Source organism: Crotalus tigris, unplaced genomic scaffold (assembly GCF_016545835.1).
Source record: "Crotalus tigris isolate CLP2741 ecotype Arizona unplaced genomic scaffold, ASM1654583v1 scf7180000019070.2622420, whole genome shotgun sequence".
NCBI lineage: Eukaryota > Metazoa > Chordata > Lepidosauria > Squamata > Viperidae > Crotalus > Crotalus tigris.
Window position 1 is genome coordinate 210,991 of NW_024097360.1, and position 288,358 is coordinate 499,348.

Here is a 288,358-nt window from a genome sequence, read left to right on the forward strand (position 1 = left end):
CTTCTCTCAGACCCACTACTCAAGGTATTATTAAAATGGAACTGCTAAGAATTAACCCTGTGTCACAGTTTTGGAAAAGACCAAAATACATTCTGCTGATACGTACCTAAAAGGCAATGACAGCCCTCTTAAGAGTGACTGCAATTCATTTATTTCTCGCATGACAAGAGAATCATTTTTAATTGGAGCTGGGATAGCATCTACGGCTGCACTGAATGGTTGTATTAAGCATACATTAATTATACAGTACTGCTAAATCAAAACATTGGCTTTCCAACAATGATCCATTCAATAATCTAACACATGTTTTGAGGATGAAGCTTTTACACTTTATTTTTGCTACAAGGGAAGAATGTACATGGGTGTGGTACTTCAAGAACCACATGATTTCTTGAAGTCAAGTTGAAGAGAAAATGTTTCTATTGTTTCCCAAAAGAGGAAAGAGGAATTCATATGGAACATTATAAATTTCCAGAGAAACTGAGGCCTTGAAGTTTTGTGTTTTGTTTTTTAATAGAATCAATCATCCTTCTGCTGCTGATATAAAAATGCCCCCAAAATGTGTTGGAATTATACCCCCCTAAATTCTCAGCCATTCAATGGGCTTTTTTTGGGGAGGGTTGCATTCCAGATGTTCACTTAAGGGCAGTAGCAGATTTTAATGCTGAAAGGCCTTCCAAGCAATGATACTGGGAAGAATTTTCCAAACATTTCAGATTTAGTAAGAATTGCTATTGGTGTGATTCTACTTTCAAATGGCCGACCTGTATTTTGCAGGGTTCAGGTGAATGAGATCCCACAGCTTAAATTGGGAGTGTCAAACTGCCAGCCCACGGGCCAGAGGTGTCATCCAGAAGCCACGCTCTCCCCATACGTTGCGGGATGTCACCTAATGTCGCAAGTTTGACATGTCTGGCTTAAATGAAGAGATTTCTACTTTTGTCAGATAAAACAGCTTAATGCTATATGGGTTTTGAGCCATGTAGATGTCATCAGGCATCATAATTTGGAAAATCCCAAGGCTCTATACCTGCTTCCTTTAATTTCAAAAGTAATTTAATTTCAAAAGTTGGTTGAAAAGTAACCAACTTCTCCTTTACATTGCTTGTAGTCCTGTGCTTGCTTATGTGTGTACAGGTATACATATAGATGGTGTCTGAGTATGTATGCATACTGTATTACATTGTGGTATCTTTCTAATTAATCCAGCAGAATGTTTTCCCCTGAGGCAAAACATGTAAATGAGACATACCAATTCATTTCCTTTTTCTAGATAGCCATTACATTATTAAACTATGATTAGTTATTAGTTGTATCTTTGGCATCGTATGTTCCTTTATGTATGTGAGCCATTTGAAAGAATCTGACTAAACATCTATAAAGGCCATAACCAATAAATGTACTTTATTTACTAGCATAAAATATGCAACAGAAGGAAATGAGCACATTATATAGAATAGCAACCATGAGAGTAAACATTAAATTGGGAAATCCCCAGGTTTCATCTTATCTGAGAATTTGGACTAAATAATTGTTCCCATGCAAACTGTTTTGACTCTGTGCAGATGTTCAGATCAAGGAGAAGAGGGCAGAACAATGCCTGTTGGCCTTGTGCCTAACATGCAGTCCTTGCAAAAATGAAGAACATAAGTTGTATAAGGGGAGAATACAACTCAATGGGGTTTTTTGTGTTTTTTTTGGGGGGGAGAAGACAAGACACAGGGAATATCTTGTTTCTGTGACAAATATACTGGCCCGCTAGCAATCAGTAGAAGCACTGAATACTATGAAAAGTCTTCCCAATTTTTTTACAGGAGCTCCGAATGTCAGAGGGGAGAAGAAGATGCCAAGCCTAAACTATAACACTAGCTGAAATGAGAGTTACATGAGGGACAGAGGATCTTTCCAGTGAAGCAACAGTTATTAACACAAGGGAATTTAACACAAATGCCATGCATGCATTCCGAGCATGTATGAAACAATTACATACAGGGTGGCTATGTTGTGCTGGCTAACACCACCCCGTCCATACAGTCTCAGACTCACAGATATCCCAAGAGGAAAAATATTATTATAACACATCACTGTGATCCGTGGTAAGGAACTTGTGGTTCTCCAGATGTTGTTGAGCTAACACACAGCTTTTCTCGTGGCTGGCCATGCAGACTGAATCTGATGAAATGGGCAGTTAAACAATATTTAGAGAACTACCAGTTTCTTTCCCATGTTTTATTGGAGGCATGAATAATGATGGCCAGTTTATGCCTCTAGCAAAGGGGTTGCAGCTGATGCCTGCCAAGTTGCAAATATGGATTCAAGGCCACCCCAGAAAGCATACTGCAATTCCATTTAGAATAGACTGAATGCTGTGTGATAAACTTCTCATCAAGGATTCATTTGCTCATCCTGTCCTTCTTCTGATAATTCAGTGTTTGTACAAGTCACTGTGTATTTGGGAGAGAGTAAAAGAGAAAGTGAAAGAGCAAGTGTTTGGTTATATCCACATATCTTAAATCAACTGGCCCTGCAAATTCATTTGAGATGCTATTGGGATAATTGGAGCAGATTAGATTGGTTGACTTGATTTGGTCCCACCTACTCTACCTAATCAAAGCCAAGATGCTTACCTGTGACTTCAATTGGAGTTGATCTGAGCAGGAAACTTTGAGCATCCTAACATCACTACATCGGAACTGCAGCCTGCTCCAATTTTATTGGGTGATTTCATATGACATCATACTGCAGATGTCTATCCTAGATAATTTAAATATCTGTGGTTCATTTTTCTGTCAGCACTTTTACAGCCAAGTCTTTATAATAAAGCCACAGAGTTCTGAGTCAAGTGCGTTCAGTAATAACAATGTCTTTACTGGAAAGTGAGAGCTGCTTCACATAACTAGGCACACATCTGTGACAAGTAAGAGATAAGAAGGGAATAATGGCATGATTTGGTGAAAGACATGTTACTCACCATAAGGGAGTTATGCAAGACAAAGTGCATAGACAGCAAGAAAACAACTAACAAATATAAGGGCTCACGGACAGATTTCAAAGGCCGTTAAACTGCCAGAAGTCCATTGTACTGATGCTGTTTTGCAAGTCACAGCTTTAAATCAATCTATTTAAGACACCTAAATCTCTTCCTATATAATAGTAGTAGAGATAATAGTAGATGCAGTTAGATGTAGAGCAGGGGTCTTCCAACTTTGCTCTTTTATGACTCGTGTACTTCAACTCCCAGAATTCCTCAGCCAGCATGCCTGGCTGAGGAATTCTGGGAGTTGAAGTCCACAAGTCATAAAAGGGCCAAGTTTGAAGTCCCCTGATGTAGAGTATCGTAGGAGATAGGAGTAGTGATCCTGTTTTCTCTTTGTCGTGGTGAAGAGATTTTTGTCTAAATTTTCTTTTTTTTTTTCCCCCTATAGTTTCTTCCTTTTGGGAAGGGATCCTCATCAGTCAACCAACACCATGCCAGTTTGGGGGTACAGAGGTAATATGGAAATATTCCAATATGGCATCTAGTATACTAGTGAGTTTATTGGGGTGGGCAGGGAGATAACAATCTATTTAACTGTTTTTTATTATTAGAGGGGTCAGCAGCACAATATTTGAAAACTTCTGTCCTCTTACCTATTTTTTTTAACTACCTGAATGATGTGTATTTTCTAAATACTGTCATCAGCCCACTGTAAATAAAGCCTAAATAAGTCTTTCTATTACAATTAATTTTATTATTAAATTCATTGCAATGCCTTCCCACCCGCCTGCATTATATCCACAACTACCTGATTGTGTGAATTGTTTTCTTTCTTCCCATTATGGAACTTTCCCTCTGAATCTAAAGCATGTTCCTGTTTGCCTAATTTACACCAGAGGCAGGGAAGCGTTTTTCAGAGATCAGTCATTTAATATTAAACAAAAATTATTACTCACCTCTTGAGCAAGATCATGCAGCTGCAACCTGGGTAATTAATTTGGAAGAGTTTAGGGCGTTGGTTTGATCCTATCTCCAACTAAACACATATACATTTTTAAATAACTAGAAAGTTGAAACGCTATATTGCTTAAAACTGACTGAAGGCCAGAAAAGAGCAGCTTCACATAATGAGGAAATCTTTCTTCATTCTGGAAAGTGAATAAAAGGAAATAAAATAATCAACCTTTTTCTGCCTAAGTTAATAAAAAGAATAGAGGCTTTTTTTTTAACAGCTAATTCTTAGACAGACTCTCTCATTGAACAGATTCAGGTACTGTAGCTACGTAAGGCAACAGGCATAGCACAGCAGGCAAAGAGCATAGTAACCAACAACCCATTGAGGGGGGTGGAGTTCTAGGAGCATTGGAGAACATGTCTCATCACAACCTTGGAAAAAGATTGAACAGCAGTCAAACTAGTTCCCATATATGGAACAAGGGGAGGAACAGATCTCCACCCTAGATTTCATTTCATATAGCCTCAGACTCTCAGATGCTGATATTCATATCTGGGGATTCAGGATAGAAAAATAGTCAGGCTTTCAACTGTTATATAAATTTTTTATGCCGTCCATCTTGCTAGCAAGCAATTCCAGGCAGTGTAGAATGTCATGCCTTAGGAAAGCCTTCAAAACATTTCCAAGGGCTATAAGTTCTCTCCTATATGGACTGCTTAACAGTTGGCATTCCAAAGTATGTACCCTCTAAACATGTGAGGTTCTTTTTAACCTTCCATAACTATCACCTGGAATACAGATGAGTCACGGCATAATTTATTTTCAATCTTCACTGTATCTTGACACCACTGCCGTTCAAGATCTTGCTGTCAGCAGTGCTAGAGGGTGAATTCAGCCCCTGTGCTGAAAGGCTTTGCCATTGTAAAGAAAAGACTATGGAATCACTGATTCATATTTTACTTTATTATAATTTTTAACTAAGATATTAGTTATAAGCTATCAATGCCTCTTTTTAGCCCGTTTCCTGGACAGACAGAATAATTATATCTACACCTTTTCTTTGAGTGAATGAAGATCCTAAAATAACTCATGCTGTTGCTAAGTTTGTAATTGTAGCCTATAGATGTTGTGCTCTGCTAATAGCAAAGCAGGCCAAGCATGAATGTAGGGCTTTTTATTGTGTGTTTTTGTCCTATGACCAGTAATAAGCACTTGGAAACTAGTAGTGTTGACCGATTTATACTCCCTTGTGAATCTGTCTAATGCTTTTTTTAAAAAAACAGTATCACAGCCAATGGCTCCCACCACCCCTGCAGAAAACAATATTCCATAATATAATAGCGCAGCATACATTGAAGTACTTCATTTTCTTGAGCTTCTCATGAAAGTTTTCAGTGGATAAATAAATGATATGCTATTAGCTTACAACTCAACAAAGGCACAGTTGCTTCCAGTTGATGCTGGGGGTCCAATTGTCTCTTTTTTCAGAGCTGCACTTCATATTCAAAAGTATTGGCTGCATCCTCCTGAAATATCAGCAATAATTTGTTGAAAAGAAATGCTTTTTAAAAGAACTCTCTCACACCTTTGACTGTTGGCCTTCAGCCATACTTTAAGGTGGAGCACCATAACCCCAGAATGAACTGAGATAAACTTCATGCACAGATCAAATACTGTGCAGGAGTTAGAAGGAAAAGAGGATCTTGAGAGAAAAAAAAAGATTGTTGCACTGACTGGTGACATTCTCTCTATCTCACTAGAGCTGGTGAACGATACCCTATCGTACTGTAATTTTTATAGAGATAAATATATGCTGTTTTAATTAGACCCCTCTTGCAGAAGAGATGGTGAACAGTATATATTTTTTTTCTTCTAGCAGAACTAGAACTATTTTTACCTACAGCATTGTCTGCTTTTGTGAGAATATTCTGTGAGAATATGACAGCAAAAATTTCCAGCATGGCTGAGTATATTAAAATGTTTGAATGTTTCAGTCTTCCAATAGATTATTCCTGATTCCTTCTTGAATCCTTCATTGTTATTGTATTTAAAAATTATGATGGTTTGTATTTGTACATCCTGGTATATAATTCACCACATCACCCTGGGTATATTTGTCCTCGAAGCACAAAAATATCACGCGGACAAGCAAAGATGTCATTGTGTCTTTAGGTTTTCAAACATGTTACCTGCATTATTTGTTGTAATTCTTCCAACAATGCTACAAGCTTATTTCCCATTTTTTGTACAAGATTAGGGGCTGAATGAGAGAGGGGGGGCTGTCCAAAGCACTTTCCTAGATCAGTGATATGCAGTGATATACAATTATCAAGCTATTCTCCAAAGTGCCTGAAGGCAGGACAAGAAGCAACAGATTATTATTATTATTATTATTATTATTATTATTATTATTATTATTATTATTTATGAGACTTATATACCGCCTTAAGTGCAAGCACTCTCTAAGCGGTGTACACCAGTAAGCAATGTATATATATATTTACATTGCCCCCAACCATCTGGGTCCTCATTTTACCTACCTTGGAAGGATGGAAGGCTGAGTCAACTTTGAGCCGGTGAGATTTGAACCGCTGACCTGCTGAACACAGTCAGCTAAAGTGGCCTGCAGTACTGCACTCTAATTGCTGTGCCACCTCAGATGGAAACTAATCAAGGAGAGAAGCAACCTAGAACTAAGGAGGAACTTCCTGACAGAACAATTAACCAGTGGAACAACCTGCCTCCAGAAGCAGTGAATGCTCCAACACTGGAAGTTTTTAAGAAGAGTCTGGACAGCCATTTGTCCAAAATGGTATAGGGTTTCCTGCCTGAGCACTGGGTTGGAATAGATGACCTCCAAGGTCCTTTCCAACTTTATTGTTGTTGTTGTTGTTGTTGTTGTTACTGTTATTGTTATTGTTAAATCAGGGATTTCCTGATTGCTTACTCAGCATGGGAAAATGAAACACCTACCAGGAGTCTTTGTTGGTCATGCATGATCCCTGCCAGCATTTTGGATCAACCCAAACTAACATGATCATAACTCCTTGTCCAATGTTATACTACTAAAATTCTCATATTTCTGTATAACCTTTAACTGAGTGAAGCTGTGCATTGTAAGGCAACTAAAGTACAAAATGTCATAAAACATTTCCTGTGGTCAGTTCTGAATGTTTGTGCAATATGAGCAATGTTCAAGGCAGATTCATTTCTGAATATTTTTTCTGAATTTTAAAGAACTTTTCAAGTACATCTGACAAGGAAATATGTATCTGAAACAATGACCCAATAGGTTATTGATTATATATTATAAGGCTTAACTGAGCTGACACAGTAGATCCTCCTCAATTACAAAAGTATAATGTCATTGCTGCATACAACTTCAAGATCTATTGTCATATTTGGAGGCTAGAATGACTCCCCTAGGAAGAAAGGCTACAATATTTAAGCTTCAGGTTGTGAACCAAAATAATTGTAGGTAAAAGTATAGATAGGTACAAATACAAAAGACAGATTTTGTTTCCTCCTGAAATACTAGAACCAAAGATGAAAATGATGATGATGATGATGATGATGATGATGATCGTCGTCATCATCATCATCGAGTTGGAAGGGACCTTGGAGGTCTTCTAGTCCAATCCCCTGCTCAGGAAGGAAACCCTATACCATTTCAGACAAATGGTTGTCCAGTCTCTTCTTAAAAACTTCCAGTGTTGGAGCATTCACAACGTCTGGAAGCAGGTTGTTCCACTGATTAATTGTTCTAACTATCAGGAAATTTCTCCTTAATTCTAGGTTGCTTCTCTCTTTGATTAGTTTTCAGCCATTGCTTCTTGTCCTGCCTTCAGGTGCTTTGGAGACTATCTTGACCCTCTCTTCTCTGTGGCAACCCCTGAGATATTGGAACACTGCTATTATGTCCCCCCTCGTCCTTCTCTTCGTTAAACTAGACATACCCAATTCCAGCAACCATTCCTTATATGTTTTAGCCTCCAGTCCCCTGATCATCTTTGTTGTTCTTCTCTGTACTCTTTCTAGAGTCTCAATATCCTGTTTTACATTGTGGTGACCAAAACTGGATGCAGTATTCCAAGTGTGGCCTTACCAAGGCATTGTAAAATGGTATTAACACTTCATGTGATTTTGATTCTATCCCTCTGTTATTGCAGCCTATCACTGTGTTGGCTTTTTGGCAGCTGCAGCACACTCCTGGCTCGTATTTAAGTGATTGTCCACTGGGAATCCAAGATCCCTCTCACAATTACTACTTATAGAGCCAGGTATCACCTATTCTGTACCTGTGTGTTTTTTCTTGCCTACATGTAAAACCTTACTTTTTTTACGATTGAATTTCATTTTGTTAGACAGTTCATCAGATAAGATGAATGCCAGGAAATTCAGGCCAGGCATAGTAACCATATCATATAATTAATTGGTAAAATTGGCTATCAGTGCCCGTGATGGTGATTATATTTGGATAGTCGAAAAGTGAGGGACAAAAGAGAAAGGTTAAGGTTTTCACATCAGGACTATCATTTGCTTCCAGAATTGATATGTCTCTAAATATTAGTTTTACAGGACTCCAATAGACAATGTTTTTGCACCAATGTCATGACTGTAGGCTGCCCATTGGTCTCTATGAAACCTCTATGGGAACAGGATGCTAGAGAAATTACCAGGTTTCCCCTTTGTTGTTGTTTTTGTTGTTTATTTTGTTTTTTGTGAACATCAATAATTAATACTTCAAAGTACTATTGTGTTCGAACAAAACCAGTTTTGTAAGGTCTAAGAAAATTAGCAAATGAAGCTTTGGGATATGAAGAAACCGCTGCATCTAATCTTTATGATGCCCAGTTGTGAAGCAATTCTTATCCAGTAAAGAATAGCACATACAACAATGCAGGCATGCAGCACTATATCATATTCTCAGCCTTAGACTGAGTGTAATTCCTTTTCTGAGCTTTATTCTCCCATCAAGAAATCTTAAGCAAGATTTCCTCAGAAGAAAAAGATGAGGAAACAAGAATTCCAGCAACTGTTTTGCTTGTTACCTTCTGGGAGGAGACTTCGTGGTATCCAAAGCAGAACATCCAGATTCAGTCACAGTTTTGTTTTATACAGTATTAACCTTGTGAACACTAAAGCTTCCTACTTCCATTATGTATTCAAGATGGACAGTGATTAATATTTATATGTTATTTATATGAAAGGGTGTAAGTTTATACATATGTTATATACAGCATATTTAAATGTGTGTTATGTATGTATACACTTTGAGAGCAAGCAACTAAATTTCATTTTTAATGTCTGTCTCTGTCTCTGTCTGTCTGTCTGTCTATCTATCTATCTATCTATCTATCTATCTATCTATCTATCTATCTATCTATCTATCTATCTATCTATCTGAGCTAGTTCCCCTCTATAACCAGCATATGCCAAAGTACCTTAAGGCAGAGCCTTCTTTCTTTTTAATCCCCTTTCTGTGAACAGGAAGTTGTTTTTTTTTCATTGCTATCAGAGATGCCGACATCTGTTGTTTATCTACCTGTCTCCTCAATCTTTATCATCTGGGAACTAACCTTTACTTCCTATAATAGTTAACACTTTGATTGAAACTTGCTACCACACATTGCATTGGGCCTCTTGACTGGACACTGTGCCAGACTTACACAGTACATATATGAGGGTATAAGTTAATTAAGTAGACATAATTTATCAAAAGAGGGGACATAAAGATTCCTCATGTTTTTAGAGGTCTCTGTATGAAATCAGAATTGAAAGCATTAAAAAAAGAGATTGATTGGGAAAGCTTTCTTTCAAATATGAAAATCCTCTCAGAGGATTGCAGTTAGCTACAGGGCATGGAAAGGAACCATATATACTTGTTCGTGCATGTGTCTCTAATTTGTACTTTTAGCAAAACTAATCCTACATTTGCATCTAAAAACAGTTTATTCGCAAAAATTGGACTGCCTCCTACTCCACTAGTTAATTTCTTAGTAGTTTGGTTTCCAAATATACCACCTTTCCAATTTCTTAGTAATTTATCTATCCACTATTTTCACAACGTTCAACTGGAAAAACACTGTCTCCCTTGGATTCTTTTTTTGGCAGATAATACTTGGCTTAGAACTGTGATTCTGAGGAGCATCTATGATGGGCCAATTATATATATATCAGAATGAATATCTTTTCTTCGCAAGGATTAACGTGTTGAAAAGATGTTGTACCCAGCAATTTGTACAATGTGACTTGTAGATGTGTGCTGTGTCTTTCATAAAAAATACTTTTAAATACTTTTCTCATAGGCATCTGCTGATCTAATCCTTCTCCCCCTTCGCTATTTTAATCCTAGTAAAAGATATCGTTATTATTTCCACAAGTTTCTGATTTCATTTCAAGAACAGCCAAGAAAAGATTTTGGATTTCAAATGCATTTACTTCCGAAGGACAAAGAGCTGCTGTATCAAGTTCATATCTGTTTAGGGGGAGAGGGATACCAAGTTATACTGTGCTATATTTCTACCCAAATAGCTGCCAACATAGATCTCCAAGGCTGCTAAATTTCATTTTTTTTTTTTTGATAGATCAATTTGATTTTTGCCTTCTCCTTAACTGCAGGAATCCATAACAGTCGGGCATAAGAAAAATAAATGGCTTCCAAATATACTGAAACTGATAAGTTCCTCCTGACGTTGGGTAGTTTAGAACCTTCCAGTTGTGATTGAATGCCAAAATGTGTCGGCCTCTGTCACCATGGCCAATGAAGGGAGATTATCAGGAGTTGAGATCCAACTGTATCTGAAAAGTCCAATAAGTTTCTCCCTGAGTTACATTCTTCCAGTGAGCTTTTATTTATTTCAGTGAAATAATTTAGGATACTGTATAGCCTCTTCTGTAATCCAAGATAAATTTGAGTGAACCAGCTCTCTTCAGGACCGCCTTACCTTCTTCTTGATGCTCTTTGTGTCATCAAGGATTTTTCTAACATTAGCGACATATTATAAGCTTTCAACGGTATCACTTTTTTTTTTGCTAATGGAACTATGAGTCAGTTATCCACATGTTGAGTCAGCAGATCATAACCACTAGTTTCCATTGGCTCTCTTACTCTGATGTCATAGCATGCAACATCACCCTGAACCAACCAATCAGTTCTTATGGACCATGGAAGTAATTTTCATTTGTTTACTACAAGGTCCATCACAATCTTGGCTAAAAGAAATAGCTAAGAATTCCCTAGCACTGCTCAAATGAATGCCCTTGGATATATTTTTTTTATACATATACATGGATACACTTTAAAAATGCTTTTAAAACAGGACTCTACTTCTATATTCATAATGTTGTAGCTTTATTTTTCCTCTAAAACTACTTTTAGTCATGTCAATTATCTGCTTTAATGATAAAATTTTGTAAAATTACTTTTGTCTTTGGATTTGAGCAGAATCTTCTTCATGATTCCAAGCAGAATAAATGAAGAGGTTGTTAAATAGTGACTTTCCATATTTAACATGGAAGCATATAAAAGAGAAAAACCCACATAAGTACAGTACTTAGGTTCTGAACAAATATGCAGTCAACTTGGAAACAAAAAGCAGTTCCATATTTGAAAAAGCAGTTCCATATTTCTATCACTAAACGCAAATGGATTTTTAATAGGTATAATCTGTAACAACCAGAGGATAAAACCAGAGTTTTCAGTTGACTAATCTGTCCTGCATTTTTTTCCATTGGGTCTCTTACTCTGATGTCATAGTATGCAAATCACAAAGGACCATGAACCAACCAATCAATTCTTATGGAGCAGTGGAAGTAATCGTTATTCATTTACTGTAAGTTCCATCACAATCTTTGCTAAAAGAAATAGCTAAGAATTCCCTTTTTCAAGGAACTAGTTTTGCTTCCCTTGCGTGCCTTGATCAGCATCCAACCAGGGGATTCTATGCACACACACCCAGAAGTAAATCCTACTGAACTCAGTTGATTGAACTCAGCTTTGTGTGGCTGCTGTTTATGAATTCTGGGGAGTTGCAAACCCAACCCATCTGCCAATTGCCAAGTTGACAAATATTTATCTACAAGGAAGGGGTTGCAGATGATCACTCAAATTCTCTTACCTGAAAGTCTTCTAAATTTTTTCTGACTTTAAACACTGCAAGATATGCCTATCTTAGCATTTATTGTCATCAATCAATCAATCAATCAATCAACCAATGCAATTTTTCCATCCCTTCCCTTGTCTATGTTGGACACCTACTGGTTGTCTTTTGAGTCATCCAACGTCTTCCAACCCTTAAGGAGCACAGCAAGGAAACACATGGCAACTATAGGAATGTAGTGGTGCAAGGTAGAAAATAGCAATTGCACTATTTTGTCCAACTTCTCCATCGATGTGTGTATTCCTTTACAGTAAAAGCATCCCACGCACACATACCAGCATTTAAGCCTAGGAACATGAGTTTGCACTTTAACTAATACCTACCCACCCACCAAGCTCAACTGTGCTCTTTCTGGGTGGCTCAGAGAATAGCACATTGCTGTGGAAACAGCCATTTATTTCATTTATTTCATTTATTGCCATTTATAATATTTTCCACTATTTGGAGATAATGAATTCAGCCATTTTTTTTGCCAAGGTTATATAGCTGATTTATTGCCAAAAATTATCTGGGATCTCTTTCTCTCTTCCCTCTCCTATTCCCATTCCATTTTCTTCCTTTTTGGAGAAAAAAAGTTATTGCCCTTGCTCTTCCAAGAAATCTTGTTTTTGTAAAAAAAACAAAAAAACAAACAAACTAATACTAGTGCTATTAACAATGCACTCCAATTAGTTTGAACTCTCCCGTAGTTATAGAAGGAAGCAATCCCTACAGGATGCTGGCTTCAAGAGTTTTAATTGTTTGAGATAATTAACTACAGGCAAGAAATCTGGAATTGCTATTAGCTCTGTTTCTTGCACGAGTTCACTAATAGTCTTTTCAGATATATTAGTTTGTCCATATCTTTGATTTTTATTATTCCTTTTGGCTAAACTATTACTTAGAAGGCAGCAGCTATTCTGCTGAATAACCTCACAAACTATATCTGGTCTCATTCTAAAATTTACTATAAAGCAAAAGTACACCCATCACTATCTCCAGGACAAGTCACCATCCAGAGGATCCGGGGAAATAAATTTGTTGCTTTTTTCACTGATACAAAAAAAAAAAGAGGTTGTTGAGTAGCATTTAAATTTAATAAATTATTACTATTACTATGATGATGATAATGATAATGATCAACAGTAACAATGAAGTACTGATTAAACTTGATCAGGGGACTGGAGGCTAAAACATATAAGGAATGGTTGCTGGAATTGGAAAGAAGGATGAGGATGGACATGATAGCAGTGTTCCAATATCTCAGGGGTTGCCACAAAGAAGAGGGAGTCAAGCTATTCTCCAAAGCACCGGAAGGCAGAACTAAGAAGAAACTTCCTGACAGTTAGAACAATTAACCAGTGGAACAACCTGCCTCCAGAAGTTGTGAATGCTCTAACACTGGAAATTTTTAAGAAGAGACTGGACAGCCATTTGTCTGAAATGGTATAGGGCACAGGTGTCAAACTCGCCACATCATGTGACGTGTTGCGATGTATCGTGACTTTTTTTGCATTGCCGGACCTGGGGTGGGCGTGACCTCTGTATGATGCAACCGGTGCGCAGGCCAGCAGTTTGACACCCCTGGTATAGGGTTCCTACCTGAGCAAGGGGTTGGACTAGATGATCTCCAAGGTCCCTTCCAATGTTGTTGTTGTTGTAATTGTTATTGTTATTAAATTTATTATTAACTTTAAAAAGCAATTCAGTGTGTTCTTAAGTTCTTGTGATTTCCTACGGATAAATCACGTTTGGAATCAATCCTGCCCCCAGGATATTTAGAATACTCTGCTGTTCTTGACTGCCAAAATTGAAAAATGCAAAACCTGGAAAAAGGAAATCTAGCCCAGCCATTTTTGCTGTTCTTGGAATATTAATTAATCAATCCAGAAGCATAAAAAGATGATCAACAAGTCAGCCGGGTTCATTTATCGGTGAGCTTAACAGTGGAATCTTCTGGTCTGTTTATGTTCTGGTTGTCTGTGTTTGTTTTAATGAAAAACCCAGGGAAGAATTTACCATACTGTTTAGAAGCAACAGAGGATTGGGTTTCCTAGGTAGGCCAAATGGCTAGAGAGCTTAAATCTGTCATTAACTCCAAAACATTACCTGGGTGTTCACCTTCACTGCTGCTTCAGTGTGAACTCTTTATTCAGTGCCTGCCTTTCCCGTAATAGAGTACCCTTGCTAGAATATTCTTGTGGCAATTTAGCTGTGATGGACCCACACCCCATTGCTTTCATTAGGCAGATAGTAATCCAGAGATGTAGCTAATGAGTCAAAGTAGGGCTAGAAACAGAGCATCTTAGAAGTGGTCTGCTGGTTTATGTATCTTGAGTAACATAACAAGTTCCAGAAGGCATGGTTCTTTATTTCAAAGAAATCCGAACTTTTCCCTTGCCTATATCCTAATTGCAAATGTTTCTTGGTACCATGCCTGTAAGCTGAATAAGAAAAGGATGGATCCTGGAGTTATTCTCATAATCTTATTTTCATTAGCTTTAAACTTCCATACATTTTTTTCCTTACTTTATCCATGTATTTTAATAATGTTGAATATATCGTTAATAGATTGCTAGTTTCTTATTTGGGATATAATTTGTTTTATTCTGTGTAGTGGTTAGGCTTTCTGTTTTATGGCTATTTCAGGAGAATTCTGACTTTTGTTTGAGGGAACTGTCAGTAAATCGTTCTGGCCTCATCAGTTTTTTTAGATGCCAAGTGTGTAATCTTCCATACACAAATATCAGGAGACTGCAGAATCATCATCATCATCATCATCATCATTATCATTATCTTTTAAAACAAGGAAATACTTGAAATCTTTCACATTTTGAAATAAAAGATTAGACAGATTGATGATAAATGATAAAAGATGATGGGTGGGTGGGTGGGTGGGTGGGTGGATGAATGGATAGATAGATAGATAGATAGATAGATAGATAGATAGATAGATAGATAGGTAGGTAGGTAGGTAGGTAGGTAGGTAGGTAGGTAGGTAGGTAGGTAGGTAGGTAGATAGATAGATAGATAGATAGATAGATAGATAGATAGATAGATAGATAGATAGATAGATAGATAGATAGATAGATAGATAGATAGATAGATAGATGACAGACAGACATCACTATGGAATAGACATTCTTTATGTATAATACTTTTTCTAACACTGCATGAGGTTAGAGCAAATAATATTTCAGAGTCCCTCAAATTCCACAATAGTATAAACTTCTTCTGAAAAAAAAAGGGGGAGCTGAAAAGACAATAGTAAATGTACTGTATAGAAATACCTCCAAAGGACGAACAATGCCTATTTTTAACAGATCTGTATTAAAATGGAATTGGAACACTGAATTTGCCAGAAGCACGTTCTTTCTTTCATTATACCATCACTATTAGTTTTGGCACTCTTTGTGACTGTGTGGGAAGGGGGAAGGGAGGGACATCTATGCCCTGCTGAGAATAATCTACCATCCAAACTATACTCAGCACTAAATTTTCTGATTCACTGGGCCACTGTGAGTATTGAATTAATTTGCTACTGATTAGACATCGAAGGGATATGGAACCAAACCACACTGAATGGGAAGATATTCTGCTATTTGGCTTGATACATATATTCAATCTCCTCCATCTGGGAAAGATCCAGATTTCATAATGCAGAGAAAACCCACTGAAATCTGTCAGATTAAGTCATGTCTAACTTGTCCCATTTATTTCAAAAGGGATAATTGTGTGTGGATCCAACACAATATTCTTTGGAGGCTTGTTTTTTTTTCATACAGATATCAAAACAAAACCATCAACTTTCTAATTGTAATAGAGCAATTGTTTGTTTGAATTGTATTTAAAGCACATTGACAAATGTTGGGTATCCATTTGTTTGCTAACTATATTTTCCCCCCCCAAAAAAAAATAATTTCAAAATGGATGTGCTCAGTCCTCAATCATCAGGTCCATTTAAGAAATGGCACCATTTTTCTTAGTGGCCACTCTTTTGCATAAACAATCCTTGAATGACTTTTCTGAAATTTGGCACGAGGTCTATAGTAGCTATAGAGTTAGTCCCCAAGGAATTATGCTACAGACTTTTTTTTTTTAAAAGTCACGTCTTAGTGGACCTCAAAGAATTCTGAGTCACTTTTATAAAATTTGACAGGTATGGCCCCATTTTAAAGATCTAACAAGCTATTTGACTGAAAAGCAAGGGAAGGGAAGGGAAGGAAAGGGAAGGAAAGGAAAGGAAAGGAAAGGAAAGGAAAGGAAAGGAAAGGAAAAGAAAAGAAAGGAAAGGGAGCAGAAGGGGAAGGGGGAAGGGGGAAGGGGAGGGAGGGAGGAAGGGAGGAAGGGAGGAAGGAAGGAAGGAAGGAAGGAAGGAAGGAAGGAAGGAAGGAAGGAAGGAAGGAAGGAAGGAAGGAAGGAAGGAAGGAAGGAAGGAAGGGCTTTTTGTGTTTTCTGCATATGAGTCAGTGGAATGGATAAAACTCTAACTTATATACTTCTAAATTTAAGTAAAAACTATAGTTTGGTCATTTGAACAGCTCCAGATCAGGCTATTAGTTCAGTCTTTGAATATCCATAACATAAATTAACAACATCATGTTTGTGTGTTGTGTGCATAAATCAAATATCTTTAGAGAAAAATCCAAGTTTCAATGAAAAGCTTCACATTTCATTTCCAATTAACTTCTTCTACAAGATCGTCTGTTCTTTTGCTTTTATTTAAAGTACTATTTCACTTTTTCAAAGGCATTGATCTGAACAGTGCAAGATATACTGCCCTCACAATAGTAAGCCTCCATGGAAAGGATTTGTCCCTTAAGATCTTTCTTGCTGCTGTCATGCAGAATATTTTCTTCTTATTTATAGTATATACAAGTGAGACTTGTCCCGAAATACTGTAGTATATCTTCTCCTGCTCTCATCCTGCAGATTTCTAACTGCCACTGTATTATATTCCACTGCTACTGAGAAACCTCAGACCTCACTAGACTACAATTTGAAAAGGCTGGTGTGTTGCCATTTTATTTTCTGATTTATTGATTTTATCTATTTTTATTTTCCCCTAGTGCTCAATCTCCCCAAAGCATATGCATATCTTTCTCTTGTTTCTCACTAGTTCCATTCTGAGTTGAGTTGGTATTTATCACAAACATGAATTCTTAGCACAATTTGGCTTTGCCTTCCATGATAGCCCAATTATGTGGCGGTAGCTAGCTGAGCTTGGCTGATGTTTAAAAAGTATAAGCAAAATCAATCCCAGACTAGACAGAGAAGCTCCCCATATTGCTGCAAACCAATCCCATATTGTGGTCAAAAAACTGCATGGGCATGTCCATCATGACACCAGCTTAGTTTAAAGCAGACTTTCCCTTCTCTGATACTTAGGGATGATGTCAACGCTGCTAACATTGGATGTTCCCGCTTTGACAACTGAGGAAAATGCAGCCATTTTCTCTTCTCCTTTACTATGCTTTTTCTTGCTTTTAGAAATCAGGTGCAGCAGGGGGGCTGGAATGAAAGCTCAGCTAGCCATAATGATAACACTGCTATGGGAACCTAAGGACAAGCTGATAACACTTTGGCGGGCTGAGGAGCTGGTGAGAAAGCCCTCACTTTTAACTAATTGGGAAATGTGATTTATGACAGTTTATTGGGGGTGGGAATTGTACTTTGTTACTTTTTATCTGGGGGAAGGGAATTTAGTTTTTGGGTTCAACTATGTAGTGCCGATACTTTGTTTCCCGAATAAAATGTTCTTTAAGGAAGAATTTTGCCTGGAAGTTCTTTTGATGGGTTTCATCTATCGGAACCGTGACAGATGTACAATTCAAGAGGCTTGAGTTTGGTGATATCCTAAATATGTGTCAGCATAATATACACATAATACTCATTTTTAGAATTGCTATAAGGGGATGTGATGGCTTAGCAACTAAAGGCGCTGAGTTTGTCAGCTGGAAAGCTGACACTCCACGTTGGAGACCCAAGTGCTGCACGATTGGGTGAGCTTCCGTTACTTGCTCCAGCTCCTGCTCATCTAGCAGTTCAAAAGCATGCAAACGCAAGTAGATAAATAGGTACCACTTAAGTGGAAAGGTAACAGCTCTGTGCATCTCAGTGTATAGTCATGCTGGCCACATGACCACAGAAATGTCTTCACACAATGCTGGCTCCCTCGGCTAAGAAACAGATTTGAGCACCGCCCCCAAGAGTCAGACACGACTGGACAGGGGATACTTTTACCCACATAGCATAGAATTGCTATGGTATCATGTGCAAGATATGAAACAGAAAGTAACTTTGAAAAATGTGGTCTATTTAAGCCTGTCGAACCATAGGAAATGTCAGAATAGAGAGCATATGACAATTTGTTGTGTTACCCTGCATTATTGGTTCTTTGGGCTTAGAACTGCCCACAAAGTCTTCTGCCATTTCAAGATTTCTCTTCAGCTATGCTACCTGAGATCATTTAATGATCAGACTGAATCTGAAACCCTGAACATGCAATGATTGTGCTCTGTGTGATGTCCCTCTCCTTTTACTTAGTAATTCCTTGCCAGTGAAAACTAGAAAGATGCATGGAGGGAATGATCTGATAAGCCTGACTAAACTTCTCATGAAAGGGACTTTCTAAAGAACTTTTTAATATAATAAACTCTATCCAGATATACCTTTCATGCAGAAAGATCCAGGTTGGTTGGCCTTGTCCTTGATATGGGGGAGTCAGCTGTTCCTGTCCCCAGCCTCTACATCAGGGATGCACAACTTTGCCTGGGATGACAGGTACAGTTGAGCCTTGAGTGGGCCACTGGGGTTACATTAATAAAAATAATTGACAGCCCCCCTCCCCATTTTTTTTCTTCCATTTCATTCTTTCTCAGAGACTGCCTGGACAAGTACATCAGTTTTCTTGGAAAGGTTTTTCAAGCCACCACCTTCTTCTGGGGCTGAGAGAAAGTGACTAGCCCAAAGTCACCCAACTGGCTTTGTGCCCAAGATGTGGCTAGAACTCATGGTCTCTCAGTTTCTACCATGGTGTCTTAACCACAGCACCAAACTGGCTGCACAATCTTCCAACTACTTGCCAGTTTGAATGTTTCAGTCCAGGTTTCAAAAAGTAGCGCTTTCTGCCAAGACTAAATCAGAAGTCCCTGTATGCTTTCTTGGGCTGAGGGAAAGCGATTGGCCCAAGATCACCCATCTGGCTATGTGTCTAAGACAGGATTAGAACTCATGGCTTCTAGCCTGATACTTTAACCACCACACCAAACTGGCTCTCAGGGACAAAAACTAACTTGGGTTTAATTTAATGTATATGCCATTTTAGTTAAAATTATTTACATGTGTATTAAATAATTTTCTCCTCCTGTTGCATTAACAATAGTTTGATGGTAGCTTCAGGGACCGACACATTTTGGTTCTTTGTATTCTGCATTTTTGCTGAACCTAGAACCTGTGCTGTACCTAGAACCTGCACTAAAACCTTTGTGCAGGTACCTATAATCAGACAGTGGACTCCGTGTGCCTAAGAGGTCATATTTAATCAGGTTTTTGTACTAATCAAGATTCAAGTCTGTTTGTAAATAGCACTCTATGGAGTGCTGAACATGTAGAGAGTAAAGTTGGGAAAACTGCCATGACCCTGTTCTCTCCACTCAGCTTATAGCATTTTGCAAGTTTGAAAGAAACAGCTATAGCTTTCTGTTGAAAGTAAGGATACCTTCTGAGCAGTCTCAAACCTTTATCCGTAGAAGATGAATATCACATTGCACTTAGGGGCATTGCAAAGTGAAATAAAGCATTTTATTTACAAAACATTTTCCAAATTAAAAGGAACATAACAGATGTATAAAAGGAAAAGTGTTTTGGAAAACATTTCTCCATTTGTCATGATTAGTGTTGAGTGACAAAAGAAGCTGCATGCCTATTCATTAAAAAAAAAAATGTACCAAATGTGTTTGTAGACACATTATAACTCTCACAAGCGCTACACTAATCATCATAAAGTTTTGTAATCTCACACGCACAAAAAGGCCCTTTGAAAATGTAATTTTTGATCCAAGAGCAGTAGCCTAAAGAGAATGCAAATGAACAAATAACTTACTAAATAAGTGATCACATACCCCATTGCAATCTTTTTTTTAATTACTTTTTTAGGTGATCTATTCAGGGAAATTTAAGAGTAGCAATAAAGGAACCAAAGAGGCTGAAAGTCATTTTTCCAATTCAGCATTATTAGTCTATATTAAACATTACTATTCCTGTTGCAGTTCCTCCAAACAGAATGGGTCATGAATTTTAGCCATCTCCTTAAGTTTCAGTTGTTCTCCCTATCAGAAAGAGAATTGTCTTGGTTTTATTAAAATCCAGTTAAATGAAACTCATTGACTTGGAATAAGCTCAAAAAAGCTCAAAAAAAGAAGTCACAGATATAGACACACTAGACTTTAGCTTTGAGGACATAGATATGGTCAGCTAAAAGCTGATGATCATGTAATGATCAAAACAATACTCTGTTGCATCTTAAAGGAAACCTATTTTGGCATTATTTTTATATGCTTCCCTTCTCTTCAAGTATTGCAAGAAGTGTAGAAAGGTATGTTATAAACACTAGGGACCCATGTTCAGTGAATGGGTCACTTCTAATTTTTGTTGCAATAGGCTAAGATGGCTTCCCCTTGAAAATGATAGAGACAAAAAATATGAGCTCTCCAGGTTTAACACTAGATTCAGGATCTAACAGATAATGGACTCTGGATGAGTCACTAACTTCAGTTCTATGTACCCCTTTGCCTTGTTGCAGTGAAGATAAATGTACAGTAGGTAACGTTGAAGATTCCCGGAGTGTAAATAAAAAATAAAAAAGAGAGGAAAACAGGAGCTGTTAGACTCTGGGTTTGGAGTACTCTTCCCTCCTCCACTTTGCTCATCAACAAGCCCATGAGATGGTCAAGAAAGAAAAAAATATATATAGTAGCTTATTAAGTTTTGTGACTCAATAGAAATCGGTATAAGTCCATTCATTTCTATAGATTAAATTCTCAGTATTCCTTGACCAATGTCAATGCTGGCTGAGGCCAATAGGATTTTCATTGAAAATCCTTTGGAGAACATTACAATGCAGAAGGCAGCTCTACAGTAAGCACTATGATATGAAATATTCTTCCCAGGAAAAAATAAATACTATTTCTAGCAAAATAGCAAATGTATGCCCACAGCATAGTGGTGGTGTTACTTCCCTGAATAGCTTTTCTGAATATTTACTGATTTAGGGAATCTATATATCATCTTTCTGTTAGTGGAAGATGATCTGAATGGTTAACAAAAACTTTGAACCCAAAATCCAACAAACATACTCAATATGTCCGGTGTAATCAGCTAAAGATAGTAGAGTCCTTCAACCTCCTTCTTTCCATGTTGCCCCATTACAATAATGTACTTATTCACATAAAAAATTTGAAAATGTATGTTCATCAATGTGACATGATCAAAAATTCACCCACAGCACATTTATTTATTAATTTCATCCAGCTAATTCAGTAACTAGGTTAAGCATGTACAAATGCAGCCATAACAGCCTCGCTCTTAAATATTTGGGATAAGTCTTCTAACTATCTAGGGTCTTGTAAAGCACTGTTCTTGCTAAAATGTTAAGGGCTTTTGCCAGATTTTCTGATTTCTGTCCCTTCCAGCCAGACCAACAAAGAAATCTTTGCAACATCCTCACAACAGCTTTCCATCAAAGCAGCAGAAGCTTTGGTTATATATAGTCAGCATCTCTCAAAAATTACCAACTTCACTTTCAAGCATGCGCCATCTAAAAGTTAAGTTCTTCCATTTCTGTTTCCAAAAAAGCAATTCTCTCTGAGATATAGGATCCCCTTTTGCCTTTCTTTGCAATGAGAGTGGAAAGGGAAAAGGTCAGGTAGGGGTTTTACAGTTTGGCTCTAAATTACAGTATATTCACTGTACTGGAATAATAAGAAAAGGGGCGATGACTTGTAAGAAAAGAAGTTTAAAAGTAAGAGGGGTAATTCATAGCCAAGAGTGAGAGTCAAAAGTGTACAAACCACAGTGAAAGGGAGTAATAAGGAAATCAGAATATGAACAGGACATTTATTATGCCATTAGTAATGCTGCCTTTAGTAATGGTTCCGACAGACAGGGACAAATAAAGCAGAATTCCAAGGCCTGAAAAATCCTCAGAAACATGTTTATTACTTACAAAGTATTGGCACAATCAAAAGTGAAACCAAGTCTGAAATTCCCACTAAAAATTTTCCAGTTACAAAGTAAAATGTCCCACCCACTAAACTATGCCATCACTTCATTCCCCAATACATTCATTTGGTGGGCTTTCTTATAGAACACCCAGTCCCTGATCGTGGGAGCAGTAAATGACCTTGGTTCCCATGGGACAGAAGATTATTTTGATTAGTGAAGCACCTGGGCAAGCCCCCCTCCCTCCGTTCTATGTGGCAACCTAGAATGAAGAGAAAGATGGCTGCAGCCAGGCACATTGTAGAGTTGACAGCTGCTACTGCTACTTGTGCCTCTGCCTCCATCTTTATGCCATCTCTTCAAAGCCCAAGTGTAGAGGCACAGTGGTGCGGTGGCTTAATGACGCTAGAGATAATCTTTGCTCTAGCAGTTCAAATCCTAGCAGCGTGTGATAGGGTGAACTGCCGTCACTTGCCTCAGCTTCTGCCCACCTTGCAGTTCGAAAGCATGTTGACATGGTTCCGACAGATGAAACTCTTTGAAAGAACTTTGAGGCATTGTTTACCTTAAAGAATCTTTATTTTGAGTAGCATAATATCAGCATTTCATAATCGAAGCCAAAAACTGAATTCCCCTCCCCTGAGCACATAGTATCAAAGCACAATTCCCTCCTCCAATTAACAGTCATAAATCCAGGACTTTTTTTCTCATAGAACGTCCAGAACAGAGTTCCGGCACCTTTTTTGGATGGAACCTTGTAGGGTAGGCAAGGCGGGTTGTATGACATGTGTGAGTTCTGGCACCTTTTTTTTTTAGAAAAAAAAGCAGTGCATAAATCACATTCCCCAATTAGCTTGAAGCACGGGCTTCCTCTCCAGTTCTCCAGCCTGCCAATTCCTTATCAGCTCTGGTTACAATAACCTTGTTTCTCACCCTAGGTTTAGTATTGTTATGTCTAGCTGAACTCTCATTCACATCCCCCCTCCCAGCATCATCTGACTCTAAAAGCAAAAGATAAAAGATGGCTACATTTCCATCTCTTGTCAATGCAAAAAACATCCGATGTTATATGTGAGTAGATGAATAGCTACCACTTCAGTGGAGAGATGAGCTGATGCTTCATGTGGACAGTTAGAATCCTGATAACACTGGATCTTCCTGACTGCAACATACATTTCTGAGGCAGTTTCAGAAGAGGGAGAGGGCCATGGATGCTGCTGTAGGAAAGTCACTTGTCTTTCTGTCTGGTGGGAAGCTAGCTCACCCCATGGGGCACACCTTGGAAAGTATGTGAGCATGAACAAAACAGGGTAAGCTGGCTCAGACAGTCAGCATAACTCTGCATTAACACTGCAATCTCCTGGCTAATGTAATATCGCCCTACGCTAAATAAATAAATAAAAAGCCTGTCTCACCCAGTTGGTATCCCTGCAGTGCTCATCTCTGTTCCAGCCAGTCCTTGGCCTCACTAAATGTGTTCAGTGACACTCTCTGTGCAATGGCTGAAAGCAGAGGCTTTGAAAGGATCAAAAGAGAGGAAACATTTTTTGACAATGTGTAGTGGCTTCACATGGGGCATAACAAAATGAAACAGAAAGAATGGGCAACTCCTGAATATTAAAACCCAGACAGAGACTTCTAGATTTAAAAAAAGGAGAATATAGCTAGGGAAAAATGTTACTACATTGTAACCCTGGTAGAATCTGGTCTCTCCCAAAGGCGTTAATGTTCAGACAAGCTGATAAGGATAGACGGGAATCCTGGCATGGGGAAGTGAGGTACGTCCTGCAGGGACCTTAATGTCTGCTTTAGTTAATCAATGTTCATGCGTTTTTTTAAAAGAAATATTAATCCCCAGCCCTGAGTTTCCAATAATATTTCTTGATATTGCTTTATTTTAAACTCTCAGAAACAAAATAAAGGTCCTGCTCTTGGACATAACTTCCCCAGTACTTTTAAAGAAAAGGAAAAGTCCTTGCATTTATTTCCAAACAAGAGAATTCCTTTGTGTTACAAAGAAGAGTTTGGTACCAGACATTTTAATCCTTGGACCGGTAAATAACCACAAAACAACTCTCCCAATTTTCCAACCCCTAGATATTTCTATTTATTTCCAGAGTTTTAAGGAAAAAATGCTCCTTTGGCATCTCAAGCTCACCCAACCCAACTCAAGAGACCCAAGCAATGCCTCGGGAAAGAGCCACATCAAACAGAATAAGTCAAATAAATTTTGGGACTCCTTCTTCTGGATTGGCCAAGAGGAATGTAGCTGAGGCCAAGATATGTAAACTTGCCACCAACTTTTCAGACTCCTAGATTTTAGAGAAGTCTAAATTATCCTTAACTGACCTTAATTAATTTAATAGTAATTTATTTTACTTCTGGTTTAATTTAAACTAAATATATTAAATTTTGCTGTTTGATGTTGACATCATTCAACACCATAAGAGTTGAAGAGCCATGGTGGCATATTGATTAGAATGCAGTATTGCAGGCTGACTCTGCTCACTGCCAGCAGTTCGATCTTGACCGGCACAAAGTTGACTCAGCCTTCCATCTTTCTGAGGTCGGTAAAATGAGGACCTAGATTGTTGGGAGCAATAGGATCACTCTGTAAAGCACTTAGAGAGGGCTGTATCGCACTATGAAGTGGTATATAAGTCTAAGTGCTATTGCTATTGCTAGTACTTTGTTTTTACCCTCCCTCTTTGTATGTGGTGGCCCAAGAGACCAACTCAAATGCAGTCTTAGAGTCCCAGATTCCAGAGAGTTTATTTTCCATCTCTTCGTACATGTAACACAAAGAATACACAGAGTTTCACTCAATAAATATAATAAAGAAATAATAAAAAAATAACATTACACCATTTCTTTCTACCAAGGAATCAAAATGAGGATACAGTTTAGAATATTGCCTTTTTTGTGAAGTATTTCTAGCAGTCTGTAATTACCTGACATACAGTAAATTCAGCAGATTTCCTTCCTTCCTTCCTCCTTCCTTCCTTCCTTCCTTCCTTCCTTCCTTCCTTCCTTCCTTCCTTCCATTACAAATATAACAGGTTGTTAGGAAGGATACTATAATAGTACAGAAATGAAAGAAGACGCAAGGTTGGTTCAGCTACCTTCATCCCAGTCCTGATTCTGGTTATCCATGAAAACAACCAATAAGGTTTTTGCCCCATGCTCATATCTGAATCCAGATCGTCAAGGTGAGGGAGGCTGCCAAGTAGCTAAGACCTGTTACATCAGCAATATTCCCAATTTTGGCCCAGCATTACAAATACTGCACAACAGCTAAGGTCTCCTGGTGAAGAATTGCCACACCACCTTCCCTGCCTCTTGGTTAGGACTGTTGCAAGATATTAAACCTGACTGGACAGACTATCATGAGGGAGAACCATACACACAGAGAGACACACAGATGCATGTACACTTTTCATCTGGACAGTTTTCAGTAATATGTACTAAGTCTATCCTCTCATCTGAAAAGCCTGTCATTCAGTAATATCAGTCTGAACCTTGCAGTCTCCAGCAATCTGAGTACCTGATTCTTGAGTTAAGACCTGGGGTGTCTTTTTTACTCAGCACAACTTTTTCCCAGCTTCCAGCTCTCATATTACGTCCTCTTTATCATTATCTTCCCCTCCATCTTTTATCTCCTCTGTAGTCCCCTCACTCTGCCCCATATCCAGAGCTGGTTGCAAATATCAAATTAGGGAAATAGACCACATATTTTTCTTTTCCACTCCCAGGCAATCACTTGCTAATAATAGCATTGAACTCTTCCAACAGCTCAACCCATTAAGCCTAAACTGGTTCTCACCCAGTATTTTAGCCTTTCATCAATCAGGAATAGTGGACACAACTGTTTCTACTCATATGTGTGCAGGCACACACACTGGTCTTTATGAGAAGAATTACCCCAAGACGTGCTGCCTTATACCAAAAATACCCACAGGCACCAGCATTTTCTTTAAAATGTTCAAAGAAGAAGATTACCACAATTGCTTTGTCTATTTTTGCTGACCTGTTCTTTGCATTCTTCCTACTTCATGGCCTAAAACTGACTTCTCTGTGATTTAAGCTCGTTGCTATTTGTCCTGTATTTGGTGGATTAGGTGACTATTGCATCGCAGTGCAGAGAGAAGCATTTTTAAAATCAGGCTTAAGGTTTAGCAGATGATACAACTAGAGGAGATCAGCAAAGAGTGCCTGCTTTCTGGATTCCTGCCCACCCTTGTTAGGATATTCCTGCAGCGTCTGCCATATTACCATGTAAGAGCAAAAACTCACAAAAGCCTTGCAGATCTGCCCACTCGACATAATAAGAAAGAGCTGACAAGGATAAGATTGGGGCCGACGATTCCAAGGGGTTTTGTTTTGCGTTTTTCCAAGCACCGAAAAGCACGCTTGGCATTAATTGCTAATTCTATTTCAGTCAGCCTGGCTCCGATACAAAAGCAACTGGCCATAACTAACTAATAAGGGGTCTGTGGAATTATTTTGACTCTGTTGCATTTTCAAGCAGAAACATCAGACTTTAATCCCAGGTACCTAGCTCTCTTATAAATATATTAGCACCATAATGGAAAAGTTTTGAATGGGATTATAACTACAGAGGCAGCTGCTGTGCCGGCCAAAGGTACATACGGCTGACAATACGGTTTAAGGGAATGAATGAGAGTCCAAGTGGCAAAACGTTGGCACTGCACACACATGTAAAGAACCTCACGGCTTAATGATAATGGGATCATGTTGCATATTTCAATGGACAACCAAACATGCTTAGAAAAGCAATCTCTGGGCATGCCCATCACCCCTCCCCCCTGGCAATTGCCATTCCTGGGGCTCAAAATTGTTCAACAAAGGACATGCACATTTGAAAGAAGGGGCTGGAAGAAGAAGCTTTCATGAGCACAAGGCAACATTAATGGGGTGTTATCCAAGTGTGAACAGGCCTTAGATCCTCCTCCTCTTTCTTTAATATGGCCTTCTCTGCTGAGCTGCCGTAGCTCCTGAGCCACATATCCTACAACAATGCAAAAGACATTGATGGCCAGAGATATACATGTGTACATGTTAATAAATGGCCACAACCTGTCAAAAGGCACCTCACAGAAGCATTCCTGGGCAAACTGAGGGTCCATGAAAATAGAAAGTCTACGTACACAAGTGTTCCCCACAAGAAGGTTCCAAAATGAGCATGCTAGCCCTTTCAAATGCTGAGTGATCTTCTTCTCCCGTGTTCTTACTCTTTACATCAGAATATATCCCCAGCTTCACAATCCTATCATGTTTTGTCTCCATTAGAACTATTAGATCCCCTCCTCCAAAATAGAATTTATCCATTTTATTCAGTCATAAAAAAATGTTTTTTAAAAAAAAATAAATTCATGGGGCAAAATTACATATTCCAAAGGAGAACTTGATTGAAACAGCAGAATTGGGAGAAGGACTAACTTCGTGACTCATACATCATACATTGTTTATCCATGGTTTATTGAAAAAGTGTAATTGTCTGGGCTCACATACAACACTAAGCTATAAACCGTGTTTCTCAATCACAATCACTCTAACACAAATCGGAATGGCATAATGCCATGTACTAACCCATCCATACTGATTTTCTAAGTGCTATTTTTTTTTCTTATACAGAGAAAAGATTTATATACATCTGTGACTCTTGGCAATAGAATCTTAAATCCCCATAATTCACAAACATACTATGAAGCAAGGGATGAAGAAAACAAAATGGACTGGATCAAATTTCTAGTATCTTTAGACGCATGCTGTAGGTGCCAAATACCAAACCTGAAGAACCAAAAACCACTGTTGAGAATGCCCAGCTGAAACAGTTTTAAATATTTGGAAATTATCATCTCAAGCAATGGGCTTTGCACAAAGAAATTGAATCCAGGATCAGCAAGACCAGCAAGGCACTAGGGCAGTTCAATCAATACAACACAGCATCTATATTTCCACCAAGCTGAAAGACTACAAAGCTGTGGCTATCCCTTCTCTTCTATATGGATGTAGCACTGGACTCTGTGCTAAAGGGAAAATCGAAGAACTGGAGAAATTTCACATAAATTTCACATCTCTCTACTCCATTCTCAGCATTCATTGGCAAGATCATGTCTCCAACCTGGAGGTCTTGGATCGTGTGGAGGCACCAGCATTGAGTCCCTATTATTATAGCTCAGATAAGATGGGTGGGACACATAATCAGAATTGATGACATATGCCTCAACAGTTGCTGTAGTCTATAATGTACTGGAGTCTAGGAAGAGACCTCAAGATCAACAACACAAGCAATGAAAAGACATTATGAAAGAAACTCTATGCCAAGAAAACTAGAAGCTGTAGCTTATGACAGAACCTGCTGTGCTATGATGCCTCCATGTGCCACCAAAAACTGATAGAAAACTATGAGTGGCATCAGAGAATAACACCCACAGTTACTACAACAATGTATTTCCAGTGCTCCCATTGTGCTAGCTAGGTTCTGTACTTCCAGGCTGGTATTACAGAGCTACTCTATGCCCACAGATGAATTGCACAAATATATGTCTTCTTTGAACCCAAAGGACTACATCAGACATGTCAAACACAAGGCCCGGGGGCCGGATGCGGCCCGTGAAGTGGTTTCATGTGGCCCACGAAGCCATCCTGGAAACAGTGAAGGAACAGCCCCCGCTGCCTTGGCCCTGGCCCAGGCCCAATGTACAATTTTATGGTGGTCATCTATGCTGAAATGCATTCAGTCTTAGCTCCACAAGGCTGTCTGGAAACAGCGAGGAACCAGCCCCTGCCATGTCGGCCCCACCCCCTGGGCGCATGCTGAGGAGGTGTCACCCTTTGTGAGGAATGAAGAAATGGACCATGCCTTGGCGCTTGCCCCAGTCCCACCCCCTTCTGCCAGAGACCCTGAGATCTGTCCCACTCCTGCCCAGGCCCCCACAGGCACCCTTGACACAAACGATGTAGAGCTGACCATGGCCCACCCAGTAGGCCACACCCACTCCATCCACGCCCACCCAGTAGGCCACACCTACCCTGGCCACACACACCCTCTCCCCGAGGCAACCACAGTGCTGATGCGGCCCTCAATGAAATTGAGTTTGACACCCCTGGACTACATTATGGTATTGGGAAGTGACCCAGGAAAACCATAATTTAAATCTATTCTAATGGAAACTCACTGAGTGACTTTGAGCCAGTCTCTCTCCCTCCCTCCCCCCTCTCGCTCCCCAACCAATCAACCCATGGGGTTCTTATGGGGGGAAATGAGAGAAGAGATATCACTCTAACAAAGAGATATGTGCATTTAGCAATATACTATGCAACTTCTAAAAGTGCATGAAACATCTATGTTAGCAAACAGTATGCAACACACATACACATTTTCTTGTAAATAATGAGCATGAGCAATGTCTTTCCAAATGCACCAAGTGTTCAAACATTTTTTTACAAATTACTACAAAAATGGGTCCAACTTACCATTGGAAGAATAAGAAATGAAACCAAGCAGAACTTGACCAAGTTTCATCCCTCCCTATATTTTTTAGACTTTACCCCCTTTAAATAGTCACACTTTTATTAATTTCATCAATTGTAATGAATGAAATCCTCAACTGGCCTGTTATCTCAGTGAACACCTCTTAGCTGCAGAAAATCCTGATAGTCTTTACTGTTTCCAAATACTGTCTTAGTTAGATAACTGATCTCTATCTTTCACCACACTCTTCCTTGATCCAGCCCTCATTTGCCGAAGGGAGTTACATAGCCCCATTGCTCCCAGTCATTGTCAATTATAATGTATTGTATAGAGATTCTGTACGTGAGAACAAGCATGAGAATAATAGGTTGATCACTGTCTGGATCCCATAGAATATTCATATGGTATTTTCCAGGGCTTTTTTTCTCATAGAACGCCCAGAACGGAGTTCCGGCACCTTTTTTGGATGAAACCTTGTAGGATAGGCAAGGTGGGTTGTATGACATGTGTGAGTTCCGGCACCTTGGTTTTTTTTTTTTTTTTTACAAAAAAAAGCACTGGTATTTTCAGATAAATGCCTAAGGAAGCAGTGCAACACAGGATGTCCCCTCCTTTCTCCTGTTGAATCCAGGTCATTGTTATCACGATTAAAAGCTCACCGTTGATTTGTGTAGCCAGGTGACACTCTCCCCTTGATTATTCCAGATGAGCGAGAAGGAGTTCCAAAGGAATCCTTACAGAGCCTTGGAAGAGATGCTTATAACTCAACACAATACTATTCTCTAAGGCTGGATGCAGTTAATCAGACCAAATGTAACCCTAGCAATGAAGATCTTTTTTTAACATGACAACCTAGACCCCCCAATTTAGAGAGTAGCTTGACCAGGCAAGAGCAGTGGAGCTAGCAAGGATATAAATACAGTCGTCATCATCCAAATAAGCATGAAATGTAAACTAAGTTTAAAGATAAATTAGGTTTACAACGTAAACCCCTACCAACAGTGGAGAATATTTAAGTCGATTTAACTTTGATTAGTTTGAATCAGTCAAAGTTGTAAGGAGAAGACATTGAAATCTGATTTCATGTTAGCAAAAATGTACTAATGATTATTCAACAGGGAATCACTTACTGGGGGAGAAGATGAGTTCTCTTTTTTAAGCAGAAGCTGACAACCATCCTTCCAGGATTACTTCATCTGGAGTACACCAAGTACGGGATTGAGCCTACAAGCTTTTTATAACTATAATTCTAAGGTTGTAGATGTGGTGTCCGTAGAGATGTTTATCATTTGCATCTAAATTACATACATATGTATTTGCTTTTTCTTTTCACTTGTTTCTCCTTACTGAATGGTTGTGTTCATGTGACATATTGAACCACAAATTAACCAGACATATTTGGGCCTAGAATATAAGCTGGCATGTAAATTCAGACCATATGGTTAGTTTATAGCTGAGGGTGTTGTGTGAACCCGGATAAGTAGGCTAATCCAATAAACCCATAATAAACGTACATGTTAACCATGAATATGTATGCAAATTATGCCTATGCAATTGACTGCTCCAAATATTAGAAAAACACTTTCTGATCCAAGAATTTAGAATAGTAATGTCCCACAAGTATTGAGCCAGAGAACTGGATGAGCCCAACAATCTAGGTCCCACTCTGACAAAGGAGACATTTCTGTTTTATCTGTTCGTCCTGGTGGGCTCCAGGATTGGTACAGTATAGGTCTGCAGTGACACCTTTCCAATGGACAAATGGAAACTCATCTTGCTGACCAAGGAGCAATGGGACTCAGATGAGCTGGAGCAGCATTGTTAGTCTGCTTCAGTACTGACAGAAAAGATTATGAATTATCAAAAAGGTTAATTAATGGCAAACATTCCCAATCTGTCTCCCTTCAAATGTATTGGAATTTCAGCTCCCAGTATGTATGTATGTATGTATGTATGTATGTATGTATGTATGTATGTATGTATATATATATATATATATATATATATATATATATATATATATATATAAAAACACACACACACACAGAGAGAGAGAGAGAGAGAGAGAGAGAGACGTGTGTGTGTGTGTGTGTGTGTGTGTGTGTGTGTATTTATATTTATATATATATATATATATATATATATATATATATATATACACACACACACACACACAGAGAGAGAGAGAGAGAGAGAGAGAGAGACGTGTGTGTGTGTGTGTGTGTGTGTGTGTGTGTGTGTGTGTGTGCTCCTCGAAGCACAAAGCTGAAAATACAAGCCTGAAGATGACGAATGGGACTTCATCGAAACGTCGCCAAGACATTTCCACTTTGGTTGTTCGGGTTTTCTCCCGCGTAAAATTCGTCATCTTCAGGCTGGTGCTTTCAGCTTCGTGCTTTGAGCAGCAAGGTCTTTGGTTGTTCGGGTTTTTTTTTTCTTTGCTGCTCAAAGCACGAAGCTGAAAGCACCAGCCTGAAGATGATGAATGGGACTTCGTCGAAACGTCACCAAGACACTTCCAATTTTACGTTGGAGAAAACCCGAACAACCAAAGACCTACATACAAATACCCGCGAAAACCTCAGAAAACATATATATATGTTATATGACCAGCCGTGCGCAGTCATCCCAATTAGGCCCGATGACGAGATCGAGGAGTCGTGCGCAGGCTTTGTTGCACCTATAAAAGTGACTCTCTCACTCCCTGGCGCACTAGCCCTGAGGATGCCGGCAGGTTACGGCGAAAGCTAGGCGCTTTTTATTAAATTTTATGGTTTTTATTACCCTGGTGATCATTTTATTTCTTACTATATATATATATATTTGTTTTCTGAGGTTTTCGTGGGTATTTGTATATTTGTATGTAGGTCTTTGGTTGTTCGGGTTTTCTCCCGCGTAAAATTGGAAGTGTCTTGGCGACGTTTTGACGAAGTCCCATTCGTCATCTTCAGGCTGGTGTTTTCAGCTTCGTGCTTTGAGCAGCAATGTGTGGTCTTAGCTGTTTCTTCCTTTTAACTGCCAGTGGGGGTATGAACTGATTGGGTGGGAGCTTGGCTGTGTTCTGATTGGGTGGAGGTGTGTTCTGAATGGTTAGGGGCTTGGCTGTGCTCTGATTGGCTGGGGGAGTGTTCTGTTTGGTTGTGCTCAGGTTAGTCTGAGTTGCAGAGGGGTTTGAGATTTTGGGCTGCCTTGCTATTTTTTGGCTTCGCGTTCGTGGTCGTGCTTCCTCTTCATGGAGGGTGTCAGTTTGCTTCATGTATGGATTGGAGGGGTTTAAAGTGGCTAATGATGCAGCTGTGGTCTGGCTTCTGGTTTGAAAGTTGAAACCAGCCTGACCAAAATCAACCCCGACGACGCTAACATAATCAGACTCGAAATCACCAACATCCTCTGCACCAGCAAGCCACCCAAAAGCAACTTACCCAAAGAGGAACATACAGCACTACGTAACCTGAAAGAAGACACCAGCATAATAATCCTACCAGCAGACAAGGGCAACGCCACGGTGGTTATGAACACATCTGACTACCAAACCAAATTAACCAACCTACTCCAAGACTCCACATACAAACCCCTAAATACAGATCCCACCACCTACCTGGAAAAAACCACCAGATCCAAAATAAAAGCCTCCCCCATTAGCGAAGAGATCCAGCAAAGAATCATTCCCAGAGAGAAATCATCCAGATGCCCCAAACTCTATGGTCTCCCCAAGATACACAAAGAAGGAACCCCACTCAGACCTATAGTCAGCTCCATAGTCTCACCTCTACAAAACCTAGCCAAATTTCTCGCCAAACAACTACAGCCCTATGCAGAATCCATCACCTCACACGTAAAAAACTCATTCCAGTTTATAGAGATCATAAAGAAACAAAACTTACAGCCCAGCGACCTACTAGTGAGCTTCGATGTCATATCCCTCTTCACCCAAGTGCCTATCAAAGAAGCCTTGACAGCTATTCAAAACAAATATAACCCCCCCAAACACATCTTAGATCTGACCAACCACTGCCTATCCAACACATACTTCATCTATAATGGACAAAAATACAAACAAACAGAAGGAGCACCCATGGGATCACCCCTCTCACCTGTCATTGCCAACCTCTACATGGAACACTTTGAAACCCAAGCTCTAGAAAAATCGGATCACAAACCCAAACTCTGGCTCAGATACGTAGACGACACCTTCATAATCTGGCCACATGGGAAAGAAAAACTGGACAACTTCCTCACACACCTCAACAGCCTACACCCCAAAATACAGTTCACCATGGAAACAGAAGCTAACAACCAACTTCCCTTCCTGGATGTCTTAGTCTACAAGAAATCCAATGGCTCCCTAGGACACACCATCTACCAGAAGAAAACACACACAAACCGCTATCTGCACGCTCTCTCACACCACCACCCAGCACAGATCAACTCTGTAGCCAAGACACTCATCTCCAGAACAAAACGCTTAGCTGACGAACAACACCTAAAACCTGAACTACACACTCTCACCAATGTACTAACATCCAATGGATTCCATAGAAATAAGATTACAAACCTAATCCAAAAAGAAACCCCCACCAAAATCCAAGACAAAGAACAAGAAAACGGCAAAGCCCTCCTCCCATACATAAAAGGCACCACAGACAGAATCAGTAAGATCCTTCATAAACACAACATCAAAACAGCATTCTGCACAAACAGAAAAATATCCACCATCCTTAGAAACCCCAAAGATAAAATTGAATTAGAAAATCAAGGAGTATACGAAATCCCATGCACCACTTGTCCCACCACATACATCGGACAAACCAACAGAAGAATAAGTGCACGCATTGAAGAACATAAGAACTCAGTCAAAAAAGAGGAACCAACATCTTCCCTGGTCCAACACCTTAAAGCCACAGGACATGAAATTGACTTTAAAAATACCAGAACCATTGCCAAAAGTGAACATTTTAATAACAGAATAATCAGAGAAGCCATCGAGATAGAAAAACGCCCACACAGCATGAACAAGCGAGATGATACCTCCCGCCTACCAGCCATTTGGAAACCCGCCCTTATTGACAAACGACTCCCTAACACAAAAAATGATACCAGACCCACACTCACAAAAACCACACAGGATGTCACCACCACACATCCACGCAAAAAACAAACCCAAAGCCACACCGATGATGAGGCACGACCACAAACCAGAAGCCAGACCACAGCTGCATCATTAGCCACTTTAAACCCCTCCAATCCATACATGAAGCAAACTGACACCCTCCATGAAGAGAGGCACGACCACGAACGCGAAGCCAAAAAATAGCAAGGCAGCCCAAAATCTTAAACCCCTCTGCAACTCAGACTAACCTGAGCACAACCAAACAGAACACTCCCCAGCCAATCAGAGCACAGCCAAGCCCCTAACCATTCAGAACACACCTCCACCCAATCAGAACACAGCCAAGCTCCCACCCAATCAGTTCATACCCCCACTGGCAGTTAAAAGGAAGAAACAGCTAAGACCACACATTGCTGCTCAAAGCACGAAGCTGAAAACACCAGCCTGAAGATGACGAATGGGACTTCGTCGAAACGTCGCCAAGACACTTCCAATTTTACGCGGGAGAAAACCCGAACAACCAAAGACCTACATATATATATATATATATATATATATATATATATATATATATATATATATATATATACACACACACACACACACATACACACACACACACACACACACACATATATATATATATCTTGCAAGAAAAAAACCCAGTTTGGCTTAATATAAGTGAAAATAATGGCAGCTTTAAGTCTGAAAAATTTATTTTTAAAAGAAAATCAGAACATACTGGGCTGTGGTGAAAACATGAATCTAAACTAGAAAAGATACTGGAGTAGGAAAGACCACCAGAGTAGACCATAATTGCATATCTACCCATAATGAAACTACACTTAAGTTCTGATTTGATATCCAGGAACTCACTTCAATGATCCAGCAAAATTCTTAACTCACTGCTGGCTCCCAAAGAAAGTGCTACCAATTAAGCTTAAAAAAAAATGCCTTTAACAGTCAGTTTTAATTACACAAGAGATTCGCCAATCCATCTCTAACTCAAGCTAAAGATTTGACTGGAAAGATCTGGAACCAATTTACATGCTTTTAATGTTGCGTCTAGACTTTAATAAGTGGTTAAGCACAAAGCAATGCTATGTAAGGATCAAAGTATCTCTGATGTATAGGTAGAAAAGTATCAACCTCTGAATTCTAAGTGTTTAGCATATTCATTATATAGTTATTCCCCATCATGCGCTTCCAAAAAAGCAGCGTTTAGGTTGTTGTGGGCTTGAGCACATTAGACTTGCTATCTGACACCTCATCTTGTGCCACTTTTGTTTCCTCAGTTGCTACTGAGCAAGGAAAATTTTATAACTGGAATTTCTAGGTCTGGTTTCAGGAGCCTTCGCTCAAGAATTCCTGTCCAATCTGCTCCTGCACTTATCACCTTAAATAGAAGTTCTTCGAGAACTAGACAAGAAGATTTGAGGTAGATTTGAAATTGTCGTCCTTACATTTAGAATCCATTAAACTGACAACCAAATTTATATCAGCTAGGTCCACAACTTGCTAGATGAAGCTAAAAATGAATTGAGTAGTTTGTGACTTAGCATGTAATGGAAACCCAGCTACTGTCTTAGTGTAATGTGTGAACCATGCCAGTATGTTAAGTCATATTAGCATTGATGTCTTGCCTAAGTGAACATAGCATACAGTATGTGTTTTATTAATCTAGTTGTTGATTTGGTATGTTTTCCATACCCAACTATACAAAGTAAACTCTCCCTGAGAGAGACGTTTTGAACAGGAACATGTATGTACTTGCTTATTATATGGGCCAAAAATTAAAAACCATCATAGTAACCCAATTTTATAGGTAGAGAAAAGCCTCCAAAATTCCCATGGTCACCTTTTAATTCAGAAAAAGCAATAGAAAGAGACGTTCCTACAAGGAAACACAGTGAGATGATAATCTTGGATCCTCTTCTCTGATTTCTTTTCCTATATGTCAGGGGTGTTAAACTGCCGGCCTGTGGGCCGAACGCATCATCTGGAAGCCGCGCCCACCCCATTGCCAGCAATGGCAAAACCGTCCCGATACATTGTGCGATGTCATGTGACGTCGTGAGTTTGACATATCTGCTATATGTAATTAGCAACACTTCCTCTCCCACCTTCTAGACAGGACCATCCATCTTCATTGAGGCCTTTTTAACTTTTACTTTTTGACATGTATAGTATTATATATGGTCCTTGAAAATATCTCAGAAGCTATCAGTCATTGCAAAATTATGTTGCCCAGCCATTCAGAAGGCTGGGTTTACACAGCACATCAACCAGTTATGGTGCATGTACACTATCTTCTGGAAAACCCTAAATCAGTGATGGTGAACTTGTGACACACGTGTAAAAGATGACACACCATGATATTTGGAGTGATACACAAGCATTCACCAACACCTGACAACTATTATCAAAAGCACACCCTGTTCCGTTGTGATTTTTGAAGACTGCGGAGACCACCCCATTCTTGTGCAGTTTCCAGATCCTCTGGAAGTCACCTGAGAAGCTGTTCATATGTAGCCTCCAGAGCCTCCCAAAGTGGGTTTGTTTTGCTCGTATTTCATAACTATTTGAATAGACTGTATTATTTTAAATAAATGAATATGTAAAGAATTTTTCACTTTTGTTTAGGGATGAGGGGGTTTGAGATGCCAGCAGAGTCAAGTTGGCTTTTTTTTTTTTAATGTTTGACTTGCCAAGTCCATCAAGTTCCCCATTACTGCCCTAAATGGATTGGATATTGAAAGGGAACAAGGGTTACACATGTTTCTATCTAATCTCTGCCAACTTATTCTAATATTGTATTTTTGGCAATTATCAACTATCAGCAAGGAGATCCAAGTTCATCACCACCCATCCTAACACTGATATTGTATAAAGATATCATCTTTACTGTCTTCCCAAAAACCTCTGAATGACAGGCTTTCATTTTGGCGTGAGGCACAACACCCTACCAAAGGAAACCCGGTTTAAGCCAACTTTCTTTGCCTTCCAACAAACTTAGTTTCAACAAATGCCTCCGTAAGTGATAGTTGCTGAGCTACATTTTTGCTGCTGCTCTTTTGTGTACTTTTAGAAGCTTCACATATTTTGAATTTGTGGCACGTTTATGTGTGCTATGCTACTGGGAGAATGCTCCAATTCACATAGAAAGGTGATTGATAAAATAAGAATACTAGCAGTAAAAACCTTGTTGAGGTTGGTAACAAAATATAAAGCACAGAGGGATTAGCAATAGACAGCAAATCAGAACTTCATCCAGACATCTTCCCAAAGGATCTGTTCAACAACATCGCCACACATCATGGTGAGCACAACAGATGTTGCGACTAGGTTAGAGGAAGTCTGCATTGCCTGCCAGCTTTATATTGTGCCTCCTATATGGTTCCTACTGCTTCATCCATAAGAAAACCAAATCAAGTATTGTTGTGTTTCATAGGAAAGCAAAAACATTGGACATGCTACATGTTGCCAAGTATTAAGCCTGCAAAAATAACTTGAAATGCCATTCCCATATCCTGTTTAGCTTCCTGGCAAAGGAAACTGCCAAGGAGCTTATGAAGAGTTGGTTCGCCTCCAATCCATACGAACTGGGGAGTATGTCCTATTAAATTCAGCAGGACTTCTCTTTCTCCAGGGTTCCTTCAAGGTTTAATTTCTTAAATTTCAGGAACCAGTTTGTTATTATGTTACATAGTGCATGAAAAACCTGGTTCAGCATTGGTTCCTGTATTGCAAGGGTAAGGAACCTTTAACCATCCAGATATGGATGACCAACCATTTTCAATATCCCTCATGGATGGCCATAGTGGCTAGAGCAGTCCAGCCATGGCACTCTTGATATAGTGTATGTAGAATATAGTGTGGAACAATATATCAATATTTCATTTGACCTTCATATTACAAAGGGGTTTGGTAGCACCTTTTCAAACTAATACATATTTTTAAAGGCATAAGCTTTAGGGAGCTCCAGTTCACTTCATCAGATACATGGACTGATGACCTCAATGCTAATCTTGAGCAGCCACTGATGGCCCATTCCACTGTCTCTATTCCCTTTTCTTTCATATTTACCTTACCAAAGCACAACCTGCCTCAACCAAAGACTAAGCTTTAAGATGCATGCAAACCCTTGTACCAGTGTTATGTCATAACATAGCTCAATCGCTGCTGTGATCAAGAGAGAGAAGACCATCTCCATCTGCTCTTTCCCATTTTCCAAGACACCTTCCTGTCAGGGGCCGAGGAAATCAGGAGATTCAGGCAGTTCAAATGAGTATAATGATTCATTGCAAGCTTAAGGCCTCTACAAGAATCTGTGCTACTAAGGATCAAAGCAAATTGGTGGTAGATAAGAGTCAAAGGAATTCAAGGTGGGCTGGACTGAGATCTCTTGTGGGCATGCAGGAACTCATGCCTCCCTTGGGCTCAGCCTCTCCTATATTCCCCTTGTGTTAGACAGGAAAGTCTGTAAAGGGCTTCTACTCTTCTTTATTGGAATGAAAATAAAAGGTGTTGCTGCATTAGATGCTACTTTCACACACAAACAATTGTGAGCAAAAACCTCCTGCAGGTTCCTCTGTTCAGGGCAAGAGACCCAGGGAAGTTGGAGGTGAGACTCATACATACAGGGAAGCACAGGAATGTCCAAGGTGTTCATTCCACTAATAATACTCTTTTCTTTCCTAATTGTCTCATACTGTAAGACCTGAATGGTGACAGTCCCGTTTCCTACATCTTTTTCCCTACGTCCGTAGGAAAAAATGAGAGCTTGATTGATGATGTGCCATCAAGTTGGTGTTGATTCTTGGTGACCACACAGATTTTTTACATCAGTGGTTCTCAACCTGTGGGTCGGGACCCCATTTGGGGTCGAACGACCATTTCACAGGGGTCACCAAACAACACAGTCCGCCATTTTTTTCCCCTTTTCCTTAGCTGTGCTACTCCCTTTTATTCTATTGGCTTTTGAAAACCAATAGAATAGACTCTCTTGAATAGAGTCTAATTTTATTGGCTTTCAAAAGCCAATAGGAATTGTCCAAGCTGTCTCTGCCTTGCTGAGCCTGCCAAAAGTCCCATTCTGCAAACGGTGCTGCACCAGTTGAGTAGTCCTCGACTTACGACTGGTTGGGGGTCGCGGTATTAAAAAGGTTGAAAACCACTGTTCTACTCACCTGCATATCTGTACAAAAAATATCCTACTCCACTTAAAATTTTCAAAAATCATTAAAAAATAAGTATTGTTATTCTGTGGTACCAGCTTAAGAAACATTGAAGAATCCTCATTAGCTGACTGTAGCTTGCTTTGGCTTAGCTTAGCATGTCAGGTTGGCATGATATAATGAAACTTGTCATCTACCTCTTGGTTGTGCCAGCAATGGTAAGTTAACCAAGTTAAATGCAAGGCCACAGAGGCTTGAGAAAGTAGCATTTGTACCTTCCCATACTATCCCATTCTGAAAAAATGCAGTGCCTATAAGCCCCCAATCATGCAGAAGATCTCCCCAAGAGATTAAAGAAATTTAACTAAGTGGTAACAGTCACTTGGGTGTTACCCATACCAATATGAGAAAGCCTAGCTCATCACTCCACATCCCCTCAGCCCTGTCCAAATATGGAAGAGATATTCCCACAACGTATATAACTTGGAATTATCCCAGAAGCAGCAGAAATAGCCCACAAATCTGCAAACCACTTCACAGCCTCCTTGATTCAAGTCAGTTGAATCAAAGTGAGTCACAACTTTGATTCATTAATCCAGTTCAACAAGGCCATAGGATCAGGTTCAGCAAATCAATGCTCCCTTTCAAAACTTTGCTAAGCCCTAGATTACTACAAACTCTATCAATACAGTACAGATGGAGATTCATCCTTTTGCATTCAATGTGAACTCAACTCTCTCTTCAGATGATGAGTTTCTGGTAATTTCTGCACACTTTACCTTCTCTCAGCTACCTTCTGCTTATCAGTCAGTTTGTTTGGGAGGAAGGAAACTTGAAATCTTCCAGACCATTGTGACCTATGTCTCCTTTTTACTACTTATTAGCCAATCAGTTTATTTCAGAACCCCTGTTTGCCAGTTTTCTTACCCAACCAACTTCCAAACCTGTGTGTGCATTTCCAGAAACTTCTGAGTTCTCTTACCCTAATGACACATCCATATTATTACTCAGTAGTCCATTCTGTACATAAAGTTGTTGGCACTCTGCGAATGCGCTCCCTACCACTAGGAGTGATGATGATCACTATCTAGCTGCTCAAATGTAATTAACTATGTTATCTTGACAGACTTGCAAATGGGTGACTAATCTTGCCCAGCTTATATAATACATAAAGGACTTTTTGTTTCTTCCTGCTGAGATCAGTCCTTGGCAGGCTGACCTTGAATCCACACAGACATTGATTGAGACATATCAGGTGAAACTGATTGGAGCAAAGGGGATCTCTGTTCAAAGTGGAAGGAAACAGGGGAGGCCAAATTTACAAATGTTGTATGATGTTTATTGCCTATGGAAGAAAAGCTTGCAGAAATGCTATGCAATGAATGCAGCCCAGTTTAAACCCTCCTGCATGAAGGGGCTCTTGAAACTAGCAAGTCCAGTGCAACACTTCTAGCTAAAGCATCCTGCACAGACAGCTACCTCATCTCTGCCTGAACAGTTAAAATGAAGAAACACTCATTCTCTGGTAGTATTAGGTATGTACAGACAACACACACACACACACACACACAGAGAGAGAGAGAGAGAGAGAGAGAGAGAGAGAGAGAGAGAGAGAGAGAGAGAGAGAGAGAGAGAGTGTGTTCCAATGTCTAAGGGGCTGCCACAAAGAAGTGTGGTTTAACCTATTCTCCCAGGCAGGACAAGAAGTAATGGATGGAGAGAAGCAACTTGGAACTAAGGCGAAATTTTCTGACAGTTAGAACAATTAATAAGTGGAAGAACCTGCCTCCAGAAGTTGTGAATGCTCCAACACTGGAAGTTTTTTAAGGAGAGAGTGGACAGCCATTTGTCTGAAATGGTATAGGGTTTCCTGCCTGAGCAAAGGGTTGGACTAGAAGACCTCAAAGGTCCCTTCCAACTCTGTTATTCTGAGAAGTTTGGAAGTTTGGAAATTGATTGGGTAAGAATATTGGCAAGTGGGGCTTCTGAATGGCCGGTAGGTAGCAAAGAGGAGATGCGGTCAGAATGATCTGGAAGATTTCAAGCCTTCTTCCTCCCATTGAGTTGACGGAAAGATGTTTTAAAAGGTGGGATTAAAAATATAGCAATAATTGGTTCCACTGTCAAACTGCTCTGTTGGAAAAGTTCCTTTTCCCTGACTACTATTCTGTTGGAATCTGCCTTCCTAGAGCTTAAATCCAGTACTCTGTGTTAGTTTTGATCTTCCTCTGTGTGACATCATTTTAGATATCTAAAATACTTCCATATTTCACATGCACACAGTCTTTTCAAGGTTGAAAGTTTTCAAATCCTTCCATTTATCCCTCTTAGGATTTGAATTCTAGCTCCCTGATTTTCCTCCTTCTCCTTGTGGAAACTTATTCCAGTTTACCTGAGCACAGTACTTCTTCAGGTGTGGAGTCCAGAATTGAACACAATACTGATGGTATCATTTGACTGAAGCAGATTTGGTTCTCCATTATTTGGGAACTGTATTTCTATCCATGCAATCTAAACTTGTGGTTGCCATTTCTGCAGCCCATTACACTGATGATCTACCCATTCCAAGATCCCTTTTTTTTTTTTACAAATTGTGTTTTATAAAAGCAATTTATTAATTAATGTTCTTCTCGTAACATGTAAACATAATCTTCATTAAGGGATTAGCTTGTTTAATTGAGCTCTCAGTCCTTTTTTTTCCCCTGTAATGTGAGGGACTATATACTCCGTATAGCTGTAAAAACGATTTAAGCATAACAGAGCATAAAATGTTCGGTTTTATTTTGTGAAAGGAAAAATGTACACATATTGGAAGCAATAAGAAACTAAACAGACACGTGGGGCTCAATTTTCTGGGCTGAGGGAGAAATGCAGGTGACGAAAATGAAGCCCAACAGTCTTATCTTGTGTGGTGACTTGGCCTTGTTCTGTAGTCATTGCTGGTTCCTTTCTTGGTTGGTTCCTCTCTCCCTTTTCCTCTGGAATCCATACTTTGTCCTCCCTTTCTTGATAGTTGCTTCTGCTTTTCCTTACCCCTCGTCTCCGAGCAACAGTTGGTCTTCAATCTTCATAAGAATTTTTCCCTTCTTGGCTTCTGCCTTCAACCCTCTCCTCCTCCCCTGCTTTTATTTCTTCTGCTCCTAGCAGACCTTTCTCAGGGTAAAGGTGTGTGTGAGCTTCCACTGTGTAAATTAAACATTTAACTAACCAAATTAATTCACATTTGAAGGGTGTGAAAATATCTGGAGAACTTTAATTTCTGCTTTGCTCTAAATGAATTCATCTCCGTTGTCCATTCATTTTTCTTTTAGGTGAAATCTGTTGTTTTGGTACAGCCTGGAAGTGAACGACAAGAAAGAGAAAGCTAGCTATTTCTTCTCATTTTTTGTCACAACATTAACTGCAAAGAGGACAAAGAATTGGGATAATGTTTTCCAGGGAAGATGCCTTCGGACAGCAAAGGTTTCTAACACCAGCCCCAAAATGAAGCATTATAGAGTTGAAACACTGACTTTCTATAGTCATATCTGGTTCTACCTTGCCTGCAGAAGCAAATAGCAAAAGAATGGATAGGGAAATTACACTTTGAGATATAAAGATAAATCTCTACACTTCATCCTTTTAATGCAGATTTATCTTCTTCCCCCTTCTCAAAACTCTAGATCTGGAGTAGAAAATAGGATTCAGCCTGGGAATTAAAACATGGTTCTTATCTCAGCAGTTACAATATCCAAGGTGGGGATAAGGTATAAGTAGGGAAAGCTTCTCAAAAATACCACCTCATGACGGCTTCAGTTTCTCAGTGGAGCTGCAAGGAGGATCTGTGATCCATCTTCTCCTCTATAGACAGAAACAGTTGGAGTAGAACTGAACTGGGAGCCATTGCTCTCGCTTGTTTCTGCAAGAAGTACTTTTCTCTGTACACAAAAAGGTGGGAGGTGATTCGCTTTGTAAAATGAAGATAGTCCAATAACATGTAGATCAAAAATGCCCAGGTGAGTGTACCTATGAAAGGACAGCAGATACAGGAAGATATGTTGTGGTATAGCAAAAACATTTTCCAAAGTATACATCCAAGACAACCCATATGTAAAAATGTACATATAAGAAAGCAGGAGGGAGGCATAAACATTCATATATTCTTTGAGCAGTTCACGATTGGATACCATGAATGGTCCGAAATAAATTCAGGAAAACGAGAAACTGGAACTGAAAGATTTATCCTGTAGAAATGCTTTTTTTGCTGTTCTGTTCAATCATATTTGATTCTTGGAGACAAGTCCCTGCAATTTTCTCAGAAAGGTTTTTCAGAAGTGGTTTGCCATTGCCTCCTTCCTAGTGCTTAAAGAAAGTGATTGGTCCAAAGTAACTCAGCTGGCTGTCTGCCTAAGGAGGGACTAGAACTCATGATCTTCTACTTTCTAGTCCAGGGATAGGTAACCGTGGCTCTTTTATGACTCGTGGACTTCAACTTCCAGAATTCCTGAGCCAGCATGGAATTCTGGAAGTTGAAGTCCACGAGTCATAAAAGAGCCAAAGTTGCCTACCCCTGTTCTAGCCTGATACCTTAACCAGTACACCAAACTGACTCTCCATTCAAATTATACTTTCCTAACAAATTGGATTTAATTCAATGAAAGACAGAAAAGCTTTGAAAAACAACGGCTGACAATAACTTCCAGTTTCTAAAGACCTTTGTTGACTTCCTTGTTCCGCTGTATGTGCAGCAGTTGTCCAAATATGGGTGTTTGTTTACTTGGTGTCTTTTTGTTTGTTTTATTATTTTGATACTTTGCATCTCTTTATTTTTACGCTTTGACTTTTATTTCATTTTTCACTTGCTCAAACCTACTAGTGTACTTCCTTTTGATAGTGTTTGGTCTCTCTTCCTAACTTCGGTTTGCTTTCCCCCTCCCCCTCCCCCCAAAAAAACCTTCTTTCATCATGCAGCAATTAGCCACAGCCTCATAAATCACCACACAATCTGCTTTACTGGCCTGGACCTGCTGGGTCACTCCTTGTTGATTCTCCTTATGATTAAACTGAATCGCACATTAATCTTTGTTTGAAATAAGCTTACTGATAACTACTCTCTCCAGTAGCTGTTAAGCTGTTTGCAAACAAAAAGTTGAAGGATTTCAGTGACCCAGGTGGAGATAATGTGACAGGTGAATTTAGTCTCAGGTTTGCTCAACTTCAAAGAGTTAAAACCTGAAACCGTAGATGATTTCTTTTGGCTTTCTCATGGAGCTTTTCAACTCAGGCTTGCACCTTTTTTATTAAAAGTGTATAACTTTGTTTATATTTTTTCAGGCTTGCCCAAGTAGGAATTGGCACCTGCTCAAGTTGGACTCACAAGCAGGCATGGAATGCTAACAGCTATGGCACAAGGACCCTGTTTTAGTTGCTTAATAAGGGACGATGAACCGAAATGGACCCATTTGGTTATAGTCTCACTTGTTAGCATGTGAATTACTGGCTACAAAAGGAATTTGTTTTCATTACATATGCATACCTCGTCTGCAGTGTTTCAGAATTGGCAGTTTCTGATGGCCATCTTCTGGCAACAGTTATCACTTTTCCCTAGAATGGTCCACCTGTTGTATTCTTCCTGAGGAACAATAGAGAAATAGAGGCAGCCACAGTAGAAGAACTAAACAATATTGCAAACCTGTATGATAAATACCCTAAACCAGGCCAATAAGAGGATAGAAGGCCAGTGCTGCTTCTATCAGGAAGGCAAAAAAAAAAGTTTTTAAAAGGAAGGACAACACAGCACAAATGTGAGCTGCTATTATTCTCATTGTTGTTCTGGAATGACCAACCCATTTAAGAAACAGTTTAGATGGAGGGTTTGCACTACAGCTCCCAAAACATACAACCAAAAGTTTGTATTGGAATCTTGTACCTAAAAGAAGCCACTGAGAGGCTTGGAGTCTCCAGAGATTCAGGGGAACTGGCAAGGTCCAAAGAAATGCAAATGAAATGTTTCTGTTTGATCAGGCCAAAGAGGAAAGGATCAGAGAGAGAAGACTTATCCATAGATTTGTGCAATGGTCAAAGTACAACAAAACCAGATGTTGTACTAGAGCGTCATAGCATCTGTTGTAGGTGATGGTGGATCCATTAGAAGTACATTTGATGGAAATTTCTGGATGGACATTATTTATTACAAATGGCCTCAAAGACAGTCTGCCATCCACTGGAATGTTGGGACACAGCAACCAAGACAGAAGGGAGTCCCGGAGACAGATGAGAAGATCAGAAGCAATGGGAGGGCAATAGTCAAGGCAAAATGATACAAATACATTAATGAATGAATTAAGTAATCAAATGGTTTTAACAAATGGATGATGGCATCATATTATGACTTAAATAAACACACACACAAAGTTGGTATGTGCCCCCTTTGTAAATGTACATCAGTGAAGTTATAATGGTCTGCTCCATAACTAATTTATTGCAGAAAAATCCATTGCTGTTCATGGTGCATTTGCAATGTAATGGGGTTGCACATTTCTGGCTTTATGGATTTCCAATCAGATTACGTTTTCCACACACTGCGAGTCTTATATGAAGGCAAACCAAATGAGAATTATCTCCATTGTATAAACACTGAGGCTGCTGTGAAAGCAATCTCTGTGAAACTGGAAAGAACTTTCATTACCTTAGTTGCATGGTTACAGATATGGGTAGAGACAACCAACATCGTAAATCTGGCATAGTAATACACAGGGTATGCAAATAATGACCTTTCACAATGCACCCAAGGGCTGAATACACGGGCTTGACCTAAATCAAAATCAAACTTTGCTGAACTTTTTAAGAGACATTCTGAAGAAGATGCATGACAAACTATCTGAAAATGGAACAAGAATCCAGATGGATGATGTGCTTAATTTGTTCATATTTCATGTATGTAAATTCTTATTATTTGGTGGAATTAACATCACGAGACAAATATTCAAAAGAGATGGATGGCGAAATATAGATTTAAATGTCTAAACAAATTCTATATCAGTTTTCAAGAGTTAATCAGAGATTAACAACTGTCACCACTGTTTTCCTATGAGATTTTAGCTCAACTGTAACAGTGAATGAGTTCAGCATTTGCCTAAAAAATGCTGCAGGATCTCAAGAGACAATACCAAAATCTCATAAAATGTTGCCATTTGTGAGGTTTGCCACTGTTTCTAATGTTTTAAATACATATTTTTAATTTAATGTTAATCCGTAGACTTGATTTAGAAGTGCCTTGGGTGGTTGGTGCCTGCAGCTACCATGCTACCAATCCTTTCTCTAATTCATATACACCATCGCACTGATTATTTTAGTTGTGCAGAAATTTTTCACGTTTACAGACAATAAAATATCACCTCAGATACACATCCCTTTCTATTTAGGTCAACAAAGCTGAGAAAGGCAAACATTTGATGACTGCCTGGAGGTTATAAACAGTGGCAGATTTTAAGAAACCTCTAAAGCTCACCCCACTAAAAGTTTTATCTGCTCATTAGGCTGCATATAAAGAAATACAAGTCAAGAGAGAGGCAGCTGAAGTTGGCTACCGTAATATGGTGGACAATTTTAGATCAAATTAATGCCCGCACAGAATGAAGTAGAATGGGTACCAAATTACCTAATCTCAACTGAAAACTTTTGCAACTGATTTCATGCTCCATAGCACTGGAACCAGAGAAATATGTCTACAAGGCTGTCTTAGTTGAGATTTTTTTGTTGTTCTTTTTGTCTCCATAAAATCCCAAAGAGGAAGAGGAGCACATTCACACAGTCTATCAATAGGATTAATCAGCTACAGCTCATTATTCCTTTTTGGTTTCCATGGTGCACCATCTTGTCTGCCTTGCCATGTCCCCCAGCACAGGTCCAGAACTACCATTCTTCCATCCTAAACTCTACTGCTCTTCCTAGCAAAAGACAGCAACTGCCATGATTATATGAAATCAGTGGAAGCTTTTAGGGGCAATTTTCAAATCAACACACCAGCTTTAAAAGAATCTTTGAACAATTTCAAATGGAAACATTTGGTTAAATCATGGTCTACCCAGCAAATATAATTAATTCAATCTCCATAGAAAACATACCTATCAATATATCACACCTATTCATCGGAAAACAATAATCAAAATTCGGGTTCTATCCAACCATGGTTCTTCCTTTCCACCAGTGATCTTTTCCTGCAAGATCACTGGGTTTTCAGAATTGACACCAAGGTATTTGGGACATATACATTTGGAAAGAACAAGCTTAAGGCATCTCTCTCCCATTAATTTAGCAACTCTGACCACTAAGGAGAGATTGATTAATCCTTTTTTAAAAAAAAAAATGTGGTTAGCTTTGTGTAGACTTCCTTGTATGAAAACCTCTCAGCCAATCAGTCTGAAATTGGTTAGGTTTTTTTCATTTAGAAAGAACAGCTTTGGTTGTAAATGCATGGCGTGCTGTTCAAAACAACAAAATTGTTCATACTTTTCTAAAAAATAAAATAAAATAAAAAAGAACTTGAAGGAGGGTAGTTCCCAGTCTTATTCCGCAAAATTATTTCTAAACATTTCTTTGATTTCTGTAAAAAAACAAACAACAAAGCAACAGTCTGCATTTTTCCCATGCCAGCTAATAGGAGCCGCAAACCTTGAATTGCCTTGAATTAGATTCCACATCAGAGAAAAGAGCTCGGAGTTACGTCAAAGAGAAATCATTTCTAAAGCACTGAATTCAGCTCTGAACCAAATCTTGATGGTAGATAACTAGACAGAAGCATGTGAGCACAGTCACATCTATTTATTTATTTGTGTGTGTGTGCGTGTGTGTGTGCATGCGTGTGTGTGTGTGTGTGTGTGTGTGTGTGGGTATTGCAGGATAGCACTAAATAATCTAGCAGCAGAATCCAATTAGTTATGGATTTCAGGAGGGTTTCCTTTGTTGCTGGTACTATTATTCTTGCAAACTGAAGCTCTTTATGCCTGACTGTAGATTCCTTCTAATGTTAAACATGAATGTGCATAAAGAAGCATGTTTTGAAAAAGAAGGCCTTTTTGAGCCTGGATCCATTGATAACCTAATCTCTTTCTCCCCTCACCCTCCATTTTTTTAAAAATACTGAAACCCACAAAAAAAAGAATGCAAACAGCTGGTGCTGAAAGTGAGCAAGGGTGCCTTCTTCTCCCCAGACTCCTCTCTCTTTTCATTAAATCATTGTAGCAATAATGTGACATGGCCCCTGTTATCCCTGCAGCTCTAGCAAACAGCTTTTCTTTGCACCTCTATTCACGCTACTGCCAAGGCTGCAGGAGGGTAGGCAGGAAACTACCTGTAATTCAATTAGAAAAGCAAGCATGAAGTCAATATTCATGGCAGTAAACCAGGAATCTTGCCGGATAATGAAATGATAATGAGGATGTTCACAAAGGAGATACGCTCGCTCGGCGATACGTTTTTAAAAGAGTTGCTATAGCATGTGACCAATGTATAAAACTGGCAATGGCTTGGAGACATATGGGGGGATTCATCTGCCAGGGACTGAGGTCCATGCACTGGCATACATATTTGAGGCTGAAGATGAGCTTGAGACTCAAGAGTATCCCACCATTGTTGCACAGATCTTATGATGAAGGTAGTTTGGTCCTTAAGCCCATGAGGTTTTGGAGAATCAAAGTACTTTTCTGGATCACTGGCATTGAGGCTGCTTCTTGATTGCTAAACTCACTCTGGCTGGGAGAAACTCAAAGAGTGCTTGGATGTACTTTCATATGCAGTCAAGCTGAGGCTCTAGACAAGCTCAGTGCAGGTAATTCAAGAATCAAGAAGAACTAATTTGATAAAGAAAAGAAAGCACTAAGTTGCGCAAATGTGTTGATAAGCCAAAGTACCTTAGCAGCAGCTAGAGTCTAGGGCTCAGATTGAGGACAGAAACATCTGCAGGTTCCAAACTTTTGTCAAAATACTGAAAGTAGCATATGCTTTTTGCTTGTTCTGGATCCCACATTATGTTGCATGTTCAAAAGAGGCAGAGCAATTCAACTCTGACCATTTCACATGACTGGACCCCATCTTGCAGATGACCTTAAGGAGATCCAGGTTCAGATCCCCATCCAGTTAAAGATCTCATTGGGTGACTTTGGGTCATTCACTTTCTTCACTTCAAACTATGTCAAAAGGGCTGCTGTTCTGAGGATAAAAGCGGGGAAGAAAGCCATTTTTTTGCTCTCAGAAGAAAATATCACAAATAAACAATGTATCAACAATAGGTTTCAGAAATGTAAAGTTTCTGTAAACTGTTTGAGTGATTTTGAGCTTCCCTAAAAATTAAACACAATGCAGCAGATTGCTTTCCTTAGCTCAATAGCAAAATACATGCTTTCTAGATCTCAATAATTAATAGATAGACTCTCCACCTGAAACAATGAACAGTCTTTCCATACATGCAGGGCTGAATGAGCATGTATTATTTAAAGTGTATTATTTCACATAATTTGCACATCCTTTTTTTCCCCCGGTGCCACTACATTAAGCTGGTTTGGCAGTGCTTCCCAGATTTGCAAATGCTGTTTGACTGGAGAGCACTGCAGGAGAAACTGTGGTGAAAACATATTGCGCAACAGGCAATAATGGGCTCCAGCGTCTCATAATCCCAGTAGCTTCCACCAATGAGTAAAAGCAAGAACTGTTTTGAAAGCCTTTCTCTAATAGACAGGACCACTCTGCATTCAGACTTCATTAGGAACTCTGTTTGCATTTGGCACAGCAACTAGGGGAAGCCAAGGATAAGCCTTAGCCATGTTCTCTGCTGGGAATAGGATGGGACTGTATGCTACGCTCAGACTCCGCCGAAGACTGAAAAACAAGGGTTGCTTTTCTTTCAGCCTTCTATTACTTGGCCAAGTTGATAATACACTGGAGTCAGTCTGCTCATTCAGAGATTCTAATAACACAATGTTCTGACAATCCATTGTTTAGATGCGGCTCACAAGCTATAGCATCTGCAGCAAACTGTGGCGATATTCCACACGGTGACATGTGGTGATGATGACATCAGGCTGACATTGCTTGTATATGTCCTGATGTATGATACTGCATTTGTGGGATGACCCCTTCATAGGAAAAGAGGACCTGATGCTTTTCCTAGAAGTGCTATCAAGCCAAGAGGTAGCTAATAGTTTCCATTTAAAAAGCTAGAAGTAGCCTGCGTGCATCTTGGTTGCATTTATATCCATCTCAAAAAGGTGCACAGCCATGTGATTGTTTTAAAGTATTTTCCAACAGTTCATGTTGTGGCAGAAAAAAAATGGCACTAGACTCTTCCCAAATCCTTATTCTGCCTCAGTGATGAGGATGGCAATTGGGATGTCCCGACAGTTTTAATGCAGGACAGGTTCAGGAAGATGCTTGGTTGATTCCTCTGCCTTTATTGTCCTTCTCATTGTTACCCATCACTCTTTAACATATGGTGTGGCAGGGATGGGCAAATACAGACAGGTACTTCAATTGGCTGGTTTAGCCATCTGCCAAATTTCCTGATTTAGGACCTAGACCTAGATCTCTGAATATGGGACTGGTGCCTTTCTAAAAGCACATTAAACCCATTTGTGTTTTAAATGGTCGGCTAACAAATCATGGGGGTGGAGAACGGGGTTGAAATGTAAGGAAACTATAACTAATACCTTTGGTCTCAAGTACACTGCAAGGGAATGGAAATGTTGGCAGTGAGTGGCTGTGGATGGCAACATCTGCAGTAGCCAAGGAATGAGCAGAATGGATACGAATATAGAAAATGGTGCTATCAACCCCCCAGGAATAAAAACTGCAAAAACCAAGCCTTTTGAAATCCCCTGGGGGCCAAACCAGCACAAACTCTGCAATGAGCCCTCTAAGGATAGAGCCACCCACATAGAGCCTGTAGAACTTATTCTTGCTTTCGATTTAAGTTGTACATTTTAGAACTAAACCCATGTATATAAAGAGACCAAATCACACACAAGTGTTTGGGAAATACAAATCATGCTTTATGCAGACGATAGCCCCTATGGAAGTTCGTTGTTCAGGTTCTTCTGCAGTTTGAGCCAAATGAGCATAGATATAGTAACTGTTGAACAGAAGGAGATCTGGCAGCAGAAACCTAAAGAGGCCAATAGGAACTAGATAGATCTCATCTCAATTGTGTCACCAACAATGATGTGCCAGGAGAAGAAGAAAAAACACTGAAAGAACTTTAAGGTGCCTCAGCAATGGGCTGTGACACGAAGGCAGGATCATGAGGATATTACATTAAAAAAATTACAGGGAAATGTTCATGCTATCGTTAAAGGGAAATGAGGAAGTTATCCATTTTCTATTCAGCTAGTTTTTCTGTTGGATTTAAAATATATGTGGATTTCTATAGGTGATTTTAGCTGGGTAGCTTTTGTATGTTGTTTGGGAGCAAGGAAGAAGGACAAGCTGTGTAAGACCTGATGTCCACTCATATGCATGAGGAGACATCATAAATTGCTTTAACTAAATTTCCAGAAAAACAAACTTGTTCTATTAAGTATTTAGCACAGCTGGTATTTGGTGACTTCTAAAAATATACTTCAAACTTAGTATTCTCTGATTTTGCAAGTGAATCACTATGTTCCGCAGAGAAGAAAGGTCAAAGGGCCCTATGTAAGTCCTGCCAGTATCAGCTGGAAATTATTACATTATTTCCCTTTCCTACAGTCTAAGTGTCCAATAAGATATTCCAAGATCACACCTACCCTCTTGATCAAAGGATATCAGAGGATATTCTTTTTTATTTAATTTTGAGAACACTCTTGCATTTAGGACGGTTATGTTCATTATGCAATTATTCTCCAGCATTGTATTTTTCTCTCCTTGATATTTTTAGGTGTTTTTTTCATTATTCAATTAGTAGTTTGGGGAGATTGGCCAAAATCCAACATCCCAATGTTTGCTTGTACATTAGAACCTCAGGACAACACAGAGATAGAAAAGAGGGGAAAAGCGATCTTCCATCAGTTCTGTTCTGTTTCTCCTTCTCCACCCATCTTCCTTCCAGAATCCAAACTGAGCACGTAGAAATGACCTGTTGGGCTTCCCCACCCTCTGAGTGGTTGTTTCAGCCCTCTTTTCCAGGGGAGGAAAAATTCTCCGGAATCATAAAGAGAGATAAGGATTGCAACTTTCTTTCTTCAATGAAGATAGCAAATAAACTAATAACCAGTCAGTCCATTTGCTTGAGTCTTGATCATTTGATTAATTTTAGTTTCCTGGATGAACCCGGTCTGGATGGCTATTTTAAGCCATGGTAAAATAAGCTCTAGTTTAACACAAAGTAAGTGTCACATGGCCCACCCAAGAGTGCTGGACTGTAACTTCCAACAAATTCTGTTGCATGGGCATGCAAAGGAGATTGCTGCTTTCAACATGGTGTCCCACTCTGCCCACCTGCAGGAGTTGAAGGGCTGGAGGTTGTCTAGCCCAAACCACATTCCAGTGTTGTTCTAGATGGCAACTGAAAACGACACTATACTAACCCACAAGCTAGATGAGGTAGATATTCTCCAGAAATCAGGTTTCGTTATGATCATCTTTACATACCTTGATAAGAAACAAGCTTACACGGATAGAATCATGTGTGTCTTCGCATGCACATGCATGCACACACACACATACATACACACACACACTTATATTTACATATGTATTCTCTACCTAGGCCCAGAACATTTATAAGAAGGGAATGGATATGCTACATAAAAATCTGCGACCATCATTTAAAATGGGAGAGAGCTTTAGTTTCATTTATCATTTTTCAACCTGGAGCCACGGAAATGTCAGAGACCCCTTTTAAATATTCAGTGCTATTCAGCAAAAAACACTTTAGCATATCCATACTTCCAACTATCCTTCTTTTTGCTAAATATGATCAAGATTGAAGCCCACCACAAGGGAGAAATGACTGTGTAAACTAGCTTGCAGAAAAGCAATTTTCTCTCTAAAAAAAATTGCCATTTGCAGGAACGTCAGAAAATTTTCCTTTCTTAAGATGCATGTTCCAGCTTACACCTTCCCAACTTAATTCATTTATTACTGTCATGAATGAATACTATTTCCAAAGTGGACACCTTCTCATTTATCTAACTTTCCCCCCTCTTCTTCTGCCTCCTCCTGTCTTTTTGCAAATATCAAGATATTTGAGGCTCCTTCCTATGTTTTTATGTTATGAATCATTCTTTTCAAAAAGCTGCTCTGAATTACAGAAATCGGTTTTATGATAATAGCAAATCAACTTCTTCCATTTTTTTAATTCCTTGAACCAGAGTTTGGCATCAACAATGTAGATTTACTAGGTGGTCAACAAATAAAGCAGCAATGAACTGTTAATAGCTATTTACAGATATAGAAAATACTCTTAAAATGACAATCCTGTACCCAATTAACTGGGCCCTCTTTCCAATAAACTTTGTGAGAATGGACCTGGGCGGCTTTGCGTCAGGATGCATTGTTGCAGAGAGCTGCAGATGGCTCAACTTTGATCTATGAGGATATGTTTGCAGTCTGCACATGTACTTAAAATATCACCAGCCTTTGAAAGACTCCTGACATATTTAGCAATCTGTGTATCTTCAAAGCAATCAGTGTCTCCTGTCCTTCAGATCATGGTGATCCAATAGCAAGCACTAAATAAATTTCAGGTATTGTATTCCTCTTTGGAGTTCAGAAAGATGTAGACCCATTCCCATTAAAGCAAGTTCCACTGAACACAGAAAGACGTATGTGTAGACCTTGAAGTTTATCTGCCAATCATAGTGAACATTATTTAACTTTAGGCTGACTGAACTCTATGGAGTTCAATTTTCCTATTTTAGAAACCAAAATACCACAAATATTGTATGGTAAGTAATGAGATTTGTCTTCAGAAGTTCATAATTATGATTCCACTTGAAGCATATGTAATGAATTGACCATGTCTGAACTCTGTATCAATTTAAAGGGTTTGGGAAGTGAGCAAATTTTCTGTTGTATAGGATGGCCAAGGGCTTACTTCACAGAGGAAGTGCTGTTGTTGTTATTATTTCAAGATGTCCTGGTTTTGAGAATTTAGCTAGTCCAAGTCCAGTTTAAAAATAAAACAAAAGGAAGGCAAGCAGGAAGCTGGTAGGTGGTCCTCAAAATATTACCCCAAGACAGGAATCTAAAAATGTATACAAATTACTTTAAAAGTTTTCTCCATATAATAAGATGTATCCTAATTTTATTAAAATGATAGTAGGTATTTTAAACTGAAATAATTTGCATATAAAACAATATGTGCCCATTTTCTTTTAAATTTTTGTGTTCTTTTTGGTAATGTTCTGCTACCTAAACCCAACTAATCTACAATGATGTTGTTGATATGATCTATTATAAATAGTTTAAAAGCATTCATTCTGAAATATTAATAATCTTAAGTGTAGACTGGCTTAAAGTAGTTAAATATCCTGGATTTTAATTTATAAAGGCATATTCATCAGGCAATAGCCCATCCCTTGATGGATTTATGGCCAACCATGGACACTGCCCCTGTTGACAAGCATAAAGTCTTAAAGTATATTCTGGTGACATGAAAGATTTATCTCTGATTATATATGAGGTCTGCCTTATCCTTTGTAGGTCATCTGCTGATGTTTCAACATGCAATTGGCAATTCTTTCCAAAACAGTAAGTGGGCTTGTTTACAAAGAGAAATGTTGAAAAACAGTAGGATCATACAACAGAACAGAACAGAACAGAGTAGGGTGGAATAGAATAGAATAGAATAGAATAGAATAGAATAGAATAGAATAGAATAGAATAGAATAGAATAGAATAGAATAGAATAGAATAGAATACTTTATTTGGCCAAGTTTGATTAGACACACAAGGAATTTTTCTCTGGTGCAGAAGCTTTCAATGTACGAGCAAAGCAACAGAGTAATAATAATTATAATATGATACCAATAAGAGGCAGTAATAGAGAAAATGAGAAGAAGAAGAAGAAGAAGAAGAAGAAGAAGAAGAAGAAGAAGAAGAAGAAGAAGAAGAAGAAGAAGAAGAAGAAGAAGAAGAAGAAGAAAAGAAGAAGAAGAAGAAGAAGAAGAAGAAGAAGAAGAAGAAGAAGAAGAAGAAGAAGAAGAAGAAGAAGAAGAAGAAGAAGAAGAATATTACTACAGCCATGCAACATGGGTATATTTATACTTAGACATAAAGCAATACTGTGAGTATTAGGTGTTCAGCAGACTGATGGCACGAAGGAAAAAAACTGTCCATGTGTCTAGAGGTTTTGGCATGCAATACCCTATAGTGAGGGAATGAATGGGACTGAAGACAACATTATCTCATCTCCTTCCTTAAGACCAGAAGGTCCCCATCTGTCTGTCAATTTAGCCAAACAGAACACAACAGTGGCATGCACAAGTGAAGTGAACAATTTAAAAAAATGTCAGAACAAATAGTTCCAATAAAACAGAAGCAAGAATAGGTAAACCAGGGATAAGAAACCTGTGGTCTGCCCCATATATAGAACTGTACCTCATAGCACCCTTCAACACTCATATAAGCCAAGTTACCTTATATGAGGGAAAATAATCTCTATCCCAATTTTTTTTATCATGCAATGACTAGAGAAGCTAAATATTTAATATACTTTGCCCTGCTCCCTTTTTTGAAGGGGGTCTACTTCAGTGGTGGGATTCAAATATGTGAACAACTGGTTCTCTGTGTGGATGCCACTTCTGGAAGTCCATTCTGGGCCTGGGCAACAAAAAATTAGCTACCGGTTCTTCTGAACTGCTGCGAACTAGCTGAATCCAATCACTGGTCTAGTTCCAAAGTCTAGTGGAGGTTTCTCACTTGTTGAGATAGGAAGCCATCACACAATTTCAAAATGGAAGGAAGCCAGCAGCCCTACTGCTGAAAACCCGAAACAAAAAGCCTCAGCCCCACTCAAAATCATGATGTTCCATACCCTCTTCTCTTCACTTTGCCCTCTGCAGCTTTTGCCCCTACCGGAAGTTTGAATAGGCTCTGGAACATATCTTCTTTCTCTCCTTCTTGATTGTACAAGGCTGAAATTTCTCTCCTTGTTCATCCAATCTCAGCCTTGTACAATCAAGCCCCCCCCCCTCATCCTTTCTAGGGACCCTGTTCTGTATCACTTAAACTGCCTCAATCTAGAAGGCCACCAAGGTCAAGGAAGTACCAGGAGTTAGGTTTCTTAAGTGCAGTGTGTGAGACACCATCTGACACTGTTTATAGATAGAGTTTGCCTCTGATTGACCACAGGATAGAAGTTAAAAGCATCAGTCTGGGAGTTCAAACACGTTAACCTCTGAAGTGATGTTTGAATTAGTGTAATAAAAGGCTGAGGTGGAGGGGGACGTAGATAGGATACCCCAAAAGGGAGGTTAAACTAAAAAGGTTGGAAAATATTTTCAGAGGTGATGATTGTGTCTAAAGGTGAAGGTGCCAAATGCTATACTATCAGGGACTCTGGGATAGGAAGGTATTTATTTGTGTTGTGAATTATGAGACGAGGCTCCAGCCATGAATAACATAACTGACACAATACAGAGCACACTTTTTTCTTTTTTTTTTTTTTGCAGGTTACGATTGGCCTCAAAAATGTTGGTAGCAAACATGTTTGCTGATTCCAGGGATCAGTCAGCCTTAAGAAGGGCAATGTACCTTGGATAATCTCCCAAATAATTTAATATTAGCCCCAACGCGAAGTAGAAAGAAAGAGAAGAATCTGGTTCCAAAGGCTCGTTTTACTTCTTGGCAACTTGCAGCATCTCATAAAGAAATGGGTGAACAAAATGGCCAATAAAGAGCACTGAGATTGGTCAACAACATTTTTCTGAAGGACTTCAGATGAAACTGTAGAAAAGGTGGCACTCAAGCCAGCTAAGGATGTAAGCATTGCATGGAGTGTACATTTTTAAGTGATTAACCCAAAGATGCTCCAATAGCCACTAACCTGGCCCTAGTCACACACACACACACACACACACACACACACACACCAAATGGATTTTGTAATGTGCTCATTGTGCAACTGCCCTTGAAGACTATCTGCTTCAGCTTCAGCTGCTGCAAAATGCAGAGATATGGGAAGTTATGTGCGCTCCAAAAACTGTACAAATAACATCTCTGCTATGTAAGCTGCATTGGTTGCCAGTTTGCTTCCAGGACCAATTCAAGGTATTAGTTATGACCTTTAAAGACCTAAGTGGCATGGAGTTAGGTTATTTGAGGAACAGCTTTGGTTACATCTAGCTGTCCCATAGGGAGGTTGGCAGAAGAGGCAAGTTATGGCTCCTGCCACATAGGGAGTTTCAACAGGGAAGATTTAGGAGGAAAGCCTTTTCTGTTATGGTCCCCACCCTATGAAACATCCTTCCACCTGAGGGGAGGCAGGCTCTAACCTGTTGACCTTACAGGAGGCCCTCAAACATGGTTTGGTCAACTGGCCTGCAGCTCCCTGAGACAGTTACATGATCGTTGACTGGAACGCATTCTCTGTATCACTATTACTTTTTGCCATTTGTTTTTTACCCTTTAAATTTAATTTTGGTTGTATTTTTAAATCATTTTTAACTCTGGATTGTTTTATTGTCTACCTACCCAAAGTTACTACTTGAGATGGGTGGCTATATAAAATTGATAGATGGATGATAGGTGATAGATAGATAGACAGACAGACAGACAGACAGACAGACAGACAGACAGACAGACATCATGTCCTCTTCTACTTTCACTAGGATTAGTTCAATCTGAGGGCCTCACTAGATCACTACACAAAGACAGAAGCCAATGCTCTTGGAGGTAGGCAATGTGGAGCACCAGCAGACTAAAAGATCACTTCTTCATTCAGAAATAATCCCACTGTGACTAATGGATGGATTGCTCTAATCCATGTGCTACAGTAGGATTTTGTCCAACAAGAAAGATCTTTCACATGCTACCTCTACATTATTCATCAACTAATTTCTTAGCAATAGTGCAATTAACTATTAGCACATGGGTTCACGCATCAGAATAAACCATGGTTGGTTGTAGCCATACCAGTAGTTTATTTGATAATGGTCTGGTTCAGTACAACACTGTGCCATAAAGTATGATTTAGAAATGAGTGACTTCACAAATTGCATTAAATCACAATTAAATAAGTTGTATAATAAGTGGCTTTGTGCAATGTCTGACTCAGGTCAAGCATGAAAATCAGAAAAGAAAGAAAATCAGAAAGGACAGAATGGAGAAAGACGATGGTATGAGCTGTTTTGATGACATAGTCATTGTCACTCTCAGGCATAAGGACAAATAAATGTTGTACCAGAGACTTAGGTTATAGGAGTAGGAATCTGTATTTACAATCTGTTTATAAAGTATAGTCCAGAATCACACAACACATTGAGCCAACGCAACCCACCTGATGGCTTAGCATGCATCAATTCAGCAGTGTCTGTGCAGGGAACAAGCCCTTGTGATGGAAAAAATGTTGTGGGGACACTCCCTAGCCCCAAAAAGTAATCTAGCCCTGCCTAGAGTGCTTGTCCATGAAAGAGGCCTCCTTAATTTACTGCCAACTTCTGAAAATTATTTATTTGGTCTTCTAATTCTACCTTTCATTCCTGTCTCATTTGAAGCATATCCTCCATATAAAATGCTTACAAGATCTGCAAACCACTGTTACAAAGTCAGAGAAACTGTATTCCTTTTCTTCATACAAATATTATTTTCCAATAGGTTTTGGTGCTGCACAACTCTACTGTAGCCCAAAGATGCTGGATAACGATCCTCAGACTGCAAGCTGAGCCTGCAGAATTCGTAGCAGGACTTTGGAGCATCAAATAACGGGACCAGCTTCAGCAGAGCTCCCTTATAAGTTGACTCCCAACTTCACAATGGGTGGTGTGAACTGACTAAGATTTAGGCATTAGGACAGGCGTAGGCAGCCTTGGCTCTTTTATGACTCCTGGACTTCAACTCCCAGAATTCCTGAGCCAGCATGGCTCAGCTTGGAAACCTCTTCCTTTCCCCTCAACATGGCTGGCTCAGGAATTCTGGGTGTTGAAGTCCACGAATCATAAAAGAGCCAAGGTTGCCTACCCCTTCATTAGGAGGAAGAGAACATGACATTAACAGGAGAGGAGAAAGGCCATTTTAGACTGCTTAGGCTGCTACCTGTAATATGTACCACGTGATCGTGCCCAATTTTATGACTGTTTTTGTGGTGATCATTAAGCAAACACCATTATTGTTAAGTGAGCACAGCAATTGTTAAACGAACCCGTTTTTCTCAGTAGGTTTTTGTGGGGTTTTTTTTGCCAGAAAGTAAATGTAAACAACAAAAAATTCTTTAAAAAAATCATGCAACACAGCTGTTCCTTTGCATCACTTGTCTAAGATGGAGCTTACTCCTTATCAGTCATTTCTTCCCCTTCCTTATTTGCCTCTCCTCCATATCTGCAATGTGTCACCCAGGATGTGGGTTTAGCACATTTTCAAAAGTGCACTAAACCCATTCAGAAATAGCCTCAAGGAACAGTTCCCCGGTTTGCAATCCCATGCCAGAGACTTGTCACCTGAGCAACTTCAGACTGACCAAACCTTTCAATCAAGATACCTGAGATTCTTACCCAATCTTGCCCTACACATTAAGAACAGTGTTTGGTGGCTGTTTTTCATTCGAAGAGGTTACACTTAGTGGAAGAAGCAGGGAAACGTGCCAATAATTTTCCTTTATACAGTACTGTATGTCCTGCTTTAAAATCATATGGAAAGCACCATTCCCAGTTGTTGTTGTTGTTTTGTCCTGAAGCAGAACAGGGATCTGCAGTCAGAACCCCAGAGTTTATGCTGGGATACTTTTCTGCTGACTTGAAGACCGGAAAATAGCATGTCAATGCAGCCACCTGGCTGTACATGGGAAGCCCAGCTTGATCTCACTAATACATATGACCCATATGCTAAGAAAATGGCTGAGTGAAGCTGATACTTTTTACTGTATCTCTCAATTCAGCCAATTTAAGTCAGTCGTTGCACAAATGCCCTATTATGGAGATTTGGCAGATCTTTTTTTTTTATTTATTTAAATGGAGCAGTTTCAAATTGCAAAATTTGTGTTTCCAAAGAAACAAACCAATCTGCTATTGAACAAATAAGCCTTGGAAGTACCCCAATGATTTTTTTTTTATCCTTCATAATGCAAAAAGGACAAAAATTGGTCTTGCTTCTCACAAAAGAGAGAAAATTACATAGGTGGCTGTAAACTTCAGACACACAGTGGGTACGATTGTCTGTGTCTGGTCCCATGCGTGCATGTATGTGTAGTCATGGTGATGACAATATCTAACTGAAGGCTTTTATAAGCAGGTAAGTATGCAATAAAAATTATTCATATTCAAACCTTTTTGGGGAAAAGTAAATGCAGGCCACTAATCTCTGATATGCTTTTTTTTTTTCCAATAACTTCTTTTTCCCCATAACTTCGGTTTTTTTGACTGGTCTCCCATTTCAATGTTGATACTGACAATAGAAGACATTGTTTTATTGCTGCTTTTGTTTCACTATCTATGTGTTTAGTCATCTTCCTCCCCCCACACACATCTCTGTATTTTTCTCTATTTTCCCCACCTCCCCATTTTTCCTGTAGGAAAATTTAAAAAACCCAAAAAATAGAGTAAAAGCTCTCACAAGGCTTCCTCTGGAATTTAATTGACTTGCAGAAAGGCCAGGAAAGGCACTTGTAGAACACAGAATTATCCAGTGAAAGGCAGGATAATTCTAACCTGCATTCCTTGGCCACTTCATTATGAAAATAATTACAGCCACTTCTGTCAAATCTGCCAAAAATGTCTTCTCACAGGGGGAAAAAAAATATGAATCTCATTTATTTCCATCAAATGAAACTCTTCCTCTCACGGACTTGACCGTAGCACAAAAAGGAGCACTGCCTAAGTGGGTACATTGCAGTCAGTATATGGAAGTAGGAGAGTGGGGGGAGGGGTACTGGAGGCAAATGTGAACCTGTGTATTCTGTGTGCAATTGAATGCAAGGATAACAGAACAGCACATTACACCTCTGCTCCACAAGCTGCAATGATTCCCAGTTTGCTTCCAGGTCCAATCCAAGGTTCTGGTTTTAAAACCCTTCGTGGCATGGAACTGGGCTATCTGAGGAACCTCTCCCCAATTACTTCAGATCTGGTGGAAGAACTATGCTCCAGGTCTCGTCTGCTAAGAAACTACATCTAGTGGGACCCAGAAGATGGACCTTTTCTGCCAGGGTGCCTGCCCTGTGGAACATCATTTCTCCTCACCCCCAAGACAAGACTGGCCCTGCCCTCGACGTCCCTTCCAGACGTTCCTTAAAACCTAGTTATGTCAATTGCTTCGCATTGTTTTTTTAATAATAATTTTAATAATTTAATAATTTTTACTAAAATTTAATAATAATTTTGTTTTAATCGTAGAGCGTTTTTGTAATTACTCTTTTTATGGTTTTATTGTATGCCACCCAGAATCATGTTTCTGTGACATGGACTGCATATAATAAACAAACAAACAGATACAGTGTATATTATGGGTGAATGTCTATAAAGGTATTACATGAGTGTAGATAACCATAGGTATCAATATGGTTTAGCCCTGCCAGCTAAAGGCCCTAGTGAGGTATATAATTCTAGACAGTAACCTTCAGGGTGAAAATGGATCCTAACCCTGGATGTATTTTTGACTGTAATTATATATCCTTCTTTATACATTGAAGCTCAGAGATAGAATATCATTTCAATGAATTTCTGCTGCAAAATTAAAGCAATCTATAGCTGGTTGTACCTTCTTATTCCCTCATATACCACACCACTCTATGATTCCAAGAATTCAAATTCATACTCTAGACAAGGTCTGCTGTGTAGAACATCATCCTGGGTTTGTTCTAGAAAGACAATTAATGAGATTAAAGAGAGAAGGAAGCTGAAGCTTCTTCAGCTAGAGTCTGCCCTTTTCTTCTCACTAATTGCCCTATGAAAAAGATCCCATAAAGAATTGTCATGAAAGGATCTCACTAATTTAAAAAATTTATCCCCCTCCAAAAATCCCCTTGGATGAGGAGTTAGTACAAGAAGAATAACTTGAATGTATTTCTGTCAAGCAGAATTAGGGCTGACCAGAAAAAAAAAGTCACAGTTGATTCTAATGGAGGTGAGTTAATCCATTTGTATCAATGGAAAAATTATGACCGGTGATGGAAAGTCTAATTGCACAATGAACATCATCAGTTGATGCAATATCCTTAAAATAAAGACAACTACAACAAAATAATGTACAAGTAGCATAATAGAGTCACAATGGTTTTGTTTATTAAACAGCTGGGAATCCAATTTCATTTAATTAATGGAGCTTGTAATGAAGTGATAAATGCAAATGGACCTGCCAATCATCCTAGGGCAGCCTTCTTCATTATAGCAGTTTCAGGCTTTTTATGTTCAATGGATAGAAATCTGGAAAGTGGGGGCATGCATACTGATTATTTGAGCAACTGGAGAGAACATTACAGGTGTGTTGCAGGGGAAATCAAGCTATTTTTGACATTCATTTCTTTTCCTATCATACACAGAATTTCTCTATCATAGTATTGCCTGTCTGTTGTCCTACTGGTGCATCAGACAACTTCCATAATTGCCAGTTACACTGGCTGGGGGTTTTGATGTTGCAGAATGGGATGTTGGAATAACACCAGGCTGAGACAGCTTCTCTGTCATGCTTCGATCCATCCTCCTTACCAATAATGCTTAGGACGAGTAATGTACCATATGAGCACAGTGTAGGCCACCTGTACATTGTATTGTGCAAGGCACGATCCAGCTTAGCTGAATAATTCCAAATTATTTTATTTTAAAATTACAAATTTGAGGAAGTTACTTGTAACACAAGTCAGTACTTATCTGTTTAGCATCTGACAGGGCAATTTCAACAAGGATGAACAGTCAGGCTATTTTAACAGCAGCCTACTCCATGCCCTATGATAAGCTCCTTTGAAACTGGGGAGTTTAAAAAAATATTAGCCTTGGTATAAGGGAGCTATAGTATAATGAGTCTGCCATTTGAATGGGTTATATGTTTGGAATCAACCCGCCGGGGCATCCTCTAGGCACTTGAGCGCATCTAAGTCTTTGATTTTCTCCCTATCTTTTCTCAGTAACTGTACAATTTCTAAAATATATCTGCCTTTTATAAATATAAAATACCCTCCTCCCATATCCTGTCTCTATTTGATATAGGCAGAAACGTGACGGCAAAGCCGATCAAGGTAAACGCATCCTCCTTGTATTCACACTCATCCTTATTATTTTTGTCACCATCACATGAAACTGATTCTCTTCCTTTTATGGAGAAAATTTTCATTTGAACCACTCCATGTTCTTCTCCTTGCACCTAATGTCAGTGTCGTGTTTTTTTTCTCTCCATTTTTGTGTTTGTCCAAAGTAAGGGTCACAAGAAGAAACTCTGAAATAAGGCTTAAGATTACATGTTGAGAAATTCATCTTACTGTCTGGAAAATGTTGAACCCCGCTGGATCATTTCAGACACTGAGCCATTCTTTGGGGTGGGAGCTCCATCCCTCGAAAACAATGTTCTGCTCTCAAGGTTGGCTGATCCCACCTAAGAATAAATGCAATGAGAACTCTCCATCCTGCTCTCAGACATTTCCCAAGCATGACTCAACATGGAGTATGTGTTTGACTTTGTTTTTTTAGACTGGCTCTTAAGGAACTGGTATGGGGGCAACCATATAAGATTCTCATGTGAATGGCAAGTTCTCCCACTCCTCCTGCATAACCAAAATATTTCTTCAAAGACCAAAATGCAATAACACAAAAATATGCCTTATTTTTGTGGCTCTATTTTAATTCTGTGGCTGGGTTTCAATCAAGAAAAATGTTTCTTGTCTCGAGCTTATGAATCAAAATAATACCTTAATATAGATAAAGAAAACGTACAGCTTTGGAAACATAGATTACATTGCTCTGTTTTTTCTATACAGTGAATTCACTATGCAGTGAATTTATGGGAAAGAAATTACAGGCCAGAAATCTGGCTCATGGTCTCTACCCACAACCTCAATTCAAATATTATTTTGTTATAGGCATTTAATGTTTCTATTCTCAACACCCAATGCAGCTAACAAAATACTTACTGTGTTTATTTAGGATGAGGTTCTAGAGTCCTCGCATCAAAGGATCCTAAGATGGTTCCGTTTTCCCCCTCTGAGGTTGGAGGTGGCGGTTCAGCCTCAAAGAGGGAGTGCCAAGATGGCATCTGTCTTTTGCCTCCCTGCCAGTTTTCCTGTCTAGTCTTTCCAAGGATAGGAATTCCTGATTTTCAAAAAAGGTTGGAAAGGGAACAAGAACAGGGTTAAGCAGAGGGAAAAGATAGGGATCAGGCCAGGGGACGGGCGGGGAATGGAGTGGAATGGAAATGGGAATAGAATAGAATAGAAATTCTTTATTGGCCAAGTGTGATTGGACACACAAGGGATTTGTCTCCGGTGCATAAGCTCACAGTGTACATATAAACAGCAAGTAATAGGTCATAGGTCATAAATCATAGTTACAATCATTAATCATGAATCACAAACAACTGATAAATCATAAGAAACCAATAGGAGAAGATAGTAGGAAAGATGAGAAAGTGAGAAAAGATGAGAAATGGTTGAAGTTAAAGGTTGAAAGAAAAAGATGCAAACGTTTTCTTCAAAATGTAAATGTTTAGCAAATACTGCTTCCCCCCTCCTTTTCCCTTATTCTTGGGAGGCATTTAGGAATTGTTGAAATACTCCATCATTAGTATTCTCAGTTTCCCTCAAGGATTACTCTGTTTGAAAACTGATACCCAATGCACTTACATGGCACAAGATGGCCTGTAAAAATTAAAAGCATTAGTGCAACCTTATCACGCACATTTGTTAAAAGCATAAAACCAGGAAACAGGTTCAGTCAATAAAAACACTTTAAAAGGAAGATCTGCTAAATAAAAACAACCATTGGCAAGAGATATATTTGGAAGGCAGACCTGGCAAGAGATATATTTGGAAGGGAGAAAGATAACGCACACACAACCTGCAAACATTTCACTCAGGGAAAGTACCTGCCCACAACCACAAAAGAAGCCCATTTCTGTGCTGCAGCGGCATCACCATTGTTGCTATCATCTGCGAAAAGAAAGAAAATGGGGGGGGGAAACAAATGTGTGTACCTCATACATATTAAATATTCTCTGGTAATATGATACAATTAATTTACTAGCATTTAGTTAACATTGCAATAAGGAGGAAAAAAATGTATAGATTGTGTACACAGTCCAGATTTTGAAACAGCCCTCCAAATAGGATTGCTTGTTTAAAAATAGATAAGTTTTAAATCCATTACATACATTGATGGAGAAGAGATAATTTACTGGCCTTCTATTATCTTTTTTTTGTGTGTGTGACCATAAGCAACTAATCTATTTCTGTTGCTCTCCTGCTAGATTTTAAACCTTTTGCATATAATTTCTAAAGAAAAAATATGTTAGCATTTAAAAAAAAAAAAAAAAAATCAGAAGGGATATAAGAAGGAACTTTTGTGCAAAAGAGAGACATATAGTGCATAACCACATGAACCAGAGTTGCCTTCTTATTTGTTATTATGTATAATTTATTTTTATCCCACCTTTATTATTTGTACAAGTAACTCAAAGCAGCGAACAAATCCAACATACTTTCCTCCTCCTATTTTCCCTACAACTCTGAGGTGAGTTGGGCTAGGAGAGTGTGACTGGCCCAAGGTCACCCAGCTGGCTTTCATGGTCTGAGGTAGGACTTGAACTAAAGGTCTCCCACTTTCTAGTTTGAGCCTTAACCACTAAACCATATTGGCTCTCTGAGTGCCATTTGTCAACCATTAGTTGAACCTGCCAATTACTTGTGAATAAAAGCAAAGGTGTTCAATGCATGCCAAGGATAATGATAGTTAACTGTAATTTAAATATATTGAAATAAAATATGCTCTTTGACACCTGATATTTGTGTCCTGCCATTTCCATTCCTCATTCTATGGCTTCATACAGATCATTAATCATAACCACTTAAATCATCACACAATCTAATGGTTGGGGACATCAATGGTTTGCCAACATCAAGGCACATGAGTCCTGCCCAGGTGGTGTTCAAAGAGGTGGAAAAACCAATAAAAAATCCTTTAAAAAAGGTTAAATGAGAAGACAAAAATCACTCAGTGGATTTTGTGCAAGAATGCCAAAATGCTGGCCTCTATGCAGTGGTGGGATTCAGCCAGTTTGCACCACTTTGGCAGAACTGGTAGCTAATTTGTTATTGTCCAGGCCCAGAATGGACTTCCAGAAGCGGCATCCACACAGAGAACCAGTTGTTCACATATCTGAATCCCACCACTGCCTCTGTGGCAAGGTCACTTGCAAATATCTTTGTGGATCATGATCGCTGGAAGTGAAGTGGGCTTTGGGAACTACTGTCTTACTCCAGGCTTCCCAGTTTTTGTAAATATCTCAATTAATATATCCCAACTACCGTTTCTGAGGATCTGTTAAAAAGAACAGAGTTGAGTCTTAATTGTCAAATAATACTAGGTGCGTAGTTTTGCAAACCCTTTAAGAACAGGGACGATAGCACCAAACTGGGTGCTATCAGGATTATCTGCATTGGAGGGGCCTGCTTCTGCGGGAGCTGCAGAGGGAAAACCATTTAAATGGGACCTTGGCCAGGGAGCTTCGTTTAAAATTGGGACAAACTGCTCTTACAGGGATTCTTCATCCACTATTCCCAGGGATCTTCTTCGCGGGTTGGGTGGCGGTGGCGTTCCCGCTTCTGCAACACCCCCCCCCCCCGGCTCATTCCCAAGAAGGCTTCCAGTTTGCGTAGGCATCTCATCTAAGAAATCCATCCAGTGAATCCATTATCTTCTTCCTAAGAATGCCCTATCAATCCCACCCACCGACCCAAGGTGGTCTGAAGGCATCGGGATCGAGGGGGAAAGAAGCAGTTTTGCCCGCGAAGCGGACTGCAAAACGTTGGAATGAATATTTATGCCGCGCGCCCGCCCGGACTCCCCCCCCCCCATTGCCCGGGCATCACGCGCGCGGCTTGAACTTTTGCTCGCGGGGAAAGGTGCACCCCTCCCGCCTCGTCCTCCTCTTCTGACCGCCTCCTTTGCAACTTTAATCTGTTTGCTTTAGCCTTAAGGGAAGAGAAACCTCGAAGGGAGCCGCGAAAAGCTGAAAGCCTCCCGGGCAAATCGTATTCCGCTTCAGGGCGCCCACGACTGCAGGACAAAAGGCAATTAAAGGACGGGGTGGCAAAGGAAGCAAGGCGAGCGTGGAGCCGGACCAACTTATAACTGAGGGAGTTTGACAAGTTGTTCTTGTGTTTTGACCGGGCCTGCTGTATCATTAATTCAGCTAGTGCTTGGGTACTTACAGTAAGCACTCCCGTTCGACATCTCCGATCTTGCATGTGACCACATGTAAATGTGTATTTTATTTTATGGCGCTGTAATCGAGGGCTTTTAAATTCCCCATTGCTGGAAGGCATGCTGTGAAGCAACGCCAGCTCGTTCAGGGTTCAGCTTGGACGACCGCTGCCTTGTTTGACTGAGCCTACCTTCCGTGCCGATTCCTTGTTCCCTATTAACTCTGTGAACAAGCCTCATTAAGGGAATAGGCAAGCCCATTTATAGTTAAATACTTTAATTCTTGGGGCGTTAGGCGACAAAGGCCCACCTTTCCCATTGGCTACTTCAGAAATGGGGAACCTGGTTTTGAATGGAAGTAGCTGAAGTTCCTGCTAGCTCATAGTTTTCATCTCATTAATTTGACTCTTTGAACTGATCAGTTTTGCTGCCTTGAATAAAAAAAATATTAATTCATTTGATTATTTCAAATTATACTTTGCATGGGGCCTTTTCCATATGTGGGCCCCAGAGTACTTAGATGCACATATTCTTTGCATTCCATTTAGAAATACCTTACAAGTGTATTCAACCAAATCTTTCTTGAAGCTTGACTACAGACAGAATAGAGCAGGGCTTTTCAACCTTTTCACCCATTGTACCACTTTAGGATATGGCAAACATCCGAGTACCACCAGTTGCCTAGCAAGGTGTCAAAAACTTGATGACCCCCCCAAAGGAAAAAATGATAAAGTACAGGTAGTTCTTGGCTTACAACAGTTCGCTTAGTGACTGTTCGAAGTTACAATGGCACTGAAAAAAGTGCCCCCCCAAGCCACAGCCGAGCAAGACACCTGCCTGCCCACCCGGTGGCACTCTTCCCCCTGTCCGAGGTTTTCATTGTGACCATTTTTGTTGAGGATTGGCAGCAGGGGTGGGGTGGGGGTATGTTTGGTTTTTATTCCCCCCGTCTGCTGGGTGGTTGCAGCAGGTTTTGGTCACTTCACATGATCTTGGGACATTGTGACCGTCATAAATATGAATCAGTTGCCAAGCATTTGAATGTAAATCACAACATTCCAGCTGATCGGCGCTTCTGGGCTCAGCAGAAGCGCCAAGATCAGCGCCGAGCTCCAGCTGGATCCTGGCACTTCCACTCAGCCCTGACAGCCCTGCAGCTCCAGCCATCTCTCACTCAGGCTTGTGCGGTGCTGCCACCAGTTCAGCTCATTCCCCTCCCCCGCTACCACTTTTCTAGGATGGTCGCGTACCACCTGCCAGGTGCCAATGTACCACAGGTAGTACCCTTACCACAGGTTGAAAAGCCCTGGAATAGAGGAGAACTTTTAAAGCACCAAATCAATTTTGTACATTTTAATTACTCATTTTTCAAATGAGAAAGGAACCCCTTATTGGGAATTCTTGTATCAGAAAAAGGAAACGTTTTGAATTTCTTCTTACAATAGAGCAGAGGTCCCCAACCTTTTGGGTACCAGGGACCGGTTCCATGGAGAAGGGTTTTTCCATGGACCAGAGAATGTTTTGTGTGCTGCTTGCGTCCCACGGATGAGGCTTTACTTGTTTGTGTGGACCGGTTGTTGGCATGCCGCAGCCTAGTACCAGTCCACCGACCGGGGATTGGGGAACCCCTGCAATAGAGCATGACCTAAACTTAGCACTAGTAAAGTCAAAGAAATATATTATTCTCTTTATTATACAGAAAAAAGAGGCATACATGTAAAAACAACTCAAACTTTAAACCCAGAACTAAATTATGCCAACCTGAAGTCTTTTCATACCTGATTTATTAAACTCTTAAACACAATTTGTTAATATGGAGATACTTCCTTTATGCCAAAGTTCTTACAAATAACTAATGCTACCTTAAGAATAGCATTATTAAAGAGTATTTTAATGATTTGGAATCACCCCAAACACAAAGGTTTTAAATGATGTCAATGCAACTGGACCAAATAGTAAACTCAAACCAAATTTTTAAATAATCCAATTTCTTGTAATAACTCAGGTGGTTTTTGCTTGGCCATTTATAATCTAAAGTATTAATAATCTTCTTGCCCCATGAATTCTAACAATACTAATGAGGATAAAAAAAAATTATTGGGATCATCTTATAAGTTAAATTCATCAGCAGTCAATAAGCAATCTGTTGCACAATAGTCAAAATGGACTTCTAGCTCAACATCTCTTAAATATGCCTTGAAGACTTTAATGCTAGAAATACAGTAGAATTTTGATTAAAAGCAGAAGAGTCATCTAATAATGTTGTTGATAATGTTTTTGGGAGCTAATCACCTGGTTTCATACTGTAGAGTAATAGAGGTAAAATAAACAAGTAATAGAGGTCATTTTTTTTCTCTGCCCTGGTTTAGTCAACAGTAGGTTCATATATCTATCATTTCACCAAATATTTTCCCAGATTTGTCCATCTGCACTTTGAAAGATGGAACTCACAACATAAACACACCCCAAGGTGCACATCCTGATCCATTCCCCTGGAGGATCTTTGAGCCCATCCATTACATATGCAGAAGCTTGTAATCAAGATCTCTCCGTAGCCTGGATAATTATTTCCTAGCCTTTGCTACCAGCAGTAAAAAATCCCATTTGTCATAGCTTGTTTTCAGCACTGCCCTTATTTTCACTGTAGTAGCATTCATTAGAATAAAACAAATAAACCTGTGAAAACACTCACAGTTTATGAGTTAACAGTAAATATGCATATGCTCACACCCCACATGATAAAGGAATATTCATCTACTGCCACCGATTTAATTCCCACAACTAAAGTCTATGCTGTATATAAATGCCTCAGCTACTTTCACACTCTTACTAAGCAGGAAATAAAATTCAGGACCAGTAGGTGCTTCTCTGTTTCATCTAGGATAGTCTTACGTAAATGAGGGGGACTCTCTCTGATCATAAACCTGAGCACCTAGGGGCAAAGTGGCCATCATTTGCTGGAACCTGACGAGCAACAGTCTGCCCCTTGTTTGAAGGCAGCAGACCTCAACCCCACAGGATGCTTTCAGTATTAATCTTCCATGAAAGAAGATGGAGATGCTAAGGCTGCAATATTCTTTCCAGGCACTTTAGATTCCCATCACACCAGGGAGAGAGCATTTCTCAACTTCAGTGACATCTGCCACACACAGAAAGAAGTGAGGCAGATCTAGGGGCCAGAGAGCAAAAAAATTACTCTCAACAGGATTTTTCTCGGCAACAGAGAATAGCTTGGCTCTCTGGGAGGTTCCATGCAGCAGCAAGCAAACCCAACCCAGCTCTGACCTTTTCTTCTACTGGGGGTTTTAGTGCATCTGCTGCAGATCTGATCTGAGCTCTCTAAAACAAAACAGAATACACATCCCTTCAGTGGCAGTTTTCCCTTTGCAGCTTTTAGTTTTTCTTTAGCAGGGCCATTGCAGCAAGTAGGAACAGCCCTTTATATTAGTCTAACATTATTGCTGGCTTAAGCAGCCATGTTGACCTGTACCACTGATGTGTCAAGGTTGGCCTTTTCTCCCAGCTCCCCTGAAAGAAGTCTGGGAAAGATCATTTTATAAAAACAGGAAAAGGGGAGCAGATGACACAAGGATGTATTGATGGCAGGTGTTGTACATCCATCTGCATCAACCATAAAGTATCATTGCTTTCATCATAAAAGAAGCATATTTGCCTGATTACAGTTCACTTTAGATTAAGATGAAAAGAGAACAATGAATCTGACACGTAATAATATCACTTCAGGCTAACTTTATTTGCAAAGTAGCATTCAGTTGGATTTCTTACTAAAGATCACATTTTCTGCTTCAGTTTTCCCATTTTAAACTGAGTTATGAACCTGTGTGTTTGTGGGTATGTATAATGTGATGATGGTTTTCTGGGCAGATCATGTAGCTATTTAAAATAAAAGAAGACAGATTACAGTACCATAGTAAATCCCATCACCAAATGAATACAATAACATCAGTACAATAAATGCAATACAAATACAATAAAATAAATAAAAAGCCCAACTTTAATATAATCCAAATGATTGTAGCATCTAAAAATGATCAGACCCCAAAATGTTAAATCCTACAATTATGATGAATGACATAAGATTGAAGTTCACACACATTGTGGCAAATGTAAACAACTGGATTAGTGGGGCCTATTAGGACATAATTTGAATGACTGAGATGACACTGGTATCACAATTAAGGTCAGGGAGCAGGCAATGTTGCCTGATGCACAGCTGGGGGAGAAATGACGTCATTTGCAAGTCTGCCAATAGTAGAAAGTAAAGATGACGACTTTGGTGGTAATTATTATACCCAATCTCAATAAAACTAGTTTTAGCTTTCCTGTGAAGTTGGCATCCTAATCTGATCCTTCTAGTAGAGCTAACACAACTTTTAAACAATGCAAACCAGTTTGGAGTTAGTTTTATTCATAGACCAAGGATGTTGAATGAGATCTGCCTACATTAATATCTCATTAGTTTAGAATAGGATTCTGCCTGTCTGTCTGTCTATCTATCTATCATCTATCCATTCATTCATTCATCCATCTTGTAATTCCACCTGACTCCATGATGACTCTACTAAGCAGACTCCTTCCCAGACCTTGATAACTGTTTTATAAAGAGACTTGGTCTAGCCTCTGGAGACAACTTTCTATAGTAATTCTTTCTCAGTGCCATGTAGGAAATGTTTCCACAACTTCCATGTTACAATCTGGTGTTTTTTCCTAGTCAAAATTCTGTGTGATTTTTATTAAACAGAAAAATCTCATCCAAACTTTATTTCTAAAACAATGAAAGCATTATATTAGATATAATAATGTGTAATATTTTAGAATATTTTGCATATATATTCAGTAGACATAGCCCAGCCTAGTTTTATTTTTTGCCTGGAATAGATCTTAATCAATTGGCAGTATCAAACATCTACCGTAATATTTGCACAGAGTTAGAAAGAATAGGATAAAAATAATCCTTTAGTTTCCACATTTTAGATGATCAGTTTCCAAAATGTCTTCAGTTGTAACAGCTTAGGGAAGCGCTCCCTTGTTTCATTTAATTTTTATATTAAGAATACATTTGTGAACCTATTTTTTGCTCATTTTTATTTGAAATTTATTATCTCAGGTTCTGCAGATTAATGCCTGAAAAGATTAGGTTTTTCTTTCAAAGCAAGCAGTGCATGCTGAAATTAGTTGAGGGTGCCTGATTTTTCCACCTCCACCTTTTGAATGTTCATATTGCTTTCAAGTAGTATTGGAAGAGAAGAGCATATGCTTTGTGGCCATTTTAAGCAATGATTAACCAAAACACATTTCTGGGTTAAACTCACCCCCACCCTGTGTTTGAAATTGCCTTTCAAGTTGCATTGTAGCAACAAAAATGGGGGGGAGGGGGGAACAGGGTAGTGGTATTTCCCAGGGAACAATGATAAGCATTCCGAACACATAGGATCCTGTGATTATGCTAAACTGCTTAAATAAATTAGTAAGATAAATACATGAATTGTAGAACAGCTGGTGCAAATGTATGCAACTACAAACAACAGAGGCATTTAAAACACAGGGAATTTATACAGGGGTCTTGATGAAGCAGGTTTTCTTTACTTTTTGGAATTGTTACCTCTAATGTACCTTTTTACATTTGTATGCAATCTTCACTTGTGAACAAACTTGCAGCTATCTCTACTTCTTTTCCTCAATTCTTCTTAAAAGAATAAAAACAATGAATCCGGCATGTTGGGAATACTTGAAGGGGTTAGCTAACCTGAGTTAGCTAAATATGGCTTACTTGATAATGTCCTTCACATGTCTTGAAAAGAGACCTTTCCAAATTCTGAGAAATGCAGTCTCAGCACAATTGGAGCATACAATGCTGCCTGGGTATCCATGCGTTGGATGTGAAAGGATTCCCAAGGAATTATGCCCATTATTTTCTTCAACGTCTTTATTCTTTTTCATGGGCCTAAAAATGTTAGCTTCAAATTTCTATCAACAAAAACTTCCAAGCCAACAATGGAAGACGACAGTTATTTTGAAAGAATTGATATTTCTAGAACATAATTCATTCCACTGCCCTCGTCCATCTAAGACAGTGGTTCTCAACCTTTTTAATGCCGCGACCCCCAACCGGTCGTAAGTCGAGGACTACTCAACTGGTCGTAAGTCGAGGACTATTCAACTGGTGCAGCACCGTTTGCAGAATGGGACTTTTGGCGGGCTCAGCAGGGCAGAGACAGCCTGGACAATTCCTATTGGCTTTTGAAAGCCAATAGAATTAGACTCTATTCAAGAGAGTCTATTCTATTGGCTTTCAAAAGCCAATAGAATAAAAGGGAGTAGCACAGCTAAGGAAAAGGGGGAAAAAATGGTGGACTGCGTTGTTTGGCGACCCCCGTGAAATGGTCGTTCGACCCCAAATGGGGTCCCGACCCACAGGTTGAGAACCACTGATCTAAGACATCCTTCCTCATACAGTATTAATTTGAAATTATGTATTGAAAAGGGTTTTAAGTAAATAGAACAACTCACTCTTTTTGCTAATATATTTGGACATTTTTTTTCCTTTGTCTGCATTCTTTTTTGTGTGTGCATAGGGATGAGTGAGGGCTAGTAGCACTCATTTTATGACTAGAGTCTTAATTCTTTAATTTTATCTCCAAAGGCCACAAATAGCATTCTAATGACATTATTAAACAGAGCAAGGCTACACAACTGTTTTTTAAAAAATATATATTCTTGAAAGTTTAGAACAATGCCGGTTGTTGGAAATTCTAGGAGCTGAAATCCACATAATTTTGAGGTTGCCAAATTAATGTGTTTTACATCCATTGGAGAGATACATTTTTTTTCTTTTTACAACCCTTTAGTCCCTTAATTCAGGGTAGAGACAGGGCAAGTAGATAGAGCTGAGCATTTACTGGACGGATATTTATTAAATTTATACACAGCCCATTTCACCAATACGTCAACTCTGGGCAGCTTACAAATGGTAAAAAAGAAAATATAAAAACAATTAAAATTAAGACAAGTTATAGAAAAACTAAAATCAAGGGGACAGACAGGACGAGAGCAAGATTTTCTTCTTACCCCATCAATCACCTCCAGTGGAGAGTGTCCCCTCGGGGCCACAAGCCAACCGACAAAGTCGTATTGCTTATTTCTCCTAAAAGCACTCAACCTTGCATTGAAAAAAAAAACAATTAGCTCATTTTTGAGTTATGATTAGAGGAGTCATATGCCCGTCCCATTCCAGAACAGTACACAATTTGCTTATCTCTTCTAGATCATTGGCTAATCAGAGCTAGCTTTGTCTGAGCTCGAAGCTGAGCAGGGTTGGCCATGTTACATATCTGGATGGGTGGCTAACATGGAAACTCAGGCTATAAATGAGTCTCAAAAGTTGAAAGACCTCCAGAAAGAAGGCAATGGCAAAGCATGTCCATGCTGTTGCCAAGAAAACTGGAGGGATGTGTCTGAAATTATCCAGTACCCGAGTCTGTAACTCGTATACTTTACTAATACTTGTTGCTGAGCTGCACCTTCACTTTGAATATTCCCGCTTTTGTGTCTTTGTGAATGCGTCCTCTGCAGAGGAATACAGCAAGCAGGTTATGTAGAAAGCTACCGTTAGCATTCTGGAAACCCTGCAGCAGAACTCAACATTTGACCTGCATCCAGTGGGGAGGAAGCTTAAGCCCAGACCAAGATTGCAAGCCTAGGAGCAAGAATATTCAGAAGTAATTTCCGTTTCTCATCCTTGTCGAGACTCACTAAAGGCAGGCTCTAAACGGATGGTAGCCTTCCCCATTTTTCTTTGCTCTCCAACCCCCCCCCCCAAAAAAACCCCATAAGTTTCACGATTCCCCTTTGATCTGCCTTTGCAACAGTGACTCTCACTTTTTGCTGGGGTTAGATTCCTAGATCCCGACATTAATACAATGAAAAAACCCGTCTACTGAAACCTCATTAGACCCCCTCATCTGTTCCACTACATTCTTTGTGAGACTGAGCGGTCTTACTGTGAGCGGCAATAAGACTTATAAAAGCAGCTTAAGTAATTGGATTGCTAGATGGTATTGAATTTCTGACAACAAATGATATCCATCTCTATTCTCCTTGCTGTATCTTTGTTCCTGCCCTGAATTTATTTAGGGAGGCACTTGGAACGGGAGGGGGGCAGCCTCTGTCAGGAGAGAGAAAGATTATTTGGGGGGGGGGCAAAGACCGGGCCAGCTGATGAACACAGGGAAAACCACAGTGCCCTTCCAAGAAGTTAATTACAGCGAACAAAAGCAGCAGACGATGACTTGTTGATCATTACCATAATCACATTACTCCACTCTTCGTTCTTTCCCAGCAGCGGTGTGCCTTTTCTGCCTTTTGTTTGACACTTGTGCACCCCATTAATTGCTTGTCACCCTAAAGTGACCAGCAAAATACAGACTCAAGAGAATGGAATTCCTAGTGGGAAAACGGAGAATAAAATTTATGTGGGAAGCCACTGGACACTTTCAATAAATAAGTCTCTCCATGCCCTCCCACTGGAAAATTCTCGGAGAAAATGTACAGGAATACCACCTCCTCCTCCTCCTCCTTCTTCTCAACTGAGTCAAGGGTTTTCATTTTTTTTTCTGCCAAGAAAATGGGGAGATTTACATAAGGAAAGGGAAACACCCATAAAATTGTCAGATCCTTTTATGGTGCAGACTTTCGAGGTTATAATAATAATCTATGTAACCTTTACTTTCATCAGAGCTCCATGCTTGGAGGCATTGTTCTACCTTTAATAATGGTAGATTTCATACTGATTTGTCTCTCTGGTCTCTGATGAATTTAGCTCACATCCAGAATCTTCTTTTAATACAGCTATAGCTTAAAGCACCAAGGAACAGAAATGCATACAAGTCCGGTGGCAATGAGATTTTATAAATGAACAACATGGTAAAAGATTTGATGAAAAGGATAGTTAGAAAAGGAGTCCTCGACAGTAAAAATCTAGTTACACTTTTTTTTTAAAAAAAAAAAAAGAAATGGGTTGGATTCAGATTAAATTATCAGGATTTGGATTCTGTTGATATCCATGGGTTGAGCCATTCATTTCTGTACCAAGTAAGTTCAGTTGATTGAGTCCAGTATCTCTGATCCCCAGCTCTTTTGCTCCATTTGTTAAAGCAATGTTGCTCTTCCCAGAAATAAACTAAAGAGTCTCAGTAAATTAAAAATGCAAAGTGTGGCACTGGGGCTCCTACAGGTTCATGAAAATGCCTGAGGATCAGTATTAGCAGCAGAGCAATTTCAATAGGGGCCAAGAAGTCACAACTTAATGCAATGATATATTGACCAATTATCTCCAAAATGAGGGCCTGTAGCTTTAGATCTCTGTGCGTCCTTCTGAATACAATATCATCCACCATGGTAGCCTGTACACGGGTCATAACGTGGTATTCTTCCACATAATGTCCCTTACAATGAACTTGGTTGCCCATATTTTGCATATCTGTTAAGAAGTAATGCCTCTGATGTTCAATAAAATTCATTCCTGGCTCAATTTGTATAGGATTTTTAAACATGATTATGAATCCCCTTCTTAGAGAGAATTAATATTTCTATTCTTCTGTATAGAAAAGAGAGACATAAAATACTGTAAAAGGACTGGCAGGGGAACACCTACCCTGCATCCCCCAGGGTGGATTAAATACTGGCAAAGCAAAATATCTCAGGAGTTTTAGAATTTAAAATATCTAAATGTAAGCTTTCAAGTCCCCTGAAATGCATTACTATTAAGTGCATTTTGTACAAATGATAATGGGACAATATTATCCATATAATAGTTACAATGTATACCTAGTAGAATTATATGCTAATTGTTATCAATAAGTAGTCATAGATCAGCAGTTAAATTAGCTTGAGTGAAATTGTAGAAATCAAACGAACAGTTTTCTGTTGGTTCACTAATTATTCAGTGCTTTCTAGAAAATAGAATTCCTAAGACTTTATCCAGTTCTTTAATGAGTGGTATCCTGTATCTATGCAATGGCCATGACCTTAGGCCAGGAGTAGGCAACCTTGGCTCTTTTATAACTTATAGGCTTCAACTCCCAGAATCCCTGAGTCAGCTGACTCAGGAATTCTGGGAGTTGAAGTCCACAAGTCATAAAAGAGCCAAGGTTGCTTACCCTAGCCCTAGGCCCTGACGCACATGGATAAACGTGCAACAATTTTCACGGGAAAAGAAAAATTCACATTGACTTGTTTAAATCACACTATGACATTATTAAGTCTAATAAAGTCGTTTTTAAAGCAGAGATGGGCAACTGTTTCCTCTTTACAACCTGTAGACTTCAACCCCCAGAATTTCTGAGTCAGCCATGTCGAACTTCATGGCTGACTCAGGAATTCTGTAAATGGAAATCTACAGGTTGTAAAGGGGACACCGTTGCCCACTAAAAAAGGTTGAGTGCACTTACTATTCTGTCAGCTATTGACCAATGGCTTCATTGCACTTTTAATGCATCCCAGTAATCCCATGTTGTCCCAGGCATTAACAGTGGATTTTGCACTCAGCATACACAGCAGTTTACAGCATGTCTAATCTAGTCTTCCCTGGATTAGAAGTACAAAATTGCATTGCCTGCTGCAGATAAGGCTAATTGGGGCTTGTTTCAGGCCTTCCCGGGACACAGCAAAGCTGATGTATGTTAGAAAAGCCATAAGATCACTTTAAGTAGAGCCTATGTTGTGGTATATAAAACAGACAGGCCTGGTGCTATCTTAACCACTTTGCAGTGCTACCTCCAAGCATGGGAGAAACCTGCATGCATATTAGAAGCCTTGCAGAAACCTGGGCTCTAGATAGAGCCAATACTCTACAGCTTGAAAGCATACACAAAATATCAAATTTTCTGACCAATTGCTTCTGCAGTTGATTCTGGGAGATTTCTCTGAGGAAATCTATTAGTTCAGGGGTAGGCAACTAGTTCAGGGATAGGCAACCTTGGCTCTTTTATGACTCGTGGACTTCAACGTCCAGAATTCCTGAGCCACCTGGCTCAGGAATTCTGGGAGTTGAAGTCCACGAGTCATAAGAGAGCCAAGGTTGCCTACCCCTGTACTAGTTGAAGCTAGGGCAAAAATATTTGTGATGAAGAGTCATGAGGCATTTACAGGATTAGCAGAGAGGAGGGTGGCAACAACATCCTCACAACCACTGATCCTCTCCAAAGGAGGCATATCCTGATCCCTTCCCTCTTTCTGGGCTTCCTTTCTGACTTAGGAGGCCATCTTGGAATCAAAAATTAAAAATGGTTACAGTGATGTTTCCAGGAGAAACTACTACTTCTCTTTCGCCACAACTGTGTGGTTCTGTGGTTCAGTGCACCAAAGTAGGCAACCTGCTTATGCATGGCTATCTTTTCAATGCAATCAACCAGCCCTTTCAATCTTAACATGGAAGAAAATGCAAAAGTGCAGATACGCCGTACTATAATTCCTTTAAGGGGGCATTATGTATCTATTTGGCAGTAGAGGGAATAGTCATTCATTTTCTAGCAAAGCAGCAGGCGAGAAAGTTTTAGTTCTCATCTTGCAGTTCTTCAGCAAACTGGCTTTCATTGTAATATGAAGACATATACAGTATACTTATGGCATCGCTCTCTTCCCTGCTGTCCTTGTTTGTTTTTTTATGCATTTCTGCATCATTTAGAGTGTTCTCTTTGATGTGCATTCCTCCTGGATGTGCCATTTCCTTTCCAACTAATCAAAAGAAAAACCAGTTTGTTTGAAAAAGAGGTTTGAAGGTTCATAGGGCAAAAGCATCTATTTTTAATTCAAAGTAAGAATGGCAGTCCTGTCTTTCTCTCTCTCTCCCCCAGCATGTGAGGGAGGGAGAGGGAGAGAGAGAGAGAGAGAGAGGGAGGGAGGGAGGGAGGGAGGGAGGACAACTTGCTTAATTTGGCTTCCGAATTAATCAATTTTCAGGATTTGCGTTATGTGGTAGATCATAAAATATTGAAATATTTAGTATGCCCAACACACTAAATGTAAAAAAGGAAAAGTGGGAATCAAGGTTAAAACTAACCAAGTTTAGCATTTAGGACAAATGCAGTTGTGGGATTTCTAACTGGCATGGTTAAACACAAGGCACCAAGTCAGTCTGGTTCTGAGATTCTCTAGAACGAGTTGCAAAGCCAGATCCATGCTGTGGTTAACCACTAGAAAGATTAAATGTTGAAATACTTGCTTGCTTAAAAACTCAATATACTTCAGTGCAACATCATTAAAACACAAAAAATATGAGGGGGAGAGCTATTTATTTAGAATCCAGATATGCGTATGACTAATTAAGTCTTTGTAAATCCTCAGCAGATTTGTAATCATAGGCCCCAAGGGGGATCTAAATAAATATTTACATTCTATATGGTGTATTGGTTCTGTAATGCAATTATAGATCTATTTCATGTGTAGATATATATCTCATTCATATCTATGAATATGGATGGGAGTGTGTGTGTGTGTGAGAGAGTGTGTGCGCGCGCGCATGTAGTTTGGGGTCCTAAAACCTTATCATAGGCCTTGGAAGTTTATGATATCTACCAGCATTAGCTCTAGATTTTTAACATCATTGTCAGGCAGAACTGTTTATCCTATCTTTATAGATACGACCATGTGTGTATCTGCTATACATTTTATAGTGCTGCATCGCTCATTCTGTTTGAAATGCAATATTTACAAATATAGGCCACAGGTTCAGTTTGGAACGATTCTGGAAAGTGACAGGAATTAGGCACCACAAATTCAAAATTCAAAATGTATGATTTTGCACTTAATTATATACATTTCAGTTTTATTGTTGTTGTTGTTAGTTGTGAAGTCGTGTCCGACCCATCGCAACCCCATGGACAACGTTCCTCCAGGCCTTCCTGTCCTCTACCATCTTCTGGAATCCATTTAAGCTCACGCCTACTACTTCAGTGACTCCATCCAGCCACCTCATTCTCTGTCGTCCCCTTCTTCTATTGCCCTCAATCTTTCCCAGCATTAGGCTCTTCTCCAGTGAGTCCTTCCTTCTCATTAGGTGGCCAAAGTACTTGAGTTTCAACTTCAGGATCTGGCCTTCTAAAGAGCAGTCGGGGTTGATCTCCTCTAGGACTGACCACTTTGATCACCTTGCAGTCCATAAAACGGCAATCAGTTTTATGCCAGTTGGCCATCCTAATATCATATGAAGTGACGTACATGGGCACAAGTCTTCATTTCAATATGGATAGAATACTCCTTTTATCTTTTGTAGCAGAAAGTCTTAAGAAAGCTAGCTCCACGGATATGATTTTACATTTAAAAGTGTATTTTTTTCTATACCGCAATGAATGTTACTACCTAAGAGGAAATAGTCCACAGAGAAAACTTTTGTGTCTGTATCAACAAATTAAATAAAATGAAGTAGACGGATTTTATTTGGCCATATTCCTAGTTTGACTCTGTGACACCAGTTTTTTGCAGAATTAAGTCCTTCCACTAAATGGCTATTTACACTAGTGCTAGAAGGTAAAAACTTGTTTTTTTTAAAAAAATAGACAACTTGGATTATAATTTCTATCAATCATTTCAGACATATTTCTGCTATTTAAGGCTTACATCAGCTTACGGAGCTTTTGCATGATCAGTTAAGATTGTCATGGCCAACAGGTTTACAACCTAAAAGGTGCAATATAAAGAGAAATACAGAAAGAGAAAAAGGAAGAAAACTGCAGACTCAAGAGCATATTTAAAATAATGCTTAAAATCATAATAACCAGCTAGAACTGAAATCATTTAAGGACTTCAAGTTTATGCTGGTTGACCACCATATATGACCAGCAGCACATGAAGTGACTCTCACGTACACAAGCCTTTCACCTCTATATCTTCATGCACAGAATGCTCCTTATAGTTCTGGAAGATATGTTGACCTTGTCACACAGTCAATACAACTGTTGCCAGAGGGAGAGCAGTTCTTTATTAGGATCCTAGATCTCCATCATGTATCAATATATGAAGAATGAAAATAACATATTGGGGAGAAGTCAAGGAATTGCAAGAAGTCTTGGATCTTGGAACAGCCCTAGGTTCCTTTTAGAGACCAGTGAATTCAGCTCCTGGGATCATTGTTTTAAATTTAGATATTATTTGAATGATTAAATAAGGACAGTTATTCTGATAAAAATGGGAAATTTTGGACAGGAATTTAATTTTTCTAAAATGAGTTTAAATAACTATGTTCACTCAATTAATTAATTATTTCACAGTTCATTTGAGTGTTTTCTGAGCATTCTCGGCTGCTACTTTTATGTTATTTTGGTTGTGTTTTGTTGCTTTTAAATTCTGGCTATTTTTGTTGATTTTTACTCTGTTTTAATCTTTAGCTACCCAGAGTCCTGTATATGAGGACAGGCTATAGGATAGATAGATAGATAGATAGATAGATAGATAGATAGATAGATAGATAGATAGATAGATAGATAGATAGATAGATAGATAGATAGATAGATAGATAGATAGATGGTAGGTAGGTGGGGAGAGAGAGAGAGAGAGGTGAATGGATCAGAGAGGTAGAAAAAATATTATACAAATATAACTAGGAAAAATAAAAAAAAACAGAATGACAAAATGCACTCATTCTTGAGCAAGTTGTATGCAGTACTGTTTTCATAACAAAAAGAATGAAAAGCTTCCAGTTAATATCAGAGATACTGCCCTAATGTAGAGTAATGTAAAGATACATGGGAAAAATAAAATAAATCAAAGATAAAAAAATAAAACTGTATCAACTTTATAAACAGTAAAAATAGATAACTATATAAAGTGACAGTACCAGATGGTTAATGTTTATAGTTAAATAGATGAGGCATAAAAAGGCAGGGAAATGTGAAAAATTAAGAAATGTTCAAGGGACATATCATTTATTTATTAAGAGTATTTGCAGTTTACCCAGTAACAAAGTTGTCTGTATAGTGAAATATTAAAATACAGTAATCAACCATAAAACAGCAGAGAATTCAAACGATATGCAGCAACAATAAAAAAGATTCACAAGCCACACGGAGAGATATACACATTTTTTTAACAATCTTATAAAGCAATTTAAGAACTCTAAATGTGCCCCACATTAAGAAACAGAGCAGCAGCCCAGAGGTGGGTTCTATAAAAGAAACCAAATTTATTTTGGAGAGGGGGGGGGAGAGATAAAGAGAAAAGCTTGATGGAGCAAAAATAATACAAAAACCAGAAGTGTGATAACATTTGAAAATCATAAGGACATACAACTTCACGACGAATCGAGAGGAGATCTGGATCCCCTCCTGATTGGTAGGGAATCAAACTCCCAGAGTCAAAACAATAAAATATCCCTTCTCTATCCTAATCCCTGTATGAGTCTTTATAAATCGGTAACAATTGGGACAAGCGAAAATTACAAAGGTGTGCAGATAAATGTTAGTACAAACACCATTTCGGGCCCTGAAACAGACGTTGCATCTAGGTAGTTGAGCGTTTGCTTTGAGGCATCTTGTCCCACCATTTCGCATTCTTTTTCATTAGCCATAATGATTGGTTGGTTTGCTTTGAATAAGTCTCAGGAATGCCTACCCTCAAATGAAAATCATGCCCATATGCTTATCTCTTCGGTCACTTCTCCACTGGGTGAAATCAGCTGATTCTGATTCTACAGGTGATTCAGTACTGTACCTCCATGCTGTTCTTACCCAGCTCCCTATTTCAAATATGAGAAAAGCAAGGACCACTACAGAACACGGTATCACAATGGAAAAACCACATAGCCCTGTTGGACCTTCTTTTTAAACATGACTAGCGAGCTGTGTTTTCTAGAGAGCTCACCCAAATCCAGCAGCTGATGTAAATGAGTCAGGAACGTGCAACTCTCAGAATTCCTAGCCAAAAGCCATATTCACTGAGAATTCTGGACAGCACCATGTTCCAGAAAATTGCTGTAGAGAGTAGTAATAACTGCTACTTAGTAATGACTGCATTTTCTTCTGTTTGTGTGGGATGCATTCCATTTTAAAGTTGTATCTAAACATTTACTTGTCCCAAAAGTGGAGAAAAGCAAACAACAGCAGAGTAAATAACAGGCTATACAGTATGTGTGCGTGCACGCGTATCATTGAATAGTTAAGATAGCTGCTCTTCTTATTCATCTCATTGCAGAAATTAAAGAGAACTCATTCAAATGTAGCCAATCTTTCAGCAGGTTGAATTTACATAATCATAAAAAAAAACCTTGATTTTTGCTAAGTTCCTTTACTGGCATCCTCTCATTCTGCTACTTGTTCATTTCTTGCACTGTTGCTCAAGAGTTTTTGTTTTGTTTTCTCTAATCATTTTTAATGCCTTGCATTTTCTTTAGCCCAGTCACTCTCTATTCTACTGCATTAGGTCTGATCTCCAACATGCAGCTCCAGCCTTTGTTCTGTTCTCATTAAATTATGCCCCTGTGTCTGGGCATACCCATTTTTCACTGTGAAAAATTCCTGGTTAAGAAAGCAAAAATGGGATTTAACAACTGTATAATTAAAGATGGCAGGGGGCAAGAACATCTTAAAGGCAATATTAAGTGAAAGGAGAGCTAGACAGCAAAAAGAAAGTCATGATGAACACATTTTTTCACTTTGTCTATGATTACGATTTATTTGTCAAATTTAGGTACTGCACAGCTATCTCTCAGATGACTGTACTCATACAATATGTCAAAGTATTGTTGTTATTGTTATCACATTCATATACCTAATTATGATGATGTTGATCATGCTCATAATAGATAGGAAAATATAAGGGGAAAATTAAAGAGAAAAAAATCAGACATCTTCGTTTGGAGACATACTGTATCAATTGAATTTCTTTTATAATGCAACCTCGGTCAAGCATAGAGAGATCATCTTAGCCTGTGCAGGGATGTCGACAGAGTGTTCTCCATTGAGAAAGTCAAGATGATAGCTATTGATGTTGGCACACTAAGTGGCAAGACTTCAAGCTTAACTTCTCTCTCTCTCTCTCTCTCTCTCTCTCTCTCTCTCTCTCTCTCTCTCTCACACACACACACACACACACACACACAAAGGTTGCATCTGCTATGTACTGATGTAATAGGTTGAGTTTACTAAGCTCACTGAATCTACCAAGATACATAAGGATTAAGGAAATAAAATTCTAACCTTACTCTTTTATAGCTAATCTTAGTCAAAGATCAAGATAGTTGATGCCTACAAAGCATGAGAGAGCAGTTCTGCAAGGTTCATAACCTGGATTCTCACATCACACTGAGTCACAATTTAATCACAGTTCATTGCATAATTCACACTAGCTGTATTCATCAAACATCCAAAGCTATACCTATGATTCACATTCACTGTGGCTGGCTTTACCCAGCACACTAAAGCAAAATCCGACAAGCTACCTTCTGTATGAACCAAGTGATCATCCCATTGGCATGAGCAGGAACTACAAAGGAAGGACACCATGCTCTTCTGCAGCCGTTTTTCATTGAATAGAGCTTGTAATGGGTTGTCCTCCAGAACTAGCTCTCCTTTACTGGAGCAAGGTTCCAAGTTTATCTAATTCCCGTGTCACTCTTGAGGTTATGAGAGACACATGCTGTAACATGCTTCCTTTCCTTTGGGCATTATGCATGGAACATGTCCTCCATAATGTTCTCAAACCAGTAGATTATGTGAATTCTGTTATCTGAAAGGGCTTACATGATAACACGTTTCCCACAGTTAAAGATTTTGATGTATGGTCTGGGTTTATACATTGAGCTAATTGTCTAAGCCCAAACCAATGCATTGCATTATAGTTTAGTGGGATACATTAACTCAACCACAGAAAGATAACATGCCAAGAAGAAGGCTAGACAAGAATCCCTCTCAAGTCTATGTTTTCTCTTCCCTCTTCTTCCCTCTTCTTCCACTGTCTATGCCGCGCAGGGGTTCTCAATCTTGGCAACTTTAAGACTTGTGGACTTCAGTTCCCAGAATTCTTCAGCCAGCAAAGCTTTTAAGAATTCCTCAGCAAAGCAAAGCTGGCTGAGGAATTCTGGGAATTGAAGTCCACAAGTCTTAAAGTTGCCAAGGTTGAGAACCCCTGGACTCTATGGCATTGTACAAGTGCAGAATTAGTTCCACACTTGTTTTGGGCACAACATAGAAGGGTTTGAGATTTAAGTCAATTTATTTCTGCTTTTGTTTGAAAACTGGGTTTTCCCTTTAAATTGTGCCTGCATAAAGCCCTGTGCAGTCTACTCTTACCACACTACATTTTCCGGCTCCTGGATTAAGGCAACTATTACTTTTTCTCTCTGCTCACCCCCACACAGGACATCCCAACATGGGCCTAGAAGCATTTTAGAGTGGGACAAGAATAAGACTGTTTAAATCTTACAGAATAACAGAGTTGGAAGGGACCTTGGAGGTCTTCTAGTCCAACCCCCTGCTCAGGAAACCCTATATCAATTCGGACAAATGGTTATCCAGTCTCTTCTTAAAAACTTCCAGTTGGAGCATCCATAACTTCTGGAGGCAAGTTGTTCCACTGGTTAATTGTTCTAACTGTCAGGAAATTTCTCCTTAATTCTAGGTTGCTTCTCTCTTTGATTAGTTTCCATCCGTTACTTCTCGTCCTGCCTTCAGGAACTTTGGAGAATTGCTTGACTTCCTCTTTTTTGTGGCAACCCCCGAGAATCTTCTTCTTCTCTAGCCATTGCAGCAACAGAAAGTCAAGATTGCAACTATCGGGAAAAGCTCCTCATTTTAACCTGATAGTCCAATGGGTTATTAAGAGCAGAAAAAGTGGTGGAGACAAATCCAGAATGCTTTCTCTCCTAGCCATTACTCAGTTTTGTTTCGCTGGCAAGCAAGAAGACAGGTGCACAAAACATGTATGGAAAATGTGGATGGGGCATATTGTACTAGCAATATGTTTTATTTCTCTTTTTAATGGCAGGAGGATACAGAATACAAACTTTATACAATCCTGTTCATTAGCATCTACTTGCCTATGATGATCTGTGCACCTTAATTTTTAAAATCTGCAGCAGGAAAGATGATCACAGGACAACTTCAAGCTGCAAAAAATTCAGGGACCGGAAGCCCCGTGTGTCTTGGGTGGAAGAGGTACATTGGGATTTGGAAACATTTAATAAAACAGGAACTATCCATCTGTAATGGTACTGTTCAAGTATCGCTTGACAATATCATCTATCTTTTTTTTTTTATGAGAACTAGGCTAGAGAATAAAATGTGCAAATGACATTAGCAAAAGTTCCACCCTGTACCTTGCCTCTTAATTAGTGTGAGAGAAAGTCAGAAGCCCTACTATTTCCAAACTGGATTATGTCCTTCCAAAGCGAATTGGTTTGAAATAAGCTGTGCTGTTGCTACAACAGCTGCTCTGATTTGAGAATAAAAGAATGCAGGCTTTGTGTTGTGAGATCTATTATTGATCAGCCCAAGGTTAGGCGAACAGGAGGGAAGGGCAGTTCTCCTTCTTTTGAACTGTGGTATGTGCTTTTCAGGCTCACATGATCTAGCAGAAGCAACAAAAGCAATACCCCCCCCCCCAATCTCACAAGCTGCTCTCTGCAGGACTGCACTTGTTGAAAATTAATCAGATGCACCCAACTTGGGTAATTTCAGACTCTCCTCCATTTTCACAACTGGCTCTATTGTGGCACCATGTAGTACAACAGATGGGTCTGCAGAGCTTCTGATGGAGGGAAGAGCTCTTTCCCTACAACCATCAAAAACCAAGTTTTGCTCATATCTGAAGCCTTGCACACACATTAGCAATCCCCACAGCACATATTTCTTAGCATGTGATTCCAATAAATATTTGAAAGGGGATGAGAAGGAAGTCCCAGTTTTGAATTGCACAGAGGATGGTCTATTTAACAAGTTGATGAACATTTGCCCTCCTTTACAATGTATAATTTCAGGACCAAAACAAAAAACCCCACAGATCTAGCCTAGTAGAACTCCATTACTGTAGCTCCTGCATGTAGTAACTCCCAAATAAAACACTTGCCCTGCGAGAGCTTCCTCACGTGGCCCCAAAACAAAAGAGTAAACTGAAAGGGAGAAGATAATAGCCAGCTTTGGTCTTGCATTTATTTATCAACTTGCTAGATACATATCTTATTTATTTATTTATTTATTTGTTTGTTTGTTTGTTTGTTTGTTTGTTTATTTATTTATTTATTTATTTATAAAATTTATAAGCCACCCCACTCCCGAAGGACTCTGGGCAGCTAACAATAAAAAAAACACATAAAACATAACAAAACAACAATACAAAAACAATCATCCAGGGGTAGGTTTTATAAACCCTAGGCCTGCCGGAAAAGCCAGGTCTTAAGTAGCTTACGGAAGACCAACAGGGTGGGAGTGGTCCTAATCTCCGGGGGGAGCTGATTCCAAAACGTGGGCGCCATCACAGAGAAGGCCCTCTTCCGCGGCCCCGCCAAATGGCACTGCTTGGCCGACGGGGCCCGAAGGAGGCCCAGCCTGTGGGATCTAACCGGACGTAGGGAACTATGAGGTAGTAGGCGGTCTCGCAAATAACCTGGCCCTGAGCCATATAGGGCTTTAAAGGTAATGACCAACACCTTGAATTGGACCCGGAGACCAATAGGCAACCAGTGCAGCTCACGGAGGATAGGTGTAACGTGGGTGTATCGAGGAGCACCCACTATCACTCGCGCGGCTGCATTCTGGACCAACTGTAGTCTCCGAATACTTTTCAACGGTAGCCCCATGTAGAGCGCGTTGCAGTAGTCCAAGTTTTGAAGTCAAAACTTACTTTGACTTCAAGAGCTCACCCCCACTAATTTGATGTACACAAATTCAATGAACACTTTTCTCTATAGCAGAAAAGCTTCATCTGCTCAGTGCGTACATAAAAGGCTAGGCTGCATTTAAAGGCAAGACAGGGATTCTAATAATTACATCATCCCCAATATACCTTTTGACCGACAAGTAGCAGATCCAAAACTTCAGATCTCCGTGCAAGACTTCAAAAACAATTCTGTCTAATAATCTGAAGAAACCAACTCAAGAAATGGGGTTTTTTTTCCCTACAGTGGAGAAGGAAAGAGACTTTGATACCTATTCCCTCTGGATACATTTTTTTTTAAAATTGAAACTCTCAAAATGTTAGCAAAAGGGATGTGAACGGATCATGGTTTTGTATAGCTGCAGAGCTTAGTTAAAGGAGTTGCACTATTTTAGCCAGATGCAGGTGCTATATCTGTATATTAAAGTAAGCTTATTGGTTAGGTAATCAGTCACCTAGGAAAGAACACCTATTTGCATTTTAAGAACTTAGAAGATCAACATGACCTGAAATAATTTTATGTAAGAAAGAAATGTAGTCAGGGAAGGATACATTTCAGCTTGAGTTAGAATACAATGGTTTTTGCTGAAGCAATACAATTTTTCTAATATTTAGGATTATATTTTAAAAGGTATAATAAAGCAGTTGAGGAAAACAAACCAATATTAACATAAAATTTGGTGGTTTGAGCTGCAGGCCTGTTGTGCTTCTCCTGTCTCAATGTTACTCATCCTTTCCTCTCAATACAGATAGCCTGGTTTAGGATAGAAGATCATCAAAGGGTCAAATCTGACATTTAACAATCATACTGCTGGGCAGTCTTATTCCCGTGCAAGTGCACACATCAGATTGCAGGCTGATTTTCCTATCTGTTGCACATTATGCGTGTCATATTTAATTAAAACACAGAAGATCAGAATAGCAAATAAAATTAAACCTCAGACTTATCTACAAAGTCAATTAAGCGATAACCTACCCCAGTGTTTCCCAAACTTGACAATTTTAAGGCATGAGGACTTCAACTCCCAGAATTCCACATGCCTTAAAATTGTCAATTGGGAAACACTGACCTACCCAATACATTAAATATTCAATTTATAATGAATACTATGTTTACCCAAAAGGACAAGATAATATTAGCCAAGAAGAAGACCTGAATGTAAGAGGATTTCCCCCAGAAGACAATTCTCCATTTAAAAAATGAGATTATATTTGAGGGAAGCTAGCCTTCCTTTCAGATTAACTACAGTATTACCCAGCTGGGAACACTTCTACAAAATGGTGTTAATGCTACTTTACAGCTTTCAAAGCAAAAGGTGTATCTCAGTGGTTCTCAACCTGTGGGTCGGGACCCCATTTGGGGTCGAACGACCATTTCACGGGGGTCGCCAAACAACGCAGTCCGCCATTTTTCCCCCTTTTCCTTAGCTATGCTACTCCCTTTTATTCTATTGGCTTTTGAAAGCCAATAGAATAGACTCTCTTGAATAGAGTCTAATTCTATTGGCTTTCAAAAGCCAATAGGAATTGTCCAGGCTGTCTCTGCCCTGCTGAGCCCGCCAAAAGTCCCATTCTGCAAACGGTGCTGCACCAGTTGCGTAGTCCTCAACTTACAACCGGTTGAGTAGTCCCCGACTTACGACCGGTTGGGGGTCGCAGCATTAAAAAGATTGAGAACCACTGGTGTATCTGAATAATTTCCTGAACAGATTTAGAAACAAGCAAGCATTTATATCCACATTCATGAACTTTCCACAAGTGGAGTAAGAAAAAACCATTCAATCCATTTTCATAAATAGACCAGCAGAACAGAGTGTTGGCAATGATTGTTTCACTGCAAATAAGATGACATGAATAGTAAATCAGATGGAGACATTGTCCCATTCAAAGCACCAGACTATTTCTTGAAATTTTAATAAAGATAATCTCAAAGCAGACTTAAACAGATCAATAGGTAATTTTTCAAATCATAATACATTTTTTACAATGGAGCACCAAGGTACTTGCTCAGTATTTGCCAATAAAGATAAATCTCTGAGCTGCAATATATCACTCGGTCAATTTTTATTTCATTTAGTCAGCCATCAACTTAATTCTTATAATTTACAGAGAAACCATAGAATTGGCACATTTGCTATTTTGTTGGGGAGATGAGAGAATCACTTTAGAGGAGTTTGAATTAAACCAGTGTTTCTCGAACTTGGCAACTTTTAAGATGTGTGAATTTCAATTCCCAGAATTATTGGTTGCAGTGTTTCTCAACCTTGACAATTTTAAGGCATGTGGACTTCAACTCTCAGAATTCCACATGCCTTAAAATTGTCAAGGTTGAGAAACACTGGGTTAGGGAATTCTGAGAGTTGATGTCTACACATCTCAAAATTGCCACATTTGAGAAATGCTGGTTTCAGCCACTCCAAATAGTCTCTCAGTGAGATGCAATAAGCTTTTTGGCACACAGCTGAACAGAATGTGACTTTGAACGTTCTCATTTCTGGGTTATTTTATGTAGTTCTCCAAACACTTCCAATTCTGAACAGCAAAAGCAAAGTAACAAAAACTTTGGGTTTGGGGTTTTTTTTAGGGATTACTTTGGAAAGGTTAATCTTAGGCTAATTATTTTCTTTGGGCATTTATGTTCTCAGTAGTGTTTAATGAAAAGAAATGAAATGAAAAATCCACAAAAGCTGCCTCCTGACCAAACCATCCTTATTTTTTGTTTCTAAGAGTTCAGTTCAGACATCACACTAAATCAAGGTTGAATTAATGTTTGAAATCAAGGTTGTAGTAATGTCTGAATTGGCAAACAACCCACTGGAAACATGGCAGGCTAAATTCAGACACAGCTTCAGTACATTCCTAACCCATTGCTTACTTATAAACTCCCAATCTTTCCTGTTCAGGAAGAAAATCAAAATGATACCAGAGACAAGAACAGAGAATGTACATCATTCTCTCCCCCCCCCCCCTTCTCTTTAAGGAAAGAAGCTTCAGAGTTTAGAAGCCCTAGTGGCGAACCTATGGCACGCGTGCCACAGATGGCATGCAGAGCCCTCTCTCTGGGCATGTGTGCTGTCACCCCAGTCCTAGGCCTTCAGCTGGGTTTTATAAAACCTTTTTACTTTAGGCCTTTGCCGCTGTGTGCAAAAAAAAAAAGGTTCAATCAATCAATTTCAACTTCTTGCAGGGGGAAAAAAATCTTGCAAAGTTGGAATTGATTGATTGAACTTTTTAGTCCCATTCAGTTTGCCATTACCACCGCAGCCACGCCCACCCAATGGGCCACACCCACCCAATGAGCCATGCCCACCCAGCACCCGATGATACATAAGTGGGTTTTGGGTTGCAGTTTGGGCACTCAGTCTCTAAAAGGTTCGCCATCACTGGTATAGAGCTTTCACCCTCCAACATTTTGCTATTGCTTCTTGTTCTTACCAAATACTGTTTAATGCAGCTGCCTTGTTCTAGCCAATAATAGGAGTTGCCTCTGTGCTAGAAAACCAATGTTTTTTCATGCAATACTGTTGAAGATCTTGAGCAGATAATTATGGATAACCCCCTATCCCTACCATATCTGGGCAGAATTCTCCCTAATGGATGGATGGCAGGGGCTCTCCAAGAGCTGGCAGCAAATAAGAGCAGCTTCTTTGCAGCTAGAAAGTACAAATGTTCATCTCATGGTGTCTTAGGTGGTCACCTAAGAACACTTTGTGTTGAATTCTTGCCTGTCAGATTTTTATGGGTAAGATTTTGAAGGTCAGCTAGTGACCTTTGGGTGATAGAAGAAGGGATACATCTATAGGCATGTCAGCATGTGTTGAAAGATCCATTTGTGTCAACTAGTATAATGCATACTGATTTTCCTTTGAAGCCCGCTCCCTCAACCTTTTCAAAAGTGCTCTTCCTCTGGAGTGAAACCTGCCTTTTAGTAGTTATATCATGTACATCCAGTAGTTATATCCATCTCAAAAACTTTGTAGTCCTGGCCGTTCTCATTATCACAGGCCCCAATAGATGTGTACATAAATCTGTGCACTTCATACATCACATCTGTCCCATAATATCATCATATAACTGAGTCTTTTTATGCCTAGAACTTTATTGTAGATCTTCAGGAGTTTATAGACCTGGACACAGGCCAATGGTTTATCTGTACAAGTTGGGGAAGAGAAGGCCCTCATTCTAGGGCCATTTTGGGCAATCAAAAAAAAAAGGCTAAGAAAAGAGAAGCACTTTAATCATAATTGGAAAGCTTGTGAGGCACACACAATCCCCCACTAGTTACTCTCAGTGGAAGGTCTGAAAAATGCAGGAGTCTGAAATTGGATACTCCATGGGATTGACAACTTTGCAGAAATAAGCCATTCTTCCTAGCTATCACAAATTGGCTTGGCATTTCAGCAGATAGGTGTCTGCAACCCCTCTCTGTGGGTATAATCCTTAAGTATTGTACCCAAAGATGGCTTTCCAGAACAGGGCACTTTGACACATTGGTTTTATGGAAGCTTCCATCCTTCACTCAACTTTCTAATTATGGATACCAATTTCCCCTTGGATAAATATAGTACAGTTAAGAAGAAGGGAAATCTCCCAGTTAAATACCTTCCAATTAGTTCCTTGCCCCTAACCCACTCCCGCGTTAAATGGTTACGGAGGCCGAATTCCCATCCCATGCCGGCGATGAAAAGTTTTGCTGGAGTTCAATTGCACTTGGTAATTACAGAAATTAGCTTTCAAGTTTAGATCACTCGGCTGTGCAAATGGGCTCCTCAGGTGGAATGCACATCAGTCAACCATGAAGCTGGAGAGGCCCTATTCTTATATTTGACACCATCACATTCATTCAAGTGAAGGGGATCAGTTTCAGCATAAGAGCAAGATAAAAGTGGCCTGGGGGCACTTATGGAAGCCTCTTTAACTAAAAGGAAGTCTTGCTCAACATGTTCTCTATGAAAGCACACCTTGACATACAGTAGCTTTAAATCCTCGTAAAGGGATTAGCTAGATGGGTGGCATCTACTCTCCACTCAGAAATTCAACAGGGTGTATTTTCTAATACACGGGGAGAGAAACCATACCAGTTAAATTGTGGTCTGCCACGCACCTCTTCAATTAGCAGCAGGAGGAGTTGAGCAACCCATTCAGTTGTTGAATATCTGCTGTTCTCTAATATAAGACATATTAAGTCAAAGGTGGTAGCACCTGAAGAATTATCCACATGCCTGGCATTATGATGATAATTACCAGCCAGGTCACAGCTCTCACCCAAAATTGCAGGGAAAATTACCATTTCTTTAGCACAGAGAACATTGGATTTTTATTTTATTGGTTTTCACAGCACTGCTTTACTGTCTTTTGCAAAACTGAGCTCCATTATTTCATTTCTTAAACCTGTCCTATTTCTAATTGGACCAAAAGCACCTCGGGTCAGGGTGATCACATTGGATACCTCATACAGCTCTAATGCTCATGGTTTCCATGGCATGTTTTTAGAATGACTGTAATCTTATGCGGCAGTTTCTATTTTACAAAATAGGAAGATGAACAAGATCTGAGTAGGAAGGAAGAGTGAAAGCTGAATGAAATGCTAAAGGCTCCCACTGGGCCACCGCTCAATCAAGAATGTTTGCCCGGATACTTGTGAGGTTGAGACAAGTTTAGTGACGCTGTGCTGTCAATTGTCTGCCACTTGCCTGGTTTGGAATACAAATGTAGGCGGCTTGTGGAACCCAGTGGGATTATGAATCCTTTCTCAAAGTTCTTCTGTCTTGGAATCCTGGAGACTCTTAGGTTGTTAGCTCCACTAGGGAAACCAGATCAGGAAATCAATCCCCAAAGATTACAACTATATTAGTCCTCACTTAACAACCAGTCGCTTAGCAATCATTACAATGGACCTCCCCAATGGACTGGTAATTTGTTTTTGAAGTTCTGACAGCAACACACACACACACACATGATTGCATTTAGGACATTTGGCAACTTCAGTATCCCGTGGTCATGTGACTACAGTTTTTGGTGTTTCTTGCCATGTTTACTTCTGGTTTCCAGCAAGAAACACCCACTGGCCAAAACAGGACCACCACATTTGTTTAATAAACATTGCAAAAAAGATTGTGAAATCAGGTGTGGTCACCTGATGACCCCCTGAATGATCACAACTTATGACCATTAATTCCAGGCTCAATTATCCTCATACATACATATTATCTGTACATTTTATTGAACTTGAATACTGTAACAGAATCTTGTAAATCTGATTGTGCTATACTTTCCCCCACCTCTTATATTCCAACAAATCACAGAGATATCTGCTGAGTCACTTCTGAATATTATCTTGTTTCTCAGGATTTAAAAAATGTTTCAGCACTACCACCACTCCTTTGTTCTTGCATATTTCCATCAATGTCCTCTTCCTTATTCTCTACACAGGTCCACCCCACTCCCCCAGAAGGAGACAAAAACAAAGAGAAAAAGCAGATGTCAAGTAGACTTGTCTTCGTTGCTATAAAAGCAGAATGGAATCCATTTATGGTTGATACAGTACAACTCTGCCTTGACTTTGCTTTCTTGGTCACATTAAAATATGACAAAATGTTGAAGAAGGCAGGGGTTATTTGCATAATATTAAAATAATAACTGACTGCAGCTAGAAGCTGCACAATTAAAACTAGAATTAGTGTGCTATCGCTTGAAAATGCTGACTACCTTAATTCTGGTGCTTTAACCCTTTCAACAGATCTGATTGTATTTACTGCAATTAATATATCCTACTCGGGAACCTGCAGTACACCATATACCAGTGGTGGCGAACCGATGGCACGGGTGCCATAGGCAGCACTCGGAGGCCTCTCCGTGGGCACACGTGCCATTGCCCCAGCTTTGCCTCCCACTGCGACCCCCTCCTCTCCAGGTGCCCCCCTGGAGAGTTGCCCTCAAGCATGGCCCATATGGAGCAGCGCAGCCAAGGACATAGCAGCCAGGTAGCATAGACAAGACTCTGCCCTCACACCCCATGCATTTGATGCTGCAGGGCGCGGACAGAGGATGTGGCGGCCATAGCGCTGCTGGGCTGCCTGGGTGATCTGCGGTGGGCCCTGGAGGTGGTAAGTGGTCCTGTGGGCAGGCGGGGCAGAGGATGGGGGGACAGAGCGGGGGCAGGGCAGGGGGGGTGGAGTGAGGGCGGGGCCAGTTTTTGGGCACTTGGTCTCTAAAATGTTCGCCATCACTGCCATATACAGTCCCATGGCCCTCCATATTCAACAGCTTCAACGTACCTTAAAAATAAATAAATAATTTAATTCTATTCATTTTATTTTATTATTTATTTTAGTAAGTAGGTAAGTAAGTTAATTCCCAGATCTTGTGAAATTCCCAAAGGCTCTTGTACCCCAAAAGGTTGGTAGCTCCTTTCCTCATTGATGGAACAACTGCAAACCCCTCTAGATTTGCACAGAAGTGAGATTTACTCAGAGGCTGATACACTCAGGATAGTAATCTCTCATCTGTAGTTAAGAGGCATCTAGGGCAACAAAAACAGAAGAGAGAAATATTTATAAATCCGATAAATGCAGTCCTTTAGTAACTCATCTGGCCATAAGCCTTGCTAAAATCAATTGGACTAACTTTTGAATCAATATACATAGAATAGGCTATAAGCTATGGATAGCCATCTACTGAGAGTGAAGAACATTTTTTCTAAATGTCTATTCCAATTTTTAACTGATAAAAAGACTCCATCAGTTATCATAACTCATCAGCCCTGTCCTTGGTATTTAATGCCCCTGAATATTGTTAAAGCTTCAGAGCACCTCAGCTGGTGTCAATTTTGGGTGGCTCCAATGATTTCACTCATATCGTGTTCTTGTCTAACTCTGGCAGTGGTAGCAAGCAATGGAGAATTCTGCCTTTTTGGTTTTACCCAAGCTTATCTGCAGCTCTCATCATCAGTTGGGAAAGTAATCAAGCTGTTTTTTGACAGTTTGGGTTTGCTACACAGAGGTTCTTTAAACAGCAACCAAAGTCATAATGACAAACAGCCTTCAACACAGCTGTCCTGAAGTGGGCTTGCCAAGCTCACACAACCTTTAGTATGCAGTGGGATGCTCTTCTACTCAAAATTAAACCTCGGTTTAAGGGGACAGACTTGGAGCTAAAATGTGTAGGACTACCACCCTGCAGCACTCGGCTTCATAGATGGAAGTCTTTTGCAAAGGACACTAATACACTTCTCAACTTATGACCATAACTGAGCCCAAAAATTATGTTGCGAAGTGAGACATTTGTTGTGAGTTTTGCCCCATTTTACAACTTTTCTCGCCACATTTGTTAAATGAAGCACTGCAGTTCTTAAATTAGTACTACAGTTGTTAAGTGAATCTGGCTTCCCCATTGACTTTGCTTGTCCGAAGGTCGCAAAAGGAGATAACACGATTCTGAGACACAGCAACCGTCATAAATGTGAGTCAGTTGCCAAGCATCAGAATTTTGATCACGTGACCATGGGGATGCTGCAGCAGTCATAAGTGTGAAAAATGGTTATAAGTCGCTTTTTTCAGTGCTGTTGTAATTTTGAATAGTCACTAAATGAACTGTTGTAAGTCGAGGACTACCTGAACACTTTAAAGGCAAAGGAAACCCAGAAAGATGCAGAAATTAAGATGTTGGACTTTCATCTGAGAGAGTCAGGTATGAGTCTCTCCTCAGCCATGGAGCAGCCCAAACTATTTTATAGGAACACCGTGGGGTAAATGGAAGGAGGAGACATGATGTGTGACACTTTTCTTTCTCCTGAAGAAAAGGCAGGGTAGAAAATTTACTATGTAAATCTAATAAGCAAACAAATCCCCTTAGCGTTTAGTTTTCTATCTAGGCAAAAGAGGAATTCCTGAGGTTCAGACTTTTATAAGGGAGAGACATGGATAAATGAATGCTTCTCAGTACAGAGAGGATCCCATTATGGTCTATTAGGGAGCAAGATCCTGGCCTTTCTTTCTGAAATCCTGATTGCTGAATTGTGAACATGTTTCTGTTATGACCCTCCAACCATTGGTAAAACCCATATTAGCAGTCATCCCAGCTCAGGGGCTATTTAGTTTTCTACTAGTATTAAGTATTTAAATTGATGGTCTAAAACAGGTGGGGAAGGGTGGCCCCTTAATGGCTTGTGGACTTCAACTCCCAGAGTTCCTGAGCCAGCATTATCTGAGCATGGCTGACTCAGGAATTCTGGGAGTTGAAGTCCACAAGTCATAAAAGGGCCATCCTTCCCCCACCCCTGATCAAAAAAAAAAAAAAAAAAAAGAGAGAGAGAGATGTTCCATAGACTGATATATACAGAATGATTTGAGCCATTTCCCCCCAAAAAAGATCACTTGTTTGTACACAGTGATACCTCTGAGTTTATATTGCTCTCGTGTCCTTTTTCTCCCTGATATTCAGCTGAGAATACAAATCCTCAAAATCGGTTGGCTCAAGCTAACCATCTGATTCAAGCTTTTGTTGGTGCAACACATTAGGACTACCAGTAGTGCTCAACTTATAACCACAATTAGGACCAGAATTTCTGTGGCTAAGCAAAGTGGTTGTTAAGCGAGTTGCCTCTGATTTTATACTTTTTAATTGCCAAAAGGTTGTTAAATGAATCACTGCTGCCGTCAGTCAAGCGAATCGTGTGAGCTGTTAAGCGCATCTAGCCTTGGTTTGTTGGAAGCCAGATACAAAGGTCACAAAATGGCAACCGTACAACCCTGGGGTGCTGCAATGATTGTAAATATATGCTGGTTGCTAAGCAATCAAATTCTGAACATGGTGATCGTGGAGATGCTGTAAAGTCATAAAGTCCCTTTTCTTTCAATGCCATTATAACTTTGAATGGTCACTAAATAAATGGCTGTAATTGCCTGTAATAGGGTGCAGACAGGATTAGATACAGCAGTCCAACAACTATCAGGCACTCACCACTCCAAGAATATCACTCCTGTGTGTTGCAGGCTCTATGCTGGCTTCCTCTTAGCTTCCTGGGTGCCATCAAAGTTCTTCCTGTCTCTGTACAGCCTGACATAGCCCTGCCACCAAGATACCTACAAGGACCATCTCCAGTCAATGGATTTGAAGTGCCCAACCCTTGCATCCTGGGAGAAATTTTGGGTAATTGTCTCCTGCATAGAGGAGGAGGTGCTTTTCAGTGGCAATGCTTATTTCATGGAACAGCCTCCCATTAGAAACAAGGTTGGCCTCCTCAGTCTTGATCTTCTGGAAATTCCTGAAAACAGGTATTCCAAAGAGCCGCTAGTGAGTGGTGAGGTGGCTGGTTTTGGTGATGTTTCTGGTTTTAGACTGGCACATATATGTATTTCAAGTGGTACATTTTATTTAAAATGCTTGGGTTGTTTGCAATTACTGTAAACTGCTGAGAGTCTTGCAATTGCAGCAGAGACTGGCAGGTAGATAGATAAAATATATTTATAGATTATAGAAACCCCTCTGACAATAGCTTTACTGCAATTTCTTCCCTCCATAGTTAAGAAAATCTCCCCTTTTTAAAGAATTGACTGGTTTGAAGTATAGCAAATCAAGCAAAACAACTACCCATGAGGTTCTACTCACTTAACTCTGCACCCTGTACACCTCCAGCCCATGAAAAGCTGCAGCAAACTGAATGGCACTTCCAGGCCTCTAAGGCCAAATTACAGTCGGTTTGCTCCAGCCTGCAAACAAAGCATTTTTCTAACCACATTTAGGACCCAAACAAAGTCTGTATATAGGTAAGCCATGAGCAACCAGCAATCTGAATATTGTTGCTGGTAATAAAACTGCTATATCTCTGCCCTTTGGTATACCAACTAATCTTCTTATGATCTCTCTGGTTCTTGAAACTGGATGGAGGCAGGGCACAAGGAGTGTCACCAAAACCTTGCCCTACAATTCATAACGTCCCCATGTTTTAGAGATAAAGTGTGTGAAGGAGCATAAACCATACCAGCTCTTCAAGGAATGGCAATAAGTCCCTAAGGGAAGTGGGGAGCCATAAAGTTGGAAAGTAATAAACTTGTAGTCTGCCCCATTAGGGTTCCAGCCAAATCCTTCCATAGTATTCTATCATTTATTTATTAAACCAATTTATATGGTCCCTCATTTTGAGATAACAACAATTTTGTTTCCTGCACTCATGTCCAGGCTATTCAATTTAGATATTATTAGTAATAATTATATTTTTGTGTTCCTCAAAATTCTCATGATCACCTTGGCTTGTAAAGAATGGAAGTCAGAAAAGTATAAGGAGCAGCATAACAGAACCTGGGAACTTGGTACTTGGTTTTGTTTCCTTAATAATATTGGAACCCAAGCTTATCCAATATAATTGATTAGAAATAAAGATTGTCACACTGTTAATTGATTTCTGGCACTCACAGTCACAAGGTCTGCTGAGTGGTTGCAAAAGCAAATTAGACAAATTTCTTGAAAAAAAGGTCTATCAATGATTATTTAAGCCAGGGGTCTTCAAACCTGGCTCTTTCATGACTTGTGGACTTCAACTCCCAGAATTCCTCAGGCAGCATGTCGGGCTAAGGAATTCTGGGAGTTGAAGTCCACAAGTCATAAAAGGGCCAAGTTTGAAGGCCCCTGATTTAAACATTACAAAGAAATGGAACTTCCAGGAACAGATGCAGTATACCTGTAAATCACAGTTGCTGGGAAATACAAAATGATAGAGGGCTAATTCCTTCAGGAGTTCCTTATTTGCTTCCAAGGATGTAGTAGAAGCTCTGTGGGTTTTGTTTTCTCTCACATCTCATCTTTTAAAACTGCAACTTTTAACCATCTCACTTACGAGCTCTGCAGAGCTTGGGAAATTCCTAACAACAACAAAAAAATCTCACTTCTCTCCACCTTCAGCATTAAAATGGTCCTGCTATTCTGAGCCTGGAGGGGACCGCATTATACCTGCCTGCTGTAGGAAAGGAGGAATCTGTTCCCAAAAAGGAGATTCGCAACCCTATTTTGCCAACACAACCAGCATGGCTCAATGCACAGGAATTCAAAACAACTCACTTAGCTCTATCTGCCCAACCTGTTTTTCTCCTATATTCCATTTCTTTTTTCTTTCTAGTGCTTTTAGGGCTCGTTTATGACAAAAAAAAAAAAGTTTGTGGGTTTGGGTGAGCTCTTATCAAAAGCTAATCAGGTTCTCACAGGAGTCTCACCTCTCCTGATTCAGAAGCTTCTGGCTAGTCTCTGTGGGAAACAAAACCCAGGATTTGGATGGAATGCTCTGTAATTCTTACCTGCTCTAGGGACAGAAACCCCACAATATTTCTTGCAGCAGATGTTTGCCAAAATAAAGAGAAATTGAGATGCATCTAAATAACCTCTACGGCTGAATCTGATTCAGTACACAGACCAGCTTTGCTTGTAGCACCCAAGATAGCAGCAGTCAGCACACAGACTTTGGGAGTCTTCTTTTGGTAAAACATTCACAGCTCTCAGGATGGATACATGAGGCTGGATAGCTGGAAGAGTAAGGGCTTCACAGCCAGGGAAGGCCCAAGAAAACTTCTATACAGCTTTGGGGTGGGAAGCCAAGGCAGGAGTCATACTAAATGTTTAGCCAGGATTGGTAAAGGGGGCAATTAATCATGGTTTGCAAAGTACACCGGTGAAGGTCACATGCAAACTAAGCCAAACCACACTATGGCTTAACGTGGTAAGCAAACTCAGCTCACACAGAAAAACACTTAATTCCTAATTCCTTAATAATCTCATTGAGATATATCCCTAGAGACCAGAAAGCCCCAGTGGGATGACATTCATTTAAAAAGCCTTAAGGCCCCCTCTTGAAGAGATGGAAGTTATTGTCCCAGGTTGTGTCCTTCAAGAAAGTTATATTTGGGTATTATATTTTTGCTTTTCCTTGAAGGAACTCTGGGCATGAACCAGTGGTGGGATTCAGCCAGTTCACACCAGTTCAGTAGAACTGGCAGCTAATTTTTTGTTGCCCAGGCCTAGAATGGGCTTCCGGAAGTGGAATCCACACAGAGAACCGGCTGTTCACATATTTGAATCCCACCACTGGCATGAACCTACTGCCCCTCTCTTCTTTTAGCATTGTCTTAAATACTTTGAGCAGGACAGGCAAGCGATAGCTCTGGACCCACAGTGGCAAAAGTATTCACAAGGTGTAGTGTGTGCCAAGAGGGTCTCTGCAACACTATACAACACACATATAAAAACTTTTGACTGTTAGTTATCAATTCTCCTAAGACAGAATGTGGCTTCCTTGATTTTGGTTTTGTTTGTTCTATAAAATCTAGCTGCTGTGGTTTATAAACAATAGTTGATGGTTTGGTGGGATGTGTGAGCCTGACCATCATGACTTAAGATATGCACCCAATCAGCTATGTGTGTTTTTCAATATATTTTTCAATATGTAAGCCATCTAGAGTCATTACAGAATTGGGCATCATCAAAATTTAATTAAATAAATTTACCAAGCCATTTAAATAAGCCATGGCTTAATGTAATGCCTGAGACTAAACAAGATTACTCAGTAGACATTGAGAGAAATATACAGCTTTTCTAGCAAAAAAAAAAGAAAGAAAGAAAATCTAAATTTTGGCCTAGTTCTCCTTAAGGCAATTTAGGCTGTCCCACTTCATACTACAGATAGGGGACTTCAGGGTTTCATATTCCTCTTTAAAATAAATATTGGCAAGTAAAAAGCCCAAGTAGGTTAGAATGAAGGTTACACTAGAAACCCTGGCCTGCATGAGTGGGAATCTTTTAAACATTGCTATGTTTAACACAAAACTCTGTCACCTGAGTCCTTACACACAGCAGTTTGGAATGATATTGTTGAGTTAAAGATTTCCATGTTCATTAGGAGCAAAGTTTGTTTTTCAGGCTCAGCTCTGTGTTCAAGGAGATGACAACTTTTTATTGTTTTTATTTTTAATAGCTCTGAAGTCCAGCCATAGAATCTTATTAATGGGCTGATTAGAAATATAACCAATCAATGGGATGGTTGCAAGGATTACTGTATCTTGTGTACATTTCAGCTCTTAAGAAACTGAGAACATGAACAGGAATTGCTCTTGAACTATTAAAGTCCACAGACAAAAAGAAAAACTAATTGGTACAAATGACCTGGGCCTTTCTGCTTTAAAGTAATTGGGTGTTTTCATTCCATAGAATCCTTATTCCCAAATTATCATCTGGCACAGCTTTTGGTTTCCTTAGAAGCTCCATTCTAGCTGGGTCTGCCTCACTTCCTAATAAAAGTATTTTATGCCTGCAGCTAAAAAGCAGATGGCCTAGTTGGGCTCCCTCATAGGATCACTACTGCGCCAACTGCACAGCAGTAGAAACACTTAAGAGGGTTGTTCTTGGTTGCTCTTGAGAGAGGGCAGCAACTCAGAAGTAATCCTTGCTTTGCTTGCACTAATTTTTATCAGCCTCCCCACACCGCATCAGGTGAGTAACGGCTTCTGGACTCTCCTGAAAGCTCTCCCATTGCCAAAAAGAAGTTTGTCAGCCAACTTGTGCAGAGTCAGTGCTCTAACACATTTCAGGGAAGGAAACCTCTGCAGCTGAAATGCCATTTTCCCAGCTGAGAAAGTCTCTCTCCAACACACGCCCTCTTTTTTCCTCAGGCTGGCAATTTGTCTTCAGACAATGATTTCCACCACATGCCTCCTTTTCCCAGTGTGATTATCTTCATTCGCACACATACACAAACACACACCCTTTCCTCTAGCTAGTGCCATATAGCCTTGAGCCTGAGCATGTCTACTTGTGACAGGTAACCCTGTGTTCAATTCAAACACCCTTACTCAGGCAAGGGGGCATGGAACTGTGGCGAGGGCCTTTCGTTTGCAGGTTTCCATCTAGCCTGGTCAGCATTATTTGCATCCCTTTTATCCCCCTTTTTAAAACCCACTTTCTTAGGTCTGCCAGACTCTTAAGAAGTCTGACTGATTTCAGCACAATGAAAAGGTAGCAGCAAGCTATAGACCAGTGATGGCGAACCTTTTAGAGACTGAGTGCCCAAACTGCAACTCAAAACCCACTTATGCATTGTTGAATGCTGGGTGGGTGTGGCCAATTGGCTGGGCATGGCCCATTGGGTGGAAGTGGCTGCGATAGTAACGGCAGACTGGGTGGGATTAAAAAGTTCAATCAATCAATTCCAACTTTGCAAGATCTTTTTTTTTCCGCGAGAAGTTGAAATTGACTGAACCTTTTTTTTTTTTTTTTTTTTGCACATAGCAGTGGAGGCCTAAAGCGAAAAGGTTTTATAAAACCCAGCTGAAGGCCTAGGACTGGGGCGACGGCACGTGTGCCCACAGAGAGGGCTCTGAGTGCCGCCTCTGGCATCCGTGCCATAGGTTCGCCACCACTGCTATAGACAAATCTAAAATTGACAAAATCATTTTTTTTGTTTTAATCATAATGGAACATGTATGAACAACCACTTTAAACTTAATGTAAACTGCTTTAAACTTGATTGTAAAAAAAATGATTTTTGTAACAGTTGTCAAAGTCTGGCATATCTTACCCGATTCAGTTGTCATAGCTAACTAACAGTTTTAATTTCAACTTCTGTGGACCTCATCCCATATTTAAGAAGTTCTTAAGGGGAGGGCGTGTGTAAGTGCACTAACATGCCTAGCATTCGTTCCTGTCACATTTTAGGGTGTTTTTTTTTCATTCTGTTTGTTCAAATTTATAATTTTTGTTTGACAAATAAATAAATTAAAAAATTTACCTGGCTGCCTCTCATGGGTATCTAGATTTTTGCAGCCCAGAAAGTGTAATGTTGAAACTTTTACTGATCCCTACAAGTTCCTGAGATGGCTGGGATCATTTGGACTTAGGGAAAAGTGCTTTAGTACATTCATAGATATGCTTTTTCTTTAAGAGTACAGGAGGTATGCTAAAAAAAAAAAAAGGCTAAAACCTGACTGCCATCTTTCACACATAGAAACACACTTCTGCTAAGCATATTTTCTAACCTTCATCCACCGGTCTCCCAAATTAAGCCACTCTTGGAAACAGGATTTCTTAAATGGATGTGTGAATTTGTTCATGTCAGCTCACATTCTTTATGCAACTCATTGTTCAAAGCCCTGTATAGTACTGGTCATTCAAAAACAACAGCAAGCGGGCAGATCCCAAATCCACAACCAAAGTCAAGAAGTAGCAGCAGCCCTGGAAATCCAGCAGACTTGCCAAATTAAAAGAGAAGAACAGGAAGCAAGGAACTCTTCCTTTCCAGTGGCAAAGTCAGGACAAGTTAACTTCCATTTGAGCTATACTACTGGTATTTCAGACAGCTAGGGAAAGGCAGCTTGATGTAACATTTCTCCTTCCCCTCCCTAGAGAAGAAAAAGTTAAATAAGAATGTAATTTTCCCACCTAGAAAATCAGGGTGTCAGAAAAATCCTAGTTGCTTTCCCTTATAAGCTACCTTTCTACCTGCCAGGAACTATAATCAGATTAAATGATTGAGATATAAATGATCTCACAGAGGCTTCTTCTTCAGGGAGGGTTGTGTATTACTTTCTTCAGGATAAAACATGGAGCCAGATCTGCTTTGGGGGAGAGGGAGCACGTTACAATATTCTTTCTGTCCTGAAGCATAATTCTGGCAACTTTGCTATGACAGAGGCACTTTCCACTATACGTGGCTCATTAACAATTTGAAGTTGCCCAGCATGAAGACTGCAACCCTACAGATTTCTTTAGCAGTAAATTGCACCCAAAACGCTACTTCTTACTGCCGAGTAAATACAGTCTCCCTCCAATTTCCACAGCCCACACATTCAGGGATTCAGTCTTCTGCCTGCCTGCCAGCCAGCCAGCCAAAAAAGCAGTTGCTAAAGTAGCTTAATCAGGTTAGAAAAGCTATGGGTCGTACTTGAGAATTAAAAAGCTGTTCTTTCATAGCTCTCCCCGCCCCCCCGCCCCCCGCCGCCCCAACGCAGCTAGCATGTGCACTAAGTTATTCTTTGCACCTCTCGTGAACTTTGCGATCGGAGCCGTGGTAACTACGATTTTTTTTCTAACCAACAAAAAACAAAACAAAAAACCCTGCTCACCAGCATTCATTTGGTCTTCCCAGGCTGTGAGAACGGGCTCCGCTTCTCGGAAAGATTAGGAAAGGGCGCTTTTTTCTCTCTCTCCCTCTCTCCCTTTCCTTACAGGAAGAAAAAAAAAACCCGTCTTGCCATTCTTTTGAAAAAGGACGTGTAAGTTTCTGTGCACTAGGAACGCACTTTGTCAGATGCGTGAGTGGGTAGATTGCGCGCGCGTGTGAATGTTCCCACATATATCCCCCCCCCAAATGGCTTGAAAGGTCGCAGTAAGACCCTATGCAAAGCCTCTCGGCAAAGGGGACGGCGCTGGTGAAAGGAAGCCCCTTTCCCTTTCACACCTTCTAGTGCTTTTAGCCGTTCTTTCCTGAGAACATCAGACGGCGCACACATTTGATGGGTTTATGATAATGATGATGATTTTTTTTTTTTACAAGCAAGCGGCCGCTTGGCGCAAGGATCGGGATGAATCTGAGTGCGAACGTAAATAATGCGGTCCAGCTCGCCTTCCCCACTTGCTCGCCTTTACTCACCTATTACAAACCTCCGCCTTTCCTGCCTTTCGCGCATCTTGCCCTCTCCCCCCTCCCTCCCCCCCCCGTGGCCGTCGCTCCTCCTCTTGTCACCCTTCCAAGGAAAAGGCAAACCTCCCCAGGGACCCGAGGCGGCGCTGCCGCTTCCTTTCCACCCTCCTCCTTAATGCATATTAATGGCAACGCATGCGCCGCCTGTCCTTTCCCCTCCTCTTGTGGCCATGGGCTAGCGCGAGGAGGCATTCTGTTCAGTGGGGCTTGCAGGACGGGCGATCGGTTCCCTCCTTCTCCGGCTTTTTTTTTTTTCCCCGCTCACCTCCCCCCCTCTTTTCTTACGCGCGTGTACTTATTATTTTTTTGCTGCTGTTGTTGTCGTCTTTGGGTGTCGTCTATGTGCGTGTCGCGGGGGGTGGGGAGGGGGGCTCGCCCGGGTTATTGTGTGGCCTTGATCGAGAGGTGGCAAGTGATCTGCAAAGAAAGAGAGGCGGAGAAGGGGGGCAGAAAGGGACCAGAATAACCATCGCTAGTTATATATATATATTTAAAAAAAAAAAAACAAGAAAGCAAAGGGGGGAAGAGGGAGGCCAAGGAGAATAAAAGGAGGCTGGGCTGCTTTGCATTGAAGATTGGGGCGCTATTGAAAAGCTTTTGAAAAGTGGTGTTGTCTTCCACCCGTGCGTACTTCGATTCGGGGAGTATATTAGAGCCGGACAGCGGCTGCCACAGCAGCGGCACCTTGGGAGCGTCTCTGAGCGAAGGGGACTCTGCAGGAAAGAGGCATGCTTTTATCAAAGAGACCGCAGCTCACGGAGTTTTCCCTAAGTCTTTTTCTTGCGCTGTTATGCTTGCGAGTAAAGGTACGTTGCACATCTCTCTTCCCGCTATAGATTAGAGTTTGCTTTTTAAAAAAAAAAAAAAAAATAACTTACAAACGCATCTCAGTTCTTTCTTCTGCAATATAATTAGCGTACTTAATTTTGCACAATGAAAATGGAGCAAACGGGAGGGGGGAGAAAAGGTTCTTTAAGACTCCGATGGACCTCGTGCTTTACAAACTCCAGGTCCCCCCCCCATTTTCATGTAAAAACGCTTTAATTCAACATATCTACCCAGTTCGAACAGCCGGAGATAATTTCTAAAGAAACTGCCCCGCCCTCTTCGCAGATTTATCTAATTACACCAAACTTTCCAAAGATTGCTCCATTTCACTTTTTCCTACAGGAGTTCTGCTTTTTTTTTTTTTTTTTTTAAGAGCTGATTGCAAAGTGACTTACAATCGTACGGCTGTAGTGGCTAGATTAGAACTGGATTTGCTCTGTGTACGGGTTGCTATTACTGACTCAAAGAGATGGTTTTTTTAATGTTCCTTCCAGAGACCACAGCATGACACCCCTTTCCAACTCTGATTTTTTAGAATTTCCTTTCTTGCTTCTTTCCTTTCTTGCTGGGGGGGGGGTGTTGAGAAGGAAGAAATACATTTGTGACTTTAGTTTTCATAGCTTACTTGGTACTTTAGCGGAAGAATAGAAGAAATCTGTTTCTTTTTACAACCTGTGTGCTAAAACTCTGTTCCTCTCCCTTTTGTGGGGAGGGTCTTTCTTAACAGGTGACTCTAACATCAGGCCAGTTCGAGTTTGAGATCATATCCATGCAAAATATAAACGGCGAATTGCAAAATGGAAATTGTTGTGATGGGACCCGAAACCCAATTGATAAAAAATGCACCAGAGATGAATGTGATACCTATTTCAAAGTTTGCCTGAAGGAGTATCAGTCCCGCGTTTCTGCTGAGGGCGCTTGCAGTTTTGGATTTGGCTCTACCCCCGTCATCGGTGGGAATACCTTTAATTTAAGATACAGCCGGAATAAGGAAAGGAACCGGATTGTCCTCCCTTTCAGTTTTGCCTGGCCGGTGAGTGAAGCGCTTAAGGCATCCTGCCACATTTTGTGTGTGTGTGTGTGTGTGTGTGTGTGTGTGTGTAAAGTGCTGGCTGCGTTCAGTATTCTTGGTGGAGTTCTTGGCTTCCCTTTCTCTTTTCTGTCCAGCCAAAGAACAAGGATTTGGCAAGCATGCACAAACCTTCCTAAGCTAGAGACCTCTACTGCTTGGTCCGATTTAGTTTAAGAGAAGTAGGAGGTTCAGGTAGCTTGTACCACCTGAAGTATAAATGTATTCTCTGTGCATTAGCTCTACATTCTTTGAAAGTATGCTATACGGGAGTTTCCTGAGAATTACAAAGGTCACAAGTTCATGTTACCGATTTTATTTTTCTTCCCAATTAGTTCTTGTGCCCGGAAAAAAGGGAGGGGCAATGCCTCTCCTGGTCCCTGGGTGAAATGTAGCTTGCCAGAAAAGGGCATGCTTGGGGAGTCCTCCCTAAAGGCTTCTCTGTATTCTCCCTGGTACTCATTGGAGCTGATGCAGTGCCATCTTCTCAAAGAATCTTGAATGCTTATAAAGCAGAATGAAAGCCAGAGACCCGCCTTGCAATCTTCTGATCTCCCCTTGCAAGCCACCATTGCTGCTGGCCAGGCAAAAATCTCTCTCTCCTGGAATCATGGGTTCTTTGAGGTTAAGTGGGATGGATACCTATTCTAAAACACAAGGATTTACATTGGGGAAGGTTTGAACTTTAACTTTTGGAGCAGGCCCAAGAGTAATATTGGCTGTAAATAATCCAGTCCTTAAATAAGTGGTGAATCCATCTGTACCTTATGCATATCACTTGTTCTTGATGAAGCTTCTTTGCAGTTGAGGATGTTGATTAATCTATTTCAGAATATGCTATCTTTGCTCAGGGCCAAAGCTGAACAGTATTTTAAAATAAACAAAACAGCAACAACTTTGGCCAAACATGTGGGTTCCATCTAACATCCTTGTTGAAGATGCTGAACAGTTGTATGTTGAGAGTGGTTTCAAAGACTATGTCCTGGTTACTTTGAAATCCTGAAGAGAATCTGCCTCTCCTTGAAGAGGGTCTCCCCCCTCCCACTGGTTCTTTGGAAGAGATGCAACTCTGAGGTCTCAGACACAAGATTGTGTTTTCTTATTGGCTCAGATTACTAAATTGGAGGCTGTGGAGGAATCAATGGGAGGGATGCCCAAACCACCACCTCTTCTTCTCTAGTAGTTACTAGCCGAATTTGCCAAATGCTGTTGTACTGCCTCCTGTCTGCCTGTGTGGTAAAAAAAATCTTCAGCTCACTCATTTTTCTCAGCTTATTGCCCCCTCCCGACTTTTTTTCTTTGTTTTTTTGGGGTGGGGTGGGTGGGTGGGAAGGGATTGAAACCAAATGCATGTATTTAAAAAGATGTGACTAAGTACAAAAATGTTCTCTATTCAGGGCTGTATAAGCCTTGTGGTTGAATTTTACTGGGAATAAGATAAAAGCCATGTCAACCATGCCATAAAAAGGGGGTACGTTTTTTAAAGAGTGGTGTTTGATCATGGTCAGGGATTGCCACATTTTTATTAAAACTTCCGACTTTTTCTTTTTCTCTTTAAATTGAGGGAAATCTGTTGAGGATGATGCCTTGTTAGGAAAGCTGTCTCAGGTGTCATAAAACAAATTGTTTCTGCCTCATTACCAAACAGTGACTTGCACTTTTGCAAAAGGGAGCAAGGATTGAAAATGGTTTGTTCTAAGAAATTTGGTAGAATGCAGCCCCACATATAACTTATAGCACAATCACTGTCTATATTTGGAACCAGGTCTGACTGAGGTCAGTGAAGCTTACTTCCAGATAAATCACTATAAAAATGGAACCTTTGATCTGGAAAGAACGTGGAGAGTATTTAAAAGTAAAATGCACTTGTCTGCCTCTCTTTATGTTCCAGCATGGCCATGTGCTTTTTCTTTCCAACTCATTCAGAAACACCAGCCTATCTTTTGTAGGAAGCATTTTGAATTAGGCACGACTTAATCTTATAGTAAGCTCTTTGTCTCACCAGGTTCCTTAGTAGGTCTGTTTCTAAAAGCACTAGCTGTTTATTTTTTATTTATTTGTCAGATAAATCATTTCTTACCTAAGCATTATGATGGACAATATATGCAAAAAAGACACCAAAATTGATTTAGGGTTGGCAAAACATTTCTGAATCAGAAATCTGATTCAAATTAAAGCTAGTTTCTACAGCGTGAACAGAGGTTGTGTTTTCCTCTAGAGCTCCTGAGGCGTGGTGCTTTTTCCTCCCTTTCATCCATCTAGCTGGGCGTATTTGTTTTCCTATCACAGCTCTCACTTTTGTTGTTACCTGTCTTCTGCAGGCGTGCTTCAGGCTTCATGCTACCTCTTGTTCGCTAAGTGTTAGGCATGGCCAAGTCATCTGCAGGCATGTTTTGGGATATTGAGCTGCAAAGGCAATCCATGGTCTAACTTGCACAATTCTAAACTTGTTAACCAAGGAAGTTGTTCTTGAGACTTGGGTTAGGTGTCTACTCTGTTACTCATAGAACAGTTATGGCCTTCTTTTTGATGATGCGTGGGTAAACTTCCTAGCCTGTAACAAACTGGGCAGATCTTTGAAAGTTGGTGGAAGCCAATGCTTCACTTGGATTTTCCCCCTATTTCAACAGTAGGAGACATATAAGTATGACTTGCTATTATTGCTTTAAGTAATGTTGTGGGAAACCTCTCTAGCTTGTTTTTAACAAAATCTTGCATCTTCTATTTACTAAAAATGTTTCTCCCTGTGGTCTTTTCAGAAACTACACTTGCTGCACTAATATTGTGTGACACAGCAATATGTCTACCACTTCCCCCCCCCCCCATAAGCCACACAGAATAGAGTCCTTGTTTTCTTTGAGTGAAGCAAAACAGTTCATTTTAAAGGGTGATCAGGAAGTAGGTTTGAAATTTGGTTGTTAAAACCTCCCATTGCCTGGTGTGGATTTTGATGTAAGCTGGATGAGTAATGATTGTGGGGACAGAGGGCTGTAAATTTCCTTTTAAGAGATTGGAGATTTGAATTAGTTGCTAGGAAACAGGACAGCAAATCAGCAGGAAGGAAATAAAGGGAGCCATCCAGAATACCACACCTGCAATCATGGCTAAAATTAAGCTGGGAAAAAAATGGAATTTAGAAAGCTTAACCAACACTTCAGCCAAGAAGCAGTCTCTGTAATGATAAAATCTCACAAGGATGCTTAGTCTCTAAAGAGACCCTATTCATAGCTCTTATTCCTTAGAATGCACTTGTTTAAAGACCTCCATCCAATGCAGGTCTTTAAGTAGATTTATCTACTCTAATATTTGAACTGCATTGATCCATTGAAGGAAGCAGACATTATTTATTAAATGAGGTGGAGCATTAAAAGTTTGTGTTTTGTTACAAGGAAGGGTCCCCATCTCTCTTCGTGTCCCAGGAGGTTTTTTTTGGCTTTTCTAAAATATATTCCTCAGAGCTTGAAACGGTCCCTTTTTATCCCTGATGAATTTGCTGATGTATAAAGTGTATCAGCCTGTTGGATTTGGAATGGAGTGCTAAAGTACTTTGGCTGACCGCTGAAAAGGTTTAAGATAGAAGTTTTAAAATGTCTGATGCTTGCATGAACTTTTGGGTTGGAAAAACCTTGGAAGCAGACCAGCTGATCATTTCCGAAGATTCTCGAAAGTAGCTTGCAAGTGGTAAGATTCCTTCAGAATCGGTTTTTGAGGAAAACTATCATTTTGCTGAGTTATGCTAGGCTTTTATTTGTAGTCAGTCCTCCTAAAAGTCTTTTGTCTGGTCTATCAAAAGGGCCTCTGACCTAAGGAGGAAGGAAAAAGAAAAGCTATCAGATTATCTCTGAGCTGGTGAATGCTTTCCCATTCAGACTTTGCAAGACCAGTCACTCCACTTAAAGTAACTTTCTGAAAGTGAAATTTGCAGCACCGAGCATAGAATTAAGCAATGTTGAGCAAACCTACATGCACTAAAAGCACTGAGTACATCGTGGGAAAGACTGTGAAAATACTCGTTATTTTTAATGAGAGGCTACAGTGGAGCAGGTAATTGTTTGCATGGAGTTGGTTACTTTTCAAACACTTCATCCGTGTTGGATAGCAGCTGATTGGGCGAGGTTGGTAACCCACAATGTGCAATGCTTTATAATCTGATTGAATTTTTTTTTTTACACTCTTTGCCCATGTGTTTAACTTGGAATGTATGCATTTTTAAAACAAGAACTGATTTTGTTTATTTCCAGATCCTCATGCAGCAAAAACAAAGGCCCACTGTAGGTAAATAAGTATACAGTTTTAAAGAGAACCCAATTCTGTAGAAGATTGGACTATTTCTTGATTTGCCCCAGAGTACATTCTTCAAAAATCAATGTAGGTTATGCATTTATGTACCCTAGCAAATAAATGCTTTGGGTCACTTCTGATCAGGCTGAAAGTCCATCAGCTTTTGCTCTTGGATAAGAACGTGAGCAACCTCTGCTGTTAGAAAGAACACAGCAGTTTTTTTGTTTTGTTTTGTTTTGTTTCTTTTAAAAAAGTGCAATATTCCACCAGTGATATTATGCTCATCATGCTGAGGTTAGAAGACTTAGACTGAGTAGTTAAGTGCTTTATTGTAATATGAGATTGTATTGGAAATGAACTGGGTGGAATGAGAAAGTGCCAAAAGAAAGCTAAAATAAGATGTACTGGAGAAATTGAATCATGCCATGCAAGTGGTCCAACATGTTATGAAATGGATAAATTAGTCTAAGTCAATGCCCCAATCTTTTGCATGGTTTTCTTATGGAGAACACCACCACTACCTCTTCTCCCTCTCCTTTTCTCTCTGTTTGAGGCTTACTGGGTGCAACTCTTTAAGTTTTTGCTTGGCTGACTGCTAGGCATTCTGCCTATTAACCTTGTCACCCTGTCCTAACTAGGGCATTGAATAATCAAAGCTGTGCTTTAAGCAGGTAGTGAAGCTAAACGTTGAGAATAGCAGATAATCTCAGTGGTGAAGTTTAAACTAGCCACTGGCAGCCCAGCATGCTTGGGAGAAGGTAGATGCAAACAGATATAAAGTTATCAGTTTTCTTACCTTTTTTTTAAAAAAAAATCTCAGCCCCACCCCCTGGCCAGTAGATGAAGTCTTTTTCGGAGAATATCTGGTTAAAGAGAAGGTACCAAAATTATATGTTCTCCTCCTCTCCCTCAATTCCCCCCCCCTTTTAAAACATCATTTTAGTCCTTGGAATATTGTACCCTGACCACCCAGACAGCACTGGTGGCTAATATTAAGCAGTGACAATAGCGTGGCCATGCTGACTGCAGAGAGGATTATTGAATATAATGGGGCCAGTCCAAAAATAATGCTAATACAGGGCAAGCAACAGGAAGCAACAGTAGACTCAGCATAGTTTGGCTCCCAGACAAACTGTGGACTAGCTTTACACAATGGCAAGTTCAGCACATCCCTAATAATAGTGATTATTATTCCATCAGCCATGCCAGAGCCCTGATTGACTTGGTTCATTACAGGCGGAGCACGCACATTCAGAAGTCACTGTGTCTTCCATTTCAGAGAGAGGGAGGGAGGAAGAAAGAGGTGTCGTATTTGGGGGCACTTAGCAGTAGGACAAATCTTTGCTGCTTCTGCAAAGTGGGGGTGGGGGTGGGGGAAACGCAACGCTGACTCTGAATTAAAGGAACAACTCAGTATGATCCACATCCAATAAGATTTTTCCCACCAAAACTGCCATCAGTTTGCCCGGGCCTAGAGCTGTCTTGCTATGCAGGCTGTCACATTTCCAGGCTTTTGTTTTTCTATTATTTTGTTGATCTTGAACTAAAAATCACACCAATGTTCAGATGTGCGTTTCTTTCTGTTCTAAAGATCCTAGAAAGATGACTGATTTGCATTAAACTATATAACTGAAATTAAAATCATTTTTTTTAACAGCAAAGCCAATAGTTGTAAGGAAATCAAGTGAAATCTAGCAAATCTGCTTCGATTTGAGACCTGTTGGATGTGCTTGCTCAGTTACTCTGGGAACAAAAAGTTGAGCTAGAGAAGTTATCTGTTGGCCATGTGTGGTCCTTAGCCACAAAAAATGCCATTGTAGTTCCCTCCTTCCTTGCCAGATAGCTGATCAAGCTGATTAGCTGGTTGGCAATATATACTCATTTTCCACAGCTGGTGGAAACACTTTGAATATTTTGAAAGCTATCTGGATGAAAGGGAGTGTGTTGAGTGGCAGAAAAAGGAAGATGCCCATATTCTCAGATGTTTTGAAGAAATGGACCTGTGTAGTCTTCAGGGCCATAAAATTTCCCTTTTCTCTGAATGTTATTGGCCAAAAATCTCTCAAGCCATCTAATTCAGTTCTGCAACCAGATGGTTCTTTCCTTCACTCATAAACCACAAGGCCTTTTTACAACCTTGCAAGTACTAGAGGAGCATCTTCCACTTTTTTTTAAAATAACTCAAATAATTACCAAAGGAGCATTGATGGGAGGAGAAGAGGAGACTCCTCCAGTTATTTTGTCTTCCCTGAATGTGGAAAGGAGTCCTGTCAGTAGATACCCCAAAAACAAAATAAGCCATTTTACCTCTCTGAGCTTTTGCTTAGTTCTGAATAACCACATGGACTGACCTGGTTTCTTGCATCTGGCCAGATGTATGTGGAAAGTGTTGCCAATTAATCTGGATTTTGCACCTAATACGGGTGGTGGTGTTTTTTTTTTTACTCTATCCTATCAGCAGTGAATCTTTCAAGAGGCATGGAAGGAAATTAATTTGGAATGATGGCATCACTTCCACTTTGGGGCCTTCTTCCACCAGGAAGCCTTGGCACAGGAGAAAATGTCTTCTTTGTCCTTTAGGTGCTGTCAGGCCTGTTAGCATTTCTCCTTTCCCATTTTGCATCTAATAAGAGAGAGATGTTTGCTAGGTCTTGCTCTTTCTTTCAAGGCTGGGGGGAGTTGGGATTAGCATAGCTGACCAGGCACACTGTTTGGCCCACCCCAGTGGACTTCTGGCTAAAAAGGCATGAGAACTGCTAATTTCGAACAAGAAAAACAATCCCATCACACTTTTCTGTTCAAGGGAATTAAATGGGTTTTTAGTAACTTAGCTGGGTATTGTTAGATCCCAACCTTCTACGAATTTGTTGAGGGCAACAACACTAAGATAGAAGGTGTAAACTACGTATAAAAGGAAAGCATTCTTACCTATTGGCTAAGATTGAGAAAAGGTAAAACTTCTCAAGGATTATATTTAAGTATTTTTTTGAAAAAAAAAAAACAACAACCCCACATTGCAGAGTTAGGTCTTGACAACCCAAGTGGTATGATTTATTGCATAAAATGTTTTCATCCCATTTTTCCACTTAAAAGGCACTGCATGTTTGAGGAGGCATAAATCTTTGAGCTAGACTATCAAGATGGGTGTCACATTTTTGTTGCATCAACCAGCAGAGGCCAGACTTGAACCTGGGACCTTCAGATAAAATCTCTATTACAAAGTACAGTAAGGCATTCTGGTTCTTTTGGGGAAAAGCAAAACAAGGGTGAGGTGCGTGGGAATTAGAGCCACTGCTGGCAGGAGTCATACTTAGATCCTTGCTTTTCCCAGGCTTGTGGAATGTAACCGGGGCCACAGAGGCATATACCAAATTTAGACATTGGAGGGGGGGGGGATATAATTTCTCTAAGATGAGTTGGCTTAAGAGGCAGTTTGGTTTGACATTATAAAAGCTGTAGGAAGGAGAGCGCATTGGAGATGTTTCCTGCGAACATCCTAAACACTCTTGGTTTTGCTCAGGCATTCCTGTGCCTTTTAATTATTTCTGATTATATCATGTCATCATGATATTATATCATGACTACAACTCCCCCCCCCCAAGTGGGACAAAAAAATTTCTTTAGGGAAAGAGAGAGGCACCTGTTTCAGAAGGTTTTTCTGAATTGAAATCTTTTTTTTTAAAAAAAAAATCCCTCCTCTTTTATCCATTGATGTAAGCTTTTCTCACCCCAGGGAATCCGATTGTATTCTTGAGGTTATATACTTGGGTTAGGAGTGTGTAGTTAACTAAGGAAGGAAGAGGTAGGGGTCAGTTTTATGGCCGTGGGAACCTAACAAGTATGCATTTTCATTGGATGCCAGCACATAAAAGGCCTGCCCCAGTTTAAACAAATATCAAAACTGTTGTCACTCAAACTGTGATATGCTGCAGCAGCCTAGGAAGATCTGTAAACCAGAAGTAAGTAATGGGCAAGTTCTAGAAACTTTGGGTTACAAATTCTGAGTAGTAACCTTACACATTTACACTGATCCAGAGTCACAGCCCAGGGCAGCTGGAGGCTGTTGTCGGAAGCTAAACAGCGTCAGTACTGGTGAATATTGGATAGAAAACTGCTAGGAAATCTCCAGGCTGTAAACTAGACTAAGAATTTTTTTTGAAAAAGGAAGAAGGCAGTGGCAAATCATCTAATCTCTATGTTTGTGTTCATATTGTCACCTGGAGCCTCTTTGTAGCAACATTGTTTGCTCTCAGGAGCTGAGAGCAGGCTTTTTAAGGTAATGACCAGGATTGCAAGTTTCCTCTGTCAGTATGTCCCAACTAGAGATAGCCTTGGACAACAGTCTTGATTGCTGAAAGAATATCTGTGTGGAAGGGGCTGCATTGGAATGGCTGGCAAACTGTGTAGAGGGGACAAAATAGTGTTTACGCAGGAAGAGCAAAGTCTCTCAGCAGAGAACCAAGAAAGGACTGGCCTTTACAGATATTACCTGGCCTTTACAGATATTAAGTTTTACTTCTTATTATCAGGAGAAATGTGATCAATGATAAGCTTGTGTCTGGGATGTAGATGTGGGCATGGTTGATAATAAGCTCTCCCAATATATTCTAGACCAGAGGTCCCCAACCTTTTGGGCACCAGGGATCAGTTCCAGGTTTTTCCGGGGACCGGAGAGTGCGTAGTTTTGTGTGCTGCCTGCATCCCATGGATGGGGCTTTGCTTGTTCGTGCGGACTGGTTGCTGGCATGCCGCAGCCTGGTACCGGTCCACGGACTGGGGGTTGGGGACCCGTGTTCTAGACCTCAAGGAAAACAATGAATTTAGAGAAGGAAACTTTCCCTTGCCTTATCTCTGACATTTATAGCAGGGGTCCCCAACCCCCAGTCCGTGGACCAGTAACGGGCCGCAGCATGCCAGCAACCGGGCCGCACAAACAAGCAAAGCCCCATCCACGAGATGCAGGCAGCACACAAAACCACGCTCCCTCCAGTCCACGGAACTGGTCCCTAAAAGGTTGGGGACCTCTGATTTATAGGATGGTTACTGGTGGGGCAACTTAATCATCACATCATCCTCTCCTGGTAAGGCTGAAATAGTAGTGGCTAAACACAGTGTGACTCCCTGATGAGAACTGGCCTGTAGTATGAGCCAATTCCTTTCTTTCTGAAGGATCATATTACATGCCTTGGGGGCTTGCTTTGTGTTTTTGATTCTGAATAAGCCATAGAGGGTTTTTTCCGTCATTCCCAAGCCTAAACTTCAGGCATACATGGTTTTCTTTTCCTGTAATTGTATGGAGGCCTCTTTGTCTCTGGCTGGCCAAGGATAGAGTTGCACTTGGGAACTGGATGTGACTTTCTCTTGTAGCTGCCTGCCTACTTGTTGCCTAGTACCTTGACTTGATGGGATAAGGTTCAAGATGTGGAATTCCTTGTGTCTGACTGTTGTATTTATTCAAAGATGTGCAAAGGTCAGACATGGCATGGGAAAAATTAAGCCTCTGTGCTGTATGCCTGCATTCCTTGGCTATCTTAATTGTTGATCTATAGAGTGGGGATTGATGCACACCTATTAACTCTCTAATATCTTGGTGGCGCATGACTTTTAAAACAGAAACCTCCAGTTGGGTACTATGGGAGATTTCCTTGCCCCTGACAACTGAAGTGGATCAGGCCGAACAAACATGGGACATGGGAGTCAGGCTTCTGTGCTAATTGTAAAAAATTGTGCAAAAATGAGACCTTTCACTAGGCCAGGTGAATTCCCCCCTCCATGCTTTTCCCAACTATGTGCAATGAATGGCCATTCTAAAATTCTTGCATTTGGGCTGCAAGTTAAAAGATCTTTTGCCTGATAGAAATGCAAAGGGGGCACTATCATTCCAGATTAAACAAAAATCAAGGGATAAAACGATGCCAAAAAAGTGACTCTCTTGAACTGAGCATGCAAGCAAATTAAAATTTGCTACGGCGGCATTAAAATGTGGTGTGGTTAGTATAACAACAGTAGCCCGTGTAGCAATACACTCCTGGAGTGAAACACGCTGGCCAACAACGCTAAAAGGAGCAGGAACTGTTTGAGGAGGGTATCTTCTGAAATGATTGTGCAAGCCAGCAGTGAAAACATCCTCTTAACTAGAGGTAGCATGAGAGGCCATAATTGGCTCTTTGTTTTTTTTTTTGTTTTTTTTTTTTGTATGTGTGGTATGCTTCCAGCTTGCTCTAACATGTTGTGCCTCTCTGCACTGATAGAGCCTGAATGTTGCTGCAATTAATCCAAGGAAGAAGGGTGCCTTGACAGGTAAAACTGCTTGCCCATGAAGTTTAATGTATATTTACATTCTGACGCTGGCATCTTGGGTTTCCGATATCTATGGATTGGGGTGGTGGTGGTAGAAAAGGAATGATATGAATAAGGTACTTCAGTCTTTCTTTTTAAAAAAGATTGTTCGTGCTTAGTTGTGACTCAGGAAAAAGCCTGTAATAGAGTAATAATGAAATATGAGTGCTGTAAAAGAAAAAGAAATCGGCCAATCATTGCAAGATGGGGCACAAGTCTCTGCTTGCCCAACTTTGCATGCTTTTGGAAGCATTTTCCCACAGTTATCAGTGAACGAAATGGAATCCTTGTCTGCTTTCAATATGAAGCATATTTAGGCTGCAGTCCAAGGCTGTACCTTTAAAAAAAGAAAAGAAAAACTAAACGTTTTCTCTTGTTCAGAGACTGAATGCAAAGCAAAGTCGAGAGCAATTAGTTTGCCTTGTGTTTAGAAAAAGTCAGCTTTGTGTATATAACAGTGGTTGTTTTATCTCAAAGAAGCTGTTTGTTTCAGGTAGTTTTTAATTCCTTCCCACTGGTCTTTTAAGTAGATTGCTAGCAAATGTAGAGCAGTTAATAAACATAAGGCAAATTTAAGCCTTTGGAGTTACAATGTTCTTTTTGGTTGCCCAAAAATCTTTTGACTTCTCTCTCCCGTGTTTCTCAAAATTATGGTGACCTAATAATTGCACCTGGTCTCTTTAATATTTGGCAGACTCTTAATCTGTTGGCAGAGTTATGTGAGAAATAAAGCCCTTTTTTTTCTTTGTGTGTAAAGACCACGTTTGTATTATTTGTTGTAAATGCAAAAACTTTTAAGCACTAAAATGGTTCCCACATTTTTGATTGAAAAGTTTGTTGTGGCCAATAAGGGTAGAAAAATTTTAAATCCATCCAGAACTTTCAACATGAAGATAATACTCAAAGAAATGTTCTGGAGAATGTGAAAGTTTGCTCACTATTCCATGTTATTTGGATTGGTTTTCATTTAAATGTGTTAGCTATCTCTGAGGTTTGGATGTCATTTTTAATAAGATGTTTTAAAAAGTTTCTATGGCTTGGAATAATACCTTCCAACCAACTATGCCACTTGCAATAATTTGGGGTGTCCTGGCATTTTACAGTTTGGCAAGGGTAATAAGCAATGTTCAGCTTTCATAGGAAGTACTTGTTGTAACCTTCATTTCATAAGTTATACCGGTTATAATGTTTGTCTTAGGCCGGAGGTAGGCAACCTTGGCTCTTTTATGACTCATGGACTTCAACTCCCAGAATTCCTGAGCCAGCTATGCTCAGGAGTCCATGAGTCATAAAAGAGCCAAGGTTACCTACCCCTGTTTTAGGCAATGTAATCTTACTAGACATTTTACTGCCCAACTCCTGCAGTCCAACTTATCTAAGCATTCTGACTCAAACACCATTCATTCTTTGCGGAGTTCTGAGAGAGCCAGTTTGGTATAATGGTTAAAGTGCTGGCCTAGAAACCAGGAGTCTATGAGTTCTAGTCCCACCTTAGGCATGAAAGCCAGCTAGGTGACTTTGGGCAGTCACCCTCTCTCAGCCCAACCCATCTCACAGAATTGTTGAGGAGAAAGGAGCATTATTACATATGCTTGCTGCTTTGAGGTACCTATAAAGTAGTAAAGGCGGGATAAATTTAAAAATTGGGTGTAGAATGGACAAAAGAAGATGGCACCTACTGCCATCTAGTTGATTCGGGTTACAGGTCCTACTGTACCTTGCTGCTGGATCTCTTAACTACAACCAATAGGGAGGTCAAAGTTCAAAACCTGAGGCAGCACCAGGTTATATCCCTCTGCTCTCTTGAGTTTTTAAATTTCTGTTTTGATTCAAGGTTAAAGAGAAGGTGGCTTAGCTAGAGCAGCTGGCATCCTTCCAGCCTAAATCTGTTTGTCTTGTATACAGCAATGACTCCTGGCATTTAGATCTCACAGGGCAGCTTAATGGGTTTATAAGCATGCAGTTGCCACTAGTTCTCTCATTTTTAAAGTTTTCCTCCAAGTAGGTTTTGAACAAGGAGAGAATACCCTTCTATTCCTTTCCCTACCCCTTTCATGGCTGCTTTATACATTTCTCCCTCTCTTTCCCCCTCCCCCTCCCTTTCCGAATTCATCTGCTCTTTCCTTTCTTTCGTTACCTGATCCTTGTGGGAGCAGTGATGGCTTTGCCTAGACAAAGTGTTCAAAGAGGTGCTGAAAAACTGAATCTCTAGAGATTATGGCTCTGAACCTTGACAGTGCAATTCTAGCAGCCATGGCTGGCTTTCTGAATGGGAAACATTGATATTTGTAAAATGTTTGGGGTTTTTATTATTATTATTATTTTTTAAAAAAATCTCCCTCTCTCTCAGGGCTGCTTTCTTCTTGCGGCATGTTTTATATAGCATAACAACAAAACCCTGGCTGGGTAAGGGATGGTAACTTCCTGCCTAAGTACCGTATGTAAGATGCATTAGTGATGACAAAGATGAGACTTTTCACCTTAAATTGCTTGAACCAGGAAGGATAAGGCAGCTTAAGCAACTGCAAGAGGATCACCTTTGTTTCAGCTATAATCTATTGACTATTTATGTTTACTGGCAAGTCACAATTTAAAGAAAGCAGCTCAACAGTTTTTAGAAGGTGCTCTATAAAACCTAGGACAATAGTAGAATAAATGTGTCTTACAAAAATAACTGATCCTTATTACTATCTTGCAGAGATCCTACACCTTACTGGTTGAAGCCTGGGATTACAGCAATGACAGTGCTAGTAAGTATACATTTCCCCTTTTTATTTCCCTTTCTGGAATTATTTAAGAGTAAGCACTTAGGATGGCATTACAAAAAAATGCGACCCTTCACCATGCTGTGGCAAAGTTGGCCATGTATATCTTAATCAGAATAGTGTGCACCTGTGGAAAAGGAAAAGCTGATGGACATACACTAGGAATCTTCTGGATGCACTGAGAGTACAGCTCCTAGAATTCCTAATTAGCCTCTTATGGTCTCACAATGCATCTGATGATACCCTCTTAAAGAGAACATTGTAGACTATCTCTAATCTTGGACTGAATTTTGGGTGAGGTCAATATCAGGGAATACCCATGTGACTAGATTGACCAGATAAAGGATGACAAATCCTTAAGTTATTCTGAAATTTATATTTTTGATAAGACATACTGTTGCAGCAACAGAAAGATTTTTTTCCCCTTCCCATGGTGGTCCCAGGTTGAATGAGAAGAAACCTGCTACATTAGGGAAAGATAATTTATCTTCCAAGAGAAGCACATCCGGACTTCTGATCTATTGTTGCATGGCTCATAATGATCAGAAAATTGCCCAGATATTTCCTTTCGAACAAGCTGAAAAGATTTTGAAGCAAGTATAGGAAGTACTTATGGAAATCTACTGGGATTGGTTGACCCAGTTTGCCCCGTGTGGCTCTGAAGATCCTTCCTAGAACAACTGTGGATGGTAGCACTAGACCAGGGGTATCAAACTGCCGCCCCGCGGGCCGCATGCATCATAGCGAAACCATGCCCACCCCATTGCCAGCAATGGCAAAAAAAGTCACAATATGTCGCGACGCATCACGTGACTTTGCGAGTTTGATACCCCTGCACTAGACTATAATTTGAACATTTGCTAGCCAGCCTGCCTGAACAGGAGTCTGTACTGTAATTGAGAAGAGAGGGAAACCTGGAAACTTAATATAATAACATTTTGGAGAAAAGGTAGGAGAGAGAGAAAATGAAATAAGAAAAAGGAAGCAGGGATAAAGGACAGGATAGATAAAGTATCCAACAAGTAAAATAAGCCAACAGAACAACTAACAAGTAGGTATTGTAGCAGAGCCCCTGAATACAGAGACCCTATCATTGAAAAATCAGCAATTATTTCCTCAAAATGACATTCTTTCTTGATACAGTCAGGATCTCGTCAAGGAATGAGGAAAACTAGATGTCTTCTATCAACCTTGTCTTTGAATGTAGTTTATAACTTGGTGTAGGATATAAATGCTTTTTCTGCCATGACAGAAAAAGTCCTTTTTCTGCCATGGCAGAAACTTACAGATGTTCCATTTGAGAATATCTGTCTTCCCTAGGGATGAAGCTGCTAGTAGAGGTAGGGACCTAAGTAGCAGATATAGAAGCCATGAGATAATGAGATAGGAATGGCAGGTTTTCTCCAGCAAAATAATTAGGGATCTGGTCAAGCTTTTGATCTCAGGTGAGAAATCTGAAAAAGGATGGAGCTGAGGGAAGGAATGCATCTGAAACTCCCCTGAGTTAGGCATAAAAGGCTGTCTGCCATGAAGAATTAAACATAACTAACAATCAAGATAAAACATGTTGTGAAAGCCTACTCAGTTGTCTGCCCCTTCTCCTTGGGAGCAGACATTGGACAAAAACCCAGGCATATTCTTTGACCAGTGGGGCCAAAAAAATCACCCTGCACTCTCTTAAGCTTGACATAAGCAATGGAGCATTGGTTCAATCATTCTGCCTCATGGGATTATGAATGTTTTTCATCAGCCACTATTCCATTTCTCATTGGAATTCAAACCATACAGAAAAGAAATTGGCAAAATCTCTGGAATACCCCAGCATATAAGAACATTTGAATTCATGAGTGCATTGAAACCATATATGTCCCACTAGTTTTCTTTTAGAGCATGGGGATGAGGAATGGTGGCCCCTTTATGACTTGTGGACATCAACTCCCAGAATTCTTGAGCCAGCATCCACAAGTCATAAAAGGGCCCATCATTCCCACCCTTGTTTTAGAGAAATGTACCTGCACAATCCTCCTTAATTTTCCCTGGCGAACTCATAAGTGCTGGTTTTCCTATAAGTGTCTATTGTTGTTATAGTACTTTCTCTATGCACATTGCTTCCATACATTTTTTTATGTCATGTGCTAGTACTTTATGAGTATGTTTTCATTTGGCCTACAGCATGATTCTATGTCAGGAAACTCAGATGAAGCCCTATGTATGGATTAGAGGAAAATTGGTAGCATACAGTATATGTCACCTAAATAGATGACAGATATATTGCAGAGATAAATGAGTAACATCTGCAGTCATTCTGGCTTTTCAGAGATGGCTCAAGTCCAATTCAAGGAAGAGATGAAGTTTTGGAGATCCTTCCTTCATATTTGAAGCAACAAGGGGTTCTAAAGCTTGCTAACGTTGCATCATGATTTGGAGATAGAAGCAAATGATTTCCTAGGTCTTGCTAACTTAGGCAGATGTCCGTCGCCACCAACACTGTCTTCCATTTTTAAATCACGTGTATGCCTGCTGTCACTGTTAGCACTCAGTTGGATTCTAGTTCTTTTTGTATCCCCTTTTTAGAGGGAGGAGGAGAGCAGTTTAACAATGAGTTCATTGTGCAGGGCCATACGTCTCATTTCTATCTATCTTAATCATCTTCTTCCCAAAATTGTTGTGAAAGTTTTCCTCCAGAGAAACTTGCTTGCTAACATTTACTCATGGTATATCTTAACAACAATGGTGAAGGTTTCATCATTGGTTGGATGTTCTCTTCTGCGTTGCAAGGAAAGGATGAAGAACACTTCCATTACAGAAGCAAGTGTATTTTGTGGACACTAAAACTAGAAAATACAAGATTGGCCCTGGCATAAAAGCATAAGCAACATATGAAAGAGAAGTGACTCTCATATAGGTGTTGCCACATTGACTCTATTGGAGAAACTCTGCATTTGAAAGAAGTCTTGTTTGCTAGAAAAGCCTAATTCTTTTCATTCTGCATCTTGTACTATCTCTGCTTTGAATAGATCTCATCTTTATTTCATGAAACAGAATGTCTGAAGCTTCACAATGAATCCTTTATTTGTTCAAACATTCTGGAAGTGAAGTTTTTCACCAACCCCCATCTTCCCCCCCCCCCAAAAAAAATGTTACTTAAAATCTTTTTTTCTGAAAAGCATGTTTGACCACGTCGAGATGGAGCTTTGCACTTAATTCATGAGTCAATTTGCAGTAGATCTGGTATTGCATAATTGATCACAATGGTGGCCATGCAGTGCAAACTTCCTCTTTTCAATATTACATTGTTTATCTGCTATTGCAAAATTTTATTAGGTGTCATAGAACTTTATAATGAATAGATTAGAAAGAATACTGCAATGGCAATTGATTCATAATTTACATGTGTTTTAAAAGAATGAGGTAGATTAATTAATGTAACTGAACCATTCTAAATTGCTTTTGGAGAAACAATATTTAGACTGGATAACAGTACATTCATCTTTCCTAATAGAAGTGTTAAATATTTTGGGGAAAATTTTAGAATGCTGTTCCCTAAAGCTAGAGTCCAGAAGCCCTATTAGCCCTATTTAAAGAGCAAATTTTCTCAATTATATTTCAGTTCTGAGCACTTTTATCTTGCATAGCCAGTAATTAGGATAGATTACTGGAAGAAGTAGTCTAACATATCTGGAAGATAACTGTCTAGTCTACCATCTTGTTTCTAATGCCATCCAGTTAAAGCTTTCTGAGTGGTTCACATTCAGCAGCCCTCCAAACAAATAGTATCTTATTCAAGTCTGGTCGAGTCCTGAATTCCAGGATCTCAAAAGAACAATAAGAATCTTTCTCTGTGTTACCTTGAGGTGCTTTCCAAATATGAAGAGTTTATTGTTCTTGAAGAATAAGTTTAGAAGCAAGTATGGAGTAATTATGGTACATATGTAGGTATTTTATTGGTCTTTTCTCTGAAAAACAGATGTATGACAATTTAAAATGCTTTCTTCAGATGTATTTTCGATGGGAGGTGTCAAATGTACTAAAAGGATAGGCAGTCTGATGCCTGCTAGGAAATCAGCTACAATGGCTATAATGGGATTTAGCCTACAAATACTTTTGGCCATGGTGCATAGGAATTCTGGGAATTGCAATCCAGTGTAGGCTGTAAAAGACTGGGTCTGAAGATAGCTAGCAAAGGTCATTGGCCGGTACCATGCTGGTTTTTTCAAAGGACTTGAACCTGTAGGACTAGGCATTCTTCCTCTGGAACATATCATGAACATCTCCTTTTAAAGGACACATCAGCAACATAATTGAAAGTTATCAGAAATTCTTCCTAAATAAGGCTGAGATAATACATAAGTAAATTACAGGTGTCTGGAATCTTTTGCGAGATTGGAACCTCTAGTTTGTTAGAATGAGAAAGTCAACTAACAGTTTAAAAGAATGCATTCTGAATAGTATTAGATATTATCAGTATATTTCCTAATAATTCAAGCAGACCTTAGGAAGGCATTTTGAAGATAATGTATTGTCTGATTCTCCCTACCCTAATCTCTATAGTCTTTAAATCCAAGTGGATTCTTATTTATGTATCTAAAATTGTTGAGGTCACCTAGGGATGTTGATTTGGTTTTAAAAAATGTATTCCACTTTCTGAATACTCTTAGATGGGTAAAGATGGCCTTGAGGGTTGATTTAACCATTGTATGTGATATGGTAATGCTGATGGATAAATAATGACCTTATGAGTCTCTGAGTAGGCATAGCTTCCTTATTTCAAACTTATGAGGCTGTAGCCTACTTGGTTACCTTAACAAGAGAAAAAAAGCTACACAGCACTGCTTGAGCCCTTTTTCGTCTGAGTAATATAATTGATTGCCAACTGTGTCCTGGTTTAACAGTACAGAATATCCCCTTGGAAAATTGGATTTTGATTTCAGAAGCTGAAAGGATCTTAATAGCCAGGCATCCCACTACAACAGACCAGATTAGTAAGTAAACTAATGATATAGGCCCAGTGCTTTTTTTCTTAAAAAAAAAAAAAAAAAAAAAAACAGGTGTCGGAACTCACACACGTCATACAACCCGCCTTGCCTACCCTACAAAGTTCCATCCAAAAAAGATGCCGGAACTCTGTTCTGGGCGTTCTATGAGAAAAAAAGCCCTGGATCTAGCCTTTCTAAACTATCTGCCATTTAAGCAAGAAAACAGCATTTTATCTGTGGATCTTGACTTGCCCAAACACCATAAACACATTTTGTGATGAGCTTAGGCAAAATTATTATTATTGTTGTTGTTATTATTGATACCTTCATCCCTCAATATACTGTATACCTTCTCTTTCCTACATTCCTATCAGTGTCCAATTGCTTTGGGGGGGGGGTTCTCTTCTCATTTTGATTCAAAGTGTAAGATTCCAGCGTGGTCAGTGGCAAAATCTACAGATCGCTTTCTCTCTAGGCAAGCTGGATTTATTTTTTTTCACTGTCTGCCGCCATTGGATTGCTAGTCATTAACCTTCCATTTCTGTGGCTTAGTAATGGAAGGTTTCTCAATCTCTGAACTAATTTTCTTTGGGTACTGCAAGCTGCCAAGGTGGGAGGGGAGAGAAGGAGTAAAGAATATGTGGAAAATCCTACCACAGCTGGTTATGTGAGTGCTTGTTTTTTCCTGTGAGGTGGCTAATAACTGCCCAATGATGTTCTGATATACCAAGGTGAAGGGGGGGGGGAGGCAGAGGCGGAGCATTTTACACACATAAGTTGCATTCCCCTTGTCTCTTCAGAGCTTTATGTGAACATAAAACTAACTCTGCAGACCTAGAGGTCATGCAGTTGCTAGCAGCATGCTTCCTTGCATCCCTTGATAAGGGATCTGTTGACATGCACGTGTGAATTGGCCCTACAGGTATCTCCATTATTAGAGAAATGAAGTGTGCAGCAATGGGCCTTTATGGTGCAATTTACATTACAAAGTGCCCTGGAACAAATATTTTGAAAGCTGTTAGCTGAATAAGTAACTAGGTCTATGTTCCCAGCATAACTGTTCTCAAAAGAGAGGTATGATATCCTTGCAGAAAGCGGTTTTTAAATATAGTGTTAAACCTTAACTATACTGTATAGCATAATATCGGTCTTTCCACTATGCCTGTAAAGCCAGTTCATAAGTAGGGAGTGAGCATGTACTATTAGTTCAAGATTGTAACTGAAGATAAATTGTAAATTGCTGTATTTCTGTCGTAAGAGAATAATATAGTTTGCTGAATCTTTTTGCTGAAAATCCATAACTCGATTATGTTAAATTCCAATTTTTTAATGCAGAGTTCAAAATCATACTCGTATCTTTCAGTGTAATTACTTTTCCCAAAATCATTTGAAAAATATATGAGCATTCAGCCAAAACTGGTCTTTAATGGGACAAGTCCAAATCTTGTGCATAAATGTCCCCTGTCATTTTAAATTTCCATCATGCCATTTTTTGTGTTGGCTAAACTAATATTTTAAAGAGATTTAATGATATTCTAACTATTTATATCAATATCTACCTCTGCAATGTTCTTTAACTGTCTATTTTAAAAAATATCTGCAGATTTAGAATTGTCTAACTTAGCATTTCTGAGCTGATAATAGTTTTGGAGGCTTCTAATGTGTTTGGATCACATGGGGAAATCAGGATGAGTTTTAACAGAATTTACTGCTATTCCACATTTCAGTTGCAATTCTTCTTGCAATAACTCCAATGGTTTAAAAGCTTGATTGGCATTTAATTGTTCAGAAGTATTAATACCTCTATTAGCCCATAATTAAAGCAGACTATAATGCTGGAAATAGAACTGTGGCTAAAAATGGAGCAGAGCCTCTCCCACAATATCAAGTGGGATCACATAATCCTCCCTGAAGCTCTTATATGATAAAAAAATAAAATCAAACAAGGAGGCTGTCTTAGTAACATAGTCATCAATACCTAAATTGACTTTTGTCCTTTCTTATAACTTCATGGATTACATTTGTCATGGCTGTCCAGCTGAAGTATTCTCAGCTGATTTGGAAGAAATTTTATAACACACCCTGGACTGCCATGAAAAGTTGTAATTCACTAAACTAAATAAGACTATCATCATCTAACTTAGTTTGAGGCTTTGGAATACATTTATATGCTTGTTGATGTTTTTAGTCCATGATCTGCTCACCAAGGTTCATAATATAGCTAGAATATTCATTTCAAATTAATCTGTTGTGTATATATTAAATAACCTGGGAGCTTTAGGAATAATCTTTAGAAAGAGAACAACCAGAAGCTCATAGGTTTCTTTTTCATTACTATTCCAAAATAGAAAATATGTTTTTAAAAATTTTATCATTAGGAAACTGGGAAGTTTTTTTTAAATCTATCTTGCTTTATTATCGTTAGGCCTGCTGTCACCTTACTTATATATCTTGGCATTATTGCCAATTCCCACCCCCCCCCTTCCTTTCTTTTCTCCCCGTTTTTTTCTGAGTGTATTAGGCACTTTTGTGTGCCTTGAAAATTTTTCAGGCCATAGCCCAGAACTGCTAGCAAGCAAATCATATGGCAGTGTCAGATAACTGAAGTCACAAGGCTAGACTACAAAGTGAAATATCACAGATCTATAAACAACGTTCCATGCTAATGTGAAATTTTCAGGTGTTAGGTATACCCCACAGCAGTTGCGGGCTTTCTTTCAGAACTAAGATGAGTTTCCTGGAAACCAACCTTTCCTTCAAAGAGATCATGGAGAAATCTTGTCAGATTATTTCCACCTTCGTTTTTCCAATTTAGCCCTTTACATGTCCACACAGACATCAATGCCATGAATTCATCAGGCTTACTCACAGTTAAGTGTGTACATAATGATAGCTTAAAGTAGCTTGAAAACTGGCACCTAAAAAAAAATATGGATAAATACCATAACTGGCTTTAAAAAGTTACTTGGGAAGATGAGCAACCATCTCTTATTGCTTTAAAGGCTTGCTTAGACCTGTTTGTCTGGAAATTTTTGGCATTGGTTTTCCAAGTCCAAGTAGGTTGTTGCAACACTTCTACTGTATGTGGCCCGAAGGCTTTATAAATGCTATGCAAAGGCTATCTGGTTGTTGGATGAATTATCAAAATAAAGCACAAGACATTGTAAGTGGGAGCTGGGCTCTTCTTGCTTGTAAAAGCTGTTCCAGCCTCGTGCTGCCTTCCTAATTGTTGATCATCATATCTTCCGCTCCAGATTTAGAGTTAAGTTTTTTTCATAAAGCACGTGTTTTCTAGATGCATTTTCTTGATTCATAAAGTTCACTTTATAATTGTTTGATTTAATGGATAAATGCTATCAACCCAGCTGGTAGAACTGGGCAATGAGGTATTCTATGTTAGGAATAAGAAGTTCAGTGGATTATATATGGATAGTGTACTTAGAAATGCTAACTAGGAGAGCAACAGCAAAGGATGAAGTAGCCCCAAATTTCTATGAAAATATTTCCTGTTGGTGACTTCAATGCAGGTTGGTGCTTCAAGACTTGGCAATATTGATACATTAACTACCATATCTTTCATTTTTGGGGGGCTACTTGGGTGAATTAACACTGTAGTAGAGGTCCTCCCAAGTGGTTGTTTCATTCTTACTGATTTTTCTTTCTTTCTTTTTTCATGTCAGATGCAGATAGCATTATTGAAAAGGCATCACACTCTGGGATGATCAATCCAAGCCGTCAGTGGCAGGTCTTGAAGCAAAATTCTGGCGTAGCTCATTTTGAATACCAGATCCGGGTCACCTGTGATGAACACTACTATGGTTTTGGATGCAACAAACTTTGTCGACCAAGAGATGACTTCTTTGGACACTATACTTGTGATCAGAATGGCAATAAAACTTGCTTGGAAGGCTGGATGGGACCAGACTGTAACACAGGTTTGTAATACCCATTTTCTATTTCTTGTACATCCTCCACTCCCAAATTCTAGAGGCCAAAGAGGTTATCTTTTTAGGCCAACTAAACATCTGCTCAGAAAAGTGGTTTTGCTAGAGCTTAGGCAAAGTAAGAATATATTTTTTTTATTTTAAAAATATTTTAGGCTGACCTTTTTAGCCCAAAACCTTTAGATGGCTCACAGGATCAGAACAAATCAGCAGTAAACAAAGTCTATATTTTGGGTGATATGAAATTATTTAAGGTAATTAAAACACAAGGACAATAAAAAGTCTGAAAGAATATTCTTAAAATAGAGGAATAGGCAATTAAATGACCGATGTAGTATACTCTTAACAAAAAAAGGTTCTACCTTCACATGTATGCTAATGGAGTCAAAGTTGGTAATGACTGAGTAAGGAGACTAAAGATACAGATGTCGTCAAGAGATTTCTAACAAACATCCAAGATTTTTTTATTGCTGTGGTAAACGCAAATTCCATGCTGGGAAACATGGAGGAATGAACACATATTTAAGTTACCAGAACTGTAATGCCTTTATGGGGAGGTTACCTTTGAATGTTGTATGCAGTTTAGTTTAACTCAGGATATTTACAGCTGGAAAAGAGTAATAATGAAGAAAGGAAACTTTGCCCAACAGGAAAGGTAGAATATTTGGGGTTCTTTTGCTCAGAAAAGGGTAATCAAAAGAGACATAAGTGTATAAAATTATGTAGGATGTAGAGAAAATAAATAAATGGAAAAATTGTCTTCCTCTTTTATAATCCGAGAAATTAAGGTTAGAAGTTGAATGGTGGACAAATCAAAACGGTAAAAGAAGCACTGCAGGATCCAATCTGGGTCAGTCACCAGGACCGCAGATTTTGTCTTCCAAGCTTTCGGGCACATGTTGGAGCCCATTCACAGGGAACTTCTCTGTAGAGTCGGTCCTGGTGACCAAGCCAGATTGGATCCTGCAACATTATCCCGGGACGCGTATATTGGCCTTCATTTGTAAAAGAAGTACTGCTTCATACAAGATGCAGATAAACAGAACATGTTCCTTCTGTAAGCTGTAATGATGATACCAGTTTAACTTGTTTGAAAAGCAGATTATATCAGTAAACGTACTTGCCCACCGTGCAGTTGGCACAATGCAGATATCACATGAACCAACCTCTTTAGCCTACTGATAAAGCCATCCTTGAACGGTTACATTCCCTACCAGTGAAGAAGGGTCTGAAGGGATTTGAACAGCGTAAAGGCTGTGTTACAGCAATCCAGCTTGGACACCACCAGTGCATGAATAACTGACTTCTCCAGGGAAAGCTGCAGCTGGCAAAACAAAACAAAACTCTTTAACGTTGCTGCCTAAGCTTTCTCAGCTAGTGATATATCCAGGAGACCTCCCAAGCTGTGTTTGTTTTTAGTTTAATAATGCATGATTATTTTGTGAGTTGTGACTTCCATTCAGTACCTCATATGACTTGGTCTAACATGGCCTCTTAGAGGTAGTACTATGTTTGCAGATCCTGACTTAATATAGGTCAGTGTTTCTCAACCTTGACAATTTTAAGGCATGTGGACTTCAACTCCCAGAATTCCACAGCCAGCAATGCTGGCTGTGGAATTCTGGGAGTTGAAGTCCACATGCCTTAAAATTGTCAAGGTTGAGAAACACTGATATAGGTCAATCCCCCTGTCCTCCTGGGCTGTATGTGTAAGTCAGTAAGTGAGTGAGAAAGAATAATTGTGGCTTTTTTTGGAATATTTTTTTTTAAATTAATATACGTATTGAGCTGCAAAACAAACTTAAGCTTCTTTATAGCCAAGAACGCATCTGAGGCCTAATAGACCTCATTTTATTTTAGAAATTAAAAATGATAGTTTTCCTCCCTTCCTTGAAGAAGGATAGTAGTAAATGGGGGATTCTGTTAAAGAGGGGCTTCAATAGGTATCAGGTAGGATCATAATTAGGGATTATACCCTCTACATCAGCCATTTTGCGAATGGATGAACCTCATCCCAGTAGCCAACGTCTAGCAGGCACCCACAGGATGCCCTCCACATTCCAGAAGTGGCCACCAGTCCCCAAAGCCTGGGGATGCCTAAATAATACTATTCAGCATGAAGGTATCATGAGTTGTAACCAAACATATCCTCTGTTTAAAAAGCAACTATATCTTATATTGTGGACTGTTTAACTTTGTACAGCACAGTCCTAGGCGAACAGATTGCCAAAACAGATTGCCAAAAGAGAGGATCCCTCAGATTGCCAAAACAGAGGAGCATGTAGCAGAATGATGGGGAAAGATTGCTAACCTGAGCGGCTGCTACTAACCAGGGCAGAAGTTAATATTGGGGTGTCAATTTAAGAATGTTTTGCCCATGAGACTTCCACAAGTTGGCCTGCCCTCCCCTTCTCTAGTTTTGCTTTTTAAGAAATCCTTGTGAGAAGCTCTTTGCAGTTGGACAGGGACTCCCTCTATGCTGAGACCTCTGATAAAAATGGCCTGTACTCTGATACCTGCATCTGTCATTTAGGCTTGCCAGGTGGCTCCCGCTTGAAAGCCTTTGGGGACCACATTGTTGCACACATGCAAGAAGAGTATGGGGAATCTGTGAATGTGTAAGATAGTGGAATGACCATGCCTGCTTGCTTTTTGGCCTTACCTACCTCTGGCATGCACTTCTTTCCTCAAAGTTAGATACAATTTTGTTTGATTTGAAAATGATCCCTTTCTGAGTCTGCTATGTCTCACATTCCTACCCACAAACAAGCATTAAAAAAGTAGATTCCTTTGTTAATGCTAAGAAAACAGGTGAAAGACCCTTGGTTGCTTTTCTGTTCTGCATTGGCTATGATGCTATCAGTGCATTACAAATCATCAAACATTTCACTGTTGGAGTGGGTGAAAGGTGCTTTTACGCAAATGATTTGCAGCTATAATATGTGGGTGCATAAACGTATAAACTACTTTGAGACAGAAAATGCTGCAGGCCATTAAAGTCTTTAGAACTTTCAACATTGGGCTGGTGTAATTTTGTTAATGAAGCTTTCACCGAGCGGTTGAGACCCCTTTTTTGTAGGCTGCTGGCGTGAAGAATCTCAGTTTCTTTTTTTACTAGTGCTGACTGGGCTATTAAACTTTCCAGGGGATTCATGGTGCAAGAAATGTTCTTTTGCACATTTATTTCTCCCATTCCCTTTCTTTTTAATTTTCTCCATTTTTTTTCTCTTTTCAGCAATCTGTCGTCAGGGTTGCAACCCCAAACATGGTTCTTGTAAAATGCCCGGAGAATGCAGGTAAAGCAAAGAAATCTTTTCTTTCTTAAATGATTCAGAATTGTTGTGAAGTAAAAAAAAAAAAAAAAAAGAGTAGCATTGGGGCAATCTTGATGTTTAATTTTGAAGCAAATATTCTCAGCCCCAGGGCTCGGGAACGAAAACAATGCTTTGGGAAGATAGCTTGGAAAAGCCTGTAAAAGCATGTAAACGTATTTCATTTGAGTCTGGGGGCAGGAAGTCAAATAGATTGTGAACCTTCTATACTGAATGGCAGCTAAATTCTTGGCCCAACGTTAGTGGGTAATCTGTTTGAGGCATTTACTTCTAGTAAGTGTAATTATATGACTGGTTTTAGTGTTCCCCATCTCCTCCCCTCCCTTCTTTCCCTCAACTTTTCCCATCAGTAGGCACAAGTTGAGCATTCTTGAGACGGGATTAATGCCGCCTCCTTGGGTCCTCTGCTCTTGGGAGCCAGACTTCAGAGTGATGAGAGGTTAATAGCTTGGATGGAATCTTGTCCATCTATAGATCTTCTTGATGAGGCAGAGGGCTGCTGTGGTTCTTTGATGTCTCCTGTCTTTTCTGGCAAGCTGACAAGGTTGAGGTGGGGAGGTGGGTCAGGAGAACAGCTTGCATGTAGCCAGGAATCGTGACTGTGTTGCATCTTTGAATTGGGTTTGCATTAAGGTAAGGCTGGCGAGCATTGGGGTTAGGAACCTTTGCTTTTTAACGCTTCTTTTCTTTCCGGAGTAATTGCTGCCTGCGTTTCAGGCACAGGAAAGGGAGCGCCTTGACGCTGGCAGAAGGGCCCTCCAGAAGCTGATTGTGTACTCAGACATATTGTGGGGTTTTTGGTTTCTTCCCTAGTCTGACTTCAAGACTCGGTCACCGAAGCCAGAAGCATTTGGGGAGGTCAAGAAAATCTCTGGCCTCAGTGAACCACTTGAGGTTTAGAGGTTTGCAAGTCTGAATCCAGAGAATAGCTTTATATTCCAAAAAGTGGTGGCAAGCACAGTGAAAAGGGGGTCAGTCAGACGTCATCTTTCCCCCTTCATTGGCAAGTATTGTGACCAATCATCCCCAGGCCTGCCCAATCATATCTTGGCAAGCCAACGCACTCCTCCCTCTTTCTTAATCTCAGAGCCAATCAACTCCCTGCTTTCCTCTCCCTGGTAATGGCTCCCACCCCATTTGTGTCCTCTCAAAAGTCAAGTTGTTCAGAAGAGTAGGCCACTGCCAATAACTCCATAAGTACCTCTCTGTAGAAAACAGGACTATTACTTGTAGCCGTGGGGGAGGGGGAACCCCCCACAATGTCTGGCAGCTTACAAGCCTTTATTGATTCATGTTTGCCTGGAGAAGGTCCTGAAAAGATATACAAGTAGTCCTTGACTTACAACAGTTCATTTAATTACCATTCAGAGTTACAACATTACTGATAAAAATGACTTATGACCATTTTCCACACTTTTATGACCATTTTGGCATCCCCATGGTTACATGATCAAAATTTGGATGCTTGGCAACTGACTCATATTTATGATGGTTCCACTGTCCTGGGTCATGTGATCAACTTTTGCAACCTTCTGACAAGCAAAGTCAACGGGGAAGCCAGATTCACTTAACAACTGCAGTGATTCACTTAGCCACTGTGGCGAGAAAAGTTGTAAAACAGGACAAAATTCATTTAACAAAGGTTTTGCTTGACAACAGACATTTTGGACTCAATTGTGCTCGTACGTCGAGGACTATCTGTAAGTGGAGCTGCCAATTGGTCAATCTGGGAGGGCCCTTGTGCGGTACACAACTTTCCTTCAGCAGCAGTAGGAGACTCTACACTCTCTCAGGACACTTACTCCATGTTAGAAGTGGCTTCCACCTTGTAGCTGCACAGTATTTGCAAAAGAGAGGACTCTGTCTGCAACAGGACGACCCCAGCATGGCTGCTCCCCTGGGGGTCCTCTCAGTTGCAGGGGCTGTCTGGAATGGAGAAGATCTATGGGGGGGGGGCAGGTAGGCCATATCCCGTGCCTTTGTTGTGGAGAAAACTGGATCAAAATCTAAGTAGCCCTAACAGAATATCCAGAAGAGGAAAAGTGGTGAGGTTCTTGCTCTCGCTGTCTATCCGTGCAGACTCACCCTCAACCAGCCTTTCGTATTTCTTTGCCCTATTTTGGTTGGGCTGGATCCCAAGAGATGCACAAGCCAAAGCAGCAAAAGATTTGTGCTTCTGTCATCCGGCTGAATGTGCCTTAGAGGGTTTGCCTGCATTCCTTGCTAGCCAGAACAACAGGCTTTGTTTCCAGAGTTCAAGCCTTCCTGTGCCTCTCGCCTCCCACTTGCTGCCCAGACATGCATTATTGCCCTTATTTACTTAAGGTGCAATTTTCCCACACTTCTTTTTTAAAATATACATATATAGATATATACTCCAGCAGCAGAGCTGCCCTTCCTGATACCCCAGCCTCAATTATCTTCTTGGACTTAGAGAAACCAAACTATATGCTGTGTTCTTTTTTATTTTTTTCCCCACTGAGTTGGGATGAGTCACAGTCTGCTATGTTACAAATGCAGCAGTTTAAAATAAAAGCCCAGCCAAAGCTGCTTTTAAGACCCAAAACAAAACCGTATGGAAGTTTCTTTCATTCTCATTAGAAATGATATGGAGCCCTCCCCCCCCAAAAGACCTGATCAAGATGAAATGGATCCACTTTGTAAGCCAGTCTCTCTCTCTCTCTTTTTTTTTTTTTTTTGAAGCATAGAGTGGTTGGATGTATGTTAATGTGGAAAGACTTAATAAATTCCTCTGCTAAAATTAGCCTTGCTTCAGTTTGGCTTATTTTTTTGGAACTGAACTATCAAGATGGGCCTTGCCTAGCATTAAAAATAAAATTAGACTTTTAGAGGCTGGTTTTTTTAAAAAAACAAAACAAAAAACGTTGTTTTGTGTTTAAGCAGTGTGTGCTACAGCGGCTGTTGGCCCTTAAACTACAGTGGTCTGCTCTGGAAGTCCCTCTTCCCCAACATCATGTTCTCCTTTCCAGCACTGGCTGCCAGTGATGGGGGCTGTAGTCCAAGATTTCAGGAAGCTTTTTTTGTGAGGGGCAGGAGAGAAGCTGCTCTAAGCTTTTGTTCTCCGTGCAAGGATTAAAATCTGTCTTTTGTCCTTCTGGGGCGTCTTTATTCAAAGGGGAACTTCCATTTCCTCTGCTCTGCTGCTCTCAGAGAAGATTCCACAATCAGGACTTGAAATACCTGTTGTTTTCAATCTGTCAGTGGCATCAAGGCCTCTATCTCTCTTTCTCAAAGCTGCTGCTTCTGTCAAAAAAAAAAAAAAGATAATTAGGGGGAGTGGCTTTCCATCTGAGGTGGTTTTTTTTATATGAGAATTGAAGCATGATATTAGCGCTAAGTGTTTAGCTCCCCAGTCATATCCCTGCTGTTATTTTTCTCATCACAAGACTGTATGGCAGGGTATTATTTTGAAAATCGAATGAAAAGGGTTGTTTTGGTATGTTAGGTCCAGTGGAGTTGAGTAATTGCAGCTGATGGTTTCTCCCTAGATGTTGGGTATGAAATGCCTCTTTTGTTCACTCACAATTTCACACTTGCAAATATTTCATTTTCCACCTCAAATAGTACATTTTATTATTTAAAAAAAATTGGCAGTGCTGTAATGCCCAAGGGCAGGAACGCGGGGGAGACTGGATATTTGGCTAATAAATTATTTTTCCCAGATTTTGTTCTTACATCAACTTGCCTTATAGTATGTGTTTGTTTGTTTTAAACTTACATAAGCCTTTGAGCCAAAGTTTAAATAAAATCATCATAGAATTGGGGTTCCTGAACTGAACTATGTCTGGGCAGCTGTATCAACTCCCACCCTATCCCCTTTCATGTTGTGTATGGAAAAGTAGATAATCTAATAGAAACATTGCTTTGGGACTTCTGTTATTATCTGGTTTAAAGTGGCTTCCTTCTCCTCATGTCAGCATGTGACTCCTAGTGACTGCATACCCCAAACAGGGGTACATCTATGAGCAGAATTGTGGGGAAAGGGGAACCTAGTTAGCTAGCTGCTTCATCCTGCTGGGCTGTTTGCCTTTCTGCTGAAATGCCTCTAACCCCTTGTATTCATGAGGGTCTTTGGATAATTGTTGCTCCTCCTGACTAATTCTTTTCTCTTTTCACCCTGATTCCTTTCTCTAAGCCATTTGTCAAGGCCCAGAGATTGATCTCTTGTGTCCACCCACCCACTCTCCCTCCTGCGTTTCTGTGAGCTTCAGAATAGCATAGAGTCTTGTCCTCAATGGCTCCACACTGAGCCTCCCAGAACAGTTATTCTTTTGTACAAAGGCTGCCTTCAGAGAGACCTTCGTTAAATTTGTTTGTTTACAAGAAGCCACCAAATAAGTCTCTGAAGGAATGCTGCGTTTAAAAAAAAACAGGAAAGCAAAACTTGGACTTTCCAGCCGCTGGTCCTTTTATTTCCTTTCGGGATATAATTCCAAGCTCTCTTTCTTTGAAGGTGTCAGTATGGATGGCAAGGCCAGTACTGCGACAAATGCATTCCACACCCAGGCTGTGTCCATGGCACTTGCAATGAACCGTGGCAGTGTCTCTGTGAAACCAACTGGGGTGGCCAGTTCTGCAATAAAGGTAGGCTGAATCTAGGAGGAGCTGTGAGGGGGTTTGAAATGCAGATAAATATCATAGAGGTTGGGGTGGTAGGTAGAAAGTGCACTTTGGCCCTGCTGGCTTTTGCTTTCCCTATTCTGCTTATGAGCTTTGCTGCCATCTGATTGCTTTGTCTCGGAGAATAGCATGACAGAGGACACAGGACATCTGCTTTGAAACCTCTTATTCATTCTTTGGCTCCTGTTTATCCCTTGCAGATCTCAACTACTGTGGGACTCACCCGCCTTGTTTGAACGGAGGGACCTGTAGCAACACGGGCCCTGACAAATATCAGTGTTCCTGCCCTGAAGGCTATTCGGGACAAAACTGTGAAATTGGTAAGAAATTCTCCAGGGGCTACTTTGTTGTATTGAAGCACCATGGCTTCCCCCCTAGGGATCATCTGGGCAGAATGAGAGATGGGGAGAGAATGCAAAATTATATTACAGCACATAGTAGAAAAACAGTGGTTCTCCAGAACTTTGCACTCTATCTTTCATCTGGCTTACCCGGCATCACTAATGGCAAGAATAATGGGAGCTGAAGTCCAAAACAGCTGGAGAAATACCATATGGCAAACATGTCAAACTCGTGACGTCACGTGACGTCGCACAATGTATCAAAGCTTTTTCGCCATTGCCAGCAATGGGGCCGGCGTGGCTCCGGTATGATGAAACCGGCACATGGGCCGGCAGTTTGACACCCCTGCCATATGGCTTCCATTCTTGAGGAAGTCAGCCACAACCATTGTTTCCACGCATTGGCCTGTAGCCTCTATCTTAGCACCCTGCCACTGGTTTCAGGACAAACCTGGTAACATTCAAAGATGGACAGAGTATTAGGTCTACTGCAAGATGGAAAGTTGGAGGAGCCAAAGGAAGCAGGGAGGGGCTTTGAGGGTGAGAGGGGTGGGTTCACCTTGGCAGCTTTGGCTAAGCTGAAGGAGATTCTGTTGTTGCTGCAGCGGAACACGCCTGTCTTTCGGATCCTTGCCACAATGGAGGAAGCTGCCTTGAGACCCCTACTGGATTTGAATGTGTCTGTGCGCTAGGCTGGGCAGCACCAACCTGCACGCTTAGTAAGTGAATTGGAATGACAAAGCTTTAACCTCTCTTGCCTCCTTAAGCATCCCAGAAGTTTCCAAATAGTTCTTAATAGTTACTACTGTCAGAAATCGTGCTGATTAGCAAAACGCAGTACCAGTTTCTACCTTCTTAAACCTTTTATTTGTTACTTGCGCATCGTGCCAGTATTATTTGCGAGTCTGGAAGAAGAAAACCAGAACATGTTCTTCTGCCTTATATGTGTTATCTTTTCAGTGAAAATCAGTTCCAGGGTCCGTGGACAAGTAAAAATTGTACTTCAGGAGAGATCAGAACTGCAGTTCAGGACAGATTAGAGCTGAAAAGCAGAGCTGGACAGTACTTTGGGATATGATTCAGAGAAGATGTTTTGGAATATGCACGAATGCAAAGGAAAATAGAATGGCAGTTTATTATTTATTATAATTATATTATTTAGTATAATTATTATAAGGAAAATTATTACACTAAAACAATGTGTGCAGAATGTCCCATGTTGGTTGGGGAGATACTAGTGTGTGAAACCCTGGGAAGTCCCTCTTGGTGTTGAGAGTACAAGTCTTGGAAGTGTTGAATTGCTATAAGACAGCTCTCTGGGTTTTCCTGGGCCCCACTTGAACTTCTCCCAAGTCTAAATGAATTCAGTGGAGTTTTTTTTCAGACTTGAGCTTCAGATTCTGGCACTTAAAAAGCAGGGCAGGAATGTTTTTGTGAATATCCATGAATGAATATTTTCGCTGGCATTCTGGCTGGAGTAGTTATCTCCTGTTTGAGGACAATGTGAAATTGACTTGCACTTTTTCTGAAGGCTATTAACTCAAGAAAACCTGACAGAGTGTGAACATTCCTGGTGTTGAAAGTTTCATCTTATCCAAATTCATAACTAGCTTTAAGGATGTCTGAGGCACAAAAGACAGTTGAAGGGGCAGGGAGGAATGAAAAGCGAAGGGCACGATATAAAAGTTGGATATTTCCTTTGGTATATAGCAAGGGTAGGCAACCTTGGCTCTTTTATGACTCGTGGACTTCAACTCCCAGAATTCCTGAGCCAGCTATGGCTCAGCTTGGAAACCTCTCCCTTTCCCCTCAGCATGGCTGGCTCAGGAATTCTGGGAGTTGAAGTCCACAAAAGAGCCAAGGTTGCCTACCCCTGCTATATACTAAAGGGATGCACAATTGCTGAAGTGTTGGTCAGATGATAATTGCCTAACCTAAGGCTAAATAAACCTTTTCTTGGCAGATATTGATGACTGTTCTCCAAACCCCTGTGGGCATGGAGGGACTTGCCAGGATCTAGTTGACGGATTTAAATGTGTTTGCCCACCTCAGTGGACTGGTAAAACTTGTCAAATAGGTATGTATGATGGTGAGGGCCACTGTGCCTTGAGCTAATCGGGGAAACCTCAGGTTCTTTTCTTCCCAGATAACAATGTTCAGTCTGTGGAGATTGTTAAATTGCATAATCTTAACCGCTTTTCTGTGGGTGCCCATGCATTATGGAAGGAAATTTCAGAGTATCTCTGTTGTATATATGAGAAATTCAGATTTGTTAATCTGGGAATCTCTGGAGTTGCTTGAATTCAGAGGAGGAGACCTTCCTACCATTTACCCAAGGGCACAAGATTAACCTGTGCAGTTACCTTAGCCCTTCCCATCTCCTGGCAACGGTGATTCTGGGGGAAGTAGCCCCCTTTATGCAACTCTCGAGACTGCTTGCTTGTCTTGGGATTGGTTGCTGTGAAGAGCAAATATATCCTCCTCAAGGCAGTGCACTCTCCTACCTGTTTTCCCCTCTCTTTTGGCCTCGTGGGGAAAGTCGGGGCATCTCCCCAGCCTCATTAACTCATCCAGCCAGGAGAATTTGCAGCTGCATTCCAACCTCTGGCTTGATCCTCTGAAGAATGAGTCATCTGCACTTTGAAGACCATGTTTTAATCCCAAGGACTGAGGATGCTCTATTCCTTGGCTAATCTTCACTTCACTCACCTCTTCCTGCCTCCCCCTCCCCCCTTTAAAATAATTGCTCTTAATCGAGGGGGGCTGGTGTCTTAGTGCTACCGATGCCATTGTGAGAAATCAGAACATGCTTTAGCGATTTAAAGGCAGGACTAGGCTGCCTGGTGCCCTCCTGAAGTTTTGGACTCTACTTCCTCTAGTTCAGTGGTTCTCAACCTTTTTAATGCCGCGACCCTCCAACCGGTTGTAAATCGAGGACTACTCAACCGGTCGTAAGTCGAGGACTATTCAACTGGTGCAGCACCGTTTGCAGAATGGGACTTTTGGCGGGCTCAGCAGGGCAGAGACAGCCTGGACAATTCCTATTGGCTTTTGAAAGCCAATAGAATTAGACTCTATTCAAGAGAGTCTATTCTATTGGCTTTCAAAAGCCAATAGAATAAAAGGGAGTAGCACAGCTAAGGAAAGGGGAAAAAAAATGGCGGACTGCGTGGTTTGGCGACCCCCGTGAAATGGTCGTTCGACCCCAAATGGGGTCCCGACCCACAGGTTGAGAACCACTGCTCTAGTTTGTGATGACGGGCTGCGGCTGCTGGGAGTTGTAATTCCCAAATGTTTGCAGGGCATCAGGTTGCCTAGCCCTGACGTTCTTCTTCTCTTGTTTGTGCAATTGTGTCATCTTTCAGAGTCCGCTAGCTTTTAATAAACACGGAGTGGCTGCTGTGAAAACAAGAGAGGGATGTGCTTTCCTCTTTCATTCTACCCACGGCTGAACGTTGAGCAATTCCTCTTCTCTTTTCAGATGCCAATGAATGCGAGGGCAAACCTTGTATCAATGCCAATTCCTGCAGGAACCTGATTGGTAGTTATTACTGCAATTGTATTGCTGGCTGGACTGGCCAGAATTGTGAGACAAGTAAGTTTGAGCATGGGTGTAGCTTGGGGGGAGTCGAAGTGCAAAGTGTTGCAATCGGTACCGAGCTTGGAGTTTAAATTTTGTCATAATTCAGCCAGAAGGAAGAGGCGGGGAGAGTCGCTGATGTTTTTAGAAAGGGAGTAGTCAATCTGGCAAGAATAAGAAGCAATTTTATCAAACCCATTAGTCCACAATACGGCTAGATTCTGATAAGGTGGCTCGAAACAATGATGTGAAGTTTCAGTTTAACTCTACTGGAAGAATTGCTGAAGGTTCCCACCCATTACAATAACGTTATCTCGAGGAAAGCAAGCAGGAAATTTCACAGAGTTTATCTAGCTAGAGCTACAGAGCCCCCCTGGTTTTGGTTTTTGTTTTGTTTTTCAACCTTGGATTTCACTTGCTGTATTGCCTTCCCACTCAGGTTGTGTTTTTCTTTTTCTTCTTTTAATTACAGATATCGATGACTGCGTGGGACAGTGTCAGAATGGAGGGACTTGTAAAGTAAGTAATGGTTGATTTCTTTTTGATGGGTCTTAGTAAAAGTTTTCAGCAGAGAATAGCGATGAAGAGTGAATGGGCAGCACAGTCACTCTTGAATTTTTGGTGTCATTTTGGGTTGGGTTTCTGATAATCTGTGAATGAGATTTGAGGGAGAAAAGAAGTCCTCGTTATTCCTACTGAAAGAGTCTTTTCTCTCAAAAGATGCCTGAGATTCCGTTTTTTTTTCTCTCTCTCTCTCTTAAATTAAGCTCCCACACTGGATAACTGGAAAAAGATAATAGATCATTTAAATTCTAGTCTGCAAGCAAATCCAGGAAACAGATTGGGAGAGTTCGTAATTGAATTCACAAAAATTCAAATTCCTTAAGCACTCTTACAACAGCCAGAGTTACTCACTTGCTTCAGAAGGTTGTGGCGGTGGGTGACATGTTATTTTGGCCCAGCATTCCTGCTGTGAAACAAAATCTCCCCTTCGGAAAGGTTGCCAGTCAAATCTAAATTCAGTCAGTTTACTCTCTAAATCCCAAGGAATCCAATTTCATACACTTGCCTCCCTCACTGGTCCATTTGCAGAAGTTTATTTTATTACTAAATTGTTTCCATAGAAAAGGTCTTTTTGATCATTCTAGAAATGAACATCAAGTACCCTTACTTTACCGCTAGTGTCAACTCGCTAACTTGCACACAAACCACATAACCATGGTTTAGCATAATCATGGACAATTTGCACACACCATTAGCACAATGGGTGGATTTTCCATCGGATTAATCGACTGTGAAATGATCATGTTAAAACTTAGCATGATGCGTGAACTAGGCCATTACATATGAAGGGGAAATCATTTTATGCTAAATAAGCGCAAAAAGGAGGTTAATGGTAGCCTCACTTGCAGGGACATTACATTTCATAAAACCTTTTATGATATTTAATGATTTTCCCTTCATGCGTAATTTTATGTCATTTTTCACATTTTGGAAAAATAATGCTATCGCATGCTATTAACGTATGTTCAGAAATCTCAATGCGTGAATGCGTAATTTGTTGCTACCAGCAGCTGTTGTGTATATTTTAAATATATTCCATCTTTAGCCTACCCTTCATTCAGATTGGCATGCTTCTTCTCCCTCTGCTCTGCTCCCGTGGTGGTCTCATTTTAATTCTCTCAACAGTTAGAAAGAGGAGGGCTTCACAGATGAAATGGGAGTTCAGCCTGACATGGAACGGATTGTTGCTCACCCACAAATTAGGCGTTGAGCACAAAATGTATGAGTTTTTCTTTTTTCAGGAAAAGAGGCTGGGAGAGATTTTCCTTCCACTTTATTTCTGCCCCTTTTTCTCAGCTTGACTTTAGTAATGAAGATAGTAATCGCACTTAGCACTTAGACTTATATACCGCTTCACAGTGCTTTACAGCCTTCTCTAAGCAGTTTACAGAGTCAGCCTATTGCCCCCCAAAAGTCTGGGTCCTCATTTTACCGACCTGGGAAGGGTGGAAGGCTGAGTCAACCTTGAGCCCCCATCAGGATCGAACTCCAGGCTTTGGGCAGAGTTAGCCTGCGATATTGCAATACTGCATTCTAACCACTGCACCACCACAGCTCTTACCTTGCTGTTATCAAAGTTGCAAACTTTGTAGAACCAAAGCGGGGCTTTAGAGTGCACTGAGTCCATCACTAGTGTCATCCTCTTATAAATAAGTATCTCCCTCTAGTTATGAATTTCAGACTGCATGTGCAGAAATGAACCAGCGTTGCTGCCTCATCCTGTCTGTTTAGCTCTGATGATGCAGTGAATCCAGGTCCCCTCTGGCTTGACTTGCTTCTTCCCCGTTGCACTTCAGTGGATTTGCATGGTATAGGTAGTCCTTGATTTACAACCATTCACTTAGTGACCGTTTGAAGTTTACAGTGGCACTGAAAAAAAAGTGATTCACAACCAACCCTCAATCCCCACCGTTACGTAATCAAAATTCAATTGCTTGGCCGTCAGTGTGTATTTACGACGGTCGCAGCATCCCGGCTTCCTGTGATCGCCATTTGCGACCTTCCCAGTCAGTTTCTGACAAGTCAAGTCAGTGGGGGGAAACCAGAGTTGCTTCCCGACAATGTGATACCCTTAAAACTGCAGTGATTCAGTTAACTGTGGCAAAAGAGAGTCATAACGTTGGCCATCATTCACTTAACAACCCTCTTGTTTAACAACGGAAATTCTGGTTCCAATTGTCATAATTTGAGGACTCCCTTGTAAGTCACAATGGTCCCAGCGCACGTGGTCAGAGAGAAGGGCTTGTGAGAGTTCTAGTCTTAACGCCATCCTAGGACATCAAACGGCCTCTCTGGGTTTTGTGCTGCTTGCATATGTGTGAATGCTTTTGTGTTTTATTGGCAAGGTAAGCTGATTTCTTTTTCGCTGTCGCACCCTTTTGTCTTTCCAGGACTTAGTGAACGGTTATCGCTGTCTCTGCCCACCTGGCTATATTGGGGATCGCTGTGAGAGAGACATCAATGAATGCGCAAGCAACCCTTGTTTGAACGGGGGCCACTGCCAAGATGAAATCAACGGCTTCCAATGTCTCTGCCTGGCTGGCTTCTCAGGAAACATCTGTCAGGTGAGGCAGGTTCCAGATAAGAGCAAATTCAGTGTGCAGTTCCGTGGATCTGTAGGCTGAATACCTGCATTCAAGCAAGCAGTGTTAATAGACGCTTTTATTTTTTTAAAAAAAAAACCATCAAGGGTGAGGTGTGGGAATTCATAACTTCAGGAGTATTCGTGTGCATTCATGTTGCAAGCGCCCTGCGTCTACCCAGCCTCTGCCTGCTGTTTGATAACCTCGTTATTTTAGCAAGGCTGGTGAGAGCTGCATTGTGTCTGGCATACACAGGCAAATAGAGGTGGCAGATAAAAAGGTCAGATTCCACACTTCCTTCCTGTGACCGTGGGAAGAAGATGGATAAAGCCTTTGACTTAGATTCTCTGTTCTGTCCTCCTCTTTCCTCCCTCTCCACCGTCCCTGACAGTTGGACATAGATTATTGCGAGCCCAACCCTTGCCAGAATGGGGCCCAGTGCTTCAATTACGAGAGTGATTATTTCTGCAGCAACTGTCCGGATGATTACGAGGGCAAGAACTGTTCCCACCTCAAAGATCACTGCCGCTCAACTCCTTGTGAAGGTATGTTTTTGAACCTTGTGTTGCGTAGTTGTAGCAGTCGCTCATTTACCCGGGGACAACGATGGGGGTCCGTGCCGTTCATGCAGAAAGTCCCAAATTCAGTCTCCAACATCACTTGACCAAGATGTCTGCCTGAAATTTCAGGGGGCAGAACTCCAGTGACTCAGCGTAATCAGTGCTGTGTTGGAACAGGTTAGTAGGCTTGGGCCATGAGGGAGCATAGAGCCTTCAGACCCCATTTTCTTTGGTCACACCAAATATTGAGTTATGCCCTTTAAATACATTAGCAGCCATTGTTCTCCTGCTATTTTGAGAAGGAAGGCCCAGTAACTTTACCATGCATTTCTAAATACGTTTTAAAACTACAGAATATCCCAGCTCTGCCCACTTGGTAAATCCAATTCAAACTCGTCTGAATCAAACTGTCTGCTTCAAAGCTCATCCTAAAATTGTTTAGTGCAATTCTCAGCCACCAAAAGTTCACCTTTCCCTGATCTAGATGGAGAAATAACCTGGCCTGATCTAAGGCCTTTCTGGTTACATGATGCTCCTGCTCCTAAGAGTTGGGGATACCTAGAAAACACAAAGCGCTTTAGAATCACATTTTTACACTTCTAAGGGATTTTTTAATAGCAGTGTTGGAGAGTCATAAGATGTAGGTACACTGCCCTTTGAGACTAAAGGTCACAAACCAGGTTCTGGAAAATATTGGGGCTGGGTGGAAGACATGGCAAGGGAGAAACAGATGTGTTCAAAGTAGAAAGTGAGGGGGTCCAAAGTTGAAACCACTTTTCTTCACAAGTTGAACTCTGTTGCATTTCCTTATCAAACTTTTAAAACAGGAATGTCCAACCTTGACAACTTTTGAGACTTGTGCACTTCGATTCCCAGGATTCTCCAGCCCGCCATGTGGACTTCAACTCCCAGGATTCTCCAGCCCGCCATGCCTGAAAGTTGAAGTCCACATGTCTTAAAGTTACTGAGGTTGGGCACCCCCACTTTAAAACCTAGTTTAATTTGAATGTACTTTCCCCACACATCGGCAACAATCCTGGAGAACCCATAAAGCTTCTGGTAAGACGGTGAAGACTCACTTTTGCTTGCTTGTCTCTTTTCTGCAGTGATTGACAGCTGTACTGTTGCTGTCGCTTCCAACAGCACCCCAGAAGGGGTCCGCTATATCTCTTCCAACGTTTGCGGCCCCCATGGCAAGTGCAAGAGCCAGGCGGGAGGCAAGTTTACTTGTGAATGCAACAAAGGCTTCACTGGCACCTACTGTCATGAAAGTAAGATTTGGAGATGCTTATCTTGGTTCCTCTCCTTTATATCCAAGTTTGAAGCTACTTGTGTAAATAATAATAACTTTTGTCCTTGGGACGCAGGAGTGGCCTTAATATATCTTTTCAACCCTGCCAAGTTCTCTTTTTCCTCCTCCTACAGTGAATTGAGACTGGAGCCTTGGGGAAATTGTTTAAGAGGTCCCTGCCCTTGAATATTTAACTTTTTTTTAAATAAATTATAACATTAACTTGGGCTTGTGTACAGAAGGCTTCTTATTAGCGTATAGCAAATTTACCCTGCCCTTTTTATTGACTGCCTTACATAATGTTTAAAGCATGTGGGGATATTAAGAATAGGCTGTTTTTTTTTTTATTAGCCTGCTTTCCATTTTTTTAACAAAGGGCCAGGCACTTGCATATTGAATGGAACAGATTTAATCTTTGACATCTCTAGGGACAGGTCTAAAATTTGCAGGGGGACATGATTTTTTTTTTTTTTTACAGCCTAGATTCCCTGTTCAATTTTTGAAAGGCACTTTTGGTCCACTCATCTCCTTTCCAATCCTTGTTTTTTCAGACATCAATGACTGTGAGAGTAACCCATGTAAAAATGGGGGCACGTGCATTGACGGCATCAACTCCTACAAGTGCATTTGTAGTGATGGCTGGGAGGGCACCTTCTGTGAAGCAAGTAAGCAGGCCCTCCTTTTCCAACAGATGGGAAGAGGGGAGGGGGGGGGAGGGGAAAATATCCTGAAAACACCATGGGCCTCATTTGTTGAGCAGTCTGCCTAGATACATTGAGAGAGTTGGGGATCTCGGTTTGGATCAGGAGAAAATAGTTTTCTGAGTTTGTAGGCTGTACAACATTAGATGTTGCAAGTGTGTGTTCTACCCCAGGTTGCGGGAATAGTAAGTGAACGTTTTATCCTGCCCACTTGTACCCTCCTCCATCTTAATTTGGACATTGGGCTAAGCAAGGAGGAATTCGCCTCTTTTCACAAAACCAAATAGTTGCTCGTTCTGACCTCACATCTAAGCCCATCCTACAAGGCCTTATGTGTTGATGCTTTATTTTTTTTTCCCTACTTGTTTTTCTTCCTGTTGGGATACCCAGGAGAGTTGTCTTAGGTTCAACTCTCTCCAGATAGCTGACAGCACCTATTTATTCATTGGATTTTATTTACTGCAGCTTTTATGCAGCTCAAATCAGCTTACCGAGGATAAATGAAACAAGAGCTATTATAAAGCATTGACAGAAACAAAACAACAATGCCCCAAGCAACGGCTTCAGCATCTAAATCCATAGCAGTATAGATTTGGAACAGTGTTCCAGGCACCAAGAAGTCTGGGAAATGTAGTTTTCCCAAGGTATTTTTGAGTTATTTTGCAGAGAAATCTGGTTATAGTTCCAAGCCGTTGCACACTGGAAAGGCACTTTTGTGTTTCATTTTTCTTCTCACCATGTGCTCACATAAGACATGAAATAAATGTTCTTGAGCAAAAAGGATATCCTGTGCAGGAGAAGCTTTCTACTAACTGTCCTTTTGCTCCATCTAGTTACCTGTGTGCCTGAAGTGCCCTATCTAAGCTGCTATATGGTTAAGGGAATGTTGGCTTCATTCAGTGATCTGAGTTTAGTATAAAGTGAGTGGAGCTAAAGTACTGGGATGCCCAACATTTATGTTGTTAAGTGAGACATTCATTAGAGTTTTGCCCCATTTTACAACCTTTCTTGCCACACTTGTTAAGTGAATCACTGCAGTTGGTAAGTTAATAACACGGTTGTTAATTGAACCTGGCTTCCCCCATTGACTTTTCGCAAAAGCTGTTCACATGACCCCAGGACAATGCAACCGTCATACGTATGAACCAGTTGCCAAGCGTTTGAATTTTGATCACATGATCATGGGGCTGCTGCAAATGTGTTAAAAATGGTCATAAGTCACCCTTTTTCCAGTGCCGTTGTGACTTTGAGCGGTCACTAAATGTACTGTTGTAAGTTGAGGACTGCCTGTACACTAGGAGCTGCATAAATGGCTCACGTATTTTGCAGAGTTACACTCTGAGTATTTCCTCCTCCTAAAACCCTTAGGCATCCAGCAGACTTTTATGAAGCTTATACCTGCAGTGTCTCAAGGACAGCCAGGAACATCCGAACTGTTAGCCTTTGGCCTAGAAAGGATGTAATTATAAGGTCTAGTTTTCATTCCAAAGAACTTCCAAGGAAAGCTGAATAGTGAGAAAAACCAAAAGGGAACCCAGGGATGGAGGGCAGAATAGAGGCAATAGGCATCCAGATCTTGCGGCATTTAATCCAGGAGCTCCAGGCTAAAAAGAGGGATGTGAATTATGCAGACAAAGCACACTCTGTAAATATTCTTAGTTCCTACAGATGGGTAACCAGCTGACATTCTCCTCTGTTGTCTCCAGATATCAATGATTGCAGTAAAAGCCCTTGCCACAATGGAGGGACGTGCCGAGACTTGGTCAATGACTTTTTCTGTGAATGTAAAAATGGCTGGAAAGGAAAAACTTGCCACTCACGTGAGTGTTTTTTAATAGCTTTGCCAGACTCAGAGTGTCGTGTTTTGTGTCTGAATTCAGTTGAATTCACTCAGTGAGTTGATTGTCTTCTGAGTAGAAGGTGGTTTCTGTTCTTCTGTCCTTGAAATAATAATAATAATAATAATAATAATAATAATAATAATAATAATAATAATAAAAAGTTGGAAGGGACCTTGGAGGTCATCGAGTCCAACCCCCTGCTCAGGCAGGAAACCCTACACCATTTTGGACAAATGGCTGTCCAGTCTTTTCTTAAAAACTTCCAATGTTGGAGCATTCACAGCTTCTGGAGGCAAGTTGTTCCACTGGTTAATTGTTCTGTCAGGAAGTTTCTCCTTAGTTCTAGGTCGCTTCTCTCCTTGACTAATTTCCATCCGTTGCTTCTTGTCCTGCCTTCAGTTGCTTTGGAAAATAGCTTGACTCCGTCTTCTTTGTGGCAGCCCCTGAGATATTGGAAGACTGCTGTCATGTCACCCCTAGTTCTTCTCTTCATTAAACTAGACATACCCAATTCCAGCAACCATTCTTTATATGTTTTAATCTCCAGTCCCCTAATCATCTTTGTTGCTCTTCTCTGCACTCTTTTCTGTTCAGAGTATCCTGCATCCCAAAGGTGCTTTTTCGAAAGGCAAGTGGTCTTCCTTTGTTTTTGCTTGAAGACATTTTGCCTCTCATCCAAAAAGCTTCTTAAGTTCTTCAGAAGATTCTTGGAGGAGAAGAAAAATATCTTCAGGCAAAAACAAAGGAAAGGCCAGTTGCCTTTTGAAAAAGCACCTCATGATCTGGATGACTGAGACTCTCCATAGGCAAAGCATCCTGCGGTTCAAAGCCAGCTGGTTTATGAATGCCAGTGTTGAAGTTACATAATGCCAGTGTCTACCTTGCATGAGCTCAGGGTATGTTTCTTTTCACAAAAGTGCATCATTTTGAATATAGGGATCAATGGGTAAATGTGTCCCAGCCACAACCTGATGGTGCCCTTTTCTCTATACTTTCTCTATATGTTAGAAAATTCCAGCAACATTGAGGGACCCGGGTTTATATTGGGGGGGAGAGGCAGAAGGGAGAGGGACAGTTATGTCACATAAGTTACTGTGGCTGAGTAGGGGAGAGAACATTGCAATAAGCTTTAATCAATGGATTAAAAAAAAAAAAAGGATGTGTCAGATGCTGATGATTTTGAAACTAAGCTGACTGCATCTCACCCATCACCCATTTTGTTCTCTTGGATTTTTAAAAGTAAAAAGTAAAAAGAAGGAATGTAAAATTGATCACGGTTAAAAAATATATGAAGTTCTTTCCAGTTGCTCTTAATGGGATATATATATATATTAAACTACACATGTTCTTTCTGGTATGCGTTAAATTTGTGAATTAGTTTATGAAAGGAAAGAAAGAGAAAATGATAAGAAATTAACGTGGGATGTTATTTGAAGGGCTCAAAGAACAAGATTCTTAATATGTTGCTTCTGGTAGCTCTAAATGGATTTTGCTTGACTAGGTTAAAATGAAGAGGCTTTAGAGATTTGTTTATAGATAACAGATGGCAAAAAGTGGGTTGTATTTTTAGAGGAAATAATAAATTACTGCCTTAAAGGAAAGAAATATGTCACTTTTATTTGACTGAGTTCAAATAGCTATTTTGTAATTTTTGGTAATTCTTAATGGGGTTTTGCTGATAAGGACTGAATTATGAGGCTTTATCATTTGCTTATAGAGAGGAGATGAGGTATGAGAAGAAGATATCTTTTATTGAAAGGGTGATAAGTTACTGAAATTGTTTTTACGTGTCTTGATGAAAGAGGATGAAATCATGTCTTTAACTTTTCTTCTTTTCTCTTTGCGTGTTTTCTTTTTCTCTGCACTTTTTACCGTAATTTTCTTCTCATATTTTCTTGCTTCCTATTAGTTCTTTATCTTTATATTTTTAAACTTCAATAAACGTTATTTATTAAGAAAGAGAAAAAAAATGACCTGTTGGCTTTCCCCGTTCGGGTAGGTGACAGTCAGTGCGATGAAGCCACGTGCAACAATGGAGGGACGTGTTACGACGAGGGCGACGTCTTCAAATGCATGTGTCCTGCCGGATGGGATGGAGCCACTTGCAATATAGGTACGAACCTATATTGGGTCCTCGCCCTTCCTTCCCCAAGGCATGTGCCGAAGAGACTGGCAACATGCTTTTTATGTTTCTTTTACAGCACGGAATAGCAGCTGCCTGCCAAACCCCTGCCATAATGGGGGAACATGTGTTGTAAGTGGAGAGTCTTTCACGTGTGTCTGCAAAGAAGGCTGGGAAGGACCTACGTGCACCCAGAGTAAGTTCTTTTAAACACCACCACCACCACCACCACCACCACCCCCCCCCCGATTTCTTCCGTAAATATATCTAGAGGGGCTTTGTTGAGCCAAGGGTGCTCTGGGGAATTGGGAGATTGAAACCAGAAGTGGGAAGCTGTTGGATGTGGGACCTGAACCTCACCTCTTTCCCTCGGCTTTAATGACTTTGTAGGATGGAGCTTTGACCTGGGCCTGAGAAAAAGTTGCAAGCAAGTTAAGTGGAGGCAGATGTTGAGTTGCTCCTCCACATGTCTTTGCCTCCCTTTTCCCTAGCAGCCACCATTCAAACCTCTTCCCTCTGAGACTCTTTACAGTAATCCCCTCCTTGGATCCCTACCAAGCTCCAGATTGCACAAGAGTCCCTCTGTTTGAGCCTGATACAAAAGTTAACATTCTGTACCATTCTAAATATGTGTCAGTTGTGCCCAGGGGTTCTGTTATGTCCAAACTGAACTCAGTCTTCCTGTGGGGGAAAAAAAAAACTGTTCCTGACTATTCTGAGCATTTTAGCAGGATGGTGTGTGTGTGTGTGTGTGTGTGTGTGTGTGTGTGTGTGTATGTGTATATACATATATACACACACATACATACACATACATATATACATACACACACACACACACCTGTGTGTATGAATTAAATCTGGGAGAGCCCCGTAGTTGTTGTAACTGTTAAATAACTAAGAGTCTAAAAGCCTTGCCAGTCACTTCAAAAGTTGCAGAGAGAGATTACTTTGTGTGAGTAATAGAGCTCTGAAGGAGGACTTCTCATTTACTGTACAAAACTAGAATGTCGTCAGTGGTTTGTTAATTGAAAAGTAGCCAACAAGGCTTTTTTTTTTTTTTATCTGTGTGATCCAAATTTCCGGCTTAAAGAATGAAACCAAGATTTAGAGGCCATCCACAAGAAAGTCCATCACTCATCCATTGCCCAGATTCCGTAACTTTCCTCTAACTTTACCTTTCTTTACTCTTTCTGCAGATACAAATGACTGCAGTCCACATCCTTGGTAAGTCACTTTCTTGCAGCTCAATATAAAGCCCAGAGGGAAAAAAGATGAATGGGGAAAGAAAAAGCTTCCACCCAAGCCATTTCCTTTTTCCCTGGACTGTCACCTCTATTTTTACCGTAGATATCTTTACTTGGAATAGAGTTCCCCAACCTTTCTGGCTTTACAGACCAACAGGGGAGCGGGGATGGTTCACGCATGTGCGCATGCAACTCCATTTGCATAAGCGACAGACACACGCGCCCGCCGCTTTGTACAAATGGAGTGCGCACACCCATGCTTGTGCAAGTGGAGATGCACGCGCCCTCTCCCACCACTTCTGTGGCCTGGTTCCGAATGGTCCAAAGCCCAGCAGTGGGCCATAGCCCGGGTTTTGGAGACCCCTGACTAGGAAGATTCCTTTTTATTAGTCATATGTTGGACATTTGGATAGGTCAGGGGACTTCAAACCTGGCCCTTTTATGACTTGTGGACTTCAGCTCCCAGAATTCCTCAGCCAGGCATGCTGGCTGAGGAATTCTGGGAGTTGAAGTCCACAAGTCATAGAAGGGCCAAGTTTGAAGATCCTTGGGGTAGGTATTGCATCTGCTTCCTCCAAAGCCTTTGAATTTCTTTGAAAATGTTCAAGATTTCCTTCATCTTTGCCAGGTTTATCATTGTTCTATTAAATAACAAGCTCATTACTTGGCACACTATACATAACTATGTATAATTAACTCTTGTTAAACCAGTGCAATTTGTAGTAGAATACAATTCACGTGTGTCTGTGTAGAATAGTGCATGTATAGAATGGGTTATAATGGACAATCTGACCTTCCAGGTGTCGATGGCCTTTAAATCTCAGCAGACACAGATAGCGGAGTCAGTGCTAAGGATTGTAGTTCAAGGTTTAGAAAGCTATTGCATTTTGAAGGTCACCCTGCACTTTGTGGAAGTAAAAACCAAAAGGTTTTGCATTATCTTTATTTTTTCCTCTTCTCTGTCCCCTGCTCTCCATTCCTCCCAAACAGCTACAATAATGGAATCTGTGTGGATGGAGACAATTGGTACCGCTGTGAATGTGCTCCAGGTTTTGCAGGTCCTGACTGCAGGATAAGTAAGTTTTTAGAATGGTTTGATTCAAAAACGTTGGTTTAAAGCTTTTCAGATTGGCTCATTTGAGCAGTGGTTGCCATGGAGTTGGTCTTCAATTCAGCGGTCTTTTCTGTGACAGCCCCTGCCCTATGGAACACTTTACCCCCTGAAGTCTGGCGGACTTCCACCCTTTTAGCCTTCCGTAAGGCTTTAAAGAGCTGGCTAATCTCCCAAGCTTTGGGAGCTGAGATGATTGCACATCAGAACTGATTGGCACCAGTTTTTGTTGTTTCTAATGTTTTAATTGGTTGAGTTTTCTAGTTCTTAAAATATTTTATATGACTCTTAATTTTTTTTTTTAATTGGGAGCCACCCAGAATTAGATGAAAGATGGGCAAGGAGCTATATAAATGGTTTCAATAAATAAACAATTGTACCGCCATGATAGAATCCCATAAATGAAGAATGTGCTGTGTGGAAATTCTTCCTTATTTGTATTTCAAAAGCGACCCATTTTTTTCTTCTTCTTCTTCTGAATTGGGCTCATAAGAGTCCTAGTTTCAGCCTTCCAAGGAAAAGGCATTTCAAGAGGGGCTGTAAGGGGTAAAGAATTCTCTCTCCTCTGCCCTTTCATTCTGAGAATGAACTTTCTTAGGGCCAAGAAACTACTCAGAAGGAAATGTTCTCTAATTAGAAGACTTTTTTTTTTTTTTTTTTGCCTTGGGCGCAGACCTTCAAATCGTGTATATGGTTCCCTGTCAGTAGAAACTCACCGGCAAAAGAAAAGCTATACTTCTTAAGAGACAGAAATCCAATCGGGTGTACAGAATACAAAGTGTAATTGAAGCTGTTGTTACCAGAGGTGTCGATAACGTTGAAAGGGGCATTGTTAGCCAAAATCTAAAGATCATTATAACAGCCCAGTATAAGACAGCTTTGCGCCTTCATAAACAGCATCTATTCCTGCTTTGTAGAACTTCTGAAATAAGTACTCGGAGTTCCTTTAAATTTTATTATTACCCTTAAATATAATAAGTGTGTAAAAATAATAAATGTAATACAGGGGATTGCCAGTTAATGACCAGTGATTTCAGGACCATTCAAAGTCACAGTGGCCACGGAACGGATGCTTTATAGCCTGTAAAGCAACCCCGGCCATAGTAAATGGTCATGTGCCACCACCCACCAATCACACGACCGCATGTTGGGTGGTGGCACATGACATAAATTTTTATGCCACCCATCTCTTTGATGCCGAAAATGTGGGGAGTTTGTGCCAAAAAGTGCCCATTCCAATGAATGGGTTCGCTTAATGACCACTGGGTTCGCTTAACAACTGCTGTGAAAAATTACTTCTGGTCACTCTGTGCCTCAGCTTACAAATGCAACAAATGATGACCATAAATCCAGGCTCAGTTATGCTTGTAGGTTGAGGACGGGCCTGTAATAAACCTTCCATCACAAAAGCAATCAAACTTTACAGGTTGATTAAGGCTCTCAGTAGTTCTGCTAATGTGTGCAAACCAATGAATTGCATGGATTCCTCACCCTCTTCCCTTCCCCTCCAGATATCAATGAATGTCAGTCTTCACCTTGTGCTTTTGGAGCAACATGTATAGATGAAATCAATGGATATCGCTGTATTTGTCCACCTGGCCGTGGTGGTCCCAGATGTCAAGAAGGTATTTCCATGTCTTGATTTAAATTGCACTATTCTATTTAGCTGCAGCAAAACGCATTGACTAAATTAGGAACTGGGGTGCCATTTATGTTTTAAAAGCCATCTTCCTCCTTTTGGATCAATTATTAGGCTGAATAGCAACAGCACTTAGATTTATATACCGCTTCATAGTGCTGTAGAGCCCTCGCTAAGTGGTTTACATAGCAGGATCAAACTGCTGGCTGCGGGTAGAGTTTGCCTGCAATACTGCATTCTAACCACTGTGCCACCACAGCTCGTAGATAAGTATTCTCATCTGTGTTGGGCCATATTTCATTCAGCAGGGAGTAAGGATGTCTAGATGATTTTCTTATCTTGCCTTCAACCTTCCTTCTGTGTATTTCATCTGAAGTCTCATTCTGAGTCAGTGGTCTTGATGAATCCCTTAAACGCTTTTATCTTAGTTTCAGGAAGACCCTGTGTTGCCAGTGGGCATATTATTCTGGATGGTTCAAAGTGGGATGACGAATGCAACAGCTGTCAGTGTGTGAATGGAAAAGTCTCCTGTTCTAAGGTACATATCCTAGATCTTTGAACCAACGTGCTCCTTTACTTTTTCCCCTGTTCCAGAGGGCCACTTAACAATTAAGTGTTTGATTATCTTTAGGTGTGGTGCGGTCCAAAGCCTTGTGTGATAAACGCCAAGGGCCACAGTGAATGTCCCACGGGCCACACCTGTCATCCTGTTAAAGCTGATCACTGCTTTGTCCCACCCTGTGACAACGCAGGCGAATGCTGGCCATCAAATCAACAGCCAGTGAAAATGACCTGCAGTTCGGATTCTTACTATCAAGAACATTGTGCTAACATTACCTTCACCTTCAACAAAGAGATGATGACTCCGGTAAGTGAGCCCATTCCAGGGGAGGACCCAAGAAACTCCTAGCAACAGTCTGCTTTGCAGCAGCAGCTCTGTCTCGTCTGTGACCTGAGAGAACCAATTAAAAAAAAAAAATCCTTCTGCACAAAGTGGTTCTTCAGGTTTCTCCCTAGCTGCCCTGTGTGTCCTCCATGGGACTTTCTCATCCTATCTTTACATCAACTCTTTGACAAAATCTAGGCAGAGATGACTCCTGCGGGGCTAAGCAAGAAGCTTCGGTCAGCAGTGACTTAATTTGGATGTCTTATTGCCAAAGTCAGCAAAGTGCCTCAAAGCCATTTCACTTATTACTTTTTTTTGGGGGGGGGGAACCCTCTAGGAATATAATTGCAAATGCACTCCCCGTGCAAGTTCTGCTCATTGGGGAGCTACGATAAGTGTGTCTCTGTACTGAGTTTACTTTTGCAAGCTCAGGTTGATCATTTTATAATGGACCCTCTTTGCTAAATAGCAAATACAAGATCTACAGCTCCAGTTATAACATAGAGACTAGGAGTCTTGTATAACAACAGTAGCTGGATAAAATTAATGATTCATGACCTTTATAGATCCTCTGCTGTCCAGGAACTCATGCTTTCTTGCCTATGCTGTTCCTCCCTCCCTCTCCCTCCCCCCCCACTCAAATAGGGTCTGACAACTGAGCATATCTGCAGTGAGCTGCGGAATCTGAATATCTTGAGGAATGTCTCCATTGAATATGCTCTCTACATCACCTGTGAGCCCTCGCATTTGGCAAGCAATGAAATTCATGTGGCAATTGTAAGTCTACAATTGTAAGTTTGGCTTGGCTTTTGAAAGGTCTGGAGATAGGGGGAGAGAAAAAGACAAAGGAGGGCTTCCTCTTTTGCCGTTTCCACTGCATTGGATGATATTAATCCCAACAAGAGCGAAAATCAGGCTCTCTGGCTTCCCCCCCCCCCCCATTGTTTCTCGTTTTCTAGGATCAGTTTCTTTATGCAACAGTGACTTTGTGTTAGCCACCTTAGAAGCTTGATAATGGGATGTTGTAATCTGAGTTAATAACAGAAACACGGTGGGCATTTTTGTAAATTCTGCAGTGTGTTTGGATCTGTTGAACGGTTTTGAAAAAGTAGGAGGGAGACTTTAATTGCGTGTAATGAACAGTCTTGTTTTTGCTGAGCTTGCAGGATCCATGCCTGTGCCATATTGATCCAGGCTAAAGCTTCCCACATTGGGTTACCCTTGCTTCCATGCTCTTCTCAAAACCTTTTGTCTTATTTCAAGTAGCAGCTGATTTTTAAACGCTGCCTTCCCTAAAATATAGCTGTACTGTTCTCCCTTCAGTCTGCCGAAGATATCCAGGAGGAAAATAATCCAGTAAAGGAAATAACTGATAAAATTATCGACCTGGTCAGCAAACGTGATGGGAATAGCACACTTATTGCAGCTGTTGCAGAAGTCCGAGTCCAGAGGCGGCCAGTTAAGAGCAAAACAGGTAAACCGTTTCGAGAGGCGGAGGGATTATTTTTTCTTAAACTAAGAAGACAAGCCAATTCTCTCTTAAATCTGCTTTCGAAGAGGTGCCTTTGCTGGTGGTAAGATAAAAGTGTTTCCAAATATAATTTTTCTAATACACAGCTTGAAATTATCTTGTTCGGTTTGTATCTGGGGGTCAGAAAAGGCAAGCTGCCAGCCATACAACCAGTGCCCCCAGTCCCTTTTACATGCACTGCATATAAAAGAGGGTGAGGCTTTGATTGTAGGAGATGACCAGGCTGAGCCCGATGGAGGGGCAAACGCATCATCAGTCACGAGTCCCTGCGCTTACACAAGAGATCTAAGTCCAGCCGGCCTTGAATTCCTCTCTTAACTCCCGCTAATTTCCCTTGATCGCTAGTTGGTCAGATTCTTGTAGAGAGCTTAAGCTTGCAATAAATCTTTATACTCATTGGAACTGATTTCCCCAGCTCTTGACATCGATTGCACAATAACAGCTGACACTTTGATTTTGTTTTATCTCCCTTTGTGGGTGCCCCTGTTTCTAGCTGACAGGAGAGGAAGCCCCTGTGGCTTGAGGCAATGAAAGTTGTTCTTAGGGAGAGCTCAAAGTTTGAACTAGCCCTATGAGGACCATAGATATAAACTCCTCTTGTGCTCAGATACTGAAATTTACTAAACATTGTCCCATTCTTCAGCTTCTGCAAATGCCCTGTTGTTGAACGAGTAAGAGATTGGTCTTTAATGGGGGGGGGGGAATTGAATAATAATAGTAATAATATATTAAATTGGTATGCGACATGACCTTGGGTGGTTCACAACAATCAAATTAAAACAACATGAATGATGAAAAAGAAGATAAATGCAATGAAGGGAAGGTTCCCCCTCTTGCGGAAGGGCTGAGTGAAGAGCCAAGTCTTCACGGCTGTTCTAAATGACAGCAGAGCGGGGGCCAGCTAGATCTTGGGGGGGGGGGGGGTGGAGACCTCGTTCTAGAGGGCAGATGCTCCAGAGTCCTGAGAGAAGACATTGTTTAATCGAATAGAGCCTGTCAACCTTACAGGATCATATCAGCCAGGCAGATGTCATAGGTGATAGGCAGTAAGTAACCAAGCCTTACGCCATATATGAATGTCCTCAACCCATTGTTGAACTAGCATTATAAAAAGGAAAACACAGCTGTTCTTAGAAAGTTAATTAGGCTATATTGATAACCTTTAATTAGGAAGATCAATAGCAAGGATTACATGCAGGCTTAGTTATACTTAAGCCACACCTTTTTAAATCTGTGAGACATGTTAGACATAATTAGTCTGGATTCCATTGATTTTGGTAGGTTTTGTCTAAATGAGACAGTCTGGACCCAAATCCCGTGAGCCAATTCTAGTTAGATCAGCCCTTCAGAACTTCCATGGCAGAATGCTGACTCTAACATAAAGAAAAAGGAAGCATTGCTTTTGATCACAGCTTTTGTATCTAACCTGCATCTTTTACAAATAATTTTTAAAGTTAAAAAAGTTAGATAAGGAATTCATTAGCATGGGGAAACTTTTTCTACCATGATGCCAACGCCCTCCCCAATATGTTGGAACTCAACCACCAAATTCCCCAGGCACCAGGGTCAAAATTGAAATTGGACATTATGAAGGACCAGATTGGGGAAGGTGGGCATGAGATCTGTCATTCAAGGAAGAAGCAGTCCCACTTCTTGAAGTACTAATGGTGAGCCCCAATTACCTTCCAGATTTCTTGGTTCCATTACTGAGCTCCATTTTAACTGTGGCTTGGATCTGTTGCCTGGTCACCGCTTTCTATTGGTGCATCAGGAAGCGGCGAAAGCAGAGCACCCATACGCACACCGCCTCGGAAGACAATACCACCAACAACGTGCGGGAGCAACTGAACCAGATCAAGAACCCCATAGAGAAACATGGTGCCAATGCTGTGCCGATCAAAGACTATGAGAACAAGAACTCCAAAATTGCCAAAATAAGGACACACAATTCAGAGGTGGAAGAAGATGACATGGACAAGCACCAGCAGAAAACCCGATTTGCCAAGCAGGCAACCTACACGTTAGTAGACAGAGATGAAAAGCCACCCAACGGCACTCCTACAAAACACCCAAATTGGACAAACAAACAAGACAACCGGGACTTGGAAAGCGCACAAAGTTTAAATCGAATGGAATATATTGTATAGCAGACAGCAGGTGCTGCCGTGCAGGGCCTTTACCTATCAATCTAAGGCAACTCGGAGCTTGTAGTTCTTAAAACGGTTGTGTAATATTTTGAGTCTAAGGCTATTGTTTGCTTAATATCCCTGTGTTAATTTAAGTTTTGACAAGCTGGCTTACACTGGCAGTGATAGTTGCTGTGGTTGGCTGGATTACCAAGTGCTGCATTTCACATCTATGCAAAACTAGTCAAAAAAAAAAAAATGCCCCTGTGTCAATTCAGCCACAGCCAATGCATCCCAGAAGGGCTTCATCAGGAATCAGTAGGATTTTATTTCGCTTTTTTTTCCCCCCTGTAGCGGGAAAGAAATATATACATATTGGTGGGTCTGTTTTGTTTTTTTCCTCCCTCCCTCCCTCTCCCTCCCTCTCTCAAGATGTCACAGTCTGTAGTCTTAGAAGACAAATATGTTTTATTTATTTATTGAATTAGAGTTCTTTTGTATATTGGTTTTATGGTGACATGCAACTAGTTCTGTATTTGAAAGTGCCTTTGCAGCTGAGAACCACAGCAACTATCCAAAAAAAAAAAGTTTATTATTTATTTTTTTATTGTATTTTTTTTTTTTTTTTTTGGTTTTGTTTTGTTTTATTTGGGGGAAGGGAGGGACCAGGAAGATTCATGTCAGCAGTTGCTGGTTAAAAAAATAATAATGAAGAATCGAGAGGAAAATGTGTCAAAAGTGTAGAAGTTTGTATAGTTATGTAAATAATTCTTTTTTTATTAATCACTGTGTATATTTGATTTATTAACTTAATAATCAAGAGCCTTAAATATCATTCCTTTTTTTTTATTTATATGTATGTGTTTAGAGCTGAAGTTTTTTCATAGCATTGTATGCTTATGGCTTCTTTACTTTTTTACTTTTTTTTTCCATTGTTACATGTTGCCTACATGCCAAAATTTAAACGTTTTGAATTTTGTTTTGTCTTATTTTTAATTTTTAACAATAGGAAGAGATTTCTAGCCTTCGATGCTGACTTTTTTTGTATGATGTCAAATGTGTCTCTCTTATTCCTTTGGAAACACCTTCCATAGTATCACATTCATATTTTATTTTTTTTTTGTAAAATACCAGCCAAGGCAGTTAGATCTAGATTTTCTATCTCTCTTTTTTTTTTCTGGCTGCTTTAAAAGATGGGGTGGGAGGGAAGGAAAGGATGAGAGGCAGATCATATGCTTCAGAGCAGCTTAAGGGAACACAAAGGAGCTATAACCTCTGTAGATGAAACGTGAGAGTTGTGAGTGGTTGCATGTAATTAAAAAAAAAAAAATACTGAATTAGTGTGTGAAGTTGGAAGCACCAAAATCTTATTTTGTAAATTCTTGATTTTCTCCCCCACCAAAAATAGTATAAAACTGAACCGCCTGTAGATTTCATTTCTTTTCTTTGTAATCTACTGTGTGTAGAAAGTATTCTAATAAGCTAGTTGTTGAATACTTGAACAGTAGAATGTCCAGTAAGATCACTGTGTAGATTTGCCCATAGGTTCCACTGCCCGCCTTAAAAAGAAATAAGGAAATCAAAGTGCTATTACAAAAGTTGGATGATCAAATAATATTTTTTTTTAAAAAAAGGGTTCAAGCATTGACCACTTGGATCACAGAAATAACTTGTATGATAATATTAGTGTTACATGAACATGAAAATACATCTTTTGATGTGTTATTCCTGGCAATAAATCTTGAAAAAATATTTATTAAATTTTTTTTGTATAAAACTGTGAAAAAATGAGCTTCATTGAGCTGCTGACTTCAGTGTCTGGCAAAGATATTTTTCATAGCGTTAGCATCAAGACCCTTTCTCAGCTCAATGCCACCTATGTGTTGGAATACTACTCAAAAATTGCCCCAGGTTGATGCTACCTACAGCAGTAGAACTTTCTACTCCGTTTAAGAGAGTATAGAGCCATCAATAGGCCAAGATGGCATTTGTGTCCCCATAGATACACAATCCAACTAGGTCTTCACTAGGTACATGTAATTGCACTAGATCCCAGCTTCCTTTGCTTGGAAGAAACTGGGGATTCAATTGGTCATGTGCACCCACTACCCCTGTTGTGGGAATGGGGAGTGATCATTTCACTACAGTCCTATCTGGAAATTGTAATTTAGCACAATTATAAAGTTCAATCAGTTAGGAAGGATTATCCTCCAATCTCACAGACCTGAACAATAAATTTAAGGCTGCATGATGGTGTTCTCTTTGTTGGTGAGTTTTATGATGGTGCAACTCACATATGAGATTTGGTTGGGTTCAGACAGCATATGAAGCCATAATATGGTGTGTTTGCTTTTGCGTGTTATGTGAACCTAGCAAATTATCATTTATTAAATCATGATTAAGTGAATTATAATTTAATGTGATTTGTGAATCCAGTCAGTATTTCCAATAAGTGGATTTATGCCAGCTGCCTTATACCACGTTTCAGCAATTATGTGTGTTAATCTGGTTGATTATGGAATAGTTCAACTCAAGCCAGCAGGACTACACCCCTGGAACGTATTAAATGTCTGTTTTTCTCAACATGGAACTTTCCAAGTTTCTTCTGTATGTTACTATCAGTCTTGGACTGAAGACCCAAGACCTTCAGAATGGCCTTATTTTCCTAATGTTGAACTCCTTTCAACTTGATTCAGAGATTTCTTCCATCATGGGGCTCATGGTGGCGCAGACAAGATATCTGAATTGCGACTGGACCTATTTGGCTTAATGAGTCTTGCCATTTTCCCTTTGAATGATTCAATAAGAAGGTATTTTTGTTCCTTTTTATTAAAGCATTTTGTGACTTAAGACAACCTTTCCATTGCACTGGGCTTGCAACTCCAGTCTTTGTGGAGGTGGAACTCCAGTTTACCTTCAGGACACCAGGGGAAGAAAGGGGCTGGCAGGGGAGGAGCTAATAAAGCACTCTTTAAGATACTGATTTCTGTTGGACTACAAAGAGAAGATGGCTGGTTTCCCTGGCTGATATATCAAACAAGACTGGCTGTGGTTACTAAAAGCTGATGTGAGCTTGTTTAGCCTCCTCCAACAAAGTTAAGCATTGTTGAACGCTTGAAGCCAAGATGGCTGTTTATGAGATAAAGAAGAAGCCAGTCCTGTGTTGCAAAAGAACTTGGGCAAGAGCAATTTCAATTTCCCCATGAGCAAACCCTTTGAACTCGGTATTTTTCTGATTATTGCTTGCTACTATGTGCCTAAACCAACCACCCTTATCTTTACTTCTTAACATTACAGGATTCGGTTTTGATAAAAATCAGTCAAGAGATCAGTCTTCTCCAACCTGGCACTTCCCATATAGTCTGGAGTTAACAATTCCCAGGATTCCCAGGTAACACACCTGAAGAGTGCCAGCTAGTGGGAAGCGGAGAAGTCATGATGATTTCATTGTGAAATCTCTTTCTACGAAGGTCTTTTCGGTGAATATTGAACAAATGGTTTTGGTACTGCCAGTTGCATTCCACCCTATTTCACTCATGCAAAGTGAAAGCTTGGTGGACGAGGTCGCCTACTTGTGGAAGGGGTCTTCTACAAGGTGGAAGAGGTCTTCTACTAGTAGCTCATCCCTGCTGGAGACTTGTGCTTTTGCATGATTGGACATCTCTTGCTCCCCTGCCACTTCAGATGGATTTCCTGAGCAAAACTAGGAACGTTACAGGCACCAGGCGTATATTTTTTTCTTCAAAATGGGTATTGATGGTTGGTGGGCATGCCATGGAGGAGAAAGCACTCTGACCATTCGGCCTATATTTCCCAATCCATTGTCCTCCAGACATGCTGGGACTATGTGAATTTGAATTCTTTAAGCAGAAGGCCCAGCACTTTGGAGGGGGAGCAGCACATTAGAGTAGAATGAATTTAACCTTTGGAAAGACATTGGAGATAGGATGTTTGTAGTTTGGAGCACAAACTGCCAGATTGCCTTCACTGCAATTAATCATCACGAAGACCCACTAAGAATGGGAAATTTTTCAACCCTGAGACTTCGGCAAGGGGAGGGTGGCGGATAAAGTTCCTTGGGTTCAATATCTCCAGCAACTTTTTGCACTTTACTTTTTTTGTGACAGAACTTTGTGTTTTTTTTTACCATGCGCTGCACAGGCTCGTTGTGCAAAACAATATTTTGATGGTGTCTTACCAGGGAAGTCCTCAGGATAAGAAAGTGGAGAAATATTTGTGGATAAGGAAGGAACAGCATGTTCTCCTTGCCTTGAGATGATGCAGTATCTCCTTGATGGAGTTCCTAGTGGGGTGGACCCGCTTGCATTCTGAATGCAAGGAAATAAGGAAGATGTAGCAGTTAAGACCAGAAACAGCAGCTTAAGGTTATATGTGTCCTATTTCATTGGAAGAGGTCCCTGTTTCAATACAGCTCAGCTGGGTTACTGCTATCTCTCTTAGTTGCTGCTCCGGCATAATGATGTAAAGCAGGAACTACTTTTTATTGCAGATTTCTTTCTCTTTGCCTCAAAGAAAGCAAGTTTCTTGATGCATTAAGGATTCTGATGTGTACCATTCCTTGCTAAACTTTTTTCTTTGCTAAACCTGGTTCAAAGCCGTGAAATGAAATCACATTTTGAATTTCTTGAGAGGAAAATTAATTTCTCCTCTGCATTCCATTGCCTCTTTGCTTCTCCATACAGTTTTGCAAAGTTCATTGCTATCTTTCATCTATTATAAAGCATCCTTAGATGTTAATTATTGGCCACAGCCAACTTGCCACGAGCCAACTCGAGGCCAACTCACTGTGGGACAATTCAACAAATACAAAAGCTAAATTAGATTTGACAGAACCTTGGCCAGTAATAATAAAATAAAGTCAATCCAGAAATACGAGAGTTGACAATTTCAATGAAAAAGTCATCAGTAATAAAAGTAACTGGATGAAACAATACAGTGTTAAATTGTCCCTTGGCTATGGCGAGTTGACTGTGATGAGTTGGCCACAGCAAGTTATCCTAGGTGATGGCGGACCTATGGCACACGTGCCACACGTGGCACGCAGAGCCCTCTCTGTGGGCACGTGCGCCGTCGCCTCAGTCCTAGGTCTTCAGCCAGGTTTTATAAAACCTTTTCGCTTTAGGCCTCTGCCGCCATGTGCAAAAAAAAAAAAAAGATTCAATCAATCAATTTCAACTTCTCGTGGGGAAAAAAAAGATCTCGCAAAAGTTGGAATTGATTGATTAAACTTTTTAGTCTCACCCAGTCTGCCGTTACCACCGCAGCCATGCCCACCCAATTGGCCACACCCACCCAATTGGCCACACCCACCTAGTGGCCCACGCCCACCCAGCACCTGATGATACATAAGTGGGTTTTGGGTTGCAGTTTGGGCACTCGGTCTCTAAAAGGTTCGCCATCACTGTCCTAGACCCACATCATCTATCTATCTATTATGCCCTCTCACTGTTTCACCATTTCCTAGGAAGCCCATTAATTCTCATGCATAATTTATTCCCACCCTAAACACTTCAGGTATTATGCTCTGTTTTTACTACTTGTTTAATATCCTAAGGGTTACTATTTAGAGCTTTGGATCCAACAAATCCAAAGCTTATAAAATGAACAAAATTTGGCCCCATGCACACATGAAGCACACCGTGGTTAAACTAAAATGATTCAGATTTTGTTTTGGCTGAGCTACTCTGGGTGGGTCGGAATCTAGCCAAAACAAAACTTCGATTAGTTTAATCCAGGTTTGACTGTGACACATCCCATAGTTGTCTTACGGAGAAAAACAGAGCAAGGTTGCTATCTTTCCCTTCTTTTCTAGGTGTCTTATATGCCACTCCACCAACCAATTTTCTGTACCTTCCTTCCCTGCTGCTACCCTACAGCCACCTGACCCATCCATCCTACCTTGCTCCATGCCACTAGCCTTTCTATTCCCTATTGTATTCTACCCCATAACCTTTCAGGCAGAATATACATGTTCTAGGTCCATCCAGGGAAAAAAAGCATACTTGTTTTACTCCAGTACACAATTGCTTAATGGTATCTGATCCATGGGGATGCAATGACTCAGTGGTTAAAGATGCTCAGCTGGGAAGCTGACAGCCCAGGTTTGAGACCTGAGCACCGTGCAATGGGGTGAGCTCCTGTTACTTACCCCAGCTCCTGCCCCCCTAGCAATTTGAAAGCATGCAAATGAGAGTCGATAACTAGGTACCACTTCAGTGGGAAGGTGACAGAGTTCCATGCATCTTGGTATATAGTCATGCTGGCCATATGACCATGGAAATATCTTCAGACATTGCTGGCTCCCTTGGCTAACAAACGGAGATGAGCCTATCTGATCCATGCAGGGCATATTTTACACATTCCTATCAATCTGATTGGTTAAATCCAACAGAATGTATCCAAATTATTTGGACTGATTTAGATCGACTTAGATATGTTCCATCCTTGACCTCCTAGGAACTTTTATAGAGTGAATTATCCAATTAAATCAGCCCTGATTTGGTGTTTCTGTCTGAATAAGTTCAGCTGGCTCAAGTGAATTGCATTGATTTTACAAATCAGGTCAAATGTTCAAATCAATATTCAAATCAATTTGAAAGTTGGGATTTAATCAGACTTGGTTTATCTAGCCCTAATAGTTGGCTCTTTCAATGGTCTTCAAGCTTGTGTGCCTCAGCAGGTTGTTCACACAGTGTCTTAGGTAATAGAAAAGGAGGGTAAATGATAATGTTCCTCCTCCTCTCCTCTTGGATTTCTCCTTCCCCCAGCTTTGTTCCTTGAAAGTCAGAAAAATGAATGTTTTAAAGCTTGTAGAGAATAGTCCAGAGATCTACAAAGATTGGTGAGGATGAGCAAGGAAAAGAGGAACATCTATCAATTAAAAGTATAACTTGTAGAATTTGTGTTTTCTTTGAGGTAGGCTTTTCAGTTGCTGACAGGATCCAGAGTCCACTTCTGAGCACAGGGTTAACAAACTTTTATCAACATCCCTCTACAACTGCTTACTGAAGCAGGCCACCTGTCTTTATTTGCAGAGAGGTTTGGTTTGATTTTACAGCAGCTATAAAAGGCCCTGAAGGAAGTGGGCCATTTAAGATACTTTTTTAGCCAGGATTTAGTCCTGGGCCTAGGACAAAACCCACATTAGTTTCTCTCATGGACATCTTTCAGATGGGCTCCGTGACCTTCTTTGTTCTCTGGCATCTCTCAGTGACTTATGATATCACTGACTATGATATCCTTCTGAGCCACCTGGGAGGTTTGGGGCAAAGGGCCCCCCTTTTACTGTGATTCTGCCCCTTCCTCAGGGGCAATGGAGGTGGTAATTATATGTGCAGAGGGGATCCAAATTGATGACCTTGGATCTTATCCCTCTCCCCCATTTGTTTAACATCTAAATAACAGCACTGAGGCAAAAATCATCGGTCAGAACAGCATAAAGTGTCATCAGTATGTGATAAGCTTTATATCTCCTCTATGACTAAACAGGAGATGCGATATGTCTATGGAGAGTCTCGGTCATCTGGGTCACGGCTCTCCCAAAGGTGCTTTTCGAAAGGCAACTGGACTTCCTTGGTTTGTTCCTTGAAAATGTTTCACTCCTCATCCAAGAAGCAAACTGAATAATGATGATGATGATGATAAAGTTCTAAGAAGGAAATTCTAAGAAGGATTTCCATAGATGGCTGGGCTTGCACTTCTTAAGCAAGGGGCATCTTGAGTATTCAATAATTGAACAATGGATTTGGTCCTATTGTGTCTATTTGCAAATAATAATAATAATAATAATAATAATAATAATAATAATAATAATAATAATAATAATAATAGTTGGAAGGGACCTTGGAGGTCTTCTAGTCCAACCCTTGCTCGGGCCCGAAACCCTATACCATTTCAGACAAATGGCTGTCCAGTCTCTTCTTAAAAACTTCCAGTGTTGGAGCATCCACAGCTTCTGGAGGCAAGTCATTTCCCTGATTAGTTGTTCTAACTGTCAGGAAATTTCTCCTTAGTTCTAGATTGCTTCTCTTCTTTATTAGTTTCCATCCATTGCTTCTTGTCCTACCTTCAGGTGCTTTGGAGAATAGGTTGACGCCCTCTTCTTTGTGGCAGCCCCTGAGATATTGGAACACTGCTATTATGTCACCCCTCGTCCTTCTTTTCATTAAACTAGACATACCCAATTCCAGCAACCGTTCTTTATGTTTTAGCCTCCAGTCCCTTAATCATCTTTGTTGCTCTTCTCTGTACCCTTTCTAGAGTCTCAACATATTTTTTACATCATGGTGACCAAAACTGCAGTTTTCCAAGTGTGGCCTTACCAAGGCATTGTAAAGTGGTATTTACACTTCAAGTGATCTTGATTCTATCCTTCTGTTAATGCAGCCAGCACCGTGTTGGCCTTTTTGGTAGCTGCAGCACACTGCTGGCTCATATTTAAGTGATTGTTCACTAGGACTCTGAGATCCCTCTCACAGTTACTACTATTGAGCAAGGTACCACCTATACAGTACTGTACCTGTGCATTTGGTTTTTCTTACCTAAATGTAGAACCTTACTTTTTTCACCACTGAATTTCATTTTGTTAGATAGCGCCCAATGTTCAAGTATGTCAAGGTCCTCCTGTATCTTAAGCCTATCTTCTGGAGGGTTGGCCAGCTTGGTGTCGTCTGCAAATTTGATGAGTTCCCCATCTATGCCCCTCATCCAAATCATTGAGGAAGATATTGAAGAGCACTGGGCCCAGAACAGAGCACTTCTTGGATGAGAAGTAAAATGTTTTTAAGGAACAAACCTAGAAAGTCCAATTGGCTTTTGAAAAGCACCTTTGGGACAGGAAATGTGATAAAGTAGAGCAGGAGTCCCTAGCCTTTCTGGCTTGGTGGCCCAGCATGGGGGGGGGGAGGGGATGGTTCTGTGCAAGTGGCAGATGTGTGTGTGTGTGTGTGTGTGTGTGTGTGTGTGTGTGTGTGCAGCTCCATTTGTATCTCACTTTGCCAGCTGCTTAACTCGTTCAATTGAACAGAGACGTACATTTCAGTCAGTCCGTTAATCAATCCAGTATTGCCTCTTGCCAATTTGCAGCTTATAGAATAAATGTACATAAAAGATACTTTTGGAGGTGTTTTTGTTTTGTTTTGTTTTTGTTCTTAAGCAAGAGGAGGCCTTGGATAAAATAATGCATGTTTGCATTTTGGATAATGATTCATCCAAAACCTGGGAAAATTCTTTCTGGAGTTACTTAACCAACCAGTTTGTTTTCCATCTGAGTGGTTCTTGCGAAATTTACACCCAAGCTTCTAAACCAAAGCTCACCTACTTCAGTGGGCATGATTCACATTTGAGCCAAATGTCATGCCTGCTTGACTTCCAGATTTCACTGAGGTGCTGAGCCAACCCAAGAGCACTGGATGATTGTACTGTAATAGCAAAGCAGCTATTACAGTGTTTCTCAACCTTGACCATTTTAAGGCATGTGGACTTCAACTCCCAGAATTCCACAGCCAGCATTGCTGGCTGTGGAATTCTGGGAGTTGAAGTCCACATGCCTTAAAATGGTCAAGGTTGAGAAACACTGAGCTAGGAACTCTCCAGATGAAAAGGAGGCATATATTACCCAGCCTTCCACAATGCTCAAAGGGCAGCCAATGAACAAATCTCTCCAGCTGTGCTCGGCGTTCTAACTTGGAACACACATGGTGATACTGCAGGAACAGCACAGTGCATTGGAACATTTATGAGAAACCTAAGGACAGAGAAAGCTTGTGAGGCCCAGACATTTTGAATTAAATCCTAAAAATAACAGGGGCACTGTTCAAATGCTCGAGTAAGACAATCCTTCTTATTAACCCACCCATCCCTATCCACAAAATGATAATCAGAAGCCATTTTTTCTGTATTACAAACCAAGCAGGATCAAGGAGTATGTTTTGGGATTTAATAGGGGAGTGTTGAAACCTTGTTTGGGCTTAGCTCTGGCCCATGAGCAAAAAGAACATGGAGAGCTGCATCTGAAAATAAGCAGATTGTAGCCTTACTACCCTATCTGTGCTGCAAAAATCCAGAGGAACCACTAGATGGCAGACACAGAAGCCTCTCTTGGATGCCATCTTCTGGCCATCTGGATTTGTGCTGTTTAGCGTCCTCCTCCTCCCTGGTTAGCCACTATTCATATACACAGATAGAGGATTAGTAGTAAAGAGCAAATCATGTGACTGCCAGTTCAGCTGGCTTACACTTGGGCATTTTAAATAAATTCTGGCAGCTTTCCTTTGTAAACTGAAGCAAGCTATATTTCATTCTTGGTGGGTTTTGTTTTGTTTTTTTTTCAAAAAAGGCTCTTTTAATACCAGTAATCTAAAAATCCAAGACTCACCCTTATTTCATGATGTTCTCATCCCTGGGAGGAAGTTCATATAGTTGCTTATTTCATTGAGTGGGCTTTCCTTTCCACACCAAGGGCAAGCAAGGGTCAGTTGTGATCATAACAAATTTGAAGCCATCTTAGTTTTGAGACTTTCCCAGGCAGAGGCTGAAAGAAATGAACTTTCACCAGAGCACAAAAGGACGATCCTACTCTTGATTGAGCCATAGCATTTAGCTCGGGCTGATGAAGCCCAGAGGAAGAAATAGAAGGTCCTGGAACACCATGTCCACAAGATTAGATCAGCTTGGGAGGCTTATCTCAGCATACAGAACCAGAGCAGTAAGCCAGACTGTCAAAGCCCAAAGAAGTTTGCAATCCACTGTTCCATTCAGGTCAGCATTCAAAAAATGGGAAGGGTGGAAGAAATTGGCAGGGTTGACAGAGAGAGAAATTAATAAAAGGTTTTGTTCTTGGAAATGGTCTCCTCTTTTAGGACTCTTTTAAAGATGAACAGGGTGGGAGCTGGATGAACTCAAGAGAGGGTGTTGTTCTAGAGCAGACATGTCAAACTCGCGACGTCACGTGATGCAGTCCGATGTATCAGAACTTTTTCCCCATTGCTGGCAATAGGGTGGCCGCGGTTTCGTCATGACGCGTCCGGCCTGCCGGCCGGCAGTTTCACACCCCTATTCTAGAGAGCTGGATTGTGAAGGAGGTGGTGTGTTTCCTAAGTCTCGCCAGATGACAGTGCTAAACAGAAGGGAGCTGGAACATGTCAACTTTGCCCAATCAGATAGACAAGCAGAAGCTATAGAGAAGAGGTCCCCAACCTTTTGGGCACCAGGGACCGGTTCAATGGAGAGAGGTTTTTCCGCGACCGGAGGGGGTGTGGTTTTATGTGTTGCCTGCATCCCACGGATGGGGCTTTGCTTGTTTGTGCAGACTGGTTGCTGGCATTCTGCGGACTGGGGGTTGGGGACCCCCAGTCCGCAGATAGTAGAGCAGCGGTTCTCAACCTATGGGTTGCGACCCCATTTGGGGTTGATTGACCATTTTACAGGGGTTGCCAAACAATGTGATCCGCCATTTTCCCCCCTCAGGGGGCAGCACTGCGCATGCGCACAGTGCATGGGACGGCATCGCGCACACGCACTGCGCATGCGCACTGCTAATGGGGCTGGCGCCGCGCATGCGCACCACGCATGGGGCGGCGCCGCGCATGCGCGCGGCACCGCACATGCGTGGCACGTTCGTGTGACGGGGGTCACCGTCACACAAACGTTGAGAAACGCTATAGTAGAGGATTCCATAAATAACTAGGCCCTATGCAATGACTGCCATGGCTGGAATGGGACAACTTGCCACGGCCAACTCGCAGCCAAGTCACTGTGGGACAATTCCATGTGGGATAATTCAACACAATAAATATTATCTGCCTCTGTTTCTTGAACATTATTTCCATTTTTGTGGAAATTGACAAACATGAAATAATATCAAAGAAACAGTGGTGGATAACATTTATTGCACTGAGCTTCCCTGCCTGGAGTTATCCCGCAGCGAGTTGCCCCATGGTGAATTAGCCGTGGTGAGATGGCCATGGCAAGTTGGCTATGCCGAGTTGTCCTAGACCTGCCGAGACAGCCCAGGAATAGGGCCATGCTGGAGGAACAGGCCCACTTCTCAATGTTCAGCCTTGAACCTTTCAGCTAAGGAGCACAATACAGCACAGCTTTCTTTCATGGCAAAAATGAGCATTCTGTGTGGTACACAGCATTCCTATGGTCTCGAAACACTTATTTATATCCCACCTTTATTATTTTTACAAATAACGCAAGGTGGCAAACATATTCAACACCTCCTCCTCCTCCTATTTTCCCCAACAACCCTGTGAGGTGAGTTGGGCTGGTGGGTTGGGCTGAGGAAAAAAGCACAAAGTCACTCAACTGGTTTTCATGGCTAAGGCAGGATTTGAACTCAGAGTCTCTTGGTTTCTAACCTGGTACCTTAACCTCTAGACCAGTGGTTCTCAACCTGTAGGTCGGGATCCCATTTGGGGTCAAACAACCATTTCACGGGGGTCACCAAACAACGCAGTCCGCCATTTTTTTCCCCTTTTCCTTAGCTGTGCTACTCCCTTTTATTCTATTGGCTTTTGAAAGCCAATAGAATAGACTCTCTTGAATAGAGTCTAATTCTATTGGCTTTCAAAAGCCAATAGGAATTTTCCAGGCTGTCTCTGCCCTGCTGAGCCCGCCAAAAGTCCTATTCTGCAAACGGTGCTGCACGTTGTCTGCAGCGAAGGCGAGCTGTCTGGAAGTTTCCACCCCTCCCTGCTGAGCAACTACTAAAAATGTAAGTAAAAGAGGGCCAGGGGTGGGAGGTGGGAGGCCGGCGGGCGCAGGGAGGGTTGCTGGCGCATGTGGGGCCCGGCGGGTGCCTTACCTCCCTTGGGCTGGGCCAGCTGGTGGCCCAGCCGGTGGTTGGCCTGCGCCGTCTCTGCCTCTTGCCAGCTACGCCTCAGCCGGCGCAGGGGGCGGCACCATGCATGCGTGGTGCTCCCGGGCAGGGAAAGTCCTCAACTTACGACTGACTGGGTAGTCCCCAACTTACGACCGGTTGGGTAGTCCTTGACTTATGACCGGTTGGGGGTCGCGGCATTAAAAAGGTTGAGAACCACTGCTCTAGACCAAAGTGACCCTCCAATTAGCTCAGCAGAAGCATTCTAACACACACACACAAAAGGCAAGACTCGAGTGCAAGCAGAGCTAAGTACCAAGAATGGGAATCTTGTTTCCAAATGAAAGATAAATTCTCCTGACTAAAGTTTATGAATTTCCACATCTGATGCAAACAGCTTGGTTTAATTTGAGAAGAAAATAAGTGCCTCTTAAGTTTATTGGGATGCTGTTTGATGACAAAGCTGGCATAGGGCGAGGTATTGCCGGGGACTCGAATTTGCTAATCCACAACTTTCATATCTTCCTCTCCAAGAAAGCATGATGTCCTCTGGATAATTTAGAGTAAACAATGCTTACAGATCCTTCCTTCAAAGGGCAGAATTAGCTGTTGTAACAAGTAGTGCTAATGAGAAAAGGAGCTATCAGAGGCCCCCATAAAGTGTAATACTTTTTAAAAAAGTATATAAACTGAGAGGAGACATTTTATGGTAACCCAATTTTTAGACATTTGGGGGGGGGGGTTGTTTGTAAAAATTTCCAGCTGTAATGGGTGAGAGAAGATCTCTCCCCCCCACACACATACCAGTTTTTACCCAGGTCTCAAATGGAACTCTGCACATGCTCGGGCCCAGAATATGTAAGTGAATTGAAGACTAGAGAGAAACCCTAACCCTAACCCATACATTTTGGAGAGGCTACATCATCTTACAAGAGGGACAGTTTTTTGGCAACAGCAAAATGGATTTAAATACAAAGCAGATGTGTTAAATTCATAAATTCTGCTTTTCTTTTCTTTTTTAAAGAGAGGCTTGTATTGATCATATAGCTGGGTCCTCCTACTGACATTCCTTTGGCCACCGTGGGCCCAGAGTATTGATCTAATGGGACCTCTCACCTGACCTAGCACGACTCTTCTGATGTTCCTGTGTTCCAGCAAGTTTTCTTCTCCCACACTGCTGGCTGATTTTGCCAAGAGCAGCCCAGTAATATTCTGCAAAGATTTACCTCACCCCTCGCACTCCGAGATGTTTTTCTTTCCACACTAAATTTTGAAATGGCGTCTCCATAGGCAGACGGGTTCACCAGCATAACCAGGAGCAAAGTTTTCTCTGGACTCAGAGCAAAGAAACCACGACAGACTCCACAGCAAGTCACTCAAATTGGGCCTCTGCCAAGATGGGGAAAAGTCTTTCCAGAGAGCATTTAAAGGGAGGAAAAAAGAGATTCCAGTCCACATTCAATTGATTGAAATAAATGAGATTACGGTTCGGGCCTTTTGTCTGGTAATGGTGCCACCATCAACTTCTTTAATATGGAACATTCAGTGTCTATTATAATTAATAATAGTTTAGATGTCAACACTCTGGTGAATCAGATAGCATATAAATGTTTGCAACAAATAGGTTTTATCACAAGCTAAGCCAATGTTCTTGCCCAGGGAACTTCTTCCACCAGTCATGCTAAAATGAATGGGGACTATATGGCAACACCGTTATTGGAAAATTGAGTCTAGGAATATGAAAGCTCCTGTATTCGTCAGCTGTTTATTCTTGCAGAAGGAGTCGTTGAACTTGGCAACTCTCTTTCTGGAATATTTAATTCCAGATTCCTCAGGATGTTCCAGAAATAACAATATTATGCTATTGTTCTGATACGTATCCTTTAACAATTCTCGATTTATAAAAGAATGGTAAACTGCTCCAGAAAATGTTCTTAGAAAGTGTTTTTCTTCACACACACACACCCGCTGCTGCTCTTAATTTGCCAAGACTAAGCTAGAATCAGTTTGGAATCAGAATTGCCTGCAAGCACACAGATTATGTTTGCACTGGAACCCAAAGGTTTCATAGCGCCAAACTTCAGAAGGCACTGATCTGCAACAAAATGGAGCTTTAGTTTTCTGGCAGACCCTTGTCTTGTAGAAACATCTGGACCACAGCATTCCATGATGATTACCCATGCACACCCACTCATCTATGTTGTGGTTTCTAAATTGGAATTTTTTATTTAACTACCTTCACAGCTTCCCCCCCCCCATCCATAGCTGATCTTATCCACTTAATTGCTCTGTATTCCAATATACTTAGCTATGCAAACCCACCTGCCATATCGCAACTTCTTCATACCTAGCCTTGTCCTAATGCTATGGAAAAACATTAATTGTATCATATGAGATCCCCAAACCTTTGACCTTTTTGGTATAACTTTGAAAAATGGTGGCCCAACAAGATAGGATCTGGGTTTCCTAACCCAACAGTGCTTGGAAGAATTACTATGTTTTGGGCAAGCCATGATGTTAAAGCTTTGGAAGACACCAAAGTATCCCCATGCTATCCCTCAGTAAAGAGCCAAAATGTGGTTTTGCAAAATGTGCATTCACTTCACACAGAAGGTGAGATTACCTAAATACTTGGAAAGGTAAAGAAGTATATTGTGTTCATCTTTTTTGGGGGGGATTCATATTCAACATGTTTATAATTTCATTAATCCCACATCAATATTTTTGGATAAAAGACTATTATTCTACTACAATGAAATGTGCTATACAGTTAGAAAAAAATCACAAATTTTGTTTCTTACAATTATTTTTAAAACCTCCATTAAAATTGGTGATGTGAGTCGAGACATGAATGGGCACCATGAAGGAGATAAGGAGAACCACAAGATTTTAAAAAAAGAACAAAGAAAGGGAGCTTTGATAAATTCAGAGTTCAGATGTAAAGGACGGGTTGCATTAATGGCAGGATCATGGGATGAAGCATCTGCGTCTGATGTGTTTGATGACTAAGGTTTGTAAAAGTAGATTCGTAAAAGTAGAATACTATATTAAATTGGTGGGATCTTGCAGACTTTAGATACCTTCTTTCAGAATGAACACAAATCTTGCTAGATTAAGCCAGGGGTTCCCAACCTTTCTGGGTTGGTGGCCCAGTGGGAAAGGGAAGGGCAGGCACCTTTTATGTGCGGATGCGCACAGACGCAAATGTAGCCGTGAGTATGCAGGCTCCGCAAATGGGACTGCTAGCACCAGTGCGATGCTTGCGGTAACGCTAGCACCGGCAAGAGGGGGTGAGCATGCACATATGCACATGTGCACTGGCCAGCCACTCACACGGCCTGGTGGCCAAGAGGCCATGACCTGGAAGTGGGCTGCAGCCCGTAGGTTGGGGACCTCTGGATTAAGCGATACATGCTCCAATTTTTGACAGAAGAGGTCCCAGAGACATATACAGCAGTGGCCAAAATTGTGGAAACCTTTTGGGAAAAGTATACAGTAGAAATGCCACCCTTGGTTAAATTTCCACCAATTTTTCTTCTAATTTCTTTATAACTGTAGCCTTGTTCACTTAATAATACTATTTGACATCGCTTTCTGGGCAACCAGTCAACTCTTTGCACCATTACTTTAATTTTATTACGTTTTACAAGCTCACTAAATGACAGAACACAAAAAAACCCAACCAACTTGATAGCGATCACATAACACACTGACAAATGTTCTCCTCTCAGCTTCAATACATGACTTCAATAACTGAATCCTACTGTGATCTGACTGGCTCATTGCCAAAACAAGATGACACCTGATTGGCTCTCTAAACACTCATGCTCATTGGCTACAATCAGATGAAGGAAAGCTACCTGATATCAACCTAAGCAAGTTGTGCTTCCTTTTTCTAGTTATTTGGCTATAACTTTTCATAGAATACAGTACAGATAATTGAACAAACTTTGTTGCATTACATTCTTGATTAAATTATCTTTCCATTGATATATACTTTTATGGTACTATTCCAAAAAAAGTGGTGTTATTAGCCATCAAACCTCAAAAATACACTTTCCCCAAAAGGTTTCCACAATTTTGGCCACTACTGTAGTTCATTTGTATGCCAAATTTGTAGAATTGCTGAACCTTTCTGACAGCTAAGAATAAGAAGCTGAGTGCTATGTTTCTGAATTTCTAACTGTTTTAGCCTATTTGGCATTCAGAACAGCTTATCAACATGTTCCAATATATTTTAAACCAATCACTTATTTTACTGATTTATTGCTTTTTAAAACTTTATAATACATGTCTTTCATTCTGATCAATGAAGGCGAAACATCTGCCAGAAAGTACATTCAACTAAAGAGAGATCAGATATTTTCCTTATATAAGGAAGTTTTTTTTGTAAATACTGTTCACTCTTCCTGGTAAAAATGGAAAGGGTTTAAACTATTTAAGAAACGAATGCTGAAGCAAGCAAGTTTTGCTTGCTCAAACATGCTAAGGCACATAAAATAAAACCAGTCAATGAATCTTGACAACTGCAGAGAATCTCTTAATGGGACAAAAGGAATTTTAAAATGGGTGGGAAGGACCTATAGAGAAGTTTATTTATTTAAATAGTATTCGTATTGTTTTAATTCAAATGCAGATTAAACAAAATCTTCAATGTCATAGGATTGGATTTGCAACAGTTTATACACGAGATTTTAAAAAGCATTAAATTATTGTGTTGAAACAATTATGTGACTTTTTAAAAGTATCTTTTCACAGTCATAGAATGTGTTATGTTTGCAGTACCAAAGAGGACAGTGAATTTCTAGATCTAAAATTCCACTACCCCTAAAATTCATTTAACTTGGGGCATTTGTTTTCTTTCTTTCAGGCCTACTGGACAGGGCCATTGTGAGATTATATCAGGAGATAATGTTCTCCTACACTTCTTTAAGAAAAAGTAAAAAGAAATGTGCATGAGTAACAAAGAAAGCTAGGATCAATTGTCCTAGACAATTAGTTCTGTGGCAGTTAAGGTGCTAAACCTGCTTAAAGCAATCCTGATGCAGTTTAATTTCCTCATCAACATTTATTGCAACAGGAAAAATGAGTCAATGGAACAGCAAAGGTGATAACCTCAAATGGACTATAGTTAGAAAAAGGCTGTTTATGTGGATTTGAGGCACAAATGGTTTGATTCTTTAATCTTTGTCTCAGTCTCTCCTTCCAATCTGTGCCTTGTGAAAATCTATTCACTTAAGCCATACACCATTTCTTCAAAATAAGTTTTGAATATGAAAAGTGATTTATCAGACAAGACACAGACCAAAAAAAAATGTGCAAAAGCACAATTTCACAGAAGGAAACTGTTTACTTCCCATTATACTATTAAATAAAAGCAGGACTATGAAGAGCTAAGCAGACAAAGGACCATAAAAGAGATTTCTGATCTGTTGTGATGGAGAAACTTCAAGTCAGTCAATTACATGCCAGGGAAAGAGAACTCAAGATAATTCCAAGGGATGTATGTGCTATGGAGCTATCCTAGATCAGTGGTTCTCAACCTGTGGGTCGGGACCCCATTTGGGGTCGAACGACCATTTCACGGGGGTCGCCAAACAAGGCTGTCCGCCATTTTCTCCCCCTTTTCTTTGGCCATGCCCCTGGCACCCAGTGATGTATAAGTGGTTGGGGGGTCACCACAACATGGGGAACTGTATTATGGGGTCGCGGCATTAGAAAGGTTGAGAACTACTGTCCTAGAGCATCATGCAACCTGAATCCTATTTGTTCCAGTGTCCCTAAAAATCTCAGACTCGGTTAATTGGTTCAGGAATTGCTTTCAAATCTTGAGCAAAGTTCATTAGATATGACACACATAAAAGGGATAAAGTAGCGCCAGAGGAAGGCACAGATTTTCTGTGACTTATCTTTTAGGTTTTACCTTTTTTTTCCTTTCACCCTGTTTTTGGATCTCTCTCTCTCTCTCTCTCAAACCCTTTCTCTCCTGGCTTGGCATATTTCAGGAAATATTAAGGACTATTTGGTGACTGTGGTTGGATTGGGTGTCTCCGCACAACATTGTAGCGCTTCTTATAAAACCAGTCTCAGGGGAAGGCTTTTCTTTAAGTCAGCAATTCTCCATCAGACGTGAATCCTGCCAAGCCTCATTCGGAAAACGATGTGGGATTCGGTGGGGGACTTTTCCAGAAGAGGGCTCCGAACCTGGGAACCGGGTGATCCTGGCCTTGGAGACATCTTTCTTCCTCCTGCTCCTGCATGCTCAGCGCACTATTTCAGTTCTTTCAGTCACCCTTTGACTTCGGTTTGGATGTGGCAGTGCTGACTCACAGCACCACTGAGGGTTCCTGCAGAGAAGTCATGTCTAACCACTCCACAAATGAAGTTTTTGCTGGCTGTGAGCGTTGCTTGGCTGTCTCCAGTTCGTATCATTGCCCATTCTGAAACAGGAAGTCCCAAGCTGCTCTCAGCTGTATTTATGCAATCTTTTGGTTGTGCTTTTACGCCTACATTTTCAGTTCAGGCTGAGCGTCAAACCGGTTGAAAATGCATTCTTCTTACTCGGTGTCTGAGCCCAGTGAGCCAAGATATACTTTCGTGGTGGCCATCCTGGGCTGAGGTTTCTTCTCATTAGTATGTGTTGCCCTCTTCCTTCTAAATAATAAAGATAATAATTAAAACCATAATGCAGAGGTCTTAACACTTCATTTCATTGTTTCTAGACATTTGGAGACCCTCTATTACTGGAAATGTTAAAATGATCTTGGTGACTTTTGCCCATTATTCATCAGATTAAGAGGTATCTATCAGCCCTGAGGGAAATGATATTTAGTAAAACAATGAGCTCTGTAGGATTTAAAATTTAAATCCACAGGACAGATTGATATTCCATGCTGATGTTATAACCCCAAGGTAGGTCATCTTAAAACCCTTCCCTTAGATGATGGCTTCTAACAAAGCATGTTAGATGTACAAACATTCAGAAAGGAAACTTGTCTTCAGTTTAGTAGGATGGATTCTTTTTTCAACACCTCAATACTCTAAGGTATTTAGCATTCCATTCTCTTGAACACAGCATTTATCGAATTACAAAAGATATATGTCTTATGATGCTCTGATTTTATATTAGAAATGTATATATCTATTTACGAGTTTAACATGCATCTTCCAGCAACAAGGCTAACAAGAGATTAAAACATATCACATTTCCCCGAAAGTAAGACCCGGTCTTACTTTCTTTTGGGCTCTAAAATAAGCATTAGGACTTACTTTCGGGTAGGGCTTACTTTTAAGGCTGCGAGAGCACGGGGGTGGGGTATGTGCACGGGGTGGAGACGCAACACGGCAAGAGCGTGGTGGCAGACCAAGTACCAGGGCGAGCAGGCAGTGCTTTGGAAACAAACAGGGAAAAACATTTTTTCCCCACCTAACTTTTTCCGTTTTTTCCCCAGGGCTTCCCATCTCCAGTTAGGATTGGGGGGGGAGTGGGGGTTAGGGTTACCGTAGGCATGGGAGACCTGGCTACAGCCTCATGTGGGTCAGATGGGGAGATCCACCTAGCCTCCTGGCAGCGGCATTGGGCGCAACGTGCAAGGTGGCAAACGGCTGCGGCCGGCCGAAACTGGCCATGGAACAAGCCGGGTGGCAGTAAGGAACTGGTATACCGTTGGTTAGCGGGGCACGTGGGTCAGATCCCTTCTTCCCCACAGGCTTCACCTTGTTGCAGAGGCACTGGCAGCTCCCTCCTTTGTATCTATGGTAGAAACCAGACGGAAGCAGTGGCCAGCCATCTGTGCAGGCTTTTAAGTAGGACTTACTTTCAGGGGGAGGACTTATATTAGGCCCACTCCCCAAAAATGCGATGGGGCTTACTTTTGAGGGAAAACACGGTAATAACATTATTGTCCTTCCATAGGACATCTGTAAGTAAATCCCTATTGCATAGTGTTCCCTGAAGAACACTGATAGATCTGTAGATCTCCCTGGCCTTATGTAACTTCAGTCATCATGACTCTACCATCAAAAAAGCAGTGGTGAAGTTCAAGAAAGTTCAAATGGAGTTCAAGGAAGAACAACAAAAAGCCCTTGATTGCTCCTAAAAAGAACACTGAAGCTCATTTCAAGTTTATTAAGAAGCACTTTGAAACCATTTGTAGAAATATTCTATAGGCAGATGAGTCAAAAGTGGAACTTGGGGGCTAAATGGTTGTTAATGTTAGAAACTTCCTAAATGCTACTAAGCTGAAGCCTGTTGCCGTGGTGGAATGGGCATCATGCACAGTTGATGCTGCAGGGCGCGGGCAGAGGGCGTGACTGCCATAGTGCTACTGGGCCGCCTGGGCAATCTGCGGCGGGCCCTGGAGGTGGTGAGTGGTCCTGCAGGCAGGCGGGATGGGGAATGGGGGGTGGAGCAGGGGCGGGGCTAGTTTTTGAGCACTCGGTTTCTAAAAGGTTTGCCTTCACTGCACTAGAGGATACGTAGTATCAGCCTGGCTGATGGAATCCAAAACAGATGAAGATTAGGATAAGAAAGACCATCCCAATAGCCTAAAGATTGGAAAGATGGCAGGATGAAGACAATCAGACTACCGACAGTAAAAATACTTAACAGGAGGAACAAGTTTCTATCTCTCTCCTCACCAAATTCGAGCCTGTGTATTTGGACATGTTGCCTTTTTTTGGGGGGGGGGTGTTCAGTTTTGAATTCTAAAAATAATAGATACTGTTATAGCACAAACAATTACTTTCTCAGATTAATCTACAGCCCTGGCATTTCCTGATGGTGTCCCATCCAAATACTAACCAGGTTTGAGACTGCTTAAGTTTTTGTGATGAGACAAGATTGGATAAGTGCTGCCATCTAGCTGGACCAAAGAATAAATTTTCCATTATAAGAGTGGTAATTTTTTTTATATCTCAGAAAACATAGATTTTTGTGATGCAGCCAACATTTAATCAGATTGGTTCTTTAGAAATAAGCACAATATAATGGAATCTATAAAATAAAGTAGTAAGATTTTTTTTTTAAAAAAAAAAAATAGATCTCCTCCTCCTCCCATCAATGTATTTCCTTACAATTAAGTGATATGTGGAAAGAGAAATTTGGCCATGGGGTAATGATGGAATTAGCACTTAATATGAATGTAATTCATATTTCAGTTGCAAACAAGATTACAAACTGCTTCCCTCTATTCCCTCCAGCAGCTATTGAAAGAAAAGGGTAATTGGACTCATTAGATCCCAGTTCCCCCCACTTTTTTTTAAAAAAAATTGATTGTTTCAGTTAGCTCTGTCTTTTACCCAACAAAATTAAATTCTTTTTTTTTTTTAAAGTCAATTTAGCACGATTGGGAATGCCAAAACACATGCTACTTTTTTTCTGGGATCCATTTTCTCCCTCAACTTCTATTATAATTTAATTTTGCTGCTGGTTCCAGCCAATCTTTATTTTTAGAAAGTTGATTTTATTCAATGTTAACTTTACCCCCACATACTCATGGAGTGAAGGAGACAGCTGCTTTGACATTATTAAATTTTGTATTCCCCTCTTGGATGTATAAAAATGCATGCTGTGGGGCGTGTGGGAAGAGCACTTACAACTTCTTTAGAGTGTCTTGTTTTTCCTGTTGAGTCAGGGAAATCTGGCATTTTCTAGCTTCAGTTGAACCTTGAAAATATTCAGACACCTTGGTGAATAGATTCTCCTCCTATCCAAAAAAACAAAACCCCAATACCAGTTTTTGAAACACAAATCCATTATTTTATTTTATTTTACTTAATCCAAACGTTACACAATACCGGTGCTCTTCATTATAGTTTCAAATGCCAACAAGCAAATCTGAAGAGAAACAAACTCAATTCTGTGAAATGCTTTCTGCATCGCTTGCAATACTCTTTGGCTGTACATTTTTTAGCTATTAAACCGAACCACAAATAAATATGATCCATAAACCTGACTCCAGTCATACTAAGAAATTGTTGGGAAATACTTGGTGCCTGCATGGCTCAAATTATGACATTTATCAGAAGTCTGTAAAACAGTCAGAAGCATACTTCACCAATTATTATTAAAGAAATTGGATGGCGTGGTAAATGACTCTCTTAATATTCCTGTTATCGCCTACGGGATACTGTAATACGATGTTACCTCCACATTTATATTTCACGCTAAGACTGACTAAACAGTGGAAAGATGTATCCAGGGGTATCACATACATAATCTTATGCTAGCAGAAGTTTTCCATTTGTATTTCTATCTTATATTAGAATAGAATAGAATAGAGCTGGAAGGGACCTTGGAGGTCTTCTAGTCCAGCCCCCTGATCAAGCAGGAGAACCTATACCATCAGACAAGTGATTGTGCAGTCTCTTCTTAGAAATCTCCAGTGATGGAGCGCCCACGATTTCTGGAGGCAAGCTGTTCCACTGGTTAATTGTCCTCACTGTTAAGAAGTTTCTCCTTAATTCCAGGTTGCTTGTCTCTTTGATTAGTTTCCAACCATTGTTTCTTGTCCTGCCCTCTGGTGCTTTGGAGAATAGTTTTACCCCCTCGTCCTTATGGCAGCCCCTTAAATATTGGAATACTGCTATCATGTCACCCCTATTTCTTTTCTTTAGACTAGCCAAACCCAAGTCCTGCAGCCATTCTTCATATGTTTTAGTCTCCAGGCCTTTGATCATCATCCTATATATTATATGGTTGTGAAAACATCATTAACCACTATACACACTCCCTATAACACATCTGGTACACACACACATCAGGGGAACAAAAAATGGCCAACTCCATGGGACCCATATTCACCGCTCACTTGTGGGTGGTAATTGCCCAAGATGAGATTTCAGTGGCACTCGATACCATGATTAAGGTGTGTAAAATACAACCAGATCATGAGCATAATCTACGAGGGTTGAGGGATTCCATTTTAACTACAATTTAATCTATGGTTTGGGGTTTAAAACCTCATCCTAAGCCTAATTATACCATGCCTAAGAATAGAGTGCCAGCCAGGTAAATCTATCCATGTATCCGAACAGTACATAAATATCAATGTACTGTTACATTTCATTGAAGAGAAGCAAGATAAGTTGCCATTAATGCATTTTCTCACCTTCTGGCTTCTATTTATATGCTCTACTATTCTATTAGTTACAACCTGACACTACTCTACCCTAGCCACCTACCATCTCTGAGCACTTCAAGATCATTCTCTCAGCCCCATATTCTCATGCTTGAACTAAATGGGAGGCAAGGAACAAATCAATACATAATATGGTCAACTGAATGCATTCTTTAGAACTCAACACAAAAGCAAATGTAGCATCTATGGTGACAGGTGGAACAAATGCAACAAACACATTCAGCAGTTCTTACTTGGTTCCTCAGATCTGAATAACTACCCAACTAAGTTCGTACAACTGGAAAGTAGAAAGGTAAAAATGGCCTTAAATGTTTTCCACCAAACCTCAGTTGTGGCATATGGCAAACCCACTTTTGAAATCTATGACATATTGGTGTGGCTTTCACCAAGACAGTTAACCCATAACTCAGGGGTGCGAGACAATATTCCAGGGGGTGCAGTTTCAAAATTATAGTGTATATGCATAATTCGTTGCCGTTATTTTGAACTTTTGTAAGGGGTGTGAGAATATATCAGAAGCGTTCTAGGGGTGCAGGGTATGGAAAAGTTTGGGAATCATTGCCATAACTGAAATGTATTACTTAAAACTTCAGGAGAGTGTCTTATATGGCTGAATGTTATCCTTAACGAGTCATGACATGAGGAAAACACCATATGGGTGCCACATGGATAGTTTTTTTTGTATTATGATTTTAATGCAATTTTGGGGAGGGCTCTGAATTTGAACGCAATAACTGTGTAGAGGGAAGACACAATGTTCAATCTTTTTTCATGTAATCCATTTTCACAAACAAAACTGCTCCTTCTCTCAAGATGTTTTTTTTTTTTTTCCATTCAAGAAAGAAAGCTTGATTTCTTTTTGTGTCTGAAGGGGAAAAAAAAAATTCTCGGGATTTATTTTGATCATAAATTAAGCCTATAGGAAAGGGCTGACATATCTATCTTCCCCTGTTGTTCCATTCAAAGTTTAGGAAAACCCTGTCAAGATATTTCCTGTGACTCTCCCACGGTCCTAGTAAACATGAGTAAGACTCTTCAAGGACAGTTGATAAAGCTTATAATTTCACCTGCTGCCTCCATCTGCTTTGAAATTAATTGTTTATGGCTGAAACTGGCAGTGTAAAGAAAAATAATTGCCCAGTTTTTATAAAAAAGAGGCAAAAAAGAGTTAATGTTTTGCAAAATAACAGAAAAAAATATCTCTGTGTGAAACACTTCCCAACATGTCCTGCAAGTGCAGTAGATTTTTCCCTCAAAGCCACACCCTGCCTGTGTTATATTTTGAGAACTGAACAATTAATGTAAGGAATGTGAGTCATTCTCTGAATGACACTGTGAGAACTAAAGAGTCTCATTTTTAAGAGGGATATAAATTGTCTGAAAAATAGAACAACTCCATAATAAAGACAACAATTAAACAGAACAGACATTTCATATAATACCCATTATGGCATTAACAATGATATTTCCATAATTAATGAACTGGGAGATCAGGGAGGCAGAGATGAATGAATACAAAGTTAAGGGGATTTGTTTTGAGAATACAATTGCTTATTTCCTGTGGGAATTACATGGCTTGCAAAAAAGAAAGAAAATATAACATGAATTCTTATCCTGCCCAGTAAACTCAAATTCTTTTACTTATCTAAATTCTCTTTCTCTGACACACATGCACAGGGAGAAAGAGAGAGCGTACAAGAGACATAAAAAAGGCCTATAGAGATAACCATTATAGGAACCGTTAACATGGCATAAAAAAAACTAGAAAAGGGAAATATTAACGGCTGGGAACAATAAGGTTGTAAAGAAGGGGATTGTTTTGATATCATGTCTACTTTACCCTCTTAGTAGCTGACCTATGCAGGAAGTCAGTTTAGGAACATGTGACCCTAACAGTTCTGGATTTCTCAGTGACCCAGATAACATTCTAGATCAGAGTTCCCCAATATTTTGGGCATCAGGGGCCGGTTCTGTGGAGAGAGGTTTTTCCGTGGGACTGGAGGGGGTGTGGCTTTGTGTGTTGCCTGCATCCTGCAGATGGGGCTTTGCTTGTTTGTGCGGACCGGTTGCTGGCATGCTGCGGACCGGTACTGGTCCATGGACTGGGGGTTGGAGACCCCTGTTCTAGATCATTTGGCAGACTTGGGCCTCAGAGGCACTGAGTGTTGAACAGAAAAGCAGGGGGAATATATCCCATAATTATATTCTAAGTATTTCCCTGATCAGTTCTTCCATCTTACCATACAGTAGTGGCCAAAATTGTGGAAAGCTTTTGGGAAAAGTGTATTTTTGAGGTTTGATGGCTAATAACACCACTTTTTTTTGGAGTAGCACCATAAAATTATATATTAATGGAAAGATAATTTAATCAAGAATGTAATGCAACATAGTTTGTTCAATTATCTGTACTGTATTCTATGAAAAGTTATAGCCAAATAACAAAAAAAAGGTTGATATCAGGTAGCTTTCCTTTGTCTGATTGTAGCCAATGAGCATGAGTGTTTAGAGAGCCAATCAGGTGTCATCTTGTTTTAGCAATGAGCCAATCAGATCACAGTAGGATTCAGTTATTGATGTCATGTATTGAAGCTGAGAGGAGGACATTTGTCAGTGTGTCAATTGGTTCAGGTTTTTTTGTGTTCTTTCATTTAGTGAGCTTGTAAAACGTAATAAAATTAAAGGAATGGTGCAAAGAGTTGACTGGTCGCCCAGAAAGCGATGTAAGATAGTATTATTAAGTGAACAAAGCTACAGTTATAAAGAAATTAGAAGAAAAATTGGTGGAAACTTAACCAAAGGTGGCATTTCTACTGTACACATTTCCCAAAATGTTTCCACAATTTTGGCCACTACTGTACAATCAGAGATACTGTGGTCAATCAAGAAAAGAGTGTTTGTAGAAAATTAATTTATAATTCAAGGAATATATTCGTTTGTCAAATAAATGAAAATGCACCATCTACCCAAATCAGAACAAAGATATTCATCTTCCACCATTGTGTTTCCCTTAATTCGGAAAATTCCATAAAAAGTAGTAGCACAAATGTCACAGATGCTGATTGCAAAGGGCCAATCACTTTACTGATGATAAATGACATCCCTTGGTCCTCACCCCCCCCCCCCGCTTGCATTAGACTATGTTTCTAACATAACCATTTAATCTGGAGATTCGCACAGCCTTCAAAGAAGAGAACCATCTGATCAATCTCAAGAGTGACAAAACCTCTTCTTGTCCTCAGACTCTCGCATTCACCTCTTGACATTGCTTGGAAATTTTTGCTGAAAAGCTATAGCTAAGCTGCAAAATATAAGATGTATGTCAGATTTCAAAGCTACCAAACTCACGCCACTCCTTCTCCATCAGACTGAGCTTTGTTTTCTGTTCAATGGAATAGATTCATTGGCAGGCAGAAAGAGGGCTGTGCACTGGTGAATACTTAGTTTGAAATAGTTTGAAATTCTAATAAGGATTTCCATGGATGGCTGGGCTTGCACATCTTAAGCAAGGGACATCTTGAGGATTCAATAACTGAACAATGGATTCTGTCCTATTGTGTCTATTTGCATATATCTATGTTTGTCCCCAGCACACATGTTGGGTTCGAAGTTAGCCTGACATATTGAAGTGCAGAACAAAACAGAGCATTTTGCACAAGCATGCATCTGCTTTCATAAAGGTTGATGGAGCTTTATTGCTCTTTCTGCATATTCTGTAAAAATCTTTCACTGGAACAAGGCACACACAAAGAATCTCTCAGCTTAAAAAATACGGAACATTTACCACAGAGGTTAAAAGAGAAAAGAACTGGATCTTGGTAAAGAAATAGTAAGCATAAGAAAAACCTTATCTGGAAACCTACAGGGGTGGTCTAAACCATAAGTGCATCAGATATGAGAATATAATTTCATAATCACAATATTTACATTAGCATGTTTGGCTAAGAATTCTGGGAATTGAGGTTCCCACATCTTCAAGTTGGCAAGGTTAAGAAATGCTGATTTACATGACATGATTATGCTGTCAGAATACTGCATTTGCCATCATCATTCACCCAGTTTAAAGAGATCCTTCTGGAGCTTTTCACAATCACGTATAATATTCACCACCCTGAAAAGAATGATATTAGCCACAAATTTAGCCAATTCACTGCTTACACTTAATTAACAAATGGCTATATTTTAGCCCCCCAGCCAAGATCTTTGAGGGATTTCATTTCTTTAGAAAATTAACCATTTATCCCAACTCTTTATTTTTAGGGTAAGTTGTAGACCAGGCAGTGAAATCAAAACGAACCACAGAAGATGACAACGCTAAACCATTTAAGTTCTGTTGCCAACAGACCTCCATGCCATGTCCATGTCCTGGGGAATATCTTGAGTCAAGGGTGACTTAATACAAAAATAATTATAGGTTATCTTTGCTGATTGATTGCTGGTTCAGTGATTGCTCAGGAACAATGTTGATGAAAAAGGAGATTTACAACTGCTCTTCGAACTTACAACCATCTTTGTGTCCCCGCAATCACATGATTGTGACTCACTATTGGTTCACTACTTCAGTGATTAGGTATTAATTTAAGAACTTCAATTTTAGTAAATACAATATAATTGTTATTTTACTACAGAAACAGAACTAGAGACTTATATGTAAACAAATATCGCAATTACACTGAACGAAAAACCATGCTATGTATATTTGATAAGATTACTCTTAAGGGAAGATGTTAATTGAAGTATGATTTACTACTGATTGTTTCTGAAGTCATATATTCATAAAGAGTGAATTCAGAATGAATATTTTCAAAGATTTATTATTTATTGGTAACACCAAAAGAAATAAAGGCCTCTTTTTTAAAAAGGCAATATTGTTTTGACTGCATGCCCCCTCTCACAAATCAACCCTTAAAAAGATTTTCAATCGTATGGTTTTAAAAATCTTCTCGCAACCAAACTAGAAAAGAGCATGATTAAATAAATACAAAAAGAAAGCCTTATATCTAATATAGTAATTCACAAATGTTTTAACCTGTTTCTATTAAGGAACTACAAGAGCAAATCTGCAAAGAATTACCATAATTAAAGTTTCTTTTGGACTCATGAAATGGCTGCAAATGGATACAACTCATAAACACATACCACTACAAGGCAGAAGTACTATATATATAGTGCAGCTCTGTATTTGCGTTGTAACAATAATATGTCAGAGCATTTGAAGAGAACTGGTAAACAAGTGACAAGCATCCAAGGTTTCCTTAACCTGCTAATTCTCAACCCTGCAGCAAATTTTTCCACAACAATTAGCAAGAGCACTTAGACTTATATACCGTTTCATAGCGCTGTATAGCCTTCTCTAAGAGATTTACAGAGTTAGCATATTGCCCCCAACAATCTGAGTTCTCATTTTACCGACCTTGGAAGGATGGAAAGCTAAGTCAACCTTGAGTGGGTCACGATCGAACTGTTGGCAGTGGGCAGAGTTAGCCTGCAATACTGCATTCTAACTATTGCGCCACCACGGCTCTTTCAATTCAATAAAATTGGGGTGCAGGCACCTGTTAAAGGAATCATGAAACATTCTTCCTACTGCTTTTCATCTCAAATATTTTCTTTGGCAATATAACCAGCAAATATGTACACAGTGAAATGTAAGAATTCGATTTTTTAAAACTATGGTTTGTCATATTGGCTGGGTTCCTAGACTAAGTGTTCGTCTTTCCACTGCCTCTTTGCCTGTATGCTACCTAATCCTTGTGATCTTTCCTATTTGGCATTGTTCCATGTTATAGCAAGACCGGGACCATTTATTTCAGAACAACCTATATCTTAATTTCACAGAAATTAGCATATCTTAGAGCAATCTGATTTTAGGAGGTATCAGAATGTTCCCCATGCTGTCCCAAAGTCCGTTGTTATAATATTGTTATTTTAAAACTATAATTCAAAATAGAAAAGCTTGTTTGTTAATCTAATTATCGTAGCTTTAATAATAACTGTTGGTGACTTCAAGGGTCATGAATACTTATTCTTTTTAAACTTTTGATTTTAACAAAACATCCATTTAGTCCCAATAAATTAGTAGAACTTTAAAATTGGATAACACTTATATAGTTGAAAATTGTTTCTTTTGTCAGCAGTGTTTTCTTTCTCAGTTATTTATTTATGTGTTGATATTGAGCCTTTGGGGAATTGTTCTTTCTAGTTTGAGAGCCTGTTTTGTTGACATTTCTATTAGTTAAGTAATAAGAGGTTGTTTTCTTATTTCTTATTTGTGTTTCATAGTATTTAATTATTTAAAGAATATACTGCAATATGAAAAAATATGAATGTCTCCAAATTCGTTTACACTTTGTACAAATATTTTATTTTTTAATTGTTGCATTTGCAGCACTTCTGAGGATAACTACTGCTTGAAATATATTGGGTTTTGTTCCGCTTTAAAAAAAAAAAAACCTTCCTTTCTTTGAACTGAGAAATTGTTGTTCTTTCCCATCAGTTTATATATGGGCATTCACTATTTTATCTTTTGTTTTGTTTTTTTCAAGCTTTCATGCTACAAATTACAAATAAAGCTCAAGATCTTTTCCACAAGCACTGCATATTATGTTCTAAACTTCCTGTCCAATCATGTTTGCTCTTGTATGGTACCACCAGTAGAAAGTCTTTTGTTCCTGTTCTTGAATTTTGAGGTTAGCCAAGTACAAACACTTGATTTAGAGACAAAATTTGATAGGAAATTTCTCTTAAACATCCTTACATAACTCCAGTTATCACGCCATGTTCACTTGCTGAATAATATGTTCCACTACCTCTTTTGGAGAATTCAAAATACTTATATACTTCTATTTGGTATTTTTTAAAAAACTTAGAATGCAGTATCTTCAGTGATATGGGTGATCCCATCAACTTTCGATGACAAAACTCGAAAAGATTTTTAAAAAGAAATCCAGATAGCTTCACTATAATTGTGTGTTGTCAGTGAATTATTTTTAAGCTGTTCAATTTAAGGGCGGGGAGGGTAAGCAAATATCTTTCAAATATACAGAATGAATAAGCTATGTTCTACAAAGGAAATATTGCGGCTTGTAACAATGCACCATTATTAGTTAATAAGTAACTGGGAACAGTGGTAGATGATAGCAAAAAATTTTGTTGACTGAAAGATTGCATCAATTGTTCTTGTAATTCAGGAGGTCTTGTGCTTCCATTAAGACTTCTGAATTCTGTGCTTTTTAAAAAATTAATATAGTCATTCAAAAGAAATGTAGTGTTTTCAGATTCTTCTAGAACATCCTACACTCAGCAGTTACTAACATCATATTGCAAAAAAGTATCCCATGAATAGTAGAAGCACTGAAGAAACAGATTCTAAAATGTAAAACAAAAAAGCAATCTTTTTTGTTTTACATTTCAAACTTCTAAGCATATATATGAGATTCCATGTTGTTCAGTCTTTTACTTGCTTCACCTTTTGGGAACCAATGTTTTGTCAAGGTTTTCTGCCAGTAACTAATTCTTTGGTAGCTTCTTATAGCTCATCGGTTCAAGGTTGACTCAGCCTTCCATCCTTCTAAGGTCAGTAAAATGAGGAGGACCCAGACTGTTGGAGACAATAGGCTGACTCTGTAAACTGCTTAGAGAGGGCTGTAAAGTACTGTGAAGCGGTATATAAGTCTAAGTGCTATTGCTATTGTATCTTCAGTGATCTTATCTAACCATCTTGTCTTCTTTTAGGCTCTTCTTTAAGTTTTCATTTTTCCCAGCCTCAGGGTCTCCTCCAGTGGCTGTTTCTTTCAAATTATATGTCCGAAACACCTAAGCTTTAGCTTCATTATTAGCATTCCGGTGAAAAGTCCGGTCTACTTTCATCCAGTATTTAATTATTTGTTGCTGTTGTCCATGATATTCTCAACTACTTTCTTCGGCACCACAATTCAAAGACAACCGTTTTTCTTTGTTCAGCCTTTCTGACGACTCGGCTCTCATTGCCATAAATGACAAAGCCACACCTCTGACAATACCTTCGCTGTCACTGTGACATTTCTGCTTTCAATATTTTGGTCAAATTTGTCATATTTTTTCCCCCAAGTAACAGACGAGTATTTCATATCCCAGGTCATTATCCCTGTGAATAGTATAAGCCTTTTGCAACCTCAGAAACAAGTCAAAAGTGAACGCCAGAGTGCTCATCGCGGGCAGAAAATTGGGCACAACAAGTGAAGAGAAAGGAATGAGTCGTGTGCTCTTCCTTCAGTCAGGGCCTTCAAGAGGTAAACAGAAGAACTTCCTCATCCTCGCCGACAAACCTAAGCATAGTTTCCTTGATCGGCCGATAGTTCACACAGACTGAGAAGACATGTGAATATAATCCTGAAACTTTTGAGCACCCTGAAATGAAGCCACATAGTGAGGCAACAGGGAATCTAGAGGTACCCAAATGCACTTTCAACAAGGTAGTCCTCGAATTGTTTAATGACCGTTCCAAGTTACACCACTGCAAAAAGCGACTAGATTGCTTTTCACACTTAACGACAGTTGCAGCATCCCCATGGTTATGGGATCAAAATTTGGGTGCTTGGCAACTGGCATGTATTTACGACAGTTGCATTGTCTTGGGATCACGCGGTCACTTTTTGTAACCTTCCCAGCTGGCTTCCAACAAGCAAAGTCAATGGGGGAAGCCAGATTCGCTTAATGACCGCACGGTTTCCTTAACCACTCCAGTGATTCGCTAAACAACTTTGACAAAAAAAGTTGTAAAATGAAGCGCAACTCATTTAACAACAGCCTTGCTTAGCAACGGAAATTTTGGGCTCCATTGTGGTGGTAAGTTGAGAACTACCTGTACTGTCTGCCTGTCTATTGTGTCCTAATTTCATGAGTTCTTCTATTAATCCACCTGGATATGGCAGCATAGTCCAGTCTTCAGATCCCATGGGGAAAAACACCAATGCAAACCTGTTTTCTGAAATTAATTATTCCTATGATAGCAGTTTTAAATGACCTTGGATGATCTTTGAAAAGAAAACTAAATTGGCTTGGTTACTGCTTGGAGGAGAGATAACTAGGAAATTCCAGCAGTACAAATTGGACTGAAAGGCTTGAAACCACACCTTAGTAGAAGACAATGGCAAATTAGGACTGCATCATTGCCAAGAACATTACAAGGAATCATTTTTCCTCCTAAGGGCTCTAAAATGGCTGGTACTCTTCAGTTTTTATAACCCGATTAAATAAAACTAGATCTGAAATATCTTTAATTTCCCCTATGCTTGGTTAAAGAGCCAACAACTACTACCGATATGTGGCCAAGTGACTAATAAATTGATGGTTTGATTTATTAAAAGAAATGTTAGCTCAGATGTGGTCTAGTTATCTCACTTTAATATGTTTAAGAGTGGGACAGTTGCAGTCTAACTCATGCCAACTCTAGCAAGCCTAGCAAATCTAATAGCAACAGCAGCAGCAGCAACAACAACAACAATAATAATAATGCGTTGAAAGATTTGCAAGAATTACCATTTGCCTGCAAGCAAGAACTGGTGGAACCATAAAATAGAGGAAATCAAAGAAAATGAAGAAACTAAAGTGCTCTGGGATTTTAGAACTCAAACAGATGGGTATAACATGCTAGACTTAACAATTGTTGATAAGAAAGACAAGAAAGTCTTGGTAGTAGATCTGGCAGTGCCTGGAGACAGCACAATAGAAGAGAAAGAACTGGAGAAGATAGCAAAATACAAGGAACTGCAAATAGAAATAGAACAAGTGTGGCAAAAGAAAGCAAAGATAGTACCAATAGTAATAGGTGCGTTGGGTGCAATCTCAAAACTGGAATATCATTTGAACTCCATTGGCAGTGACAAATTCACCATCAGTCAATTGGAAAAGGCAGCTTTGCTCAGAATAGCTTACATCCTGTGCCAATACCTCTAACACCATGAAACATTAACAATCGCCTATCCCAGGTCCTTGGGAAGGAATCAATAGGTAAATAAAATGCTAAATCCAGCCTGAACATCTGACTGACTGTGTGACTAATAATATTAATAATGAAATACAGCAGAACAAATGAACGCTCCAAAATAATGCTTCCAAAGTAAAAAAAATGAAAAGTATTTAATTTTGTATGGATGGCAACAATGTATTAATTTACACAATTAACATTTGAAATAAGTCTGTTTGGTACTCTTTATTCTGCACCTTTAAAGAATAATTTGATTCCATTAACAATACTTACCAGAAACTCATTATCTTTCTTTTCTGGGTGTGAAGCTTGTGAATTCGGAGAACAATTTTTCTATCCAACTTTTAAATCATTTGGCCCAAGATTTTATGTAAAATTTTCCATCCCAACTACATGCCAAGAATCCATGAATGGCAAAGGCTAACATGAAGCCACCCACATTTCTAACCAGAATGCTGTGAAATATGCTATTTGTTAATATTTTTCATACATACCAATGCCACACTTTCACTGACCCAAGAAGATGGATTGGATTCAAATCTTGAGACATAAATCACAAAACGATCCGGAAATACACGTAATTCTGTTTAAGTATAAGAACATATACATTTTGGAAGCTTTTTAAAATAATGAAACTTCAGAATCACTTTCTATATTATCTAATCATATAGGTTTTTAAACACTGTACCCCCCATTTTTTTGGTCAGTTGAATTCCATAATCCCTTTTTGTTGTTTTTTGTTGACAGGCAAAAATTATTAAAGTCAAGAACTAAATCTGAACCAAAAAAAAAAAAAAAAAGGCCCCAAGATTTTTCCATTGGAATGTGCCAAAATTATTGGCTGGTTTTTCTCCTATTTCTTCTATTACAACATTTTTCCCCCAAACATTTTAAAAACACTCTTTTATGTCAATCTTTCTGCAAATTTGATGGTAAATAACATCATCTCACCTATTATGGCAGAGATAGATATCAAACAAAAAAACAAATGATTGATGCTATATTCTCGTGATTTCCTATAACTGTTCGTTTTATAGCAAATACAAAGTTAATTGCCTAGTTTTAATTGTATTTATGTTTATTTCTTTGCAGTATTTATTGATTTTCACTGTTAGCAGCCCTAGGTGGTACACCAACAATACTATACAGCAGAGGTCCCCAACCTTTTGCGCACTAGGGACCGGTTCCATTGAGAGAGGCTTTTCCACAGACCAGACGGTGTGTGGTTTTGTGTGTTGTCCGCATCTCGCGGATAGGCTTTGCTTTTTTGTGCAGTCCGGTTGCTGGCATGCCACAGCCCATTACTGGTCCACAGACTGGGGGTTGGGGACTCCTGCTGTACGGTCTTTCAGTGAGCAAAGATTGGGGCAGATGGGAATTGTAAACTCAACATTAATCTGGCATTAGAACTAAACTTTAACACACAAACAAAATGCAAGATGATGGTGTGACTGTAATAATAATGCCCAGTATTAACAATAATATTAATAGCAACAGAAAAAGTGGTTAGCTTCAAAGCTTCCCCTGCCACAATCATGGGAAGGGAAGAAAAAGGAGACCCTGCAGATTGTACTCCGCAATGTCATTGCTGACTATAGGGGCGGAGTTCATCTCTGTTTCAGCCAGTGCTGTCCGAAGACTTTTCCATGGTCATGTGGCCAGCGTGACATTGCAGAGCGCTGTTCTCTCCCCACCGAAGTAGCATTTATTTATCTACTGGCATTTGCATGCTTTCATACTGCTAGATGAGGAGGAGCTAAGTGAAGACGGGCACACACCCCACTGCATGGCTCTCGAATCTCAAACTCCGGCTGTTGGCTTTTCAGCCAAAAAGCCCAACATCTTAACCACTGAGATATTGCGCTGACATGCCACAATCATGATGGGGGAAAAAAACCTCCCCCCCCCCCAAAAAAAGATGTACTCCAGAGAAATCCAATGCTGAAGCCTGATAGTACGCCAACTCACAAAATCATTTTAGTGTATTCTGGATTTTTTAAAAAAGGAGTTTCTTATGTATGTTATAATTCGAAGCATGATAAAAATGTTGGAAAAACCACTGAAGATTATAATAAATTTAAAACAGCACTGGAATTTAAATCCACTTTAAAAAAAATCCATATAAGTAAATATGGTCTTTGCTACTTTTTTAAGGGTATGTCCTAAAGCAGAGGTCCCCAACCTTTTGGGCACCAAGGACCGGTGCCATGGAGAAAAGGTTTTTCCACAGACCAGACGGAGTGTGGTTTTGCATACTGCCTGCATCCTATGGATGGGGCTTTGCTTGTGTGTGCAGCCCGGTTGCTATACACAAACACACACACACGGGCTATATGATTCCTAAGATATTCTCATCCCAAAGCACTGTACTTAGGCAATGGGGCAGAATGGACTTGATTTGAGGTGTTATCAAAATGGAGATTTACATGTCCAATAGACTTAAAAAATGTTCACAATACTGTAATGTTACCATATTTAATGGGATTCAAGCAATTTTTCAGCCAAACAATTAACTGCGCCAAACATTTTATTTTTGGCAGCCTAAGATTTTATGTCATACCCTTCTAGAGTTCCTTGGATGCAAAAATATGAAAAGCGATCAGGTCCAATGACATCACTTAAAAGGAGAAACAAAAGCTGTCTCCGGCAGATATTTGAACCACCCTGTGACAATATGCCTGACTCATAAGGCAACCTCTACTGATTCAGAATTCAGAGACTCAATAAAATGCTGAGTCTAGCTATTGTTGCAGTGAGTCCCGGCTAATTACTCTTTCAAGAACTAACTAGTTAGTAAATAGCATGGAACAAAACAGCAGCAGGAAATTCATAACAAACATTTGCCCCAGTCAAAGAAGTAAGTTTCTTCAGAAAAGGGAAGCAAATATGTGTAGAGTCCATCTCTTGAGATGAGGTCCTGGGCATATATCAGAGAATTGCAAAGACAGCTTTCTAGCAACCAGAATCAATCACTTGTGATATGGAGCATAAAAGTATAACCAAAAAAGCTGAACCTCATTGTTCTTTCTGATATAAAAGCAGAAACAACTCTCTTTAATAATTCTGTTCCTGAACTATGGATAGGTCAGGATGTTCTCTCCACTTATCATTGGTAGAGGATGTACGTTCCTAGCCCCACTAAGTCGAAAAACTGGTAATAAAAACTAGAAGATGCTTCCTTTCGATTCTGTTGCCAGGACAAACTGACAGTATAAGCGCCTTTCAATTTATTTGTAAGAGACAGAACAAGTAAACACTCTTACATAGCAGTTGTCAAGTTTCAAAGCACGGTTTTGCTGGTGCAACAAATGTTGCTTCTCAGCTTGCCAACCAACTTGGGGGGAACAGAGAGGTTTGGAATGCAGACTTCAAAGACTAAGACGCCAGACCATGAGACTGAAGGACATTACACCAGGTGTCTGGCCAGACCTAGAGATGCTTTCTCATAACAATATTTTTCCACTTGATTGGGCAACGTGACCTGACCCAGAGGGAGGAGGGAGAATTCAATGCTTTTACTATATGAGTTTGGGAAGGGTCTTGCAGGAGCTAGTTTTGCTTTCATTAGTGCCGAAGTGATGTACTCAATAATTTTTTACATTAAGAGATCGAAATATCTCGAAGGTGTTTGCTTGGTTGGGTTCGTCAGTCAGAACCTTGACGGAGGTTTCCTTCCAGGAAGCCATCAGCAAGTTATAATCAAGCAGCAGAAAGAGGAAAAGAAAACTTTCCGCATCACACACAGTTTGTGGGAAAATGCCATTGGGCCAAGCGTAGCTTTTTCACCTTGTTTCTCCAAAATACTCAGAGAGGGAGGCATAGGTATCTTACCACTGTGCGGTTGTCCAATACATCGCAGATTAGCCCATCTTTTGACAAAGTAAGCTGAAATGTGAAACTCGTCCGCTGCAACATAAAAGCAGGGCAGGCTTTATACAAGCAACGCAGGTTTATCAAGTATGTGTCTGGATTAAAATTCATATACAAAAAAGCAATTAAAATTCACTAAGTACATTTTTAAAAGTATGCCAGCTATGTGCCTCGTTACCTTAACTCTAGCCACAAAATCCAAATTTGCACGTTTAAATGTTCCAGCCCAGGCTTGAGAACCAGTTATAAGCTACATTCTTTTATCCATTCCTTATAGCACTTGACTCCAGCCCTGCCAAATGCCACTTTCTCACATTTCAAAATTCTTGACGCAATCTATCTCTAAGCAATGTAGCAAACCTTTTTGTTTTTGTTTTAAATAATACTAAATTCCATATATATGAATCCTCCTTTAGATATAACTTAAAATAGATGGAGTTAACACACCCTGTAGGGAAAAAGGGGGATGTCGTAAAAACGTTGGAGGCCATTTCCACAAAAATAAAGTATCATAAAATTGTATTAAAATATTTCCAAACACGCTTATTGTTGTCATTTTTTTTTTTAAAAAAAGGCACTTTGGTAATTCAGTTCAAACTGGTACAGTATTGCAAAAGATATTGTAGAATATTTTTATACAGTTATTGATTTGCTTCTTTTTATAAACCCATGCTAAAGCACCCGAGCCATCTCTCAAAAAAAGTCACTGAATTTTTAAAACACTTTATCATATTACACTATTGAAAGGTGACTTTGCAGTTTATTCTATATTACACAGGAATAACAGAAATGCAATGATATATATATATATACTTTCAGTGTTTCATGCAGAGGAAGATCTTAAGATCTGATGAACATCAGTGCCATGAATAATTCAATTAAAGATATGCTCCACTCCTTAGCATTTGATCCTATTGTTTTACTGTGAAAAATACTCCTCTGCCACTCTTTTGCATAGTTTGGTTCAAAAAGGCTACATTTTCTTTGGACAAGTTCAGCTAGTCTGGAAAGAATCAAGCTAGGATTAAATGCACTTTAGGATTTCGTAATGGAACCATGAAATGATCAAAATAATGTTTATGGACTTCATATACGGCCCTGGAATTTCTGCATCCTTTATTCCAGTGGTTCTCAACCTTTCTAATGCCGTGACCCCATAAAACAGTTCCCCATGTTGTGGTGACCCCCAAGTGGGTGTGGCCACCAATAAGAGGGAGTAGGACAGCTGGGGAAAAGGGAAAAAAATGGCAGACTGCGTTGTTTGGTGACCCCCGTGAAATGGTCGTTTGACCCCAAATGGGGTCCCGACCCACAGGTTGAGAACCACTGCTTTATTCTAAAAGAAACTTTAATTCCATGCCCTTGCTATAGTAATCAAACACAGCCTGATTTGGAACTGTAGCTTTGTTCTAGTCTCAGTAGGCTAAATCTGGTATAAAGTTTTAGTGGGGCCAAAAATGTCTCTTAAATATCACTGCATCAATGCCCTGGTTTGGACAAAGATGAAGGATGAAAGGAATATCTGCACAAACTTTCTCTCCAACACACATTTCCAATTCTCATGGCAATTCCTTTCTTTACAAGTCAATACCAAACAGTAATTTCTCTCCCTTTCTGACTCAGATAATTGCCCTTACATTACTTTATAAGTTAGTTGCCTAACAAAAACTTTTGTCTCTGGAAAACCTTTGATTTCATTATTGTTTTCCTGACTATCAAACTCTGCTATGCTGTACTCCTACATATTTGGAATTATGGGACAGCACAACTGAACAACCAACACTGGCAGAATAAAACCAAGATCATAAAGGTCACATAATTACAAACAAGGTTCATGAAGTTAATATTTTCATGAGGCCAATGAAACATTATAAAAAGAGTTGGAAATTTTGAATTTCCAGTTGTTTTTCATCTGATTATGATTAAATGTCAGGGGGAGGGGACATAGCGGGGAAGACAATTTGGGTCTATTTCAGTTTAGTTTCTTAACCGGAGTGAAAGAAAGTCTATGCAGACTTGTATTTCAGAGGTGCAATATAATATTTGCAGGAAGAAGGAAGAAGCAAAGGTTTGTATGTTCCAAAATTTTGAAATATAATTGCAGTGGTTTTTCCCAAGCACATTTGAACTGAAGCATTATTATGGAAGGAATGGCTCCATTAATGTGAAAATGTAGTTTGTGATGTAAACAACTATGTGCCCAAAAGAAGCAAGGTAATAATCTCACACCTTTGGATCAGAAATAAATATATTTTCCCTGACTCTAACCCTATGTGATATTATTTTTACATAATTTCTCTTGTGATTGGCACATCTCAGAGCATCATGTAAATTTCTGTCAATGAAAACATTTTTACTGAAATCATGTGAAAACCTGATGTTTCCATTGTCATTTGAGAATGGTTAAAAAATACCCACAGAAATTTGGATAGCTTCTACCGAAACGAACTGTTCATATTAGCATGTAGACTTGAAAGGAAAGTAGATAATCTACACCCTGGAGATGGTGATGGGGTAAGAGTTGGAATTCGCACACGTGATTCCAAATTTCATTTGAAAACAGCCTCAGGAATGACAACTGCAGACAAAGGCCTTCATCAGTCTGTTCACACCCCTGTGAAATTAAACTGTGCTGATCAACAGCCTCACCCTATGATTTTGGCGTGTTTTGTGCTGTAACTGGAAAGACCCAGATGCAGCTTGACAATGACAAAATTCCAAATCCAGTAGGGCAGTGTTTTTCAACCTTGGCAACTTAAGACTTCAATCCCCAGAATTCTCCACCCAGCTTGTTAGCTGGAGAATTCTGGGAGTTGAAGTCCACACATCTTCAAATTGCCAAGGTTGAGAAATACTGCAGTAGGGAATGGAATCTACATCTCCCTCATCCAAGTCCAGCCCTTAACCACTTCAATCATCTGCATTAGCTAATGCAGAATTACTACAAAAGCAGCAGCAGTTTCTGAAAGTTCTCCACCATTTTAAGGTACGGTATTTTATCAAAATTGAGAAAATTAGACTCAAAAAGAGAGGCATTCAATAGCAATTTTTTATTAGAAATTTAAAGCCAATAAGAGCTTTTGAAAACTGCAATGGATAGCTGTTCTAATTTCGTTGGTTGATTTCTGGATGATCTGCAACATTTAGTCAATTTTTTTAAAAAAATTATCTGTATAGGTTTGGGATTATTAAAGTTTTTAATGTTTGATTATCCAATGTCCAAATAAAATTAAATAATTACAAAAAAGGATTTCTGAATACCCTTTCTAATAAAGAGAGAGACAAATAGCCAGCAGCAGTTTTTTGTACCAAAATTCTATTCAAATCTGGGACTTGGTAAATTCCTGGAACCAGAAATGTAATTCTAAACGTTTTTCACCAGAAATGTAATTCTAAACGTTTTGGCCCTCTTAAGTCCTAATTTTTTTAAAGCAGTTTCTGAGGTCTCCCCACCTTGATTGGTAGCCTTCTCCATAAGCCTGCTAGCAACACATGTTTGCTGATGACTTGATCATCTGTGTGGTTGCTAGTAAGAATCTGTGGTTTAGCATATAACAAGGGAAAGCTGTCTCCCACGGCTATTAGAGACCATTCACCTGGGAGCCTGGGAAAAATGCTTTTCAGCAGCTGAGTTATCTGGAGTGACCTGGCAGGTGTTCACTTCCCAGCAAAATCTGGCATCTGAATCATTCCATTCTGAGTTCAGCAAAGTCTTCTCCAAAACCACAAGGCAGGCCTATGGAGGCCTGTAGTGATCTCAAAGTGTTTTTGTACTTGACACGCCCCTCTTTCTTTTTCCACAATCTTTTCCAAAACACTGAACCTTTTCTTCCTTATAGTCCAGCTATTTTAGATGCTCCGCTATTATTTGAAATTTATTCTTTTTATGTGCTGCAGGGACTAAAAACTCTCAATAAATAAAGTAAATGTTTTTAGAGAAAACCCATTGAAAGAACTACATGATATATGTGACTGTGTAATCTATCTCCTTTAAACTGTAAAATGTATAGGCCACACAAGCATTAATATTTTAGTGTTGCTAGTCAATACTCTACATTTTCATGCTTTAAATTACATCTAATCCCTTGATTATCTGTCTTCACTCAATATTTCAACACTAAGCTTGAAGCTATAGAAAATAGCTTTTATCTAAATTTAGTTTATATCACACACACATAAACACACACATTGAGAGGGGGGGAGGACAATTTGCTTAATTTGGCTTCTGAATTAATCAATTTTCAGGATTTGCACTATGTGGGGGAGAGAGAGAGAGAGAGAGAGAGAGAGAGAGAGAGAGAGAGAGAGAGAGAGAGAGAGAGAGAGAGAGAGAGAGAGATTATCATCAGGAATAGCTTCATCTATTGAGTACTAAATGCTGCCTGTAGGATTGCTCAGATAAGTGTCCTGATCATCCCCAACCAGATATCCTGGACTACAACTCTCATACTTAATAGCCTTATTAAGTATGGGAGTTGTAGTCCAGGGTATCTGGAAGACACCAGGTTGGGAAACTCTTATTTACAGAAACTCTTAGGCCAACCCATGTGCTGCCCATCATCAGTCAGGACCTTTAGCTAGAAACATAGAGGGATAAACAGAGGCACCAAAAATATGTTAAGCAAGTTTTAGAGAGTCAGAAGAAAGAGAGATGCTTCAGGGCACGGCATCTACCAGGCAATTCAGTCAGCTGAATTTAACTTTATTAAGCTGTAAAATATTTAAAGACATTCTATCACTATGAAATTAGTAGTATAGAGCACTAATATCCTTCCGAATGTGAAGAGATTGCTAATGGCATGAAGCAATTTGGCAGAGACAACCACTCCCTCTAAACTCTGTGGCCCCTGAGGGTAAGCAGAATAGATAAAGGTTAAATCAAGGACCTGCTGGCAGGACACTGAAACCTTCCAAGCAGCCATTACTCCACTTTCCTGAGGAGAAACTGTAGACCATCTCTTCTTTCTCCAATAGACATTTGCTGTCTTTTTCTTCTATTGTTCTACTGCTTTATGGTTTTGAAAAAGTTTCCCCTGATATCTGCAATTTTCCAAAAAGAATCTCATGTCCTTCCCATTTTACTATTGTTCTCAGTCCCTTTAGCTAGGACTACTGCCTGTTCTTCTCTGAAAGTTAGTATTTAGTTGGGAAAAAGTTCTTCTGTCTATATTACCTTTCTTCTTTGACTATGAAAGCGTATCAGCAAACAGCCATTTCACTTTCTTTTGCTTTTTATATTTTTGAATATTTTTGATGACTTCGTCTTTAATGGTATTAGCTTTCTTAAAGCACTCTATCCAGCCTAATCCATTAAATCTATTCTTTTCTTGACTTGACAAGTTATTCACAGTATCATATGGAATATTGAGGAAATCATATCTGGTTGGTTTGATGGTTTTATTCATGTTCTTTAGTTGTAATTTTAAGGAGTTTGTGAGCTGCAGTCAGAAGCGTATCTTGTTTTTGTTTACTGAATACTGTAGACCTTTGCAATAGTGGAGAATATCTGTAGCTCAGGTGTAGGATGAGGGTGAAAGTTCATTCTCCGAGCTTGTGTGTTGGGTTTCCGAACGTTTTTTTACCAGGCTAGATAACATCTTCAGCGGAGTTTAAGGGACTCTAGACCTTTTCTCCACCTTTCAGAATATACCCTAGTTGATTTTGCTCTTGTTCTTTTAGGTGGTATCCATTTGTAGGGTCATTTTTTTTTTTAGGTTGTTGGACGAATGTTACAATTTTTTTATTTATTTATGTAAAAAAATAAGATGTATTAAATTTTAATAATCACAGAACTTTCTTGGCAAAACTGTCTTCTGCTTCCTTTTCATGGATTATCCTGTTATTTATTTATTTAGCTTTATTACCAACTGCAGCATTCCAGTCTCCCATAACTGGTAAGTTGCCTTTTGTGTGGGTTGCATTTACAAGGTATTATAAATCACCACAGGACTAGTCAACCTCTGCTTCTTCCGCATCTGTTGTTGGATTTGGATTGCCATAATATTGCTGTCTTGTCTTGGAATCAAAGCGAAATGATTCTTTCATGGGAGGGTGGTTGCATTTCAGGTCTGACTTGGATAACATTTTATTGCAAATTATTGCCACTCCATTCCTTCAGTAATTTTCTTGTCCACAATACAATCTGGTACTCTTCTGACATGAACTTCCGCTCACTGCAGATTGCTGATTCCTAGAATATTCATTTCAGTCTGGACATTTATGTTTTGATAACATTAAGCATATCTTGGTTTATGGTTCCGACATTTCAGGTACTAATGATATAGATATTTTTGCAGCATCAACGATACTTTTGCTTTTGCATCAGCAAGCGGATGCTCTTTTGACTTTAATCCAGCCACACTGCAAGCTCCAGTGCTACTTTTACCTGCCTTTACCTGCCTTGATATATACCTTCCTATCTAGGCTGTAAGTTTTCATACTGGAAGAAGTGGATGTTTCTTTCTTTGTAGAGCCAATTCAAGACTGATGTCTCATCTATAACCTATAGTGGTATGTGGGAATGACCTGGGAGACAGGAGGAAGAGCAGCAGACTAAACAATGGTCAGACAGATCAGCTGAGTCTTCATCAGAAGGAATTTGGTGGTGATAAAGGTCTCAGAAAAAACTCTCCCTAGTTTCTTTCTGCCATCACTTGTAAAAGACTGAGAGAAATGTACATAAAAGAAGTTCTTATTTTGTCAAGCCTGGCTTTATCTTACAATGATCCTCGAGCTTATTTTGACAAACAAGTTACTAGACAGCCTCCAGAAATATAAGATGAAATTATATAGTGTTAAGGAAGATTTACCTTGATAGAGATATGCAGCCTCTATTGCCTAAACAAAAGGAGCCGAAACATTTTTCAAAAGTCCCAGGAAAATTGCATTTGGAAATGGTTCAGGAGATGCCACCTGAATACACTGAACTATGAGAAGGAGGAGGTATAGCACAATCAGACTTGTAAGATTCTGTTATGCTAGCCAATCGCCATAAAAATAGTTTCAGCTTTCCTGTGAGGTTGATTTCCTGGTCAGGGCCTGACAGAAACCTTACTCTACTTCTTTCCTTTGTTTGCAATTAGATTTTATTTAGAGGAAAGGGGGCAGCTTGTGTTATTAAACATCAAATCAAAAGTTTAAAGGTAAGGAAATTATACTTCGAATGCCACCACTTTTGTAATTATTTTAATTAAAAAAAAAATCCTTCCCTGTTATCATGCCAGGCTATTTCTTTTGTTTTTTAAAAAAGTCCTGATGCTGGAAAACGTTCAGACATGCTTCACTTTAAAGGCCTAGACAGTTTTAATGCCCTGTGAGAAATCCAGAGGAGCTTTCTTCCAAAGATTATATCTAACCACAAAACAAGAAAAAGACTAACATGTAAAGATTAAAATATATGGTTAATTTTTAACTGCTCTGTACAATCTTGAAGTCTTGCTTTCAACTAGATTAAATAATGTAACAATACATGCAAGAATCTGTGAGTATTACTCTATCCTCATGCACACGCACTCACACACACACAAGCACACAAGATGCAATCTTTTATAGCTTGTCGGTTATCAATCATCTAACTGGGACTTATTTTCTGAAAAACATACTTATGTGTTTGTATTGTGTTGCCAGTATATTTTCACTGTGTTACTTCCCAACATCCAAGCAGAAAGTCACAGCTTGCTCACAGCTGCTCGGCTCTTTCCCCCAATGTAAACAACACATTGCTTTAGCACAGTGTTTCTCAACTTTGACAATTTTAAGGCATGTGGACTTCAACTCCCAGAATTCCACAGCCAGCAATGCTGGCTGTGGAATTCTGGGAGTTGAAGTCCACATGCCTTAAAATTGTCAAGGTTGAGAAACACTGCTTTAGCACATCTTTCTAGCATCTGGATTGGGAAGAAGGCTCTACGTCCCTTTCTTTCATCCAGGATAGGTGGTACGAAGGAGGCGCAAGTGGTAGCTTGTCTCTTCTTTCAAATTTCCATCTCTGTTTTAACTACAGAAACTCAGCCTGGAGCTTTTCTGCCCATTTCATCAATCCAAAAACAATTCTCTGATCTCATTTTGTGTGGTATTTTTTTTTCCCTTAGGGCAGGGGTTCTCAACCTTGGCAACTTTAAGACTTGTGGACTTCAACTCCCAGAATTCCTCAGCCAGCTTTGCTGGCTGAGGAATTCTGGGAGTTGAAGTCCACAAGTCTTAAAGTTGCCAAGGTTGAGAACCCCTGCTTTAGGGGGAGTTAATGTACTCAGAATGCAACATTCACTCAAGGCAGCATAGAAGATATAAACAAATCACTTTGAAAAGTGTCAATTTGAATAAGTTTATGTAATGAAAAGGAGAACACACATACACACACATAAAAATAACTCCAATTCCTCCAAATTTAGTTAGCTTTTTTCCCACTGAAACTTTCCTTCCTAGGGACACTGAACTTAAAGACTGGGCAGGTTTGCATGAGAATAGGTAGTAGTATATTCTGACACAATAACCCAACAGCTGAGGAAGAACTAAGCTGGAAACTATGAGCTCCATAAGTTGGAATAACTGGAATCCAATTAACGATATTGGTTGATAGTAGGCCACCAACACTTTATGAACTAAATTCACCTTCCCATACATTCTGTCATTCACTCTGCATTTTTTAAGCAGCCATATGCTTTAATCATCTTTCTGCCCATAGTTTTCATGTGTTTCTGGAGTAGTCCGAGTTCACAGTGAGTTATAGTTTTGGACAAGAGGTAATGAAAGACAAACTACTTGGGATCTGTATTCTGCCATTCATAAGTCAATTAAATTATTAATGGTCACCAACTGATCAGAGGTAATTTCTCATTTCCTTCTTTAAGTAGACAAGGAGTTCGTACAATCTCTGCGTGCTTACTTTTTAATTTAAACAAGGAATAAAAATCTGAATTAAAAAGAAACTTGATCCTATGATTAAATCATCCACATATTAAAAGCATCACCATTTCTTATTAAATTTGATTACTTCCACAATACACAATCTACCTATTTAATAGAAAAAAAACTGTGCAGTGATAATCAAAAGATTAAGTAAATGCAACCGTAAATAAAAATGACAAACTCCTACCTCTTAAAGATAAAGAATTGGCTTCTCCATGTTCTGTTTGCTTGCACCGGCCATGCAATTTACGTGTTTTCAAGTACTGTTTTATTCTTGACTCAACTGCATCTTTCAGCAGAAGACAAACTTCCTGGGAGATAATTTGTGTTAAGGTAAATATAAAGACTGAGAATACTGATTTTTCTACTTATTGCATATAATAACATACTCTTAGAAAACCTGTGACGTGCAAGCTAAAAAAAAACTTTGCAAGTACATCCAAAATCAATGATTATTTTTAAATCTGTGCATATTAATAAAGCACAATATTATTAATAAATATGTTGCTTAGTATTTTTTTAATGAAAAGATAGAATATAGTTTGTTTTCTAAATAAAATACCCTTATTTTCTCATATACTAAATTTAAAGATCAATTTTTCTTTCTTTCTTTCTTTCTTTTTTTCCAATTCTCTATGCTATGGGCTACTGTAATTACACAGAACAGAGTGAAGGGAGAAGTGGAAATAAAGAAAACAAGTATGTTTCTTCCTTCATAAAATTAGTTCTTCACTGACACAGTTGAAGTGGATTTATAAAATCATGAGATCAATTTCTTTCTTTATTTTTAAAAGTAGGAATGATTAGTCTTTACCTCTCTCTGATGATCAGAAAACCACATACGATCCTGCGAGGCAATATGGAAATCTACCAAGACTGCAAAGTTTCCACACTTGGGATAGTATTTGGAGATATCAGAGAAATAAAAAGAAATTGGCAATTAAATCATACACTATCAACAAGCCTAAATATTTATCTATTTAATTAATTACTACCAAGCAATTCTGAGCTGCTCACAATACCATAAATAACAGAATCAATTACAGGATCAAAACATTAAACAGTGGGCATTGAAAGTTAAAAAAATTAAAATAGGAAGGCAGATAAAAAGAACCAATGTGCCGATGGGGTGAAGGTAATTGGCATATTACTTAGCCTTAGGCTTTAATTTATAAATCAATTAATAGTCCCTGCTTTATATAGAATTGAAAATAACATAGGATATAATATTGGCAGCTGTCAAAAGAACCATAGTATTTATTAAAAATCTAAACTCAAGTCATCATCGGTATAATAAGGGTCTTGAACAAATTTCAGCAATAAAATAAATAGCTTAATTAATGCCATTTTATTTATTGCTTTTATTTTAATTACACGGTTACTCTGATGTTTTATATTTTATATTTAGTACTGTAGATCAGTTTGAATATTTGCAAATTCAGAAGAATGGGAGGTAAATTCAAAAATATATAAACAAATACTATACATTTTTTGTTATTTTAAAAAAAAAACAGCATTATATGCTGTCCCACGAATCTATCTCGTTCTGTTGAAATGGATTGGTCTTGCCTTTTAATTAAGATACAAGTGATTCATTCATCTACTTGGATTTGGTACAATATTCAAAGCAGAGATTTGTAGATCACACTGTGACAAAAATCAGCTTATCTAAAACATTGTTAGCATTCAATATTAGCAAGGCTGATGCAGTAGTTTGCTGGTAAATTTGGGTTATCACGGAACAGTAACAGAATGAAACAGGATATTAAAAATATTGCAGGTTCTGTGGTAGCAGTTTTGTATTTGTATTTGTTGACTGTCAAAATGTGGGCTAATTCATATGAGCCCAACTAGCCACTTGAAAACTATTCTTTGTAATAGTCTTTGCAGACCTGTGCTGTCATTATTTTCCTGAATCTCCAAAAGTGTAAGGCCACTTGATCTTCCTTGTCTCAGTTATGGCTGATGGCCTGATAAGAAACTATGACCATCCGTCCCATCAAATGCCACACCCCAGATCAGATTCCATCAGAAGCAACAGCACTTAATTATTATAATTCATTCACAGGAGTTAAAGAAACCTCAAGGTCCTAAAGTAAGCATCCTGCTATAACAACTTTAAATCAACTCCTGTGTCAACTGTCTCCATACAGTGAGCTGGTTGGAGTTACTCACCATGGAAGAAATTTCCCATCTCCAGAGATCCATAAACATACAGATTTTGGTCAGTTGATTGTGCTTCAATGGAAAGCCACAAGGGAGTAGCAAAAAACAACAACAACCATTTCCTTTCTGATTTCAAAGTATGGGCCACTATTCCACATGAAGTTTAGGGCTAAGGTAGATTTCTTGGCAAAATGTTTCATTTCAGTAACTTAATGGTGTTTGCTGTTGGAAGAATTTGATTTTTATAATGATGGGTGAGTGGGATAATACTAGTTCAAAAGTTCACAGGAATTGTTAATTGTCAGGGATTGCCATTATAGTTCAAAATGACACAAGTGGGAAATCTCCTAAAAACAGGTGTCAAAACATACTCAGTTGATTTCACAATGATAATGGGTGTAATTTGACTTTTTTTTGCAACCTATGATTTCTTAGGAAAAATTATATGAGCCATAAATCCAATTATGGAAAGAAAATATCAAATTTGGATGACAAGTATATATATTATTTATTGGCCACACACATTTCTATACTCTACTGTTTAACTAGATCTAAGAAATATTATACTAATACACCATCATAATAAAAATAAAAGCCAGATTGAATCATCTATTCCTGCCATAGATGAGATGGCCAATCTTCCATTAATTTAGTCAAACTGTTTTGCTCTAGTACGTATTTTATTATTTTAAGATGGCAATAATCAGTCAGCAGTAAACAATATTTTTCTCAACTTTATAGTGGACTGAATTTAAAGTAATTTTTAGCTTATCTGCTTTATATTTTAACCCCTATGATAAAACAACCCCTCTAACAAAACAAGGGTAATGGACATGTTTTCTCTAATTATGTCACCTTCCAAATCAGATTTTTCAATTGTCTTGTAGAGTTGGATTTCAACTCCTATAGCAGGGGTAGGCAACCCAAAACACTCAAAAGAGCCACTTGGACCCGTTTCCCACCAAAACCAAAACACTGGGAGCTGCAAAACCCTTTTGATATCTAAAATGAAGATAACACTGCATATATCCTTTTTTACCTTTATGATATATCTTCATTTTAGATGTCAAAAGAGTCTCTCTCTCTCCCCCTCCCTCTCTTTCTCTCTTTCCTCTCTCTCTCTTTCCTCTTTCTCCCGTTTCTCTCCCCCTCTTTCCTCTCTCCCTTTTTCCTCCCTCTCTCTTTCTCTTTCCTTTCCCTCTCCCCCTCTTTCTCTTTTCTCTCTCTCTTTCCTCCCCCTTTCTTTCTCTTTCCTCTCTCTCTCTCTCTATCTATCTTTCCTCTCCCTCTTTCTCTCTTTTTCTTCTCTCCCTCTCTTCTCTCCCCTCCCTCTTCTCTATCTCTCCTCTCTCTTTCTCTTCTCTCCCGCTCTCTTTCTTTCTCTTTCCTCTCCCTCTCTCTCTCTTTCTCCCGTTTCTCTCCCCTTCTTTCCTCTCTCCCTTTTTCCTCCCTCTCTCTTTCTCTTTCCTTTCCCTCTCCCCCCTCTTTCTCTTTTCTCTCTCTCTTTCCTCCCCCTTTCTTTCTCTTTCCTCTCTCTCTCTCTATCTATCTTTCCTCTCCCTCTTTCTCTCTTTTTCTTCTCTCCCTCTCTTCTCTCCCCTCCCTCTTCTCTATCTCTCCTCTCTCTTTCTCTTCTCTCTCTTCTCTCTCTCTCCTTCCGGAGAGAAAAACTTTATCCAGATCTCAGTTAGACGTGACTCTTCTCTCATAAACATAGTGTGAAATCCTTGCCTGAGAGAGAGAGAGAGAGAGAGAGAGAGAGAGAGAGAGAGAGAGAGAGAGAGAGAGAGAGAGAGAGAGAAGGGAAGAGCAAGTGCCTCTCTGTCTCTGTCTGCAAATGGCGGAGGAGGCTCCAGCGCCGCAGAAGATGGCTCAAAGAGCCATATGTGGCTCCAGAGCTGCGGGTTGCCGACCCGTGTCCTATAGCAACCATGGCTTTTGACCATGCTTATTGGGATTTATAGGAAGTGAATTTTAATGTGTTTAATTATGCTAAACTAAACTAGTTGGGAAGATTACAACGATCTAGAAACTAAAATTCAGAATGGACTAGGGCAGGCAACCTTGGCTCTTTTATGACTTGTGGACTTCAACTCCCAGAGTTAAAGTCCACGAGTCATAAAACATCCAAGGTTGCCTACCCCTGGACTAGGGTTATTAATATTGCAAGTAATTGGCATCCTTTATAACAATGATTTTTTATTTAACAAAATAATCTAATGTGTTATGGATATTATTAAGAACTTTTAACAAATATAAAATGAAAAAGGCAAATAGTAAGGCCATGAAGCTATGTATCATTCTGCCAAAGGCTACAGGAAGCATAAAACATTCAGAATACAATGACTTGTGCTCAACCAAACTGAATTTTTCCACATAAATTAGATCAATGCAAATAGTATACTTGTACTATGCCTCAGATCTGATACAATACTAAAGTCTTAATTCACAAGAATATAGACAAAGCATAAGATGTCTAGTATTGTAAAATACTAGATTCCATATTCATAAGCACAGTGTATATAAGAGATATCAGCTAAAAGTAATACCACATCAGACTACATGCCTAAAAACCGTCCCGCAGTTAAAAAAATACACTTTTTGTTCAGGAGTTCAACGAGTTATTTCCTAATAAGTATGTTTAAGCAGCTTTTTTCTCTTTTTTCTTCATACAGGTAGTCCTCACTTAGTGACTGCCTCAGACAGCAACCATTTACAGTTACAATGGTGATGAAAAAGTAACTTTGCCCCATTTACTATCTTTGCAGGTCTGTAAGATAAAGGAAAGCTGAAATAAGATAATTAAGCACAGTCACAATTTCAGTCATCAACTGCTTTGCTTAATGATCAAGTTACTGGTCCCAGTAGATGAGGACTACATGCATATCTTAAAAGATAATATACAGATTAAAGACATGTTTCTGTTATACATCTGAACATGTATATGAACAAAAAGAGTGAACAACTACTGAATTATTTAATAACACTCCAGTATTACTTCATACATGGATAAAGGATTGTATATGGACCATAGTAGAACATCCATACCTACTACAGGTAATCATCTAATTGTAACAGCAATTTGGACTGGGATTGCTGTCTTTAAGCGATATGGTCATAAAGTACAATATCACATGACTGTGTTGCTTAGCAACAGCAATCTAGGCAGTCCCAATTGCCATCATAGCCTCAATATGTGTAAGTTGTTTAGTGGGAAAAGGTGGGAGTCCCAGGTAAGAACTGTAGGGGGTGCTGTGGGTGATGGATGACACCAGAAGAGCGCCAGCGCAGGCCACACACAAACCATGAGAGGCCAGAGGAGAGTCTGGGAGAGTCAGTAAAGTCTGCGTGTGGGCGGGGGTGGGTTTTTTTTTTTTTTTTTTTTTTTTTTGCTGCGGGCAGTACAAAAAAACCCAAAAGAAACATACCAGAGCGACTTGCATCCTTTCTTAATGGCTTCTCCTTGGAGTTTGCTTGTGGGAAGCCAACAAAGAAGGCTGCAAATGACAATCATGTAACCACAGTTCCCTGCAGTATTGTAACTGCAAGCTGAGCACCTGAGTGCCCAGATCGCAATCATGATCATATAACCACAAGAATGCCGTGATGGCCGGCACCTCAAAGACCGATGGTAGGTCCATTTTTTTCAGTGTCGTTGTAACTTTGAATGGCTACTGAACAAATGGATGTCGGCTGAGAACTATCTGTCACGTAAAGCTTGGGCTCCCCTCCAAAACATGTAATAGTGTGACATATACTTATGCAATATTTCAGTTAAGGTTCTCCTCCTATCAATCAACAGGGAATAAAAGCCGACATAACTAGGCCATTATAATAATGAAGGTAGTTGATTGTTCAAGTGATAAAATCATCACAGAAGGAACAGGTATGTAAGCAGATGAAGTCTGTCAGAGAATTAAAAACCAATTATTCAGCTCTGTATTAATCCAATTAAAATTAATTGAATTCTAATTATTATTTTTAAGAATATATAATGAATGCAATGTAACTGTAATATATATATATATATATATACACACACACACACACACACACACACACACATACACACACACAATATAATATAATATAATATAATATAATATAATATAATATAATATAATATAATATAATATAATATATTAGGCGGTTATGGTTTTTGTGATTGATTCCTCTATTTTGTTTACTTACTAAAAACAATTTTGTTGTTTTTAATTATGTGAGCTATCCAGAGTCACAAATATGAGATGGGCATCTATACAAATTGAATTAATTAAATAATTAGTGTCATTGAATTGGGCTTGCAATCCTGGTACCCTCTGAAAGATCACCATGGGGGGGGGGGGTTGAGCAGCTCCAATACCACGGTACACTATCAGCATGAGCTAGAATACCCAGTAGGGTTACCATTGACTGAAAGAGAAAGCTAAAAGTAATTTACTACAGGTATGTGGGCATTTGGGACTCTATGGATGGGAAGAAGACAACCCATTAAAATTAAAAATCAAAGCCAAATGAATTTGATTTCACACCCCTTCTACGCTGGTAGCAAGGAAACTTTAAGGAGATGACTGCAACAATGAAAAGACTTTGAGTTCCAGATCATGAGACTTTCCGACTGGAAGGCATTTCTCTAGTTCCTAGGAAAATGCATCAAATTTCCACAAGTAGAATTGCAAAAAAAAAAAAAAGCCTCATTATGGCATATTAAACATCCCTCACTTTTCAAGGATATATTTATTCAAAAATACAACATCTCAAGAAAATAACAGTCCCTTTCCAAGATTGTATTTGGTTCCTGCAGATACTTCATTTTTTTAAAATACAAAGATGACATATGTCATATTCAAATTTCATATGAAAGAGCATTTGTAAAAGTCAATTGACAAATAAAGTCAAGAGGATTGTGTGTGTGTGTATGTGTGTGTGTGTGTATCCTTGACTTGACAAATACACACAGACTCTATCTATCTATCTGTCTGTCTATCTATCTATCTATCTATCTATCTATCTATCTAAAAATCATTTGAGAACTAAAAATATAAATTTAGCAGCCATGAAAAGAACCATTAACTGAAGAATGAAATATGCTTTAAATACTTTAAATATACTTCAATGGAAAATGTAATGAGAATACACAAAGAAGTATTTCAACGCCTGGACAATTATCTTGTTTAGTTTACAAAATTTAAAAAAAATATACATTTTTAAAACATCCCCAAATTTTCTGCAAATATTTGCAACAATGAACCGTTTTTTTTTTAAATTGGTAAAAGTACTGGTCAGAGAAATATTTTATTATATTGATTGCATTTGTTTACTGTAATATATTGTGTTTCTCCTATCATACGTTATTGCTGTATTGCATTGACTATGGGTGTAATAATAATAATAATAATAATAATAATAATAAAGAAGTTGGAAGGGAGGTCATCGAGTCCAACCCCCTGCTCAGACAGGAACCCTACACCATTTCAGACAAATGGCTGTCCAGTCTCTTCTTAAAAACTTCCAGTGTTGGAGCATTCACTGCTTCTGGAGGCAGGTTGTTCCACTGGTTAATTGTTCTAACTATTTCCACACATCATTTATAATTGGCTTGACTGAAGCTATGTATTAATCCATAACTAAATAAACAGTTCATTGATTCTGCATTTTACTCTCCTTTTGCTCATTAACGTTCTGTCCTCTCTCATCAAATTAGCACGAGATGTTAGATCAGATGTGGTATTTATTTATGTATTTGTTAAATTTGTCACATTTCTTGCCTTGGGGGATACTTTAGATGGCTTACAACAATAAAAAGGAAGAAACGAAGAGAGTGTAAACAGAACAGATGTAAGATAATAGAACAATGAAATAAACGATGAAAAAGAACACAACAAGAATACATCAATACGATCACCAAAAAAGATGGAGAGAGAGCAGAGAACGAGGGCAAGAGAGGGAGGGAACTCTCCCATTTGGACCCCAGGCCAACTGGCAGTCCAGGTCTTTAGGCTCTTGCAGAAGGAATTATAAAGAAAGATTCTACCTGCTCCTATCAATATTGACCTCAGTTCTTCAAGTTAGTTCTAAACTGCTAGAGCGTATTGGCAAGAAGACTTATGAAGACCGGGGAGACTTTAAAGTTTGCAGACTAGCAAAACAGATTTAGAAAAAGAAACTCATTACTGAACTGGTCCAAGCCAAGAAGGATTTAGTATGCTCCCTGGGCTGAAAATATATTGTGAGGAAGAGATGGAAAGATGGGATGGATTTAGAAAGAGCTAAGTGTGTTCTGAATCAGAACACATTTTCCTGCACTTGTCAAATATAATATGCTAGGGATTTTCTCAAGGCACATGCTAAAATGAAGCACATTTTGAAATGATCACAGAATATTTAATGCTATTAAAGGTTTCCATATCAGTTGAGGCAATGAGTTGCCATCAACTTTTCATGAATACTTTATCTCAGATCAAAAGAAGAAGAGAGGTACTGCAGCCATCTGTTAATTCACTGAAAGAAAGCAGGTTTTTGATAAGCACATCAAAGCATTTTATTCTTTCAGTGAATGATTCCTATTAACACAGGAACTTAGAAATCTGATGTCACAATGACTCACCTGTAAAGATGCATTCCTACCAATGATACACTATTCTAGTATTCAACTAAGTATTCTTAAGTAGACTTAATTCTATACTACGCATATAGCAAGAATCAATAAGTATTCTAGGTCAATATGAACCAAATTGCCTTGAGCCAGCAAGATTAGGTTAGGACAGAGATTGCATTGTGACCTACCTATGGCAGTCTATGCTACATGTTCTTATTTTTCAAGTGACAAACTATGACCACTTTTTTTTTTAAAGCCAGACAGATAAAAGGGAAACTTGTCTTTTTATAGGAAAAAAATGCATCCATGTATCGAGATACAACAATTTGAGCATAGGAGTCCAGTCAAGAGTATTTGGGTAAGTAAGAATACAATATGTATTGTGTTTGTATTTGTGTTGTCTTTGCATTATAAACTGCCAAGTCAGGAAGCCAATTTTGGGAATCCCCACCTGGAACAGATTAGAAAACTCTCAGGAGAAGCAATGGGTGATTTTAATTACTTGGACATCAGTTGGGAAAACAATATGGCCAAGATTGAAAGGTTCAAAATTTCCAGTGATCCTGCTGACCATTTCAAATTTCTGAAGTTTAACCAAAAGTGGATCAGCGTTTCAGATCTGATCCCAACCAAAAGGGAGAGGTAAGTACTGAGAAAGAAAGGAAGAGGTAAAAGTACTGAGAAAGTTGGGGATGCAGTGACCACATAATTGTCAAAGTCAAATCATGTCAACCAACCTCATATCCTGTTTTGATTTTATGACAAGTTTTAAGTGACCAGGAGGGATTCAAAGGACTTATAACTTCAGCAAAGCATTCAGTAAAGTCACATCATGGAGTTGACAAAATGTGGGCATGGTTATGCTACCATAAGATGAATACAGAGCTTGCTGAACTGTATGCAACAAATATATACCAATGGCTCTGTGTCAAGCTGGAGAGGAACTCTGCTATTCAATATATTTATAAATGATCTAGTTGAGGGATTAGAAAATAAAATCATCAAGTTTGTGGATGACACAAAATAAGGAGGGGGGGTATAGCAAACAGAGGCTATATCAAGACAGGATTCAGGGCTCAAAGGAAGTAATTATTCTTTTTTATTCCATGTTAATCAAACTGCAGCCAGAATACTGAACTGAGTTCTGGGGACTGTACAGTATTTTAGGAAGGGCATTGACAGCTGAGAGAATATCCAGAGGCCAGCAGCCAAGATAAGAGGTTGGGAAAAGAAAGATTGGAGGTGTTGGGTACATTTAGCAAGGTGAAGACATGATAGATCTGAAGGACTGCAGTGTAGAAGATGGGGCAGAATTGCTTAGCTGTTTCAGAAGACAATTGTATACAGGTTATAAATGGGTTTAAGTTACAAGGAAGCTGATTTTGGTAAGACGTCTTAATAAGGTTCTGTTCAATAAACTTTGAATAATTTCTCTTTCAGGTTCTACTCTTTATTGCCCCCACTTCCTCATTCAACATCATCTTAATATAAGATTAGAGTTACTTTGCATCAGTACCTCAGCATGCAGAGAAGGGGAAATTAACTTTTCCTTCACCACTCAAGTTCTGATAAAAATTTTCCTCCCTTTCTCCTTCCCCCCTTTCTCTTGGGAGTGAGGAGTAGAGGAAAAAGAGCGTTGTCTTACCTGAACGCTTTTTCTCAGCAGGATGGTGTAGACTCCACTGATTGGGTAATTTAATCCCACCTGCTCAGACTAAGACAAAAAAACTCTGCCACGCCTCCTTCTGGGTGTGACTTCCCAGTTTTTGTCGAGGCGAAGCTACCAGACGCAAGGCTCCAAACAAAAAAGGAAGACACAGGCCTAGACTAACACTAACAGGGTGGGTGTGGAGTCTACACCATCCTGCTGAGAAAAAGCGTTCAGGTAAGACAACGCTCTTTTCTCCATCAGGATGGATGTAGACTCCACTGATTGGGACATACCAAAGCTGCTCATGTCCCTATAGGGAGGGAGTCTAGGCTTGTGACCCCTGAGAACCCACTATTTGCTGTAGGACTCTCCTACCGAAAGCAGCCTCAGCTGCTGCAAATTGATCTATCCTATAATGTTTTATGAATGAGGAAGGAGAGGACCATGTCGCAGCCCTGCAAATCTCCTCGAGTGATGCCTGGGTAGACCAAGCCGCTGAGACAGCAGCACTACGTGTAGAGTGAGCAGTAATATGTGAAGGTACCGGAAGGGACTGGGAAATATAAGCCCTGGAAATACACATCCTTATCCACCGACCAATGGTGGAAGAAGAGACCTTCCGACCCATAGTTGAGGGTTGAAAGGACACGAATAATGCCTCGGACTTCCTGAAGGTCGAGGTTCGTTTAATGTAATGGCGCAGAGCCCTGCGCACATCCAACATATGCCACCGTCTCTCCAGATGATGGGAAGGGTTAGGACAGAAGTTAGGAAGGACTAGTTCCTGCGAGCGGTGAAACCCTGTATTGATCTTTGGAACAAATGCAGGATCCAACCTGAGGACCACTCTATCCTCATGGAACATGCACAAGTCCTCCCTGACCGACAGGGCCGCCAATTCTGAAATCCTCCTGGCCGACGTGATGGCCACTAGGAAGGCTACCTTCAATGTAAGGAAGTGAAGGGAGCAAACTTTCAGAGGTTCAAATGGAGAGGACGTTAAAGCCTGTAACACCTTAGAGAGGTCCCAGGATGGATAACGATGAACCGTGGGGGGCCCTACATTGGCCGCACCCTTGAGAAAGGCACTGACTGCTGGGTGTTGGGACAGGGAAACCTGGTTGTCACAGGTGAGAACTGTCGACAAGGCTGCTATCTGCCTACGTATGGTGCTGGTTGACAGACCTCTAGTTAACCCCTCAAGTAAGTAATCTAATATGTCTGGGATGGAGACAGCAAGCGGTGAAAGCCGCTTTTTGGTACACCAAGAGCAAAAACTTCTCCAAGTGGCGTCATAGATTCTGTTGGTCGAGGGACGCCTCGAGGCCTGGATGACGGAAATAACCCCAGAGGAGAAAGACTGTTTGGTCAGACTCTCCCGTTCAAGTGCCAAGCGGCTAATTGGAGCCACTGTGGATCCGGATGTTGGAGGTTCCCCTGGCTGAGAGCTACTCGGTCCGGGAGAATCTTCCATGGAGGTGAAATTGACAGGTCCACCAGGTCGGCAAATCACGGGCGTCTTGGCCAAAATGGAGCCACTAAGATTAGCTCTGCCTGTTCCTGGATGAGCTTGCGAATGGTCGCTTGTATTAGTGGAAGAGGAGGGAATGCATAAAGTACGCCCTCCGGCCATCTGCTCCGGAGGGCGTCCGTTCCCTCCGCCCCCCTCGCCGGAAACCTGGTAAAAAATCTGGGGAGCTGTGCATTGATCGGAGAGGCAAAGAGATCTAGGATGGGCTGTCTGAACCTGCGTGATATTTCCTGGAATAGGATTGAGTCTAGCTTCCATTCTGAGTGATCCACTGTGACCCTGCTCAAGGAGTCTGCCTGTTGATTCGCCTCCCCCAATATGTGCTCTGCCCTGATGGACCTCAGGTTGGACTCTGCCCACAGCCCTATGGCCTGGGCTTCCTGCATGAGTGTCCAAGAGTGGGTGCCCCCTTGTTTGTTTACGTGAGCTTTGGCCGCAATGTTGTCTGTCAGGATTAATACGTGTTTCCCTGATACAAGGGGGGAGAATCTTTGGAGAGCCAGGTGGATGGCCCTGAGCTCCAGCCAATTTATATTGTGAGCCAGGTCTGAACTGGACCACTGACCCTGGGCTAAATGGTTCAGAATATGACCGCCCCAACCGAACAGACTGGCGTCTGTGGTGAGGGTGATCCTGGTGGGTTCCTTGAACAGAGTGCCCTTGGACAAGGCGGACGAGGTCCACCATAGGAGGGAGGACAGAGTATGATGGGGAACCCTGACCTTCCTGTTGGAGGCGCTGATGTTGCGTTTCTGAAAAGGAAGAAGGAACCACTGGAGGTTCCTGGAGTGCAATCTGGCCCAAGGAACGATGCCCAGGCAAGAGACCATCTTCCCCAGGAGTTGGGATAATTGTACCAGGGGTACTCTTTTTTCCCCTCGGATCTGCAGTGTCAGCTTCCGGATGCTGACTTGTCGCTCCTGGGAGAGATATACCTTGCATAGGCTGGAATCTATCAGAGCTCCTAGATGGAGCAGACGTCTTGTGGGTGTGATGTGACTCTTTTTGAAATTCACGGAGAACCCGTGATCCTGAAGTGTTTGAATAGTGATTGCCAGGTCCGACTGCCCTGATTGGAAAGATTTGGACTGTATCAGTATGTCGTCCAGGTAGCACTGTACCCGTACGGGTATCATCCTTAGATGAGCCGCCAGCACGGCCAAGATTTTTGTGAAGACCCTCGGGGCCGAGGATAGGCCGAAGGGAAGAGCCCGGTACTGGTAGTGTTTGTGTGCGTAACAGAACCGCAGGAACCTGCGGTGTTCCTGGATGATCGGAATGTGTAAGTAAGCCTCTGTCAGGTCGATGGAGGAAAGGAAATCCCCCTTCCTGATACTTGCCAAGATGGACTTTAGGGTCTGCATCTTGAACCTCCTGTGAATGAGGAAGTAATTTAGACCCTTTAGGTCCAGTATCGCCCTCCAACCGCCTGAGGCTTTGGGAACTACAAACAGGATGGAGTAGAACCCTTCCCCGATCTGTTCCTGAGGAATCCTTTCTATGGCTCTGATCTCTAATAAATGAGCGATGGCTGTTGTGATTAGTTGTGTTTTTGATGTATTGTTTGAAACCGGGCACTGTATAAAACGATCTGGGGGAGAAGATCGAAACTCTAGGGAGAGACCCTGTCTTATGGTCTCTCTGACCCAGGCGTCTGTGGTTGTGTTTTCCCAAACGTCGTAAAACAGTGCCAGTCGACCCCCAATGGGGTAGTCCTCCTTGGCGTCACTTGGACCGCCTGTAAGGACGACTGCCTGATCCCCTGAAGGGACGCTTGGTCTGGAACTGATCCCTGGCTGCACTACTCTGGCGGTCCTGTTGCCGATCCTGTCTGAAAGAATAGGATCGCGAGCCTCTGGGCCAATCCCAGGACTGCCCTGCCCGAAAGGGCTGTCTCCAATCCCAGGAACCGCTGGGACGGAATGATGGCCTACGGAAGTCCTGTTGGGGCCGTCTATCTGGTTTTTTAGAGGGATGGGCCAGCGCCTTGCGCTTGTCCTTGCCCTCAATGATGTGAGGCTCTAGGACCGGACCAAAAAGGTGGGTGCCACTGTACCTAGATGTTGCTAAGCGCCACTTTGCCTTTAAATCCGTGCGCCATTGCTTCAACCAGAGCAGCCTACGTGACGCCACTGAGGCTGCAATGGATCTGGCTGAACATCTAGCCGAGTGTAAGGATGCATCCGCAATGTATTCGGATGCTGCCACTATTTTCCCTATTGTTTGGTGCGCTGTGACCTGATCCGGCGGAATGAGCGTCTGGAGTTCCTGCAACCACATAATTGCCGAGCGTGCAAAGAAGGAGGATGAGGTTGCCGCCCTTATGGCCCAAGCCGAAGATTGGTGAGCTCTACGAAAAGAGAACTCGAACTTTTTGTCCTCTGCCTTCAAGAATTCAGCCATGTCCCCCGGGACGGCGGTATTGGAGAACAGAGAGGTCAGCGGAGCGTCTACAGATGGGACTTCTAGAAGAGAAGCGAAAGAAGAAGAGACATTGTAAAGTTTCTTGTCTAAACTGCTCTGTGAAGGAGTGGTAGCAAGGGATGCCCACTGCTTTTCCACCGTAGACCTGAAGACTAGTGGGCATGGAATCTGCGGTTCCTCCTTGACCTTTTCCGCAAACAGAGGGTTGGCTTCCCGGTTGGATGAGGAAGAAGGAGTCTCCTCCTGGGCTGAGGTAAGTTTTACCGTGTCAATAGCCCTTACGAGGAGTGATCGAAAAATGGCCGGATCGAAAAGCCCGGAAGAGGTCACCTGTTCAGGAGCTGGATCCTCCTCCTCAGACAAGGGAGTGTCTGCAACTCCCAGTTCCACTGATCCCTCCTCCCCTAATTGTGAGGATGTCTCCGAAACAGCAGAGCTAGGTCTAGTATCACGCTCCACCAGAGGTGGGGGAATAGATGCGGGAGGAGTAGGATGGGACTGCACCTGGCTACTCTCAGTTGATGACATAAACTGCCTGAATGCTTGGTGCATGAAGGCCTGGAATTGAGCCTGGGACCACATTTCCCCTTGGTCCCTGGAACTGACCCCAACCTCCGTTGAGGCACACCTGGTCTCAGGTGGTTGGTGTGCTGATGAAGGAGAGGAGCGAGGAGGACCTACCTGCTCGGTTTCCCCCCGAGGAGACCAAGGTCTTGGGGCATCCTGAGATGATTCAAATTGAGGTTCTGTCAAAGGAGTATCCAGTGGGGCGGGGGAAACCGTTTCAGTCCCACTGGATCTGAGCCTTTGTGCCTTGGAGAATTCTCTCTCCAATGCTAAGTGTCTCCTTGTGGCCTCTCGCCCGGCTGATTTGGAAGTATCTTTGGAAGACAGATGTTTGGTTTTAGCTTTTTTCTTCCCCCCCATGTTCAATTCTTCAGATCTGCGCTTTGCTTGAGCGGGGGGGACACTAGATTGAGAAGCCTGGGGCGAGGAGCTGTCTGCCATTGCTGTCTAGGTATTCCTGGACAGTAGTACCTAGAAATGGGGGGAGGAACCCAACACGTAGATCACAGTCAGAGATGGAAAACCGATCCTCGCTCTGAACAGAAGGCAATGGCAAGAACAGCCAGACAGTGTTCTAATGCTGTCTGTACAGGCCTTGTGACAAAAGGTCACGGGCTAAACTGAGAAACAGGTGGACAATAAAAGAATCTCTTCGCTCTTCTCTTCTAGGCCTTAGGACCAGTTAATAACACCTTGGTCTGCTCAAATGCAGCCAAGGCCCACACCTGGAGTAGCCCCCTCAAGTTTGACCACAACTCCTGTGGATACAAAAATATCTCCCCCCCTGAACAGGTCTGCTCACAGACCAAGTGACACAGGCAACAACTATGCGTCCGCAATAATGCAGGAATAACTGCCAATGATTATGCAAAAATTTCAATTAGGCCTCCAAAATGGCGTCCGCCACGTGGGACCTCTAGAAGCAGCCGCGCTAGACCATGCGGTCAAAATGGCGGCCGCCAGGCCTTAAGGCCTGGAGAAGCAAAACCCTGTCATATTTTAAACAGGAGAATCAATTACACAGCAGGGGAATACAAGGCTGATTTGGGATTCCTCCCCCAGTCCCCAAGCACTTGCGATTAGTAGCGCAGCCCCTGCTGCGATTCAGATAAAGCTGCAGTCAGGAATTCTCCCTCAAGGCCTCGAGGCAAGTAAATCACTCAGGAGGTCTCCGAGTTGAAAGGCCGACCTCCGCTACCCAGCTGAATTGGCGGAATCGCAAAGAGGCTACAGATCGTCGGAACGAGAGCTCCCTAACGAACGAAGCCTGCAGCCTCCTTTTCAAAGCCCAAAGGGCTGCAGGGGAGGGAGGACAGAGTCCCTATCCCCCCCAACGCAATCCTCTTAATTTGGAAGTGAAAGCCGAATTAATCTAATTGTTAATCAATTTGAATTTAAAGTATCCAATTTTAATTGAATAGCCTAAAAGAAAAAAGGAAAGAATCAAACTTAGCTAGGAGCCTTCTGAAAAGCGTCTTGCTGAGCACGAGACTAAGACAAAAACTGGGAAGTCACACCCAGAAGGAGGCGTGGCAGAGTTTTTTTGTCTTAGTCTGAGCAGGTGGGATTAAATTACCCAATCAGTGGAGTCTACATCCATCCTGATGGAGAACAGAAAACCCTACTGGTGATAAGAGCATTTTAATCAGAAGTGGCTATGTACTGTTACTCAATGAATACAGTAATATTCACCTCCAACCGCATTTCAAAAGAGGCAACAGCTGTACAGCTAACTCAATGTTTTATCTGGAGATTTTTGCACTGGTCAAACGCAAGCGTATGTCTTTGAAATGTTCACTTGGGCCATTTCCTAAAGAAAGCAACTTAATTGCTTTAATGAGGTCTCTTTTGGAGAATTTCCCATAAAAAAATCAATATACTCTATCCAGCTTTTCCTTCTAAAGTTCTGCTCTTGTGGTGCCAAGCCACAAAATCCCACAAAAGGGGAAATCTGGTTGCCTTAGCAACCAGCTGTTTTACCTTCCTCTGTTTAGTTAGATATTAACAGAAAGAAAAATACAAGTTAGGGGTATGCGTCATGGCTAAAAAATATGCCAACTAATTCCTAAAAACATGAGAACTGAAAAAAATATACCTAGAAATCAATTCTTGGAAGCCCTACCACTCTTCTTCATTACTGTACCAGAAGTAACTGAAAGGATACTTTTGTAAGACTTGTTCATTTTTATAAGAACATTCGGTATTTCTTTGTTTTTTTAATGAGACATTTTCAACTTCATGACTGTAGAGCTAATTATACTACTAGACCACCAACAGACAGCAAGGTTGCAGAACTATTGCTTCCACACACTGTCTCTCCTGGGGGGAAATCCACTTTTTGCTTTTCACACATTCATGCAAGCTTGTATACAATTATTTTTCAATTCTCTGTTTGGTACAGGGAGGGAACCCACTTCATTGCCAAAGAACTGAAGTGGCTCTCATTCACATGCATCCAACTGGACTGGCACCTGCCATGATTGCCCCACCAGGTTGCATGACTTTTGCTGGGATGCATGCTTGGCTTTATATACCAACTCAAGGAACTGCTTTGGCTCTTGCATAGAGTAGGAAAGTTCATGAAACAGTCTAACCAATAGTTCAGCAGAAAAGCCATTGTGGGTGCATCTGGACTTGCCTGCATTACAGATGGTTGTCTGCAACTATAGCACCCAGGTGAGACACAAATCACATCTCTGATTATTATAAAATTCTCTGTGTGATCTTGGGAAAGTCCTTATTCATTCTCTTTTCATAAAACCATAGGGTGGAAAGGACTTTGGAGGTCTTCTAGTCCAACTCCCTCCTCAAGGCAGGAGACCCTATACATTCAGACAAATGACTGTCCAGTAATAACCCTTCCCACCAGATTGGTGTCATCTGCAAATAGGATGAGTTCTCCTTCTATCCTTTCATCTAAATCATTTATAAGAAAGTTGAAGAGTACTGGGCCCAAGACCAAGCCTTGAAGTACCCCACTGCATGCTTCCCTCCATGCAGATGTAGTTCCATTGAGGACTATCTGCTAAGTGTGGTTGGTCAGCCAATTACAAATCCATCTGGTAATGGTACTGTCTATCCCAAAATGTTGTATCTTACCAAGAAATAGGTTGTGGTTTACTTTGTCAAATGTCTTGCTGAAGTCCAGGTGTACTATGTCCACAGCATTTTGCTGAACCACTAATATAATTTACTTTATTAAAAATGCAATAAGATTTGTTTGGCATGGTCTGCTTTTAACAAACTCATGCTGACTTCTAGTAATCAAGTTTTTTTGTTTTTTTGGGGCTCATAAATCTTCTACTTTATTTGATTATCTTTTCCAGGATTTTCCCAGCTATTGATGCCAAAAGTAATAGCAATAGCAATAGTACTTAGACTCATATCCCATTCCACAGTGTTTTACAGCACTCTCTAAGTGGTTTACAAATATCAGCATACTGCCCCCCAAAATCTGGGTCCTCATTTTACCAACCTTGGAAGGATGGAAGGCTGAGTCAACCTTGAGTTGGTCAGAATCAATCTCTTGGCAGTGGGCAGAGTTACCCTGCAATACTACGTTCTAACCACTGTGCCACAACAACTTTTATGCAAGATATCTTCTTGCTTTTCTTTTCTTCCACAGCTTTTTCTAAACTCTTTTTCTAAAAAGCCTAAGAAAAAGACATAAGTCTTATTATCATCCTGATAGGGTCAACTTAATTTTGTGTCAACAGGTCAATTTGATAAAAATATAGAAGCCATAGGTTTAAAGGGTTCTACAACTCAAAACAGTAATAACATTTTAAAAATGTTTCCGTTAATAATTAGTTGCTAAATTCTGCTTTTACAATAACTATATTAAATACGACAATGTTATGAATAAACCAAGGCATACGTAACACATACTTTTATTCTTAAAGTAGCAAATTTGACACATGATCGGTAAAAGGTTTTGGGGAAAGAAGGTATATTGCATATACTTCCGTTTTCCTCCTTAATTCCGTATTTTTTAAAGGAGGAAAAGAGTTTTTTTTTCTTTCTAGCATGGCTTCAAAATGATCCCAGGTATTACCTCCCTAGCCCTGGCAATGTATATGATATCATTGGCTTTGCTATAAATGAAGCATTAGAATTACACATCCTACATTGTTGCCCCACTGTGTTATGGCACCTCTTCCTTAATTTCAGTTATTCACTCTTCACAACACAGCCAGCAATGTCTTCAAACTGTAAATTGCTACGTTTCATAACCAAAGAATCATCTGACTATTTTAATTGTTGGGAATTTTCAGTCTCTCTCTCTCTGATGCTGGCAGAGCACTTTTCCCTTCTTCTTCATGCCAAAAGCTGATGAAATGCAAAGCTTTCTCCAGCATAGCCAAGATACATCAGGCGATAGCATCTTGAACTGGAAATGCATTATCTACCTGACAGCTTTCTGGTCGCTGAGGCTCCCGGAGACCAAAAGAAAGAGGATGGCTGCTTGTGGCAAGTAGAAATAACTTGCAGCAACCAGAAAGAATCTTTTTCTCTTTGCCAACTGTTGGTTCACTATAGTGAATCACTAAATGTGCCCAGTTGCTTGAGAAGCCTAATTATTTGTTCAAAATACGGCAAACAAATTAAAATATACAGATAGTCGACTTGCAACCATTTATTTAGTGATGATCATTCAAAGTTACAACAGCACTGAAATAGTTACTTAGGACCCCTTTTCACACTTACGGCCGTTAGAGCATCCTCATGGTAACATGATCAAAATTTGGACACTTGGCAACTGCTTCATACTTATGACGGTTGCAGTGTCCTGAGGTCACGCAATCCCCTTTTGCGAACTTCTCCCAAGCAAAGTCAATGGGGAAGTCAGTTTCACTTAACAACCCTGTTGCTAAATTAACGGCAGTGATCCGCTTCACAACTGTGATAAGAAAGGTCATAAAATGGGGGCAAAACTTGCTTAACGACTGTCTTGCTTAGCAACAGACATTTTGGGCTCAGTTGTGGTTGTAGGTCAAGGACGTAAGCCGAGGTAAAGTAATAGAAGAGAATCATCATAAGAAGATGGATGAAAAACATTGCCTAAACCAGGCATGGTAGAAGACTGTGTCCAAAACACACAGCAAATATAAGTGGTAAGTAACCATACAATGGTAGATTTGCCTAACACAAAGTTGATATTTATTACAAGCATGCTGCAAGTTTCTGTAACAATGTTCAATACTACTTTGCAGGAATGTGATCCCATCATGCTATTAGGCACATAACTAACAGCTCAAGAAGTGAGCCCTAACTAATTTCCATAACTCACTCCAGATTAGTGTGGAATGAACTGCAACCCAAATAATTAAATTAAAAACCTTACATCATATACTTATCTCATTTAAACTGATAAACAAAACAACAATAAAGGATAGCCTGCTTAAACAGTTTATATAATTGCAACATACAAACTTGGAAAGGCTTTTAAAGCATACTTAATTAGGAAGCAACTTGGTTTTCACATCTAAATTAACAATATGCTGTTTGAGGAAGGCCCCAGATAACCTTCCGAAACTTCATTCCATCAAGCAAAAGACAAATAATCATGTCCAATTACCACATCCTTCTCTAAACAACCACGTCAAAAATCCATCTTTATGCTTCAGAAGAGTAGCTGGGGAATGGATAGTATTTCCTTTGTTCCACTCTCTACCAAACAATTTTCATATCCTGTCAATCTTCTTTAGAACACAAAACAGGTCATCTACATATAAATTCATAGTCAAAACTATCCATTTTACTTTAACCAAGTGTCATACATTCAGCATAAACAATGAAATGCAGGACTATGCATATATTTGTGCATGTATATGTACACATTCACAAACTAATATTTTAAGAGCTTCCATAATGCAAATGAGAGATTGAAATATTCTTAAATATAAATGCAGAAGAATTCAGCAACGAACTAGTTTAGTGATGTAGAAAACCACACTCAATTTAACGCACTAGTAAGCGTTCCTGTCTGTTTGTAACCTTCAATTAGCCAAATTGGTACATCATAGGGCAACAATTTTTGAAGCAAATGAACTAACAATGCATCTAAAGACAAGACCCATTACTCGAGTGGAATTGAAATTTGAAGGCGCTTCAAATTTCAGTTGTATTTGCAAATTTGTGTTCACTGCAGCAATGCCGGGGTCAGGTGATTGTGATTTCTGACGCTCCCTGCCAGCTTCTCACAAGCAAAGTCAGTGGGGAAGCTGGCAGGAAGTCAGAAATTGCTCCCGCTCCCCTTGCTTCTTTTGCCCTCCCGTGGTCGTTCTATTTCTCTGTTTAGGTAAGGAAATATCTCTGAAACAATGACCCAACAAGTCATGAGCCGTCTAGTTCTTAATAAAATGAAATAATTCATTTCACCGAAGAGCTTCTCAAATTGTTGCTTTTGATGTGCATTATTGACTTAAGAACTGAGCCCAGCCACATGCAGCCGGAGGGAAACTTTCTAATGTACGTTCAGGCAATGTAACGCTGAATGGAATAGTAACAAGAGATACTCCTCTTTCTCAAATTAGTGTGGAAAGAGTTAATGCCCCGAAGCATCTTTATGCCCACAATCTGGTAAATGCAGAAAGCTGGAAAGGAGGAGAAGTTTACTTTTCAACCATGCCACGAAGGGATTGTCCAACTGGATGCAGTTTTTCCATTAAAAAGAAAAAAGAAAACTTCCCCCTGGATTGAAAGAAGGGAGGAGAGCATCCTATTTGCCTTATTTCTTCTTAGTTTTCCCATTATTTTAAGATGTTACCTACCGCAGTAATCAACTCATTAAGTCATATGCACACCATATTCCAAGCACAAAAACATCTGCAGATGTTAAATCCCTCTGCCAGAATGTTTCAGCATATTAAAAGATGTGTTGATTACCAAGCATGAATTAAAGTATTTCAATTTATGGATTCTCTTTTGCATAAGTCTTAATCTTTTTTGTTTGTTTGTTTGCCATATCTGCTATGCTTACTGCAAAAATTATATTTGAGAAAGAATAGGAAATATAGTTATTTATTTAGCTTATAAACATGTCCACTATTCAGTAATTTAGAAAGTATTCAGCAGTTTACAACTGAATATTGTACATTAAAAAAATGAAACACAACTAAAAAAAAATAGAAGAGGATTACTGAATTGTAAGGATGGAAAGACTAAGTCCATCAAGTTTCTCTGCCTCCAAATTTGATTTTTTTTTTTTAGGAAGAAATAAAACTCATCCCAGAATAGGTTAACCACGGTATAATTTCTTTCTTGGGGATAGGTGGGAGATTTCCATGTTCTTCTCCCAGAAATCCTCTTATTTTCAAATAGGGTCTCCTGCCTTCCTGCCTTTGTATTACAGCTGATACCGTCTATCGTAAGGGGCTGAATTTACCTGGCGTCTTCTCTCTTAACATGGATGCATGAGGTAAGACTTTCTCTTAGCCTTTCTTGAGCATCAAGAATTAAAAAGAAGAAAGAATGACACAGATTCTATAGTGTTACCTTCTGGCCCTTACACCTTGGAGTTTGACAGCTAAGGAAAACAGGACCTCTCCCAAATCAGAAAAGTAAACTGGGACTAAGTATTGTAATTCAGCATTATCACTTGAAAAAAGAAAACAAAATTTCCTTTTTAACTTTAGGTAATTCTATGCAAAACATAATCACTGGGGGGGGAGGTAACATTACAGTTGTTCCATATCATAAGAGATTTAAACCAACAGAATGTACAGAGCAATTTCTTATATCAGAAACTCCTCTGATATAAAGTCACTTTGTATAAAATGCAAAAGAATTGAGCATATACACAGTATGTAAATTATCTTAAACAAATAATTAATCTGAAAATTCAAACTTGAATCTGAGCCAAAGGGAGATGGAAAAACCTCAGTGGGATTCCAGGCGTCCATCCAACAACTTCTTGCTATTTTTTTCCTTGAAGTTCTGCCGTATTTCTTTTAAAAAACAAAGGATCATCTTCATCTTCTTCCTCCACCTCCTGTCAAACTCCCAACAATATCTTCAATATTTCCATCTTAAAAATGGACTTCAGTTTATGTCACTAACAAATTCATAATTATAGCTCTGTCACCCTAAATTGATTTTACAAGATTTATTTATTTATTCATTTATTTGCAATGCAGCTGCCTAGAGGTGAAACTCTCACCTCACAATCAGGAGGCTTTATATTCGATCCTAGGCAGCGGCAGATGTTTCTCTCTCTGGGAACAAGGCGTAATTGTCTGCTGCAAACTCTGCATAGGCATCAGGAAGGACATCCAGCCAGTAAACGCTCAAGCTGCATTTAGTCACTCCAACTTCCCACTGATGCAAGGGATTACAGGGTCGTTAAAAGAAAAAAAAAAACCAGATTTCTACTTCTTCTCTCATTCAGGTTGCTCAAGGCAGCATGCAAAACACTTTCTCTTCCCATTTTCCCTGACAACCCTATAAAATAGTTTGGGTGGACAAGAAGATATTGCCGAAAGTCACCAGTGAGTTTCCAAGGTTGAGGTTGGACTTAACCTCAGCTTCTCTGGTATCTGTCCAACACCTTAACCTCTGCACCATCATTGCTCTCTGTCAGTTTTTTCAGGCCAACATTGGACCAAATAGAAGATATCAACACAAGAGTTCATGAAACATAATTATGAGTCTTCAAATACCATCTACTCTCTAGCAAACATGTATATAGATATAATAGAAGACCATGTTAGTTTAGGGTAGTCAAAAATCACTGCAAGACAGTATCCTGTGATTCTTAATCTGGAGGTTCAATTCAGTAGTATGCTGCAGTCAATCATATCAAAAGACCTTATAAAGAATTCTATGAATTTAAAGGCTCCATTCTCCTTTCTATACTTTCAACCTAAGGATTTTAACCAAATGATCTATTCATTTTAATTATAGAACTAAGCCTAGGCCAGACTAAAGTAAAATTAGATAGTAAGCTTAATTAAAAAATATCTGGAATTTTACGGTAGAGGCCATAATCAATAGAGGAGAAATTAGAAGGTAGTAAATGTTTATAAAAAGCTTCAAATTCAAGATCACCTTCGTTATAACTAGCATTTATTTACTTCACCAACAATATTTCATATCCGGATGCAATCTCAAATTCAAATTTATAATATCAGATCCCAAGGGCGTCACATTTATGAATTACAGCATGTTTTTGAAATGTACAAGAACAAGCACCTCCACATTCACAAACATATAGTTATAAAGAGAGGTACTTTGCTCAGGAACAAACTATAAGCTTCACATACAAAAAATTAGAGAATCCTTCATATCTTTGATTAAGAATGAGAAACAAATTCTTGAGAATCAGTGTCTACTAGGGTGGATTATGGATGGCCAACCTGCTAAAAAAAAATTAGAATCTCTTAATATTGCAAACTCACATAGTATTTCTATCATATCTCCACAAGGTCATTTATCGAATTTTCTTCAAAAAAAGTCCCTTTTCTTTGAAATAAATGGGTGGGTGGGTCTGGGGTAAATATATGATGGAGGCCTGGCATCTGCACACATTCTGCTCCTGACCCTGCTGCAGACTACACAGCTGGATGGACTAGTGATTAAACACCAATGCACACAGAGGAAGTGATGTGATTGACGTACCTAGATGCTCTTCATAACTTATGCAATACCCACATATTTCACCTTAACAAAGAAGCATAGTCTACTACAGTGTTTCCCAACCTTAGCCGTTTTAAGATGTGTGGATTTCAACTCCCAGAATACTCCAGCATGCAATGCTCATTGTCCATACATCTTAAAAGGGCTAAGGTTGCAAGGGGGCGATTTCGTTTTTCAGGGGGGCAATGGAACGAAAAGGGAGCGATATGGAGGCGATGGAGCGAGAAATTTTGGAGACACTTTTGAGCCTTCCCCTGCAGCTCCGAGCCTCCTCCGTCATTTGCAGAGAGAGACAGAGACAGAGAAAGGCACTTGTGCCCCCCCTCTCATGCGGAATTGCCCCCTCGCAGGGCTCCTGATTGGCCCTGCGCACGGGTGCCCTCCCCCTGGGAGACGCACGGCCAGGAAGTCCCTTTCCCTGACTGGCCCCGTCCGAGGTGCACGTGGCCGGGGAACTGCGAGGGGAAGTCCCAGGATCCCCGCTGGGAGCAGCCCGCCAGAGCCTCAGCTGAGCGGGCCAGCCTTCCTGCAAGCTGCGGCCCCGAGGGAGAGAAGCCGCAGCTGGCCAGGAAGGTGTGCCGGAGTCCCGGCTGATTTGTTGGTGAAGAATGTGAGGTGAGCAGAAGATGGGGGGGAAAGGGAGGGGGGAGGCATTTTCCAATCAGCAGCAGAAGAGCCCCGGCCGGACCCATGGGAGTGCCTACTCCTGGGGCCCGGCGCCGGCTTCCTTGCCCCCCTCCTCCTCCCCTTCTTCCTCCTGCTGCCCCCTGGACGGCAGTCCCGGCTGGGGCTGCGGCTGGCAGGGGCATCGCTCCCTGGGTGACGCTGGTGGGTTGCGGATCGCCAGGAGCACCGTGCGGTGAAGAGCGGCCCCAACTCCTACAGCACGATGGACCTACCAGCAGCATGGTCGGCTCCAGTGTTGGTCCTGGCGAGAGGTGGATCGTTGCCCCGGTTCTGACTGAGGATGCCGGTGGTGCGGGAGGTTTGGCAATGCAGCTGATGGGCGGGGCATTCCATAGATGCCCCGTGGCCCCGACTTGAGCCTGGGGATGCTAGCGGCACGTGGGACGGCCTGCCAACATGACCATGAGCCGGGGCACCCCCACAGGCCCAGCGGGCAGCGAAACTGGGTGCTTCCAGTGGTGACAGGGTGTCTTCTGCTGCCTCCTGCCCCCCGCCCCGCCCCTTCGGTGCTCTGTGCCTTTCGTTCTCTCTCTCTCTCTCCTCACATGGAGAAAGAAGGGGGGACAGAGGGAGAAAAAAGAGTGAAAGAGAGAGGGAGAGGGGAAAGAGAAAAAGAGAGAAAGAGGAAAGAGAGAGGAAGCACAAGTGCCTCTCTCTCTCTCTGTCTGTCTGTCTGTCTGTCTGTCTCTCTCTCTCTCTCTCTCTCTCACACACACACACACACACACACTGAGTGGAGGAAGAGGACTGGCAGACCAAGGGCATAAAGAGGGAGAGGGAGAGAGGGAGGGAGAGGGAGAGAGAGAGAGAGCCTTTTGACATCTAAAATGAAGATAACACTGAAGATATATAGAAGATATATAGACATTATAGAAGCACAAGCAATAGAACACAGTCAAACTAGAGTCTTGGACTTCAAGAGAGCTAATTTCAATAAACTTAGAGAGGGCTTGGGAAGGATTCCATGATGAGAATCCTCAAGGGGAAAACAACTCAAGAAGCTTGGGAAATTTTGAAAAATGAGATAATAAAAGCACAGTCTAGCACAATACCAACAAAGAGGAAAAACAACAGCTCCCAAAAGAAACCAGCATGGCTGCATAAAGAACTCTCTGACAAATTGAAAGATAAAAAGGACAAGTATAGAAAGTGGAAAGAGGGGAACATAACTAAGTCAGAATATCAGCAAATAGCCCGATCCTGCAAAGATGAAGTGAAGAAAGCCAAGGCTCAAAATGAACTAAGGCTTGCGACCAAAGTCAAAAATAACAAAAAAAGCTTCTTTCAACATGTAAAAAACAAGAAAAAAGTGAAGGAAATGATTGGTCCATTAGTGGGTGGAAGTGGCAAGAAGGTGACAAGCAACAAGGAGAAAGCAGAACTATTTAACTCATTTTTTGCATCTGTCTTTACACAAAGGGAAAAAACAGACCAACCTATCAAAAATAGTGCCATAAAAAACAAAACAGAAACACAAATTAAGATAGGCAAGAAAATGGTTAGTGAGCACCTGTCCAGCCTAGATGAGTTCAAATCGCCAGGACCAGATGGATTACATCCCAGAGTTCTCAAGGAACTGGCAGATGTGATATCAGAGCCACTGAACTATATTTTTCAAAGATCCTGGAACACAGGGGAACTACCAGAGGACTGGAAAAGAGCTGATGTAGTTCCCATCCTCAAAAAAGGAAAAAAAATGGATCCAGGAAATTACAGACCTATCAGCCTGACCTCAATACCTGGGAAGATCCTGGAAAAGATAATCAAACAACGAATCAACGAACACCTAGAGGCAAACAAAGTCATTACTAAAAGCCAACATGGGTTTGTCAAAAATAGATCATGCCAGACAAATCTTATTGCATTCTTTGACCAAGTGACAAAACTAGTGGATCAGAGGAATGCTGTGGACATAATTTACTTGGACTTCAGTAAGGCATTTGATAAAGTAGATCACAACCTACTACTTGACAAGATAGAAAAATGTGGGGTAGACAGAACCACCACCAGATGGATCCGTAGCTGGCTGACCGGCCGTACTCAGCGAGTGGTCCTCAATGGAACTGCATCTATATGGAGGGAAGTGTGTAGTGGGGTGCCCCAGGGCTCTGTTCTGGGCCCAGTACTCTTCAACATCTTCATCAACGATTTGGATGAAGGGATAGATGGGGAACTCATCAAATTTGCAGACGACACCAAGCTGGCAGGAATAGCCAACACTCCAGAAGACAGGCTTCAGATACAGAAGGATCTGGACAGACTTGAACACTGGGCACTAACTAACAAAATGAAATTCAATGGTGAAAAAAGCAAGGTTCTACATTTAGGCAAGAAAAACAAAATGCACAAGTACAGCAGAGGTGGCACCATGCTCAATAGTAGTAACTGTGAGAGGGACCTCGGAGTCCTAGTAGACAATCACTTAAATATGAGCCAGCAGTGTGCTGCAGCTGCCAAAAAGGCCAACACAGTGCTAGGCTGCATTAACAGAGGGATAGAATCAAGATCACGTGAAGTATTAATACCACTCTTCAATGCCTTGGTAAGGCCACACTTGGAATACTGCATCCAGTTTTGGTCACCACGATGTAAAAAAGATGTTGAGACTCTAGAAAGAGTACAGAGAAGAGCAACAAAGATGATTAGGGGACTGGAGGCTAAAACATATAAGGAACGGTTGCTGGAATTGGGTATGTCTAGTTTAATGAAGAGAAGAACAAGGGGGGACATGATAGCAGTGTTCCAATATCTCAGGGGCTGCCATAAAGAAGAGGGAATTAAGCTATTTTCCAAAGCACCTGAAGGCAGGACAAGAAGCAACGGGTGGAAACTAATCAAGGAGAAAGCAACCTAGAACTAAGGAGAAACTTCCTGACAGTGAGAACAATTAATCAGTGGAACAGCTTGCCTCCAGAAGCAGTAAATGCTCCAACACTGGAAGTTTTTAAGAAGAGACTGGACAGCCATTTGTCCGAAATGGTGTAGGGTTTCCTGCCCGAGCAGGGGGTTGGACTAGATGACCTCCAAGGTCCCTTCCAACTTTACTAATATATACTATATATATAGTATATATACTATATATATATAATAAAGGTAAAAAAGGGATATATGCAGTGTTATCTTCATTTTAGATGTCAAAAGGGTTTTGCGGTTCCCAGTGTTTTGTTTTCATTGGGAAATGGGTCCAAGTGGCTCTTTGAGTGTTTTGGGTTGCTTACCCCTGCTCTACCCATACAGGGGTGCGCCATTGGCCAGAATGGGCAGTGATGGAGGGGGGAGCACTTCTTTCAAAACATTGCATGCTGTTTTGTGTGTCTCTTTGTAATGTACTTTTTTAGCGTGCGCTCCAGTTTGATATTATATTTTCTTTGTATTTTTTAAATCTTTTTTACAGTGTGAGTGACTATATATACTTTCCTCAAATCTTAATTTAGTTTCAGAGTTTTCATCTTGAAATTCTTAGTTCCTGCATTGCGGTTTGTTCTTATGCCCTTTTAATATTTCTTTTTGCATCTTAAATTTCACTTGTAATTCAATCATTAAATGTTACTGTTTTTCTTTTTGGGTATTTCACTTTCTTGCAATTGAATTTTGTTTTCAGCGGTCATTACATTTAAGTGTCTTGAATAAATAAGATAATAATGAAATACATGTATCACAAAGTTTGGGAATAAAGTGACGGGTGACACCAAAATTTTTCACACAGTTGAGGTATGGGGAAAAGATTGGAAATAAATTATTTGCATCCTATGTCCTGATGACAATTTTAAAGAAAACAAAAAAAGTGTTTGCATAAATTGAAGAATTATTTCCTATGTTGTGATTAAGAGGTTATGTTGGGGGAGGGGGGCGATGACAACTTCCTCATTGGCTCAAGGGGGCGATTCATTCAAAAAGGTTAAGAACCACTGGTCTACTAGATAAGAAATATCCATATGAAAAAGCTTGACAGTACATACTACCGGTATGATAAAAGATGTGGAATATTGGAATAGAACTGAATCTGCTATAGCAGTGATGGCAAACCTTTTAGAGACCAAGTACCCCAAAACCACCTTGCCCCTGCCCCGCCCTCGCCTCTCCTACCCGAAGGGCCACCCACCACCTCCATGGTCTGCCACAGCAGATTGCCCAGGCAGCCCCGCAGCATCATGGCGGCCGCAGCCTCTGTCCGCGCCCCACAGCATCATCTGCACGCGAGGGGGCGCAAGGGCGGACTCTTGTCCCCGATGCCCATGTCCTTGGCTATGCTTCTCTATGCAGGCTGTGGCCGGGGTGACTCTCCTCCGGAGGGGCTGCTGGTGAAGAGGGAGCCATGGGGGGATGGCGGGGCTGGGGCAACAGCATGCATGCCCACAGAGAGGACTCTGAGTGCCGTCTCTGGCACACGTGCCATAGGTTCGCCACCACTGTGCTATAGTCTCAAGCCATTTATATTTTAAACTTCGAAAAATGCCTCTCTGATTTCCCCAAATTTCTATTCCATGAACTGTTCTCAAAATTCATATTTTCCATTTATAGTAACATTACTGACCAAAAGCTACTATTTCCAAACATACTGTCAACACAAGTTTAAAGAAATTCATTTCCAAACTTGCCCTTACAAGTTTAATACTTCAAAGTCTTATTTTTAATTTCCACTGGATTGTGTTACTAGGTGGAAAATATTTCCCACAGGTAATGATTATAACATTAAGCAGCTGTGGTAATGGGCAGTAATTAGGAAGACTAAGGCACACAAAGATCTGAGAAATATTGCAGTACACTTATTCAAATGATGATTATCAGTTTTCAATTTAAAACAAACAAACAATGCCTTATTTCACCTTCCATGAACTAAATTCTTCAAGAAAAATCAGATTTTCTTTGTGACATAAATACACCCACCCAAAGCTACAACACTGAAACATGGAAACAAAAAGTTTCTTTCAGTTCAGATTACAAAGGAATCAGAAGAGCATTTCTCCCACGTTTTCTGTTTAAACACTTCCATCTTCAAGTGTTATATACGCCCTGCTCTTCAACTAAATAGAAATTATGCAGATCTTTCCTGAGGTGTCCTATTCTGTAATAAATGAAATAGGTTGAATCCAGACATACAGAAGTTGATTGAGCAGTGAGGTTTTCCAGATATCCACCCTCTCTCTAGCCCACCAGCCCACTGCTATTGCCTCCCCAAAGCTGCTGCTCAGGATCAAGTTATTCACTGGAATTTGAAGTTATTTTCTGTAAACTTTTTCAGCCAGAGGCAATTTATTTATTTTTTTTGGAAGGTTCCTCACTCCCCAGCCTAAAAATCATCGAGAAAAATATGGGTAAAAATCACCGTAAATGAGTTTTGTCCTGGTTTTGCATTTTGTTTAAAGAAATCTGTGCATTAAGCCTAGTGGAAGTTTCAGATCTCTTTTAAGCCTTTATTTTGCTCCAAAATATCACCCAAAGTTGGCATTTTGCCACTGAATGTTAACTGCATGATTCTGGGAGAGATTGGGGATTATATACATGTGAGAGGGCTACATATATTCTTGTCAATTCTTGTTTAAGTGACTGGGGAAATCAGAAGTTCACTAAGGCTGCTTTATCCAAGAGGAAATGCCTTCCCACAGCCCAGAGCACCTCTTAATTAAAGTCTATCACGGCTGTATTGGTTTTGGTGATTAGATAAGTTGCAGGAAGAGCCATGCATTGATAATAACAAAGATAACAATCATACAAAATTGGCAGATTCACTGCAATGGGCAGGTTACATCATTTAGTATTTTGTATTCTCCATAAAATAGCTGGGAGGCTTTGCATGCTATAAAGCAGGAGTGTCAAATTGCCAGCCCACAGGCCGGATGCGTCACACGGAAGCTGCACCTACCCCAGCTCTGGCAAGGGGAAAAAAGTTACGATACATCGCGACACATCATGTGATGCGGCGAGTTTGACACCCCCGCTGTAAAGCCATTTTCTCCAACCCTGTCACAATACAGGGAGTTGATTTAAACTCAGGATTTCTAGGAGCTACCACATCGGTTGGAAAATTCTGAGAATGTGAAGTCCACACATCTGGAACTCTCCCAGTCTAGGAAAGGCTACAGTAAGGAGACAATGCTAAAGAAGGAAAGCAAAGAGAAAATCTACTTTTGAGAAAATATTAAAGTTTACTTGTAATAGAACAGCAAAGAATAATGTAATAAGTCTATTCAGGTCATTCAAAGGCTGACTATTGCAGTTATTCTATGATGTATATGCCATATAGCAAACCTGGGCATTTTATGTTCCCCAGCCCAAATTCGCACCTTTAGCTGTCCCTTTCCAGCCCGCGTGAGGTCAATAGAAAATTAGAAATTAAATGGAAATAAGGGATCTGCAGGGGACAGGAGAAGAAGTGGAGTCGGGTCCGGCTCTGTGCAGTTGCTATGTGCTCCTTCAGCCAGGCTGGAGGGCAAGGAGAAAAAGTGCTTTTCTGAGCCTGTGTAGTACTGGCCCCTCCAGTGGAACAGCCTGAGGAGTTGAGGTGACGGGAGTCTAAGGACATCAAATGGGGCTACATTGGTTTGGCCTGCTACAAGAGTGCATTTCTCATTGGCCCCTTGGGAAAATTAATTGTCCAGCCCTACCATATAAGGTGGTTATTCTTGAAACTATAGGAAGAGAAAGAATAGTGTATCTACACTACCTGAGCTCCTGAATGAAAAGTGAGATATAAATCTAAATAAATATTTATTATTATGCAGCTAAAGTTACAATGTAAAATGTTACATTTTCAACTGGCTAGTAAGACTGTGCCAGTTAATTCATGCAGGTTGCTTGGAACATTTTTTCTTATCCTAACAGTCCTTCCAAGAATTATTACTTCCAGATTATAACTTTTTTTAAAAAAAAAAAAAACACCTGTCGTATTAAATATCCTGAAGTTATGGCCTTAATGCTGTTTTTAATAAACTTCTTTTAAAAAAACTTTTTATTGAAAATATTTACTTGAATAAAAGAAAAAGAAGAAATATATAAAAGAAGAAAAGAAAAAGACAAAAAATGCAGGAAACAACAGGCAAAGGAAAAGAAAGGAAAAAAGAGATAAAGAAGTGGATTCCAATCTTCATTGCAGCTGTTAAAATCAAAATCATTCTCCTTGCTCCCTCTAAAACAGTGGTTCTCAACCTTTTTAATGCCGCAACCCCCAATCGGTCGTAAGTCGAGGACTACCCAACCGGCCGTAAGTCGAGGACTACCCAACCGGTCGTAAGTCGAGGACTTTCCTTGCCCGGGAGCGCCGCGCATGCATGGTGCCACCCCCTGCACCAGCTGAGGCATAACTGGCAAGTGGCAGAGACGGCGCAGGCCAACCACCGGCTGGGCCACCAGCTGGCCCAGCCCAAGGGAGGTAAGGCACCCACCGGGCCCCACGCGCGCCAGCAACCCTCCCTGCGCCTGCCGGCCTCCCACCTCCCACCCCTGGCCCTCTTTTACTTACATTTTTAGTAGTTGCTCAGCAGGGAGGGTGGAAACTTCCAGACAGCTCGCCTTCGCTGCAGACAACTTGCAGCACCGTTTGCAGACTGGGACTTTTGGCAGGCTCAGCAGGGCAGAGACAGCCTGGACAATTCCTATTGGCTTTTGAAAGCCAATAGAATTAGACTCTATTCAAGAGAGTCTATTCTATTGGCTTTCAAAAGCTAATAGAATAAAAGGGAGTAGCATAGCTAAGGAAAGGGGGGGGATGGTGGACTGTGTTGTTTGGAGACCCTTGTGAAATGGTCGTTTGACCCCAAATGGAGTCCCGACCCACAGGTTGAGAACCGCTGCTCTAAAACATAACCACAATCATCCCCTTATTCAACGCTTTTTAGATGTCCAGTCTAAAAATAATCATTTTAGCTCTGTTTTCAACAAAAAGGCTATAAAAGGTTCAGTAAGTACTTGCTATTTTATCTTCCATTATGTATAACCCAATATGTCTCCATTTTATATACAACTTGCTGATTGATGAAATAGCATCCTTTTCTAAGAATTTATCAGTCATAAACAAAAATATCCTTTCTTACTACAATCCTCTCCTCCCTTCTATAACATTCCCTCGCTTTAGTAATAACCATTTTTTAATTTCAAACTTGCAATCCATAAAAGTGCAGCAAAAAAGAAAAAAAAAGAATAAGTGCTTTTCTGAGCCTGTGTAGCACTGGCCCTTGAGTGGAACAGCCTGAGGAGTTGAGGTGATGGGATGAGGCTACATTGATTTAGCCTGCCACAAGAGTCCATTTCTCATTGGCTCCTTGGGGGCCCATAACACTTTAGTCCAGTGATGGCGAACCTTTTAGAGACTGAGTGCCCAAACTGCAACCCAAAACCCACTTATGCATCATTGAGTGCCGGTGGGTGTGGCCAATTGGGTGAGTATGGCCAATTGGGTGAGCGTGACTGCAGTGGTAATGGCAGACTGGGTGGGACTAAAAAGTTCAATCAATCAATTCCAACTTTGCAAGATCTTTTTTTTTCCTGAGAGAAGTTGAAATTGACTGGTTGAACTTTTTTTTTTTTTTTTGCACATGGCGGCATCATGGCCACTATTTCAGAATCATGCTAATCTGCCATCTTTCAATCTGGAAACCCATTGGTTTTTAGTAACTATCAAAAGAGAGAGTGTAAAAGAAATAAGTGGAATTCTAAATACTTCAGGTGTTGGGTGGCATCCAACTGGTGTATCCTCAACTGATAAAAGATTCCTTTCTCTAACAGAGACCCTCATGAACAAAACATTGGGGGGGGGGGGAATGAAACTCTTAAGCTTTCTCTCACATACCCCAATATTATTCCTCCCAAGACAGTTTTAGAGTATAGGGTCACAATTCAGAAAACTATGAAAGGTAGAGCAGAAGGGAAAGGACATTGCCAAAAGTCACCTTCTGCTCTTTGGTAATCAGGGAACAGCAAGAGCCAGAGTAGTGTAGTAAAGAAGATCTTGGCTAAGATTGGAGAGACCCACCAGGTTCTAATCTACCTCCATTCTGGGATTGCTATGGAGAATATTAGGAGGATAGAGCAATTTGCATGCCATCTTGAGCTCCTCTACAAAAGGTGGGTTATAAACCTAGCAAACAAACATGCAAGAAACCTTGGCTGGATCAATGAGCCTTCCCAACAGCAGGAATCTTCCTTCCTGATTTTCTATAGAGTTTTGTGTGTTTTGTGTAGCGAACACGTCTTTCAATAGAAAACACTCTTCTCACCTTCCCTGTGTTTTAAAATGCCAACAAAAGCAATGATATTCTATTGTCCATTCTTTTCTTCAAAATATATAAATAAATAAATAAAACCTCATAGCAAACCTAGAACTTGTTGGGGAAATATAGAAATGCGGCTTTATACAATCAGTGAATAATTGCTGACCTATTAACTTTTAGAGATTTCTTTTCTTCCTCCTACTTGCTGAAAGCCAACTCTGGTTTACATTAAGCTTGGTCCCAAGTGTCCTTCAGCTTTGATTAATTTCTTCCAAAAGTCCCACTGTCAGAAGCCCATTCCTAGAACTTAGAGAGCAGTTAAAAAAAACAAACAGAATTATTATTCAGCACTTAATTATGTTTTAACATTACAATCAGCTGTTTGGATTTTAAAGGGGGAGGGAATCTTGCAAACCCAGGAGAAGGTTCTTCTCCCCTCTCATATTCCCCTCTCTTTGCATACAGTACTGTCCTCTAGGTATCCGACATTTTATCACTGACATCTTATTGAAATTTTAATTTTCTGTTCAATATAACCCTGTATCTTTTTGTATTCATGTCTAACTGCCTTGAACCTTTTTGCACGCCATTTTTCACGCTGGTTTTCTAAGATTGAACTGATATTATTATGTCAGCAGATCATGTTCTAAAGCGCAGAGAAATAAGACAATACCACTTTTCCAAATGTCTGGAAAAATAAGCTGTTTATCTATCTGTATGCTACCCTGACTACTGAAATAACTTGATTGAGTTAATAATCTAATCCTGCTTCTTTTTCAAAACTCATTAGTTTACCTAAAAATATCTGCCCGATGCAAAAAATAAACCTCTAAATTCAAAACAGAAAGCTGTTTTTTTTTTAAAAAAAAAAAAATCAAAACAGAAAGAAATAATAATTGGGTTTTTAATGATCTCCCATCCAATAACTAGGTTTTTTTTTAATGGTCTCCCATCCAGTACTAACCATAATGGTTAATATTTGAATCAGAAGAGATGGTTTGGAAGCCAGGGGAATATGAATGCAACACTTCTGTAATTCATTAAAAAAGCTTCTTTTTTCAGATTGCACAGCTGCTGCAGCAGGCTTCTTCCACTGCAGCTACACAATACGGACAAAGTTGCTTTGGCAATTGCTGTGTTCACACTCCCATGCACTTTGAAATTCTTCTTCCAAACTGAATCTTGCATACTCCTATAACTACTATGGCTGACCCTGCTCATTTTTCTCAAATCAGCTAGGGCAGTGGTGGCGAACCTATGGCACAGGCTGTTGCCCCAGCCTCGTCTCCCCCCGTGACACCCTCCTCTCCAACAGCCCCCATGAAGGAGAATCGCCCCTGAGTGTGGCCCATGCGGAGCTGCGCAGCCAAGGACATGGCAACCAGGCAGCATAGACAAGACTCTGCCCTCACACCCCATCGTAAAGAGTTGATGCTGCAGGGCGCAGGCAGAGGGCGTGACCGCCAAAGCGCTGCTGCGCTGCCTGGGCGATCTGCAGTGGGCCCTGGAGGCAGTGAGTGGCCCTGCGGGCAGGCGGGGCGGGGGATGGGGGGTGGAGCGGGGGCAGGGCCAGTTTTTGGGCATTTGGTCACCATCACTGAGCTAGGGGATCGTGGCTGCCACTAGCTGGACACTTAAAGGTAGAGTGCAAATAAAGCCCATCTCTTTCCCAGGTTGTAAGATGCAGGAAATCATCTTGGAATCTCAAAATAACAGAGTTGGAAGGAACCTTTGAGGTCTTCTAGTCCTGTACGAGCAGGACCTTATACCATTCTAGACAAATGGTCGTCCAATCTCTTTTGGAAAACATCCAGTCATGGAGCACTCACAACTTTGTGAAATAAGCTGTTTTACTGATTAATTGTTCTCACTGTCAGGAAGTTTCTCCTTAGTTCTAGGTTGCTTCTCTCCTTGATTAGTTTCCATCCATTGTTTCTCATCTTGCCTTCTGGTGCTTTGGAAAATAGGTTGATCCCCTCCTCTTCTCTGTACAGACCCTCAAGTATTGAAAGACTGCTGTCTTAATGAGATCCTTTCTCCAATAGGATCCCTTTCTAAAGTTTTGGCCTACAACTCCCATCATCTTTGGCCACTGACCATTCTTGTTCCATCTGACAGCAGTTATAAGAAAACCATTAGAAAAGACGAAAACATTGGGAGAATAAATACAAAAATCCTAGTATCTTCCACCATCCGTGTTCCTGATGTGCAATTATATACCCGTGTTTCCCTGAAAATAAGACCCCAGGTCTTATATTAATTTTGATTCAAAAGACCCATTAGGGCTTATTTTCCGGTTAGGGCTTATATTTGGGGAAATACGGTACTAAAATGGATGATAATCTTAAGTGAGGCTTATTTTGGGGATAGGGCTTATATTACGAGTGTCCTGAAAAATCATGCTAAGGCTTTTTTCCCAGTTGGCTCTTATTTTCAGGGAAACACCGTACATAAGAAGGGTCCTCCAGGATCAGAAATAGGATCCACATTGTCAAAATAATCAGTTTCCAAGAGTGGTCAGCTATATGTTTTCCAATACTTACAGCATGGTATGAAATATCATTTGGGCTGAAAAAGAAAACTAAAAGAATGAATATATTAAAACTGGTAGCAATAAGACCCCAGAAAACATATACTGAACCTTATCTGTTCTGCCCAAATGAAAATGTGGCTGTGCATATCTAGAATGAAAAGCAGAATTCTGAGTGGGCATTCCCAACATAAAGAGGGTAAGACAACCAGAAACAGACAAAGCCAAAACGAAATCAAAATTCAATCCAAACTTGCCAATTGTTTTATGATGACGATGAAAGAGTTTTACAATGGCTTCTTGCAACATATGACTCTGGTAATATCAGTTCCAAAAGGGTGCAGTTTCCTTTGCTTAAAACTCAGTTGATGGAAAAATATGAATATATTTAAGTCACCCCAGAAACTAATTGCTACATAAAATCTACACAAGTTAACAATTTAGTTCCATATTATGGGGAGGCTACAAAAGAGAAGATTACACCAAACAAAGCTGACATAGCCGCATACAGAACTTTAACATGCTGATTGTATTAAAAACACTGCACCAGAATTTTTTCCACTTCATAAGAAGCCAGACTGTTTACATGCTTAAGTGGCTAGAGACTTGGCTATTGGCGTGTGGTCTATTTTGCAGCATAACCTCAAGAATAAAGAATCACGGAAATCATTTTACTTACAAGTGAGGCCACCATTTGATTACAAAAATTCTCTAGATACAAGTTAATGCATGTTCTAAGCATACATCCAGAAAGCTGGTGAATAAAAGTGATTCAATTGAAGGTAATCAAGGGTAGGACAGGCAGGAAATTTAACAAGCAGTTAGGTGATTTAATGATGACAGAGGTCAAACTAAGATGCTCTCCTGTTTTCCAGAAAAGGGCAAATAAGAGATAGATCGCTACATGAAATAGTTATCACCATTATAGAACCAATCACGAAGGTAAACATGCAAGGAAATAACTTCCTCCAAGGATCTTCGAGTTCTAGCTAAATTGTGGGAGACAAAACAAATTGATGAGATTTTTAAGTGGAATGGAGACCCATATAAAGTGGATAATGGCAGCTACTTTCTAGGGAAAAATTGGCTGAGGTGAAATGGGTTGCTGGAGCTTAAGACAATTACATCACCATCAAAAAATAGTAAAATGGGCTAGTTGAAAAAAGAAATTAAAACTCCTTTTTGCAATCACTGAGCAAAACAGAAATATGATCTACTTTTCCAATTTACCTCCAGCTTTGAACGTTGGCTTTCATTAGAAACGTGTTTTCAAATGCTCAATGAAATAGAAGTCATATTCACAAGCAAGCTGTTATAGTCATGATCCCTCAAATCTGAAAATTAAGCATCATGTGGATATGATATACTTTCTTGGCCAAATCATTCTTCAGAGTCCTGGGTGCTCTCTCAGTTGCTTGCAGTTGTCATCCTTTTCTTAGCTTGTGTTGGTTGTGCTGTAGTGGGTTAAGTTATCATGCACTTTTTAATAATGTATGTTTTGTTGGGAAATGATGTGTAGGTGGTTTGTTTCTTATACAGTACAACATTTTCTTATAAAATGGATAGCTCTATCATACACTAAAAACATCTCAGAAAAACCAACAATTACAATCACAGGACATCACCATAGCACACAGCTCAATGAAAGCCCCCCCCCCAAACATCTTAAGCAAACAAAACAACCCAATAACCTGAATAGGAAAAAAAAAGGACTCATCTACAACAGACATGTCAAACTCGCGACGTCATGTGACGTCGCGCAATGTATTGGGAGAGTTTTGCCATTGCCGGCAATGGGGTGGGCGTGGCTTCCACATGGCGGGCCGGCAGTTTGACACCCCTGACCTACAACATATCATGTTAGGACTATAAGGACAGACTAGCAGAAGACATCCGTGAACACCAACTAGCAGTCAGAAGGCATGATAAAAACCCCTTAATCTCAGAAGACATGGACAGGTTTAACCATAATTTCAACTGATAAATTGTGTGCATCCTTGTCCAAGCTAAATAAAAAAAAAAAATGTAGGGAATCAGCCCTCAATTGTCACATAGAAACAATCCACGTTTACAGACCTCAAAAGAGGCAATAAAAAAACCAAGGAGGAAAGAAAAAGACTAGTCATAGATACCCAGATAAACAGTGATTAACACTAGGCGAACAATCAAGCACAAAATAATACTCTAATCAAGGAACCTCCAAAGAGAAAATCACACCCCCATCAACACTGGCAAGGAAAGCTACTCTGTAAAAATAGTGAACAAACCTCACATTCCCTAGCACTGATGATGTTACCTACTTGGATAATGAAATATCTGCAAGCAAACTACTAAGCTCAGAGAGCACCAAGGATTGCACAGTTCAGCTGAACTACAAATACTCTCCTCTGTTGGAATACTTCTGCAGTAATTCATTAATAAATAAACTCTGTCCCCTTACAGTCTGTTTTTCAAAGAAAATATCATTTCCAATAAGCCTTGGAAACAGCAGGTGTGAGAAATATATTCCCAAACAGCCCCATGCAACACCAGCGAAGCTCTCCACAGCCCTTCTGGTTACAGAGACGTCCTATAACCTTGGTCCATTCCAAAGACCAAGAAGCATTTGCATTTGTACAAAGATATTGTTGAATATGTATTATTCACCAAGATTTTGAATCTGTCCTCTGGCCTAAGAGCAGATTTCTGTAAAAGATTTGGGTATCAAACAAGCATATCATTTGCAGCTGACATTCTAAGAAAATCGCCACGATCTAGATTGTTAACAATAGTTGACTCAGGAAAGCATGCTAAATTCCCCCAGAATTAAATCCCTGTGGCATTACGCCATTTTCTTCTTTTCTTTGTTCCTTTAGGAGAAGCTGATTCAGTCTGCCAGAATGGAAGAATAACCAAAATTCTGTGGTTAACTCTTATCTGATGTTCAAAGGACAAGAATGTCCAGCACCCAAGCAAACGTATCACATTGAGTATATATATTAAGGTCAAATACTATACACATTAGAAAATTGCTGGAAGATTTGGTTATTTTCTCAAGTTGTGATATGGAGAACACCCACAAACTTCCTCCTTAATCTGTTTTTCCTCCCTACTTCTTTCTGCGCAGTATAGTCATTCCCTCCCTCTTTAAAAAACTCTCTCATTTTGGGCCCTCCTCCCTTTCACTTTCCCAGACTATTTGCCACCCAGCAAGATGGAGCAAGAACGAACAGGAAAATACATATTCAGTTTGGCTATATATACTTCAGTAAACACACACACTTGCACTCAAGACCTAGCATGGGCATTTTGCAAAATGTAAGATTTCTGGTACACTTCATTGCTACAAATCAAACCAGTTAGCATAAAATGGCTTTGAAAGAGATCCCGCATACATTTACATTGTGTAAGAACAGGGGATCATAGATCATTCTGAAATGTATTTCACTATATCCCATTGGAAAACCAAGGTAAAAGTGCAACCTTCTTTTGTCACCTTGAAAACCACAATGACTTTTTAAAAATATCCAGTTCATAGAAATTATTAGCATATTTTCTGGCGTATAAGGCGACCCAGCGTATAAGACGACCCCCGACTTCGGCGCTGAGTTGCATGCCTAGAAAGTTGTCTTATACGCCGGAAACTACCGTAATTTCCGGTGTATAAGACAACCCCCAACCTTGGTGCCAATTTCAACGCTTTAGAAAGTTGTCTTATATGCCGGAAAATATGGTAACTGTCACTGTTGTGATCCCAAAGGCTTTATGAGTTGAAAAGAATGTGTTTATTAAGTATCTAATTGTGCTGTTGAAAGAAAAATCTTCATCAGGATCCACTCCAAGCAGGGAATAAACAAAATGGAGACAGCTATAATAATAATAATAATAACAACAACAACAACAACAAAATACAAAGACTTACAAATAGAAATAAAAAGACTGTGGCAAAAGCAAGCAAGGGTAGTACCAATAGTCATAGGCTCCTTGGGTGCAATCCCAAAACAACTGGAGCACCACTTGAACACAATTGGCATTGACAAATTCACTATTAGTCAATTGCAAAAGGCGGCCTTATTAGGAACTGCTTCAATCCTGCGACGATATCTGTAATACCATCAAACATCCACATCTGCCTATCCCAGGTCCTGGGTAAGGACTCGATAGGTAGACAAAATGCCAAATCCAGTCTGAACATCTGGCTGACTGTGCGATGATCGTCGATAATAATAATAATGTTGGAAAGGATCTTGGAGGTCATCGGGTCCAATCCCCTGCTCAGGCAGGAAGCCCTATACCATTTCAGACAAATTGCTGTCCAGTCTCTTCTTAAAAACTTCCAGTGTTGGAGCATTCACCGCTTCTGGAGGCAGGTTGTTCCACTGGTTAATTGTTCTAACTGTCAGGAAGTTTCTCCTTAGTTCTAGCTTGCTTCTCTCCTTGATTAGAAAGAAGGTTGTAGTTTATTGAAGAGCAAAGCCAGACAAAAATATGACTCTGGGAAAGCTGACCACATGTTGCTGGGAGTGGTGGGTTTTTATACCTTTCTGGGCTTTTGTGTTTGGAGTTGTTCCTGTTTGAGACTTTGTAGTTCCTGTGTCATGTACTTTGACCTCAGTTTGAGTGTGCCTTTCTAGTATTCTGATGGGAGGCTGACTTCCCACAGTGCTAAACATCCACTTATAAATGCAGACCTAAACACACTCGATTGAAAGGAAAGCCCCTTGAAAATGTGACCATCCTGCCTTTTCAAAAAGCTGCTACACAGTAAAGCTTGACTACTAATCTAGTTACAATTTCGCTGAACCAACAGTTATAACCTGTATACAGTGGTGGGATTCAGCCAGTTCACAGCATTTCGGCAGAATCGGTAGCTAATTTTTTGTTGCCCAGACCCAGAATGGACTTCCGGAAGCAGCATCCACACAGGGAACTGGTTGTTCACATTATTTGAATCCCACCACGGCCTGTATACCATTGCAGCTGAAGCACTGAACTGAAGAAACTCTAAAGATGTTTCCAGAACACATGTGCTACGCCTTCCTTTGAGACAGATTTTCAGTTCCTTACAATAGTTTATTTTTAACAGGCAAGTATAGTAGCTGAGTAATCTGTCACAATGAAGTGGCTTATATAACAAATATTGCACAATAAGCTTTCCTTCCATCGCCCAGGGCCGATGTATATAGGAAGTATATAGGACCACAATTCATAGAATTCCTATGGAAGATGGCATCCTGCAGGTTGTAGTTCAATACATTTCAAAGTCCCTTGGCTGAGAAAGACTGAATTAGGCCATTGATGGATGACTATGTTAAACTAATAATAATGCAGTAAAATATAAAATGAACTTATGTTCATTTTATAAGTCAATTGCTCAGCATTACAAAAAGGCTTCCTCAGAAATCATGAGTCATAATGCTTGCTAAATTAAAACATCAGATGTGGAAATGAAGCCTGAACATCTTTTTACACAGTCATGTTTTGCCTGAGAATGATTTTGTTAATGATGTGTAAGAACATCATGATACTTACAGAAGTAAAACCAAATTCACTTCCTCTCCACACAAAAGAATTAAAGTTGCTAATTCATGTATGTAGGAAATCAGTCAGGAGAAAATGTTAATAACAGAAAGGAAGTCCACATGAAGGAACTGCAAGCTGGCTGTAATGATTTTTTCCCCCTTAGTGTCAATTTCTTTCATCACTTTCAAGAACTGAACGGATATGAATTATTGTAATTTTATATGAATTTTGTTAAAATGTAACCTTGCAAATAAAGGTACTGAATACAATAAAAATGTTATTTCATCACTTATCTGCTTTTTTACATATTTCTCTCACTCAGATTTTAAAGAATGGTCTCTGAACCATGATTTAAGAGAACATCACAATGAAATGGTTCTAAAAATGCAGAAATATGGCTTGGATTTTAGTGTGTGAGCCTCAGCCCCTTGTGAGGTTCCTCCCCTTTCCATTTCTAGTAAAGCTATAAATGAATCACTTGCTAACTAAAGGTTTAACCTAGGATAAAGTTTGGGTTACCTATGGTTCTTCAAAACAGCCGAAGATTATTTATTCATTTAGACCTTTATACAATTAAAAAAAATGAAAGGGATGAACTTCTCAAATAGGCAAGTCATTTTATGATCTTAATAATATTAACAGAAAGCCACACAAATTTGAATAGACTATAAGCTTTCTAGTTCCAATACTGTCCCATTCCTTATCCTTCTTTAAAGTAATACCTAGGCAACATTAATCAGAGTTGAGCCTAATTCAAAAACATTGACAAGCCAGAGTTTGGTGACAATGAAAGCAAAACTTTCTGATTTGCTTTTTACAGCCATCTATAAATGGAAAGTTGGGTACCTATAATTCTAAATTATGATGTAGCTCAGCTTCACACTGGACAAGTGTGGCTTCCTTCTCATATTCAATGCAAGTTTGATTTTAACAACAAACTATTTTTAAAACACCATTTACTGAAAGGTGACAGTTTTTTCATACAGCTTTTATTTACATAAAGCAAACATGAAAAAATGATGATGATTTAGGCACCATCTGACTGAAGAAGGACTCCAATGCCATTATACTAACCCAATTCTTTTTAAAGAGAATACATTTGCTTTTTAGCACAAGATTTTCTTTTTCCAGCTTTCTGTTTCAATACAGGCATAAACCAGTATCTTGAGAGTTAAATAAAACCTTGACAAAACATCTTCACTAAAGGCTGCTTTCAAAAAATTCAGTCTAACACACATACACGCTCAATGCATTCACTTCCTAGTGGGATGCTGATTTGATAGCCAGGAGCAACTAGTCTATATTCATATGGTCAGAGTTGTTTAAAGCCACCTACATAAATATAGTTCTCACACAGCAAGATGACATTTAAAATGTTCCTCAACCATACAGAAGATGAGTCCATCTCCTCTGCTATTCTTCCCTAGGGAATCAACATCTAGCATAGAGTCACTCAATTCCTGTCACTGATGGGAGATTTAATGGGAGTTATTCCCTTTTTCTTCCTCTTGAGAGAAAAATGGGCACTTGGAGGCCTTGAATTTTTCAAAGCAGGCTTACAAACAGCATAATTCAACCAAGGCCCAAAGGTTTTAGATTAGTAATCATGAACCTAGCAAACAGGACTATTTACAGAAAGGCTTCTTTTCATCTCAACTTTATTTCTCCGTGGCAGTGAGTCTTGTTCATCCTCTCATGAACAGTTACAGTACAAGCTAAAATTGGAAAAAGCAACTTTCATAAGCAACTTTAAATCTTTTGATCAAGGGAATGTTCCCCCTCAAGGATTAAAGGGTTGCAAAACTGAAATAAAAGAAAATATGTAACCCCAATGCCTTTAACAGCAGAGGTTCCAAAGATATTTCAATGATGTCCAAAAAGTCTCACTTACCCAGGTGACTACTGTATTTTAATAAACTAATAACTGGGTGGGTTGGAGGAAAATAGATAGCTGGAAAGATGGATGGAAAGATAGAGAGATAACAAGATAGAGATACTAGCATGTTACAAAGTCAAGTAACAACCCCCATATGTCTTAAAAGGTAGCTCATTTGCTTTAAAGAGGACTTATCTGTCTAGAAAATAGGGGGGGGGGAATGAGCTGAAGAACAACCTGGGACGACCCAATCAGTTCCCTTCAAGTAAATAAGTGTTACCACTGACATGTTATGAAACAGACAATTTGTCTTTTAAAATTCTGGAAATCTCTCAACTGCCCTTAAACTAATGTACGTGTGATAGAAAAAGCTATTTTCTTCACAATTCAGAAAGCCCAGTTCAAAGATAAACCTAAGAAAATAATTAACTGTATTGGAGTTTTAAGCATCCTAGATGTCAGATCAAGTTACCAACCAGAAAGACAAAAGTGGATTTTGACAGCTAAATGATCAAAATACAAATGACAAAATTTTTTACTACAATCAAACTTGAAAGGAGAAAGAAAAATGTAATAGGATGACAGGCAAAGGACGCCCTTTGCTTGGTATTTAAAGGAGCCAGATTGTAATCTCAAACACTTCTGTAGTTTGCATGCATCCTGGCTTAACAGTGGCCAAGTTCAATGATAGGAATCCAAAAGATAGGGGGAAAAAAACACTATACCTGACAAGGGAACAATTTCTCAGGGGAACAAACAGGGAATGAGGAGATAATTCCAGTTTTATTAGGAGTTGACATTAAAGCCTTCAAGAGAATGCCCTAAGGAAGTGCAGAGAGCTCAAAAACTTGTTTTTGTGGGAGAACATTTCATATTGTAATTACTGCTATCATTGGCATCAGAGATAGCAAGAGCACCTTCTTGGGTTAAGCAAGAGTCTGTTTAATAGGGTGAAAGGGGGCAGGGAGAGAGAGTGCCAATAGCATTTCCTTAAGGGGGCAGCACAAAGCGACCTACAAAATCCTATTTCGAGAACACCACAAACGGGGATACTTACCAGATGAAAAACAAAAGGGGAGGGGAGGCAGGGAAAACTATTGTACATGATTTTTAACATGAGGCTCCAAAGACCCTCACTGAGGAACCTCAAAGACTCACACACAACTTTATGGTTATTTACTGATTAGACTAAGAGCAAGCCACCATGAAAGATCTGCTCAGTTTTAAATTAAATTCAGTGATCCCCTGACTTTAAAAAATTGTTCCGCCAAAAAAAAAAAAGTCAGGGCTATTCCAGATTAAAAAGTTTATTTTACATTCTCTATCTCGCTATGGGAACTCCAGATCAATCTAATAAATCCGGAAGAAAGTCCCATTCTATCCACATTATTTCAATGCTGGTTTCTTTTAAAATATTGTTAGATGTTAACATTTATGTTCTCCAGAATAGAACATTGCTTTTCTAAGGCTTCCCAATCAATGCTAATCTATCTTCACAGCATCACAGCATTTTAGTATTACATCAAAGGGGCAGCATGGACAGTAATGCCAATCTCACCTTTAATAGAGCTATACAACTTCTTTCATTCATGTTTGCTCATATTCAACTTTACAGGTTGTATTTAATTATTAGATTTCTATCCCAATTTTATTTCGGGGCTTAAAGTGGGACCCACAGCACTCCCTTCTCCTGACTTTCTTCCCTACAATCACCCTGTATAGTGGAGAAAGAACAAACAGTCTAAGGTGGCTGAGGGCAGACTAGCAAATTGGGCCTTCCTGCCGCTAGTCTATCTCTTAACTGCTATGCTTCACTTACTTTGTACCATCCAAAGAAGCAATGAAATTGTTGAATTCAGCCTTTCAGAAAAAAAAACTGAAGTAAAATTAATGAAGTAAAACTTTTCTTGTTGAATATAGTATTAATTTTCAACCCAAGGTCTGGAGATTGTAGCTCAAATGTAGATCAACTACTCCCTCTACAGAAAATATTGCATCACAACATCAGGAAAATGAACTGAAATCCTCTGGGAGCTTCTAATAAGATACATGTGGCTCTACTGAAGCAAAGCTATTAAAACCGTAGGTGTTCTTCTCTTCCTAAATTACATTTGAAACCGCCGAGATGTAAACAGATGAGCCAATGAATTTTCCAGAGCTTTCTAAACAGTTTTGAGTGAAAACATGTTAGATAATATATTACCAAGCAGAATCCATGACTTGCACAGAAAAAATCTGAATTTCAATTTGAAATCAAGCATATTATCATTGAAACCAGCACTGATTTATCATTTAAAACCTGTTTGATATACTCACATTCTCTCAACTGTTTTGACAACTCAAATAGTATTCAAAAAAGAAGCCCTTCCTAAAAAGTTTAGAACGTGAAATATCAAGAATCAACCAAATGTGACTGCAATGGGAGGAAGGGAATTGGAATCACAGCCAGACCGTTGTGGGAGAGTAGTTTGTAAACCTCAGGAGGGGGAGTGGCAGGATACTTGTAAAGAATCCAGGGTCCATTTTGTGGTATTACTCATAAGATGTGTTGATAATATTGTGGAGAGTAGGATACTCTACGAGGAGGAGTAGAGAAAAGTGCTTATGAGTGTTGAATAGAGACCTATGATGCTGATGGCTCTTGTGAGATCACAAAGTTGGATAAAGTATCAAAACAGCCAGTGACAACCCTGCATATCTAGACAATGTTGACTTTTCTACATGGGTGAAGAGAAGAAAAACTGTTTTTATAATCTTGTAAATCATAGGAAAACTGCATGCAATTCTATACATATATTCCATTCTGATTGAAAGAGGTAGTTTTCAAATAAATACACATAGAATTTTACCACAATAGTAGATAACCCATTATCTGCTGGGTCATCATTTTAGAGATATTTTCTTACCAACAGAGAAACAGAATGACCACCACAGGCCAAAGAATCAAATGGGAGTGAAAGCAATTTCCAGCTTCCTGTTGGCTTCCCCATTGACTTTGCTTCTGGGAAGCTGGCAAGGGAGAGTTGGAAATTTCCTTCCTATCTTCCTCCCTCCCTCCCTCCCTCCCTCCCTCTGTAATAGGGATAATAAGTAAGAATTTGTAATAATAAATAAAATAAATAAGGATAAGGATGAACAATAAATGTAAATATTTCAGGGGTTCTTGGTGCTCTCTGAGCTTGCTTATTTTCTTGCAGACATTTCATTACCCTGACTAGGTAACATCATCAGTGCTGTAAATGTAAGAATTTATTTAATAAGTAAGGATGGAGATGTTAAAGAGAAATTATGATTCTCTTTAAAATAAAATCTGCAAGCAGAATTATGCCATCAATGTTTTAAAATAAATCTCATTTTGTGGAAGTCATACTGAGGACATATTAAATAAACCTGTCTGAGGAAGCCACTGTTCTGCTTAAACTATTCTGCCTAAATAGAGATGGGATGTCATTGGTGGTCTCCAAGATTGGCTTTTTCTTGCAGACATTTCATTACCTAACTTACCTATCATCAGTGTTAGATTGTGCTAAATTGGGATGTTAATTCTATGAATGTCTGAATTTCTACACTGAACTACTAGGCCACACAAGTTTACCGACTAACAATTATAACAATTTCTGGACTCTCAATACACAATCGATTGGTAGTCACGAGGCACCAAAGAAATCAGGTTTCCATCAGATTAACATTTCTTCTTACATCATTCCTGTCATCACATGAGCTGTTTGTATGACTCAGTGGTTTGCAAGCCACAACATGGTTTGGACCTTTGCCATAAAATTAGCTCATCTCTTCTGGGAATCTAAAACGACAACAGAAGTGTATCCCTGACCAAATGTGGTCCTTGGTGGAAATTAAGGCAGTAGCTCATGGACAAGACTGAACGCTGACAGAAGATCAATAGATTGTCCTACCTTTCTATTGAGAGTGCTTGTAGGTATCCACACTTTCAGTATCATTCAAATAAAGCTTTACTCATTCTCACTAGTGACCAAGAGGCACTTGTTAAACCATGGAGAAAAAGTCTTGAGGAGCAATTGTTAATTACCATTTGATGTGGGTAAGCTTATATCATAGTTTAAATTACAGTGAGTGGCATATGACCCCATTTTCAGTGAACTGGACAAAATCTTTGGAAGCTGCCTAAAAGCAAAAGCAAAAGTTTTTTCCCCCCCAAACACAACTCTGATAGAGGGTTTTTTTTTTTTTTTGGTAAGTATTGAGATAGATTTCCAACAATTGAACAACTTTCCATTTAGAACCAATATATCCCCAAATACATCAAGGAGGAAACTTTATTCTTTTCTTTCTACAGCCTCTCTGGGAAGCAGCAAGGAGATGGGTCTTTTGAGTGATAACAGAAGTTTGCAATTGCCTCAGCCACCTGAATCTTCAGCAGTTTGGGAACTGCAATTAGATTAACATCTAAAAAATGCACGCAATAATAAATTATCACAGCCAGAGCTACATTTTTGGAAGTACCTGTAATGTTATCATTAGAAAAGTTTTAAATGCGGTCAAGTGAGGAAATATAAATGCCAATTGAATTGCTCTACCCTCTATCTTTCAATGACTTAATTACATGTAATAGTTAAGTTAAATGCTTCAAGCCGCTAACTTCTACTAAACATAGTAGAAGTATTCTGAAATAAACCACTTTGGAAGTTCAACATCCAAGAATTTCCATATTACAATAACCTTACAATGCCAATACCAGTTGTAAGGAAAATGTAAGCTGTAGTCAGCAAGGAGTGAATGAAATTCACCATACTCATAGGAAACTCAATGATTCTAAGTATTTGCCTTCTTAATATAATGGGGACTGAATGCCCTCAAGTTTTCCTACTGATTTAATAATTAGTAAAATTACATGATGGTAGAAATTATTAATACTCAGGATCACCAGCATGCTTCTTTCGAGCATCAGGCTAGAGTATGACTGAGCAGCATAAATATAAACTTTAATATTTAACTCTGAGACGCTAACAGAAGGGTTAATAGTATCTGCTATCTCATTAAAAACTGTAAAAGGAGACATGAAGGATTGCATATAGCCTTTAGTAAAGTAATACAAATTGACCACCCATTGTGCAATTACTCCCAAGACAATAAAAATCAAGTGTTCTCTGAAAGATTTACACAGCTGACATGGGAAAACAAGGAGAACAGAGATTTTATTCAAATAGCTATACTTAATGGCTATCTTTTCACAGGGTATTTTGTTGCTTGCAAATACATCATTTGAAAATGACAAAACTTTAGGCTGCAAGCAAAGATGCTTTTCACATGCAGAAAGGCATTTTCATCTCATGAGCCCCCACAGGCGGAGCAGGGGAGGGTTGTCAAATTTTAAAAATCACTCTTTTGTACAGATGTCATAATGACACACATATGTAGGTGAATGGTGGAGCTTGTATTATGATGTGACAATATACTTTTATCATTCTGACAAAACCTCTATATCCTGTGGATGTCTCTAAATCAATACAGGTAATCCCTGAATTAATTAGGATCAGAATTTCTGTCACTAAGTGATGGAAGACATTTGACTGCACCGCTTAGCGATGGCAATCCTTGCACTCCCCATTACTGTTATTGGGCAAGGATTGTGGAGTGTTAAATGAGGACTTCCTCAGAATTTCCTGCTGGCTTCCAACAAGCAAAGTCAATGGAGAAGTCAGCAGGAAGTTGCATGTCCCAGGCATCTCACAAGTAGATAGATACAATAGCACGTAGCACTTAGACTTATATACCGCTTCACAATGCTTTACAGTCCTCTCTAAGTGATTTACAGAGTCAGCATATTTTCCCCCAAACAATCTGGGTCCTCATTTTACCGACCTCGGAAGGATGGAAGGCTGAGTCAACCTTGAACCTGGTGAGGTTCAAACTGCTGAACTGCTGGCAGCCAGCAGAAGTAGCCTGCAGTACTGCATTCTAACCACTGCACCACCACAGCTACTGCCTGATGGGGAAGGGTGCACAAAGGGGCATGGATGGCCAATACAGCACAAGTACTACAGGGCCAGAGGTGACTGCTGCCAGGTGCCTAAGGATAAGGAGGTGACTGCTGCCAGTAGGGGAAGAGATGTTGTAGCTATCATAGCATGCTCCTCAGGGGAAAAAAAACCACAAGAGTGTGAACAAATTAACAGAGCAACTTGTCACCTTCCCTGCTAGCTTCACCATTGACTTTCCTTGTGGGAATCGGCAGAGGTCAGAAATGGTAATCTCATGAGATGTGATGCTACAGCCATCCTAAATAGGAGCTGGTTGCCAAATGCTTGGCTGGTGATCATGTGACTATGGAGGTCCTGGGACAGTTAGAACTCTGAGGACTGGTCTTAAGTACCACTCATTCAGCACCTTCATAACTTCCAATAAGTCACTGTATGAGTGGTCATTAATTGGAGACTGTATATATCAGGCTTCTTTTGTATTTTCAGCCAGAACAATGCAAAAAAGGAGTGCAGTTGAAACCTAAGGGGTTTTACTTTCCAGAAAGAAGCAAAATTATATAAACTATGATAGAACCAATCAGTTGTAATACTACATGATTTTTTTCAGAAACAAAAGGCTTCTACCACTTGTTCTATCACATAAAAATAAGATTCTTATTCATTGAAAATTGAAAATAGGTTGAGGTAATTTCTCCCCTCCCATTCGTTGCTCCCAGCAGTGAAGTCTTTGTAGAACAGTTTTAGTGGCTATCATCTCTCTACTCATGGTTGTCAGGATCCAGTCCATTACTGCATTTTACCAATAATTGATTGAACCGACAGTACAATCAATTTTATTCTTTGGCTGGTCACAAATATAGTTTGCTTTTATGATGATAAGTTGCAGTCACAAGCCTCTCCCTGAATTTATATATACTCTTATCTTTAGACAGTCACATAATTAGTGGGCTGAAATAACACTATCATTTGTTATGCTAGCCTGACACTAAAGGGAAATATATTACAATCATTTAGCAGTGTATTTCAATATAAGGAAAAAAAATCTATTAATACAACAAGATTTCCTCCCATAAAATCCAACTGGAGTTATTTATATATTGGTTTTCTGCCTACATCAATCATAAACTTACTTTGATAACCAATTTGTCCAAAGTCATGGTAGCCTCTTTAATTGATCATGAAACCTGTAAGATAAATAAAAAGAGATATCACTTTAGGAAACCTGCAATGATTAGGGACTCTGAACCTTACATATCATAATGTCAAACTTGAGAAGAATGCTGTGTTCATGAATGTGAATAATTTGGTTTTTCTTTTTACTTTGTAGCTTACTACAAAAGTACAATTAGGAACAGAATACAGGTAGTATGTTTAACCAAATTGCTTGCGGTTTTAAATTATTTCCGCAGATCAATTCTCTTTTTTTTTGCAATTATTGTGATAGAGTATGGAAAATAGCACATTTCTAACATTTATGGTCAAAGTCCCAGCCATATAATTACTTATCAGGATAATGAGAGAAATACTACTCTAATATTTCCCAACCCTGACACTTCTGATATCCAAAATTGTCAGCAATGGCAATTTTATCCAAAGATGGAAAACCTAAGTGTTACCTAAGTCTATATATTGTCAAAGGTATATTTTTTTCCTACTGAGAATGCATATTTATTTATGTTACAGTTGTCATAACCTTCCTAGCTGGATTCCATTTGCTTCACCATCATAAATGCAAACTGCTTTGATTAAGAAAGGATTAAAAAGAAAAAAAAATACTACCTATAACCGAAGAACACTTCTGATCAGAGCTTCTGTTTAAAATGGGAACACTGTAAATAATGTTACAGTTTACAAAATTTCAGGATTGATTTACTGTTGCTAGATTATTTATGATTTAAATCTACCATTCTGTCTGTTTGATAATATGATTATCAACTGGAAGTTGAAGCCGAGAAGTTCAAATTATAGGAGGGGACAAAGGCAGGGAGCTTCAGACTGACATCAATCTTTGTTTGGGTGCTCTCTTATTCAGAGTAAGAACTCTGCCTCATGAGAACAGTTTTATGCTTTAAACATCTCTGGACTCTCCCTCTAAATCAAACTCGATCGCATCACGTGATGTATCGTGACATATCACAATGTTTTTTTACCTTTGTGGAGCCGGGGTGGACGTGGCCTGTGTGTGACGCATCCGGCCCTCAGGCTACCAGTTTGACACCCCTGCTCTAAATGGAAAGAGGAGGGACCTGCAGGGGACATGACAGTGAGGTCTTGTAATGGTAGGTGGGAATGACCTCGAGACAAGAGGGAGAGTGGCAGACTAACTAACTGGCATGCAAAAAATATCTCAACCCACAGAAGTAGGGAGGGGTGGAAAATGTTTTCGAGAGAGCAAAAGAAGAAACTTTCAGACTTGCATATATTATAATGTAACCTTATAGTAAAGATAGAATTAGTATTCCTGGTTGTGCTTCTTATCTTGACTACCTTGTAGGGTTTACAGGCATGGCTGTCACACCTAATGCCACACTCTCTTCAAGTAACGGAACACCCACAAAATAAGCGTCACATGAACCATTACAATTTTCATCTGTTCACTGAACTCACCTAAACCAGGCTAAACCAAAAATTTTTTTTGGGGGGGGGAGAATCAGAAAAACACAATAGCCACTTCCTCCACGTTACTGCCAAGAGAATTATACAGAATTACATACATCAAGGAAATAAGCAGCAATTACATTCAACTCAAGCAAGTCTTTACCTTAATGCACAATATTAGAGTGAGGCCTTTCTCCCCACTGGCAGAGAAACCAATCCCAGGTTCAAGTACTCTTTCCTGTATCATTTATTACTTTTAAAAAAATCTTTTCTTGGAGGTCCCCATTGCCCTGAATCACGCTTAAGACCAAGGGAAAAAAATGAAAACACACATAAACACACACACACACACACACACACACACACACACAGGCCATTCATCAGAGAAACCAAAATACTTTCTACATTCCTCAATTCCTGGGAAAAAATACAGAGAAATTTTTTATTACTTATTGTTGCATTCAATACTTAGCTGTCTGACGAAGGGTGAGTACTATGTAATTAAAAGCAAATGTTTCCAGAATTTAAAATCAAACAGAAAAGGATAAAAGCTCCTTGAGATAAACTCTGGAATAAAGAGCAAAAGAAAGAGTCAGAAGGGGACTCAATAGTAGCAAGCTATTGAGGTAGAATTTAGACCAGTGATGGCTAACCTTTTAGAGACCGAGTGCCCAAAAACTGCCCTCCCCACCCCGTCTCCACTCCGCCCTGCCCGCTGGGCCACCCACCACCTCCACGACCCGCCGCAGATCACCAAGGCAGTCTAGCAGCGCCATGGCGGCCATGCCCTCTGCCCATACCCCATAGCATCAGATGTGCATGACAGGCTGCAAGGGCGGTCTTGTCCCCACTGCACGGCTACCATGTCCTTGGCTGTGCTGCTTCGCGTGGGCAGCGCGCCACGCATGCCCGGGGTCGCCAGAAAAAAAAGGTTGAGAACCACTGATCTACAGCAAGAACGAACAGGATTCAGTCTTTTGAGAGACTGTCTTTTCTTATTAACATGTTTAAAATGTTATGAAGAACTAAATCTACATACATATGTTGATAAGCATCACAAACTAAGTTATAAATTCGGAAAGTATATGAAAGCATTCTGTAGCGTGAAAATGTGGGTTCAGATTCCTCCAAGAAAAGCACTCTAAGCCAGGAACAGTTTCCAAAAACAGGATTTACTGTGGTCAGCTGAGGGTACCACTCCGAAGTAAGAATGTACACCAAAAAGTTCAGTAACTTTTAATGAATTCCTACATCCTATTACACCTGTGAACCACAACTTTTGGTAATGCTTATTAGTTTTTAATTCAGCCTGTACTTTATATGGGTTCTTAAGGTTATTTCTTCATTCCAAGTCTTATTGTGTATGTGTCTTTTGCCCTTTGACCTAATGGCAGTTCATATTTACCAACATGTACTGTACGGTGTTTTTCTTGTATAGCAGAATTTTTTTAAAAAAAATCACCTTCAATTCTTACCTGCCAGCAGAGCAAAGATTTGAGATTTCTCAGTTCAGATTCTAACAGCAGCCAGATGACGCTGCAGAAGTCACCGATTTTCTTTTTGAAAAACTGTAAACAAAAAAGGAGAAAGAGAGAGACAGACAGACGGGGGGGGGGGAGGGAGAAGATTGTTAATTGCCAAGTTGGAGAATTGAGATGCCTGAATCCTTGAGTTTCATGTCAAGTGGTATTCAAGAATACTGTGCCATAGAAAAGTGGAAAAAGTACCTAAATCAAATGAAGACATGCAACATTGCTTTCCTTCTTGCTATATCAAAAATCTCATTATAGAGGCCTCCAATTTTAAACTGGGAGTTGCAACTTTCACAAAAAGGTCCTGAGGACTTGCCATTCATGCAATTGCTATCTTAGGGGATATAAAATGATTACAAAGCATAATTTATAGACTTTTAACTGCCATTCTGAAAACCAGAAGGATAATCTCTGCTTTTCCTTCCTTTCCTGAGGATAATGAATGCACCACCCAATCATTTTCCTTTTTTATACAAGTTTATAGGCCCCATTTGGGGTCCAGAAACATTCTTGAAATAAAGAAAGATTAGGCATTTTGCTCTGATAGGAAGCAAACCAGCTTTTTAATTTAATGCAAAAAAGGTCAAATAAGGCAGAGAGTCTTGTGGACACCAAAAAAGATTTTCTCCAAGCACACAGGTAACCATGGATACCATTTTGGAAATCTCAGCATTACCTGTAGATAATTATGGATTTTATGCCACAGTTAATTAAGCCCTAATGCCCAAGAGACAACAGGAATTCCTTTGAATTGTGGACACAAAATAACATGGCACAAATCTCTTCATCCTTATGTCTTCAATTGTTAAAGAGGACTAGGCAGAAAGTTATCATCTAAGAGCTTAATTTTCTGGATTTTATCAAAAGAGCTAAGCTCCAGCAAAATCCTAATTCATTCTGCTAACCCTTGAAAAGAGTCACAAAGACAGATCTCAACCTAGACATCTATAGAGACACCATACACATCTGCAAAATAGATGTTCCTGCTGCATATAATGTTGCTATAAGCCCAGGACTCAAAGTCAGGAGTACATCATCACAATTAATTTGCCTGTAAAAGATTAATACAAACAGTTAGTTGAGTTAAAGCAAGAAAATATTGTACAGTCTTGGTTTCAGTATAATCAATTGTTGGCTAGGTGGAAGTTAGATCAAAAGGTTGGTATTACATTAATGGATGAGAATTTGATAAAACAGATTAAAGATCAAAATCGAACGCATATAAAGAGAATTTATAATGTTTTAATAGAATTGGACTCGGAAATGGAATTAGTTAAAGACTGTATGGTAAAGTGGGCCCAAAATATTCAAGAACCGATTCCATTGGATACATGGGAGGTAATATAAAATTTACCCAGGCACAAAATTTAAGAGAAAATTTTTATAAAATGTTTTATAGATGGCATCTGGATCCTAAAAAGTTGTCTTGTATGTATCCTAATTTACAGCCCAAATGTTGGAGATGTGGTAGTTTGGATGCCACTTATTTTCATATCTGGTGGACTTGTAGAAATATAAAAGCTTTTTGGATTAAGATCTGGTGGAACATTCAACAGATTTTCAAGAGAAAGATAAAGTTTACCCCACAATTATTTTTATTGGGTGTTATCACAGATTGTGATGGTAAAGAAATTAATTTGATGTTGAATCTGATAACAGCTGCAAGGTTATTAGTAGGGCAATATTGGAGGAAGGATTGCTTGCCTACTATAGAAGAATGGACGCTTAAAGTGTCAAATTTAGCAGAAATAGCTAAGATTTCTGCTTACTTGAAGGATCACTCACAAGAAAGATACATTTCTGTTTGGAGAAGATGGATAAATTATATTCAGAATAAATATGGGACTAAAAAGTTTCATTTAGCCAATGAGTGAATTTTAGAGTATTATTATGATATTATTATTTTTAGTATTAGTATTGTTTAACAATTTGGAGATTGTATTGTTCAATAATTAGGATATCAACTTGTTTATGTTTTATTATTATGTTTATTTTCAATTTGTTTATATTTATGATAAAGGGGAGTTAAAGCGCATTATGGACTTGGTTATTTATATAGTTGGTTAATGTTAGTTAGATTACGATTATCATATTTGTAACCCTGTACTCAGCTCTGGGAAGTGGGGGAGGGAGAGGGGGTTTTTGGGTGGGCTGGTTTTGGTTTATATTGTAATTTTTATAAAACTTTTTAATAATAATAATAATAAAAGATTAATACAGTAGGGTTCTGTATAGATAAAAATCTCGACCAAATAAATAAAATAATGCAAACTTTCACATATAGAAAACTAGAAAATGCGAGGCCACGATACACTCATTTCTCATGGATGTTTTTAATACACCTTCATTTTCTCTTCACAGAGAAGCATACAATTCATGTCTCCAAGCATTCAGATCTACAGCACAGGTACAGGATGATCAAATCACTGAGATCCAGATTATTTTCCCCACAAGCAGAATCATGATCTGCATTTAGTGATAGGAGATATATTGCATCCATACTTCAATGCACAAATACCATTTTCCACATGACAGGTTGAGCTGGATAGATCCTTGTCAGGTTTTCAGGCTGAATTGTTCCAATGCATTTGAGATAATATGACTCATCAGTATGCATCTGGTGCCCTCTAGATATGTTTGCATAGTATTAAGTGATCCCCTATGAATAGCAAATTCATTTCCAAATGTGGTTCTTTCCATAACTGAAACTAGGATCTCAGGTTTGAAGGATTCCAGGAGTTATGAAAATATAAAAGATTTTTATAGATAGAAAATTAAAAAGATAGCATGCTCAGCCTCCAGAAAATACAATTTAAGAAGAAAAACATTAGAGAAGAAATCATATATCTTGGAAGAGTACTACTTAAAGAGGAACACTTCATACTTCAGATCTCATTTATTACTTATTTGTAAATCATCTCTTTTATCCTGTATTTCCTTTTTAACAGAAAACAGAGATTAACAGAGATTTAACAGAATCTCTTTGTAGATTGCAAGTAGATGGGCAAGTTCATCTGTCTCTACAATGTAGCTACCATTGCTATCATTTAATGAATAATATAATAACACTGAGGGCAGACATAAAGGTAGATTTGATGGGGTTAAAGTTGGCTGCATACCAATACTCAAGATTTCGCTTTAACAAACCACAAATCTATAAATATATGGATAAGCTTCTTGCTTCCTTCATGCATGCTTCAATTATCCAAGGTCTACAGTTTTCTCTAAACTGGAAACCATGGTTATATTTTCTAAACCAGTGGTTCTCAACCTTTTTAATGCCGCGACCCCAACCGGTCGTAAGTCGAGGACTAAACCAGTCATAAGTCGAGGACTAAACCGGTCATAAGTCGAGGACTAAACCGGTCGTAAGTCGAGGGCTGCCCAACCAGTTGTAAGTCGAGGACTTTTCCTGCCCAGGAGTGCCGCGCATGCGTGGTGCCGCCCCCTGTCGGCCGAGGCGTAGCTGGCAAGAGGCAGAGACGGAGCAGGCCGACCACCGGCTGGGCCACCAGCTGGCCCAGCCCAAGGGAGGTAAGGCAACCGACGGAAAAGGGGAAAAAAATGGCGGACAGCCTTGCTTGGTGACCCCCGTGAAATGGTTGATCGACCCCAAATGGGGTTGCGACCCATAAATTGAGAACCACTGTTCTAAACCATCCAAAATATGAAATCACTGTTTAAACTAGCTCTGAAATCCCACTTTGGAAACAATACATGTTCATTCTAGTTCCTGTGAAATAGATCTGTCTACAGTATTTCATGGGAAAATGATAGCAAAGAGGCTGCCTAGAGGACATGACATCTTTGCATTCCTCAATTTATTAATTTGAGATTTGATTACTGTATCTCTAGCTAGCATCTCCTTTTCAGCATTCCATAGTTTGATATCTAATTATAAGAAAATCTGCCCATTTTAGTTGTCTTCACGGCACAACAGCATCACCTAGTGTTCGACAGAATTATTCCTGCAAAGATTTTAACAAACAGAATTTCTTCTATATAAGTAATCATTCTCCAGTTCCAATGGAGCCTCTTACTCTCCCCTTTTTGAGTGCTTTTATTCTTTTCCGATTTCTTCTCCATTTTCAGATCTCCTTAAATAATATTCTGTTTGAGTTTGGTGTGCAAAATCTACTTTGCATCCATTAGTTCTTACTGCCACATTAATTTACAACAAGGGGAGGAGAAATTTTCTCATACTCAAGATATGAGACTGAAGCTGAAACAAAGACGGTGATATTGGAAAGAGCGGGCAGAAAATGTAGGGTCTGCTCTGTCAGATACAACATCACACAGCTTTAAGCAACGCTTTTTCCAAAAGATCCTCTTTTACAAAATGCAAGTTTTGTCAGCTCCTTGTAGCTTGCCTCTAAACAATCACACATGCCCCCCCCCTTTCATTGATAGCTTAATGGAAGACATCAAAGCAAAGCTATTTGCAATAGCCTTCCTGATACCCTTCAAGATAGGTAGGGAAAGTCAATCTGGAACATCCTTGCCTGAAGTGCCCAAAGATGTGAGGGCGATCTGGCTGCGACATGTCACCCCATTGATCGCCAGGGTTGATTCGGTTGATCTGGCTGGCTAGGCGGGTGTCCCCTTCCTCCCTCACCACTCCATGTGCATCCCTCCCGAAGCTGCACTCTCGGTGGAAGAGGACGACCATCCCAGATAGAAGGAGTGTACCAATCTTCGGTCAAGGGTATACAATAGCTGCACTTCCCTGCTAGAACCTCCAAACAAGCTCAAAGCAAAGCTATTTGCAATAACTTTCCTGATACCCTTCAAGATAGGTAGGGAAAGTCAATCTGGAACATCCTTGCCTGAAGTGCCCAAAGATGTTAAGATTTTCTGGTGACTGGATAAATACGTATTTCTTGAAATGTTCAGTTCAACAGTTGCATAGTTATTCAGTAATCAAGAAGGAGGTGCATTTCATAAGCTGAACCAGTAGCTACATGGGATACTTAATACTGTGTAATTTGATTTATAGCGTGTCATCTTTTAGGAGCTCAATGCATTATACCTAGCATCCCCTCCTATTCTGCCTTACATGAACCCTATGAAATAGGTTGGACTGAGAAGATGACTGGCTGAAAGTCATCTAGCCAGGATCCATACCTCAGGGAGGAATCTTCCTAGTCAATAATCTTAGCCACCATACTGCCCTAAAATTGTATGCACATGTCTATTCATTTATGGATGCTTGCATGTGAACCCAGACAGATAATTTTATATTGGGATAGCTACAGAAGCAAATTCAGGCATTTGAGGAATAAACCTAGGTGGGGTTTGATTTAAAATTAATTATCCTATTTTATCCAGCTAGCTTTTTGCAGCAAACAATCAACATAGATTTAGTAAAATATGCATTTCTAAATGTTGTTTTAAAACAACATTTTAAAAAATCAAGAAGCAAGCAATTTCAGGAAACAACGAAAAACAACAGGTGAATTAATTTATCTGCATTTTTCTTCTAATTCAATCTGGGAAAAAAGTGTTTCCATTTTTTTCAGTTCATGAACTGTTTCTAAATTCTGAACAAAATTAGGCTAAAGGAAAAAATACACTTTTAAGTGGCAAAGAAAGCAAATGCTGTTAAATGCTTTACTGCTGTTATAAAATCCAAATCTTTCCATTAATTCTTTACTATGGCTTTCTTTTAAAAAAAAAACAACCCACAATTTTCAACTATTTATTTCTTGACTGAATTACTTTGCTCTTATGTTCATAATAGTTTACATGATTACTGGATAATTACTGAATGTTCCGATCATAATCAACTCCTTGTCGCCAGCTAAGGATTAAACCTGGTATTAAACCCTAAGGATAGCAGTAGGAAAATGAGCCTGACTGCACACCATTTTTAGCACCTGCAATGTAACTCTGTCATTGCCCGGTTCTTTTTTCAAGGTGACACTTGGTTCCATCCAAGCTTCAACAACAGCAGAAATAAAATAATTGTTTCACTGCTCTTCAATCATGGCCCCCAAAATAGACTCAAGGAAAGTAAGCCAAGCTTCCTTGTTTCCCTTTAGCTCCAGTAAACAGAATTCCATTTATATCTTTATGATCTGCAGGACCATCTTTCCCTAAAAAAATCCTACCAGGTCAGTTAGGATTGGCATGCTCCTTGTCCATTCCCTTGAACATTGCCTCTTCTATCCTTCTAACTTTCCAAAAACCATTGAAGACCTGGCTTTTCCTCCAATTCCTGGACTAAGGTGAGGTGGAGCAAGAGGATTTAATGATAGACTGAATGTTGGAAGTTTAACTTTGGTGCTGGTTTTTAAAATTTATGCTTTTAATAGATTTAATATGGTACCATGCCATTTTATTATTGATATTGTTTTCATTGTTCATTGGGAGCTTTATATAAGGGGTGAACGGATATAAATGTTTTAAATAAATAAATACATTTTCCATAAACTGAAACTGGAGTTCTTAATATAGCGCCCCAAGACTCCACAAATGTGTTTTATGTGGGAGAGTTAATAAAGCCCTCTTTCCCCCTCTTAGGAGCAGTTGCTATAAAGTAGTTACTGCAAAAGTCCTTGGCAATGTTTACAACATCAATCTTTTTTTTTTCCTGAAGCAGCAAAGTTTTCTACAAGAATGGTCACTAAATGAATGCTGCAACTATATACTACTGACTTCATCATTTCTTGTCACTTCTTATTATCGTGAATATACTTGCAGCACTATACCTGAGAAAGCTGCACCCTAGGCATTTAATGTTTACTACTATTTCTTGGAAATGTTTAACAATATGTGCATTTCCTGACTTATCAATTTTATTGGTAAGAAAACCATTCTGTGGTGGATTTTGTCTATGAAGGAGGTGTTGGTGTGAGGGATTGCAATGAAGTGACACTGTCCCAGGAAAGAGGGAGAATATTCCAAGGAGAAGAGTGAGACAAGAGACAATACAGCCTGGAGCTAGATCAGAGAAGAGGGGAAGAGGTTTAGGACAGCCACTCCCTAGACTCTCCCAAGGTATATTTGTTAGTAATAAATGTTTAATCTGGTAAGATTCCATCTATATGGTGTGAGCAAATAAAGAAATGAACTTTGGCAGCATTATTCTATATCGTTCTTGAGCTAGGCATGACACACACTTTTTCTGTTAATACATAAGCACATATGACGAAAATGTTGTGGATATATGCTATCCATTAAGACACAAGATAATAATTTTCCCCTCTAGAATATTTACACAACTCTCAATTTCTTCCTTATATGATTTATCCAACCATTGCCATGCCAATTGCTCTACCATATTGTTCAATCCAAGTCTACCTCAACAACCACTGTGTTGATGAAATATATATTCTCAACAAAACAGAAATATATTACATAAAGAAATGGAGGAATTTTTCCTCTAGAAATTACTTCTCGGTATAATTTGCTGTTGTTTATTATTAAATTTTCTGCACCTATTTCAACATTAAGGAAAGTATTTTGTTATGTTTATGAAAAATATACTCCCTCTTTCTGATATACACAGTATAGCTAAAATATTATAACCGTAAAATAAAGACACTTGTGATAATAAAGATTATGGACAAAATCAAGCATTTTGAGATTGAATCCACCTAAGCAAGTTAAACCAATAATGCAATGAGAAAGTAATATTGCTTATTTAGTATTTAGTGCAGTTACTGACAAAAGTTTAACTACAAGCTTCCGGAGTTTAGAAATTTAATGGCTTATTAAATCAATAAATACAAGTACAATAGTAAAAAGAACATCCATCTGTTAACTATATTACCCTACCATAATGTAATAGCAACTCTGTGTGTGTGGGGGGTGGGTGGGTGGGTGGGTGTACGTATGCACATATATTCAAACAGAAGAATTCCAACAGTATTTTGAAAAGCCCATACAAAGCTATTCACCAGGAAAAGAGACAGTCCATCAGATACAAAGTATTTCATAACACGAAAATATTTATTAACACCAATCCTTCAGTATCTTCAAAGCAGGACCAGCTCTTATAATGCTGTTTCATTCAGGTAACCAGGCCTTACATTTGTTTGGTGTGACATTTTGTGCGTTTTAGTGGGTCTTAATACTCACAGAAGGAAGGACTCACTGGAGAAGAGCCTGATGCTGGGAAAGATTGAGGGCCATAGAAGAATGGGACAACAGAGAATGAGGTGGCTGAATGGAGTCACTGAAGCAGTAGATGTGAGCTTAAATGGACTCCAGAAGAGGGCAGAGAACAGGAAGGCCTGGAGGAACATTGTCCATGGGGTCACAATGAGTTGGACATGACTTTGCAACTAACAACAAACAATACTCACACATAAGAATTTCATTAAATTTTTTCCAAATGAAAGCTGTTTCACAGCTTACTGCCATGATGAGGGTTTTGGATAACAGAGGGTAAGTTTCATGACCAAAAACCAGTCATGTCCCTAGTATTTCAGCAGTATGTTCTACTCTTTCATGTGTTTTCTGTCCCTTTCATTTATATCTCCTCTCCCGTCCTTGTACAAATCAACTCCAACTCTTAATGCTTTATTAGAAATCAGTTTGCTACCAGATTAATTTATCAGTCATCTACATATTATACAGTAGAATAGAATACAAATATCTCAGCGATACCATTCTGAACATAATTTCTATGTTCAGTTTTTACTAAACATTAAGAAACTTTAAGTATGTTTTAAAGAAAATCCATTAAAATTTCCATGACTCAAAAATCATAAAAACCCTACCAAAAGATTAATAAGGCTGCTATAAAGAGAAAATTAATTATAGGGGTTGGCATAGGCATGACACTACATGCATTGGAATTGGATTAGGATGACCTAAAACATACATTAAGTAGCCAGGTTTAGGTGCTCCAAGTAGACCTAGGACACATGCATACCAGGCACAGGGGCTCTAGGGTGGGAAACAGCAGGAGAATGGGAAAGCAATTGGCAATAGAACATAGTAGTAGCTAAGCAAACTAAGGGGACAGGAAAATTAAGGGTAGCGATGGGGGATGTGGACATATGTCATGCTTGAATTCAAGTGCTGTCATGGCTAAGTATAGTTGGATAAAGCAAGTAGAGTTGGACTGATGCACAGGCCACATGTTAGAAGAGACTGTAGAATGGCTGAGGAATTCTGGGAGTTGAAGTTCACAAGTCATAAATGGGTCAAGTTTGAAGACTCCTGCTGTAAATGAATAAAGCTTGTCAGTTTTGCCCCATTCAATTCATACGATCAGTCTGAAATTTGTTATGGCTGAAACTTGGAACAACCAAGGTGATCCGTGCACAGAACGAAATAACATTCCCCATTTCCTGCATGCCTCTAAACTAAATTAAAACTAAATTCAGATCTATAAGCAAAACTTAAAATTCACAAAGAATTGCCTGAAACAAATTATAGGGTTTGCGAATGTGCAAAATTAGATGGCTTAGAATGATCATTTATTGATTACAAGTTATATTTTTCAGAATTGGGCCATACAAAGTAATATCCTCAAAAAACCTCATTAACCCAATACATGATAGGAATGTACTTACCAGTAGTGGCTATCTTGTGAACATCAATGTCACATAGGTATTTGCAATTATTACAGATGCAGCATGGAAACCACTGAAGCAACAGCAACTTGTTTAAGTGTCAAGTGCCACACCAAGATTGAAAATAGTACTATTGCAATTAGGCTGAAAATAATGGGAAAAATGAAAGAAAGTAGAATTAAAACACAATAAGTGCAAAGAGTTGTACGATGAGAATTCTGTTTATTGCCAACATCTAATTCAAGGAATATAAATGCAAGCTTTTCACATAGCAAGCAGTGGGAACACAATAGTTTCAGATGAATTATATCATACGAAACAAAAGGTGAAATATATCCAGGTAGTCAAGATACTTTGAGATACAACCTGTAGAGCTGACCACAAATTCTTGTGGTCTAATACTTATATAGGTTAAACTTTGAAAAGTAAATAAGCTAAAAATGTTTCAACCTGAAAAATGTACAGGCAGAATAAAGCATCAATGTAAAGAACAGATTCAATATATTTTTGTTAAAGGGCACATGAGAGGCTATGGGAAGAGATAAGGTACCTTGAGCTCATCCTTATATCATCCAACCACAGCACACTTGTTTTAATGCCATGTTTTCATAATGTCTTCTTCTCATTCCCAGGCCATAGTGGAGGTAGGTTCAAGCCATCTTTACTAAGTAGAGGCATAGAAAGGAAGGCATTTCTTCCTTTTTCCAACTCTATTTTGATTTGGGAATTTTGATTTTTCCACTATGTAAAGGCATAGAGTATTTTCTTCCTTTCCCAACTCAATTTTTAAAGAGGATACATCCTAGCATGTTTCATGACAATGTGGATGGTCAAGAGATGAATCTGCCCATCTTCCATTGGTTACTTTAGTCTGCTGCAGGCATACCACCTCTACTCTAATGTTTGGCAACTATCCTCTGTGGCAAATGCCCCCTCCATAGTCATTTAAGTTTGGGCCAGAAGAAAGATACTATAAGGCACCTGATTTCCACAGAAGCATCTGCTCACTTAAAACTTTAATCTTTCAAGAGACACCTTGATCTGGTTTTCTTCTTTTAATGTTCTTTTGAGAGTTAGGTCTGTGTTTTTTCAAGAAGTGCAGTGGTAATGCCAAGAGGACCTTATTATTGTAGCAAGGCAGGGTTTAGCAATTGGGAGCAAACATTTCTATTAGCTCAGGGACAGATGGATGGCACTTTAACAAGGTCTTCTTGCTGTGCCTATTGTGGGAACTGAAGCAGAAAATAAAAACATTTCCAACATAAAAAGATCCAAGTACCTTTTAGGACAAGGTTTCACAATAGACAAAAAACAGATGGGGAAATCCAGATAACATAAGGTTTGTGGGAAGATTAGTGGGGGGTCAGTTTCAGATAGGGGTTACTTCAAGTTTCTGCTTCTTAGTCCCAACCTGGTAACACCAGCAAAAGTCTAGTTACAGGTTTGCTCTAGGCAACAATTATATTTAACTAACAATGTCCCAAATCTGAATTTGCTTAGGGTTAAACACATTAGAAAGCAACTGTAAGGCTTTACCTTCAGCTGACATAAAGTCATCTCAGCATTTCACATATACTGCATGGCCGCACACACATACTTAGTACAATTCTATATGAAAACTGTGTTTACAACGCCATTCTTAGCACAGATAACAGTCACAATTTTAAACTCTTGCCTTTGTACTTAGTAATTCCTTTGTTTTACTTTCGGGGCAGCGGAAGCGATCAAAATCAGACTCACGCAGCTAAGGTGTTTTCTCCATGATCGCCTATGAGCACTACTTCTTCCATCACGTTTACTAAGTTTCCCCAAATCACCACTGCAACAACAACAAAATAAACCCTCTGCCTATTGTGATACTTCCTAACAGTGGCCCAATACAAAATCGGTGGGCAATTCCCAAGTCTCCGAACACACGCTTTAAAACTCCGCGCTGTTTTGTAGCCCTGTCTTACCTCATTCAAAGGCGTGCGCCGCACCTTGAAACGCGATTTTTTTTAAAAAAAAAAAATTTTGAAAATGAAACATCCGAAGCGCGGACTGGCTTATCCGTATCACGTGACGGGCAACAACCAATCGTTTTTTATACGGTATTTTCTAGCTTCCCAGCTTAGCATTGTGATCTCAACGGGGAAAGCCGGTTGTGAGAATCGTAGCAGGAACTCGGTCAATTTGGATGGGAGACCCTCAGGAGACCCCAGTCCGGATGACTATCCTGGGAAAAGAAAAAAAAATCCTGGAAAAATGGTAGTCGGAAACTGCTTCTGAATTCTTGCCAAAGGGACGACGCGGATGTGTCCATGAAATCTCCTGAGAAGTAAAGCACAAGTCAATTATCTGGGAAGAGCTTTTAACTCTACCCAAATTATTGTGCATTTTACATGAAAGTCAGTTAAAGTCAATTACATTTGCTTCAGACCAAGTATGATTATGGCATACATACAGGCATTTGTACTCTGAAACCTAAATGGCTAAAGTAATGTAATTAGGCAAGGATGTCTCTGGCTCGGAATAAAGCCTTATTTATTCATTAAGCTAAACATGCTGAAAAATATTGTTTCAAGAGAAAAAAAATATGAGAGATTTATTGTGTGCTAGCTCCCCAAAAATACTAAGGATGATTTGGCCATAGAAAGATAGTCTGTTCCTGCATTAAACTGAGTAACTGTGTTTCTACAAAATGCTGTCAAAACAAGCCAGATCAATTAGACCTTGATATGAAGGCCTGATTCATACAACAGGCTAATTACTACATAATGGACTTTTATTGGTTTTGACTTGAGCATTAGAATTTATTAGTGGTGGTTTCTAGTTTAACATGTTATGAAATTCAATATTAGCCATTGAGCTTTGCAAGGCTACTAATAATTTTTCATTCTGTTTGTAATGATGTTTATTCAAATACATTACAGTATAGCAAGGAGGTTCATCTGCTAACTGCTCTGGGTTTATGCAACATGAGTGACAGCGTAACACTTTAGCCCAGAGGTGGCGAACCTATGGCATGGGTGCCAGAGGTGGCACTCGGAGCCCTCTCTGTGGGCACATGTGCCGTTGCCCCAGCCTTGCCTCCCCCTGCGACCCCCTCCTCTCCAGCAGCCCCCCTGAAGGAGAGTCGCCCCTGAGCGTGGCCCACGTGGAGCAGCACAGCCAAGGACATGGCAGCCAGGCAGCATAGACAAGACTCTGCCCTCACACCCCATCGTGCACAGTTGATGCTGCAGGGTGCGGGCAGAGGGCGTGACCGCCATAGTGCTGTTGGGCTGCCTGGGCAATGTGCAGTGGGCCCTGGAGGCAGTGAGTGGCCCTGCAGGCAGGCGGGATGGGGGGTGAAGTGGGGGCAGGCAGGAGGGTGGAGTGGAGGTGGGGCCAGTTTTGGGGCACTCAGTCTCTAACTGCTTTAACCTAAATGCGACTGTTCATGTTTCTCAAAGAAAGACATATTATAGTACCCTGTAACCACATTGTTTGAGTTGGATTTTATATCTGATTTGACCCTGTGATAGAATTTATAATCTTGATGGTTTCTGTAAGTGTGAATCCAGCCCTTTAAGTTCCATCCCTTTTAAGAAAGATAAAACCAGGTTAAATAAACCACAGTTCAGTCCTGTGTGTGAATCTAGTCAAGGAGTCTAACAAAATGCACAAAAGAGACTAATGAATATTAAAACATTAAACACTAATGTTTAACATTAAATATTTTCATTGCATAAGGGCAATTATTTTTCAACCTTTAAAACATCCACTTGTATAGTTCAGGTGAAATGTATTAATTTAAAAAATATTTTAAGAAGTGAATAGGTAACTTTTGGGTCAAATCTCACCAGTATGGCACATCTGTTTCTTTTTATTCGTCCTTCTCTGTTTGGGATGCCGCTTCGCTTAAATCGGGGTATTTAATATACCTAAGAATATATGCATGTCTTTTAATAAACCACTAATCTATTCCAAGGTAAGGGAAATACTATCAAATTAATATAAGACATGTGTGATTAACAAAATTAAGGGATGTTTGGAACATCCACGCCTCAATTCAAATTGAATAATTTCCCCCCTTATGATTTCCGGTCAATTGTAATCCTGTAGCCGAGACAATGCTCCGCATACACAAGGACATTTTTTTTAACATTTCCGCTTCGCTTGAACTACAATTACCAGGATGCATCGGGACATCGATTTATCAAGTATGTTTTTTTTTTTAAATCTTGCGGTGTCTCTTGGGATTTGTAGTCTCAGCCTTTCATTTCCATTTCCGGAAAGCCTGAAGAGTGGAAGCTTGAAGGGCGCAAGGACTGTGGGGGTGTTAGAGTGTTTTGCTTTCCCGTGCTGCAACGTAAGAGAGAGGTATTGGGCCGGAATGTATTTATGGGAAAGGACGGGTGGCAATTATTTTTTTCTCTGGGGGGGGGGGAAGTAGGAGCATCTGCTGCTTATAGCAAGAGGAAAACGGGGGTGCTAATTACTAGAGCATTTTTCAGGTTACACAACCTATTACCGAGCAGATTACAGCATGCTTTACAGTGTAAAATTCCATCTAAATGACATTACCTACCTAACTAAGTAACGCTGAGCTCAAAAAGCTAAACAGGATCAGATCTGTTTAATATTTGAACGGAGACCATCGAGATATACTACAACTATGATCAGTATGAAGTAAAAAAAAAGAGAGAGAAGGCAATGGCAACTGAGAAAACAACGCGGACTTGTAGTCACCAAGAGTAAAGCTTGATTCAGAAGAGATTTTAGTACCGGTATGAACCATGAAAACAATACACTGTTGAATCACAGATAAAACCTCAGATGAAATCACAGTGTGTTAAGCTTAATCCAATGAAGCTCAAACAAAATCTTTTAAAAGTTCTTTTAATGGCCCAATAATATCACTTGCCAAAATCCCATTCTCTCTTACACAGCTCAGCCTCAGTTGTATAGATGCAACAGTTTTTCAGATAGCCTGGCTGAAGAGTCCCACTTGCAATCTAAAATGATACAACCCAGATAACAGTTAATATCTCATTTGGTCCTAGGCCTAATATTAACACTCTGGAAGTTTCAGAGCAAGTGTGTCCTCCATTGTTGGAGATAGTAGGAGGGATGAGCACATGAGCTCTACCCCCATATTCTTGTGGCTCTCCATGTGTAATTAACTGCAACATGATGTCTGTTATGTATGTGGAAGCTGGCTACTTGGTTTAAAATTCTGCACAGTTGAGTTTCTGAACAAAACGGAACATTCCTTCAGATAAGGCAAGCAGTCTGCTGAAGATTGTACCATCCTTTATTCCCATGTAAAATGCCTAATGCATCATCTAATTGCCAACTAAAGATGAAAAGAAATTATGGAGGTGGCCAAATACTGAAATTAGCTACATGATAATTTATTTCTTTATTGGTATAATTTGAATAGTTAACATGACAAAATAATTACAAATCTAGTATCCAAAGGTCAAAGCAAGTGAGAATATTGTCTTGCCTGACTTGTAATATTCAAAATTGTCACTTGTCATTTCCAGTTACTAGCAATAGATATTTAAATAACACCACTTGAAACATTTTGATATTTCTTCAGAAAGGCATTTGCTATTTTTTTAGTGGAAGCCATTTATATCCCAAGGACTCGGAGGTTGTTTTTTTTTAAAAAAAAAATGACTTGTTTTAAGGAAATAAATGTCTTTCCACATGCAAAATGGAATCACTTTACATAATACAGTCAATAAATCGACATGCAGAAACAGACTTTTATAGCAGTTGGTATTTGTTGGGCCAGAACCAATAGTAAAACATATAATTTTTCCTCTGTCCATGCTACATTATTTTTAACGTCCACTGCCTTCTTGCACAATCCATATCACATAATACAATAAAATGTTCTTTGCTGGTCAAAATGTAATGCATTAGATCCAGACTTGGATCCTCTTCCTTTTACTCAAATAATATTCTGGTAGAAGAAATGAGTGGTAGCCCAAGCCTCTGGACTTAATCATAGGGCAGAGGTCCCCAACCTTTTGGGCACCAGGGACCGGTTCCGTTGAGAGAGGTTTTTCCGTGGACCGGAGGGGGCGTGGTTTCATGTACTGTCTGCATCCTGCGGATGGGGCTTTGCTTGTTTGCACGGACCAGTTTCTGGCATGCTGCAGTCCGGTGCCGGTCCACAGAATGGGGGTTGGGGACCCCTGTCATAGGGGACCAGTGTGGATGAGGGGGGGGGGAATTTTGAAGTCTGTCTTCTTTTGCAGAATTCAGTTAGTCAAAATCCACATCCAAAAAGACTAACCTCATCTTCTATTTATATGCAAATAAACCATTCTTTCCTCCCCAATAAAAGTATGCTAATTTAAATAATTGAATTAAATATGTTTCCATATTGATATATAATTCCAGAGCAGGAAGACATATACTAATTATTTTGCTATAACAAATTATATACATATAATTATGCATTATTTTCTCTTTGAAGTCAGCTGGGTGTAAAATGTTTTAACTATATATAGATTGCACTTTAAATATGCATGCTAATTTTTATGATGTTCAAATTTTGGAAATTAGACTCTTCTCTAATTTCTTCAGCAAAAAGTGTCTTAATTATAATAAATGACTCATTAGTATATGCATGTTTTGTATAAAAAGCAGATTTTATTTTAAATCAAGAGGGTTTTTTTTAGTTTTTGTTTGAAATACAATCCCATATAGATTAACTTAGAAACTGGTCTCATTAAATTTAATAGGACTTATTTTCAGATGCATGGCAATAGAATTGCAGCTTAGTATAATTGTTTTTTTTAAATAATTTACATTTTAAATAAGGTGGGGAAATAGAGTAATATTATGATCTGTTGAAGCAATCTGGAACTAAGGAGAAACTTCCTAATAGAGAGAACAATTAACCAGTGGAATGGCCTGCCTTCAGAAGCCTCACTGGAGGTTTTTAAGAAGAGATTGGACAACCATTTGTCTGAAATGTTATAAGGTTACCTGCTTGAGCAGGGGGTTGGACTAGAAAAGCTCCAAGGTCCCTTCCAACTTTGTTATTCTGTGCTGAACAGGTTGGAACGGGTATTTTTTCCTCCTTTTTTCCCTGTTGGATTTTTTTTTTTTAGTTTCTCTATGACTGTGGTGGCGAACCTATGGCACACATGCCACAGGTGGCACGCAGAGCTCTCTCTGTGGGCACGCACACTGTCGCCCCAGTCCTAGGCCTTCAGCTGAGTTTTATAAAACCTTTTCGCTTTAGGCCTCTGTGCCATGTGCTTCTGGAGGCAGGTTGTTCCACTGGTTAATTGTTCTAACTGTCAGGAAATTTCTCCTTAGTTCTAGGTTGCTTCTCTCTTTGGTTAGTTTCCATCCATTACTTCTTGTCTTGCCTTCAGGTGCTCTGGAGAATAGCTTGACTCCCTCTTACTTGTGGCAATCCCTGAGATATTGGAACACTGCTGTCATGTCCCCCCTTGTTCTTCTCTTCATTAAACTAGACATACCCAATTCCAGCAATTGTTCCTTATATGTTTTAGCCTCCAGTCCCTGAATCATCTTTGTTCCTCTTCTCTGTACTCTTTCTAGAGTCTCAACATCTTTTTTACATTGTGGTGACCAAAACTGGATGCAGTATTCCAAGTGTGGCATTACCAAGGCATTGTAAAGTGGTATTAACACTTCACATGAACTTGATTCTATCCTTCTGTTAATGCAGCCTAGCACTGTGTTGGCTTTTTTGGCAGCTGCAGCACACTGCTGGCTCATATGTAAGTGATTGTCCACTAGGACTCTGAGATCCCTTTCACAGTTACTATTATTGAGCAAGATATCACCTATCCTATACCTGTGCATGTGGTTTTTCTTGCCTAAATGTAGAACCTTACTTTTTTCACTATTGAATTTCATTTTGTTAGATAGCGCCCAATGTCCAAATCTGTCAAGATCCTTCTATATCTTAAGCCTATCTTCTGGAGTGTTGGCTATTCCTGCCAGCTTGGTGTCATCTGCAAATTTGATGAGTTCCCCATATATCCCCTCATCCAAATCATTGATGAAGATGTTGAAGAGCACTGGGCATCCCACTACACACTTCCCTCCATGTAGATGCAATTCCATTGAGGATCACATGCTGAGTACAGCCGGTCAGCCAACTACGAATCCATCTGGTGGTGATGCTGTCTAACCCATATTTGTCTATCTTATCAAGTAGTAAGTTGTGGTCTACTTTATCAAATTCCTACTGCAGTCCAAGTAAATTATATCCACAGCATTCCTCTGGTCCACTAATTTTGTCACCTGGTCAAAGAATGCAATAAGATTTGTCTGGCATGATCTATTTTGACAAACCCATGTTGGCTTTTGGTAATGACTTTGTTTGTCTTTAGGTGTTCGCTTATTTGTTACTTGATTATCTTTTCCAGAATCTGCCGAAGTATTGAGGTCAGACTGATAGGTCTGTAGTTTCCTGGATCCATTTTTTCCCCTTTTTTGAAGATGGGAACTACATCAGCTCTTTTCCAGTTCTCTGGTAGTTCCCCAGTGCTCCAGGATCTTTGAAAAATATAGTTCAGTGGTTCTGAGATCACATCTGCCAGTTCCTTCAGAACTTTGGGGTGTAATCAAACTTTAGGGTGTAATCAAATATGATTTGATTAACTTGTTTAGTGGAACATGCTCATATATCTCAACTTCTTTGCATAGGTAGTGACCAACACATGGGCCTTAGAAGCTTTTGGAAGAACTACAGAGTTTTCATTGTTTCGGGAATTGGCATGGCGCTGATACACTGGGGATGGTATAAAATCAAGTCCAACCCCCTTTTTCAACCGCCAAAAGAGGACTATTATCAAGAATCTGACATTGTGAGATATGTCCTGCAGCAGGAGAAAGAAAATGAACAGAAATAATTATAAACTGCTACAGAACGATTAAAAGGTAAGTATAAAATGATTAAAAGGCAACAAAAATACAGGTAGTCTTCGACTTATGATCACAATTGAGCCCAACATTTCTGTTGCTAAGTGAGGCATTTGTTAAGGGAGTTTTGCTCCACATTGCAACCTTTCTTGTCACAGTGGTTAAGTGAATCACTGCAGTTGTTAAGTTAGTGACGCAGTTGTTAGGTGAATCTGGCTTCCCCATTGACTTTGCGTGTCAGAAGGTCACACAAGGTGATCACATGATCCCAGGATACAGCAACCATCATAAATATGAGTCATATGCCAAATGTCTGAATTTTGATCACATTATCGTGAGGATGCTGCAACGGTTATAAGTGTGAAAAAAGGTCACAAGTCAATTTTTTCAGCCCCATAATAACTTTGAATGGACAGTAAACAAACTGTTATATGTCGAGGATACTGTTGTGGAATTTATGCCTCTTCTTGCAGAACTGTGCTCTGGAGACTCCCTGTAGGTGGCATAGTAATGGTCCATAACAGATAGCCTTTAGTGTCAAACCATAAGCTATCCTTCCCAACATAGGAATAAATGTCAACATTGCATTTTCTGTGAGTAAATCCTAAGACCAGGAAATGAACCAACAAACAGACAGCTAAGGATCTGCTTTGCTGGCATGGCCTAGCATTTTCTCTTGGAAAATGAGGATTAGTAAAACTTAGGAGAACCGGGCACTTTCTGCTCTGCAGATGTTGCTTCTACCAACAACTCCTTAACTGGCCTCAAGCTATTCATTTTCTCTGCATTTCATCCTGTTCTGGGAACAAAACCACAATGCAATATAGAATTTTGGGAAGGAGCTTTAAAGCGTAGGATTTTAAATACTCAAAATGGGCAAATATGTAAGATAATATATTATAATTTGGTGCTCAGGCCAGGGTCTGTTATAGGATTAGGCAAGAATCCTATAGGAACAAATAACCCCAATATTAATTGTCACTCTTTTTCTCTGTGAAAATTGCATAGTTTGATATTCCATGGCAATGCTTTAGCCTCATTAAAGCAGAGATGGGAAACTGGATTCCTTAAAAATCTGGCTGCATTTTCTTTTCCATGATTTCTTTACAATACTTACAACCATAAACTGGATTTGATAGACTATTCTGCCACCTTCGCCCCTTCTCTTTCTCTCTTTCTTTCTCTTACACACACATACACGCATAAATATATATGTACTAATTGTGCATATTTGGTATACTCTCCTGGTTAAATTCATCAACCGTATCATTTTTCATCAGTTTACAATTTTTGTACATGGAGCAGAACAAAAATATTAGGTAATATTCATGTGATGCAGAACAGCTGCAGTTCATCTGCTACCTTGGCAGAGCTATTATGAATGCAGCTTTTAAGCATAATTAATAACAGCACACACTCCCAACTCATTAAAGCAAAATTTGTATCTATGCCCTCGTTCAAAATCATGTATTTTCTTCACCTGCCTATGTCTGTGAGCTTTTTTAAAGCTTTTATCTTTTAAGATAAAAGACTAATACAAATTAAGAGACATATAAAAAGGAAAGGAAAGGAGAAGTGCATAGGGAAAAGAAAAAATAAGGAAAAGGGTGTATAAAAAGTGACTCCCTTTTAAAAAGTATATACAATTTTGTTAGCACCTTTGGTAACATTTTAATAAAACAAAGATCACTTCTTTCCATACTCAGCCCTTATCTATAATCAAATTATAAAAACTCATCATTCAGTCCTAATCAGCAAAAGTCTACCAAAAGTAATAACATATTATATTTTAACTTAATGAATCCATTTTGTATTATAACTTAACACTTTTTCTAAGAAATATTGTAAAACAAAAGAAATATCTCATTTATAAATTGATAAAGCCTAGTTGTTCAATCCTCGTCAAAAAGAAATTCCATTAATAACTATCAGAAACTACAACATATATTGACTCTGATCAAATAAATCCACTTTGAATTCCTTATGTGTTCTTGATTTTTAATTCTGTCAAATATTGTCCCACCAGCTAATTCCTTGTCATTTTCTCTTTCTTTCCTCTCAGGAACAGTTGCATTAGTTTAACACAGTGGTTCTCAACCTTTCTAATGCCGCGACCCCATAATACAGTTCCCCATGTTGTGGGGACCCCCAACCACTTATACATCACCGGGTGCCAGGGGCATGGCCAAAGAAAAGGGGGAAAAAATGGCGGACAGCCTTGTTTGGCGACCCCCGTGAAATGGTCGTTCGACCCCAAATAGGGTCCCAACCCACAGGTTGAGAACCACTGGTTTAACACACCCCTTTTATAAATCCAAGAGAAGATGACTTTCTAAGCCACTCTTCTGATTTATTATTTGTATCTCCACTTTAATTATTAAGATATCAGCTGGTTTAATTTGTAAATTCATTGTGGTATCTTTTTCCATATTCTGGCATTTTAAATTCATTTTCAGATCCACAGCATCTTTTTCCATATCACTTTTGTAATCTGGTGTTTTTTAAAAATACTAATCTGTATTCAAATCAGCCTTAACCTGTTTTATTTAATTAAAATCTGTTCTTCTATATCGACTGTTACAATATCAAACAATCTTGTAAGTAATTGTTAAGTACAGTGCTCCCAAACAGACTTATTTTTTTATAGCAAAATGTTGGTCCATTGTATTAATGGGTCTCTTTCTCCTTTAGTTGTAATCCTTAGTTCTCTCTGATTCCCTCTAGTCAACCTTCAAAGTCCCTTCTTAACATCTGTTTCTTTCCCAATCAGTAAAACATTCCCATAGGAGAGTTTCTTACAGATAATTTCAAAATCTTCATGTGTTCTTTTATAAAATTTTAAGCACCCCATAGGAAATATTATTTCAGGTCCATCTATTCCATTAACTTTCCAAACTCAATATTCTAGTCCCCCTTTTGCTGTATTCCAAAAATTAAAATTCAGTTCCAAATTAGAATGGCACGTTGGCGTTCTGGCACTACGTGGATGCCCCAGTTTGTTTAGGATGTCCTTTAATTGCCTATGTTTGAATGACTTCCAGATATAAATCAGTGCTCAAGCTTTATGCTGTAACATAGGGGTCTGCAACCTGGCAACTTTAAGACTTGTGGACTTCAACTCCCAGAATTGGGAGATAGATAATTGCTCTAGGAAGTTCTAGGACAACTTGTTGCAGCCATCTCGCCACGGCCAAGTCGTCATGAGACAACTCACTACGGCCAAATTACCATGGGACAATCCATGCAGGGTAACACAACCCAGTAAATCTTATCTGCCACTGTTTCTTCTAGATTATTACCATTTTTGTTGATGGAAATAATGTAAAAAAAAAAAAACCAGGCAGATGACATCACTTTGAGTTATCTTGCACGGAATTGTCCCTCCATGAGTTGTCTTGCTGCAAGTTGGTTATGGTGAGTTGTCCTGCAGCAAGATGGCTGCGTCAAGTTGGCCCATTCCGGTTGCACTGTTTATTTCATTCTGATTGCAAAAGGTAAAGGCCTTCTTTCGAAACCACCAAAATTTAGACTCTCTTGCCAAGGATTCCTGGGGCAGTTATTAGAAAACAGTGTATGAAAGATCTAGCACAAAAATTGGTCAACACCCCCACCCCCAAACATTCACAGTAAAAATCTTGCTTTTCGTAGTTTCTCTTCAGCTCGTCAAGCCTATTGTTTTCCCTCAAAAAGGACATTTCATGTTCCTGGAAATTATATCATTCAGTTGGATACCCAAGATCATGCATCTAGGACAGGGGTAGGCAACCTTGGCTCTTTTATGACTCGTGGACTTCAACTCCCAGAATTCCTGAGCTAGCATGGCTGGCTCAGGAATTCTGGGAGTTGAAGTCCACGAGTCATAAAAGAGCCAAGGTTGCCTACCCCTGATTTAGGATATGGCTATGACCTTTTTATTATGTATATACACTACGTATACATACTGTTCTTTAATACAATTAAATCCTGGACTTGCTTGCAATTGACACAAAAGTTTTTCCAATAATGTTTATATTAATCAATGTCATATATATGAAAATATTGTAAGTATCACTAAGCAGCAAAGGATTGCTAAGATATGAGCTGAGAAAATGTGTAAAAATATCACTTTCATCTGTATACCTCTAAACAGAGAAGAAATAAATCTCTGTAAATCAAAGATTGAGTGCTTTATTGGCAAAAATCCATAACTGCCCACTGTTAATGCTATTTTTTCTGCATTATGCTTATATAAAAGATGATGGTGAGTAATCTCAGCGGGCAAATTATCAGAACGTTTTCTACCATGCAAAATATTCACTATGATTATACCTCATTTTCAGAGAGGGCTTATTATTTGCCAAGCGTTTGCACTGAAATAAGTGGTCTTAATAAATGTACACTGTGATTATAGTATTTCTTTCCCTCCTTCTCATAGGTATATCTCCCTTATTTATTATAGGTCTCCATCAACAAAAGATATAAGGTGGAATAGTAGGGATTGGCTGCCCATGCCTGGATTTTTATTCATTGGTGCCCATGTTGGTATTTACTGTACCGTCTACCAAAAATAGCAAAGCTTTCTTCAAAAACAGGGCATGGAAATGAACTGAAAAGGTCTCGTTGAATGAAGGAGCTTCGGCAATCATCACATTGATCGCATTGTCTAACATCAAATAAGTGCTGTTAAATCCCTTTGTTGTGTCGTTGCCTGCAAAGAAAACCCAAGGTCTTGCATGCCTGTGTATAATGATGATTAAAAACTGTTTTGTAGAAATGGAAGGCTTCTAAAACTTGACTGGAATTTTTGTCAGGAAAGATGTCTCGAATTGACATTAAAAAACCTTCCCTCTGCACCACTGGTCCTTTAACTAAGGAGGTGGTCAGCCAGGCTGTCTCCACATTTGGTAAGATAATGAGGTCCTGCTATGGCCCCACAGGTAGGCTTAAACAATTTCACAATGGCATGGGAGGATACGTTCGTATTTCATCACAATCTTCGGTTTTGTTCAGTAGCCTTTGTGTCACTCTTCCCGTCTTAAAGCTTCTGGTAGCCTCTGTGCAGAACCACCTTGCGCTCTTTGGGGATAGCGGCTTATTTACGGCAATTTTTTGCTGCAGCTTGCTTGAAAAATACCAAAGCCTGAATATTGCTGCGTATACTTTCATTAAAATTAGCAAACATATTTTGAGCCTGTGCGTTGACTACCTTTCATCTGAAGCCTGTGGTTGCCGGATACCAGTGGATTTCAGCAGTTCTAAGCTTCTCCTTAGCCTGGTGCACAGTATCATATTGAGCAAACGGGCCTGCATGCTTAGCAGGAAGGAAGCCGATCATATCAGTATTTTGGTGTTGAAGGCCTTTCTGTTTACAATCCCCCAAAATGTGGATTCTACTGCTGTGTTAGGAAAATGCCATTACATATCTATAAAAAATAAGAGAGTTATGGATTCTACTGTCTATCCTGGACTTTTAATTGAAATGCCAGAAATGCATCTGACCCCGCCTTTCAAAAGAACTGCTTCAGGCCAGATCAGAGTGGCTCTGTTTGGCATGTCTATGTCAGGAGATTTGTCTCATGCAGGAGAAGGAGCCATAGCTATCCACCACGGAGTTTCTCTAGAAGCCGAAGTGTTGGATCAATTACTTGGTGTAGGCAGGAAAGTAATGATGGATGGTGTTGGTCTTGTGATATGCCAGAAGGTCATCCACCCAACCTTGAAACAGTATTTAAAGGAGAACGATATTGTTGCTGTCGAGAGAGTTGGAATACAAATGATGGAGCCCTTGCAGAAAATGACAGGTAATGAAAAAACTCTCAGACAGGATCACTTCATGATAACGATTCACAAGAAAAGGGAATGTGGCAAGCCATTAGCAGAAATCTCTTCTTTGTCAATTCTCTAGCTGTTCCAAATTGCAAATGCTAGACTGTTAATTGAGCAATAGTTCAGATGTTTGATCCATCTCTAAATCTCATCCCATATATTTATTTGCTTATATAATGTATTTGGTACCCCATCTCGTGCATAAGTCTGGGAGGCTGACAATTAAAAACAATAAAGAACAGCCAACTTTAAAACAACAGTTAACATAAAGTAACTTAGCTATTAAGAACACTGAGTGAACACAAGATCAAGAAACGAGCTCTCAGGGTCCTAGACTCAATGGCAAAAGCCAGGTTTTCAAGGGCAGGTCTAATCAGGGGAGATGAGGTTCCAGAAGGCAAGTCCCATGGCAGAAAAGGCTTTGTTCCTGGACCCCACCAGATAGTCCACTCTTTTGGAAAGGACCAGGAACATGCTTTTCCCACCACAACCCACAGAATGGGTAGATACCAAATATTTCAACAACTGTTGCACACCTCGGCTTTCTTAATTAGAGCTCCTGTGAACAACTGCTTGAAAATGAGTAGGACCTACCCTCCCGCATTGATAAATCCTATTAAAGCAAGATATCTTATCACTCAGTCTTCTATTTACACTAATCCATTTGAAGCTTCCTAGAAAGTGTCACACCTCACATGTTGAGAGGAACAGATCATGGACTACATTTCACAAATCCACGGTAGTTGGGTTCACACAGCGCACCGAGCTAAAATCAGTTTTGTTTCCTTATCATAGGCAATACTATTGAAACATTCCTGACTTATGTTATTTGTATTAAAATAGCTGATATACAGCTTCGTTGAATAATTCAATTGAAACATCTCTGCGAAAAAAAATCCAGGATTTAATGGACATTCATTGTTGTTGCTTTTTAATATAAGCAGCATCAAAGTCAACCTAATTAGAATTTGAATCACAATGTAATTGCTTTCAGCAGCATTTAGGAATATGTGATTTGAAGCACTATCTAGTTACTATGCTCTACTGCAACTCAGATGGGGCCTTTTTGACATACTTTAAGCACGACATTGCATGCAGCTAAGGCAGAATCAAAATTGGCTCCATGTAAGGTACAATGAAATGTTACCGAAAATTACTTGTGTTTCGGCTTTTTTGATAATTTAACTCTCACAGTCACATTTACATCTTGTCTTGACAACGTATCTTTATTGCCAATATGATATCAACACATTCAATTTTTGTTTGGACTGATCATAGTTTTCTTAAGTAAGAAATGCCACTTTTTCATTACTGTATTCACCATTTTGTATCTAGAAAGATAGGCTTCTTTGAACCTTTGTACCTATTTGTATGGGGTTGGCATTGCCTCTTGACTTAATTTTCCTTCCTTTGATTTTGATAATCAGGAGCAAAAGGTTTTTTGCACTTTAGTTTTCACTTACAAAAAGTTCCTTAAATAATGAGAATTGCATCATCAACATATCA

At 39.9% G+C, this 288,358-nt stretch overlaps 3 protein-coding genes and 1 long non-coding RNA gene across 8 annotated transcripts in view; 2 read left to right on the forward strand and 2 right to left on the reverse strand.

Annotated features, from left to right (window-relative positions):
• Positions 1-42,860: 42,860 nt before the first annotated feature.
• LOC120315310 lies at positions 42,861-107,066 on the reverse strand. The gene is made up of 4 exons (XR_005558654.1): positions 106,567-107,066; positions 45,595-45,690; positions 43,859-44,084; positions 42,861-43,415 (listed from the first exon to the last, which is right to left on the reverse strand). It is a non-coding gene; the product is annotated as an uncharacterized LOC120315310 (long non-coding RNA).
• Positions 107,067-107,339: 273 nt separating this feature from the next.
• Positions 107,340-164,024, forward strand: JAG1 (jagged canonical Notch ligand 1). Its single transcript, XM_039359398.1, has 26 exons — positions 107,340-107,950; positions 108,700-109,005; positions 122,360-122,411; positions 131,083-131,337; positions 134,582-134,642; positions 139,153-139,283; positions 139,520-139,639; positions 140,266-140,379; positions 141,624-141,737; positions 143,142-143,255; positions 143,713-143,759; positions 146,195-146,368; positions 146,778-146,931; positions 148,053-148,217; positions 148,789-148,902; positions 150,645-150,758; positions 152,779-152,892; positions 152,981-153,097; positions 154,101-154,128; positions 155,139-155,224; positions 156,771-156,884; positions 157,327-157,436; positions 157,530-157,766; positions 158,430-158,561; positions 159,108-159,258; positions 161,005-164,024. Exons 1-26 carry the CDS (start codon positions 107,873-107,875, stop codon positions 161,460-161,462), a joined length of 3,660 nt encoding a protein of 1,219 aa, XP_039215332.1. The 5' UTR covers positions 107,340-107,872; the 3' UTR covers positions 161,463-164,024.
• A 14,293-nt stretch (positions 164,025-178,317) lies between these two features.
• LOC120315302 (SLX4 interacting protein) lies at positions 178,318-276,241 on the reverse strand. Of its 5 annotated transcripts, none has more exons than XM_039359448.1 (11): positions 275,983-276,241; positions 274,114-274,373; positions 272,159-272,302; positions 262,575-262,667; positions 259,632-259,685; positions 208,982-209,059; positions 208,355-208,478; positions 199,222-199,296; positions 195,885-195,973; positions 183,883-183,992; positions 178,318-180,939 (listed from the first exon to the last, which is right to left on the reverse strand). In XM_039359448.1, exons 5-11 carry the CDS (start codon positions 259,656-259,658, stop codon positions 180,843-180,845), a joined length of 600 nt encoding a protein of 199 aa, XP_039215382.1. In that variant the 5' UTR covers positions 259,659-259,685; positions 262,575-262,667; positions 272,159-272,302; positions 274,114-274,373; positions 275,983-276,241; the 3' UTR covers positions 178,318-180,842. The 5 variants fall into 5 exon arrangements, with proteins under 5 accessions (XP_039215382.1, XP_039215381.1, XP_039215385.1 ...); XM_039359447.1 differs by having other exon boundaries at positions 274,114-274,468; XM_039359451.1 differs by lacking the exon at positions 183,883-183,992 and having other exon boundaries at positions 274,114-274,468.
• Positions 276,242-285,485: 9,244 nt separating this feature from the next.
• The window catches only part of MKKS (McKusick-Kaufman syndrome), an 11,643-nt gene continuing 8,770 nt past the window's right edge, over positions 285,486-288,358 (forward strand). The window contains exon 1 of the mRNA XM_039359426.1: positions 285,486-286,827. Coding sequence (XP_039215360.1) covers positions 285,843-286,827 — 985 coding nt within the window. The 5' untranslated portion in view covers positions 285,486-285,842. The remainder of the gene's footprint in view (positions 286,828-288,358) is intronic.

Excerpts from the sequence above, each read along its gene's own strand:
- JAG1 (XM_039359398.1), top strand. The coding sequence starts at position 107,873 with ATGCTTTTATCAAAGAGACCGCAGCTCACGGAGTTTTCCCTAAGTCTT. Across the intron at positions 134,643-139,152 it reads AAAATGCCCGGAGAATGCAG|GTGTCAGTATGGATGGCAAG; the intron begins GTAAAGCAAAGA and ends CTTTCTTTGAAG. Across the intron at positions 157,437-157,529 it reads GAAAAGTCTCCTGTTCTAAG|GTGTGGTGCGGTCCAAAGCC; the intron begins GTACATATCCTA and ends GATTATCTTTAG.
- LOC120315302 (XM_039359448.1), bottom strand. The coding sequence starts at position 259,658 with ATGACTTTGGACAAATTGGTTATCAAA. Across the intron at positions 209,060-259,631 it reads TGGACAAATTGGTTATCAAA|TGTGGAAACTTTGCAGTCTT; the intron begins GTAAGTTTATGA and ends TACTATCCCAAG. Across the intron at positions 195,974-199,221 it reads TATTGGACAACCGCACAGTG|AATTACGTGTATTTCCGGAT; the intron begins GTAAGATACCTA and ends ATACTTAAACAG.